Here is a 288,358-nt window from a genome sequence, read left to right as displayed (position 1 = left end):
TAAAACTCACGTGTCCCCGCCGCTCCGGACCCGTCACTACTGCCCTGGATGTCGCTCCATCGCTGTCGTGGTGTCCCCGTCGCTCCGGAACATCTCTGCAACCGGTCGGGTATCCTCGCTCTCCGTCGCCGCCATCACGTCATTACGCACGCCGACTCACGTACGCGACGACGTGATGATGAGGAAGGAGAGCACCAGCCATACAGGGGATCCCTGAACGGAGAAGACACCGAGGAGGCAGGTAAGGTCCCTCCCGGTGTCTTGTAAGCACTAACCCGGCTATTCAGTCGGGCTGTTCGGGACCGCCGCGGTGAAATAGCGGTGGTCCCGAACAGCCCGAATGAACAGCTGGGTTAGTGTCACTTTCCCTTCAGACATGGCGGTCAGCTTTGATCGCCGCGTCTGAATGGTTAATACAGGGCATCACCGCGATCGGTGATGTCCTGTATTAGCCGCGGGTCCCGGCCGTTGATGGCCGCAGGGACCGCCGTGATAGGGGTGTATTCGCCGTATAAGATGCACCGACTTTTCCCCCCCAGTTTTGGGGAAGAAAAAGTGCGTCTTATACGGCGAAAAATACGGTAGATAAATAGGTGCGATAACATTTTTTAAAAATAATTATTTCTAAAGAGGTACCAGGAAAAACCACTGGGCCCTTGTAGCTGTACCAGATGGTAGTTTAAACAAATAAAATAATAAAAGGATAGTATAAAAAACTTAGAAAAATAGAAAATCAGAGGAGGTGTGTGAGTGAGAGGGGTGTGTTCACACAGGCGGATTTGTTTGCAAACGGGTTTCCTGCTGCAAGTTAGAATGGGATTGGGTCTCTGCGACAAATTTTTGGCAGTAGTCTTTCCGCAGTGGAAAATCTGCCACAGACCTCAATTTAACCAAAAGGGACTGTAGCAAGGAAAAAAAGTACCACTGAGACCTCCTAGATGCTTAGCAGCGTTATTACTGTGTCTTAAGAATGGCCTTTATGGTTCTTGATGTGCTGAGCCGTAAGAACAGCTGTTAGAGTTCTTTGTGTTGTTATTAAAAGATTTTAAGCACTTAGACAAGAAAAAAATAGAGATCATATGCCAATGCACATTACGCCAATTAAAGCTGGCTTTATCTAGAGCATGCCCGCAATCCCCTGTTACGCCGAGCGCTCCGGGTCCCCGCTCCTCCCCGGAGCGCTCGCAACATCCTCGCAATCGCAGCGCCCCGGTCAGACCTGCTGACCGGGTGCGCTGCGATACCTCTCCCAGCCGGGATGCGATTCGCGATGCGGGTGGCGCCCGCTCGCGATGCGCACCCCGGCTCCCGTACCTGACTCGCTCTCCGTCGGTCCTGTCCCAGCGCGCGCGGCCCCGCTCCTTAGGGCGCGCGCGCGCCGGGTCTCTACGATTTAAAGGGCCACTGCGCCGCTGATTGGCGCAGTTGGCTTAATTAGTTCATTCACCTGTGCACTTCCCTATTTAACCTCACTTCCCCTTCCCTTCCTTGCCGGATCTTGTTGCCATCGTGCCAGTGAAAGCGTTTCCCAGTGTGTTCCTAGCCTGTGTTCCAGACCTCCTGCCGTTGCCCCTGACTACGATCCTTGCTGCCTGCCCCGACCTTCTGCTACGTCCGACCTTGCTCTTGTCTACTCCCTTGTACCGCGCCTATCTTCGGCAGTCAGAGAGGTTGAGCCGTTGCTAGTGGATACGACCTGGTTGCTACCGCCGCTGCAAGACACAGCGGGCTCTGGTGAAAACCAGTAGCAGCTTAGAACCGGTCCACTAGCACGGTCCACGCCAATCCCTCTCTGGCACAGAGGATCCACCTCCTGCCAGCCGAATCGTGACAGTAGATCCGGCCATGGATCCCGCTGAAGTTCCACTGCCAGTTGTCGCCGACCTCACCACGGTGGTCGCCCAGCAGTCGCAACAGATAGCGCAACAAGGCCACCAGCTGTCTCAACTGACCGTGATGCTACAGCAGCTACTACCACAGCTTCAGCAATCATCTCCTCCGCCAGCTCCTGCACCTCCTCCGCAGCGAGTGGCCGCTTCCGGCCTACGACTTTCCTTGCCGGATAAATTTGATGGGGACTCTAAGTTTTGCCGTGGCTTTCTTTCACAATGTTCCCTGCACTTGGAGATGATGTCGGACCAGTTTCCTACTGAAAGGTCTAAGGTGGCTTTCGTAGTCAGCCTTCTGTCTGGGAAAGCTCTGTCATGGGCCACACCGCTCTGGGACCGCAATGACCCCGTCACTGCCTCTGTACACTCCTTCTCGGAAATTCGAACTGTCTTTGAGGAACCTGCCCGAGCCTCTTCTGCTGAGACTGCCCTGCTGAACCTGGTCCAGGGTAATTCTTCCGTTGGCGAGTACGCCATCCAATTCCGTACTCTTGCTTCCGAATTATCCTGGAATAATGAGGCCCTCTGCGCGTCCTTTAAAAAAGGCCTATCCAGCAACATTAAAGATGTTCTGGCCGCACGAGAAATTCCTGCTAACCTGCATGAACTCATTCATCTTGCCACTCGCATTGACATGCGTTTTTCCGAAAGGCGTCAGGAGCTCCGCCAGGATATGGACTTTGTTCGCACGAGGCGTTTTTTCTCCCCGGCTCCTCTCTCCTCTGGTCCTCTGCAATCCGTTCCTGTGCCTCCCGCCGTGGAGGCTATGCAAGTTGACCGGTCTCGCTTGACACCTCAGGACACGACGCCGCATGGAGAATCTTTGCCTGTACTGTGCCGGTACCGAACACTTCCTGAAGGATTGTCCTATCCGTCCTCCCCGCCTGGAAAGACGTACGCTGACTCCGCACAAAGGTGAGACAGTTCTTGATGTCAACTCTGCTTCTCCACGCCTTACTGTGCCTGTGCGGATATCTGCCTCTACCTTCTCCTTCTCCACTAAGGCCTTCTTGGATTCCGGATCTGCAGGAAATTTTATTTTGGCCTCTCTCATCAACAGGTTCAACATCCCAGTGACCAGTCTCGCCAGACCCCTCTACATCAATTGTGTTAACAATGAAAGATTGGACTGTGCCGTGCATTACCGCACGGAACCCCTCCTAATGTGCATCGGACCTCATCACGAAAAAATTGAGTTTTTGGTCCTCTCCAATTGCACTTCCGAAATTCTCCTTGGACTACCGTGGCTTCAACGCCATTCCCCAACCCTTGATTGGTCCACAGGAGAGATCAAGAGCTGGGGTACTTCTTGTTTCAAGGACTGTCTTAAACCGGTTCCCAGTACTCCCTGCCGTGACCCTGTGGTTCCCCCTGTAACCGGTCTCCCTAAGGCTTATATGGACTATGCTGACGTATTTTGCAAAAAGCAAGCTGAGACTTTACCCCCTCACAGGCCTTTTGACTGTCCTATTGACCTCCTCCCGGGCACTACTCCACCCCGGGGCAGAATTTATCCTCTGTCCGCCCCAGAGACTCTTGCTATGTCTGAATACATCCAGGAAAATTTAAAAAAGGGGTTTATCCGCAAATCCTCCTCTCCTGCCGGAGCTGGATTTTTCTTTGTGTCCAAAAAAGATGGCTCCCTACGTCCTTGCATTGATTACCGCGGACTTAATAAAATCACGGTAAAGAACCGCTACCCCCTACCTCTTATCTCTGAACTCTTTGATCGCCTTCAAGGTGCCCACATCTTTACCAAACTGGACTTAAGAGGTGCATATAATCTCATCCGCATCAGGGAGGGGGACGAATGGAAAACTGCATTTAACACCAGAGATGGACACTTTGAGTATCTGGTCATGCCCTTTGGCCTGTGCAACGCCCCTGCCGTCTTCCAAGACTTTGTTAATGAAATTTTTCGTGATCTCTTATATTCCTGTGTTGTTGTGTATCTGGACGATATTCTGATTTTTTCTGCCAACTTAGAAGAACATCGCCAGCATGTCCGCATGGTTCTTCAGAGACTTCGAGACAATCAACTTTATGCCAAAATGGAGAAATGTCTGTTTGAATGTCAATCTCTTCCTTTCCTAGGATACTTGGTCTCTGGCCAGGGACTACAAATGGACCCAGATAAACTCTCTGCCGTCTTAGATTGGCCACGCCCCTCCGGACTCCGTGCTATCCAACGTTTTTTGGGGTTCGCCAATTATTACAGACAATTCATTCCACATTTTTCCACTATTGTGGCTCCTATCGTGGCTTTAACCAAGAAGAATGCCAATCCTAAGTCCTGGTCTCCCCAAGCGGAAGACGCATTTAAACGGCTCAAGTCTGCCTTTTCTTCTGCTCCCGTGCTCTCCAGACCTGACCCATCTAAACCCTTCCTATTGGAGGTTGATGCCTCCTCAGTGGGAGCTGCAGCAGTCCTTCTACAAAAAAATTCTTCCGGGCATGCTGTTACTTGTGGTTTTTTTTCTAGGACCTTCTCTCCGGCGGAGAGGAACTACTCCATCGGGGATCGAGAACTACTGGCCATTAAATTGGCACTTGAGGAATGGAGGCATCTGCTGGAGGGATCAAAATTTCCAGTTATCATTTTCACCGATCACAAGAATCTCTCCTATCTCCAGTCTGCCCAACGGCTGAATCCTCGCCAGGCCAGGTGGTCGTTGTTCTTTGCCCGTTTTAACTTTGAAATTCATTTTCGCCCTGCCGACAAGAACATTAGGGCCGATGCTCTCTCTCGTTCCTCGGATGCCTCGGAAGTAGAGGTCTCTCCGCAACACATCATTCCTCCTGACTGTCTGATCTCCTCTTCTCCAGCCTCCATCAGGCAAACTCCTCCAGGGAAGACCTTCGTTTCTCCACGCCAGCGTCTCGGGATTCTCAAATGGGGTCACTCCTCCCACCTCGCAGGCCATGCGGGCATCAAAAAGTCCTTGCAACTCATCTCTCGTTTCTATTGGTGGCCGACTCTGGAAACAGATGTTGTTGATTTTGTGCGGGCCTGTACTGTCTGTGCCCGGGATAAGACTCCTCGCCAGAAGCCTGCTGGTCTCCTTCACCCTCTGCCTGTCCCCGAACAGCCTTGGTCTCTGATTGGTATGGACTTTATTACAGACCTACCCCCATCCCGTGGCAACACTGTTGTTTGGGTGGTCGTTGATCGATTTTCCAAGATGGCACATTTTATTCCTCTTCCTGGTCTTCCTTCAGCGCCTCAGTTGGCAAAACAATTTTTTGTACACATTTTTCGTCTTCACGGTTTGCCCACGCAGATTGTCTCGGATAGAAGTGTCCAATTCGTGTCAAAATTCTGGAGGGCTCTCTGTAAACAACTCAAGATTAAATTAAACTTCTCTTCTGCTTATCATCCTCAATCCAATGGGCAAGTAGAAAGAATTAACCAGGTCCTGGGTGACTATTTACGGCATTTTGTTTCCTCCCGCCAGGATGACTGGGCAGATCTTCTACCTTGGGCCGAATTCTCGTACAACTTTAGAGTCTCTGAATCTTCTGCTAAATCCCCATTTTTCGTGGTGTACGGCCGTCACCCTCTTCCCCCCCTCCCTATTCCCTTGTCCTCTGGTTTGCCCGCTGTAGATGAAGTGACTCGTGATCTTTCCACCATATGGAAAGAGACCCAAAATTCTCTTTTACAGGCTTCATCTCGCATGAAAAAGTTTGCCGATAAGAAAAGAAGAGCTCCCCCCATCTTTGCTCCCGGAGACAAGGTATGGCTCTCCGCTAAATATGTCCGCTTTCGTGTCCCCAGTTACAAACTGGGACCACGCTATCTTGGTCCTTTCAAAGTCTTGTGCCAGATTAATCCTGTCTCTTACAAACTCCTTCTTCCTCCTTCTCTTCGTATTCCCAATGCCTTCCATGTCTCTCTCCTTAAACCACTCATCATCAACCGTTTCTCTCCCAAACTTGTTTCTCCCACTCCTGTTTCCGGTTCTTCTGACATCTTCTCCGTAAAGGAGATACTGGCCTCCAAGACGGTCAGAGGAAAAAGACTTTTTTTGGTAGATTGGGAGGGCTGTGGTCCTGAAGAGAGATCCTGGGAACCTGAGGACAACATCCTAGACAAAAGTCTGGTCCTCAGGTTCTCAGGCTCCAAGAAGAGGGGGAGACCCAAGGGGGGGGGTACTGTTACGCCGAGCGCTCCGGGTCCCCGCTCCTCCCCGGAGCGCTCGCAACATCCTCGCAATCGCAGCGCCCCGGTCAGACCTGCTGACCGGGTGCGCTGCGATACCTCTCCCAGCCGGGATGCGATTCGCGATGCGGGTGGCGCCCGCTCGCGATGCGCACCCCGGCTCCCGTACCTGACTCGCTCTCTGTCGGTCCTGTCCCGGCGCGCGCGGCCCCGCTCCTTAGGGCGCGCGCGCGCCGGGTCTCTACGATTTAAAGGGCCACTGCGCCGCTGATTGGCGCAGTTGGCTTAATTAGTTCATTCACCTGTGCACTTCCTTATTTAACCTCACTTCCCCTTCCCTTCCTTGCCGGATCTTGTTGCCATCGTGCCAGTGAAAGCGTTTCCCAGTGTGTTCCTAGCCTGTGTTCCAGACCTCCTGCCGTTGCCCCTGACTACGATCCTTGCTGCCTGCCCCGACCTTCTGCTACGTCCGACCTTGCTCTTGTCTACTCCCTTGTACCGCGCCTATCTTCGGCAGTCAGAGAGGTTGAGCCGTTGCTAGTGGATACGACCTGGTTGCTACCGCCGCTGCAAGACCATCCCGCTTTGCGGCGGGCTCTGGTGAAAACCAGTAGCAGCTTAGAACCGGTCCACTAGCACGGTCCACGCCAATCCCTCTCTGGCACAGAGGATCCACCTCCTGCCAGCCGAATCGTGACATCCCCCTTATGACCAAGCATCTAGGAGGTCTCAGTGGTACTTTTTTTTCCTTGCTACAGTCCCTATAGATGGTGCATTATACTGAAGAGTATTGAAGCCTTCAGTGAACACTGACCCCAGGTTGCATTTCACCTGTAATACTGTAATATTGGATTTGAATGTCAATGTAACACTAACAGGTGTCTTATTAAACCTTGCCCCTTTCAGAGCCAAATGGGAGTACAAAGAGAGCAGACCAAGGACCTTCATTGAGACCTGGATACCAAGAAAACCCTTTTTTGTGCTGATGTGGTGATAGTGGGGTAAAATTGCTACAGTAGAGTTATCTCTGATCCCAGCCATTGCAGCAGAGCAGTGTGTGATCTGTAAATTACAGCTGACACCCACTGTAGATGGAAAGGGTGCTGCTCCTGCACCTGCACCATCCCAATACTGTACATTAACGAGGCTTGGCCCAAAATGTGTTATTTTTCGTGGTGTACGGCCGTCACCCTCTTCCCCCCCTCCCTATTCCCTTGTCCTCTGGTTTGCCCGCTGTAGATGAAGTGACTCGTGATCTTTCCACCATATGGAAAGAGACCCAAAATTCTCTTTTACAGGCTTCATCTCGCATGAAAAAGTTTGCCGATAAGAAAAGAAGAGCTCCCCCCATCTTTGCTCCCGGAGACAAGGTATGGCTCTCCGCTAAATATGTCCGCTTTCGTGTCCCCAGTTACAAACTGGGACCACGCTATCTTGGTCCTTTCAAAGTCTTGTGCCAGATTAATCCTGTCTCTTACAAACTCCTTCTTCCTCCTTCTCTTCGTATTCCCAATGCCTTCCATGTCTCTCTCCTTAAACCACTCATCATCAACCGTTTCTCTCCCAAACTTGTTTCTCCCACTCCTGTTTCCGGTTCTTCTGACATCTTCTCCGTAAAGGAGATACTGGCCTCCAAGACGGTCAGAGGAAAAAGACTTTTTTTGGTAGATTGGGAGGGCTGTGGTCCTGAAGAGAGATCCTGGGAACCTGAGGACAGCATCCTAGACAAAAGTCTGGTCCTCAGGTTCTCAGGCTCCAAGAAGAGGGGGAGACCCAAGGGGGGGGGTACTGTTACGCCGAGCGCTCCGGGTCCCCGCTCCTCCCCGGAGCGCTCGCAACATCCTCGCAATCGCAGCGCCCCGGTCAGACCTGCTGACCGGGTGCGCTGCGATACCTCTCCCAGCCGGGATGCGATTCGCGATGCGGGTGGCGCCCGCTCGCGATGCGCACCCCGGCTCCCGTACCTGACTCGCTCTCTGTCGGTCCTGTCCCGGCGCGCGCGGCCCCGCTCCTTAGGGCGCGCGCGCGCCGGGTCTCTACGATTTAAAGGGCCACTGCGCCGCTGATTGGCGCAGTTGGCTTAATTAGTTCATTCACCTGTGCACTTCCTTATTTAACCTCACTTCCCCTTCCCTTCCTTGCCGGATCTTGTTGCCATCGTGCCAGTGAAAGCGTTTCCCAGTGTGTTCCTAGCCTGTGTTCCAGACCTCCTGCCGTTGCCCCTGACTACGATCCTTGCTGCCTGCCCCGACCTTCTGCTACGTCCGACCTTGCTCTTGTCTACTCCCTTGTACCGCGCCTATCTTCGGCAGTCAGAGAGGTTGAGCCGTTGCTAGTGGATACGACCTGGTTGCTACCGCCGCTGCAAGACCATCCCGCTTTGCGGCGGGCTCTGGTGAAAACCAGTAGCAGCTTAGAACCGGTCCACTAGCACGGTCCACGCCAATCCCTCTCTGGCACAGAGGATCCACCTCCTGCCAGCCGAATCGTGACATCCCCCTTATGACCAAGCATCTAGGAGGTCTCAGTGGTACTTTTTTTTCCTTGCTACAGTCCCTATAGATGGTGCATTATACTGAAGAGTATTGAAGCCTTCAGTGAACACTGACCCCAGGTTGCATTTCACCTGTAATACTGTAATATTGGATTTGAATGTCAATGTAACACTAACAGGTGTCTTATTAAACCTTGCCCCTTTCAGAGCCAAATGGGAGTACAAAGAGAGCAGACCAAGGACCTTCATTGAGACCTGGATACCAAGAAAACCCTTTTTTGTGCTGATGTGGTGATAGTGGGGTAAAATTGCTACAGTAGAGTTATCTCTGATCCCAGCCATTGCAGCAGAGCAGTGTGTGATCTGTAAATTACAGCTGACACCCACTGTAGATGGAAAGGGTGCTGCTCCTGCACCTGCACCATCCCAATACTGTACATTAACGAGGCTTGGCCCAAAATGTGTTATCCCACAATCAAGACCTATGGATAGGGGACACTGTAACTACCGGAAATCACTGCCAAAAAATGCACATAAATTTAGGTTTGCTCTATGTTTGCTGCTTCGGTGTTTTATATCTTTTAGTCAGATGATTCTATGGTATACTGAAGTACAATTAAACAAAAGCAACTTCTCTGGTGAAGAACAATGCTTTTTTTCAGCATGATGGAGCACCGTGTAAGGCTGGGTTCACATATATGCCTCTGGCAGTTTCCCTCTGGCGTACACCAGAGGGAAACTGATGCTAGAACTGATCCCAATTATTTTAATGGGACAGTGCACAATCATCCAGCGTCTCAATTTTGACATCGGATGATTGGAAATGCAGGGGGCACCGGACAGGGAAACGCAGTTTGCGGCGTTCCCCTGTCGGTTGCCCGGAAAAATGGAGGTCGGATGCCATACAACTGATGACAAGATGTCATCAGTTGTGACATCAGTTGCGTCGAGATTTAGGCTAAGTTCCCCTATGCCGGATGATGGACATATGTGAACCCAGCCTTACAAGGCAAATATGATAACTATGTTGCTTGGAGAGCAAAACAGTGAAATGTTGGGTCTACGGCTAGGAAACTCCTCAGATCTCAATACAATTGTGAACCTGTGATCAATCCACAAAATATGGGTGGACAAACAAAGATGCAGAAATTGTGATTCCAAGCACTGATGGGATGCCATCAGTCAAGATTTGGCAGAGAACCTGAAATAGTATGCCAGGATGACTAGCTTAAAGGGGTATTACGGAATTTTTGGTTCTTTGAATGTAAGACAGGGGCAGCAAAGTTAGTCTAGTTACTAATATACTTTGCTTACCTGTATTTCGTGGCTGGTATTGAATTTCTTTGTCTTTCTTTTCCCTGGAAGTAAATTTTTGCAGCCTATAAAATGAGTATTGTCTCTGACTTTTCCCAGCTTGCTGTGTGGCCCAAGATAATGCATCACAAGTCACAAGCTGAAAGAGGGCTTGGCTGCTTTGTCTGTTGTGTGTGAAGCCAGTCCACCTGATGATGTTACCAGCGCACATGTGCATACATTTGTCATCACACAGAACCACAGCTTGTGAGCCAGGTGATGTCGGGCGAGTCATGTGATCAAATCCTGGGGATTGTAGTCTGGGGGAGGCCACAGAAACATGAAGTAGGCTGTTTCCAAAAACAAGCCAGCAGCCTGATGGGGGACACAGAATACAGCCATTTACCATGAACACAAGCACAGACGCTTAGTAAGCATGTTCATTACTGTGTGACACTTAGAGGGGTACTCCACAGCCCTCCATGTGCTTGCCAGAGGAATCCTGACTGCCATTAGGTACCTAGATGAGATTCTCAGACCCCTTGTGAGACCATATGCTGGTGCGGTTGGACCTGGGTTCCTCCTAATTCAAGACAATGCTAGACCTCATGTGGCTGGAGTGTGTCAGCAGTTCCTGCAAGAGGAAGGCATTGATGCTATGGACTGGCCTGCCCGTTCTCAGGACCTGAACCCGATTGAGCACATCTGGGACATCATGTCTCGCACCATCCACCAACGCCACATTGCCCCACAGACTGTCCAGGAGTTGGCGGATGCTTTAGTCCAGGTCTGGGAGGAAATCCCTCAGGAGACCATTTGCCACCTCATCAGGAGAATGCCCAGGCATTGTAGGGAGGTCCTACGGGCACGTGGAGGTCACACACACTACCTAGCCTCATTTTGACTTGTTTTAAGGACATTACATCAAAGTTGGATCAGCCTGTAGTGTGGTTTTCCACTTTGATTTTGAGTGTGACTCCATATCCATACCTCCATGGGTTGATAAGTTTGATTTCCATTGATAATTTTTAATGGGATTTTGTTGTCTGCACATTCAACTATGTAAAGATGAAAATATTTAATACGATTAGTTCATTCATTCAGATCTAGGATGTGTTATCTTAGTGTTCCCTTTATTTTTTTGCACAAAGAAACAAGAAGCCTCCAAGGAGGTGGCGGACATCAGGAGGCGCTGGACACACTCGGAGGGTAAAATCAACTTTAATCACCCATCATGCTCCTTGTTTCTTTGTGCATCTTTCCGAAGGTGGACCGGCTGCCGGCATACTTACATACAAGTTCGTTTCCATTGTTACACTTGGCGAGTGTAACATTCTGGGTGAGCATTGTAATTACCTCTGTTCACGCTGGTTTTTAGTGGTAATGCGCTAGGTAGCGCCCTCTCTATTCCTTTGCTTTATTTTTTTGAGCAGTGTATTTGTCAATAAAAGGTCAAAATGAAATCCTCATAATTGTACTTTCATATACCACAGAAACATTTGACTTAAAATCAAAAATCATTAAAGCAGGAAACTTTGTGAAAACCAAAATGTGTGTCAATCTCAAATCTTTTTGCCACGAATGTATACTGATTATTCATGTATATGACATTCTTAAATCCTATTCATCATTTTACATGCAGAATAATAATAGTGTGCACTGCTTACTGATTTATACAATTGTTTTATAAAATCTGTATTAATCTGTATGCATAAAGCTCCATCTAGTGTTGTCTGCAGGTGGTTGGAATTTTATAATGTGCATCACTTGGATGAAATTATAAAAAAAACATCATAAATCATACAATTCTTAAAATGTAACTTAAATTAGAAAAAACTTTATATAAAATGTAGAAAATAACATTATATGTATATTTGTAATATACATTGATCAAAAATGTGTATATTTATGTCCCTGCAGCTATTGCCTGTGTTTCTGTGTGAAGATACCAAATACAGGAAGTGTGGGTGGACAAGCAGGGCTCTGAACACTGAGGACAAGTGGGGCTCTGTAGACTGAGGGCAAGCCGGGCTCTGTACACTGAGGACAAGCAGGGTTCTGTGCACTGAGAACAAGCAGGGCTCTGTTCACTGAAGACAAGCAGGGCTCTGTGCACTGAAGACAAGCAGGGCTCTGTTCACTGAGGACAAGCAGGGCTCTGTACACTGAGGACAAGCAGGGCTCTGTACACTGAGGACAACGGGGCTCTGTACGCTGAGGACAAGCAGGGCTCTGTACACTGAGGACAAGAAGGGCTCTGTACACTGAGGACAAGCAGGGCTCTGTACAGTGAGGACAAGCAGGGCTCTGTACACTGAGGACAAGCAGGGCTCTGTAGGCTGAGGACAAGCAGGGCTCTGTGCACTGTGGACAAGCAGAGATCTGTGCAGTGAGGACAAGCAGGGCTCTGTACACTGAGGACAAGCAGGGCTCTGTAGGCTCAGGATAAGCAGGGCTCTGTGCACTGAGGACAAGCAGGGCTCTGTGCAGTGAGGACAAGCAGGGTTTTATGCACTGAGGACAAGCAGTGCTCTGTACACTGAGGACAAGCAGGGCTCTGTGCACTGAGGACAAGCAGGGCTCTGTACACTGAGGACAGGCAGGGCTCTGTGCAGTGAGGACAAGCAGGGATCTGTGCAGTGAGGACAAGCAGGGCTCTGTACATTGAGGATAAGCAGGGCTCTGTACACTGAGGACAAGCAGGGCTATTTAAAGTGAGGACAAGCAGGGCTCTGTGCACTGAGGACAAGCAGCGCTCTGTGCAGTGAGGACAAGCAACGCTCTGTGCACTGAGAACAAACAGGGCTCTGTGCATTGAGGACAAGCATGGCTCTGTGCAGTGAGGACAAGCAGGGATCTGTGCAGTGAGGACAAGCAGGGCTCTGTACATTGAGGATAAGCAGGGCTCTGTACACTGAGGACAAGCAGGGCTCTTTAAAGTGAGGACAAGCAGGGCTCTGTGCACTGAGGACAAGCAGCGCTCTGTGCAGTGAGGACAAGCAAGGCTCTGTGCACTGAGAACAAACAGGGCTCTGTGCAGTGAGGACAAGCATGGCTCTGTGCAGTGAGGACAAGAAGGGCTCTGTACACTGAGGACAAGCAGGGCTCTGTACATTGAGGATAAGCAGGGCTCTGTACACTGAGGACAAGCAGGGCTCTTTAAAGTGAGGACAAGCAGGGCTCTGTGCACTGAGGACAAGCAGCGCTCTGTGCAGTGAGGACAAGCAAGGCTCTGTGCACTGAGAACAAACAGGGCTCTGTGCAGTGAGGACAAGCATGGCTCTGTGCAGTGAGTACAAGAAGGGCTCTGTACACTGAGGACAAGCAGGGCTCTGTACAGTGAGGACAAGCAGGGCTCTGTACACTGAGGACAAGCAGTGCTCTGTACACTGAGGACAAGCAGGGCTCTGTGCACTGAGGACAAGCAGGGCTCTGTACACTGAGGACAAGCAGGGCTCTGTGCAGTGAGGACAAGCAGGGATCTGTGCAGTGAGGACAAGCAGGGCTCTGTACATTGAGGATAAGCAGGGCTCTGTACACTGAGGACAAGCAGGGCTCTTTAAAGTGAGGACAAGCAGGGCTCTGTGCACTGAGGACAAGCAGCGCTCTGTGCAGTGAGGACAAGCAAGGCTCTGTGCACTGAGAACAAACAGGGCTTTGTGCAGTGAGGACAAGCATGGCTCTGTGCAGTGAGTACAAGAAGGGCTCTGTACACTGAGGACAAGTGGGGTTCTTTGCAGTGAGGACAAGCAGGGCTCTGTACACTGAGGACAAGCAGGGCTCTGTACACTGAGGACAAGCAGGGCTCTGTACACTGATGACAAGCAGGGCTCTGTACACTGAGGACAAGCACGGCTCTATGCACTGAGGACAAGCAGGGCTTTGTACACTGAGGACAAGCAGGGCTCTGTACACTGAGGACAAGCAGGGCTCTGTGCAGTGAGGCTTTGCAACACCCTCCCAACTAACACAGCCTGATGATTGACAAGCCAGGAGCCTGCACAGAGCCCTGCTTTTCTTGCCCTCACTTCCTGTACTTTGTCTCCTTACAGAGGCACACAGGCAATAGCTACAGGGACAGTATTTGTTTTTTTTTACCCAAGAATATGCAAATTGTTTAACCTTTATATATTACAAATATGCATATAATGGTTTTACCTACATTATATAAAACGTTTTAGATAATGACAGGTGCACTTAAAATATTTAAAAAAGGATTTTTTTTATAATGTTACTTCATTCTCCCAGAACAGTAGATAATATGCACTGCTAACCAGTGCAGTCTTTTTCACTGTCTTTTTGGGCTAGACAGGTGGCACACCAATTTTTCACCAAAAACACTCATGAACTATCTGCTGTATAGGTATAAAATATCTGATTGGTGAGGCTCTGACCACTGGGACCCCCAACAATCACGAAAATTGGGTCCTGTGTGACCACTTTCAATAGAACAGAGATCAGATGAATGTAGCCAAGCACTGCATAGTTACATATGGTGGCAGCACGCATTTCTGACAGGAAACAGGACCCTTTCCTCATGGTCTGTGGGGGGGCCAGCAGTAGGAGGGACACCCATCAATAAGCAGTAGGACACTGTAAATAATAGGTGAGGAGTTTTGGTGGTAGAAAAACTCTTTCAATTAAGAGTTTACTTTATGTTTAATAAAATAAATGTGCCCCTTTGTCCATTCCTCACCCATTGCTTTATCAAGGGCCAGCTTTTCTATAACAGTATTGGATGTTTTGCCATTATTATGCAAATGAATAATATTTGACACTAACTCTGTTTGTAAGAAACAGTTTTGTAAAGTTTTTAAAGCTGTGAACTATTCTACCTAGTAAAATCAACATATGATATCATTGCCCCATGGGCAATGTGAAAACTATTTGTTATCTTGCCCATTATAAAAATACTATAATATTTCACAGAGCCAGGAGGAGGTGACTTCCCTTACCCCACATAGTACAGGACATCTATATAAGGACTGGACACATTTCTGTAGGTGAATCTATGACACCAATCAGGAATAAAGGTAAATTGAATTCTACAACAATTAGATATTTCCTTTTTTTCCCCTATGTAATATGTTTTATATTTAATACAGTAAGTCTACACCAGTTCTTATAATATATATTTAGCAATGCATGAAAAGTAGAGTTTTATGGGCATTTGGTAACTATTTATTTTCTGGTGCATAAAAAAAAAAATATTATGAACATAAAAAGTCACAGTTTCTTCTGAAAGTTCTAAAAATTCATATAAAGTCATTCCATAGTATTCACTTCAAACACCTTTTTCACAGACAGAGTTAGTCAAATTCTATAGAACTAGTTACAGAGATTAATGAATACTCCAGGTAACATGGTCACACTAGGTATGTCTAATACAGGGGCTGAGGGGTAGTGCATAAAACATGACTTTTTTTTTTTATAAACAACATAATAAATCCCAACACCCAACAAACACCCCCCTCGCCTTACCCCCAACATTTTCGTGGTTATCTTCTCAATGCATAATAAAGTGTATCAGTTTGTCCCTGCTCCTAATGGACTCAGAATACCAGGGCGTCCTAGTTATAATATGCAATGACTTTATATTGTCTATTGTTTCTATATATGGTGCAATTATGATAAAAGACCAGTACTCCTTTGCTCTGCCCGTTAAAAGTATGTAAGGGGGGCACCACTTGTAGGCCAGGCTAGTTTTTCCCTTTATGACCCGACACAGACACATTTTTTTTAGTATGTGAGGATTTAAATGCTACAAAGTTTCTTCTCATTGGGATATTCAAATGATATTTGAACTTCATTTTTTAGTTTTTTTATTTTTATTTAAAGGGGTACTGCACTGGAAAACATTTTCTTTTAAATCAACTGGTGCCAGAAAGTTAAACAGATTTGCAAATTACTTCTATAAAAAAATCCCATCAGCTGGTGTATAATCTACAGGAAGTTCTTTTCTTTTTGAATTTCTTTCTGCCTGACCACAAGTGCTCTCTGCTGACACCTCTGTCCATGTCAGGAACTGTCTCGGGTAAGAGAGGTTTGCTATGGGGATTTGCTCCTACTCTGGTCAGTTCCTAAAATGGACAGAGGTGTCAGCAGAGAGCACTGTGGTCAGGCAGAAAGGACATTCAAAAAGAAAAGAACTTCCTCTGTAGTATACAGTAGCTAATAAGTAGTGGAAGGAATGGGATTTTTTAATAGAAGTAATTTACAAATCTGTTTAACTTTCTGGTACCAGCTGATTTAAATGTAAAGGTTTTCCATTGGAGTACCCCTTTAATATTAGTTTTTTTTTTTAATAACACATACTTTGAAAAATTGGGCCCCTTTTCTGTTACAGCAGTCTCCATATGGTAATTAAAATAGGGAGCGGAGCTAAAAGTTGTCATCTGGGCCCTTTGTTTTTACTTTATTTTTATTTTGTGTTTCCTTATAGATATATATTTTTTACTTCACATATGGTACCCCCAATAAGGTCAGAAAATACAATTTTTTGGGGGTGGAGGACATATCAACACTATAAAAAAAATTCTGATTTCTGAAAATCTGCTGCAAAATATAAATGTGTGAACGTACCCTAACTATATAACTAAAGTGGCACGACCTCCTGCAAACTCTGCAGACTCACAGTGTTCTGGAATGTCCTTGCTGAGTTAATTACAGACACATTAGCCAATGGTCATTGTGCAAGTGGTTAAAGTGTATTCATATGTGACAGTTTCCAAAACTGTGTAAAAGTGGAAATTGGTTTAGGAGCATGGAACCTTTATACCAACTACAGCTAAAATAGTACAATGCCATCCCTAAAGGGGTTATCCAGAAATAGAAAAACAGAACCAATTCCTTCCAAAAAAAAAAAAAACACCACACCTATCCTCAGGTTGTGTGTGGTATTACAACTTGGCTCAAATAACTTCAATGGAACTGAGCTGAAATACCACACACAACCTGAGGACAGGTGTGGAACTGTCTTTCGAAGAAATCAGCTCTGTTTTTCTAATCCTTGATAACCTCTTTAATAAGAATCTGTCACTAGTGTTCTTAGCCCTATCTGAAGGGCAGCGTGAACTAGTGACACAGACCATGATGCCAACTTTGCATTGCTTCCGTTATTTCATGCAGCTGCATAAAATGATATAAGAAATACAAATAGGATAGAAGAAACCTGGTGACAGAATGATTTTTATAACCATGGTCAATACAGGGTTACAATACTACAAGGAGAAGATGTAGAAGATATGATATGTGTGAGGATCTGTATGAAGTGTTGTAATGTGTTGACTGCTTCTTCTCAGCTGCCTAACCTTTAGGTTGTACTATGAGAAAACATATATATGAAACATTTTGGTCTGTCTCACTACATATTTTCCAGTCTTTTCCATGTTAGCAGTAATAATTGTCCCAGTTCCAGCCATAAAGCATACAGTATTTCTTAAGGATGATGTATAGCGGTTGTATCATCCAGACAACCCTTTTATAAATGTAGGCGGGCCTAGAGATCAGTTGATAGCAGCCAATCTACTTTCAAAACTCCCAATCTGGGAAGTTGTAACTGGTCATACATAGGAGTAACTTTTTCTTTATGGTAGCTAGGACGGGGGGGGGGGGGGGGGGGGGGGTCAAGTCCTGCAGTTTTTCCACAGCCGGAACTCCATTTCCATTAGCAGTATCAGCCTATGAGTGGAAATCTTGGTGAGTTCCCACACTTTTTCTTCCAGAACTTGACCCCTGTCAGGTAGCCTATGTATAAATGCTTGCAGGTCTTTAAAAAGGGCTATCATATATATTTGCCGATCCAGCTCAGTGACTTACACACACTTCATAGGACGACAAATAATCTATCAATATGTTTTGGAGTATGGGGGATATTCACAGGGTGCACATAAAAAGAATATTCAAACATGGGGAAACTCAAATCCATGCAGATGTTGCCCAAATTCCATGTTGGATTTGACCAAGGACCTCACTGCCCCAAAGCAATAGCATTAACCACCATGCTGCACATCCCATAAAATATAATACAGCTTTACCCTTGTTATGCTTTCCAATAGGTTTTTAATAGGTTTACAACAGAAGAGCTACATATGTGCCCATTCTTATCTCTAAACTAAATATTGTCTTTGTGATGCTGTGAGATTCCCAGCTTTTTACAGCAACAAATATTAAGATCGGCTGAACCCTTCGCCTTTGCCAGATTTGGCTGACTGTCTAAAGTGTATAATGGTGTCCCGACTGTGTTGGATTTTTCCACCCAATCCTATTGTTCTGGGAAAGATAAGTTGGCACCAGAGCTGTCTGGCTACGACTTACCTCTCCCTTCCCCATCTAATAACATTTCAGTATATTGTGGTGAAAGTCATGAAAATGTTCTTTCCTTAACTTATCTAAGGGAAAAGTACGGCTGGATCTGTAAGCCGAGATAATACAGCACCTGTAATATTACAGTTGTAAAAAAAAATATTTATGACAGTTTATATGATTTTTTTTAGTACTCATGCTCAACAGTATCATGGTTTTATATTTTTTAGGAACCTTCTTCAATAATGGACAGAAAAAATGTTACAACAGTGACAGAATTTATACTACTGGGGATACCACTGAACTTCCCATTACAAATTCTGCTGTCTGTGGTGCTCTCTGTATGCTATATAATAACTATAGTGGGAAATGGAACAATAATTGTAGTTAGCTTGAGTGATGCTCAGCTTCACACCCCTATGTATTTCTTTCTTAGTAACCTCGCCCTATTAGACATTAGTTTTACATCAGCTATTGTTCCGAAAGTGGTTTACAATTTAATAAGTGAAAGTAAAACTATCACTTTTCATGGATGTCTTGCACAATCTTATGTCTACTTTCTCTTCGGCACTACAGAATTCTTGCTCCTGGCTATGATGTCTTTTGACCGGTATGTGGCTATCTGTCACCCTCTTCGATATGGAATTATCATGAAACCAAAGCTTTGCTTGAACCTGATTTTATGCTCCTGGTTGGGTGGTTTTCTTGACACAATTTCTCAAACCATCCTCACTTTCCGTTTGCCATTTTGTGGCTCCAATGTTATTGACCATTACTTTTGTGATGTTGCTCCTTTGCTGAAGCTGGTATGTGGTGACACATACCTTATAGGAATGTTGGATCTTATATTGGCATCATCTTTGGTGCTGGGATCATTGGTCTTTTCCATGGTTTCCTATGGTTGCATTATATTTGCTATTACAAGAATTTCCTCTGTGGCTGGACAAAGAAAAACATTCTCCACTTGTGCATCCCACCTTACTGTGGTATTCATTGTCTATGGGAGTTGTATATTCATGTGCATAAACCCCTCCAAGAATTCAAAAATAGATTCCACCAAAGTCGTTGCACTTCTAAACAGTATACTCACCCCTCTTCTCAATCCTTTTATTTATAGCTTTAGGAACAAGGCATTTAAAGAGGCATTAAAACGCACAATGAAGAAAACATATTTCTATAACCAAAAAGCATAGATAGCAAGGGCATACATACCCTAGTGGTATGGCATAGGGCTGCTATGGTGCCCTTGGAGAGGGGGCCCAGCACCAGTTGATCCCATTCCTTTTTCTATTGGTAAAAAAAAAAAATGCATTACTCCATCTAAATTGTCAACAAATTCATGGAATGGAAATTTACTAATGGGTCATGGAAAGCAAAGGGAAATAAAAAAACAGAAACCATTATAGGGGGCAAAATCTGTAACAAGCCACCCCCCACCCCACCTAATATTTGCCATTTAAAACATTGGTTTATTTTATATGTAGCAAAGGGACATTGGACAGCCTCAGTAACCAGAGCCTCACTACGAGAGCTACCTCTATATTTCTTCCTCAGCAGCCTGACTTTTGCAGACATTGGTTTATATCTTATGAACTGTACCTGTTGTCTTTGTTATCCAGGCAACTAACAATGGGGCCATTTCCCAAACATACCGCATTGCACCATTCTATTTGTACATGTCTTTTGGTTATATAGTCCAGGGAGGGGTACGTGCCATCAATTGTCTATGGGTCTTGTGCCCAGTTATTTCTACAGACCGAATATAGAAATGCTGCAATATGTGTTACCCCTGTCTGGCGTGTCTGGCAACCTGATGTTCTTAGAGAGATTTGTGTGACTGAGGTTAAAGTGATGAAGCCTTGCTATGTGTAAAGAGAATTAACTCATTATCACCTGAACAAGTTACTATATTCTGTAAGTAGATGATGTGATACGTTTAGCATGAATGAATACAGTAATAATACACAAAAGAGTCAAATTTGTGTTTGCCCAATCATTGCATCTGTTATAAAATTTTATTCAAGAAATTCAAATGCAACAATAAGGATTGTTTTTACTAGAATTAAGTTTAAAACTGTTTCTAGATGAATATCAAATAAAAAGTAAGCAATCCTTAACCCCTTAAGGACTCAGCCCATTTGGACCTTAAGGACTAAGACAATTTTATTTTTACGTTTTCGTTTTTTCCTCCTCCCCTTCAAAAAATCATAACTCTTTTATATTTTTATCCACAGACTAGTATGAGGGCTTGTTTTTTGCGCGACCAGTTTTCCGTTGTAACGCCATCACTCACTTTACCATAAAATGTATGGCACAACCAAAAAATTACTATTTGTGTGGGGAAATTAAAAAGAAAACAGCAATTTAGCAAATTTTGGAAGGTTTTGTTTTCACGTCGTACAATTTAAGGTAAAAATGACGTGTGTTTTTAATTCTCTGGGTCAATACGATTAAAATGATACCCATTATTATACACTTTTCTATTACTGTTGCGCTTAAAAAAAATCGCAAACTTTTTAACCAAATTAGTAGGTTTAAATTCCCCCTATTTTGAAGACCTATAACTTTTTCATTTTTCTGTATAAGCGGTGGTATGAGCGCTCATTTTTTGCACCGTGATCTGTACTTTTTATTAATTCCATATTTGCTTATACAAAACTTTTATTAAATTTTTTATACATTTTTTTGGGAATAAAATGTTATAAAAAAAGCAGCTATTTCTGACTTTTTTTTTTTTAACGTTCACGCCGTTCACTGTACGGGATCATTTACATTGTATTTTAATAGTTTGGATATTTACGCATGCGGCGATACCAAATATATATATAAACAATTTTTGGGGGGTAAAATAGGGAAAATGGAACAATTTACGTTTTTATTGGGGGAGGAGGGGGTTTTTCACATTTTTTTTACTATATTTTTTACTTTTATTTTTACACTCTTATGGGGACTATTTATAGCAACCATTCGATTGCTAATCCTGTTCAGTGCTATGTATAGGACACAGCACTGATCAGGGTTATCGGTCATCTTCTGCACTGGTCTGCGGGAAGGGAGATCAGAGCAGAAGATTCCCGGAAGGCAGCGGAGCCAGGTGTAGGGAACTCCGTCTGCCGTGCAGGAGGATCGGATCGCCGCGGCAGCGCTGCGGGCGATCCGATCATCCTGTTAAGTGACCGCGATGCTGCAGATGCCGTGATCTGTATTGATCACGGCATCTGAAGGGTTAATGGCGAACATCCGCGGGATTGCGGGTGTCCGCCATTACCGGCGGGTCCCTGACTGCGATCCACAGCCATGGTGGTCTGACTGCTAGGCTTTAAATTAATCCTGAGAACAGGAACAAAATTGTCCTCGGAAACAAAGTTGATTGCATCGTCTAAACCGGGAGAAAATACTGCCGATTAGCTCAGCAGAGCCGCAGCGTCCCGAACAGCTGAGAGGACAGCGGGAGGTGCCTTACCGTGCTCCATGCTGTCCAATCATCATCTGAGATCCAGGCTTGAGCAATCAAGCACAGATAACACTTATCAATGCCATGCTATGGCATAGCATTGTTCAGTGTATGCAATCAAAGGATTGCATGCAATAGTCCCCTATGGGGGCTTAAAAAAAGTGCGTAAAAAAGTGAATAAATTTGATTTAACCCTTCCTGAATAAAAGTTTGAATCACCCTACTTTTCCCATTGGACAAAAAAATATGTAAACGAAAATAAGATCAAACATACCGTATTTATCGGGGTATACCACTCACCTGCCCATAACACGCACCCTCATTTTACCAAGGATATTTGGGTAAAAAAAGTTTTTTACCCAAATATCCTTGGTAAAATGAGGGTGCGTGTGTGTGCATGTGTATACCCCCATACACTGTTTCTGAACCTGCAGAAGCCCCCAGGAAAGGCAGGGGGAGAGAGGCCTTCACTGCCCGCTTCTCTCCCCCTGCCTTTCCTGGGGGTCTAGAGCCCTGCTGCCGCCGCTTCTCTCCCCCTGCCTATCGACGCCGCTGCCCCATTGCCTCCCCCCATCCCTGTTTGTATAATTACCTGTTGCCGGAGTCGGGTCCGCGCTGCTTCTGGCTCCGGTGCCGGTCTCCTGCATCGTTGCTATGCGCTGCGAGGCGCAGTGATGAGTGATGTCTTCAATGCGACGTCACTCGTCATTACGCCGCGCATAGCAACGACGCAGGGGACCGGCATCGGAGCAAGAAGCAGCACGGACCCGACCCCGGCAACAGGTAATTATACAACCGGAGATGGGGGGAGGCAATGGGGCCACGGTGCCGGCTGTCTCTTGACCCCAGGATAGGCAGGGGCAGAGAAGCCGGCAGCGACGGCAGGTCTCTGGACCTGCAAAAGCCGCTGCAGTTCATTGTTTTAAAGCACCCGCTTTAAATCATTGAACTGCAGCGGCTTATCGGCGTTTAACACGCCGGTAGACTTTAGGCTAAAAATTTTAGCCTAAAAAATGCGTGTTATACGCCAATAAATACGGTATGTGGTATCTCCGTGTGCGCAAACATGTCCAAACTATAAAAATATAATGTTACCTAAACCACACGGTCAATGGTACGTAAAAAAATAACAACTGTTGGATGTCAACTGGAATCGGCACATAAACATCATGAACCCATAGCAAAAATATTTCACTGTGTATTGGCATGTGAGTTTAAAATGTTTATGTGCTTCCTGCTTGGAAAATTCCAGTTGACATTCAGAAGTCTTGTTAAGATTAGAACAAGAAGAATATTAGCCAATTAGTTAGTTAGTTAGTTAGTTATTTAGGTACTTCATCTGTCAGCTTTATTTGTTGTTTAGAGCTGTAGACACTGCCAGGGTATGTTAACACTATGGAATCTCCTCGCAGAATTCTGATCAGGAATTCCGTTTGGAGATTCCACTGCACTAATTTAGCATTGGTGTGAATGGGTTTACCGTTGAAATCCACGCACCAAAAGAATGAAGATTTTTTTTGGCAGAATAACACGCAGACTAAATTTCCATAAATGTTGACAGTCCGCGCAGTCCTAAGGCCAAAGGGTTTCGGCAGCAGCCGCTCAGACGGGATTCTCAAAACATATCGAGTGAAGATTCAGCAGTGTGAACATATTCTTATATAACGATGAGAAGAAAAGAAACGGAGCACTCACGTGATGACTATGTTCAAGGCAGTTAGGTACACATCCTGGGGTTTATTCCTTTCTTTAGCGGGGAGGCAGTAGATGATCCAGGGGGAGCCTCAGATGCTGGCCACGGACCATATCACACCCTTTGGCGCTTTGTCAGGCAAGGTATGCGTCATCGCGTTCTCTTGAGGTATTTAACCCCTTTTTTTCTGCATGTGCATCAGGTGAGAAAACAAAAAGGCATGTGTTAACCCTTCTCTCTCCAACCACAAGTGACAGGTTAAAACCAAGTTAGAAAAAAACGTCCATGTGAACAGAACTTAACAAAAAGAAAAGCAAACAAATATATATAGTTAAAACAAAGCCCCAAGCTAATTTTTGTCATTTATTCTCAGAAAGCTGTCAGGATATAACAGCAAACTGTAACTTTCCTGGAGTTGTCAAACATACGAAATGGTCTTCTTTTGTCTTGTCTTGTGTCAAAAGGGGGAGCTGAGCTACTAAGGGCCACAGCCTGGCTCAATTCCTTGCTCCCCCTTCACCTCACAGTCCCTCTTTCACTGATTTATAGGGCTTGGCTTACAATCGGGGGAGTTGAAAGACAAGCGAAGAGGCATGCCAGACATTCGCACTTGAGCAGTTCAGCCCCATCTCCTTGGCACTTAGCTAAGAAATAAAAAGATTTAGACTCTGACAGTGGCCCTCATTTACTATTCTAAACCCGACTTGTTTTGTCAGGTTTTTTTGGCGCATCTTTGTCTGCGACATGTCGCAGACATCGTGCGCCAGTCTGCGACATGATACAAAATTTTTTCCCGACGGACCCGATGTGGATTCTCCCAAACCCGAAAAAGGGGCGTAACCCGACATTTCTGAGCTTTCCCTCGTATTTATAAAGGTTTCCAACCCGAATTTGTTGAATTGTTGTGGATTTTTTCCCGACAACTCAGAGGAGTTGGAAACCAAAACCAACAAAACCCATGTGCGACAAACAGAATGCGACATAATAATAAATACCAGGGGAAAAAAGCAGTCGGGTAAGAAAGCAAGATAGACTTACAACCCGATTTTCTAAGAGTGTGTTTAATGCAAGTTGCCCATGTTATGGCCCTCTAGACTAGGATTGGCTTCAATGCAGCAATCTTATCACCTGGAAAAATTTTTTACTTGAATTTAAAATTGGCTGCACCGTCACTTGTGAGGTCACTTGTTAATATGTCACCAGCTTCCGGAATTTTGGTTCACTGAACAGGTAAGAATTTGCGTGTTCAGTTTACTTTGTCATTAAAGGACATTGATGTAATTTCTGGAAAAAGCCTCTAATGGTTTCATTGCAAATAATATTGTGTACAGATGAATGCATTCCTGTTAGTCTCCTGGATTTTGGTAGTTCATAGTTTGAGTGTAGGAAATGCTTGTATTATTGTTCATAATTAGGGATGAGCGAATCTGACGAATCCAAAATCGTTACGAATTTCATGAAAAATTTGCTTTGCAAAGAATACGAATATAGCCGCAATTTGATCGCACAAATCACTTCATTAGACTCAATTTAGTGCGGTCCAGGCTTCAGGGCATTTAAGAAGCCGGCTCCGCATGTCAGGACATGGGGCACAGAACTCTTGGAAGGCGGCAAGCCAGGATGGCGGGATGACCCTGAACAACATGCAGCATGCAGCCTATCATCAGCCAGTCACCCCTGTGATGTCACAGCCCTATATAATCTGCAGCCATCTTATGGCCAGTCACATCAGCGTTTTATTGCAGAGAGAGACAGAGAGGGACAGAGAGCAGTGTGTGTTGCACAGAAAAGCATTTTTACAGCAGCGATTCACCTCAAGCCCAAATCCAGGCTAGAAGCATTGATAGGGAAGGGAGAGAGATTGAGAGATAAAGTGTAATTTTCAGTGTACTACACAGCGACTGTGTGCTGCAGCACTGGTGAATACAACTACTGAAAAGCTAATAGTAGCCAGCCAATAAGGGTGAGTAGAGCACTAAAAGCCATAATCACTTGCTATTAGTGCTTAATACAGGTTGCGTAGCAGAGAGTATTGTCACCTATTAAGTGTAACCTGTGCGTACATAGGTGGAGTACAATTTTGTCAATGTTAAAGTCTTAAGGGCCTAGTTACTGTGAAAGGCCAGCCAAAAGTACACACCTGCTGGTGTTGTAGACAAATTATGTTTCAAGTGTAGTGAAGCGTATTGTCCTCCCCTCATAAGTGCATGCCATAAACGTACATTTATGTGGTGAACTATTTTGTTCCTGTTAAAGTCTTAAGGGCCTATGTACTGTGAAAGGCCAGCCAAAAGTACACACCTGCTGGTGTTGTAGACAAATACTGTTTTAAGTGTAGTGGAGCGTATTGTCCTCCCCACATATACGCACAAATTATTTCAGGCAGAGAAGTGCCAGACGATTGGCATAAATTCATCAGGCAGAGGTAACAGCAGACTAGGGGCGAGTGGCAGCAGGAGTCGCAGCGAGAGGCCTGAGCTCCCGGTATCAGCTAACGGTCATGTCTCGACCAGCAACCCATCTGCCTTCATCGATTGGTTAACTCGGTCATCCACTTCATCACAAGTGACAATTGACACCCCCAGTCAACAGTTGGTGGGCTTATCAGACACAACCCTCAGTTGGCATGGGCCGGGAGTAGTCCTTGTCCTCCCATCCTATGCCTCTGTCCTATTCTGTTCTCTCCCCCACAGAAGTATTGTATGCTGTGGGTTCAGCTCCACTATTTATTAAGGACAATCTACTAGAGGACAGTCAGCAGCTACTGCCCAGCCAAGAAGTGGAGGAGACATCCATCGCTTCCTCCGCTAGGCGAGCAGGTAGTGATGAGGAGAGTGGCTTGTGAGGTGGTGTTGCGAGCGCTCGGGCTCCTGAAGCAGACACTGTTGAGGAACCTGAGGAGTACATCAGTGACGTGCAGACACAACTCAATGATGATGAAACCAGTAGCACTTGGGAGCCGGGTGCCGAAGGGGCTTCATCATCATCAGGAGAAGAGGGTTGCAGGTTGCCCATGAAGCAGCAGCTGAGCCAGCAAGGTGGTAGCATGGTTCGGAGTCAGCAGGTGGCAGAAGTGGAAGTCTGGAGCTAAACTTGCCCAGGGTAGACCACCAGCTTCGCAGCAGCCTTAGCAGCGACCTGGACAGGTCATCCCCCTTCCTCCTCCACGCTCTCAGGCCGTTGGTCCTGTGGCAGTGAGCGCCTCCACCTCCTCATCCTCTACCGTGTCATCAACCTCCCCTGCACAGACAAGTCTCAGTGCCCCTACAGCATACCATGTGTGCAGGGCACGGTGGTGTCACGCTGTTCTTCACATGGTTTGCCTTGGCGAATAGTGTCACACAGGGGAGGAACTGCTAAAAGTAATTCATTTAGAAATTAAATCATGGCTTGCTCCACATAAACTGGAAATGGGAACCATAGTGACTGACAACGGGAAGAACATCTTGTCTGCGCTGCGAAAAGGAGGCATGAGCCATGCGCCCTGCATGGCACACATGTTCAATCTGGTTGTCATGCGGTTCCTAAAGTGTTTCCCCCATCTGCAAGACATCCTAACTGTCAGGATCAGGACTGGTTGCAGGAAGCCGGTACAGGAGGTGGATCCTATGTGCCAGAGAGGCAATGGCGTGGGCCGTACCCGAGGATCGGTTCTTAGGAATTACTGGTTTTCACCAGAGCCCGCCGCAAAGCGGGATGGACCTGCTGCGGCGGTAACTCCCAGGTCGTATCCTCCGGTAGCAACTCAACCTCTCTGGCAGCTGAGTCTGGCGTGGTACAGAAGGGTCAGGCAGAGGCGAAGTCAGATGTAGCAAAAGGTCGGGGCAGGCAGCAAAGGTTCTCAGGCGGTAGTCATTAGCAACGGGATCGGCAACAGGCAGGGATAACACAATAAATGCTTTCTCTAGGGCAACAACGATCCGGCAAGGGCAGGAAGGGGCAGGGTACATTTATAGGAACAGCTTTATTATTGGATTGGACCAGGCACCAATCAATGGTACACTGGCCCTTTAAACTCTACACAGCCGGCGTGCGCGCGCCCTATAGTGCAGGGACGCCCGCGCCGGGGACCACATGTCAGGGGAGAAGTAGAGACAGCCGGAGGGGGCGCGGGTAAGTGAAGATGGGAAGCGGGAACATCCGGACATCCCGCAGCGCGGACCGCGGCCCTGCCGGAGACAGAACAGAAGTGTCCCCGGTCAGTGCGTCTGACCGGGGAACTCTGCGTGGGCAAACGCAGTGATCGCTCCGGTCCAGGAGCAGGGGCCGGGGCGCTCAGCGTTACACTAACAATGGGAAGGAAACTTGAGCTGCAGCATCAGTACGGTATCCCCCAACATAGTCTGATTTGCAACGTTTCCACATGTTGGAATTCCACCCTCCATATGTTGGACCGACTAGGCGAACAGAGAAAAGCCATCACCGATTTCTTAATGATCCAAGTGGATAGGGGGATTCCCCTGTGTTTCTGTAATGTCAACCAGTGGCAGCTCATACGTGACACCTGCCGTTTGCTCAGGCCCTTCGAGGAAGCCACATTATTAGTTAGTCGCCAGGATTACAGGATGAACAACAACATTCCACTACTCATTTACTTATTGGAAACGATGGCTGGTCAGGGCACTAGAGACGTGGCGCCTACAACTCACGGCCACATGAGCCCTGTGGGGGCTGAACTGGAAGAGGAGGGGGACAGTGGAGCACAGTTTAGGTTTTGCGAAATGTGTGGTTTTTATAGTCATCTGACAGGAGAGGAGGAGCCGGAACAGACAGAGGAGCTAGAGGGTTATGAGGAAGACGAGACAGAGGACCCAGACACACCGTGGCAGTATCAGAGGAGATGGAGGCAGGGAGTCCCTCCGAGTCACTTGCACAAATGGCATGACGCATACTCACTTGCTTGCGTAGTGACCGCCGAATTGTCACCATGGCTTCTGGGGAGGGGTAGGGTGGCAGAAGCCGTACCAGCTCCATCTACAGTCGCTGATGAGTAGCTTTCTTCACCCGCATAGTGAAGCAACTTATCAGAAGTAGGTAGACCTGGAGAAAGATCTGAACCAGCAGGTGGTGGCATGCCTGGACATGCCCGTGCCAACACACCTTGAAGATCCGCTGGACTTCCGGGCAGCCAAACTTGATTTGTGGCTGCAACTAGCAGAGTTTGCCCTGGAAAAGCTGTCCTGCCCGGCCAATAGTGTAACATCAGAGCGGGTGTTTAGTGCGGAAGGGCCATAGTAACCCCAAGGAGAACTCGTCTGTCCACGGAAAATGTGGAGAGACTGACTATTGTGAAGATGAATCAGGCAGGGATCAGCCAGGATTTCCACCCACCAATGCCTGATGCATCAGAGTAGATTGACCAGGGTGCCACACCAACACTTTACAAATATGGATAGTTCAAAACATATTTAAGGTGATGCTCCGCAGTTACAGAAATTCCTCCGCATCAGGCCACAAATACCTATTGAGGATATGCATTAGCTAAAACTTAAAGGGGTAGTCCAGTGGTGAAAAACGTATCCCCTATCCTAAGGATAGGGGATAAGTTTGAGATCGCGGGGGGTCCGACTGCTGGGGCCCCCTGCGATCTCTCTGTACAGGGCCCCGGCTCTCCGGCCAGATAGCGGGTGTCGACCCCCGCTCGAAGCGGCGGCCGACACGCCCCCTCAATACATCTCAATGGCAGAGCCGGAGATTGCCTAAGGCAGCGCTTCGGCTCTGCCATAGAGTTGTATTGAGGGGGCGTGTCGGCCGCCGCTTCGTGTGGAGGTCGACACGCCCCCTTCCCGTGGGCTCTCGGGGCTCCGTACAGGAGATCGCAGGGGGCCCCAGCAGACGGACCCCCCGCAATCTGCAACTTATCCCCTATCCTTAAGATAGGGGATAAGTTGTTCACCACTGAGTCACCACTGGACTACTCCTTTAACATTTCTTAGGATAAAATATATGGACCCCAATTTTTTTATATTTAAGAAAAGGAAAGGTGTGCAAAAATCACCATGTACCACCTACACCACCAAGTATTGATGTGATGCAAAGATCTCTAAAAGGTGGAATGAACGTATGGTCCATTGTAACCAGTGGGGGTAAAAACTTCCCTTGTAAAGCCCTACTCTCGCATTGTTGGTGGCCCCACACAGGAACCTCTCCCTATTTCCAGCTACAAACACTGGCATTTTTCAGGGTTTTAGGTGGAAATAGGGAGAATTTCCTGTTTGGGTCGGGTAAAACTTGCCAAGAAGGGAATTAATAGGGTGAGAGTAGGGCCTTACAGGGGAATTTTTTACCCTCACCTGCTACAATGGACAATACGTTGTTCCCTTCCACCTTTTCAAGGAAATTGTTACTCGACTTAAAACGGGCCGCTCCACACAGAAAACTCTCCCTATTTCTACCTAAAAACCCTGGAAAATTGCAATGCTTTTAGGTGGAAATAGGGAGAGGTTCCTGTGTGTGGCCGCCCTTGTTTCCTTCCACCTTTTAGAGGTCTTTGCCTCACATTAATACTTGGTGGTGTAGGTGGCACATTTTAAAATTTTTAATTTGGGTACATATATTTTATCCTAAGAACATTATTAAAACTTAAGTTTTATGTAAAGCATATCCTCAATGCATACTTGTGCATACTACCACTTTTACAAAAGACACCGTTTTCTTCTGCCTACCTACCTCAGCTACTATTCTGATCCTGCCACCTGCCTCATGCCACACATCTGATGCCAAGTTCTCTATTTTTCACTCGGTACCTTCGTCACCGGGTACTGGTATTGCCACCCACCGCCCCACTCTGTCACTGGGTCTCTTTCAGGACTCCTGATGCAGCTGATGCCAGCTCCAGGCTGTCTCATATTGCCACCATATGTTCTCCTCATGCTGATGCCAGCTTTAGGCTGCCTCATACTGCCACCATATGTTTTCCTCATGCTGATGCCAGCTCCAGGCTGTCTCATACTGCCACCATATGTTCTTCTCATGCTGATGCCAGCTCAGGCTGTCTTATTCTGCCACCATATGGTCTACCCATACTTACACCACCTCTAGTCTGTGTCATTCAGCCACTATATGGTCTCCTCTTGCTGCTGCCAACTCCAGGCTGTGTCATTCAGCCACTATATGGTATCATCATGCTGCAGCCACCTCCAGACTGTGTCGTTCAGCCACTATGTGGTCTCCTCTTGCTGCCGCCAACTCCAGGCTGTTTCATTCAGCCACTTCCACCACCTCCAGGCTATGTAATTCAGCCACTATATGGTCTTCTCTTGCTGCCGCCTACTCCAGGCTGTGTCATGCAGCCACTATATGGTCTCCTCATGCTGCTGCCACCTCCAGGCTGTGTCATTCAGCCACTATATGGTCTCCTATTGCTGCTGCCACCTCCAGGCTGTGTCATTTAGCCAATATATGGTCTCCTCTTGCTGCCACCTCCAGGCTGTGTCATTCAGCCACTATATGGTATCCTCATGCTGCGGCCACCTCCAGACTGTGTCGTTCAGCCACTATATGGTCTCCTCTTGTTGCCGCCAACTCCAGGCTGTGTCATTTAGCCACTTCCACCACCTTCAGGCTATGTAATTCAGCCACTATATGGTCTTCTCTTGCTGCCGCCTTCTCCAGGCTGTGTCATGCAGCCACTATATGGTCTCCTCATACTGCTGCCACCTCCAGGCTGTGTCATTCAGCCACTATATGGTCTCCTCTTGCTGCTGCCAACTCCAGGCTGTGTCATTTAGTCAATATATGGTCTCCTCTTGCTGCAACCTCCAGGCTGTGTCACTGTGCCGCCATGTTGTCTCCTCATGCTGCTGGCACATTAAATAAAGCTTTTTAGGTTCATCTATTTGAAATCTTCAATTTAAATGTTCAAAAATATCTTTAATCTTTATAATTGTGAGGCCCTATGGTCTCCTCATGCTGCCGCCAACTCCAGTCTGTGTCATTCAGCCACTATCTGGTCTCCTCTTGCTGCCGTCAACTCCAGGCTGTGTCATTCAGCCACTATATTTTCTCCTCTTGCTGCTGCCAACTCCAGGCTGTGTCATTTTACCAAATTATGGTCTCCTCATGCTGCTGCCACCTCCAGGCTGTGTCACTGTGCCTCCATGTGGTCTCCTCATGCTGCTAGCACATTAAATAAAACTTTTTAGGTTCATCTATTTAAAATCTTCAATTTAAATGTTAAAAAATTGTGTTTCAATTGTGAGGCCCCATGGTCTTGTCAGGCTGTTGCCACCTCCAGGCTGGGTCATCCAGCCACTATATGGTCTCCTCATGCTGCTGCCACCTCCACACTGTGTCATTCAGGCACTATATGGTCCCCTCATACTGATGCCACCTCCAGCCACTCTGCGACAGTGATTCTAATAGCGACGCCTCTAATCTGCATGTCATACTGAATAACAGTATTGTTTCACTAACATAGCACACTCTCTATGCTTGTTACGGCAAGGTAAGGTGTTCTACACCCCTATTGAAGCTCTCTGCAGGCCAGAAATAGCCCTTTTTAATAGTGATTCACCGTGAATAAATTCGGACCAAACCAAATTTAATAGTGATTCATCGCGAATCAGCTGAATAAAATTTTTCAAAAATTCGCTCATCTCTATTCATCATGTTTGCTATACCTTTTTTTCCCCCCCTCAGGCTTAAATTTCTCACTGCTGAATTGTTTCCTTCTTAATCTGTTATTATCTTACTTGTGCTACCATTTTTGAAATATTTTAGGTACACATAGATGTGATTTCAGGTGCAAAACACAAATGCTATCAACAAAGGGCAGTATTTACCAACTAGGGAGCCTCCAGCTGTTACAAAACTACAATTCCCTGCTTGATCAAGACCAATATTCCCACATGCAGTGACCATATAGAAGTAGATATCAGCTTTACACAGGCGCTGCAGACCGTATAAGTGATTACAGCTACAAGTAGGGACTCACAGGTGACGTCTTCTCTGATCCGTCACTTTTCTTTTTCTTCCTTATCTGGCCTGGGGCATCATGAAGTATCACATTGCCCCATATAGCAGGTTCCCTCACAGTGCCCCCATACTTCCCTCACATTGCCCCATATTCCTTTACGTTGTCCCATATATTCACTGATGTTGCCCCCGTATTCCCTGACATTACCCCATATTCCCTGACATTGTCCTTATATATTCCCTCACATTGTCCCCATATATTCCATGACATTGTCCCCATATATTCCCCAATATTGCCCCTATAGATTCCATGACATTGCCCCCATATTACTTCACATTGCCCTATGTAAAGGCAATTGGTCACACCAGATCTTTGTTAGCGGTTTCACAGTAAAGGGGTGAATACATTTGCTCAATACCTTTAAGATTTTTATTTGTAAATAAGTTTTAACCCCTTAAGGACCCAGCCCATTTTGACCTTAAAGACCCGAGCACTTTTTGCACATCTAACCTGTCACGATTCGGCTCACAGGTAGTGGATCCTCTGTGTCAGCGAGGGATTGGCGTGGACCGTGCTAGTGGACCGGTTCTAAGAGGCTACTGGTTTTCACCAGAGCCCGCCGCAAAGCGGGATGGTATTGCTGCGGCAGTAGCAACCAGGTCGTATCCACTAGCAACGGCTCAACCTCGCTGACTGCTGAGAAGGCGTGGGACAGAAGGACTAGGCAGAGGCAAGGTCAGACGTAGCAGAAGGTCGGGGGCAGGCGGTAAGGTTCGTAGTCAGGATGGATAGCAGAAGTTCAGGTACACAGGCTTTGGACACACTAAACGCTTTCACTGGCACAAGGCAACAAGATCCGGCAAGGGAGTGCAAGGGAGGAGATCAGATATAGCCAGGGAGCAGGTGGAAGCCAATTAAGCTAATTGGGCCAGGCACCAATCATTGGTGCACTGGCCCTTTAAGTCTCACAGAGCTGGCGCGCGTGCGCCCTAGAGAGCGGAGCCGCGCGCGCCAGCACATGACAGCAGGGGACCGGGACGGGTAAGTGACCTGGGATGCGTTTCGCGAGCGGGCGCGTCCCGCTGTGCGAATCGCATCCCCGACGGCCATGACAGTGCAGCGCTCCCGGTCAGCGGGACTGACCGGGGCGCTGCAGGGAGAAAGACGCCGTGAGCGCTCCGGGGAGGAGCGGGGACCCGGAGCGCTAGGCGTAACAGTACCCCCCCCCCCTTAGGTCTCCCCTTTTTTTTGTCCGGTAACTGCCTCCCCTGGGATGAGGACACCGGGAAAGAATGGAGGGTTTCCTCAACGGCAGGCAGTACAGCAGGAGTTGGAATGGGGAGGGAGGGCAGAGGGTGAAGCTTGGCACGGGGCAGGGAGACACAAGGACGGGAGCCATGAGGAGGCACAGAGGCTTGCCTGACGGGACTGGGAGGAGGGGAGAGGCACTTCCTATGGCAGGCAGAGTCCCAGTTCTTGATCTCCCTGGTGGTCCAATCAAGGGTGGGAGAATGAAGCCGGAGCCATGGCAGACCGAGGAGGACCTCAGAGGTACAGTTGGGGAGAACGAAGAGCTCAATCCTTTCGTGGTGGGGTCCAATACACATCAGGAGGGGTTCTGTGCGGTAACGCACGGTGCATTCCAGTCTGACTCCATTGACCGCGGAAATGTAGAGCGGCTTGACGAGACGGGTCACCGGGATGCGGAATTTGTTCACAAAAGACTCCAAAATAAAATTCCCAGAGGCACCAGAGTCCAAGCAGGCCATGGCTGAGAGGGAGGAGTTGGCTGAAGGAGAAATCCGCACGGGCACCGTGAGACGTGGAGAAGCAGACCTAGAACCAAGAGACGCCACACCCACGTGAGCTGGGTGCGTGCGTGCGTTACCCAGACGTGGAGGACGGATAGGGCAATCCACCAAGAAATGCTCGGTACTGGCACAGTAAAGACAGAGATTTTCTTCCCTACGGCGATTCCTCTCTTCCTGGGTCAGGCGAGACCGATCCACTTGCATGGCCTCCTCGGCGGGAGGCCCAGGCGTAGATTGCAACGGATACTGTGGGAGAGGTGCCCAGAGATCTAAGTCTTTTTCCTGGCGGAGCTCTTGGTGTCGCTCAGAAAAACGCATGTCAATGCGGGTAGCCAAATGGATGAGTTCTTGGAGGTTGGCAGGAATCTCTCGTGTGGCCAGCACATCCTTGATGCGACTGGATAGGCCTTTTTTAAAGGTCGCGCAGAGAGCCTCGTTGTTCCATGATAACTCGGAAGCAAGAGTACGAAATTGGATGGCATACTCGCCCACTGAAGAATTACCCTGGACCAGGTTCAACAGGGCAGTCTCGGCAGAAGAAGCTCGGGCTGGCTCCTCGAAGACACTCCGGACTTCAGCGAAGAAGGACTGGACTGTGGCTGTGGCAGGATCATTGCGGTCCCAGAGCGGTGTGGCCCAAGACAAGGCCTTTCCTGAAAGAAGGCTTACTACGAACGCCACCTTAGACCGTTCTGTAGGAAACAAGTCCGACAACATCTCCATATGCAGGGAACACTGAGACAAAAATCCACGGCAGAGTTTAGAGTCCCCATCAAATTTGTCCGGCAGGGACAAGCGGAGACTAGGAGCGGCCACTCGCTGCGGAGGAGGTGCAGGAGCTGGCGGAGGAGATGGTTGCTGCTGTAGCAGAGGCAGAAGTTGCTGTAACATGGCGGTCAACTGCGACAGCTGCTGTCCTTGTTGGGCAATCTGCTGCAATTGCTGAGCGACCACCGTGGGAAGGTCAGCGAGACTTGGCAGCGGCACCTCAGCGGGATCCATGGCCGGATCTACTGTCACGATTCGGCTCACAGGTAGTGGATCCTCTGTGTCAGCGAGGGATTGGCGTGGACCGTGCTAGTGGACCGGTTCTAAGAGGCTACTGGTTTTCACCAGAGCCCGCCGCAAAGCGGGATGGTCTTGCTGCGGCAGTAGCAACCAGGTCGTATCCACTAGCAACGGCTCAACCTCGCTGACTGCTGAGAAGGCGTGGGACAGAAGGACTAGGCAGAGGCAAGGTCAGACGTAGCAGAAGGTCGGGGGCAGGCGGCAAGGTTCGTAGTCAGAATGGATAGCAGAAGTTCAGGTACACAGGCTTTGGACACACTAAACGCTTTCACTGGCACAAGGCAACAAGATCCGGCAAGGGAGTGCAAGGGAGGAGATCAGATATAGTCAGGGAGCAGGTGGAAGCCAATTAAGCTAATTGGGCCAGGCACCAATCATTGGTGCACTGGCCCTTTAAGTCTCAGAGAGCTGGCGCGCGCGCGCCCTAGAGAGCGGAGCCACGCGCGCCAGCACATGACAGCAGGGGACCGGGACGGGTAAGTGACCTGGGATGCGATTCGCGAGCGGGCGCGTCCCGCTGTGCGAATCGCATCCCCGACGGCCATGACAGTGCAGCGCTCCCGGTCAGCGGGACTGACCGGGGCGCTGCAGGGAGAAAGACGCCGTGAGCGCTCCGGGGAGGAGCGGGGACCCGGAGCGCTAGGCGTAACATAACCATTAATAACTCTGGGATGCTTTTACTTTTAATTCTGATTCCAAGATAATTTTTTCATAACACATTCTACTTTATGTTAGTGGTAAATTTGTGTCGATATTTGCATATTTTCTTGGTGAAAAAATCCAAAATTTGATGAAAAATTTAACAAATTTTACATTTTTTAACCTTGGAACTCCCTGCTTATATGGAAAATGGACATCCCAAATAAATGATATATTGATTCACATATACAATATGTCTACTTTATGTTTGCATCATAAAGTTGGCATGTTTGGAAGACATCAGAGGGCTTAAAAGTTCAGCAGCAATTTTCTAATTTTTTAAAAAATTTGCAAAATCAGAATTTTTCAGGCACCAGTTAAGTTATGAAGTGGATTTGAATGGTCTTCATATTAGAAACACCCAATAAATGACTCCATTATAAAAACTGCACCCCTCAAAGTATGCAAAATGACATTCAGAAAGTTCTTAAACCCTTTAGGTGTTTCACAGGAATAGCAGCAAAGTGAAGGAGAAAATTAAAAATCTTAATTTTTTACACTCGCATGTTCTTGTAGACACAGTTTTTGAATTTTTCAGGCACCAGTTAAATTTTGAAGTGGATTTGAAGGGTCTTTATATTAGACATACCCAATAAATGACTCCATTATAAAAACTGCACCCCTCAGAGTATCCAAATGACATTCAGAAAGTTTGTAAACCCTTAAGGTGTTTCACAGGAATAGCAGCAAAGTGAAGGAGAAAATTCAAAATCTTCATTTTTTACACTCGCATGTTCTTGTAGACACAGTTTTTGAAATTTTACAAGGGGTAAAAGGAGAGAAATCACCCTAAAATGTGTGACCCAATTTCTCTCGAGTAAGGAAATACTTAATATGTGGATGTTAAGTGCTCTGTTTGTGCACTAAAGGGCTAAGAAATAAAGAAGCGAGAAGCGATTTTGCAGAGTGAGTTTTTCTGAAATGGTTTTTGGGGGGCATGTCACATTTAGGAAGCCCCTATGGTGCAAGAACAGCAAAAAAAAAACAACAACTTGACATACTATTTTGGAAACTGCACCCCCCCCCAAGGAATGTAAGAAGGGGTACAGTGAGCCTTAACACTCAACAGGTGTTTGACGACTTTTCGTTAAAGTCAGATGTGCAAATTAATTTTATTTTTTTCACTAAAATGCTGTTTTTTCCCCCCACAAATTTTACATTTTACAAGGGGTAATAGGAGAAACCCCCCCCAAATGTGTAACCCCATCTCTTCTGAGTATGGAAACACCCCTTGTGTGGACGTCAAGTGCTCTGTGGGCGCACTACAATGCTCAGAAGAGCAGGAGTCACATTTGGCTTTTGGAAAGCAAATTTTGCTGAAATGGTTTTTGGGGGGCATGTCCCATTTAGGAAGCCCCTGTGGTGCCAGAACAGCAAATAAAGCCCCACATGGCACATTATTTTGGAAACAACCCCCCTCAAGGAGCGTAACAAGGGGTACAGTGAGCCTTTACTCCCCACAGGTGTTTGACAAATTTCCGCTAAATTTCGACCGGAAAATGAAAAATTAGATTTTTTTCACCAAAATGCTGGTGTTACACCAAATATAATAGCGCAATTCATAGATCACTTAATGCTGCAGTAGGCAAAGTAGCAATCCAGGCATATAGCTGATATTGTAAAAGTTGCATATAGTGTACACATAGTTACTTGCCTAGTGGCTGGTAATCACAGGCCTCCAGCACCTGACATTTCCTCAACAGACTTCTTCCAGGGTTTAGTCAGGAGGGGTTAAGCCCTCTCTTTTATATGTATCAAAAGCCAATTGTATCATGGAATACCTGACTGACAGGGCTGCTGCCAATCAGGTACTCCGTTGCATGGAGATGGGTGCTAAAGTTCAGGACCAATCAGCTAGTCTCACAGGAACACACTTGTTATAAAACACCTGTATAGCCTAAGCCCACACCTACAATGATGCGTTCTATGACGTCACCACAGTTACCTTGATGTCCCGAAATCTCATATACCGCAAGAACATATGATAAGGCTCCAGGTTGCTGTGTCTGCAATCATGCTCGCTTACATCGTGAGAATGTAGTGCTGCTCAATGATGTGAAGACTATGCTCTCACGGTGCACAGGGAAGTCCTGTGCATCACGAGACTGCAGCGCCACTCATTGATTGAGATCCAGATGCTCACGGTGCACAGGAAAGTCCTGTGCATCACGAGACTCCAACACGTCAGTCCAGCAACCTTACGTGGTGCGCGATGTGGAGTAAGTAAGCCGAGACTGAGAAAGATACGTGCTGTGGGATGTCACAAGAGTATAGCATGAAGTGTGATTGCAGGCACAGCACTCCGGCTCACATCGTGACATAATACGATAAGAAATAAAGCAGCGGCGGGGACCAGAATTCCCATGGGCGTACAGGAACGCCCTGGGTCCTTAAGTGGTTAAACTATGTAATTTCCCCACACCCAAATAATGGACTATTGTGTGTTGGTCCATAACTAGAGATGAGCACATTTTTGGAAAATTCGATTTGGCCGATTCGGCGAATTTTCGGAAAAAATTTGGTTCGGTCCAAATTTATTCACGGCAAATCTCTATTAACCCCATAAGGACGCAGGGTTTTTCAGTTTTTGCACTTTCGTTTTTTCCTCCTTATCTTTTAAAAATCATAACCCTTTCAATTTTCCACCTAAAAATCCATATTATTGCTTATTTTGTGCGTCACCAATTCTACTTTGCAGTGATATTAGTCATTTTACCAAAAATCATTGTGCGACAAAATCGAAGAAAAAACACTATTTTGTAACTTTTGGGGGCTTCCGTTTATACGCAGTGCATATTTCGGTAAAAATGACACTTTATATTTATTCTGTAGGTCCATACAGTTAAAATGATAACTACATAATAACTACATGCAGGAAAATTTATACGTTTAAAAATGTCCTTTTCTGACCCCTATAACTTTTTTATTTTTCCACGTACAGGGCGGTATGAGGACTCATTTGTTGCGCCGTGATCTGAAGATTTTATTGGTACCATTCTTGTTTTAATAGGACTTTTTGATAACTTTTTATTCATTTTTCAATGGTATAAAAAGTGACCAAAAATAAGCTTTTTTGGACTTTGGAATTCTTTTTACATGTACGCCATTGACCGTGCGGTTTAATTAATGATATATTTTTATAGTCCGGACATTTACGCACGCAGCGATACCACATATGTTTATTTTTATTTTTATTTACACAGTTTTATTTTTTTATGGGAAAAGGGGGGTGATTCAAACTTTTATTAGGGAAGGGGTTAAATGACCTTTATCGACACTTTTTTTAAAACTTTTTTTTGCAGTGTTATAGCTCCCATAGGGACCTATAATACTGCACACACTGATCTCTCATGCTGATCACTGGCGTGTATTAACACGCCTGTGATCAGTGTTATCGGCGCTTGACTGCTCCTGCCTGGATCTCAGGCATGGAGCAGTCATTCGTCGATCGGACACCGAGAAGGCAGGTAAGGGCCCTCCCGGTGTCCTGTAAGCTGTTTGGGTCGGGATGCCACGATTTCACCGCGGCGGTCCCGAACAGCCCGACTGAGCAGCCGGGTTACTTTCACTTTCACTCTAGACGCGGCAGTCAGCTTTGATCGCCGTGTCTGAAGGTTTAATACAGGGCATCACCGCGATCGGTGATGTCCTGTATTAGCCGCGGGTCCCGCCCGTTGATAGCTGCCGGGATTGTCGCGATATAACGCGGGGACACCGTGTGACCCCGCGGCATATCGCGGGAGCCGGCGGAGAACGTAAATATACGTCCTTTCGTCGTTAAGAGGTTAAAAATGGGTATTTCTGGCAAACAGAGAACACTTTGCCTTGCTGTAACACACATAGGATATGTGCTGGGTTAGTGAAATAATACTGTTATTCAGTAAGACATGCCGATTAGAGGTGTCGCTATTAGAATCACTGTCGCAGAGTGGCACAATGACAGAGCTTTGAGGTAGCATCAGTATGAGGAGACCATATAGTGCTGAATGACACAGCGTGGCGGTGGCGGCAGCATGAGGAGACCATATAGTGCCTGAATGACACAGCGTGGAGGTGGCGGTAGCATGAGGAGACCATATAGTGGCTGAATGGCACAGCCTGGAGTTGGCTGAAGCATGAGGAGACCATATAGTGGCTGAATGACACAGCGTGGAGGTGGCAGCAGCATGAGGAGACCATATAGTGGCTGAATGACACAGCCTGGAGGTGGAACAGCCTGACGAGACCATAGGGCCTCACAATTGAAAAGATTAAAGGTATTTTTTTACATTTAAATATAAGATTTCAAATACATTAACCTAAAAAGTTTTATTTAATGTGCCAGCAGCATGAGGAGGCCACATGGCAGTACAGTGACATAGCCTGGAGGTGGCGGAAGCATGAGGAGACCATATAGTGGCTGAATGACGCAGTGGTACACCACTTAGATGTACGTACGTGGTATGCTCTTATGAGGAGAGTACAATGCACTCCACTACGCTTAAAACTGTATTTGTCTACTACACCAGCAGGTATGTACTTTTGTCTGGCCTTTTACAGTAACTAGGCCCATAGGACTTTAACAGGAACAAAATGGTACACCACCTATGTACGCACAGGTTACACTTAATAGAGAACAATACGCTCCGCTACTCAACCAGTATTAGGCACTAATAGCAGTTGATTATGGCTTTTAGTGCTCTACTCACCCTAACTGGCTGGCTACTATTAGCTTTTCAGTAGTTGTACACACCAGTGCTGCAGCACACAGTCGCGTTGTAATACACCCAAAATTGCACAGGCCTCCAGCACCTGACATTTCCTCAACATACTTCTTCCAGGGTTTAGTTAGGAGGGGTTAAGCCCTCTCTTTTATATGTATCAAAAGCCAATTGTATCATGGAATACCTGACTGACAGGGCTGCTGCCAATCAGGTACTCCGTTGCATGGAGATGGGTGCTAAAGTTCAGGACCAATCAGCTAGTCTCACAGGAACACACTTGTTATAAAACACCTGTATAGCCTAAGCCCACACCTACAATGATGCGTTCTATGACGTCACCACAGTTACCTTGATGTCCCGAAATCTCATATACCGCAAGAACATATGATAAGGCTCCAGGTTGCTGTGTCTGCAATCATGCTCGCTTACATCGTGAGAATGTAGTGCTGCTCAATGATGTGAAGACTATGCTCTCACGGTGCACAGGGAAGTCCTGTGCATCACGAGACTGCAGCGCCACTCATTGATTGAGATCCAGATGGTCACGGTGCACAGGAAAGTCCTGTGCATCACGAGACTCCAACACGTCAGTCCAGCAACCTTACGTGGTGCGCGATGTGGAGTAAGTAAGCCGAGACTGAGAAAGATACGTGCTGTGGGATGTCACAAGAGTATAGCATGAAGTGTGATTGCAGGCACAGCACTCCGGCTCACATCGTGACATAATACGATAAGAAATAAAGCAGCGGCGGGGACCAGAATTCCCATGGGCGTACAGGAACGCCCTGGGTCCTTAAGTGGTTTAACTATGTAATTTCCCCACACCCAAATAATGGACTATTGTGTGTTGGTCCATAACTAGAGATGAGCACATTTTTGGAAAATTCGATTTGGCCGATTCGGCGAATTTTCGGAAAAAATTTGGTTCGGTCCAAATTTATTCACGGCAAATCTCTATTAACCCCATAAGGACGCAGGGTTTTTCAGTTTTTGCACTTTCGTTTTTTCCTCCTTATCTTTTAAAAATCATAACCCTTTCAATTTTCCACCTAAAAATCCATATTATTGCTTATTTTGTGCGTCACCAATTCTACTTTGCAGTGATATTAGTCATTTTACCAAAAATCATTGTGCGACAAAATCGAAGAAAAAACACTATTTTATAACTTTTGCACTTTCTCTTTCAATCTCTCTCCCTTCCCTATCAGTGCTTCTAGGCAAGATTTGGGCTTGAGGTGAATCGCTGCTGTAAAAATGCTTTTCTGTGCAACACACTGCCCTCTGTCCCTCTCTCTCTCTGCAAGAGAACGCTGATGTGAGTGGCCGCAAGATGGCTGCTGAATTTATATGGCTGTGACATCACAGGGTTGGCTGGCTGCTGATAGGCTGCATGTGATTCAGGGTCATTCCGCCTACCCTTGTTCCTGCCTTCCCAGCAATCCTTGCCCCATGTCCTGACATGTGGAGAAGCCATCTTAGATGCCCTGGAGCCTGGACCGCACTAAATGGAGTTTAATGAAGCGATTAATGCGATCGAATCATGGCGAGATTCACATTCGTTGTGAATTCGGATTCGTCAGATTCAATTTGCTCATCCCTATCCATAATATAAAAATCCCAATGATATAAATTTGAAACTGTGGTTATATCATGAAAAATGTAGAAAAGTCCAAGGGGGGTGAATACTTATACAAGGCGCTGTATTTCTTTAAAACTAGTAGTGAGTCATCGACAGCCCCATATAATTTGTAAAATATCCTAATCAAGGATAATTCTGACAAGAGATAGAAAACATTAGTGTTATTATACAAAAAATCTTAAGTTGCTCCCCTGGGTACTTTTTATGCTGCTCTCTGGAGACCAATCTTTTATAGACACTTAAGAAACATATGAAAGAGAACTTAATAAATAACAGCAAGTCACCCTGAGGAAGCCATACATGTCCAGGTACTGTAAGGTATGTCAATAACTGCATGGAGACTATAACACAACCAGTTCTTTATAAAAAGTGCCATGCCTGCATTGTCAGCTGTGTGACGTATTGTCTATAGATGGTTCTTAAAAAATCATGCAGTCAGAAATTACCAGACCATATTGTTTATAACACAGATAGATTCCTATGACAACAGCCTAAAATCCATTTTGTTCATAATCTAAAAGGTTTATTGTCAAAATGCTTTCAATTAAAATAGTGCTGATCAAGGATATGACTGCTACTATAGCTATAGACAACTGACTAAACTAAACTAATTTCAGATTAAATAGTTTATATATTTACCCTCATACAGGACAGCAATATTGATGCTGTAAATTATTATAAAATAATAATAAAGTGACCAAATATGTATCAAACACATAGTGAGAGTCGTTATGTTTAGCCTGGTTTATTAGTGTTTTGTGTATACCTAGACTGCAAGGTTATTGGCTTCACTTTGTCACTACATGATTGTTTTATTGCTTGTTTATTAATCATAACCGCACTTCCTCGTGCACATTCAGCTAGCTCTTAAATAACTACACAAGCATGCACACTCACACACATTGATTCAGAGGGCCCATTGACTCTACGTATTTTTCTGAGCAGAATTATGCTCCTGAATTCTACTTGGAAAATACAGTGCAACAGCCTCTCATTTCTCTCATTCACACTATGGAATTTCTGCGGACGAAATTTCAGACCTAAACATGTTCATTCTTTTGGCGGCATCTGCTCTAAAACACAAAGAAGTCTATTGAGAGTGCATTTTCGGGTGTTCTTATCACTTGTTTTGCTGGTGCCCACTCCAGACAAATCGCTGCAAGGAATATCTTTGGGCAGTGTGAATGAGCCCTCATACATTCTGCAATTCATTAAAATTATTTTTTGGCATATGATAGAGCAGGTAAAATAAATAAGATTTGTAATTTACTCCCTGTAAAACAAAATATTTTTATTTCACTTTTATGGCCTTATAAATCTGGCCACTAGGGGTCTCCCTTCTGGTCCAGACCACATTCTGTCTGCTCAAAAGCACAGACTTTGGTCTCCTGCTGGACTTGCAGGAGACCAAACTCAGGAAGTGTGGTCTGGCCATAGGCAGTGAAAAGCACTCGCTCTTTGTCTGTGTATGAAACAGGGAGAGCGAGTGCTATTCACTGCCTATGGCACTTCCTGAGCTTGGTCTCCTGCCAGTCCAGCAGCAGACCAAAGATTGTGCTTTTGAGCAGACGGAATGTGGTCTGGACTAGAAGGGAGACCCCTAGTGGCCAGATTTATAAGGCCATGAAAGTGACATACAAATATATATTTTTTTTTACACGAAGTAAATGACAAATTTAATTTAGCTGTTGTATCATATGCAGAAACCTATTTTAATGACAGTGCCCGTTTGAATACCTAAAAGATACATGTTTTCTTTTTCAGGCATCATATGCTGTGTTTCCCCAACATTGATCAGAAGATATCATGTTGCAGTTTTATGTGTCCCAAATGATACCATAGCTCCCATGAAGCGTCTTAAGAACTCCAATTGGCTGAAGACTATATACACCCCCTTTGTATTGTGGTAGTCTTCAGGCCACAATCAGTAGGCTAAGTTCACAATGTGCTTTGGTGTTTCCATTGTATGTTCTGTTGTGTGGTACACATTAATGTATACATTTTTATAATGCATACAAAGAAATGAACTAGTGGAACATGTTGCCCATTATAGTTGATGCCTATGGTTCTTATCATTAGAGATAATGTATTCACTTCTTACCACTCCCTCATCATAGGTCTAAATTCCTTCTCAGAACTCTGTTTGCCTCCTTTGTGATGATTATGTGATGTCCATGATTGGTTCTAAAAGATAAAAGGAATGTCTTGGAGCAAGAGTGAAAGGTGAAGGGAAGATTTCAGAACAAGCACATCTGATTATGTGGAACTATATCTGCACGTGAAAGGTGGGAAAGCACTGACTTCCATAACTAGTAACTTTCATGAAATCAAACATCTAAGAACATTATTAGAATATAGCCGTTTTGTTCAGTGTGTGAATCATTGTAGACGCTTTTTTGGTGCATATTTTCAGCCTTAAAAATATAGTATCATAGTTTGTCCATCGAGTTCAGCCTAAAACCCTATTTTGTTGATCCAGAGGAAGGCAAAAAAAAAAAACATGAGGCTGATGCCAATTGCCACATGGTCGTTTTTAGTGCAAAAACATCTGACATTTTTTTGAATTTTTTGCAACTTCTTTTTCTGAATATTTTTTTTTAATTTGTTGATTTTTTTTTTTTTTGCTACAGCAAATGTTGTCAAGCTATTTGCCGGCCATTCTTTTTTGGGACAAAACAGACCAAAACTGTTCGTAAACATTTAAAAGCTTGTAAAAAAAAGAAAAGCGAAAAAAGGGACCTTACACTTAATTTTTTGACCGTTAGACTCTACTAAATGGGATTTACCAGCGATTTTATAGCCCAAAAAAATAAAACGTCTGTGAAAGCCCCAAATACCATCTGTGAACATAGCCTCAGTGTTTTGGCCATTTCTCTAAGTAAGCGCCATATAAAGTTTCTAATGTTTTCTCTTCAATTACAGGTTTACTGAGTGTGACATGAAAACTAAAGTTATAAATTATTCAGCTGCAACTCTCTGCACATATAGTTTCTATTTATTGTTTACCCATTGTATTAGCAATACCTTTTGTTTTTGTTTTTAGTATTCTTCATAATGTCACCACAAGATCAGATCTCTACACAAATGATTAACGTCAACCAAACCAAATTTATCCTTGTAGGTTTTACACTCGGTCCTTGGGCACAGAATAGTGTCTTTTTACTCTTCTTTGTACTTTACTTGATCTCTTTGATTGGAAACCTGTCAATCATTATTGCTATCTGGTTTGACAAGCGTCTCCATATTCCCATGTATTTCTTCCTCAGCAGCTTGGCTTTCTTGGACATTTGGTTCATATCCTCCACACTCCCTAAATTGCTTACTATACTGGCTTACAACAACAGGGTCATTTCTTTATCTGGCTGTATTCTGCAGCTATATTTGTATGTGTCACTAGGGACTATAGAATTTTATCTGTTAGCGGTGATGTCAGTGGATCGCTACATAGCAATTTCTTATCCATTGAGGTATCATTCAATCATTACCAATAAGACCTGCCTTTGGATAGTATTGATAGCTTGGGTATTTGGTTTTACAACTTTTATCTATCCGACTGTGTTAATGTTCGGTTTGTCTTTCTGTGGTCCGTATGAGGTCAATCATTTCTTTTGCGACAGTTCAGCTATTGTAAAGATCAGCTGCTCTGATATACGTCAGTTTGATATGGTTTTTGCTAGTTTTGCTTCAGCTGTGATTTTAGGTTCTTTCATTCTTATATTAATATCCTATTGTAGTATTTGCTTAACTATATTTATGATACCCTCCACCAGGGGGAAAATCAAAGCTTTCTCAACTTGCACCTCTCATTTAACTGTGGTCTCTTTAGTTTATGGCAGTGCCATCTTTATCTATGTGCGACCGGTTGAAAGTTCCTCCCCGGATCTTAATAAAATTGTTGCCCTCCTTAACAGTGTCATGACACCAGTGCTTAATCCATTTATATACACTTTGCGGAATAAACAGGTTAAACAAGTGTTCAGGAAAATGGGAATGAAGCTTGTTCCAAACAAAAGTTTAATTCTCCTAAAATAATGAAGAAAAACATTTTGACATCTGCAACCCTTTCTACATGTATGTTGCCATGTATGTTACCTAGCAATGTTGCCTACATGTATGTTTCCTGATAGTTGTCATAAATGTCACTTGCCCCTAGCTTTAGGAAAAATTGTTTACAAAGTAAAACCAGCTGCCACTTGTTAACTGCTTCTTCCATTGCTGTTTGGAACAGACGGACCTATTTCCTATGGTATATACAGTCAGTGGTACTTAAATTTTTTTTTTAACTTTCAATTTTTCAAATTTTCTACATTTCTGCATAAATTTGACCTAAAACTTCATCAGACTTTCAAACGAGTTCTTAAAGTAGATAAAGAAAACCAAGTCATACAAATAAGTTCCAAATAGTAGGGACTAGGTAATTTATTTATTAAGATAAATGATCCAATATCACATATCTGTAAGTGGAAAAAGTATGTAAACCTCAACTTTCAGTATCTCATATGACCCCCTTGTGCACCAATAACTTCATCTAACCATATCCTGTAATTGTACATTAGTCCTGCACATTGGCTTGGAGGAATTTAAAGGGGTACTCTGCCCCTAGACATTTTATCCTCTATCACCGGATGACTGCTGTGGCACTGCAGCCATCCGGTGCACGGAGCAAACTTCGCTCCATGTCTGATGACTAGTGATGCAGCGCTGACATCATGGCCATGCCCCCTTGTGATATCTTCACCCCCCCTCTCAATGCAATTCTAAGGTAGGGGGCATGATGGCCACCACGCCTGCTCCCATAGACTTACATTGAGTGGGCATGGCCGTGATGTCATGAGCCTCCGGTGCCGCAGCCGATGTTCTAAACAGATGCTGAGTGCTGCAGAGAGATCGCGGGGGGTACCAGCGGCAGGACCCCTGCGATTAGACACCTTATCCTATATGGATAGGGGATCAGATGTCTAGGGGTGGAGTACCCCTTTAAGCCCATTCCTCTGCTAAAACAGCTTTATCACTGTTATGTTGGTGGGTTTCCCTTTGTCCCATGAACTGCTCACTTCAGTTCCTTTACAACATTTGTGTTGGATTTAAACATAACACCAAAAATCTTCAGATAAGACACTAAGAGACCTAATACACACTGGGCTTCTTGGTTGCTAGAGCTGATATCAGAACAGCAGTACTCCAGAAGAAGCTGGAAGAGGAAGTGGAGGACGAAGATGATGACCATAGACAACAAAGAATGGTGAAGTCCTCATAGACTCAGAATCCTTGTGATTCTAAAAAAATTCTGGCAAAGGTAAAAGGTCGACCCAATCGTCATGCTGAGTTAAGACAAATTGAGGGAGATAATCTCCCAGGATTTGATTAACTCTCTCTAAGAAAAGTCCAGCTTTATTTTGAGACGGGAGCAGAGAGCTTACCAGAACTTGGAATTGTACTCCTTGATCAGAGACAATGTGGGATGGGAGGCCATGAAGGCCAAAGATATGCTGAAGAAAATATTTCACCAGCTGCGGATCAGATGGAAGACCAGGCAAAGGAATAAAATGAGCCATTTTGGAAAATCGATCAACTACCACCCAGATGACCGTATTGTTGCAGGAAGGTGGCAAATCAGTAATAAATTCCATTGCTATATGTGGCCATGGTGTTTCCAGAATAGGCAAAGGCTGTAGAAGACCTGCTGTTTTCTGCCTAGGAGTCTTGTTGTAAGCACAAATAGCACAAGATCCCCATCCCAAAATCATCCCGAAATGAGGTAAGCAATATGAATAACTTTATAAAACAGAGGCAAAACAAAGCATGATTTTGCAATATTTTGTCTGATGTTTTGTGTCTAAATGCAGCCATCCAGTGGTTATGATCTGTATTGCAGCTAGATGATGGTTTTGTATTGCGTTTGTATTGTGAGGAATTAGTAAGGGTAGACACGTGTAATCTGACTGTATAATACTAAACCCTACATGATATTAAAAATATGAACCACTAAAGCTAAAAACTTCTCATTGACATCTCAGGACTAAATACCAATCTGAACTTTTGACATCTCTTGACAACATGTTAAAAGTTTATATAAATGAAACCAAGAAGCCTAAGTAAGAGAACTAAGACAGTTTTTTTACTAATAGAAGTCTGCTTATTTTTTTGAAGGTATCACTTTATTTCACTTAAAAGTTCCTCGATTGCTTAGAAAGATGACAAGATTTTTTTTAATTCACTTATGTGTAAATGATGGCATGGGCCATGTCAGGGAGCGGAGTCTAAGGTACTGCTAGTTTTCACCTTCAGATTGGACTTGCTGCGGCAGGCGGCACCCAGGTCGCTATCCCTGACATAACTCATCCACACAGGCTACTGAGAAGAAAACGTGGTACAGGAGGAATATGGCAACTTGTAGTCAGGATAGCAGAAGGTCAGGGCCGGCAGCATGGTAAGAGGTCAGTAGGCAGGCAGCACAGGAGTAAGGTCAGGTCACGGAGCAGGTAGGTCAGGAACACAGTAAGGCAAAACACAATAAACGTTTTCACTAGGGCACTGGGCACACAAAGATCCGGCAAGAGGTAGAGGGAGGTGTACATACTTATAGAGAAGGGATAGGTGCAAACACTAATTAAGGGCGCACTGGCCGTTTAAATCTCAGAGCTCAGTCCCGTGATGCGAATCCTGGGCCTGCCAGAGGACAGAGGAAGAGAGAACTCATGGCTAGTGTGACCGGCTGGATCGCCAGCCGTAACAGTACCACCCCTTCAGGTCTACCCCCTCTTTTTGGGTCTCAAAAAATTTTGGACCAAGTCTTGGTCCAAAATATTCTCTTCTGGCTCCCAGGACCTTTCCTCAGGACCAAATCCCTTCCAGTCTACTAAAAAATAACATCTCCCTCTTATGGTCTTCGTCGCCAGAATCTCCTTTACTTCAAAGATATCCGAAGAACCAGAGACAGGAGAGGGAACAATGACTTATTTGATAAATACGGTTGAAAACGACTGGCTTGAGGAGGGAGACGTGAAAAGAATTCAGAATACTGAGAGAGGATGGCAGATGAAGCTTGTAAGAAACTGGTTTCATTTTTTGCAAAACCTCAAACGGTCCCTGGGAATCTGGGAAGCTGGGAATCCTGAAACAAATTTATTTAGAAGAGAGCCAGACCTTATCACCAGGAGTGAAAATTGGAGGAGACCTTCTCTTCTTATCAGTTTGAGATTTCATATGAGAGGAAGTGTGAAGCAAAGAACTACGGGTCTCCAGCCAGATGATCCTAACCCCTTAAGGACCAAGAGTTTTTCTGTTTTTGCACTTTCGTTTTTCCTCTTTACCTTGTAACCTCTTAAGGACCAAGGACGTACTGGTTCATCCTGAGTCCTCTCCCGTTCTATAACGCAGGGCAACGGCGGGGCGGGGTCTCTAACAATGGCAGGGACCCGTGGCTAATAGCGCGTGACACTGATCGCGGTGGCAGGCGCTATTAACCCTTTAGACACAGCATTCAAAGTTGAACGCCGCATCTCAAGTGAAACTAAAATGTTGCCGGCTAGCTCAGGGGGCTGTTCGGGATCGTCCCTTACCTTGCCTCCTGGTGTCCGATCGCCGAATGACTGCTCAGTGCCTTAGATCAAGGCATGAGCAGTCAAGCGGCAGAATCATTGATCAATGGTTTCCTATGAGAAAACATTGAACAATGTAAAAGATCAGTGTGTGCAGTGTTATAGCCCCCTATGAGAGCTATAACATTGCAAAAAAAAGTGAATAAAGATCATTTAACCCCTTCTCTAAGAAAGGTTTGAATCACCCCCTTTTCCCATTAACCCCTTAAGGACCCATGATGTACGAGTACGTCATGAGTCCCGATCCTGCGATATAATGCGGGGTCACACAGCGACCCCGCATCATATCGCGGCGGGCCCAGCATCATAGTGAAGCCGGGACCTGCCGCTAATAGCGCATGGCACCGATCGTGGTGCCGCACACTATTAACCCTTAAGCCACGCGCTGACAGCTGAGCCGCGCGGCTAAAAACGAAAGTGAAAGTGCCCGGCTAGCTCAGGGAGCTGTTCCGGATCGCCGCGGCATAACCGCGGCATCCCGAACAGCTGTAGCACAGGAGGAGGTCTTCTTACCTTCTCCTGTGCTGTCCGATCGCCGAATGAATGCTTCAAGCCTGAGATCCAGGCTTGAGCAATCAATCGCCGAAAACACTGATTGATCCATTCCTATGGAGATGCATCAATCACTGTTAAAGATCAGTTAATGCAATGTTATAGCCCCCTATAGGAGCTATAATATTGCATAAGAAAAGTGTAAAAAAATCATTAACCCTTTCAATTATCCCTACCCCTAATCAAAGTTTGAATCAGCCGTAATTTCCAAGAAAAAAAAAAAAAAACTGTGTAAATAAAAATAAACATATGTGGTATTGCCGCGTGCGGAAATGTCCGAATTACAAAAATATACCGCTTTTTAAACCGCACGTTCAATGGCGTACGCGCAAAAAAATTCCAAAGTCCAAAATAGCGCATTTTTGATCACTTTTTATACCACAAAAAAGTGAATTAAAAGTGATCAAAAAGTCTGATCAGAACAAAAATGGACCCGCTAAAAACATCAGATCACAGCGCAAAAAATGAGCCCACATAGCACCCTGAACACAGAAAAATAAAAAAGTTATAGGGGTCAGAAGATGACCATTTTAAAAGTCTACATTTTCCTGCATGTATTCATGATTTTTTTCTGAAGTGATACAAAATCAAACCTATACAAGTAGGGTATCATTTTAACCGTATGGACCTACATAATAAAGATAAGGTGTCATTATTGCCGAAAAATGTACTGCGTAAAAACGAAAGCCCCCAAAACTTTCAAAATAGTGTTTTTTCATAAATTTTGTTGCACATTGATTTTTTTTTCCTGTTTCACCGTAGATTTTTGGGTAAAATTACTAATGTCATTACAAAGTAGAATTAGTGACGCAAAAAAGAAGCCATCATATAGAATTTTAGGTGAAAATTTTAAAGAGTTATGTTTTTTTAAAGTTAAGGAGAAAAAATTGAAAATGAAAAAACGGAAAAAGCCCGGGTCCTTAAGGGGTTAAAAAAATAACTGTGTAAGTAAAAATATACATATGTGGTATCGCCGCGTGCAGAAATGTCCGAATTAAAAAAAATATAATTAATTAAACCGCATGGTCAATGGTGTACACGCAAAAAATTTCAAAAGTCCAAGATAGCATATTTTTGGTCACTTTTTAGATCATGGAAAAATGAATAAAAAGCGAGCAAAAAGTCCGATCAATGCAAAAATGGTACCGCTAAAAAATTCAGATCACGGCCCTTATACCACCCCATACGCGGAAAAATAAAAAAGTTATAGGGGTCAGAAGATGACAATTTTTAACGTATACATTTTCCTGCATGTAGTTATGATTTTTTTCAGAAGTACAACAAAATCAAACCTATAAATGTAGGGTATCATTTTAATCATATGGACCTACAGAATGAAGAGAAGGTATCATTTTTACCAAAAATTGTACGGTGTAGAAACAGAAGCCCCCAAAAATTACAAAATGTTTTTTTTTCAATTTTGTCTCACAATGATTTTTTTTTCTGTTTCGCCGTAGATTTTTGGGTAAAATTACTGATTTCATTACAAAGTAGAATTGGTGGCGCAAAAAATAAGCCATCATATGGATTTTTAGGTGCAAAATTGAAAGAGTTATGATTTTTTAAAGGTAAGGAGGAAAAAACTAAAGTGGAAAAACCCCTGGTCCTTAAGGGGTTAAAAATCATAACCCTTTCAATTTTGCACCTAAAAATCCATATGAGGGCTTATTTTTTGCACCATTTATTCTACTTTGTATGACATCAGTTGTTTTACCCAAAAAATCTACGGCGAAACGGGAAAAAAATCATTGTGCGACAAAATTGAAGAAAAAACACAATTTTGTTAATTTTGGGGGCTTCCGTTTCTACGCAGTACATTTTATGGTAAACATTTTATGGTAGGCCCATATGATTAAAATGATACCCTACTTATATAGGTTTGAATTTTGTCGTACTTTTGGAAAAAAAATCATAACTACATGCACGAAAATTAATACATTTAAAATTGTCTTTTTCTGACCCCTATAACTTTTTTATTTTTCCGCATACGGGGTGGTATGAGGGCTCTTTTTTTTTGCACCGTGATCTGAAGTTTTATTGGTATCATCATTGTCTTCATCTGACTTTTTGATCACTTTTTATTCCGTTTTTTATGGTATAAAAAGTGACCAAAATATGCTACTTTGGACTTTGGAATTTTTTTGCGCATATGCCATTGACCGTGTGGCTTAATTAATGATATATTTTATAGTTCGGACATTTACGCACGTGGCAATACCACATGTGTTTATTTTTATTATGTTTATATATTTTTTATATGGAATTTGGGAAAAGGGGGTGATTTAAACTTTTAAAAAGTTAACAAGGAAGGGGTTAATGTGTGTGTTTTACATATTTTTTTTTTTTACACTTTTAGTCTCCTTAGGGGACTTTTAGGAGGAATCATTTGATTCCTCATACAGATCGATGTGGATCCATAGAACCACATTGATCTGTGTGCTCTGTGTTCGATTGATAAAGCCTGGTCCTGCCAGGCTTTATCATTCTGAGCGCCAGAGCCGGCACAGCAGCAGAGTTAAGCCCTCAGCCTACCTCCACAGTGGATCGCACTGCGGAGGGCAATCCACCCCACTGGACCAGGGATGGGATAAAGGCACCTTTAGACGCCGCTGTCAGCTTTGACAGCGGCGATCTAAAAGGTTAATAGCCAGCTGCAGCGATCGCCGTATGTCGGCTATTAATGCTGACCCCCAGCTGGGGGCCAGCCGGTATGACCCGAGCTCAAGTCAAGAGCCCGCGTCATACCGCATTAACGGCACATGGACGAGCATAGACGTCCATGGTCATTAACAGGTTAAAGTCCCATACTTTTTCATCTATGGCAGGTACTCCAGAAGAAGCTGGAAGAGAAGGATCAAGGTAATGACCATAGACTAAAAGAATGATGAAGTCCTCGTAGACTCAGAAGCCTTGCAATTATAAGAAAATTCTGCCCAAGGTAAAAGGTCGACCCAATCATCCTGCCGAATTGAGACAAAGTGAGAGAGATAATCTCCCAGGATTTGATTAACTCTCTACCTGGCATTTGGTTTGAGGGTGGTAAGAAGAAAAAAAGTCCAGCTTGATTTTGAGACGGGAGCAGAAAGCTCGCCGGAACTTGGAATTGCACTCCTTGATCAGAGACAATGTGAGATGTGAGGCCATGAAGGCCAAAGATATGCTGAAGAAAGTATTTCGCCAGCTGCAGATCAGATGAAAGACCAGGTAAAGGAATTAAATGAGCCATTTTGGAAAATCGATCAACTACCACCCAGATGACTATATTATTGCAGGAAGGTGGCAAATCAGAAATAAAGTCCATTGCTATGTGGGACTATGGTGTTTCCGGAATAGGCAAAGGCTGTAGAAGACATGCCTGTTTCTGCCTAGGAGTCTTGTCGCGAGCACAAGTATCACGTCATCCCAAAATCATCTCAAAATGAGGTAAGCAAGATGAACAACTTTATAAACAAGAGGCAAAACAATGCATGATTTCGCAATATTTTGTCAAATGTTTTGTGTTTAAATGCAGCCATCCAGTGGTTATGATCTGTATTGCACCTAGATGATGGTTTAGCTCGCATGTTGTGTATTGAGTTTGTATTGTGAGGAATTAGTATGGGTAGACACCTGTAATCTAACTGTATCATACTAATACAATACATTATATTACAATTATGAACCACTGAAGCTAAAAACTTCTCCTTGACATCTCAGGACTAAATACTAGAGATGAGCGAACTTTTCAAAATTTTGATTCGGCCGATTCGCCGAATTTTTCAAATAAAATTTGGTTAGATCCAAACAGTAACAGCCTGACGTTACTAGGGTGGGCGAGGACCATTGTTACTGGCCCTCCCCAGCCTAAATAACGCCAGCCTGTTACCGCCTAGGCCCAGGAGCGCCATTTTTGATGCTCTGGGCCTGTTGGTACCGGCTCTTCCCAGCACCCCTGTGGCGTTGGGTACCGGGGTAATAATTGGGGGTTAGCGCTAGCTGTTTTTGTGGCTAACGCTAAGCCCAGCTTAGTAATGGACTCCGTCTATAAGACAGCTTCCACTACTAAGCCTGTCAAGTAAAGTAAGGAAAAAACACAACAAGCCCTCGTTAACCATTTTATTAAAATCAAACAGAGAAAAACGCTGGTCATCGAAGTAGTCCACTGAATCCGAAGGACTCCACAGGATACACGGATCTGAAATGAGAAGGAAAAAAAAATGGATTAGTACATTTATTATCACCTGCTCACATATCTCCCACCCCGCATGACTACAACTGCCAGCATGCCCTTACAGTAAGGACATGCTGGGAGTTGTAGTTGTGTGGTGCAGGAGATGTGTGGGCAAGTGACAAGCTTGTCCCCTGCCCCAGCTGCAGGACTACAACTCCCAGCATGCCCTTACAGTAAGGTGGGGCAGAGGCCAGGCACAGTGTTTCCCAACCTGGGAGTTGTAGTTTTGCAAAATCTGGAGGCACTCTGGTTGGGAAACACTGTTTTAGGCCAGTGTTTCCCAACCAGGGTGCCTCCAGATGTTGCAAAACTACAACTCCCAGCATGCCTGGACCGCCAAAGGCTGTCCAGGCATGCTGGGAGTTGTAGTCTTGCAACATCTGGAGGCACCCTGGTTGGGAAACACTGTTTTAGGGCTTGGGCAACTTACCGGCTTCCGTAGGATCCAGTGCCGCACGACATTGCCGCAAGACACTGCCGCGAGACAGTGCCGCCCGACGATCTCCGTCACCGATCGTCGCTGGAGCCTCGGAAGGGTAAGTGAACGTCTTCGCCGATCCCCTTCAGCTGTTTAGTTTTGCAACAGCTGGAGGACTACAGTTTACAGACGACAAAAAACTACAACACCCAGGCCAGAGCCTTTGGCTGTCAGGGCAGGAGCCCGGGCTGACGTTACAGTGCAGCCGTCCGGGCTCCTCATACTGCCTCCCCGCTACCCTCACTTATGGGGACACTGATATACATCCCCCCCCCCCTTGTCTCCCGCCCACGCCACTCAGCTCCCGCTGCTACAAGACTACAACTCCCAGCGTGTCCTCACTGTAAGGGCATGCTGGGACTCGTAGTCTTGCAACAGTTAGCAGACAGATGGGAGTTGTGTGGCGCTGGCAGGTGAGAGGGGGGGTATGTAAATAACTGCAGTGTCCCCGTAGCGAAGTGAGGGTAGCGGGGAGAAAGTATGTCGGAGCCTGGGCGGCAGTAGCTTTTCCTGCTCCATGTTGGAGCTGGAGTAAATTTAGTCAATTTTTACGGCCGTTGCGACTGTTTAATGCGCAGCTGCGACTGTCGCAGTTAATAAATACCTGACCACTGCAAGTCCAAAATGCAAACTAGCATAAATCAAGCGGGAAAAAAAAAATTGACTTTCTAGCTCTTGCTAGAGAAAGTCGCACGAAAAATAGGGTAGGCCCAATTGCGACAATTTAGCGCCAAAAATAGTCAGAAAAAATTACTTATCCCCTTAGTAAATGCCCCTAATAGAGTGTTCTAGGTTAGTGAAATAATAGTAATAATAATGAAATGCAGATTACAGGCATTGCTATTAGAATCACTGGCGGAGAGCGGTACAATGACAGAGCCTGAAGGTGGCATCAGTATGGGGAGACCATATAGTGGCTGAATGACACAGCGTGGAGGTGTTGGCAGCATGAGGAGAATATATAGTGGCTAAATGACACAGCGTGGAGGTGTTGGCAGCATGAGGACACCATATCGTGGCTGAATGACAAAGCGTGGAGGTGTTGGCAGCATGAGGAGACTATATAGTGGCTGAATAACACAGCGTGGAGGTGTTGGCAGCATGAGAAGACTATATAGTGGCTGAATGACACAGCTTGGATGAGGCTGAAGTATGAGAAGACCATATCGTGGCTAAATGACAAAGCGTGGAGGTGTTGGCAGCATGAGGAGACCATATAGTGGCTGAATGACACAGCACGGAGGTGTTGGCAGCATGAGGAAACCATATAGTGGCTGAATGACACAGCTTGGATGAGGCTGAAGTATGAGAAGACCATATTGTTGCTGAATGACAAAGCGTGGAGGTGTTGGCAGCATGAGGAGACCATATAGTGGCTAAATGACACAGTGTGGAGGTGTTTGCAGCATGAGGACACCATATAGTGGCTGAATGACACAGCTTGGATGAGGCTGAAGTATGAGAAGACCATATTGTGGCTGAATGACAAAGCGTGGAGGTGTTGGCAGCATGAGGAGACCATTTAGTGGCTGAATAACATAGCGTGGAGGTGTTGGCAGCATGAGAAGACCATATAGTGGCTGAATGACACAGCTTGGATGAGGCTGAAGTATGAGAAGACCATATTGTGGCTGAATGACAAAGCGTGGAGGTGTTGGCAGCATGAGGAGACCATATAGTGGCTGAATGACACAGCGTGGAGGTGTTGGCAGCATGAGGAGAACATATAATGGCTAAATGACACAGCGTGGAGGTGTTGGCAGCATGAGGAGACCATATAGTGGCTGAATGACACAGCTTGGATGAGGCTGAAGTATGAGAAGACCATATCGTGGCTAAATGACAAAGCGTGGAGTGTTGGGAGCATGAGGAGACCATATAGTGGCTGAATGACACAGCGTGGAGGTGTTGGCAGCATGAGGAGACCATATAGTGGCTGAATGACACAGCTTGGATGAGGCTGAAGTATGAGAAGACCATATAGTGGCTGAATGACACAGCGTGGAGGTGTTGACAGCATGAGGAGACCATATAGTGGCTGAATGACACAGCGTGGAGGTGTTGGCAGCATGAAGAGAACATATAGTGGCTGAATGACACAGCGTGGAGGTGTTGACAGCATGAGGAGACCATATAGTGGCTGAATGACACAACCTGGAGCTGGCAGCAGCATGAGGAGACCATATAGTGGCTGAATGGCACAGCCCGGAGTTGCCAGCAGCATGAGTAGACACTAGGGCTTCACAATCCCTAAGATACAAAGATGAATTTTGAAATTTAAATTGAAGATTTATGGCAGCTAGTGCTACCATAAACATTTTTAGGCCCAGCAGCATCAGTAAACCATATATATACTGAATGACACAGCCTGGAGATTGCTGAAGCATGAGGAGACCATATAGTGGCTGAATGACACAGTCTGGAGTTGACTGAAGCATGAGGAGACCATTGAAATTAAAGATTTTTATATAGAAATTTAAGACTTTTAAATTGAAATTGAGTATTTTGAAATTTTAATTTTAACTCCCAAGTTTTAGTGTCCCTAAGATTAAAAGAAGATTTAATTGAAGATTTATGGTAGCCAGTGTTACCATAATTTTTTTTAGGCCCTGGCCCAGCAGCATCAGTAAACCATATATTGGCTGAATGACACAGCCTGGAGGTGGCTGAATCATGAGGAGACCCTATAGTGGCTGAATGGCACAGCCTAGAGGGAGCTGAAGCATGAGGAGACTATATAGTGGTAGAATGGCACAGCATGGAGGTGGCTGAAGCATGAGGAGACTATATAGTGGTAGAATGGCACAGCATGGAGGTGGCTGAAGCATGAGGATACCATATAGTGTCTGAATGGCACAGCCTGGAGTTGGCAGAAGCATGAGGAAACCATTGAAATTTAAGATTTTGAAATTGAAATTTAAGATTTTGAAATTGAAATTTAAGATTTTGAAATTGAAATTGAGGATTTTGAAATTGAAATTTTAACTCCCAAGTTTTAGTGCCCTGGGCCCCGGCGTGTGGGTACAAATGACCAAATTTAACAAGGAGTCACATGCCACATGGCAGCACAGTGACAGAGCCTGGAGATGGCATCAGTATGAGGAGACCATATAGTGTCTGAATGGCACAGCCTGGAGGTGGCTGAAGCATGAGGAGACCATATAGTGGCTGAATGGCACAGCCTGGAGTTTGTGGCAGCATGAAGAGACCATATAGTGGCTGAATGGCACATCCTGGATTTGGCTGAAGCATGAGGAGACCATATATTGTCTAAATGGCACAGCCTGGAGGTAGCTGAAGCATGAGAAGACCATATAGTGTCTGAATGACACAGCCTGGAGGGGGCTGAAGCATGAGGAGACCATATAATGTCTGAATGACACAGCCTGGAGGTGGCTGAAGCATGAGGAGACCATATAGTGGCTGAATTGCACAGCCTGGAGTTTGTGGTAGCATGAAGAGACCATATCAGGGCCGGACTGGCCATCGGGCAAACCGGGCATTTGCCCGGAGTGCCGGGCCTCCTCCCTCCTTGCACTGAATATGCTGAAGCCGCTTTCAGAGCTGTGACTGGTGCTTTAAGAGCTGTGGCCACACTGTATAGTGAAGGAGGAGGCTGGCCCCTTGTCAGTGAGCACGGAGGTGACAGAGCCTGCCGCTGAGGAAGCAGCAGAGCTGAACATTGTGGGTTATCTAATCTACATGAAGCAAGTCTTCTTGTAATCCTTGCCGGGGGCTGTGAGGTAAATTCTCCATCAGCCCAGGACGTGGATTTCCCTGTCTGCCCCTGTGTTCTTATTTGATTCAGCTGGTTTAACCCTTACATAGCATAACAGGGGCAGCCAGATAGTAGAGAAACTTACAGTATTATTTATATGACAGGAAGAATGTCCATTCTAAACCATGATGTTAACCTCCCCAAGCCATGTATTCCTCTGTACTTCACCATCCTTCACTGTGGTGTTCATCCCTGACCCCCCCTATACTCCACCAGACTCCTTTGTCCATCCCTGACCCCCCTGTTCTCCACCAGACCCCTCTGTCCATCCCTGACCCCTCTGTACTCCACCAGACCCCTGTCCATACCTGACCCCTCTGTGCTCCAACAGACCTCACTGCCTGACCAAGACCGCTCTGTATTCCACCAGACCCCTCTGTCTGTCCCTTACTCCTCTGTACTCCCCCAGACCCTCTATACTCCACCAGACCCCTCTGTCCCTTCTTTACTCCTCTGTACTCCACCAGACCCCTCTGTACTCCACCTGACCCCTCTGTTCTCCACCAGACCCCTCTGTCCATCTCTTTCCTCTCTGTACTCCACCAGACCCCTTTGCCCATCTCTGACCCCTGTGTATTACACCAGATCCCTTTGTCCGTCCCGTACCCCTCTGTTCTCCACCAGACCCCTCTGTCTTTCCCTTACCCTTCTGTATTCGACCAGACCCCTCAGTCCATCACTGACCCCTCTGTATTCCACCAGACCCCTCTGTCCATCCCTGACCCCTCTATCCATCCCTGACCCCTCTGTACTCCATCTGATAAGGTCACTGTGTACATACATTACATTACTTATCCTGTACTGATCCTGAGTTATATGCTGTATTATAATCTAGAGCTGTACTCACTATTCTGCTGGTGTGGTCACTGTGTACATACATTACATTACTTATCCTGTACTGATCCTGTGTTATATTCTGTATTATACTCTAGAGCTGTACTCACTATTCTGCTTGTGGAGTCACTGTGTACATATATATTACATTACTTATCCTGTACTGATCCTGAGTTATATCCTGCATTATACTCCAGAGCTGTACTCACTATTCTGCTGGTGGGATCATTGTGTACATACATTACATTACTTATCCTGTTCTCATCCTGAGTTATATACTGTATTATTGTTACGGTATACGGTCCCTGCTCCTCCCCGAAGCGCTCACGACGTCTCTCTCTCTGCAGCGCCCCGGTCGGTCCCGCTGACCGGGAGCGCTGCACTGACATGGCCGTCGGGGATGCGATTCGCACAGCGGGACGCGCCCGCTCGCGAATCGCATCCCAAGTCACTTACCCGTCCCGGTCCCCTGCTGTCATGTGCTGGCGCGCGCGGCTCCGCTCTCTAGGGCGCGCGCGCGCCAGCTCTCTGAGACTTAAAGGGCCAGTGCACCAATGATTGGTGCCTGGCCCAATTAGCTTAATTGGCTTCCACCTGCTCCCTGGCTATATCTGCTCACTGCCCCTGCACTCCCTTGCCGGATATTGTTGCCTTGTGCCAGTGAAAGCGTTTAGTGTTGTCCAAGCCTGTGTTACCTGAACTCTTGCTATCCATCTTGACTACGAGCCTTGCCGCCTGCCCTGACCTTCTGCTACGTCTGACCTTGCCTCTGCCTAGTCCTTCTGTCCCACGCCTTCTCAGCAGTCAGCGAGGTTGAGCCGTTGCTAGTGGATACGACCTGGTTGCTACTGCCGCAGCAAGACCATCCCGCTTTGCGGCGGGCTCTGGTGAACACCAGTAGCCTCTTAGAACCGGTCCACCAGCACGGTCCACGCCAATCCCTCGCTGACACAGTGGATCCACAACCTGTAAGCCGAATCGTGACAATTATACTGCAGAGCTGTACTCAATATTCTGCTGGAGGAGTCACTGTGTACATATGCTACACTTTTGTCTGCCGTGGTGTTCCAGTGAGCTCCGCTGACCGCTGCCTGCCTGAGCTTCCACTGACACAAGTAGGGTGAAAGGGCATTGAATACAAGAGAACTTTGCTGCTGTGGAATCTCATTGCAGAATTCCAATGCGGAATTCCACACGGAAATTTCGACATGTGAACATAGCCTTGATAGAAGTGTAACTTTGTTGTAGAATAGTGTGAAGCTCAGTACACTGCTGCTCTACACTGACTTCACTGACTACAACAGTAGTAAAAGTTAGTAATATGTATGGTGATAATATTCCTCTTTCTATACTGGTATTATAGGTAATATTGGTCAGTATGCAGGATTTGGGAGTATTATGGTAATATGTATCGTGATAATATTTCGCCTTGTATACTGGTATTATTTGTAATAATGGTCTCAGTATACAGGATTTGGTCAGTAACAGTATGGCGGTATATGTATAGTGATAATATTTTTTCCTCATATACCGGTGTTATTTGTTAACTATATAATTTATTTATAGATATATGTTTTTATCATGGGAAATTGTCTTACCTCAATAGGCTAGGTTCACACAATGTATTTTAAGGCATATTTCATTATCAAAAATGCATTTTTAACATTAACCCCTTAAGGACTTAAGGATTTAATTTTTACGTTTTCATTTTTTCCTCCTCGCCTTCTAAAATTATAACTCTTTTATATTTTCATCCACAGACTAGTATGAGGGCTTGTTTTTTGCGCGACCAGTTGTCCTTTGTAATTACATAACTCATTATGCCATAAAATGTATGGCGCAACCAAAAAACACTATTTTTGTGGGGAAATTAAAACGAAAAACGCAATTTTGCTAATTTTGGAAGGTTTCGTTTTCACGCCGTACAATTTACGGTAAAAATGACATGTGTTCTTTATTCTGAGGGTCAATACGATTAAAATGATACCCATTATTACATACTTTTAAATTATTGTTGCGCTTAAAAAAAATCACAAACTTTTTAACCAAATTAGTACGTTTATAATCCCTTTATTTTGATGACCTATAACTTTTTTATTTTTCCGTATAAGCGGCGGTATGGGGCTCATTTTTTGCGCCATGATCTGTACTTTTTTTTGATACCACATTTGCATATAAAAAACTTTTAATACATTTTTTATTATTTTTTTTTAATAAAATGTATTGAAAAAGTAGGAATTTTGGACTTTTTTTTTTTTCCGTTCACGCCGTTAACCGTACGGGATCATTAACATTTTATTTTAATAGTTCGGACATTTACGCACGCGGCGATACCAAATATGTCTATAAAAAAAATTTTTACGCTTTTTGGGGGTAAAATAGGAAAAAACGGACGTTTTACTTTTTTATTGGGGGAGGGGATTTTTCACTTTTTTTTTACTTTTACTTTTACATTTTTTTACATTTTTTTTTTACACTTGAATAGTCCCCATAGGGGACTATTCATAGCAATACCATGATTGCTAATACTGATCTGTTCTATGTATAGGACATAGAACAGATCAGTATTATCGATCATCTTCTGCTCTGGTCTGCTCGATCACAGACCAGAGCAGGAGACGCCGGGAGCCGCACGGAGGAAGGAGAGGGGACCTCCGTGCGGCGTTATGAATGATCGGATCCCCGCAGCAGCGCTGCGGGCGATCCGATCATTCATTCAAATCGCGCACTGCCGCAGATGCCGGGATCTGTATTGATCCCGGCACCTGAGGGGTTAATGGCGGACGCCCGCGAGATCGCGGGCGTCGGCCATTGCCGGCGGGTCCCTGGCTGCGATCAGCAGCCGGGATCAGCCGCGCATGACACGGGCATCGCTCCGATGCCCGCGGTTATGCTTAGGACGTAAATGTACGTCCTGGTGCGTTAAGTACCACCACACCAGGACGTACATTTACGTCCTGCGTCCTTAAGGGGTTAAAGGGGTACTCCGGTGGAAAACATTTTTTTTTTTTTTTTATCAACTGGTACCAGAAAGTTAAAAAGATTTATAAATTACTTGTATTAAAAAATAGTTACCCTTCCAGTACTTATCAGCTGCTGTATGCTACAGAGGAAATTCTTTTCTTTTTGAATTTCTTTTTTTTGTCTTCTCCACAGCGCTTTCTGCTGACATCTCTGTCCATGTCAGTAACTGTCCAGAGCAGCATAGGTTTGCTATGGGGATTTTCTCCTGCTCTGGACAGTTCCTGAGACGGGCATCAGGTGTCAGCAGAGAGCACTGTGGTCAGACAGAAAAGAAATTCAAGAAGAAAAGAATTTCCACTGTAGCATACAGCTGCTAAAAAGTACTGGAAGGGTAAAGATTTTTTTAATAGAAGTCATTTACAAATCTGTTTGACTTTCTGGCACCAGTTGATTTAAAAAAAAAAAATTTCCACCGGAGTACCCCTTTAATGTGCTCTATGTAATTCCATGATAGTTGTTTTGCACACAATATGTTAATTAAAGGACAAATCTCATGTTAGAAAACTTATCCTTTGGATAGGGGATAAGTTTTACAGTAGATTGCAGGGAATCCGAGCGCTGGGGCCACCCGCAATCTTCTGTTTGGAGCCCCTGTGCTGTAGCACAGGAGCACATCACAACCCCCTCCATATAGTTCTATGGGAGAGCCATTCAGCAATCTTCGGCTCTCCCATAGAACTTTATGGAGGGGGTGCCACAAAGGCCACGGCCTATGCTTTGGGCGGGGATACGTTTTTTAAGATGAGATTTGTCCTTTAAAAAAAGAAAAAGGAACACATTTTAGCATCCCCCTAATGTGACTTATTTAGCCCCTTTTCACACTGCCATTGCTCCCCGTTGAGAACGGCCGTCAATTCCATTTTTTTTCATGACTTTAATGACCGTTCTTATAAGGGTGCAATGCCAAACAACGGGTCCCAGTGGCTTCCATTTACAATTATTATACTACACATGCTGTAATTTTCTCCTGTTATTCTCGCAGTGGCCGTCACACTGCTGTGCACTAACCGCAGTATGAATGGGGGCATGCACGCCAGTAAAACATATGTCCTTTTTTACATATTGTGTGCACAGACATCTACTTCCCCACACACTTACATTAAGCACATTCATAATAAAAACTAACACAATCTTTCCACAATTTTGCAGACCCATTTAAAAAGAATAAGAAAAAAGAATCATGTTTGAAATACACTGTGTGACCTTAGCACATATATATGTTTTTTTCCCCCATTATGTACCCTATTATATCCAACTATGATTAACATTTGGCCCCTCGCATTTGTGGCTCCGCCTCCACATAGCCACACCCACCCATGACTAAAATGGGCTGCTAATTCTAAAATGTCCGGGCCTATTTTTGGTCCCAGTCTGGCCCTGAACCATATAGTGGCTGAATGGCACAGCCTGTAGTTTGTGGCAGCATGAGGAGACCATATAGTGGCTGAATGGCACAGCCTGGATTTGGCGGCAGATGAGGAGACAACAGGGCCTCCCAATCTCTAAGAATAAAAGATGAATTTTGAAATTTCCATTAAATATGTATGGTACCTAGTGCTACCATAAACCTATATAGGTAATGTCCTAGGCCCAGCAGCATCACTAAACCATGTAGTTGCTGAATGACACAGATTGGAGCTGGCTAAAGCATCTGTAACCCATGTATTGGATGAATGGCTGAGCCTGGAAGTAGCTGAAGCGTCTTTAAACAAAGAACAAAAAACGTGGTCTCAAATGGATGGAGGTACTTAACCCCAAATGCGGTTGTGCTTTTATACTGGGGGAGCAGATCCTGCCCTTGTAGTCCGTTGCTAGGATAGTAGGATTCTATTGTGGCACTTGTAGTCTGCTGCAGGCATCCTCCATTGCATGCATTTTTATGCTGGGGATCGCCCCTAGCAACGGACAAGGGCAGGATCTGCTCCCCCAGTATAAATGCACAATCGCATTTGGGGTTGAGCACCTCCAGCCATTTGAGACCACGTTTTTTGTTGTTTGTTTAAATTTTATACTTGGAGGTGTGTAAACTCCATATGATAATGCGCCTTGAATATCTTCCAGGCAGCATTAGGGTAGCACCTGTGAGGCCATGCACCTATATTAGCCAACTTAGGTGGGGCTTGCAGCTTGCCTCACTCCTCCCATTGTATGTGTGGGCTTGTAGCAGCGCTGGAGGGTACCTTGGAGGATGCTGTGAGTCGACCGAATGCTGCCGTAATTGCCCACTGGCCCCTGATTTGCTTATCATGCACAGGTAGGTTAAGCGTTAGGTCCCGTGCCATTTGAGAAACCTTGGCGTTGGTGTGCGGGCTCTGGTGTGCTTCATATAAGGATAGACTGGCGAATGTCTCAATTTTAACAACAGTGTTGAGGGATAGCCAATGTCATTGTATACACCTACCACAGTAGTGCACCCATATTCCTGTATTGTATTATTCTAATTGTTACACATCCACACCATCTATCTGGTGTAGGATTCTATTGTGGCACTTGTAGTCCGCTGCAGGCATCCTCCAGTGTATGCATTTTTATGCTGGGGATCGCCCCTAGCAACGAACTACAAGGGCAGGATCTGCTCCTTCAGTATTAATGCACAACCGCATTTGGGGTTGAGCACCTCCAGCCATTTGAGACCACGTTTTTTGTTGTTTGTTTAAATTTTATACTTGGAGGTGTGTAAACTCCATATGATAATGTGCCTTGAATATCTTCCAAGCAGCATTAGGGTAGCACCTGTGAGGCCATGCACCTATATTAGCCAACTTAGGTGGGGCTTGCAGCTTGCCTCTTTCCTTCCATTGTATGTGTGTGCTTGTAGCCACGCTGGAGGGTACCTTGGAGGAAGCTGTGAGTCGACCGAATGCTGCCGTAATTGCCCACTGGCCCCTGATTTGCTTATCACGCACAGGTAGGTTTAGTGTTAGGTCCCGCGCCATTTGAGAAACCTTGGCGTTGGTGTGCGGGCTCTGGTGTGTCCTTCATATAAGGATACACTGGCGAATGTCTCAATTTTAACATCAGTGTTGAGGGATAGCCAATGTCATTGTATACATCTACCACAGTAGTGCACCCATATTCCTGTATTGTATGAAGCATCTTTAAACCATATATTGGATGAATGCCACAGCCCGGAGGTGGCTGAAGCATCAGTAAACCAAATATTGGATGAATGTCACAGCCTGGAGGTGGCTGCAGCATCTATAAACCATATATTGGATGCATGGCACAGCCTGGAGGTGGCTGAAGCATCAGTAAACCATATATTGAATGAATGACACAGCCTGGAGGTGTTGGCAGCAAGAGGAGATCATATAGTTGCTGAATGACACAGCCTGGAGCTGGCAGCAGCATGTGCAGACACTCAGGCTTCACAATCCCTAAGATGAAAAGTTGAAATTTGAAATTTAAATTGAACATTTATGGTAGCTAGTGCTACCATAAACATTTTTAGGCCCAGATCCAGACCCAGCAGCATCAGTAAACCATATATTGGCTGAATGACACAGCCTGGAGGTGGCTGTAGCATGAGGAGACCATATAGTTGCTGAATGACACAGCCTGTAGTTGGCTGAAGCATGAGAAGAGACCATATAGTGGCTGAATGAGACAGTCTTGAGGTGGCAGCAGCAGCATCAGGAGTCTGGAAAGTGACCCGGGGAAAGAGTGGTGCAGTGAGTGGCAATACCAATACCCAGTGACGAATGTGGGTGAAAAAAGGTCTGATGCGGAGGAATGTTTGTAACTGGGGAGCAGCGCCTTTAATCAGTTTGGCACTATCCATAGTTGTGAAGTGTTGGTGTGGCACCATGGTCAATCTACTTTGATGTATCAGGCATTGGTGGTTGAAAATCCTGGCTGATCCATGACTGATTCATCTTCACAAAGTTCAGTCTCTCCAAATTTTTCGTGGACAGACGAGTTCTCCTTGGAGGGACTATGGCCGCACTAAACACCTGCTCTGATGGCACACTACTGGCTGGGCAGGACAGATTTTCAAGGGCAAATTAAGTTTGGCTGCCCAGAAGTCCAGCGGATCTTCAGGGTGTGTTGGCATGGGCATGTCAAGGTAGACATGGACAGAGGATGGATGATGGCACCGATAGGCATCGGCCAACTGACTACATAGGATGCCTCTCCAATAAGGTGGAGATCCAGAAGTCATCCCGCTGCCAAATGGTGACAATTCGGCTGTCACTACGCAAGCAAATGAGCATGCATCTGGCCATTTGTGCAAGTGACTCAGAGGGACTCCCTGCCTCCATCTCCACAGCATTTATGGTGTGTCTGGCTCCTATGTCTCATAACCCTCTAGCTCCTCTGGCTGCTCCTTCTCCTCCTCTCCTGCCAGATTACTAGAAAACCGCCCATTTGGCAAAACCTAAACTGTGCTCCACAGTGCCCCTCCCCCTCCTCCTCTAGTTCAGCCCACACAGAGCTCACGTGGCCATGAGATGTAGGCGCCATTTCTCCAGTGCCCTGACCAGCCATTGTTTCCAACACGTGTTATAAGAAATGAAGCAGTGGAATGAGTGGAATGATGTTGTTCATCCCGTAATCCTGGTGACTTACTAGTAATGTGGATTCCTCAAAGGGCTTGATCAAATGGCAGGTGTCACGTATGAGCTTCCACTGGTTCACATTGAAGTTACATAGGGGAGTACCCCTTTCCGCTTGGATCATCAAGAAATCGGTGATGGCTTTTCTCTATTCATACAGTCGGTCCAAAATATGGAGGGTGGAATTCCAATGTGTGGCAACGTCACAAATCAGACTATGTTGGGGGATACCATTCTGACGCTGCAGCTCAAGGAGAGTGTGCTTTGCGGTGTAAAAGTGGCTGAAGTGCATGCAAAGTTTCCTTCCCATTGTTAGGATGTCTTGCAAGTGGGGGGAAAACTTCAGGAACTGCTTCACAACCAGATTGAACATGTGTGCCATACAGGGCACATAGCTCAGCCTTCTCAGTCGCAGCGCATGCAAGATGTTCTTCCTGTTGCAACTATGTTCTCCTGATGATGATGAAGCCCCTTCTGCACCCGGCTCCCAATTGCCATCAGCTTCATCATCATCAACAAGTGTCTGCACGTCACTGATGTCCTCCTCAGGTTTATCAACAGTGTCTGCTTCAGGACCCTGAACCCTGGCAATACCGCCTCCCATGTCACTCTCCTCATCACTACTTGCCCACCTAGCGGGAGATGTAGCAGATGTCTCCTCCACTTCTTGGCTTGGCAGTAGCTGCTGACTGTCCTCTATTAGATCATCCTCACTGAATAGTGGAGCTGAACCCACAGTATAAGATACTTCTTTAGGTGAGGGAACAGCATAGGACAGAGGCAATGGACAGGGACTGCTCCCGGGCCATGTCAACTGAGGGTTGTGTCTGAGGAACCCATCGACTTATGACTGGGGGTACCAGATGTCACTTGTGATGAAGTGGATGACCGTGTTAACCAATTAATGACGGCAGATGGGTTGCTGGTCGAGACACGACCGCTAACCGATACCGGGAGCTCAGACCTCTCGCTGTGACTCCTGCTGCCACTTGCCCCTAGCCTGCTGCAACCTCTGCCTAATGAATTTAGGCCTTTGCCACTACTCTGTGCACGTCCTGGCACTTTTCTGCCTGACATACTTAGTGCGTGTATTAGGGGAGTACAATACACTTCACTACGCTTAAAACAGTATTTGTCTAGAAAAGCAGCAGGTGTGTACTTTTGACTGTCCTTTCACAGTATCTAGGCCCTTGACAGATTAACAGGTAAAAAAATAGTACACTACTTAGATGTACATTTGTGGTATGCACTTATGAGGGCAGAAAAATGCGGTACAGTACGCTTAAAAAAAATTATTTTAGTCAAACACCAGCCGGTGATTACTTTTGCCTGAACTTTCACAGTATCTAGGCCCTTGACAGATTAACAGGTGTTACAGCCTGCGCTCCGGCCACACATGTCGGCCGCGAGCACATTGTCCCTGCTCCCGGTGGGGCTGGGATTCGTATCGCGGGATGCGCCCGCATGCAAATCCCGGCTCGTCACTTACCTCGCTCCTCTGCCACCTCCTCCACTGTGTCTCAGCTCCGGCGCGTGTGTCCCCGTCCCCTAGGGTGCTCGCGCCAGAGCTCTAAAATTTAAAGGGCCAGTACGCCCATAATTATGTGTACACCTGACACTACTCTATATAGTCCCTGCAGCTCCCACACTTCTCTGCCGGATCTTCAGTGCCATTTGCCTGAGAGAAAGTGTTCCCATTGCCTGTTTTGCCATTCCCATGTATCCAGACCTTCCTGCTATGTTTTTTGACTACGAACCTTTGCCACCTGCCTTGACCTTCTGCTACGTTTAAGTACGCCACGGCCTCATCCTTTGGTACCTCGTCTTGCCCGGTTACCTGTGTGGTTGAGCCGTGTCGGGGGTAGCGACCTGGGTGTCGCCTGCCGCAGCAAGCCCATCCGGCCTTGCTCTGGTGAAAACCAGCGGCACCTTAGACTCCGCTCCCCAATACTGTCTGAGTCATCAGCCACACAGGTGGAGGATCCACTTCCAGCTCTGTGAAAGCCTCCACCCAGGTGCGTGACAACAGGTACAAAATAGTACACTACTTAGATGTATGTATGTGCTATGCACTTATGAGGGCAGAAAAATGTGGTACAGCACGCTTACAAAAACGTATTTTAGTAAAACACCAGCCAGTGATTAGTTTTGCCTGGACTTTCACAGTATCTAGGCCCTTTACAGATTAACAGTTACAAAATAGTACACTACTTAGATGTAGGTATGTAGTATGCACTCATGAGTGCAGAAAAATGCACTACAGTACACTTAGAAAACGTATTGGAGCAAAACACCAGCCGGTGATTACTTTTGGCTGTCCTTTGACATTATGTAGGCCTTTGACAGATTAACATGCACAAAATAGTACACCACTTAGATGTAGGTATGTGGTATGCACTTATGAGGGCAGAAAAAAGCGGTACAGTGCGCTTAAAAAAAACGTATTTTTGCACAACACCAGCAGTACACAACAGGGCTGCAGCACAAAAAAGCTGTGTACTAGACACAAAATTGCACTCTCTCAAAGACTAATAGGAATGGACTGCTGGGTATCATATTGTCTACAGATTAGTATAATTAGCAGATGATTTGTTGTGGAACAAAGACACAGAATTGTGCTGAAAATTATCCTTGCCTCCTCTGCTAAGGTTTATTAAGTTGAGGTGGCTTGTTGAAATGTATGAGGCAGCACACAACTATCTGCCCCTCTCTGTAATACAATGCTGAAGAAAGTGACTGGGAGGTTAATGGCTGCAGTATAAATCCTTTTAAGTGAAAAAACAAAACACTGCTCTCTGTCCATCAGAAAGCTGATGTGACTAGGATGTGACATCACAGGGGTGATTGGCAGCTGGTAGGCTGCAATCCTGTATGTTATTCCCTCCTTCCCAGCGATCCTTGCCCCATGTACTGACATGTGGATCCACCATTTTAGATGTCCGGGAGCCTGGACCGCAGTAAATGGAGTTTTAAGAAGTGATTTGTGCAATGAAAATAGATATTCCCATTAATTGCCAATCGAATATTTCATGAAATTCGTAACTAATTCGGGTTTGTCAGCTTCGATTCCCTCATCTATACTTAGCATTATTCTATAATAGCATTCTGAACTTTTGACATATCTTGACGACATGTCAAAAGTTTATATAAATTAACCCAAGATGCCTATGTAAGAGAACTAAGACAGTTTTTTATTAATAGAAGTTTGCTTATTTTTTTGAGGGTATCACTTTATTTTGCTTAGAAGTTCCTCCACTGCTCAGAAAGATGACAAGATGTTTTCCTATTTACTTATGATAAGCTTCCAACATTAAAGCACCCATTACAACTTAAAGAGGACCTTTCATCCAACCATATTTTCTCCAACTAATCCTAACACCCCTCTGCCCTTACATTTTTTCCCCAAGCTTTAAAAAGCTCTGTAGCAAGAGAAAGTGGGTGTTCCCCAGCAGATGCGAGGTCAATAAAATCTTCGAGAGCTGTGCTTTGCCATGCTCTGCACACACTTTCTGAGTTTTGTCTCCTGCCAGGCCGGGAGGAGACCAAACTAACTGTCCGACTTGTGGCAGGGAACGGAACAGAGCCACCTAGTGGCCATTTTTTCAATCACATTAAAAACATATAAAGGTTAAGAATTTTGACAGCAAGTAAATGACAAAGTGCGTTATAATTATATAAGGAGCAATTTATTAAAAGTTTAGTTTTGTAACAGATACTCTTTAATTTAGCATACTTAAAGTGGTTGTCTTAAAAAATTAAATAAAAAAAATGCCTTACATATTGCTGGGGGAGGCATAAAATAAAAACACCTACTCACCTACCTTGGTCCCCCAGGGCATCATCCTTTTATGTCAACTGGTCTTTCCAGCCTTATCTACTTCTGTGCAGTGATGGTTGCTCAGCAAATCACTGACTACAGTGCCATCCCCAGCAATATATAAAGTCTTTTTTAATATCTAAATGCTACCATATTCAGTTTCTTTAATACAGTTCCTGAAGACAAAGCTATGCAAAGTATACAAAAATGAGGGGATAGGTATTACTCAATGTAAGATTCTGTAGGTTAAGTGCACTATGCTTGATGTATTTTACTCGTTGGTGGTACTGAGGAACCTATATTTATGATACAGATATGCAGTTATACACAGTGCACTTTGTATAGAGCGACCAACCTTGTAGTGGTTTAAAGAATTTGTAACATATACCATATTTATTGGCATATAACATGCACTGGTGTGTAACATGCACCATCATTTCCACAGGAAAATTTGAGAAAAAACAAATACATTTAAAATAAATGACTTGGAAGCTCTTAACTAAATGCCTCATCATCGCCCCAACTGTGATTTCCCCTGCTCCTCAGTTTGGTGTCGCCCCGTGCCACATCATTCCTCCCCTTTTATAAGCCCCTGTGCCACATTTACCACCCTCTGATCCCCTGTGTGCTTCCTTTCCCCTCTGATTTCCCCAGCTCATCAATTCCCCCTGTTCATCAATCTCCCTTGCTCATCATTCCCCCCTAGTGCATCATTCCCCCCTAGCGTATCATTCCCCCCTAGTGCATTATTCCCCCTTAGCGCATCATTCCCCCCTTTGATTTTTCATCCCCCTGCTCATAATCCCCCCTGCTCATCATTACCCCCCTCTGCCTCATCATCCCCCCTGCTCATCATCCCCACTGCTCATCATCCCCCTACTCATCACCCCCCCTTGTTTATCATTAACCCCCTATGCCTCAACATCCCCCTTGCTCACAATCCCCTCTGCTCATTATTTCCCCCCTTGCTCATAATCCCCCCTTCTCATTATTTTCCCCTCTCCCCCTGCTTTTAATATTTTTTTAAAACCCCTTACATGGCCGCGCTCCGGCAGGCTCAGGTCAGTTGCGGGTCTTGTGGACTGTGTGGATAGTAAAGTATGACGAGTGATGTCCCTGTCTCTTTTGCGTGGCATCAGGGATATCACTCCTCATTCCCTGCCGCCACCGCTGGTCAGAGTGGCCGTGGTGCTGGCTGCTTGTTAAAGTTTAGCAGCCCGGCTGCGGCCACCCTAAAACAGTTGCCTGCCGCAGCTTCAGGGAGGAGTGAAGTCCCTGATGTTATGCAGCGGGGCCAGCTGGGACAACACTCGTCATACTTTACTATTCACACAGCCCACAAGACCCGCCGACTGACCTGAGCCTGCCGGAACGTAGCCAGATTAAGAATTATAAAAAATATTAAAACTAGGAGAAGTGTTGGCCCGCAGGAGCCGCCGCTGGTCACTGTTTTAAAAGTGGCCGCAGCCAGGCTGCTGATCTTTAAGAAGCAGCCGGCGCTGCAGCCACTTTAAATCAGTGATCAGCACCTATATCACCATATAACATGCAGGCAGGGTTTTTGCCCTAAATTTAAGTTTTAAAAGTGTGTTATATGCCGATAAATACAGTACTTATTACCCCAACACGATAATAAACCGTGAATTCAACTAGAGAAAAAGACAGACATGGTCACACATCCACAAAATGCAACTTGATCTAATGCATCTCAGCAACATTTATTAAACTAACAGGCCATTAGTGTACTTTATGATCATGAAGTGCAAGCCCTCTAGCCATGTCATGGCCATTAGACATGTGCAATTTGGTTCGGCACGAATGTCTAATTTACCGAATTTTACTGTTTTCGGGCATTCGGACCGATCCGAATGCACGAAAACATATTTTGAACATTCTCGAATAGCCATGATAATACGAATAGCAAAATAACGAATGCATTCGTTATTTACCGAATCATGCGGTAAATAACGAATGCATTCGTTATCCATAAATGAACGTAAAGAATTCATTCTAATAACAAAAAAATAATATAAAAAGATACAGTAGTGATGGAAAAAATTGTATCTAACGAAATGTATCTTTTTTATTATGAATTTTTAATTAATTTTTAATTAATTAATTTTGAAACAGGGATCAATTTATGTGAGCGGGTAAAGCACTAAAAATGTAGCCGACAATAATAAAAATGTAGTGTGTGTGTGTTTTTCACTTTTTTTTTTTACATTTTTTAGGCAGTACTACTACTCCCAGCATGGAACACGCTGTTCCATGATGGGAGTAGTAGTACCTGTACTAATAGACAGATCGCCAGTTGTGATCCTCCTGTATAATGTATAGATGCTGCGGCCGCTCTTCTATGGTCCCCTGCACTCACGTATATATACACATATTCATATTTCCCCCAGAGCTGTGATTGGCCAGATGGTTCCAGCCTCTGTGAGAAATAGGAATATGTGTATATATATATATACGGTGTGCAGGGCACCATAGGAGAGCGGCCGCCGCATCCATACATTATACGGGAGAATCATAGCGGGTGTCAGGAGTGATACCCGCAGTGATCTTTCCTTTACTACAAGTACTAATACTCCCAACATGGAGTACACTCTGCTCCATGCTGGGAGCTGTAGTACCTGCATTAATAGACTGATCGCAGCGGGTGTCAGAAGTTACACTCACTACGATGTGTCTATTAATGCAGGTACTACAGCTTCCAACATGGAGCAGAGTGTGCTCCATGTTGGGAGTAGTAGTACCTGCAGTAAGGGACAGATCCCAGGGATGTCACTTCTCCTGACACCCGCTGCGATCGTCCTTATGTGAATGTCGGGATCAGCTGTTCTCAGGGCTACAGAGCCGGGAGAACAGCTGATGCTGAGCCATAGGTATACATCGTATATCTACTGCCCAGCAAGAACTTACAGTGAGCCTGCAATGTGTATACAGTATACACATTGCTGGCTCACTTAACCCCTTGCTGAGCTGTGCGCTATGCGCAAGCCCAGCAAGGAAAGAGTTAACTTACACTGCTGGACAGTGTAGGTTAACCCTTTGGGCGGTATACACTTTATACAGCTATCTATTGATAGCTGAATATACTGTATACAAAAGACGAAGTCCGCTTACTTCCCTCGAGTACTGGGCAGGTCCGTGTAGCTCTGCCCCCTAGTGATGACGTAATTAAGGGGCGGAGCTACAGAAGGGAACAAGGCTAGTTAATCTGAAGCTCTTTTCACATTGTCCGTTTTGTATAATGTGAACAGACCCTTCTGGCAGTGTTTACCCAGACAGGGAGACTCCAGCTGTTGCTAAACTACAACTCCCAGCATGCCCAGACAGCCAAAGGCTGTCTGGGCAAGCTGGGAGTTGTAGTTTTGCACCAATTGGTGGCTCCCTGTTTGGGTAGACATTGCATCATGGGTGCTCTCCCCAGTGGACAGCGGCAAAAATGTCATAACCAATTTTTTGTGTTTTTTTTCTTCTCGTCTCAGATCCGTGTATGCAGAGGATTACTGCGGATTCGATGGATTACGGCGGATTGTTTTTTTTTCTTTTAATAAAATGGTTAACGAGGGCTGTGGGGGAGTGTTTTTTTAAATAAAATAATTTTTCCAATGTGTTTCAGGCTTAGTAGTGGAAGCTGGTCTTATTGACTGAATCCATTACTAAGCCAGGGCTTAGTGCTAGCCCCAAAAACAGCTAGTGCAAACCCCCAATTATTACCCCGGTACCCACCGCCACACGGGTGCCGGGAAGAGCCGGTACCAACAGGCCCGGAGCGTCAAAAATGGCACTCCTGGGCCTAGGCGGTAACAGGCTGGCGTTATTTAGGCTGGGGAGGGCCAGTAACAATGGTCCTCGCCCACCCTGGTAACGTCAGGCTGTTGCTGTTTGGTTGGTATTGTGCTGAGAATTAAAATACGGGGAACCCTATGCGTTTTTTTTTTATTTACATAAAAAAATTCAAAAACGCATATGGTTCCCCGTATTTTCATTCTATGAATATGTGTATATATACTGAGTGCAGGGGACCAGAGAAGAGCGGCCGCCGCATCTATACATTATACAAGAGGATCGCAAGGGACCCCAGCGATCTGTCAATTAGTACAGGTAACTACTACTCCCATCAGTGTGTTCCATGCTGGAAGTAGTAGTACTACCTAAAAATTTTTTAAAAAAGTGAAAAACACGCACACACTACATTTTTATTATTGTCGGCTACATTTCTAGTGCTTTATCCGCTCACATAAATTGATCCCTATTTAAAAATTAATAAACATTTCATAATAAAAAAAGATACATTTCGTTAGATACATTTTTTTCCATCACTACTGTATCTTTTTTATTATAATTTTTTTATGGTACCCTACGAAATTTTTATAAAAAAGGTATCTCCATAATTTTTTAGGATCACTAAAGTCCAAAAAAAGAATAAAAAGATTTACCGAATGTACCCGAATACCGAATGTATCCGAAAAATCAAACCGAACACCTGAATACCGAATGTATGCGAAAAATCAAAACCGAAATTATTACCGAACCGAAAAAACGAAAAAAAGAAATGAAACGAAAATTTTTCTAGTGCACAAGTCTAATGGCCACCTTTAAGTAGCGGGTCCCTAAAATCCCTAGCATAAAATGGCGCTGTACTGAGCAGCGACCACCACCGCCCCAACACCTGTGCCCACAGGGGGAATGATCCACTGGCAGAGCAGCCCCAATGCCACTCAAACCAGTCCCTGGGCCACGCCTACCCAAAGACACGGTGCCAGGGCAGCAATGGACGCCACACAGCACCCCACCAGTAAGAGCAGAGATAAAAAGCTCACTCACCATGTACTCCCAGCCAGAGACTGGGAGGCTACCAGAAAAGAATAGGGCCCTAAGGCAGCTTCCTGTTAATTTATATATGGTAGGGCTGAGGGGGAAGGGCAGAGTGCTGACCAAGTGAAAAAAAAAGAGGGGGATAGAAAACACAATGTGAATTAAACTAGAGAAAAAAAAGACATGGTCGCACATCCACAAAATGCACCTTGATCTAATGCTTCTCAGCAACATTTATTAAACTAACAGGTCGTTAGTGTACTTTATGGTCAGGAAGTGCAAGCCCGCTAGCCACGTGACGGCCACCTGTGGGTAGTGGGTCCCTAAAATTCCTAGCATAAAATGGCCCTATTCCTTTCTGGCAGCCTCACAGTCTCTGGCTGGGAGCACATGGTAAGTGAGCTTTTTATATCTGTTCACACTGGTATGGTGCTGTGTGGCATCCATTGCTGCCCCGGCGCTGTGTCAGTGGGGAGGCATGGCCCAGGGACTGGTTTGAGAGGCATTGGGGCTGCACAAGCATTAGATCAAGGTGCATGTTGTGGATGTGCGACCATGTCTGTTTTTTTTCTAGTTGAATTCACATTGTGTTTTCTATCACCCTCTTTTTTTTGTTTTCACTTGGTCTGCACTCTGCCCCTCCCCCTCAGCCCAGGAATATACATTATCAGGAAGCTGCATTAGGGCCCTATTCCATTCTGGCAGCCTCCCAGTCTCTGGCTGGGAGCACATGGTAAGTGAACTGTTTACATCTGTTCACACTGGTTCGATGCTGTGTGGCATCCATTGCTGTTCCGGCGCCATGACTGTGGGGAGGTGTAGCCCAGGGACTGGTTTGAGAGGCATTGCGGCTGCTCTGACAGTCAGTCATTCCCCCTGTGGGCACTGGTGTTGGGGCGGTGGTGGTAGCCGCTCAGTGCTACGCCATTTTATGCTAGGGATGTTAGGGACCCGCTACTTACAGGTGGCCGTGACATGGCTAGCTGGCTTGCACTTCATGATCATAAAGTACACTAACGACCTAAACAACGACAAAAACGTGGTCTCAAATGGCTGGAGGTGCTCAACCCCAAATGCAGTTGTGCATTTATGCTTGGGGAGCAGATCCTGCCCTTGTGGTCTGTTGCTAGGGGCGATCCCCAGCAAAAAATGCATACAATGGGGGATGCCTGCAGCAGACTACAAGTGCTACAATGGCATCCTACACCAGATAGATGGTGTTGATGTGTAACAATTAGAATAATACAGTAATGTAGGTGCACTACTGTGGTAGATGTAAACAATGACATTGGCTAACCCTCAACACTGATGTTAAAATTTTTCTTATCATGCGCAGGTAGGTTAGTGTTAGGTCCCGTGCCACTTGAGAAACCTTGGCGTTGGTGCGCGGGCTCAGGTATGTCCTTCATACAAGGATATACTGGCTAATGTCTCAATTTTAACATCAGTGTTGAGGGTTAGCCAATGTCATTGTATACATCTACCACAGTAGTGCACCTAAATTTCTGTATTACACTAACGACATTTTAGTTTAAAAAATCTTGAATAAAGTTGAATTCACACGATAATAAACCAAATGCACCATCACCGCCATGTAAAACATCATTGTCACTTATAGAAGTATAACATCATCATCATTTTGTACAGAATTGCCATCAGTGTCACCTACTGTGATGATGAATGTTACATTTATCACCACAGCTACTATCATGTACATATCACTGCTGTCATCATGTACAACATTGATATTAATAATATGTGGATATTTTTCCCCATTTCTTAGATAATAAAAATGATTTTGGTGAAACTTTAAGCTATATTTTATGTGTAAGGATGTTTTCATTCACAACATTTTTTAATTCAGATTTTTGAGCCAAAGCCAGGAGTGAATTTAAAAGGGATGAGAAATATAAAGCAAAGTACTAATGCTTCCTTCTGGATCCACCTTTGGCTATAGTTTTAAAAAAGTTAGTAAAAGTAAAATATTATAAACAGATTTAAAGAGGCACCCCAGTGGAAAAAAATGTTTTCAAATCAACTGGTGCCAGAAAGTTATACAGATTTGTAAATTACTTATTTTTAAAAGTCTTAACCATTCCAGCACTTATCAGCTGCTGTATACTACAGAGGAAGTTGTGTAGTTCTTTCCAGTCTGACCACAGTGCTCTTTGCTGACACCTCTGTCCATGTTAGGAACTGTCCAGAGCAGAAGAGGTTTGCTATGGCGATTTGCAAAGTTCCTGACATGGACAGAGGTGTCAGCAGAGAGCACTGGGTTCAGACTGGAAAGAACTGTGCAACTTCCTGTGGAGCATACAGCAGCTGATAAATACTGGAAGGGTTAAGATTTTTATATAGAAGTAATTAAAAAATCTGTATAACTTTCTGGCACCTGTTGATTTGAAAACATTTCTTTTCTTCTGGAGTACCCCTTTAACCCCTTAAGGAACAAGCCCATTTTTGCCTTAAGACCGGCCAATTTTCATTTTTGCATTTTTGTTTTTTCTTCCTCTCCTTTAAAAATCTATAACTTTTATTTTTTCACCTACAGACATATATGAGGACTTTTTTTTTTTTTTTTTGCGCAAACAATTGTGCTTTGTAAAGACATCTTTCATTTTGCCATAAAATGAACGATGCAACTGAAAAAATATTTTTTGCGGGCGGCAAACTGCAGTTTTGCAACTTTTGGAGGTTTTGGTTGTACGCAGTGCACTTTATGGTAGTAATGATACATTATCTTTATTCTGTAGATCAATGCGATTAAAACGATACCTAATTTATATAGTTTTTCAATCACTGTACTATTTAAAAAAAAATGCTAACTTTTTTAAAACAAAATTGGTATGCATAAAATTGTCATTTTCAGACCCCTATAACTTTTTTATTTTTCCGTATAAGGAACTCTGTGAGGACTAATTTTTAGCGCCGTGATCTGTAGTTTTTATCGGTACCATTATTGTTTGGATGAAACATTTTGATTGCTTTTTATTAATTTTCCAATATGTGATGTGGTTGAAAATCAATATTTTTGGTGTTTGGTATTTTATTTTTTTACATTTACGCTATTTACCGTGAGGGATCATTAACATTATATTTAAATTGTTTGGACATTTATGCAAGTGGCGATACCAAATATGTACTTTTTATTTCTTTTTTTTTTCTTTTTTTGTAAAATGGGAAAATAAAGGGGATTTGATTTTCTATTAGGGAAGGGGTTTTTATAAAATTTTAGAAACTTTTTTTTTGAATTTTCACTCTTTTGAAGTCCCCATAGGGGACATTTATATGCAATCATTAGATTGCATTCACTGTATAATGCTATGCCTATGGCGATCGGCAATCCACTGATATAGCCATAGCATTGACAGTAATGGACATGCTTAGGAAGGATTTGTGCTTGTCTTGGAGCTAAATGGCTATGTTGTGAGATTATAATAATGCTTCTTTCTATTTGTTAACTAGCTATTTACTGTTGGAGTTTCTTCCCTCAAACATCAAGTCCCAATATTCCTTGTTTGTAAGTGTGAGGTCACTTTTCTACTTCCCAAACATCATCCACCCCACCCATTGAAAAACACCTTTGATCCCTTTCATGCAATAGACCATTGTTTTCTGACCAGGGTACCTCCAGCTGTTGCAAAACTACAATTCACTGTAGAATTATCTACCTCCCACCATGCTGTCGCTCCACCCATTGAAGCAAGGACAGGCTCGCTCTAAACACCTGGCAAGTGATGTAATGTCTCAGGCTGCACTGCAACCTGGGACACCTGAGACAACAGTCATTTTGTATTCTGTTAAAACTAAAAACTGGGGGAAATATAACAGAAGAATTGTGAGATCGCCATGAAACACAGATACAGACACTATATTATGAACTACACTAACCTTACAGCCCCTGTAGCATAGTCAAATAAAAAAAAATACAGAAGACCCCTTTAAAGCCTTACATTAAACATGCATTAGCCATCTAAAGCGCTTTTAACAACACAGTTTAATGCATTGAGAGTAAAAGTGAAAGTGACAAGTCATCTCAAAAAGATAAAAATAATCTCAAAATCTTTTACAATAAAAACATATGTCTGGTAAAGGAATTGATGTATGGGGTAGAGGACAGAATACCCCTGCCATGTCCTCTACCAGTAAGAATGTTGTGGGCAGTAACAGGACCAGTACAGGTAGCAGTACAGAAGCCTGGTATCTGGTAGTAGTATTAGCAGCCGCTTCAATAAACAAAATGTCTTACTGCCTACCAAAGGTTGTGTGGTTTCAGAGAATAGAATGGCCCTTGTAAACAGGTTGACTGGTTTTCTCAGGAGGGGGAAAAAAGAGTCTGACGATATGACAGTGATCCAGCTGTCATTGGATTCCTCATCATCTACAGTAACGTGAGGTGGTGAAAGTGTCCATCCTAGATGGTCTGTCTTGTCATTTTTGTCTTTGCTTCCCCTAGTGCTAAGCAAAAAGATAGCACTAGCTACGGGGAAGAGTTGTGTCACTGTTAGAGTGTGTTGCTGAGGTGGTGGAGGTGAAAGCAGCGGCAGAGCATAGCACTAGTGGGACTGGTGGTGGTAGGCGTGGTGAGGATACTGTAAGGCATCATGGTGGACATGCTGAGGGAGAACAAGGGGCCCACCATTGCACATCAGAAGTTGATACTGAGAGGACTGATGGGGATGATGCGATGAGTTTGAGGATGAGGATGCCAGCAGGCCTGTTGGTCTGATCAGCTTAGGAGCAGGTGACAGTGACACTGCTGCATCTGCAGGCTTAAGAAAAATGCCTTCCAGAGTTGTACCTATCACTTTACCGGATCCTGCCGTGTGAAAACTATCTTAACTATCTTACCAAATGCATTAAAACACAGTGCTATCTCTGCAGAAAAAAGTAAGACTTAATCAGGGTCCGATTTTAGAAAATAGGCCTCTACGTCAGCACATGGAGAGGCATCATAAGGCCTGGCTACAAGTGTACCTAATCCACCAATGCCTTCTGTCCATTGGAAACAGCCAACACTACTTCACCATTGCTTGTTGTCCATTGGTTACAGCTACCACTAGTCCCTGCACAATCATGCAGGTGTGCAGAAATATTTGAAAAACATCTTTTTGAAAAATGTACAAAACATATTATTGAAAAACTTCTTGTTTAAAATTTAGAAAACCCACTTTTACCCTCCAGTGTAGCATCAGAGAGCGTGTTCAGAGCAGCAATCATTGTCTTCACCCCTATGTGAACAAGATTGTCTGGCATCAATGTGAAAAAACTCACATTTGTTAAAATGAATTAGGTATTGATCAGTGTAGAATTTAAGCTTTTGATGCCCAATGCCACAGGTTAGACAGTACTATCACCACCACTGCTGTCCACTGGCTACAAGACCACCAATCTGCCACCTCCTGCTGTTCGCTGGATACTAAAAGTCCCACAAGTCCACCACCTCCCTCTGTATGCTGGATACTACTTGACCCACCAGTCCACTACCTCCTGCTGTAAGCTGGATATTACAAATCTGCCACCTTTTGCTGTACACTGGATACTAAAGTCTGCCCCCTCCTGCTGTCCGTTGCCTACTACAATCTGCAACCTCATGTACGCTGGCTACTTCATGCCCCATAGGTCCGCCAGCTCCTGCTGTATTCTGGCTACTCCAGTCTCTTTCACATGAGTAAGGTAAGGTGGAGGCTCTGTTACATTCCACTATAGTCCTAACATATCAATATGGAATTACGCAGACACAATATTCATGTGAATTTTCAATGCTTTTAGTTTTACATTCTTTCAAAAGATCACTACAATCAAAGTTCAGACCATCATAATAAGTAGAACATTATTCCCCCACAGAGTCATCCACAGTGCAAAACCTTAGCACAGGTAGTTCCTAATATCCAATCCAATTTACTTTACTCCCTTTGGAGCATGCTGATCATGGAGTACTTCCACTAATAGATAAGGTAAGGTTGAGCAAATGCTGAACACACCAGTAGCCAACCTGCTGACTACTTTAAAAGGAAGCAATGGGATTGCATACTACACGGATGTTAGTTATTAACACCCCCAGACTAGATAAGCCCACTTATACCTCTAATCACCCCAACATAATTAGATGCACGTCCATCTGACAGATTCAGGAATAACTTCGGAGGGGGGTGGAATTGACAAACTGTAAAAAGGTATGCAATAACCCTCTCCCTCAAGGAATCTATATTTACCGGTACATTGCATGTTTTAGAAATAGACATCTGTCCTCTTTAATTTTCATGCATTACTAGCTTTTGATCTAAATGGGTAAGATGGCTTGAGAATGCTTACTAAATGTTACATTTGTCTAAGAGTTGTAGGTTGATGAAATTTGGAAAGTAAGCAATGAAAATAATAATAATATTTAGTTATGTAGTGCCAACAGATTTCACAGCTCTTCACAATTATGGGGTACAAATGAAGACATTACAAAATGACACACTAAATATTCAAAGAGTGAGGGCCCTGATCACAAGAGCTTATAGATCACGAGGAATGGGGTTGAGACGAAAGGCAGAAAGTGCTTTATTTTTACAATGGCCAGCCACGTTTTATGAATAGGAAAGGTTACATACAGGAGAGTGAACCAGTCACTAACTAATCTCTGAATGTCTAAATTGCATATAGCGTAGGGGGAGACTGACAAATATGGAATTTTCATGGCTCCAAGACCCAGAGATCTCAAAAAGGGGCAAAATGATAGTAAGAGAGACCAGTTAGAGAATAGTATAGGCCTGCATGAAGAGATGTGTCTTTAGGGCATGTTTAAAACTGTGGATGTTGGGGTTAAGTCTGAGGGAATGAGGTATCGCATTCCAGAGAACTGGTGTAGCACAAGCAAAGTCTTGGAGATGGGAGTGAGAGGTTCGGATTATAGAAGAAATTAGTTTTAGATCATTGGCAGAGCGGAGACATGTGTAGGATGGTAGACAGAGAGGAGAGAGGAGATATAGGGAGCTGCAGCATTGTGGAGAACTTTGTGTGTGAGACTGAGGATTTTGTACTCTATTCTCAACTGAATGAGTAACCAGTGTAGTGCCTGTCACAGGGGGCATCAGAATAACAGCTAGAGAGGAGCAATCTGTAAAATTGCCTGTGTTTTTTTTGTCCTTTCTCTGCACATAAAGAGAGGGATGTAAAGGTAGGGAAGACATAACAAATAAGTGGGTTGCTAATCTTCATATTTCATCAGTATGTACAATTTGTGAATTTAGGAGGTAATAAAGAAGGATTGAGGAAAATAAAGGGAAAATAGGGGATACAAGAGCCATAAGTCCTAAGCAGCCTATGTCAATGACAACACTATATCTGAGCCAATGGTCAAGTGAATAGGTATTAGCTACAATGCTGCTGTTACTGACATAGCGCATGGGTATGAATTGTATTGATTCTGGAAAGAAGCAACACAACTTACTTAGACATATGAAAACCTGTTAACACTGACAGATTAGGGAAGAGTCATTGGATTTAATGTTTTTATTCCTCTTATCTTAGTTTCTGGAAGAATGAAAAGAAATAGTGATTATGGGATAAGAATATTTTTTTTAATCTTACCTCATTTTTCAATGCTATAATATTTTGTCAGTAATTTGCGATTTCTTTGTCTGTTTTTATATTTACTATGTCTGTTTTTATATTTATGGGGTGAAAAAATACTTATAAAGTAAAGCTGAAATATAATGAACCTATAATGTCCGTTTATTTGTTTCTGCATTTTTCTGTTTATGTGTGTATTCACACACTAGGTTGTTCAGAGTAGTTGGCTATTCCACCTGGATAGGGAATGGTTAATGCTCTGCATGAACGGTAACTAGGGTGTGTCTATTTTAAGCCAGACTTCTCTGCAGTCTGTGCTGGTTATTTTAGTTTAATGCCACCATGCCTGTTTGTGCAATACACTTCCATGTCTGCTTGAGCTTACACCTTGTATTTATCTTGCGATATTATGTGAGTTTTAGCCATGGTTAAATAGTGTTGTTCATTGTAGCTTTTAGTCTGTGTTAGATTTAGTCGGTTTTAGAATTATGTCTGTTCAGCTTTGCCGGTGTTCACACTGTGTCTGAGTCTTGCTTGTTTCCTGTGCCCTGTATATTTATATCCTGCTTGGTTGATCTGATCATTGTACTTGTACCTGTATGTGAACAGTGTTCTATTTCAGCCGTTCAGTTTTAGTGTTTTGGCTCTCAGTTCTTCCGCTATCCCCTTCATCTCCTGGATTCTGCTGTATACTCATATCATGCCTAGTCTTGTTAATTTTATCATGTCTGCTGTTTATCTGATATCTGGTTTAGTGAACTGTTTGTTAAAGGGGTACTACCTCGAAAACCTTTTTTTCCTAAAATCAACTGGTGCCAGAAAGTTAAACAGATTTGTAAATTACTTCTATTAAAAAAAATATTAATCCTTCCTGTACTTATTAACTGCTGAATACTACAGTGGAAATTCTTTTCCGTTTGAAACACAGAGCTGTCTGCTGACATCATAAGCACAGTGCACTCTGCTGACATTACTGTCCATTTTTAGGAACTGTCCAGGGTAAAAGGAAATCCCCATAGCAAACATATGCTGTTCTGGACAGTTCATAAATGGACAGAGATGTCAGCAGAGAGCACTGTGCTCGTGATGTCAGCAGACAGTTCTGTGTTTCAAAAAGAAAAGAATTCCGGCTGTAGTATTCAGCAGCTAATAAGTACAGGAAGGATTAAGATTTTTTAATATAAGTAATTTACAAATCTGTTTAACTTTCTGGCACCAGTTGTTTAAAAAAAAAAAAAAAGTTTTTCACCGGAGTACCCCTTTAATTCACTATATTCTGTTCTGTTTGGGAGTTCTGCCTGTTAGTATTTGTATTGTCTAGTATTTCCGTTTTCTGGCCTGTGTTTATTATTTATTTTTATGCCACTGCACTTTAGCGCAGGAAGGGACCGGCTCCCAGTTGTCGACTCACTGTTTAGGGTGAGTGGGCAAGTAGACAGGTAGAGATGTTTTAGGGTCAGTTTAGGGCTCACTCTCCCTGTCCCCCCGGTCAGTCCGTGACAGAACCTGGGGTAAAGAACAACCACAGTTATTTTATTGAAATTTCTATCCCAATCATATGTCTTAAGCTGGTCATAACCGCTTTATTCCTCAAGCTATAAATAAATGGATGTAGGAATGGACATAATATACTGTTGAAAATGGCCACACTCTTTCCAATGCTAAAAGGTGCAGCTCCTGAAGGAGTGACATAAATAACTATGCAACTTCCATATGCAAATAACACAGCAATAAAGTGTGAAGAACAAGTGGAGAATGTCTTCTTTCTGCCAGAAGATGATGGGATACGTAATATGGTTGAAATTATGAAACAGTAAGAAGATATTGTTGGTATAAGTGAACTTAAAATAGCAAAACAAGCAAAGTAAAAAAACATTATTTCAATATTGTAAGTATCAGAGCAGGATAAATGTAAAAGTGCAGAACCGTCACAGAAGAAGTGATCTATAACATTGTTTCCACTGCACCATTGTAAGCGAGACATGGAATGAATGGCTGGGATAAACTCCAAGAACCCAAATGTCAGAAAGCTAATGATAAGTCTCCAGCAGACTTGGCTACTCATAACCAAGGTATATCGCAAGGGATGACAGATTGCAATGTACCTGTCAATTGACAGAAGTCCCAAAATATAAAACTCTGTTCCACCTGCAGAGACATAGAAGTATAACTGTAGAAGACAGCCATTTATACTGATAGCATCATCAGAACTCATGAGGATAGACACAAGTTTAGGAACTGTAGATGAAATAAAAAGAATGTCCAGAGTTGCGAGGATTCTTAGGAATAAGTACATTGGCGCTTGTAGATTCTGATCTATACTTATGGTTATGATGGTCAATAGGTTTCCCATAAGCGATAGAATGTAAATAGGAATCAGAGAAGTAACTACACAAATTTTCAGGGCAGGATTAAGTGTAAAGCCAGCAAGAACAAAATGGGTCAGATTATAAGAAATCATGATGTTCACGAAGGCTTTCATATGTGTTGTATGTCTCACTTAGTAGTCAAGGTGTAATTGAAATAAGGCAAATGCCTCCTTTTACAGGGAGGGACATATTTACCTAGAATAAACAAAGAAAGCACAAAAGTGTAAAATGGCAGTAAAGAAAAAGAAATGATTTACAGTAAATTCTTGATATTAGTTATCTTTTGCATACCGTCAAGCATATTATGGAAGAGGGATCTGCCTTGAAGAGAGGCTGGAGGTATGGTTACCTTCAATATTTTCTTCTACGCTGAAGGTATGCTTCAGGGGAACTTACAACTAACTGATGAAACCAATGGGAGATGTCAGATTCTATGCTTCAGGAGAATTTATTATTAACAGAAGAATCCTATGGGAGAAGGCATCACAGATTCTGTGCTCCGGGAGGATTTATTCATAACAAAATAACTTGTGAAGAAAAGAATACTATTTTTCTTAGATAACTTTTTATTGTTATAATTAGAAATATTACAATCTGTTAAAATGTTTTAATTCTTAGGGGTATTCTGGTTTCACACATGTAAAACTTAAGGAGATTATTCCACAAAAAATATTATATTACTAAGAATAAAAAAATACAAACATCTCTTGCATAGGTAAGAAATCCTCGATGAAACTGTTACGCCGAGCACTCCGGGTCCCTGCTCCTCCCCGGAGCGCTCGCGGTGTTCTTCTCTCTACAGCGCCCCGGTCAGACCCGCGGGGATGTGATCCGCGTAGCGGGACGCGCCCGCTCGCGGGTCGCATCTCAATCTACTCACCTGTCCCATCCCCTGGCTGTCACGTCCTGGCATGCGCGGCTCCGCTCTCTAGGGCGCGCGTGCGCAGGCTCTCTAAGATTTAAAGGGCCAGTGCACCACAGTGTAATTAGCTTCCATCTGCTCCAGGCTTATTTAAACCCACTTCCCCTTCCTGTCCTTGCCGGATCTTGTTGCCTCAGTGCCTAGTGAAAGTGTTTTTGTGTATGCCCTAACCAGTGTTACCAGACCTTCTGCCGTTGCCCTTGACTCCAAACCTTGCCACCTGCCTTGACCTTCTGCTACGTCTGACCTCGCCTCTGTCTAGTCCTCCTGTCCCACGCCACTCTCAGCAGTCAGTGAGGTTGAGCCGTTACCGGTGGACACGACCTGGTTGCTACCGCCGCAGCAAGACCATCCCGCTTTGCGGCGGGCTCTGGTGAAAACCAGTAGCAACTTAGACCCGTTCCACCGGTAAGGTCCACGCCAATCCCTCTCTGACACAGAGGATCCACCTCCAGCCTGCCGAATCCTGACAGAAACACTGTAGTCATTATCCCCACAGCTAACTGTCTAGGATGCACATGAGCCTCTCTAATAATTTTGCAGCATAGACTCTTTCCTTTCAATAATAATATCTTTATAATTTTTATTATATAATATTTTTCTAGAAAGATTGTAATTATATAAAAGAAAAAAAAAAAAAACTCTTAAGGACACAGCCCATTTTGGCCTTTACCTGTTCAGGATGCCGGGCGTATGCATACGCCCTGCATCCCGAGTCCTTAAGGACATGGGGCGTATGCATACGCCCGTGGGTATTCCGGTCCCCACCGCTAGCCGGTTGGGGACTGGACCGGGATGCCTGCTGAAATCATTCAGCAGGCACCCCGGCACATCGCCCGGGGGGGTCCGGAGACCCCCCCATGTCGGTGATCGCAGAAAATCGCATGTCAATTCAGACTGCCCAGGCATGCTGGGAGTTGTAGTTCTGTAACATCTGTCCCTTCAGATTTAGCAATTTTCATGACATTTTTGAAAAATTTCTGCTCTACTTTGAAGCCCTCTATTTTTTTCAAAAAGCAAAAATATGTCCATTTTATGATGCCAACATAAAGTGGACATATTGTATTTGTGAAGAAAAATAACATTTATTGGGAATATCCATTTTCCTTACAAGTAGAGAGCTTCAAAGTTAGAAAAATGCAAAATTTTCAAAATTTTCATGAAATTTGGGTATTTTTCACCAAAAAAGGATGCAAGTAACGCCAAAAATTTATCACCTAAATAAAATAGAATATGTCAGGAAAAAACATTCTCAGAATAAGAATATTCGGTAAAAGCGTTTTCACGTTATTAATTCGTAAAGCGACAGTGGTCAGAATTGCGAAAAAGGGCTCAGTCCTTGAGGTGAAAAAAGGCTGCGTCCTTAACCCCTTAAGGACCAGGCCATTTTACACCTTGGGACCAGAGCGTTTTTTGAACATCTGACCCCTGTCATTTTAAGCATTAATAACTCTGGGATGCTTTTACCTATCATTCTGATTTCGAGATAGTTTTTTCGTGACATATTCTACTTTATGTTATTGGTAAAATTTTGTCGATACTTGCATCGAAATTCCAAAATTTGATGAAAAAATTGTAAATTTTGCATTCTTCTAACTTTGAAGCTCTCTGCTTGTAAGGAAAATGGATATTCCAAATAATTATTTTTTTTTATTCACATATACAATATGTCTACTTTATGTTTGCATCATAAAATGGACATGTTTTTACTTTTGGAAGACACCAAAGGGCTTCAAAGTTCAGCAGCAATTTTCAAATTTTTCAAAAAATTTCCAAAATCACCATTTTTCAGGGACCAGTTCAGGTTTGAAGTGGATTTGAAGGGTCTTCCTCTTAGAAATACAACACAAATGACCCCATTATAAAAACTGCACCCCCCAAAGTATTCAAAATGAAATTCAGTCAGCATTTTAACCCTTTAGGTGTTTCACAGGAATAGCAGCAAAGTGAAGGAGAAAATTCACAATCTTCATTTTTTACACTCGCATGTTCTTGTAGACCCAATTTTTGAATTTTTACAAGGGGTAAAAGGAGAAAATGTATACTTATATTTGTAGCCCAATTTCACTCAAGTAAGCACATACCTCATATGTCTATGTAAAGCGTTCGGCGGGCGCAGTAGAGGGCTCAGAAGCGAAGGAGCGACAAGGGGATTTTGGAGAGTACGTTTTTCTGAAATGGTTTTTGGGGGGCATGTTGCATTTAGGAAGCCCCTATGGTGCCAGAACAGGAAAAAAAACACATGGCATACCATTTTGGAAACTAGACCCCTTGAGGAACGTAACAAGGAATAAAGTGAGCCTTAATACCCAACAGTTGTTTCACGACTTTTGCATATGTAAAAAAAAAAAAATGTCACTAAAATGTGTGTTTCCCCCCCAAATTTGACATTTTTGCAAGGGTTAATAGCAGAAAATACCCCCCAAAATTTGTAACCCCATCTCTTCTGAGTATGGAGGTACCCCATAAGTTGACCTGAAGCGCACTACGGGCGAACTACAATGCTCAGAAGAGAAGGAGTCATATTTGGCTTTTTGAGAGCAAATTTTGCTCTGGGGGCATGTCGCATTTAGGAAGCCCCTATGGTGGCAAAATAACCCCCACATGGCATACCATTTTGGAAACTAGACCCCTTGAGGAACGTAACAAGGGGTACAGTGAGCATTTACCCCCCCCCCCCCACTGGTGTCTGTCAGATCTTTGGAACAGTGGGCTGTACAAAATTTTTAATTTGCACAGCCCACTGTTCCAAAGATCTGTCAGACACCAGTGGGGTGTAAATTCTCACTGCACCCCTCATTACATTTCGTGAGGGGTGTTGTTTCCGAAATGGGCTCACGTGTTTTTTTTTTTTTTTGCGTTTGTCAAAACCGCTGTAACAATCAGCCACCCCTGTGCAAATCACCTCAAATGTACATGGTGCACTCTCCCTTCTGGGCCTTGTTGTGCGCCCCCAGAGCACTTTGCGCCCTCATATGGGGTATCTCCATAGTCGGGAGAAACTGCATTACAGATTTTGGGGGGCATTTTTCCCTTTTACCTCTTGTCAAAATGAAAAGTATGGGGCAACACCAGCATGTTAGTGTAAAAAAATTATTTTTTTACACTAACATGCTGGTGTAGACCCGAACTTCACCTTTTCATAAGGGGTGGAAGGAGAAAAAGCCCCCCAAAATTTGTTAGGCAATTTCTTCCGAGTACGGCGATACCCCATATGTGACCCTAAACTGTTGCCTTGAAATACGACAGGGCTCCAAAGTGAGAGCGCCATGTGCATTTGAGGCCTGAATTAGGGATTTGCATAGGGGTATTCTACGCCAGTGATTCCCAAACAGGGTGCCTCCAGCTGTTGCAAAACTCCCAGCATGCCTGGACAGTCAACAGCTGTCCGGCAATACTGGGAGTTGTTGTTTTGCAACAGCTGGAGGCTCCATTTTGAAAACAGTGGCGTACCAGACGTTTTTCATTTTTATTGGGGAGGGGAGGGGGGCTGTGTAGGGGTATGTATATATGTAGTGTTTTTTACTTTTTATTTTATTTTGTGTTAGTGTAGTGTAGTGTAGTGTTTTTAGGGTACAGTCACATGGGGGGGGGGGGTTACAGCGAGTTTCCCGCTGCGAGTTTGAGCTGCCGCGCAAAATTTGCTGCATCGCAAACTTGCAGCCTGATACTCACTGTAAGCCCCTGCCCATGTGAATGTACCCTATACATTCACAGGGGGGGAACCTCCAACTGTTGCAAAACTACAACTCCCAGCATGCACAGTTTGCTGGTAGTTATAGTTTTGCAACAGCTGGAGGCACACGGGTTGGGAAACACTGAGTTAGGAAACAGACAATGTTTTCCAACCAGTGTGCCTCCAGTTTTTGCAAAACCACTACTCCCAAACATTCTCAGGCATGCTGGAAGTAGTAATTCGGCAACATCTTTAGAGCCAGATGTTGCCGAACTACAACTCCCAGCATGCTTGGAGTTGTAGTTTTGCAACATCTGGAGGACTACAGTTTGCAGACCACAAATACAGTGGTTCCCAATCTGTGCCCTTCCAGATGTTGCAAAACTACAACTCCCAGTATGCCAAAACTGTCCAGGCATGCTGGGAGTTGTAGTTCTGCAACATCTGAAGGGCCAGATGTTACAGAACTACAACTCCCAGCATGCCTGGACAGTAAGGGCATGCTGAGGATGTGTAGTTTTGCAACATCTGGAAGGGCACAGTGGTCTCCAAACTGTGGACCTCCAGATGTTGCAAAACTGCAACTCCCAGCATGCCCAGGGCTGTCTGGGCATGCTGGGAGTTGTAGTATACAGGGTCCCAATACAGCATCTACTCACCTGTCGCCGCCGCCGTCTTCATCGCCGGGATCCGGGTCTTCAGGGACGAGGTAAGTATTGGGGCCGGGCCCCAGCACTCCCCCGTCCCCCGCAGCGTCCTCCGGTCTTCCTCCTGTCCTCTCCGGACTTCCAGGGGCCGGGCAGGGCCGGAGGAAATAACCCCTCCTGCGATTGGTCGGTTAACTAACCGACGGATCGCAGGGAATAGGAGGAGGTGGCAGGCTTGCCACCTCGCTCCTATACGTTAGCATGGTCCTGGCTGTCTGTGACAGCCGGGATCATGCGAAATTGCCGGGCGGTCGGGTCCCAGAGACCCGATCAGCCCTGTATCGTCATAGATCGCAAGGGCGATTTCCCTTGCGATTTGCGGCGATCGCCGACATGGGGGGCCTACATGGCCCCCCTCGGCGTTTGCCCTGGATGCCTGCTGAAGGATTTCAGCAGGCATCCGGTTCTGATCTCTGCCCGGGGCACGGCAGGGACCGGAAAACGCCATGACTTTGTGGAACGTCATTGGTCCTTAAAGCCCAGGGTGCCATGACGTTCCACAACGTCATTGGTCCTTAAGAGGTTAAGGGGTTAAGGACGCAGCCAATTTTATTTCTGCATTTTAGTTTTTTTCTCCTCACATTCTAAAAATCATAACTCTTTTATATTTCCATCCACAGACAAGTATGAGGGCTTGTTTTTTGCGCAACTAGCTGTCCTTTGTAATTACATCACTCATTTTACCATAAAATGTATGATGAAATTAAAAAAATACTATTTGTGTGGGAAAATTTAAACTGCAATTTAGCAAATTTCGGAAGATTTTGTTTTCACGCTGTACAATGTACAGTAAAAATTACATGTTTTCTTTAGTCTGTGGATCAATAAGATTAAAATGATACCCATGATTACCTACTTTTCTATTATTGTATCACTTTAAAATAATCTCAAACTTTTTAACTAAATTTGTGCATTTAACATCCCTCTATTTTGACAACCTATAACTTTTTCATTTTTCTGTATAAACGGCGGTATGAGGGCTCATTTTTTGCACCGTAATCTGTTCTATTGATACCACATTTGCATATATGAAACTCTTCATTAATTTTAAAAAAAATTTTGGGAATATTATGTGACAAAAAAAGCAGCAATTTGGGACTTTTTTTTACGCCGTTCACCGTATGGGATCAATAACATTATATTTTGATAGTTTACCTTTACGCACCTGACGATACCAAATATGTTTATTAATTCTTTTTTTTTTTACACTTTCTAGTTTGATAGTTTGGACATTTACGCACCTGGCGATACCAAATATGTTTATTCATTTATTTATTTTTACACTTTCTGGGGTAAAATGGGAAAAAGGGGGCAATTTACATTTTTATTGGGGGAGGGGATTTTTCAAATTTTTTACTTTTTTTCAAAATTTTTGTAAACTTTTTTTTACACCTTAATAGTCCCCATAGGGGACTATTTTTAGCAATTGCTAATACTATTCAGTGCTATGCATAGGGCAAAGCACTGATCAGTATTATCGGCGATCTGCTCTGGTCTGCTCGATCTCAGACCAGAGCAGAAGACTCCTGGAGACGGACTGTGGCAGGTTGAGGGAACCCCTGTCTGCCATTATGGAAGATCGGATTTCTTCGGCAGCGCCCCAGGCTATCCGATCATTCATTTAACCGACCGCACTGCCGCAGATGCCGTGATCTGTATTGATCACGGCATCTGAGGGGTTAATGGCGCATATCAGCAAGATCGCTGATGCCTGCCAATACTGGCTGGTCCCTGGCTGCTGATAGCAGTTGGGACCTGCTGCGCATGACACGAGCACCACTCCGGTGCTCGCGGCCATGTACAGGACGTAAATGTATGTCCTGGTGCGTTAAGTACCAGGGCACCAGGATGTACATTTAAGTCTTGTTTCGTTAAGGGGTTAATAAGCAGTTAGTACAGAGATAATAATGCTTACTGGGAATTAATATAATACTGTTGGTAAAAGAAAGCAATCCTATTTTTCTAAAACATAAACAACTTAATAACAATTAAAGAAAACATTACAGAATTACATACAAAAAGGATAATGAAAAGTAAGAAAATATATAATATTTAATAATATATACCGTAATATTATCCAATATGTTGGAGATTATGTGTCCTTCAAATAATCTATGAGAGGTAAAAAATGAAATAGTGTAAAGTTTTACTCCATTGGTGGTTGATAAGAATTAACGGTACTTCAAAATTACTAAAGTGTCAGAAAGGCCCTCTGTGATGTACCATATTGTGGATATGAACATGTTCATTAGGTGTATCCTTTCATCAGGAGAAAAAAATCTGTTCTATAAAAGGATGCCAAGTTCTGTAGTCAAAGAGTCTAAGGCTGGGTTCACACTACGTTTTTGCAATACAGTTCCCGTATCAGGTTTTTGATAAAATATTGATTCCTCAAAACCTGACTAAACTATATCTGTGTGTACAAATTTTAAAAACTGTGTGTACAAATTTTAATCCATATACGGTTTAAAACCGTATACGGTTTGAAAAATGATGTCCAGTTGCATCCGTTTTTTAACCCCTTCCCGCTATATGACGTATGCATACGTCATGAGCAGGCTCCCGTGATAGAACGCGGCGATCGAGCGGCAATAACAATGATCAATGCCCGGCTATTGCCAGGCAGTTATCTGTGTAGAAGATCAGTGTGTGCAGTGTTATAGCCCCTTATGGGAGCTATAACATTGCAAAAAAAAAAATTGTGAATAAAGTGTTAATAAATAATTGAAAATAAAGTGTTAATAAAGATCATTTAACCCCTTGCATAATAAAAGTCAGAATCACCCCCCTTTTCCCAATAAAAAAATAAAACAGTGTAAATAAAAATAAACATATGTGGTATTGCCGCGTGCATAAAAGTCCAAACTATAAAAATATAATAGTAATTAAACCGCACGGTCTATGGTGTACACATAAAAAATTCCAAAGTCCAAAATAGCGTATTTTTGGCCACTTTTCATGCCATAAAAAGGTGAATAAAAGCGATCAAAAAGTCAGATCAAAACAACAATGATACCAATAAAAATGTCAGATTACGGCGCAAAAAATGAGCCCTCATACTTCCCCATATGCGGGAAATTAAAAAAGTTATAGGGGTCAGAAGAGGACATTTTTAAACGTATGCATTTTCCTGCATGCAGTTATGATTTTTTCCAGAAGTACGACAAAATCAAACCTATATAGGTAGGGTATAATTGTAACCGTAGGAACCTACAGAATAAAGAGAAGCTGGAATTTTTACCGGACAATGCACTGCGTAGAAACGGAAGCCCCCAAAAATTACAAAATGGCATTTTTTCTTCAATTTTGTCGCACAATGATTTTTTCTTCCGTTTCGCCTTGGATTTTTGGCTAAAATTACTAATGTCACAGCAAAGTACAATTGGTGGCGCAAAAAATTAGCCATAATATGGATTTTTAGGTGCAAAATTGAAAGCGTTATGATTTTTAGAAGGTGATGAGGAAAAAATGAAAATGCAAAAACGGAAAATACCCTGCGTCATTAAGGGGTTAAGAGAAAAAGTATACGTTTTTAACTTTTCACTCCATTATGAATAAAGTTTCACTTGTTTGATTGAAATTCCAAGAAAATAAATCTGTCAAAGTCAAAAACCGTATGAAACGTTTTTTCACCCGGAACAAAAACCGTGGTAGGCTATGGTTTTGGGAACGGGAAAAAAACTGACAAAACCGTACAAAACGCAAAATGGATGCAACCGGATGCATCGGCACATGGTTTACAATGGAGAGTCAATGCATACGGTTTTCAATACGGTTCCGTATGGTTTTCAAGTTGCACATGTATACGGGAACTGTATTTCAAAAACGTGGTGTCAACACAGCCTAACTCTTTTTTCTGTATTCTTCTAAATTCTTCAACTTATGTATTTAATATTTTTAAGTCCTTAAAAAAGCCATGTAGACAAGATGGGGACCACCAAACATAAGAAAATAGTACGGAGGTGGATACAGGCACATAGTGCAAGCAAAAGGAATAAGGTGCTTTTCGATGAATGTTATGACATTTTTTCACAAACTATATTACAAAACATGCACCAAGACAAAACAAATGCCTAGTCTATAGAGAAGGGTAATGGTCAGGTTACTAGAACCACAAAAGTCAGATCACTGGGGAAAGTATATGCAGAGGCTTACTTAGTGTACCTTGTGCCCCATCAATAAACCCCCCTCCCTCAACCCCACACTGGGACGCCCTACACCCCCCCCCCCCTTACAAAAGAAAAAGTGACTTACAATTGATGTACTTTCTGAACTGAGTCTTCTGCTTTTTCCTCTTCATCTCGGACCTACACAATATCTATAGGCCCCAAAACTGTAAAAATGCCCCTCATTTTGTCCCACAGAGTAAAAGTGGTAGGTTAGTAGGTCCCCCATGTAGGCAGGTAGGGTCCCCATTAGGTAAGTATGTCCCACAATAGTTAGATAGTTGCCTTATTAGGAAGTCCCCCTCCCCCAAAGCCAGATATGTCCTCAGATAGGAAGCCCCCCTTAATAGGTAAATACATCTTTGGTAAGCAGATTGCCCCCCCCCCCCCCCCCCCGTAGGTAAATACGTTGGTAGGTAGCAAGGTAAGTAGGTAGCTATTTAGTTAGTCATATAGCCAGGGAGGAAGCTAGCTAGATAGTTACGTAGTCAGGAAGGTATGTAGCCAGGTAGGTAGCTTTCTAGGTAAATAGGTAGGTGGCAAGTTAGGTAAGTAGGTAACCATGTAGGTAGCTGTGTTGGTAGGAAGATAGCTATGTAGGTAAGTAGGTAGCCAAGTAGATAGCCAGGTAGGTTAATAGGTAGGTAGCTATGTAGGTAGCCAGGTAGCTATGTTGGTTGGTAGGTAGGTAGCTTAGTAGGAAGGTATCCAGGTAGGTAGTTAGCTGTGTAAGTAGCCAGATAGCTAGGTAGACAGATATTTAGGTAGGCATGAAGGCAAGTAGTTAGTCTAGAAGCTGGTCAGCTATGTAGGTAGCTAGCTAGGTAGATATGTGGCCAAGAATTTAGGTAGTCAGGTAGGTAAATAGCTAGGTAGGTAGGTAGCTAGCCAGGTAGGTAAGTAGGTAGCTTCGTAGGTAGGTAGCTATCCAGATAGGTAAGTAGGTAACTATGTAGGTACGTAGCGATGTAGGTAAGTAGGTAGCCAGGTAGCAAGTAAGGTAGCTAGGTAGGTAGCCCAGTAGGTAGGTAAGTAAGTAAGCAGGTAGGTAGCTGTGTACGCAGCCAGGTAGATATGTAATTATTTATTGCCATGTACATAATGAATCTGAAGATTATGTCACAAAAGAAAAAGACAGAAAGAAAACTTACATAATCTACAAAAGAAAACATATACATTCATGTAAGCATATCCACCAACGCTGACAACAATGCTTCTCATTGCCTTGGCCACAGCCCTGTAAGTTGCTAAGCTGTTTATCATAATGTGACACCTAGTGAAGCCTAGTCAACTAGGAGGAGTGAGCACCAAGGCTTACACCTTCCAGCAGCTGAATATTTAAAATTCCTTGTTACTACATCCTATGCCTAAAATTGATGCTCTCATCTGTCACCAGTGATCCTTACCCATTTTTCCTGTATACCTGACCTGCTGTTACCTGACCTCTGCTTGTTACCTGACCCTGTCTTTGCCACCTGACTAAGTACTGCATGGTCGTCCTCGTTTTATCCTTGCTTTTCCTGATTCTGTTGTTATGGTTTTTGTAATATGCTCCACTCTAGGTTTTGACTTTCTGGCTTGCTTTAGACTAATCCCCTTGTCTCTTGTCTTGGTACCTATTTTGCCTATTTTTGCCAGTGTTGCTGACGTGACCTGTCTGACTTTCCTCATGCTCTGTGTGGAGACCATTTCTCAGTTGGGGTCTGCCATTTAGAGCGGATTGTCCAAGTGGTTAGGTCCAGTGGTTGGGGAGAAATTCTTCCAGAGATGATGTCAGATCTAGATAATATTAGGCATGTGGTTTAATACTATGTTGTGTAAAAAGCTTATTATCCAGCTTAAAAAAGGGGTTATCCAGCTATCCCTTCTGTTTGGAGGAGCAGACAGCATGCATTCCATGCATTGTCTATGAAAGCACTGGAGATGCCGCACTACAGCTTAAACAATGCATGGAGCATGTGCCGTATGCCAAACATTACAGCAGAGAGAGTCAGGGTCCCATTCTGGAGATCACAGAGGTCCCAGCAGTTGATCTAGCTATGGAATTTTTTTTCAAGAAACTGTGAAATTTGTTTTCACTTAGACCTCTATAGGTTGAAAAAAAGGGCAGCAAAAATGTGTACATGTATGAAGGTGTTTTTTCTTATTTTTTTTTTTAAATAGGGCATATTAGTATCACGTGAATCAAGGATTTCTATTTAAGAATTGGGGTAAGAAAACACCAGAAAAAAATGCCAACATGCATGTTCACTAGGCTTTTTTGGCATTTTTTCTATCTATATAGGTCTATGGTTGGAAAAACCTTGAAAAAACTTACTTGAAAAAAACGCCATAGCAAAAACATGCTGCAATTTTGACAAAATGCCACTAAGCCAAAACACGTCACTAATGGTTTTAAAAAAAATGATTAACAATGCCATGTAATTATGATTTTTTATATTTACCATTTGACTCAAAACTTTACATCTGGCTGCAATGTTTTTTTGCCCAAAAAAACATCATGTGGTAAGTATGGAATTTTTTGTGTTGGTTTTTGGAGAAAAATACTGTATCTTTTTGTCATAGGACCTTCTTAGATAAAAAAAAAAGAAAAAAAAAAAAAAACATTCATACTTAAATGACAACTTTCAAGCATTATCTTTATTACCATTCAGTATCATTAGACTGTTTTCACAATTGTGTAACTGTCTTTTTATAGTGGAAATCATAATACTGCATCAAATCTATCATATGATAAGTACTATGCAATGACTAGAGATGAGCGAATTTTTGAAAAATTAGATTCGGCCGATTCGCCGAATTTTCCCAAAAAATTTGGTTCGGTCCGAATTTATTTGCGGTCAATCACTATTAAATACGGATGTTTCTGGCCTACAGAGAGGCTAAATAGGGGTGTAGAACACTTTGGCTTGCCCTAACACGCATAGGGAGTGTGCTGTGTTAGTGAAATAATACTGTTATTCAGTATGACATGCAAAATACGGGCATCGCTATTAGAATCACTGCCACAGAGCGGCAAAATGACAGAGCCTGGAGTTGGCATCAGTATGAGCATCAGTATGTTAGGAAATGTCCCAGCAGCATGAGGAGACCAAACGGCTTCACAATCCCTAAGATTAAAAGATGAATTATCAAATTTAAATTGAACATTTATGGTAGCTAGTGCTACCATAACTTTTTTTTAGGTAATGTCTCAGAAGAATGAGGAGACCATATAGTGGCTGAATGGCACAGCCTGGAGTTGGAGGCAGGATGAGGAGACCACATAGTGCCTGAATGAAAAAGCCTGGAGGTGGCAGAAACATGAGAAGACCATATAGTGGCTGAATGGCACAGTCGAGAGTTGGCGGAAGCATGAGGAGACCATGTAGTGGCTGAATGACACAGCCTGGAGTTGGCGGCAACATAAAGAGACCACATAGTGGCTGAATGGCACAGCCTGGAGTTTGCAGCAGCATGAGGAGACCACACAGTTGCTGAATGACACAGCCTGGAGGTGGCTGAAGCATGAGGAGACATAATAATGGCTGAATGGCACAGCCTGGAGTTTGTGGAAGCATAAGGAGACCATATAGTGGCTGAATGGCACAGCCTGGAGATGGCGGCAGCATAAGGAGAACATTTAGTGGCTGAATGACACAGTGTGGAAATGTGGGCAGCATGAGGAGACCATATAGTGGGTGAATGACACAGCATGGAGTTTGTGGCAGCATGAGGAGACCCTATAGTGGCTGAATGACACAGCCTGGAGTTTGCGGCAGCATGTGGAGACCCCATAGTGGCTGAATGACAAAGCCTGGAGTTGGTGAAAGCATGAGGAGACCATATAGTGGCTGAATGACACAGCATGGAGTTGGTGAAAGCATGAAGAGACCATATAGTGGCTGAATGGCATAGCCTGGACTTGTTGGCAGCATATAGAGGCTGAGTGACACAGCCTGGAGTTGGGGGCAGCACGAGGAGACCATATAGTGGCTGAATGACACAGTCTGGAGTTGGTGGCAGCATATAGTGGCTGAATGACACAGCCTGGAGTTGGTGGCAGCATGAGGAGACGATAGGGCCTCACAATCCCTAAGATAAAAAGATTAATTTTAAAATTTAAATTGGTAGCTTGTGCTACCATAAAAAAATGTAGGTAATGTCCCAGCAGCATGAGGAGACCATAGGGCCTCACCATCCCTTAGATTAAAAGATGAATTTTCAAATTTAAATTGAAGATTTATGGTAACTAGTGCTGTCATAACATTTTTTTGGATAATATCCCATCAGCATGAGGAGACCATATAGTGGCTGAATGGCACAACCTGGAGTTGGCGGATGCATGAGGAGACCATATAGTGGCTGAATGTCACAGCCTGGAGTTTGTGGCAGCATGAGGAGACCATATAGTGGCTGAATGACACAGTCTGGAGTTGGTGGCAGCATATAGTGGCTGAATGACACAGCCTGGAGTTGGCGGCAGCATGAGAAGATCATAGGGCCTCACAATCTCTAAGATAAAAAGATTAATTTTCAAATTTAAATTGAAGATTTATGGTAGCTAGTGCTGCTATATTTTTTTTTAGGTAATGTCCCATCAGCATGAGGAGACCATATAGTGGCTGAATGGTACAGCCTGGAGTTGGTGACAGCATGAGGAGACCACACAGTGGCTGAATGACACAGTCTGGAGGTGGGGGCAGCATGAAGAGACCATATAGTGGCTGAATGGCACAGCCTGGAGTTGGCAGCAGCATGAGGAGAACACGTAGTGGCTGAATGACACAGCCTGGACTGGTTGGCAGCATATAGAGGCTGAATGACACAGCCTGGAGTTTGTGGCTGCACGAGGAGACCATATAGTGTCTGAATGAAACAGTCTGGAGTTGGTGGCAGCATATTGTGGCTGACTGACACAGCCTGGAGTTGGCGGCAGCATGAGGAGATGATAGGGTCTCACAATCCCTAAGATAAATAGATTAATTTTCAAATTTAAATTGAAGATTTATGGTAGCTAGTGCTGCCATAAAAATTTTTAGGTAATGTCCAAGCAGCATGAGGAGACCATATAGTGGCTGAATGGCACAGCCTGGAGTTGTTGGCAGCATTAAGAATCCACATGGTGGCTGAATGACACAGCCTGGAGGTGGCTGAAGCATGAGGAGACCATATAGTGGCTGAATGGCACAGCCTGGAGTTGGTAGCAGCATGAGGAGACCACATAGTGGCTGAATGACACAGCTTGGAGGTGGCAGCAGCATGAGGAGAGCATATGGTGGCAGAATGAGACAGCCTGACAGCATCAGGAGTCCTTAAAGTGACCCAGTGACAGAGTGGTGCAGTAGTTGGCAATACCAGTACCCGGTGACGAAGGTGGGTGAAAAAAGGTCTGATGTGGAGGAATGTTTGTAACTGGGAATCATCGCCTTAAATCTGTTTTGCACCATATTTGTGATGTATTGGTGTGGCACCATGGTCAACCTACTCAGGCATCAGGCATTGGTGTGGTGAAATCCTGGCTGATCCATGCCTGATTCATCTTCACAAAGGTCAGTCTCTCCACATTTTTCGTGGACAGACGAGTTCTCCTTGGTGTGACTATGGCCCTGGCCACACTAAACACTCTGATGGCACACTACTGGCCGCGTAGGACAGCTTTTCCAGGACAAACTTTGCTAGCTGCGGCCATAAGTCAAGCCCAGAAGTCCAGCGGATCTTCAAGGTCTGTTGGCATGGGCATGTCAGGGTATGCCACCACCTGCTGGATCAGGTCCTGCTCCAGGTCTACCCGCTGATGATGAGTTGCTTCACTATGCGGGTGAAGAAAGGTACTCATCAGCTACTGTAGACTCAGGCTACTGCTTATGGAGCTGATACCGCTCCTGCCACCCCTCCCCAGCAGCCATGACAGTGGAAGGTGAGCGCAGAGGGTCCCCCAAGTCAGACCTGAGAGAGGATGGATGACGATGCCGATAGGCATTGGCCAACTGACTACGTAGGATGTCTTTGTAGTAGGTCAGTTTGTCCTCCCTCTCAGTGGGTGTAAAAAAGGCCCTCCATTTTGTGCCGGAAGCGAGGGTCCAATAAGGTGGAGAGCCAGAAGTCATCCCACTGCCGAATGGTGACAATTCGGAGGTCACTACTAGTGTTGCTCGCGAATATTCGCAATACGAATTTTATTCGCGAATATCGCATATTCGCGAATTCGCGAATATTCGCGAATATAGCGCTATATATTCGTAATTACGAATATTCTTTTGTTTTTTTGCCCACAGTAATCATCCCTCTCTGCTTCCAGCTTGTGTGGTGTAAAAAAGGCTCTAATACTACTGTGTGAGACTGGTGTGCGAATTTTCGCATATGCGAATGTTTGCTTTGCTTATGCTAATTTTGTATATGCTAATTTTCGCATATGTTATTTTCGCACACGCGAATTTTCACATATGCGAAAATAAAACGAGAATATTACGAATATGCGAATATTCGCGAATATATGACGAATATTCGTCCATATATTCGCGAATATTCGCGAATTCGAATATGGCCTATGCCGCTCAACACTAGTCACTACGCAAGCAAGGGAGCATGCATCGTGCCATTTGTGCAAGTGACTCGGAGGGACTCCCTGCCTCTATCTTCACTGCATACAGCCACAGTGTGTCTGGGTCCTCTCCTCTGTCTCGTCTTCCTCACAACCCTCTTGCTCCTCTGGCTGCTCCTGCTCCTCCTCTCCTGTCAGAGGACTAGAACAAATGCCCACTTCACGAAACCTAAACTGTGCTCCACTGTGCCCCTCCCCCTCCTCCACCTCCAGTTCAGCCCCCACTGGGCTCATGGCCGTGAGATGTAGGCACCACGTCTCCAGTGCCTTGACCAGCCATTGTTTCCAACACGTGTTGTAGGAAATGAAGCAGTGGAATGGCATTGTTCATCCCGTAAGCCATCAGTTCTCTGAAAGGTGCAGAGTCCACCAGTTGAAAAGGGAGGGACTGCAGCACCAGCAACTTGGAGAGGAGCACATTCAGCTTCTACGCTGTTGGATGAGTGGGCGCATACTGTTGTCTCTTGGACATGGCTTTGCTGATGGATTGCTGGCGGAATGACTGACTCAAAGTAAGAGGAGCAGGAGTATCTGGAGCGACAGAAGGAGGGTATGACAGCTCCCTTTGGCTGAGGTGGTGGAGTCTTGTCTGGCTGAAAGAGGGAGCGGTGTGCCACTGGGTGATGCAGCAGGCTGGACCACCACATCACCACACTTTATGGTGGCGCAGCATATGTTGACGCAGGGCCGTGGTTCCAACATTGGGACCCTGGCCACGCTTCACCTTCTGCCGACACATTTTGCATGTGGCTATGTTATCCTCCTCCGGATGCTTGATAAAAAACTGCCACACCGCCGAGTAGCTGATTTTCCCATCAACAGGTTATGATTTTTAAAATGTAAAGAGGAAAAAATGAAAGTGCAAAAACTGAAAAATGCTTGGTCCTTAAGGGTTTAACAGGAACAAAACAGTACACCACTTAGATGTACGGATATGATATTCACTTATGAGGGCAGAAAAATGTGCTACAGTACGCTTAAAAAATGATTTGTGCACAACACCAGCAGTAGGCAACAGTGCTGCAGCACATAGTCGCTGTGTACTAAACCCAAACCACTCTCTCTCAAAGACTATTAGGAATGGACTGCTGGGTATGTATTATACCATCTACAGACTAGTATAACTAGCAGACCAGTTGTTGTGGAACAAAAACACAGATTTGCCCTAAAAAATGATCTCTCCCTCCTCTGCTAACGTTTCTGCAGCTGAGCCAGCTTGTTCAGAAGTATGAGGCAACACACAGCTCTCTGCCCCTCTCTGTAATACAATGCTGTGGACAGTGACTGGGAGGGCTGTAACATCACAGGGGTGACTGGCTGCTGATAGGCTGCATCCTGCATGAGATTCAGGGTCATCCCACCTACCCTTGTTCCCGCCTTCCCAGGATTCCTTGCCCCATGTCCTCACATGTGGATCTGCCATTTTAGATGCCCTGGAGCCTGGACCACACTAAATGGAGTTTAATGAAGCGGTTTTTGCTATAGAATTGCGGCGATATTCGCATTTGTTGCAAATCAGATTTTTCATGAAATTGTTAATGAATTCGGATTCGTCAGCTTCGATTCACTCATCTCTAATTTTAGCTATTAGACTAGATCTGCAGTGCAAAGCAATACATTAAGTTATATACAGTCTTGTGCAGTTGTCACTTGATCAAGATCTGCTACAGAAAGTGTAGCAGTGTATAGTGTTATTGTGCTACATTGTATTCGCAACAACCAATTATTTTTTCACCTGTGGCATGAGCAGATCAAACTGTAAAATGAATAATAAGCAATTTCAGTACTTTCCACAAGAAGTGCTTAAGTGTACCTATATCTGTAAAATACTTCTGACAAGTTATAGTGATATGTTAAAGGTTTTAACCTGTGATGGAGTAGGTGCTGAGACCCCCTTCACAGAGGTGCATGCAGTGTTCAGATTTACAGAAAGGGTATGAGGTTGATTTAGACACACAAGCTCTAGAAAGTCCCAGGGCAATAGAACTTTTTATCCTTCTCACAATTTAATAAAATATGTTTGACCTGGCTAGTACATTTACCATTTGCTAAGGCAATAATAAAAAGCAACTACACAAACACATGTATAGAGCTAACAAAATATCCACCCATTTACTCCCATGTTTATCAGCTATAAAGGTTCATAACAAGCCCTTGAGGAGTCTGGCATCTGTGTATCAATTGCCTCCTTTTCTACAGGGAAAACTGGTATATAAGCAATAAATATTAGAGCCTTAGATAATGAACAGCACATGTGATGTGGAAATTAGGAATAATATTTATAAGAATCACTATTTACCCTTCACCTTTCTTCAATGTCTTTAATCTATTACATTATAGTATTGGTCATTTATCTTTTGAGTTGTGAAATGAAATCGGATTCTGGAGATGGCTTCTTATAACCAGACCTGGTTTAGTCTTGTTGGCTTTAGAGTCACTGCCCCTCTACAGTTATGTGTTTTTTCAGTTCTCTTTCTTGTTTATATTCTCTCCCTTTTGGGTAATATGTTGACCATAACAATTATAACTTTACATCAGCATCTACAAACTCCAATGTACTATTTCCTAAGAAATTTAGCAATCTTAGACATGTGTTTTTCCTCTTGTACTGTGCCCAAACTGCTGATCATTACTGTGACTGGTAATGAATCCATATCATTTAGTGACTGCATCTTCCAGCTATATTTCTATATCTCTGTTGGGAACACAGTGTTCTATACTTTGGTACTCCTGTCATTTGAAAGATACATTGCCATCTATCACCCCCTCCAATATAACTCTATCCTGCCCATCCAACTATGCAGGAAACTTGCGTCTTGTGCATGGATATTGGGGTTTCTGGAATTCATCCCAGTGATTTTCCTAATTTCCCAGCTGGACTGGTGCAGTAGCCATGTTGTCATTGATCACTTCTTCTGTGATGGTTCTTCATTATTACGTTTAGCCTGCTCTAACACTGATGTGGTTGAGAAGATCTATTTTAGCTTGGCATCCATCACTATTTTAGGTTCATTTCTTCCCACATTTTCTTCCTACTGCTTCATTATTGCATGTGTCTTACGTATCCCATCATCTACTGGGAGATTGAAATTGTTCTCCACTTGCTCCTCACACTTCATTGCTGCTTCGATTGCTTATGGAAGTTGTATCTTTATATATGTTCGCCCAGCAGGAAATATCTCTACCAGCTGTGAGAAAACTGTTGCTATCTTTAACAGTATTTTAGCTCCACTATTACATCCATTAATTTATGCCCTAAGAAACCAAGCAGTCATACGGGGCATTAAGCTTACGTTAAAGTCAGTTAGATGTGGCCATTACACTTGAAAATGCAAAGCTTTCCAAATGTTTTTCATATCTATGATTTAAATAGATTATTAATATTTTTGCTGTTATTGTTCATGTTAATACAGAGGGAATAGGCATAGTATGTATGAGGCAGGAGGCAAGAATTGTATTCACATCAAGCATTAGAAAGCAAAAGTCTCTGTTATAATGAACTATGATTATCAATTATAAAATAACAATTTTGGTTCTTTTTTTTGCTTTTGCTTGGTAGAAAGGGTCTTATAGTGGAGCTTTGGAATTATCAACAAATACTGGAGAGAAGCAAAACACTAACTTCAGTATATACAGTGGGGATCAAAAGTTTGGGCACCCCAGGTAAAGATGTGTATTAATGTGCATAAAGAAGCCAAGGAAAGATGGAAAAATCTCCAAAAGGCATCAAATTACAGATTAGACATTCTTATAATATGTCAACAAAAGTTAGATTTTATTTCCATCATTTACACTTTTAAAATAACAGAAAACAATAAAATGGTGTCTGTAAAAGTTTGGGCACCCTGCAGAGTTAATATCTTGTGCTGCCCCCTTTGGCAAGTATCACAGCTTGTAAACTCTTTTTGTAGCCAGCCAAGAGTTTTTCAATTCTTGTTTGACGTATCTTTGCCCATTCTTCCTTACAAAAGTCTTCCAGTTCTTTGAGATTTCTGGGCTGTCTGTCACGCACTGCTCTTTTAAAGTCTATCCATAGATTTTCAATTATGTTGAGGTCAGGAGATTGTGAAGGCCATGGCAAAACCTTCAGTTTATACCTCTTGATGTAACCCCCGTGGATTTCGAGGTGTGTTTAGGATCATTTTCCATTTGTAGAAGCCATTAGTGTTGGGAGCGAATATTCGAATTTCAAATTTTTTGCGCAAATATCACAAATTTGCGAATTCGCAAATATTGCGAATATATTCGCTATATATTAGAAATTGCGAATATTCATTTTTCCGCATATGCACATATTTGCATATGTGAATATTTGCATATTCGCATATGTGAATATTCGCATATTCGCATATGTGAATATTCACATAATTCTTCTTTTCACTTGTGGGCCAATTCGAATGATGCAAATACACGTGTCAGAGGTTATCAACAACATCCCTAGCAACCAATAGTAAAGTTGAATATTTGCATATGTGACTATTCGCATATGCGAATATAACAAATACACAAAATTCGCGAATATAGGACAAATATACGTCTATATATTCGTGAAATATCGCAACATTCGAATATGGCTAATGCCGCTCATGACTAGAAGCCATCCTCTCTTTAACTTCAGCTTTTTCACAGATTTAATCAAGTTAGCATAAAAAATTTGCTGAAATTTTATTGAATCCCTTTTTCCTTCTACTCGTGAGATGCTCCCTGTGCCACTGGCTACAATACAACCCCAAAGCATGATTGATCCACCCCCATTCTTAACAGTTGGACAGAGGTTCTTTTCATTAAATTCTGTTCTCCTTCTTCTCCAAACGTACCTTTGCTCATTCCGGCCAAAAAGTTAAATTTTAACCTCATTGGTCCACAGAACATGTTTCCCAAATGCATCAGGCTCGTCTATATGTTCATTTGCAAAGTTAAAATGCAGATTTTTGTGGTGAGGATGTAAAAGAGGTTTTCTTCTGATGACTCTTCCATGAAGACCATATATGTACAAGTATCTCTTTATAGCGGAATAGTGTACCACAACTCCAGTGTCTGCCAGATCTTTCTGGAGGGATTGTGCAGTCAAACGTGGGGTTTGAATTGTTTTTCTCACAATCCTGCAAGCTGTTCTGTCTGATATTTTTCTTGGTCTTCCAGATCTTGCTTTACCTTCCACTGTTCCTGATGACTGCCATTTCTTAATTACATTCCGAACAGAGGATATTGACATCTGAAAACATTTTGCTATCTTCTATCTTAGACAACTGCTTAGAAGAACCCATGGTGCTGATTGTTGTGGCAAGGTCAGATGAGTCTGGGCAGTTAAAACCTTTGAGATTGACATCACTTGGTCTTCCCAGTTGATGATTGAGAACAATCCATGACACTGGCAGGTCTCAGCTTTGCAAAGGGGGCAGTGCATACTATAAATTCTGCAGGGTGCCCAAACTTTTGCAGATGCCATTTTTTTGTTTTTTGTTATTTTGAAAGTGTAAATGATGGAAATAAAATCTAACTTTTGTTGACATATTATAAGAATGTCTAATCTGTATTTGATGCCTTTTGGAAACTTTTTCCATCTTTCCTTGGCTTCTTTATGCACATTAATACACATTTTTACCTGGGGTGCCCAAACTTTTGATCCCCACTGTAGACTTACTAAATTCTCCCTTGCCTGGTTTTACTTTCTCAACCCCAACATATGTATACTTCATCCTCACCAAGCCCTCTGACATATGTATTGGCGTTGGGCAATTTGCCAATTCAAGTAAACAGATTCTCTATCTTATCATGAATAGATCAATAAAACTGGGAGAACTTTCTACGGTTATGTTCTCATGGGGGAATGTCCGCACTGAAAATCTCGACATTCCCCTGACAGTGCTAGGACTGCTCGGAAATGGGCTGCCTCATAGACGGCAAAGCATTTCAATGCAGACTTCGCAAAAAGAATAGACATGTCTATTCTTTCTGTGGAATATGATTTTCCATGCCAAAATCATCTGGTGCTGAAATTCTTCCATGTGAACTGTTCAGGAAAATCCTATTGAAATCAATGGGACTCTGCTGCTGCGGAATCTCCATCTGGACTTTCAATGAGGAATTCTGCACGGAAATTCCATTTTGTGAACAAATAGCCTATCAGGCTTTGGATTGAGCATGTCAAAGATGTGTATTGTTGATTTCAATGGGATTCTGCTGCCCTGTGCGGATGGCGGAATTTCCACTGCAGCAAATCCCGATTCCGCCATCCTGCGGAATGTCCGTGTGGAATTCTAATGTGGAATTCTGCACGGATATTCCATCATGTGAACGTAGCCTTAACTGGGAAAACTCCAATTCATTTCTATTTCAGTTCTTATTCCATAAACTTTGAAAACCATGGCTTTACTGGCACAAGCTAAATCATAACTCATCCTCCTCTTATTCTTTACAGTTGTATCCATAAATCTAAAGTATTTTAAAAGAAAACATTGTAATACAGAAACCTTCCTACAATTTCCTCATTTCCTAAACACCCAGATTTTTTAAGATGCATCTATAACTTCTCTTTTTTGCCCAATACTTGTTTCTTTTGTTTGTTTTCTTAACATTCTTAAATAAAGAATTAAAATAATCTTACATTGATAATTGCCTAAAGAATTTCAGTGTGTTATGAGTGTCAGTGTATGAGTGTTAGTTTATGTAGTCCATATGGGTTTTCATTGACCTTCATCACTGGACAAGCTTGTGTTTACTTACTGTCCTGTGCCACTACAGAGCGAAGTTCGCTCCCATAGACTTGTCTTGAGGGGGTGGGGCATGATGTCACGGGGAGGCGGGGTCATGATGTCACGATACTCCAGGCCCTTTATCGCGCGTCAACTTCGCTCTGTGCAGCAGATGACACGGGGTGCTGCAGGGGAGATCGCGGGGGTTCCCAGCAGCGGGACATCCATGATCAGATCCTTTGGATAGGGATAAGATGTCTAGGGGCAGAGTACTCCTTTGAGGACAAGTCCAATTTTAGTTTTTTCACTTTCATTTTTTTTCCTCCTCCCCTTCTTAAAATCATTACTCTTTCATTTTTGCACCTACAGACCCATGTTGTTTTTGCGTCACCAATTGTATTTTGTAATTATATCACTTATTTTATAACAAAATCTGTGTCGAAACAAGAAAAAACTTATTTGAAAAGACGTCAAAGACGCATTGCATCGAGATTGCCCTGGACATCTCCCCTTTTTTTGGTGAAAATTCTTCTGTGGGACAAAGGTCCGGTCCTGTCCGAGTCACATTGGAGGCAAAGTGGGGGAGCTGATTGCCATTTTCTCAGGAATGACACAACATGTGTAACATCTTCTTTGTGTATGCTTTTTAGACTTACTGGACCAGGTTTATTAAAGGAGTCATCTAGTTGTTACGCCTAGCGCTCCGGGTCCCCGCTCCTCCCCGGAGCGCTCACGGCGTCCTTCTCCCTGCAGCTCCCCGGTCAGCGCTGACCGGGAGCGCTGCTCTGCCATGGCCGTTGGGGATGCGATTCGCACAGCGGGACGCGCCCGCTTGCGAGTCGCATCCCAGGTCACTTACCCGTTCCCGTCTCCTGCGGTCATGTGCTGGCGCGCGCGGCTCCGCTCTCTAGGGCGCGCGCGCGCCAGCTCCCTGAGACTTAAAGGGCCAGTGCACCAATGATTGGTGCCTGGCCCAATTAGCTTAATTGGTTCCCACCTGTTCCCTGCTTATATCTAGTCTCCTCCCTTGCACTCCCTTGCCGGATCTTGTTGCCTTAGTGCCAGTGAAAGCGTTCCTTGTGTGTTCCTTGCCTGTGTTTCCAGACCTTCTGCCGTTGCCCCTGACTACGATCCTTGCTGCCTGCCCCGACCTTCTGCTACGTCCGACCTTGCTTCTGCCTACTCCCTTGTACCGCGCCTATCTTCAGCAGCCAGAGAGGTGAGCCGTTGCTAGTGGATACGACCTGGTCACTACCGCCGCAGCAAGACCATCCCGCTTTGCGGCGGGCTCTGGTGAAAACCAGTAGTGGCTTAGAACCGGTCCACTAGCACGGTCCACGCCAATCCCTCTCTGGCACAGAGGGTCCACTACCTGCCAGCCGGCATCGTGACAGTAGATCCGGCCATGGATCCCGCTGAAGTTCCTCTGCCTGTTGTCGCCGACCTCCCCACACTGGTCGCCCAGCAAGCCCGACAGATTGCCCAACAAGATCACCAGCTGTCGTACTTGACCACCATGACTCAGCAACTCCAGTCGCAGCTACAGCAGATTCAGTCTCAGCTACAGCAGCAGCAACCATCTCCTCCGCCAGCTCCTGCACCTCTTCCGCAGCGAGTGGCCACTCCTAGCCTCCGCCTGTCTTTGCCGGACAAATTTAATGGGGACTCTAAGTTTTGCCGTGGCTTCCTTTCCCAATGTTCCCTGCATCTGGAGATGATGTCGGATCAGTTTCCTACTGAAAGGTCTAAGGTGGCTTTCGTAGTCAGCCTTCTGTCTGGAAAAGCCCTGTCATGGGCCACACCGCTCTGGGACCGCGATGACCCTGTCACTGCCTCTGTACACTCCTTCTTCTCGGAAATTCGAAGTGTCTTTGAGGAACCTGCCCGAGCCTCTTCTGCTGAGACTGCCCTGCTGAACCTGGTCCAGGGTAATTCCTCCGTTGGCGAGTACGCCATACAATTCCGTACTCTTGCTTCTGAACTATCCTGGAATAATGAGGCTCTCTGCGCGACCTTTAAAAAAGGCCTATCCAGCAACATTAAGGATGTTCTGGCCGCACGAGAGACTCCTGCTAACCTGCATGAACTCATTCATCTAGCCACTCGCATTGACATGCGTTTTTCTGAGAGGCATCAAGAGCTCCGCCAGGAAAAGGACTTAGATCTCTGGACACCTCTCCCACAGTCTCCACTGCAATCTGCGCCTAGGCCTCCCGCCGAGGAGGCCATGCAAGTGGATCGGTCTCGCCTGACCCTGGAAGAGAGGAATCGCCGTAAGGAAGAGAATCTTTGTTTGTACTGTGCCAGTACTGAACATTTTCTGGTGGATTGCCCAATCCGTCCTCCACGTCTGGGAAACGCACGCTCGCACTCAGCTCTCGTGGGTGTGGCGTCTCTTGATGCCAAGTCGGCTTCTCCACGTCTCACGGTACCTGTTCGGATTTCCACTTCAGCCAGCTCTCCCCTCTCAGCCGTGGCCTGCCTGGACTCTGGAGCTTCTGGGAATTTTATTCGGGACTCCTTTGTGAATAAATTCCGGATTCCGGTGACCCGTCTTGTCAAGCCACTCCACATTTCCGCGGTCAACGGAGCCAGGGTGGACTGTACCATACGTTTCCGCACGGAGCCCCTTCTTATGAGCATCGGATCTCACCACGAGAGGATTGAACTTTTGGTCCTCCCCAATTGCACCTCGGAAATTCTCCTTGGACTTCCCTGGCTTCAACTTCATTCCCCAACCCTGGATTGGTCCACTGGGGAGATCAAGAGTTGGGGGTCCTCTTGTTCCAAGAACTGTCTAAAACCGGTTCCCAGTAACCCTTGCCGTAACTCTGTGGTTCCTCCTGTATCTGGTCCCCCTAAGGTCATTAAGGACTCTGCCTGCCACAGGAAATGCCCCTCCCCCCCTCCCAGTTCCATCAGGCAAGCTTCTGTGTCCCCTCATGGCCCTCGTCCTGGTGTCACACTGCCCCGTGCCAGGTCCCGCCCTCTGCCCTCTCTCCCCATTCCTACTCCTGCGGTTCTGCCTGCCGTTGAGGAATCCCTCCATCCTTTCCCGGTGTCCTCATCCCAGGGGAGGCAGTTACCCGATAAAGAGAAGGGGAGACCTAAGGGGGGGGGTACTGTTACGCCTAGCGCTCCGGGTCCCCGCTCCTCCCCGGAGCGCTCACGGCGTCCTTCTCCCTGCAGCTCCCCGGTCAGCGCTGACCGGGAGCGCTGCTCTGCCATGGCCGTTGGGGATGCGATTCGCACAGCGGGACGCGCCCGCTTGCGAGTCGCATCCCAGGTCACTTACCCGTTCCCGTCTCCTGCGGTCATGTGCTGGCGCGCGCGGCTCCGCTCTCTAGGGCGCGCGCGCGCCAGCTCCCTGAGACTTAAAGGGCCAGTGCACCAATGATTGGTGCCTGGCCCAATTAGCTTAATTGGTTCCCACCTGTTCCCTGCTTATATCTAGTCTCCTCCCTTGCACTCCCTTGCCGGATCTTGTTGCCTTAGTGCCAGTGAAAGCGTTCCTTGTGTGTTCCTTGCCTGTGTTTCCAGACCTTCTGCCGTTGCCCCTGACTACGATCCTTGCTGCCTGCCCCGACCTTCTGCTACGTCCGACCTTGCTTCTGCCTACTCCCTTGTACCGCGCCTATCTTCAGCAGCCAGAGAGGTGAGCCGTTGCTAGTGGATACGACCTGGTCACTACCGCCGCAGCAAGACCATCCCGCTTTGCGGCGGGCTCTGGTGAAAACCAGTAGTGGCTTAGAACCTCTCTGGCACAGAGGGTCCACTACCTGCCAGCCGGCATCGTGACACTAGTGCCGACTATTCCTCCTAGGCGGGACATTGCTGCGGCAGGTGATAGGCTGAGCGCCGTGTGACGATCCATGCACACAGAAGATAGAAGACGGGACCGGAGGACCGATCATCTGTAGCAGCGCTCCGGGGAGCACAGGAAGGTGAGTGAAAGTTTATTTTCATTTTTTTTCCAGACTGGGCAAACTGGAGGAGGAAAAGTCGGCACTGGAGTACTCCTTTAATCTGATACATAAATGTGCCTGATTTTTAACTCCTTTTTAAGCAGCTCTGCCCTAAGGACGAAGAAAATTTGTTCACTTTTATCACTTTTACCACTTTTAAAACTTAACTTTTATTATTGACAAAATACTATTTGTGAGTGATAATTAAGAAAGAGATTTAAAAAAACAGCATATCACCGCCATGTTATTCACATATTGTTTATTGCTACCCAGCATTCATAATTGCACTTCAATCCCTGGGCATACCTGGAGTGCATGCCCAGGTTTACGGTGGTAATGCTGAAAATCTACAACAAAGCAACAAATCTGCAACAAACCTAACATGTTTCGTCACAATATGTGACATCTTCAGAGGTCAATGGGGCAATGATTTTTGACTCCAACATGAGAGATGAAAGCTGAGCTATGATCGTTTGCTATCCATCTGACCCATTTTTGTCTCAGACAGATTGGTAAAACTAAACCACTATCTATGCATTATGATTTTTAGTAGTCATCTGATGAAATCACAGGCACTTGCCATAGGAACGTATAAGAATGGTTTAAATGTATTTAACCTAATTTGTATTAAAACAATGGTTGTAAGAGGTGTGGGGTGTCAAAGAACCTGTACAAAAGCAATTTCAATGAGGTTGCCATTGTTGTGGCCGATGTTCCCCTCCACATTTTTTGAGTAGTGGAAGCAGATCTCACAACCCATTTCCAGCATAACACAAACATGTTAAAGTACGTTGAGTTTGTGGGCCAAGGTAGTATAGTGAAATCATTGCCAAGTTCCTCCAACCACTCCCTGGTGATCTGAGCCCAATGTCATGTAGCATTCTCCTGTAGAAAGATGGCAATGATACTGTGGTGAGGAAAGACCTCCTAAAGATATTGGTGCATATTGTCGCCTAACAGGTCCCTATAGTGTTCACCATTTAAGAATTGTGGTATGATGACCAGCTGTCCTGGGGTAGGCTAGGAAATCACTCCCCAGACCATGACACTGCCACCTCCAGCCTGTTAGACTCCAATTGTGCACTCATGGTATACAACTTTATTGTGTTACACCAGACCCAGCCATCCATATGGTTAAGCAGGAAATAGGATTTGTCACTCCAGATGGCCTACTGCCATGTGTCCATAATACATAGAAGTATTTCCTGGGCATATGTGAGGTGCTATATGTGATGGTTAGGGGTCTTTAGGAACACTTTTCTCAGTTGTTGGCTGTTAATCCCTAGTTTATGCAACATACTCTGCATGGTTTTTGTATTAATTTGTCAACTTGTCCACTGTTATACTACTGAGTCAGTTGGTCAAGTGTGGTATGTCAGTGCTGAAATACTAAACATGCCAACCGATGCTTGCCTCTTGGATAAACAGGACAAGGCCTGCCCCTGTGTGATCTTCTGTCTGTTCATTGGTACATGTGCTGCTGTTTCAGAAATACTGGCACCACACCTCTACGCCCAACAATCTGACCCCAGTCAAAGTCACAGAAGTCACCACATTTACCCATGGAAAATGTAGACTTCTTCGGTGCACAGGAGAGGCCAACACATTATCTGTGAGCCATTCATGACGTGGCACCACATGGTATCATGTTATTGGTCAGGCACCAGCTGTTCCTACTTCAGTGTGTAAATATTATATAGGCCTGATTATTGCATTATAGATTATAAAAATACTTCAATCCATAGGGACTTTGAAATCACCATAATGATTTATATAACCCGAGTCAGATGTTTTTCATATAGGATTTTATGTAAAATATAATACTATTAAAGTGTTCCAGAAGCTTGACTAGTTTTAGATACAAGTGACCAGGTCGGTTTCGTATAAAGTTCCTTACAAGTACAGAAGTGACTTCAGTGGTTTGCTTCTCAGAGGTAGAGAGGTTTTACATGAGATAAAGTCCATCAAGACAGGAACCCACAGCCACATCATTTGTGTCCCAATACATATTGGTAAACTGGATTATGAACTGTGATGAAATAAGTAGCTTTTTTCTCAGTGTTCAATCTTCAAACCTCAAGACGTTTTCATACTTCTATAAGGTTACAGAGAAGTGACTTTGCATCCACCCTATCAGAAGAAAAAAATCATATCTATAACAGTCGAAATTATAGTTTTAGGGTCTGTTCAAACGGGTGGATTTTGCTACCATTGATTACAATGAGTCGGGGGAATATGAGCAAATCTGCCACTATTGCAAATTTTTAAAGTCAATTGTAGGAAAATCCATTGTGGATTTTCTGCAGCAAATATGCAGCACAGAATTTGCAGGAAATCCGCCCATGTGAACAAACCCTAGGGAAGGTTTCACACAAGCATAACACAGGGGCATTATCACATCTGCATTATACCCACAAGCTGTTAATTCGGGTCATTGGACATGTAAACAGTTCAGGTCTGGACTTGTGGCTCTAATACTGTAAAACCGGCCTAAAGAAACAATTTATTGGATCTCAGAAAATCAGTTTTTAGCCTTTTATCAGCCATTTTTCTATTCACACACAATTTTTTTCAGCCATCTTTTACCCTTTGTCCATTTTATGATTTAAAATAAGGCTCAGAAAATGGTGTGTGAATTCTCTAATGCATAAGAGTCCTTCATTATTGAAATCTACTGACCACTTTCCTAGTCCAAAAACCTGTAACCTTTTCAGCATAAGAAAAAAAGTGGGGTGTTGGGATTGCTAACTTTTTTGTACAACCGTGTAATATTCCAGACAACAGGGCTGAAAGCCAGTACGCACAGTGCTCCTTTTAAAGGAAATCTGTCACCAGTGTCACCTGCACTAACCTGTCGGTACCGACAGGTAGTGAAGGTGACACTGATGACAACAGGGATCTCCGGTAATCTTCTCTGTTAGCTCCAGCTCCGGGCACCCGGCTTGGGGCACGGGTGGAGCTTAGTGACGTCATCGCTGCTGGTACCAGGATCCGGGACCCAGCAGAGAGCAGCAGCGGTGACGTCACTAAGCTCTGCCCGTGCCCCAAGCCGAGTGCCCGGAGCTGGAGCTAACAGAGAAGATTACCAGAGATCCCGGCCACCGAACGGGACAAGGTAAGTACCGTTGTCATCAGTGTCAACTGCACTACCTGTCGGTACCAACAGGTTAGTGCAGGTGACACTGGTGACAGATTAATGTAAAATATATTTGCTGCCGACACAGCTGAGGCAACCATGTTAATGGATGAACCCACAAGTTATTAAGTATAAACTACTGGAAACATGGATGCTTACTGTTTCAATGGTGGGTGCATTACAAATATACTGTGCTATATGTTTACTTATAGGTAACATTTTCCACAGCATTTGCCTTCTAAGGAACAACTCTTAATATGCTGCTTAGCTTTCCAGGGTATATGCCTAGAAGCTCTCCAACCTCCCTTACTGAATGTGCCATGAGAACCTTTATTCTTATGCTGATGCTTATCTTATGAGTATGATAGCAGATAATAACTCTACAGGAATGTATAAGTACTTTCTTAACTATATAACTATAGTGCTTATAGTGCCATAACTATAGTGCGTATAGTGCCATAACTATAGTGCTTATAGTGCCATAAGAAAATATGTGTATACCCTCACATTTAAATACAGGGGTTGAAAAAGAAAAAAACTTGAAACCCCAATTTTTACATAGCCATATTGAATTTTTCCTGACACACCTGCTATCACCGGAAATGTCCCCCTTTCTTCTCAGTCATGTAGCCCCATGGGACTTCTGCCAAATCGTGATTGCTGTAGTTTCAGGCAAGTCTCGGGATAGGAAGGTGCTGTAAAAATTTATATCAGATATCCTGCCACCGGAGGGAGATTAAAGTAACCTTTAAATTTTACAACTGTAATTTTATGACCATTTACAGTAAAAAAAAAAAAAATGCTACTTTATGGTCAACATTTCTTGCCTTTAAAAATGGTCATCTTTGCTTGAACATTTTTAAACTATTTTTGGCTGTTTCTTTAAGGCTTATGGATTATGGATTATGGCCTAATGGCCAATCCAAGCAGGGGTTGATATATCATATGTGTAGAGTGTGCAGCTGCACAGGGGTCTACTAGGTAAGGACTGTGCCACTAGGTCCTTTAAGAAGCACTCCAGGTTGTTGTTATTTTTACCCATATCATGCATACTATCACTATTCCTACAGCACCATTTGTTTTATTTCAGCATAGGTGCATTCATATGGTTCATTACAGTACCTGGGTCATGTGATCCCCAGTCTGACCCACAAAATATCCCAGTGTTTAATGTGTTAAAAGTAGTCTGTCCCGGGTAAGCTAGCTTCCTTTAACTAAAGGATCATCATTGTATCCCTTATGGCTGTCCACAGACCTCTTCCACTAAGATCTTTATGCTGCTGCTGATGTAGCTTGGTGGGATCAGTATAGATTGTTGCTATACACCTATTTTGAGGCTGTTTTCACAAGTTGTGTTTTTGTTGTAATTTTCCTAGAATCATGGAAAAATTGTGCCATTTAACTGTGATTGCACAAATCGATGTAAAGCATTATTATAACCACGGTTTTGGAAAATCACAGCATAAAATGGGCAAAACACACTAAAAAGTCAAAAAAATGAAGTGAAAACACATGAGAATGTAGCCTGAAGACTTTCAATCTTCATAAAACACTTTGATTGTGATTTAAGTTCAAATCACTTTGCCTTGTTGCCATATTTCTCTAAAAAATGCACTTTGAATAAGAAAGCACATCCAAACTGCACATGATGTGAACTGACCCCAACCCTCTTATGAGTCTCAGCAGTTTAGGCTGCTTGCTATCCAGGTGATCTCACTAGGAAAACTGCAGTGATGAGACTCCACCTATTCTCTCTGCAAAGCCAAGACCTTCATGGGAAATGTAAAAAGCATTAGGAAATAATTTCAGCAGGAAAATAAAAATCAATATGGCTAAAAACCCATACATACCACATCAGCTAAAACAGGTAAGCACAAGGCATACACAAGAACCTCTACATTATTCTCTAATGCTGTCTATGCTGCACTATATAAGCAAAAATAAATTCTGAGAGTGCTTTTTTAGATGCAGCTTCCTACTGTCTATGTCTATTAGATTGCATTAGACTATTCATGCACTATTTCTCCCGTTACTATGTTCCGTCACAAAATAACGGCCGTTATTAAAAATGGGCTATAACGGGTTAAAACGGCCATTAGAAAAATCCCATAGACTATTATGGGATTTTCTAACGGCAGCATAGGATTTTGTAACTGCCGTTTTACTGCCGATTTTCTGACGGAACTTCGAAAGCGGAGTAATTATGTAGTGTGAAAGGGGCCTTATATGCTCGTCAGGAATACCTTTAGTTGGTCAGTAGTAAGGACAAATCCAGATATACAGGAATGTTTAATGTCTAAATATGTCCAAGCTTTATGTTGTTTAAATGTAGTTCTCCAAATTTTGCTAATTAAAACCAGATGCTGATACATATTTTTTATTAATGTTTTATTATCAGATTTTGTTCTATTTTATGTACATGATTATGAGGGTGGCCATTTTAGCTGAGCAGCATTTAGATACATGCTTTACAGCATCCACAAAAACTTGTGGTCTAGATTTGACAACTATGGAAGAGTTTTCAATGCATGCTCTGTGATCCTTGCAGAGGGCAATGTGCAGGGATAGTAAACTAAACAGTGATCTTTACAGAATAGGAAGTATCAGCTTAATACTAGTAGCAGGATTTCTAGATTATTTTTGTCAGATAGTGATGTGGAAAATAAAAAGAAGCCACCACAAATTCTTAAGAAAAGATGCTAGACATAAAAACTTGATATAAACCATAGGACATTCTGATCAGCTTACTTCATGAATTGGCTTTGACTCTTCAGCCTCTTTCTCTTTATCTGTAGTAGAAAAGGGGAAACAGATTCATCATCGCTTATAATCTTAAAGGGGTTCTCCAGTGAAAAACACTTTTTTTCTTTAATCAACTGGTGCCAGAAAGTTAAACAGATTTGGAAATTACTTCTATTTCAAAATATTAACCCTTCCAATACTTATCAGCTGCTGTATACTATAGAGGAAGTTATTTTCTGTTTAACCCCTTAAGAATCAAGCCCATTTTCATCTTAACCCCTAAAGGACCAAGCCCATTTTGACCATAAAGGGGTACTATCATGCTGACAACTTATCCCCATCTAAAGCATAGGGGATAAGTTGTCTGATCTCGCACGCAGCACCTCGCTCTCATCAGGCCCCAAAGCGAACATCACTCCAGGTCTGATGACTGCCGATCACGGGGCCGGAGTATCGTGACATCATGGCTCTGCCCCTCACTGTAAGTCTATGGCAGGGGGCGAGACAGCTGTCTCGCCCCCTGCCATAGAATTGCATTGAGGGGCGGAGCGTGATGTCACACAGGGGCGGGGCTGTGACGTCACGATCACCGGCCCCGTCATCAGACCCAGAGCGAATGATTTATATTTCCATCTACAGACCCATATAAGGGCTTGATTTTTGCATGACCAATTGTACTTTGTAATGAAACCTTAAATTTTACCCAAAAATATATGGCGAACTCAAAGAATAATTTTTTTTAGCGAGCAAATTTAAATGAAAACCACAATTTTGCACACTTTGGAGGGTTTTGTTTTCACACTATACACTTTACGGTAAAATTGACATGTTTTTTATTCTGTGGGTCAATACAATTAAAATGATACCCATGGCTAGATACTTTTCTATTTTTGTACCGCTTAAAAAAATCTCAAACTTTTTGTAAAAAATTAGTAATATAAAATTGCCCTATCTTGACCACCTATAACTTTTTCACTTTTCCGTATATGAGGCGGTATGAGGGCTCCTTTTTTGCGCCGCCATATGTACTTTTTATTGATACCACATTTACATATATAACACTTTTAGATCACTTTTTATAACATTTTGGGGAATAAAATGTGACAAAACAACCTGCATTTTTGGATTTTTTTTATTTTTTACGTTTACACCGTTCACTATATGGGATCATTAACATTATATTTTGATAGTTCGGACATTTATGCACGCGGCGATACCAAATATGTTTATAAGAAAAAATAATTACGCTTTTTGGGGGTAAAATGGGAAAAATCGACAATTTTCATTTTTACTGGGGGAGGGGATTTTTTATTTTTTTTTATTTTTACAGTTTTCACCTTTTTACACTTTTTATGTCCCCATAGGGGACTATCAATAGCAATCAGTTGATTGCTAATACTGTTCAGTGCTATGCAGAGGGCGCTATGCATAGCGTTGTGGGCGATCCGATCATCTATTTTAACATGCGCATTGCCGCAGATGCCGTGATCTATATTAATCTCGGCATCTGAGAGGTTATTGGTGGACATCTGCGCGATCACAGATGTCGGCCATTATCGTCAGGTACCTGGCGGCTGATTGTCATCAGCACCTGCAGAGTATGACGCGAGCACAGCTCCGATGCTCGCGGTCACACACAGGACATAAATGTACGTCCTGGTGCGCTAAGAGACTTTTAAATACATAAAGAGAATCAACACGGTAAAGGAGGAGAGCATTTTTAAAAGAAGAAAAATTACCACAAGAGGACATAGTTTTATATTAGAAGGGCAAAGGTGTCTGAAGTAATATCAGGAAGTATTACTTTACTGAGAGAGTAGTGAATGCATAGAATGGCCTTCCTGCAGAAGTGGTCACTGCAAATACAGTGAAAGAGTTTAAACATGCATGCGATAAGCATAAGGCTATCCTTTATATAAGATAGGGAAAGGGACTATTCATATTATTCAGACTGTTGGGGAGACTAGATGGGCCAAATGGTTCTTATCTGCCGACACATTCTATGTTTCTAAGTACCACCGCACCAGGACATACATTTATGTCTGTGGTCATTAAGGGGTTAAGGACCAGAGCATTTTTTGCACATCTGATCACTGTCACTTTAAGCATTAGTAACTCTGGGATGCTTTTACTTTTCATTCTGAATCCAAGATGTCACATTTAGGAAGCCCCTATGGTGCCAGAACAGCAAAAACAAACAAACAAAAAAAACACATGGCATACTATTTTGGAAACTACACCCTACACTCAAGGGACATAACAATGGGTACAGTGAGCCTTAACAACCCACAGGTGTTTGCCAACTTTTCGTTATAGTTGGATGTGTAAATAAAATAAAAAAATCACTAAAATGCAGTTTTTTCCCCAAATTTTACATTTTTACAAGGGGTAAAAGGAGAAAATGCCCGCCAAAATTTGTAACCCCATCTCTTCTGAGTATGGAAATACCCCATGTGTTGCCGTCAAGTGCACTGTGGGCGCACTACAATGCTCAGAAGAGAAGGAGTCACATTTGGCTTTTGGAAAGCAAATATTGCTGAAATGACGACTTATCATTAAAGTTGGATGTGTAAATGAAGATTTTTTTTTCACTAAAATGCTGGTGTTACCCCAAATACCCCATACATACCCCATATGTGGATGTAAAGTGCTCTGCGGGTGAACTACAGGGTGGGCCATTTATATGGATACACCTTAATAAAATGGGAATGGTTGGTGATATTAACTTCCTGTTTGTGGCACATTAGTATATGTGAGGGGGGAAACTTTTCAAGATGGGTGGTGACCATGGTGGCCATTTTGAAGTTGGACATTTTGAATCCAACTTTTATTTTTTCAATAGAAAGAGAGTCATGTGACACATCAAACTTATTAGGAATTTCACAAGAAAAACAATGATGTGCTTGGTTTTAATGTAACTTTATTCTTTCATGAGTTATTTACACGTTTCTGACCACTTATAAAATGTGTTCAATGTGCTGCCCATTGTGTTGGATTGTCAATACAACCCTCTTCTGCCACTCTTCACACACTGATAGCAACACCGCAGGAGTAATGCCAGCACAGGCTTCCAGTATCCGTAGTTGGGCTTTTGGAGAGATAATCTGTTTGGAAGGGAAGTCGGGGGCCATGTCCATTTACAAAGCCCCCATGGTGCCAGAACAGTGGACCCCCCCCCACATGTGACCCTATTTTGGAAACTACACCCCTCACAGAATGTAATAAGGGGTGCATTGAGCATTTACACCCCACTGGAGTTTGACAGATCTTTGGTATAGTGGGCTGTGCAAATGAAAATTAGATTTTTCATTTTCGTGGACCACTGTTCCAAAAATCTGTCAGACACCTGTTGGGTGTAAATGCTCACTGTACCCCTTATTTCATTATGTGAGGGGTGAAGTTATTTCATTATGTGGGGGTGGTCCACTGTTCTGGCATCATGGGGGCTTTGTAAACGCACATGGCCTTCAATTCCAGACTCATTCTCTCTCCAAAAGCCCAATGGCGCTCATTCTCTTCTGATCATTGTAGTGCGCCAGCAGAGCACTTTACATCCACACATGGGGTATTTAAAGACTCTGAAGCAATTGTGTTACAAATTATGGAGGTCTTTTTTCCTATTACCCCTTTTTAAAATGAAAAATTTGGGATAACACCAGCATTTTTATTTTCATTTTCACATCCAACTTTAGTTTCCAATGTGGGGTCGCACGTGGGCATTTATTGTTTTGCGTTCATGCCAGACCCGCTGTAAAATCTGCCACCCCTGTGCAAATCACCAATTTAGACCTCAAATGTACATGGTGCACTCTAACTTCTGAGCCATGTTGTCCACCCGCAGAGCATTTTGCGCCCACATATGGGGTATTTTAGTACTCAGGAGAAATTGTGTTACAAATTTTTTATACTAACATTCTGGTGTAGACCCTAACTTTACCTTTTCATAAGGGGTAAAAGGAGAAAAATCTCCCCAAAAATGTGTAACGCAATTTCTCCCGAGTACGGAAATACCCCATATGTGGCCCTAAACTGTTGCCCTGAAATACGACAGGGCTCCAAAGCGGGAGAACGCCATGCGCATTTAAGGCCTAAATTGAGGATTTGCATCTGCCACCAAAATACCCTACGGCAGTGTTTCCCAAACAGGGTGTCTCCAGCTGTTGCAAAACTCCCAAAATGCCTTGACAGTCAGTGGCTGTCTGGCAATACTGGGAGTTGTTGATTTTTTACAGCTGGATGCTCTGTTTTTGAAACAGTGCCATACCGGAAATGTTTCCTTTTTATTAGGGGAGGTAACTGTGTAGGGGTAAATGTAGTGTTTTACTTTTTATAATGTGTAGTGTAGTGTTTTCAGGGTACATTCACACAGGCGGGGGGTTCACAGCGAGTTTCCTGCTAGGAGTTTGAGCTGCAGTGGAACTTTTGCTGCATTTCAAACTTGCAGTGAGATACTCACTGTAAACCCCCACCCGTGTGAATGTAGCTTGTACATTCACACGGGGGGGGACATCCAGCTGTTGCAAAACTGCAACTTTCAGCATGCCATTTGGCTGTCCATGCATGCCGGGGGTTGTAGTTATGCAACAGCTAGAGGCACACTGGTTGCAAAACACTGAGAGTTTGTTACTTGACTCAGTATTTCACAACCAGTGTGCCTCCAGCTGTTGCAAGACTACAACTCCCAGCATGTACGGTCTGTCAGTGCATGCTGGGAGTTGTAGTTTGCAACAGCTGGAGGAAAACTGGTTGCAAAACACTGAGTTAGGTAACAAACTGTGTTTCGCAATCAGTGTGCCTTCAGCTGTTGCAAAACTACAATTCTCAGTAAGCATTGACCGCCGAAGGGCATGCTGGGAGCTGTAGTTATGCAACAGCTGGAGGCATACTACTACATCGCCCAGCATGCCCTTTGGAGGTTTGTGCATGCTGGTTGTTGCAGTTATGCAACAACTGGAGGCACACTTTATCATAGAAAAAAAAGTGCCTCCAGCTGTTGCATAATTACAAGTCAAGGCATGCACAAACAGCCAAAAGGCATGCTGGGAGTTATAGTTTTGCCACCAGCTGTTGCAAAACTACAAATCCCAGCATGCCCTTTCTGTGTGCATGCTGGAGGTTGTTACTTAGCAACAGCAGGAGGCGAACAACTCACCTCCTGTTGTATCCTGCCGCCACCACTAAGGACGCTGCTGCAGCCGCCGCCCGGGGGCCTCCGCCGACACCGCTGACTCCAGAGACCCTCCATGTCGATGCCAGGGACCCCTGCCTGTCTCGATGGAGAGGTAAGGGACTCCCAACTTGCCCGATTGCCGCCCGATCACCTCCCAGCAAGCTTGTTGATTGATCAGTCGTCCGGACCGATCAATCACGCGATCATGAGGTGGCACACATCACTCCTGCTGGTAAAGGGTGACAGGTGGCGTCTCGGATGCCACCAATCACCCTTTTTTCCGGGTCACCAAAGAGCTTATTGACCCGGAATCGCCGCTAATCGCCGGTCTGAATTGTCTCAGGACCCCCCCAGGGGTTTGCACGGGGTGCCTGCTGAACGACCTCAGAAGGCATCCCGGTCCCCGCCCGGCGAGCGGCGGGGTCCGGAATTTCCATGGGTGTACAGGTACACTCTGAGTCCTTAAGTACAAGGGAGCCAGGGCGTACCTGTATGCCCTGTGTCCTTAAGTGGTTAAGCAAGCATTTGTTTCTATGACACATACAATAAGGTACGATCATTACATGACTAAATGGGACAATTTCCCAAGGAGGCCTTGGGAAATTGTCCCATTTAGTCATGCAATGATCGTTTATGGGCCTCCACTACTATGTCCACACCAAGGAAGTCCAACTTAATTATTCTTTCCTGTTCACATAACAAATAAAAAAACTTTGCCAGTGCTATTATCCGGGCTCTGTTTTGTGGTATTTTTAGTATGATAGTTTCATGTATCGTCTGACATAATGAAAAAAAACAGCAATTTATAATAAATAATAGGTGTTATTACTATTTGCTGTTCAGGGTCCTGCACAGGCCTATATCTAGCCATGAAAGTATGACCAGAACAAATAAACCATTCTTTAAATCTTCAGCACTGATGTAATGTGTACGGCTGTAGTTGCAGAAAGTAAATCTTACCTTTCATGGGCAACAGAGCCCAGTAGAGTAAACCAACAATTACAATCAACACAGCTATACCAGCACCAACTCCAATAGCTATCAACCACAGTAGAGATCCCGCTGAGGATAAGAAATGTCAAAGGTTTAATTAGAAGAATAAAACGTTAACTGTAATTAAAATTACCGACAACATTATGAAGCTACGTACGTGCCACCACCATGATCTCAACTTCTGTGCTCTTAGGTGACAGCAATGAACGCCCCTTAATCTCTGCTGTGTACTGACAGATGTATTTGGTAGAGGAAGTGCTATTGGATTTCTTCATGTTGACGGTTAGTGCTGCTGATAATTGTTTGTATGTGGATACACTTATTATCTCATCTCTATTTTTGAGAAAGTGGAATGTAGTTCTTTCATACACTTCAGGGGCTCTACAGTATAGAGTAACATTGCCTCCATCCCAGATTCTACCACTAGGAGGATCCGAAAACAAGAAGGGGGGGCGCAAAGGATCTGTCAATGAAAAAAAAAAACAGAAACATCAATACACCACAAAAGTATGTTGTTATCATGTATGACCACAGTATGCCCTCATGACACCTAACAAAAGACTGTTAACCACTATGCTTTTTAATACATTGGGGGAAATTTACTTTAGATTGTGCCAGATGAAGAACAGCAAGATTTGGGGATTCATTCCGGTTGCCTTACTTCACTATAGAAAAGGTTACCTTTCTGAAGTGTTGAGATACAGCAGGCATATTTGTGTCCTGAAAATAGGGGACCACACAGAACAGCATGGCTGGCCAGATGCAGAGCCCAGACTCCAAGTTGTATACCCCTGAACTTGGTGAATTACATTTTCCAACCTTAAGGTGCCTATACACCTTTAATAGCTGATAGCTAAACATTCATTTAGCTGACAGCTATCTCCCCTGATCCCCCCATACACTTGGGGCTGAATATTCACGTGTTCTCAATGGAAAGAGGGGAGGTAAGCCACTGCCAGACAGCGCTTACCTCTTCTGATATTAGAAAATTGTAGAACTTTACGTTTATATGGAGATCAAACTCAATTGACCTACAGTAAAACCAGAAAACCCATTTGACTCTTTGCAAGTGGAGTTACACTTTTTATGTCGATACAATTGAACAATGATTGACAAAAATGATAAAAATTTTCATCTTACCAATTACATAAATCTCTTTTGGAAGACTCTGAGTGGATGGGATCTCTCTGTTACTCATTGAACTCCAGTACATACAAGTATATTCCGCTTGATTTGCTTTTGTTAAGTTGTGCAATGAAAATATTCCTTTGTTTAATGATGGCTCTTTCAATTCAATTTCCTCCTTGTAGAAGCGGTACATGGTAACATAAACAGGTGATGGAGCTTCACATTCCATGGTTACATTTTCTCCATTTATAAACGTTGAGAAATAAGGCAGGAACTTTAAAATTGGGGAGGTAGACCAAGCTGAAAAAGGATTTCATACTTAGTTTCAAGAACATAAAGATTGTACAGTATTAAAAAAGCACAAGTAACATATATCACACAGTAACTTTCAATAAGGCAAGAATTGCATAAATTATTAATAATAACAATAAGGCAGAAAATAAATATCAGGGGTCAGACTCCACCAATTGGACATTAATGAAATATCACTAGTAGTAAATTTCATCAAAGAGGACGTGTGGCCAAGAAAAAAAAATAGATGGCATTATCATTAAGTAGCTAAGGATGCCCAGATCACACACTTTATATATATATATATATATATATATATATATATATATATATATATACAATAGAAGGCAACTGCAGCACACCAACTTAAAGTGCAGGAAAGTGATTTATTCCAGAAAATACAGGCAACGTTTCTGTGGCCTCACACCACCATTTTCAAGCAGCATATGAGTGATTCAGAGAGCTTTAAATAGTTACACATACATACAAGCTCATTACTAATAATTAACAGGGAAAAATTACATAAGATACATAATAAAAGAACTAAATATAATCAGTGGGTTATAAAAGATGCCAGGAGGCAATATAGACATATACATGTATGTGTGCATAACAATAAGGTGATAACAGTGCTTTAAAAGACAAATTGTCAATTGACATTTTTTTTTTTTTTTTTACAGATTCTTGATACACACTTCTGTTCCCAAGATATGTGGGTTTATAGTTTGTCTGACAATTCAAGGAATTTGTTTCTCAAATTGCTCAAATAAAAGCTGAGCTTAGATTTTTTTTGTGTCTGCTGAGACTTTTTTTTAGGAATGTCCAGAGTAGGAGCAAATCCCCATAGAAAGCCTATCCTGTCTGAACAGTTCCAAAAATGGGCAGATGTGTCAGCAGGGAGCACTGTGGTCAGGCAGAAAGGAAATTCAAAAAGAAAAGAACTTCCTGTGGAGCATACAGTAGCTGATAAGTACAGGAAGGATTAAGATTTTTTAAAAGAAGTAATTTACAAATCTGTTTAACTTTCTGGCACCATTTGATTTAAAAATATTTTTTTTTTCCCAGTGGAGTACCCCTTTAACCCCTTAAGGACTCAGCCCATTTTGGCCTTAAGGACTCAGACAATTAAATTTTTACATTTTCATTTTTTCCTCCTCGCCTTCTAAAAATCATAACTCTTTTATATTTTCATCCACAGACTAGTATGAGGGCTTGTTTTTTGCGCGACCAGTTGTCTTTTGTAATGACATAACTCATTATATCATAAAATGTATGGTGCAACCAAAAATCACTATTTTTGTTGGGAAATTAAAAAGAAAAACGCAATTTTGCTAATTTTGGAAGGTTTCGTTTTCACGCCGTACAATTTACGGTAAAAATGATGTGTGTTCTTTATTCTGAGGGTCAATACAATTAAAATGATACCCATTATTACACACTTTTATATTATTGTTGTGCTTAAAAAAAATCACAAACTTTTTAACCAAATTAGTACGTTTATAATCCCTTTATTTTGATGACCTCTAACTTTTTTATTTTTCCGTATAAGCGGCGGTATGGGGGCTCATTTTTTGCGCCATGATCTGTACTTTTCTTTGATACCACATATGCATATAAAAACCTTTTAATAAATTTTTTATAATTGTTTTTTAATAAAATGTATTAAAAAAGTAGCAATTTTGGACTTTTTTTTTTACGTTCACACCGTTCACCGTACGGGATAATTAACATTTTATTTTAATAGTTCTGACATTTACGCATGCGGCGATACCAAATATATCTATTAAATACATTTTTTACGCTTTTTGGGGGTAAAATAGGAAAAAACGGACGTTTTACTTTTTTATAGGGGGAGGGGATTTTTCACTTTTTTTTTACTTTTTCTTTAACATTTTTTTTACATTTTTTTTTACACTTGAATAGTCCACAAAGGGGACTATTCATAGCAATACCATGATTGCTAATACTCATCTGTTCTATGTATAGGACATAGAACAGATCAGTGTTATCGGTCATCTTCTGCTCTGGTCTGCTCGATCTCAGACCAGAGCAGGAGACGCCGGGAGCCAGAAGGAGGAAGGTGAGGGGACCTCTGTGCGGCGTTCTGAATGATCGGATCCCCGCAGCAGCGCTGCGGGCGATCCGATCATTCATTGAAATCACGTACTGCTGCAGATGCCGGGATCTGTATTGATCCCGGCATCTGAGGAGTTAATGGCGGACGCCCGTGAGATCGCGGGCGTCGGCCATTGCCGGCGGGTCCCTGGCTGCGATCAGCAGCCGGGATCAGCCGCGCATGACACGAGCATCGCTCTGATGCCCGCGGTTATGCACAGGACGTAAATGTACGTCCTGGTGCGTTAAGTACCACCGCACCAGGATGTACATTTACGTCCTGCGTCCATAAGGGGTTAAAGGATGGTAGTTGCCATCTGCTGATAACAATCAGCATGCGCCAGGCATAGAGCAACCTCAACTCCTGAGCTCACTCCATATCCTTTCAGGAGCATTAATGGGTTAAAATGACAAAAATTGCTAAGAATCTCATTTACATATTGGGGGAGATTTATCAAAACCTATGTACAAGAAAAGTTGCTGAGTTGCCCATAGCAACCAATCAGATTGCTTCTTTCATTTTTCAGAGGCTTTTTAAAAAAATGAAAGAAGCTATCTGATTGGTTGCTATGGGCAACTCAGCAACTTTTCCTTTACACAAGTTTTGATAAATTTCCCCCTTTGTATTTAAAAGAACATTATATTAAGGGCTTGTTGCACTAAGGCACTTCTAGTATTGCTTACATTCTCTTCTCCCATCAGAAGATATACTGTAAGTAGAGTAGTTTACCCAGGACTTATGTCAAAGCTATTCTTAGGCACCCGAAGTGTCCCCTGAAAAGCTGGGAGATGCTTTATGACTGCCATGCCAATATCACCTTATGTGTTGCCTGTGCTTCCTTCTGTCTCAAGAGTAGGGTCACACGGAATGGATTCGCAGTGTATTTTACGATGCGGATCCACCGATGACCTGACCCTATATTGTGCCTCCAGTTGATTCTCCCATGTCAAGCTCACAGCGGCAATGTGTCGCTCTGAGCAGCAACACAGGCCTGCGAGTTGCTGTATGTACTTGCTGTGTACTCACAGACATCGCGTAGCATGCTCGCAGTGACTCACAAGTCCCCATGTGGCTGCTTGGAGCAAGATACTGGCGGAACAGCTGGAGGCACAATTAAGGGTCGGGTCATCGGCGGATCCACAGCGTAAAGTACGCTGCAGATCCATTCCTCTTGACCATACCCTTAAACTTCTGTCAGGAGAGTAGAATGCTAGGAACAATGGAGGTTCCCTATAAAAAAAAAACTGTGACAAGTGCGGAAAATCATTCTGCATTCGAACATTTATAGAAACATAAAATGCGTCGGCAGATAAGAACCATTCGGCCGATCTAGTCTGCCTAATATTCTGAATACTATGAATAGTTCCTCGCGCTATTTACATGGAGGATAGCCTTGTGCCTATCCCATGCATCTCTAAACTCCTTTACTGTATTTGCAGCTAGAAGGCTATTCCATGCATTCACTACCTCTCAGTAAAGTGATACTTCCTGATATTACTGCAGAAACCCTTTGCACTCCTCTGTGCTCTCTCCTGTCTGATAGGACTCCTCTGTGCTCTCTCCTGTCTGATAGCACTCCTCTGTGCTCTCTCCTGTCTGATAGTACTCCTCTGTGCTCTCTCGTGTCTGTTAGGACTCCTCTGTGCTCTCTCCTGTCTGATAGGACTCCTCTGTGCTCACTCCTGTCTGATAGTACTCCTCTGTGCTCTCTCCTGTCTGATAGCACTCCTCTGTGCTCTCTCCTGTCTGATAGCACTCCTCTGTGCTCTCTCCTGTCTGATAGTACTCCTCTGTAGTGTTGTGCACGAATATTCGCATTTCAAATTTGTATCGCGAATATCACAAATATTGCGAATATATTCGCTATATAGTCAAAATTGCAAATATTAGTTTTTCTGCGTATGCGCATATTCGCATATGTGAATATTCACACATTCCTTCTTTTCACTTGTGGGCCAATTAGAATGATGCAAATACACTTGTCAGAGGTTATCAACAACATCCCTTGCAACCGATAGTGAAGTTGTCCACCCCCTCACTGTTTTCTTCCTCGAATATGCAAATATGCAAATATTCACATATGCAAAGATTTGCATATGCGAATATGCAAACATAATTAATTCGCGAATATAGGACTAATATCCGTCCACATATTCGTGAAATATCGCAAATTCGAATATGGCCAATGCCGCTCATCACTACTCCTCTGTGCTCTCTCCTGTCTGATAGTACTCCTCTGTGCTCTCTCCTGTCTGATAGGAATCCTCTGTGCTCTCTCCTGTCTGATAGTACTCCCCTGTGTTCTCTCCTGTCTGAGAGGACTCCTCTGTACTCTCTCCTGTATGATAGTACTCCTCTGTGCTCTCTCCTGTCTGATAGGACTCCTCTATGCTTTTTCCTTTCTGATAGGACTCCTCTGTGCTCTCTCCTGTCTCATAGTACTCCTCTGTGCTCTCTCCTGTCTGATAGGACTCCTCTGTGCTCTCTCCTGTCTGATAACACTCCTCTGTGCTCTCTCCTGTCTGTTAGGACTCCTCTGTGCTCTCTCCTGTCTGATAACACTCCTTTGTGCTCTCTCCTGTCTGTTAGGACTCATCTGTGCTCTCTCCTGTCTCATAGTACTCCTCTGTGCTCTCTCCTGTCTCATAGTACTCCTCTGTGCTCTCTCCTGTCTGATAGTACTCCTCTGTGCTCTCTCCTGTCTGATAGTACTCATCTGTGCTCTTTCCTGTCTGATAGTAGTCCTCTGTGCTCTCTCCTGTCTTATAGTACTCCTCTGTGCTTTCTCCTGTCTGATAGGACTCCTCTGTGCTCTCTCCTGTCTGATAGGACTCCTCTGTGCTCTCTTCTGTCTGATAGTACTCCTCTGTGCTCTCTCCTGTCTGATAGTAGTCCTCTGTGCTCTCTCCTGTCTGATAGTACTCCTCTGTGCTTTCCCCTGTCTGATAGGACTCCTCTGTGCTTTCTCCTGTCTGATAGGACTCCTCTGTGCTTTCTCCTGTCTGATAGGACTCCTCTGTGCTCTCTTCTGTCTGTTAGGACTCCTCTGTGCTCTCTCTTGTCTCATAGTACTCCTCTGAGCTCTCTCCTGTCTCATAGTACTCCTCTGTGCTCTCTCCTGTCTGATAGTACTCCTCTGTGCTCTCTCCTGTCTGATAATACTCCTCTGTGCTCTCTCCTGTCTGATAGTAATCCTCTGTGCTCTCTCCTGTCTGATAGTACTCCTCTGTGCTTTCTCCTGTCTGATAGGACTCCTCTGTGCTTTCTCCTGTCTGATAGGACTCCTCTGTGCTCTCTTCTGTCTGATAGTACTCCTCTGTGCTCTCTCCTGTCTGATAGTAGTCCTCTGTGCTCTCTCCTGTCTGATAGTACTCCTCTGTGCTTTCTCCTGTCTGATAGTACTCCTCTGTGCTCTCTCCTGCCTGATAGTACTCCTCTGTGCTTTCTCCTGTCTGATAGTACTCCTCTGTGCTCCCTCCTGTCTGATAGTACTCCTCTGTGCTCTCTCCTGTCTGATACAACTCCTCTGTGCTCTCTCCTGTCTGATAGTAGTCCTCTGTGCTCTCTCCTGTCTGATAGGACTCCTCTGTGCTTTCTCCTGTCTGATAGTACTCCTATGTGCTCTCTCCTGTCTGATAGTACTCCTATGTGCTCTCTCCTGTCTGATAGTACTCCTCTGTGCTCTTTCCTGTTCTATCAGACAGAGGAGCACTAGCCCACCCTCACTTACTGGACTTTGTCCATGTCTGTGCTTCAGCTTGGACAAAGCCATGATTTTATAAGCCATGATTTCTATGAAGTTTTCTTATGAAGTATTTTAGAATTGTTAATGTTTTGCCAAGATGTACAACATATAAAAAGTTTTTGTGTCTCACAGTAACCATTTAAATATCCTCTCCTCTTTTACCATTTTGATTCCCTTCATGTATATAAAAGTCTCTATCATATCCCCTCTGTGTCTTCTTTCTTCTTTACATGTTAAGGTCCTTTAACCTTTCCTGGAAGTTTTATCCTGCAATCCTTGTACTAGTTTAGTAGCCCTTCTCTGAACTCTCTCTAGAGTATCTATATCCTTCTGGAGATATGGTCTCCGATACTGCACACAATATGCCAAGTGAGGCCTCACCAGTGTTCTGTACAGTGGCATGAGCACTTCTCTCTTTCTACTGCTAATCCCTCTCCTTATACATCCAGGCATTCAATATAATGTGAATGACAAATCTTATTTACATATTTGCAACATTCAGACTGGATTTACACACAGAATTTTGATAATTATTTAGTCAGTATTTTAGCCAAAACCAGGAGTGGATCTACACTGCAACAAACTATGATGGAAACAGTGTGTTTTGAACTCTTACAATACTGACCAAAGTTCTGCCTAAAGTACTATGCATGAAGGGGTAATAAACCCTGGCACAGAACTTGGACAGCTGTGTGGGGCAAACAGATATACAGCATCTGTGAATCGCTGTACTGGCACTGTTGGACGTCCTGTGTATGGTCATATAGCTATAGGGGAAGCAGAGGTAGCAGTCGTACCGGGGCCCTTGTGCCTAAGGGGCTCCCAAAGCACATCTTCCCCATAAGAGACCAGTATTGTAACTGGCATATGGGGCCCTGTTGCAGATTTTGCATCGGGGCCCAGAAGCTACAGGCTACGGCTCTGCCTACATACATACAGAGACTGATGAAGCATGCCAGGATTTTTTCCAATCATATACGGGTACATTTTTGTCAGATATGTATAAAATCAGACAGAAAAAAGAAGGCATATGGAAATATAGTAGAGGGCTTAAGTACCCCAATAGAATCCCTGCCATGGCTCTGTACAAAAGAGAACTATAACAAATTTGTGTGTATGAGCCCCAAAGCTGTGAAAAAAACACAGCTAGAGAACCTATACTATACTAAACACAAACTTTTCCCATAGAAGTACAAAAAAGCTTGGCTAGTGCACTCAAATTCTTGGGGGTCCAACTGCTTGGAAAAACTTTTGGGGCATAAATGTTCTTTCAGATTCATATGAATAATGTTCTATGACTTTAGTCTTTTGGTAGAATTGCATTTCCTTCACTTCTGACTCCAATATCATACCTGTAACAGTTATAGTTTGTTGCTTGCTTCTGCCCGATGAGATTATTCTCTGGTGTCCAAAGATCAAGTATTCGCAGTCATAGGTTCCAGAATCCTTGGTACTCAAGCTGGAAATATGGTGCTCAGATATTGATGTATCTTGGTAAGGGAGCAGGTTGCTTTTATCCTTGTAAAAACGATAAGTGATCTGAGCATTTACACTTGGATGTTCACATTCCAAAGTCACCATTTCTCCTTCTACATACAGGGATTCCTTTGGCCTGATTAAGAGAGTGGGCATAGATGGCTGATCTAAAATGAATAAAAGATGGATTCGATATCACAATACACACTACATAATACTATATAGACAAATGGTTCACCCAAGTCTACGGAAACACGGTTGTCAGTGCATGCATTGGCTCACATTTATGGGGAAAAATATACTGTTTTATCTCGGCTTTAACCCCTTCATGAACCAGCCCATTTTCACCTTCAGGACCTGGGCATTTTTTGAAAATCTGACCACTGTTACTTTAAACATTAATAACTCTGGGATGCTTTAACTTATCATTCTGATTCCGAGATTGTTTTTTCGTGACATATTCTACTTTATGTTATTGGTAACGTTTCACTAATATTTGCATCCTTTCTTGGTAAAAAAATCTAAAAATTTCATGAAAATTTTGAAAATTTTGCATTTTGCTAAATTTGAAAGTCTCTGCTTGTAAGGAAAATGGATATTCCAAATAAATTACATATTGATTCACATATACAATATGTCTACTTTATGTTTGCATCAAAAAATGTACAAGTTTTTACTTTTGGAAGACACCAGAGGGCTTCAAAGTTCCGCAGCAATTTTCCAATTTTTCTCAAGATTTTCAAAATCGTACTTTTTCAGGGACTAGTTCAGGTTGGAAGTGGATTTTAAGGGTCTTCATATTAGAAATACCCCACAAATGACCCCATTATAAAAACTGCACCCCCCAAAGTATTCAAAATGACATTCAGTAAGTGTTTTAACCCTTTAGGTGTTTCACAGGAATAGCAGCAAAGTGAAGGAGAAAATTCTAAATCTTCATTTTTTACACTCGCATGTTCTTGTAGACCCAATTTTTTTATTTTTACAAGGGGTAAAAGGAGAGAAATCACCCTACAATTTGTAACCCAATTTCTTTCGAGTAAGGAAATACCTCATATGTGTATGTCAAGTGTTCGGCGGGGGCAGTAGAGGGCTCAGAAGGGAAGGAGTGACAATGGGATTTTGGAGAGTGAGTTTTTCTGAAAGGGTTTTTGGGGGGCATGTCCCATTTAGGAAGCCCCTATGGTGCCAGAATAGTGGACCCCCCACATGTGACCCCATTTTGGAAACTACACCCCTCATGGAATTTAATAAGGGGTGCAGTGAGCATTTACACCCCACTGGCGTTTGACAGATATTTGAAACAGTGGACTGTGCAAATGAAAAATTGTATTTTCCATTTTCACAGACCACTGTTCCAAAAATCTATCATACACCAGTGGGGTGTAAATGCTCACTACACCCCTTATTAAATTCCATGAGGGGTGTAGTTTCCAAAATGGGGTCACATATGGATATTTATTGTTTTGCGTTTATGTCAGAACTGCTGTAACAATCAGCCACCCTTGTGCAAATCACCTCAAATGTACATGGTGCACTCTCCCTTCTAGGCCTTGTTGTGCACCCCCAGAGCACTTTGCGCCCACATATGGGGTATCTCCGTAGTCGGGAGAAATTGCATTACAAATTTTGAGGGTCTTTTTTCCCTTTTACCTCTTGTGAAAATGAAAAGTATGGGGCAACACCAGCATGTCAGTGTAAAAAATTTCATTTTTATACACTAACATGCTGGTGTAGACCCCAACTTCACCTTTTCATAAGGGGTTAAAGAAGAAAAAGCCCCCCAAAATTTGTAAGGCAATTTCTCCCGAGTACGGAGATACCCCATATGTGTCCCAAAACTGTTGCCCTGAAATACGACAGGGCTCCAAAGTGAGAGCGCGCCATGCGCATTTGAGGGATTTGGGATTTGCATAGGGGTATTCTATGCCAATGATTCCCAAACAGGGTGCCTCCAGCTGTTGCAAAACTCCCAGCATGCCTGGACAGTCAATTGCTGTCAGGCAATACTGGGAGTTGTTGTTTTGCAACAGTTGGAGGCTCCGTTTTGGAAACAGTAGCGTACTAGACATTTTTCTTTTTTTTGGGGGGAGGGGGGCTGTGTAGGGGTATGTGTATATGTAGTGTTTTTTACTTTTTATTTTAGGTTAGTGTAAGTGTAGTGTAGTGTTTTTAGGGTACAGTCACATGGGCAGAGGTTCACAGCAAGTTTGCCACTGGGAGTTTGAGCTGCAGCGCAAAATTTGCGCCATCTCAACTTGCAGCAGTCACTGTAAACCTCCGCCCATGTGAGTGTACCCTGTACATTCACATTGGGGGGAGGGGGCAAATATCCAGCTGTTGCAAAACTACAACTCCCAGCATGCCCTTTGGCTGTCCGTGCATGCTGGGAGTTGTAGTTTTGCAACAGCTGGAGGCACACTGGTTTGGAAACACTAGGCTAAGTAATAAACTTTCAAGTGTTTTGCAACCAAACTTAGTGTTTCCAAACCAGTGTGTCTACAGCTGTTGCAAAACTACAACTCCCAGCATGCATCGTCTGTCAGTGCATGGTGGGAGTTATAGTTTTGCAACAATTGCAACAGCTGGAGGCACTGAAGTAGGAAACGGACAATGTTTCCCAACTAGTGTGCCTCCAGTTGTTGCAAAACTACAACTCCCAGCATGCCCAGACTGGGCCGGGACCGCTCGGGACACCGCATGGCCGGGTAAGTGACGCCGGGGGACGGGTAAGGGACACTTAGCAGAGCGGTGTGTGTCCCGATCCCCGTGATCGGGACTCACACACCGCGCTGCTAAGTATTCTGATAGCGAAACGCTGCTATCAGCTAGTCAGATTTGACCAGCTGATAGCAGCGATCGCTGGGGGGGGGGGATGAAACCCCCCGTGGTCGCACAGTAAGATGGCTGGCTATCAGTGATAGCCACCATCTTACCGGGCGCTGCGGGATGCCGCGAGTAGCGGCAAAAATGTTCATGACGTACCTGTATGTCATGGGTCGGGAACACCTTCCCACTCATGACGTACAGGTATGTGATAGGTCGGGAAGGGGTTAATTTTACCAAAACTCCTTAAGACAGGAAAGCTGGGCTGTGATTGGTTGTTATGTGCAAAATCAGACAGTTTGTTTTCTGGCAGACTAATAAATCTGGGCTATTAGTAAACTCCTTATAGGGGTACTTCCCAGGAAAACATTATTTTTTTTAAATCAACTGGTACCAGAAAGTTAAACATATTTTTAAATTACTTCTATTTAACAATCTTAATCCTTCCAGTACTTATCAGCTGCAATATGCTCCACAGGAAATTCTTTTTTTTTTTTCATTTTATTTTATTTTATTTTTGTATTCTTTCTGTCTGACCACAGTGCTCTCTGCTAACACCTCTGTCTAGGAACTGTCTGGAGCAGGATAGGTTTGCTATGGGGATTTGCTCCTACTCTGGACAGTTCCTAAAATGTACAGATGTGTCAGCAGAGAGCACTGTGGTCAAACAGAAAGGGAATTCAAAAATAAAAGAACTTCCTCTGTAACACACAGCAGCTGATAAGAACTGGAAGGGTTACGATTTTTAACTAATAGAAATTTACAAATCTGTTTAACTTTCTGGCACCATTTGATTTAAAAAAAAAATGTTTTCCAGTGGAGTACCCCTTTAAGGACACAGCCAATTTTAATTTTCGCCTTTTTTTTCTCTCTATATCTTCCAAGAGCCATAATTCAATGCTCCATATACATAGCCACATGAGGTCTTTGTTTTTTGTTTTTTTAAATGCAGAATATTAATTTTTTAACAACATACACAGTGTGGTTTCACTAACATTAGATTTTAATAGTTTGGACATTTCAACACACAGCAATACCAAATATGTTTAGGTTTTTTTGTTTACTGTTTGTTGCCTTTACCTTGTTTAAACTGGCTTTTTTTTAAACACTTTTTAAGTATTCCTGGGGGGTCGTGGGGCTACAATAATGCATTGAATTGATTTTTTAGTGATGTGATAGTTTAGAAGCAAAACTGTCATGGCAGAAACCAAGACCCTCAGAAGGCCGTAATCATGTCGTGTTGAGCCAAACACCCATGATGTGGTATATCACTGTTTAAATGCTGCTGTCATAGTAGTGCCTTTAAAAAAAAAATAAAGAAACACAGTCCATATGAAAGAAATTTGGTCCCAATGAATCTATGACCATACGCATAACAGACCAACATCCATGACAACGAGATCCCAGGGGCCTGATATCACCTTTGCAATTATTAGTGTAACCTCGTTACTGAAAAAAAAGTTTTTTGTGCTTGACACATTTTTGTTTAAAATGCAGTTTTCCAAACGCCACAAAAAAGACCATTAAAAAACAAAACAAAAAACACACATTCCACCACATTCCACACCACAAAGAAGCTAAATGTATTTTGTTTTTAGAAACTGCAGTATCTGTACATACTAGTAATGCCCCTGATTCTTACCTATTACAGACAAAGACACAGGATAGCTGATTTCGGATTCTTGCCTTCCTCTAATGGTATCTAATGTCCAATAGAGACAGGTGTAGGATCCAGCATCATTTCTTCTCGCTGGTCTTATCTTATACTTGTTTAGCCTGGCTGCTTCCACCCTATGAACTTCTTGATTATTTTTGAAGAACTTGTATCCATGTATAGTGAAGTCAGCTGTGGCCTGACATTCTAGAGACACTGCTTCTCCAGTTAGGTATATGGCATAATTGGCTGAGAAGATGATATTTGGCCTCTGAAGAACAGCTGAAAAAAAGTAAAAAAGAAATGCTGAAAATTCTTACGTAATATGATTACATCAATGCTTTGTGAAAATACTAAAGGAAGACATCTTATGTTGTATTTTTTCTAAGAAATTCAACTATTGGGATTTTCTTCTGTACATATGATGATTTCTATATTTCTATAATGTTGTTTTGGTTAGCTTTTAAGCCAATAAACAAATTTATAGCTACAACTTTCTTAGTTGCTTTTAATAGCTCTAAAGCTACTGTACGACCCATTCCAAGAGATCAAAGAAGAATGATTCAAGAGCTACAAATAGAGTCTAACTATCTTAGAGCAACGTAAGGAACATATGTAGACCCAATATATGGGACCCATTATCTGGACTGTAACTGGATCACAACATTTTAATCAATACATCAGGGCCCCTGCTAGTCATTCTAAAGCAAAATTATAAGCATAGTCACTGACCTTCATACAAACTGAGTTCCACTAGAAGACAAAGCCATATATAGACACATGCTGGGAGCACGTTATACATGGCGTAGGGATAAAGTCCAGACTAGTCAAAACATCGTTGGGGTTACTTACAATATTCAGCCCTCTAATGAAGTCCTGTAGGTAGAGAAAAAGACGAGTTAGAGAAAAATATATTTAACAACATTGTTTCACTATAATTCTAAGCTACTCTTCTATCGATTTCCTATATAGCCCAAATGACCTTCTCACAAACATATTCATTTATTTGGGATGTTACCTTTGTGCCTGATAGCCCGCAAACAGTTATTCTAGGTTTATGTGATATTTCTTTGGGGTGTTGGTCACAGCCCCTTCCCTATATACACATCTGGGACTACAGCCAGGACCAAGAGAGATTTAGGAGAAGCCGAATTGTTACAAAGGAATCTCCTGCTAGCAGCTTGGGCCGGTGAACCAAAACAGGAAGGGAAGCGCAGAAGAGGAAACCTGATAATAACAGGAGTAATGCGGAAAGACACACTTGTATAGCATGCCTTTTTTATATGCCTTTATACCAAACCCAGTGTCCTTCCTCATGTACACACACACAAAAGAGAGCTAGAAAGGACATAACCAGTATTGTATACTACTAGAGATAAGCAAAACACTTCTAGTTTAAGAATTGTAGTGATTATGAGCATTTTTTTAGAGTCGATCATGTTGAACGGTGAAACTAAACAGTCAATGAGTATTGTTTGAAGTCATGTAATGCATGTACAGTATTGTCCTTGTACAAGCGGGAGAACAGATGAGAGCATAGCTACTCCACCATTTATTGCCAGTCTGACATAGTGATATTATCTTACCTTACTTTTTTGTTAGATATACTTTATTTCTTTCTTTCGTTTTTTTTTTTTTTTATTCTAACTTTTATTAAGTGCCAACAATTCCATATCCAGAGCCAGTCAGGTACCATTCCTTTTACTATCATACACATATTTGTGCATATTTGCATATGCAGATTTTCTTTTCCAGGCTACACATTTTTTGTTATTTATTTATTTGGTACAGCATAGGCTTGTATTAGAGAATAGTAGATAGGTTCCTGTGTATGTTGTGTGTTTTCCTGGTTTAGCTGATGTGGCAGACATTTGTTTTGAGACATATTCATTTCTATATCCACACTGAAATTATTATCTAATTCTGCCTTCATTTTCCATGAAGCTTCTTGCTTTACAGAGAAAGGGGTGGAGTCTTATCATTGCAGTTCACCTAATAAGGCTGTTGGGGTGAACTGATTAGACTCATAAGTGAATTGAGGTTAGTTCACACTGTGTGTAGTTTTGATCCATTTTCTTATTCAAAGAAAAATATTGCCATGAGGAGTATTTGAGTGATTTGACCTATAACACTGTTCTACAAATTTTCTGTTTTTGTTTCAGAAAGGAAATGTGTCATTTCTTAATGAATTTCACATGCTGATTTGAGTGATTTCAAATATAATAATGACATTTGTTAGTTGGCTCTAGTTTTCATGCAATGGGCAATTTACATTTTCCAACAACAGGTAATAGGCAAATAACACTGTTCTACAGGTAAAAAGCTGTAAGCATGAAAACAGCTGTTTTTACATAATTTTGGGGTGCTAAAAACGAAAATAACATAAAAATATGTATATTGGTTCTAGTTTCCATGATATAACAACCAACTGATGAAGTAAGGCTTATAAAATGCATGATGCAACTTATACCATAGATTACATAGTCAGTATTGGTGACCAATAGAAAACCGCCAAGTGTACCAAGATGATACAATATTAGCTAATATTACGTCACCAAATTCTATAAAAGTCACAGTATCTGTTGCTTGGCGAGTTTAGGGTGAGTTCACACTGCGTTTACTAACTACAGCAACCGGAGCCGGCTGGGGGGAGTGAAAACAGGGCACTCCAATATCCCAGATGGACATGGCCCCCTTCTCATTCATTTGAATGAAAACCAGATACAGGGCTAATTTTTGCCCTGTATCCGGTTTTCTGACCAGTTTGAAAACCGTGGTATGCTGCGATTGACTCATTCAAATGAATGAGAAGGGGGCCGGGTCTGGCTGGGATACGGGAGCACCCGGTTTTCACTCCGGTTCCCTTAGTTAGTAAATGCAGTGTGTACCCACCCTAAACTCGTCAAGCAACAGATACTGCGTCTTTTATAGAATTTGGTGACGTAATATTAGCTAATATTGCATCATCTTGGTACACTTAGCAGTTTTCTTTAGGTCACCAATACTGACTATGTAATCTATGGTGTAAGTTGCATCATGCATTTTATAAACCTTACTTCATTAGTTGGTTGCTTATATCATGGAAACTGGAGCCATTTTTTATGTTATTTTTGTTTTTAGCACCCCAAAAGTATGTAAGAACAGCTGTTTTCATGCTTGCAACTTTTTACCTGTAGAACAGTGTAATCACTAGAGATGAGCAAACTGATCCCATAGAACCTTGGGTGGCTTAGTTAGGCTGAACCTGACAAAATAATGTCAGCTACCTAGCAGAATGTAGAAGGTGAAGGAAGCACATGACCCCAGGGTAAACCATAATGCCTTGCAAACAACTCTCCCATCAGGAGGCTGTTACGCCGAGCGCTCTGGGTCCCTGCACTGCGCTGCACTGTTACTGTCGGTGGGGATGCGATCCGCGTAGTCAGACGCGCCCGCGGGTCGCATCCCAATCGTCTCACCAGTCCAGATCCCCTGCTGTAATGTCCTGGCAGGAGCGCCCCCACTCTCTAGGGCGCACGCGCGCCAGCTCTCTGAAATTTAAAGGGCCAGTGCACCACTAATTGGTGCCTGGCCCAATCAGTTGTTAATCACTCCCATTCCAGAAAAACCCACTTCCCCTTCCTGTCCTTGCCGGATCTTGTTGCCCTAGTGCCCTGAGAAAGTGTTTTGTGTATCCCAAGCCTGTGTATCCAGACCTTTGCCGTTGCCCCTGACTACGATCCATTGCTGCCTGCCCTGACCTTCTGCTATGTCCGACCTTGCTCTTGCCTTGTCGCTATCGGGTAGAACGACCTGGGGGGTTACCTGCCGCTGTAAGTCCATCCCGCTTTGCGGCGGGCTCTGGTGAAAACCAGTAACCCCTTAGATTCCGTTCCCCTGGTACGGCCCACGCCATCACCTCACTGACACAGAGGATCCACCTCCAGTGTCCTCTCTGCATACCAGTCCGGGGTGAAGTCAAAGCCACCAAAAAAGAAGCATATGCACATAGCTTCAGCATTTTATAAATAACCGGTTTAAAAAGAAGATCTCTGTATGGGACTGTGATCAATGAACAACACAGTGTGCCAGTTTTTTTGTGGTACACTAATCGTGAAAAAGCTGCATATAGAGGATTTTGTGTCACTTTTAAGCACAGTCTGTTTAATCGCAAATTGATGTGAGCCCTTTCTTTTCAACTTTCTAGGATGCCAATCCTGTTTCTGCTTACAAAATGGTTCAATTCTTTAAAGGCTTGCAAGAAACCATTGCTTCTTTACTTTTCAGATTCAAAACCTGTTGAACTACCAAAAAGGGATATTTTTTGGAACGCTTCCTTCTTCCGATAGCTCTGTGTATTTTTATGTCCACACAAGAAAAGCAAAAACCGGCACTGCTGCAGCTAGGTGGCAATTAGATGAGCACCTGTGGTAGACCTGTGAACCTCACCTAATCCTGTTGTATGGGGTGCTGATGTAATCCAAGCAATGGAGCATAAACAGAAGAAATAAAGACAATCACACTCACCATTCAGTGAAAAGGTATTTTCTTTACTGTAGTCCGTTAGGCATTAACAACAATGAGGCAGGTATAACATAGAGCGGAGGCAGAGGTGGTTACGGGACAGAACTGTTTCGCACTATAGAAGTGCTTCCACAAGCCGACACCTGTCTTTATTTCTTCTGTTTATGCTCTGTGTATTTTTAGACAAGCTGTTAGTTACCACAGGGTACCATCCATTTACCCTTAGCCATGCTTGTTGCTATAATTTTGACAATAACATTACCTTAAAAACAGCTTAAATTCTTTTTTCTACACTCCTAGATAAGCTTACAAAGTTATTCAGTGCTATTTTAGGACCCTTAGACAGTGTTCTACACAAGTTTTCAGGCTATTGGTAAAGTCTTTCACTTGTCTGTAGACCTATAGTCTGTTGCAGCTCAATTTCCTGTATTAAGTGAACTTCAATTGTCCAGCAAAATATAGTACAGCACAGGAAATGTATCCAGCTGCAGTGTGTATCTGCTGCTGGCTTCACATTATGAATAGTTCTCCAATCAAGAAGTTAACACTTTATCCTACCTACCAAATGTAGTTGTTCACACTATTTTCTGGTAAATAAAATACATGGTTTGTCATTCAGTTTTTTTGTAAAAATAATTCTCCAGGTTATGAGGATTGTGCAGGGCTCAAAAAACGTGATTACTTTATTTCAGGATCAGAACAAAAAAAAAGTACAAGCTTCAGTCTGGTATAGTGGTTCAGCTCAATTGAAATGAATGGGATGGAGCATCAGCCTTTGAACCGGTGTGGCACTGTTTCTGAAAGACCGCAGCCATGTTTTTCTAGTCATGTACTGATCTGAGCAAACTAATGGCTGGACTCTGCGCACTGCATTTGTTGTTGGGCTAAAGAATGTAATAAATTACCTTTTTTTTTAGGTTGTGATCAAAAGTTTTAACGCCCTGGTAGAAATTGTGACTTTTTACCGTTGATTTAGAATATATGACAGAACATGCAAAAAAATATTTTTATTTAAAGGGGTTATCCACCATGAGGTGATTTTAGTACATACCTGCCAGACAGTAATGGACATGCTTAGGAAGGATCTGTGCTTGTCTTGGGGCTCAATTGCTATGTTGTGAGAGTACATAAGGCTGAGGCTATCATTGTAAAATGACTATTTCCTGTTGGAATTTGTTCCCTCAAACTACAAGTCCCATAATTCCTTGTTTGTAATTGTGAGGTAATTTATCCCACACATTAGCCACCCATTAAAACACACCTGTGATCCTTTCCATGTGATAGACCAGTGTTTTCTGACCAGGGTACCTCCAGCTGTTGCAAAACTACAATTCCTTGCCGAATGATCTCCCTCCCACCCAGCGGTAGCTCCACCCATTGAAACAAAGAAAGGCTCCCTCTGAGCACCTTACTGGTGATGTAATGTCTAGGGTCGCACTGAAACCTCGGGAAACCTTAGACAACAGTCATTTTGTAAGCTGTTAAAAATAAACGGGGGCAAAAATCACAGAATTGCCACCATCACACACAGGTGCAGACACTATACTATGAACTACACTAACTTTACAGACCCTGTATCACAGCCCAAAAAAAAAAAAATAAATCCCAGAATACCCCTTTAAGGATTACCATATGAAGCCATGTATTATCATATAGTTGTTTAGCTTTTTATTAAATGATAATTATAACAGAAACACAGAAACATTATCTTTTTAAGAAAGTTTTTGGGAAGAATTGTTTGGGATACAAAGAAAAACCAACTGGTAACCTAAGGCAAACTGTAAGCTGCTCTGGATAATCGGATGATCAGATCGCCCGCAGCGCTGCCGTGGCGATCCGATCATCCAGCATGGCGGCCGGAGGTCCCCTCACCTGGCTCCAGCTGTCTCCCGGGATCTTCTGCTCTGGTCTGAGATCGAGCAGACCAGAGCAGAAGATCACCGATAATACTGAGCAGTGCTGTGTCCTATGCATAGCACTGAACAGTATTAGCAATCAAATGATTGCTATGAATAGTCCACTATAGGGACATAAAAAGTGTAAAATAAAAGTTATAAAATTTAAAAATAAAAAGTAAAAAAAAGTGAAAAATCCTCTCCCCTAATAAAAATGAAAATTGTCTGTTTTTCCCATTTTACACCCAAAAAGCGTATTTTTTTTTATAAACATATTTGGAATCGCCGCATGCGTAAATGTCCGTACTATCAAAATATAATGTTAATTAAACCATTTTTGTCACATTTTATTTAAAAAAAATTTATAAAAATTATCTAAAAGTTTAATAGATGTAAATGTGGTATCGATAAAAAGTACAGGTGACTGCACAAAAAATTAGCCCTCATACTGCCCTATAAATGGAAAAATAAAAAAGTTATAGGTGGTCAAAATAGAGTGATTTTAGATTACTGATTTTGTACAAAAGGTTTTCGATTTTTTTTTAAGAGATACCAAAATATAAAAGTATCTAGCTATGGGTATCATTTTAATTGTATTGACCCACTGAATAAAGAACACATGTCATTTTTACCATAAAGTGTATAGTGTGAAAACAAAACCCTTCAAAATGTGCAAAATTGTGGTTTTCATTTAAATTTCCTCCCTAAAAATTTCTTTTTGGGTTCGCCATACATTTTATGGTAAAATGAGTGGGTTCATTACAAAGTACAATTGTTCACGCAAAAAACAAGCCCTTATATGTAGATGGAAATATAAAGGAGTTATGGATTTTAGAAGGCGAGGAGGAAAAAACAAAAATGCAAAAGTTAAATTGGTCTGGTCCTTAAGGTTAAATTGGGCTTGCTCCTTATGGGGTTAAGGATCACAATATGATAATACTTGAACAAAAATTAGTTGCATGGTCGAACTTCCATATTTAAAGTGCCAATGCCACAAAAAAGTCCAGTTATAATATTCCCAATAACACCTTGACACGCCTCACAGCTTTTGGCACACTTTAGAGAGAAAATACACAGCCAGCTTGCTTCGGCTTTCCAGCACCAAACACATGCCAAATGGGCATCCACTCTCCTCTCCCCGTTGAGTCAAATCACAGGAGCAGCAGCAGGGAGGACATGATGTTTAGTGATGAACGGCATTGGCCATATTTGAATTTGCAATATTTCGCGAATATATAGACGAATATTCGAGTTCATTGTCCTCCCCTCATAGATGCATACCACATACATACATCGAAGTGGTGTACTATTTTGTTCCTATTAAAGTCTTAAGGGCCTAGATACTGTGAAAGGCCACCCAAATGTACACACCTGCTGGTATTGTATACAAATACTGTTTTTAGCATACTGGAGCGCATTGTCCTCCCCTCATAAGTGCATACCACATATATACATCTAAGTGGTGTACCAATTTGTTCCTGTTAAAGTCTTAGGAGCCTAGATACTGTGAAAGGCCAGCCAACGGTACACAGCTGCTAGAGGTGTAAACAAATACTGTTTTAAGCATACTGGAACGCATTGTCCTCCCTTCATAAGTGCATACCACATATGTATATCTAAGTGGTGTACCATTTTGTTCCTGTTAAAGTCTTTGGGGCCTAGATACTGTGAAAGGCCAGCCAAAAGTACACACCTGCTGGTGTTGGAGACAAATACTGTTTGAAGCATACTGGAGCGCATTGTCCTCCCCTCAAAAGTGCATACAACATACGTACATCTAAATGATGTACCATTTAAATCCAGTTAAAGTCATAAGGGCCTAGATACTGTGGAAGACCAGCCAAAAGTACTCACCTTCTGGTGTTGTAGACAAATACTGTTTAAAATGTTCTGGGGCGCATTGTCCTCCCCTCATAAGCGCATACCACATACGTACATCTAAGTGGTGTGCCATTTTGTTCCTATTAAAGTCTTAAGGGCCTAGATACTGTGAAAGGCCAGCCAACAGTACACACCTGCTGGTGTTGTCAACAAATACTGTTTTAAGCGTACTGGAGCGCATTGTCCTCCCTTCGTAAATGCATACCACATACATACATCAAAGTGGTGTACCATTTTGTTCCTGTTAAAGTCTTTGGGGCCTAGATACTGTGAAAGGCCAGCCAAAAGTACACACCTGCTGGTGTTGTAGACAAATACTGTTTTAAGCGTACTGAAGCACATTGTCCTCCCCTCATAAGTGCAAACAACATACATACATCTAAATGATGTACCATTTAGATCCAGTTAAAGTCATAAGGGCCTAGATACTGCGGAAGGCCAGCCAAAAGTACTCACCTTTTGGTGTTGTAGACAAATACTGTTTAAAATGTTCTGGGGCACATTGTCCTCCCCTCATAAGCGCATACCACATACTTACGTCTAAGTGGTGTACCATTTTGTTTCTGTTAAAGTCTTAAGGGCCTAAATACTGTGAAAGGCTAGCCAAAAGTACACACCTGCTGGTGTTGTAGACAAATATAGTTTTAAGCGTACTGGAGCACATTGTCCTCCCCTCATAAGTGCATACCACATACATACATCAAAGTGGTCTGCCATTTTGTTCCCATTAAAGTGTTAAGGGCCTAGATAGTGTGAAAGGCCAGCAAAAAGTACACACCTGCTAGTGATGTATACAAATACTGTTTTTAGCATACTGGAGCGCATTGTCCTCCCCTCATAAGTGGATACCACATAAGTTCATCTAAGTGGTGTACCATTTTGTTCCTGTTAAAGTCTTAAGGGCCTATATATTGTGAAAGGCCAGGCAAAAGTGCACACCGCACTCTGGTGTTGTAGACATGTACTGTTTTTAGCGTAAAGGAGCGCATTGTCCTCCCGTCATAAGTGCATACCACACTCATACATCTAAATGGTGTACCATTTTGTTTCTGTTAAAGTCTTAAGAGACTAAATACAGTGAAAGGCCAGCCAAAAGTACTCACCTGCTGGTGTTGTAGACAAATACTGTTTTAAGCATAGTGGAGCGTATTGTACTCCCCTCATATACGCACTAAGTATGTCAGGCAGAGGAGTGCCAGGATGTGCACAGAGGAGTGGCAGATGCCTAAATTCATCAGGTAGAGGTTGCAGCATACCAGGGGAAAGTGGCAGCAGGAGTCAGAAGTCAGTGGCAGCAGTACCAGCCCAGCACAATTTTGTGGAACAGAAGGTGGGAAAGTCCTTGAGCCTGTCAGTGTGTACCAAAGCACATGGCAGCGCCGATGTGTGGAGCTGTAACTATGGTCAGGGAAAATACATGTAATTTCTGGCCCACTGGAGGAATGTGGTTCCTGCACTGCCACAACAGCAACTTGGACAGGTGATGCCGCTTCCGCCTCCATGCTCTCAGGCCACTGAGAAATGGAAACCATGGTGACTGACAATGGGCCGACTGTACGAACAGAGAATAGCCATCACCGATTTCTTGTTTATCCAAGCGGATAGGGGGACACCCCTGTGTAATTTTTATTTCAACCAGTGGCAGCTCATACGGGCCACCTGCAGTTTGCTCAGGCCCTTTGAGGAAGCTACATTATTAGTCATTCGCCAGGAGTATGGGATGAACAAAGTCATTCCGCTGCTTCATTTACTACAACACATGTTGGAAATGATGACTGGTCAGGATGCTGGAGACTTGGTGCCTACATCTCATGGCCACATGAGCCCTGTGGGGGCTGAACTGAAGGAGGAGGAGAAGGAGGGGCGCAGAAAAGCACAGTTAAGGTTTCACGAAATGGGCGTTTTTTATAGTCATCTGACATGAGAGGAGAAGCAGGAGCAGCTAGAGAAGCTAGAGGGTTATGAGGAAGGCAAGACAGAGGACCCAGACACCGTGACAGTATGCAGTGGAGATGGAGAGAGGGAGTCCCTCCGAGTCACTTGCATACATGGCACGATGCATGCTCACTTGCATGCGTAGTGACCATCAAATTGTCACCATTCGGCAGTGGTATAAATTCTGGCTCTACACCTTATTGGACCTTGGAAAATTGTCCCGTCCGTCAAGTAGTGTGCCATCAGAGAGGGTGTTTAGTGCAGCGGGGGCAATAGTAACCCCAAAAAAAACACATCTGTCCATGAAAAATTTGGAGGGACTGACCTTTGGGAAGATGAATCAGGCATGGATCAGCTATTATTTCCACCTACCAATGCCTGATGCATCAGAGTAGATTGACCATGGTGCCACACCAGCACTTCACAAATATGGATAGTGCAAAACATATTTAAGGCGCTGCTCCCCAGTTACAGACGTTCCTCCGCATCAGACCACAAGTAAGTATTGAGGATAGGCATTAGCTAAAACTTAACTATGTACCCAATTTTTTTTTAAATCAAACAAAAGAAAAGGTGTGCAAAAAATACCATGTGCCACCTACACCACCAAGTATTGATGTGATGCAAAGACCTCTAAAAGGTGGAAGGGAACAACGTATAGTTCATTGTAACCGGTGGGGGTTAAAACTTCCCCTGTAAGGCCCTACTCTCGCATTATTAATTCCCTTCTTGGCAAGTGTTACTTGCCCTAAAAAGGGCATCCCCACACAGGAACCTCTCCCTATTTCCACCTACAATCACAGGGTTTTTAGGTGGAAATAGGGAGAGTTTCCTGTGGGGGCCACCTTTTTTAGGGCGAGTAACACTTGCCAAGAAGGAAATTAATAGGGCGAGAGTAGGGCCTTACAGGGGAATTTTTTACCCCCACCTACTACAATGGACAATACGTTGTTCCCTTCCACCTTTTCGAGGAAAGTGTTGCTCATCTTAAAAAGGGCAGCTCCACACAGGTACCTCTCCCTCTTTCCACCTAAAAACCCTGGGAAATGGCAGTGTTTGCAGGTAGAAATAGGGAGAGGTTCCTGTGTGGGGCCGCTCTTTTTAGGGTGAGTAACACTTGCCAAGAAGGGAATTATTAATGCGAAAAAAGGGCCTTACAGGGAAAGCTTTTACCCCCACCGGTTACAATGAACCATAAGTTGTTCCCTTCCATCTTTGCATCACATCAATACTTGGTGGTGTAGGTGGCGCATGGTGTTTTTTGCACACCTTTCCTTTTATTTGATTTCAACAAAAATTTTGGTTACATATATTTTATCCTAAGAATATTATTAAAAGTCAAGTTTTACGTAATGCATATCCTCAATACTTATTTGTGCACACTAACACTTTTACAAAAGAGATCGTTTTCTTCTGCCTACCTGCCTCAACTACAATTCTGATCCTGCCACCCGCCTGATGCCACACATCTGAAGCCAAGTTCTCCTTTTTTCACCCACCTTAGTCACCGGGCACTGGTATTGCCACCCACTGCCCCACTATGTCACCGGGTCACTTTCAGGACTCCTGATGCTGCTGATGTCACCTCCAGGCTGTCTCATACTGCTACCATATGTTCTTCTCATGCTGATGCCAGCTCCAGGCTTTCTCTTTCTGCCACCATGTGTTCTTCTCATGCTGCTGCCACCTCCAGGCTGTCTCATTCTGCAACTATATGGTCTCCTCATGCTTCTGCCACCTCCAAACTGTGTCATTCAGCCACTATATGGTCTGCTCTTGCGGGCGCCAACTTCAGGCTGTGTCATTCAGCCACTATATGGTCTCCTCATGCTGCCACCAACTACAGGCTTTGTCATTCAGCCACTATATGGTCTCCTCATGCTTGCGCCACCTCCAGGCTGTGTCACTATACCGCCATATGGTCTCCTCATGCTGCCGCCACCTCCACGATTTGTCATTCGGGCACTACATGGTCTCCTCATGGTGACGCCAATTCCAGGCTGTGTCATTCAGCGATTATACGGTCTCCACATTCTGCCACCAACTCCAGGCTATGTAATGCAGCCACTATATGGTCTCCTCATGCTTCCACCACCTCCAGGCTGTGTCATTCAGCCACAATAGGGTCTCCTCATGCTGCTGCCAACTCCAGGCTGTCATTCAGCCGCTACATGGTCTCCTCATGCTGCCGCCAACTCCAAGCTGTGTCATTCAGCTACTATATGATCTACTCATGCTGCCACCAACTACAGGCAGTGTCATTCAGCCACTATATGATCTCCTCATGCTGCCACCAACTACAGGCTGTGTCATTAAGCCACTATATGGTCTCCTCATGCTTCTGCCACCTCCAGGCTGTGTCACTGTTCCGCCATGCGGTCTCCTCATGCTGCTTGCACATTAAATTAAACTTTTTAGGTTCATCTATTTTAAATCTTCAATTTAAATGTTAAAAAATATCTTTAATCTTTTCAATTGTAGGACCTATAGTCTCGTCAGGCTGTTGCCACCTCCAGGCTGGGTCATTCAGCCACTATATAGTCTCCTCATGCTGCCGCCACCTTCACACGGTGTCATTCAGCCACTATATGGTCTCCTCAAACTGATGCCACCTCCAGGCTTTGTCATTGTGCCGCTCTGTGACAATGATTCTAACAGCAATGCCTCTAATCTGCATGTCATACTAAATAACAGTATTATTTCACTAACCCAGCACACACCTTATGCGTGTTACAGCAAGGCAAAGTGTTCTACACCCCTATTGAGGCTCTCTGTAGGCCAGAAATAGCCATTTTTAATACAAATTTGCAGCAAGAAATTTCGGACTGAACCGAATTTCTTCGTAAAATTCGGCAAATTTTTCAAAAATTCGCTCATCACTAGATAGGACGTCCCGGGGTCACATCAAGGATTTGTGTAATTTGGGAATATACAGTAATAACAGAGTAACACTGCAAAAAAAAATGTAAAAAAAAGTGTTAATAAAGGTCATTTAACCCCTTCCCTAATAAAAGTTTGAATCACCCCCCTTTTCCCATAAAAAAATAAAACAGTGTAAAAAAAAAAATTAATAAACATATGTGGTATCGCCGCGTGTGTAAATGTCCGAACTATGAAAATATTTAATTAATTAAACCGTACGGTCAATGGCGTACACGCAAAAAAATTCCAAAGTCAAAAAAAGCGCATTTTTGGTCACTTTTTATACCATTAAAAAATTTATAAAAAGTGATCAAAAAGTCCGATCAAAACAAAAATCATACCAATAAAAACTTCAGACCACGGCGCAAAAAATGAGTCCTCATACCGCCCTGTACGTGGAAAAGTAAAAAAGTTATCAGGGTCAGAAGATTACATTTTTAAACGTATACATTTTCCTGCATGTAGTTATGATTTTTTCCAGAAGTGCGACAAAATCCAACCTATATAAGTAGGGTATCATTTTAACCGTATGGACCTACAGAATAATGATAAGGTGTAATTTTTACCGAAATATGCACTGCGTAGAAACGGAAGCCCCCAAAAATTACAAAATGGCATTTTTTCTTCGATTTTGTCGCACAATGATTTTTTTTTCCGTTTCGCCGTGCATTTTTGGGTAAAATTACTAATGTCACTGCAAAGTAGAATTGGCGACGCAAAAAATAAGCCATAATATGGATTGTTAGGTGGAAAATTGAAAGGATTATGATTTTTAAAAGGTAAGGAGGAAAAAACGAAAGTGCAAAAACGGAAAAACCCTGAGTCCTTAAGGGGTTAAAATCTTGGGCTACCAATTTAGAGAATTTATCGAGGATACCTCCTGGCTGTAGGGGGGGGGGGTCAAAAAGTAGAACTATTACCTCCTGTAAAGATTTTGGGTCCCTTGCTATCTGGGTCACTCACTTCAGCATTTTCAGCTGTTAATGTGACAAATAACCTGGCTCCTTCCAATACATCTTTCCCTAAATCAGTTAAGGCACTAAACCCTTGGGGCCCTGTTGTTAAAGGAACTTAGGAATGTTCTCACTTTTGTTGCCAAGGTTTACACATTAATGGCTGCGTGTTGAGTTATTTAGAGGGGAAACAACATTAAAGGAGTAGTCCAGTGGTGAACCCAGTGGTGAACAACTTATCCCCTATCCTAAGGATAGGGGATAAGTTTGAGATCGCGGGGGGTCCGACCGCTGGGGCCCCCTGCGATCTCCTGTACGGAGCCCCGACAGCCCACGGGAAGGGGGCGTGTCGACCTCCGCACTAAGCGGCTGCCGACACGCCCCCTCAATACAACTCTATGGCAGAGCCGAAGCGCTGCCTCCGGCAATCTCCGGTTCTGCCATAGAGATGTATTGAGGGGCCGTGCCGGCCGCCGCTTCGAGCGGAGGTCGACACCCGCTATCTGGCCGGAGAGCCTGGCCCCCGTACAGAGAGATCGCAGGGGGCCCCAGCGGTCGGACCCCCCGCGATCTCAAACTTATCCCCTATCCTTAGGATAGGGGATAAGTTTTTCACCACTGGACTACCCCTTTAAACACTGTTATAGAGGCTGTACACTCTCTACTTGTGGTGAGCAAGCTTTATTTATCTCTTATTGAGAAGTTATGTAATACTGTGAAGAGTACGTGGTATTGTGGACTACTTTGTGGTTGGAAAAAAGCTAGATATGAAACATACTATACATTTTATAAAAACTTCTTGTTCTCAGCTTCTTTTTCTAAGATTGTCCCCCAGAAAAGAGGATCAACAGGTTAGTTCAATTTACATGCTTCTTCCAATATTGAAATGTAAGTTAACAAAAGGCAGTAAAAGTATCTGATGTATAAATTATTTCAGTTTATTATTTAATACTTTGTTGTTTGTAGTGTAATGAATCTATATATATATGAAACTCAATGGCCCACATTTATCATTGTCTTTAGACTGTTTTATTGTGTCTAAAAAAGGGGCAAAAAAGGCGCAAGCAGGGTTTTTTGTGCCTTTTTTTGCCCCTTTTTGTTTACACATTTCTGCTGATTTTGAGTTGCAATCCACTGATTTTGAGTTGCAATCCACTGATTTTGGCAATACACATGATATGGAAGGGATTTATCATTGCCCCTTTTTGTAAAAAAGAGCAAAAAAGGCGCAAAGCCACTGAAAAGTCTCTAAAACTACACCAGCCCAGACATGGTGTAGCTTTTTGGTGTATGTGTAGACAGAAATTTCAGAAAATGTGACCTGCACAAAATTTATCAAAGCTCTTTGACCATTTAATAAATTTGGTGCTCCTACACATTATCAGCACACACAAAAAAGGTGTAAAAAAAATGCTTCACTTGCACTGCAATGATAAATGTGGGCCAATGTGTGTGTATGTGTATGTTCCAGCATCATGTCCAAAAAGCTAAAGATTTTAACATAAAACTTGGCACACATGTTACTTATATGTCAACAACAAACATAGGATAGGTGATTTAACCCTTACCCACCCCCATTTGCTAGGGTCAGGGTTTTTGTTTAAAGTCCCATACAAGTCTATGGGAAATATATGTTACTGCATAACTTCCCAACGATTGGAGGTATTTCGATAATACTTGGTCACATCTTATTTATATGTCCACTTAAAATATAGGATAGTTAATTTAACCCCTAACTACCACCATCTGTGAGGGTCGGGGTTTTTGTTTAAAGTCCCATGCAAATCTACAGGAAATGTATGTAGAGGACAGGATATGAGAATGGGACATAAGGAGGAGATATGAGGACAGCATATGAGGTCGGGATATGAGGACAGGATATGAGGTCGGGATATGAGGACAGGATATGAAGTCGGGATATGAGGATGGGATATGAGGTCTAGATAGGAGGTCGTGATAGGAGGACGGGATAGGAGGTCGGGATAGGAGGACAGGATAGGAGGATGGAATAGGAGGTTGGGATAGGGGGTAGGGATAGGAGGATGGGATAGAAGGATGGGATATGAGGTCTGGATATGAGGACGGGATATGAGGTCGGGATATGAGGAAGGGATATGAGGACAGGATAGGAGGTCGAGAAAGGAGGACGAGATAGGAGGTTGTGATATGAGGACGGGCTAGAAGGTCGATATAGGAGGACAGGATAGGAGGTCGAGATAGGAGGACGGGATAGGAGGATGGGATAGGAGGTTGGCATATGAGGACGGGATATGAGGACGTGATATGAGGTCGGGATATGGGGACGGCATGTGGGGTCAGGATATGAGGATAGGATAGGAGGACAGGATAGGAGGTTGTGATATTAGGATGGGATAGGAGGACGGGATATGAGGTCGAGATAGGAGGACGGGATATGGGGTTGAGATATGACAACAATACATGAGGATGGGATATGAAGTCAAAAGCTTCCTCCTTTGTTGATTTTCCTCCCCAACAAGGATTAGGAAGGAAAAAAAACTGGCAACGCCGGGTACTCAGCTTGCTTATATATATATATATATATATATATATATATATATATATATATAAAACTCAATGTGTATATGTGTGTGTATATTCCAGCATCACGTCCAAACGGCTAAATATATATTTTTTTTAACTTTATTTGTAAATTTTCCAAATAGTACAAAACAAATAGAAATATACTCCCAACATAGGAGCATCAACAATAACATTAAAATTAACATTAAGGTCCTCCTCACTGAGCAATTAAAGTACAAAAGTAGAGCTCCTTCAACATATTCAGAATCCTAATATACAGTCCAGCATATAACACCTCCAAGTTGTGCAGTTGGTTAGTCCGTACCCCGGACAGAGGTCTCACAGCCCTCCGTCCACTGGGACAATGTAGAAATGCGACCAATAGGGGCCCCACATCTCTTAGCAATTAGCCCTTCCAGCACAAGGTTGCCATGAACCTCTGCCATGATGGCAGGAAGACTCGGCACGACAGTCCACTTCCAATTTCGAGCAATGTGGATTTTCACTACCGTCAATATATGATAAAGAACAATCATGTAGTGTGGAGGAACCGTATCGAGGGACAAAAACAGAAGCGCACTCTCCGGCCCCCATATAAAGGGGCAGTCCACTAAGGTATCTAGAAGTCTCCTAACCTTGGACCAGAGAGGCGTAATCAGGGTACAAGTCCACCAGACATGCAATAAAGTACCCTGAGCTGTACCACAGCGCCAACAAATAGGGGAGGCATTAGGGTATATTTTAGCCAAGCGCTCTGGCGTGTAGTACCAGCGGTACAGGAGCTTCCTAGAAGCCTCAAAATGATTAACACATTTAGAGTATTTTTTGTGAACCTCATAGACAAATTTCCACTGCTCAGATGAGAAGCTCTGTGCCAAGTCCTCCTCCCATCTGTGTCTAAAATTAGAGGCACCATCATCCCCCTTTTCAGTCAGAGCTACATAAGCAAATGAAATACCTCTCGCAAAGGAGTCATTATGCAAAAAATGCTTCTTATAAATGGTACAGGGCAAAGAGTTGTCCCACACGAGAGACCTCAAGAAGTGCCTAAGTCTGAGGTATTTATAAAAGTCCCTCCAGGACACCGAGAACAATTGTACCACGGTAGCGAAGGGCAGCAAACCGTGGGCATCACTAATCACAGCTATATCAATGATACCCGCAGCAATCCAGGACGTAAAATCGATATCTACCAAGTAATCCCCTATAGCAGCCAGGGGGATATCTTTTACCCTGGGAGGGCATAGTCTTTTAATCTGTGTCTCTTTACTCCACAGCCTGACAGCCACAGCAATAGTAGAGAAAGCCGAAGAAGGAGCAGAGGTAGGATTGAAACGGAGAGCCCAGAGGAAATTATTAAGAGAGGATACATTCAGGACAGTGGCCTCAACATCCACCCATAGGGGGGGGTCAGTGTGCCACCACCACCACCTTTTAAGCTGGTCAAGTAACACCGCACGGTAATACATCCTAAGACAGGGAACACCCATGCCCCCCTCTTGTACTGGCCGATACAGTATGCTAGCGCTAATTCTGGGGCGCTTCCCAGCCCAAATAAACCTCAGGAACAGTCTCTGTAGTTGCGAGAGGAAGGAGGCAGGTATTACCTCTGGTAGGCATCTGAAAAAATATAACACCTTAGGGAGGAGCATCATCTTAGCCGTGGCAATACGTCCGGCCCATGATATAGGGATCAGGGAGTAGCCATCAATCTCTGTATTCAGCTGGGACCACAGAACAGCAAAGTTGGTGGGGATAGTCTTGGCAGGTGAAGCAGTAAGGACAACACCCAGGTAGGGAATCTGATCTGTTACCCATTTAAAGGGAAATATAGACTGCAGCCTGCGCTGTTGATCAGTAGGTATGTGTAGCGGCAAAATACAGGACTTCGTGGGGTTGATTTTATAATAGCTAACTAGGCCAAAGGCCTCAATAAGTCTCATTACTGGGCCCAAAGAGCTCATAGGGCTGGAAAGACAGATGATGACGTCGTCGGCAAACAAGCCGATTCTATGATCTATACTACCTATACGAACCCCTGAGACATCCAAAGAATCTCTAATAGACTGCACAAACGGTTCCATGACCAGAGTAAAGATAAGGGGGGACAAGGGGCACCCCTGTCTAGTACCGTTACTAAGGGGGAAGCTGTCAGAGAGGGTACCCAAGGTGTAGATTCTGGCAGAAGGGTGCGTATAAAGAGCCATGATAGCAGACGCTAGTGGGGGAGGAAAGACAAATCTGCGCCGTCCCCCCCTACTCCGCATCCAAGGACAGCAGGAGAAAGGGCGTCCGACCGGAATGTGCTGCAGCAATAATATCGAGAAAGCGTCTCGTGCCGTCAACCGTCTGCCGCCCTCTAACGAAGCCCACCTGGTCCTTATGTATCAGGTCTGGCAAGACCTTATTCAGCCTAGCGGCAAGAGCTAGGGCATACAATTTGATATCACTATTTAAGAGAGATATGGGTCTGTAATTGGCAACGCTATCTAGCGGTTTACTTTGCTTAGGAATAGTGACGACCAGGGCTTCCAACATCTCCCCAGGGGGCATACCACTTTCTCTAATGCTATTGAAGGCTCTGGTCAGAAAGGGGGCCACCGAGGGGCCATATCGCTTATAGAATTCGTTGGTGATGCCATCTGGACCAGGTGGTTTCGAGGGTTTGAGGGCACGCACACAGTCAAGAACCTCTTCTACAGTGAAAGGGAAACATAAATCCGAGGCCTGTTCTTGAGATAAAGAGGGGAGAGACATAGAGGACAAAAAGGAGGAGATAGCCGCCTCATCAGGCTGTGGAGTAGCAGAGTCATTTTTAAGGTTATACAGTTCACTATAAAAATCTGCAAAACAGTTAGCAATTCCCTGGGGGTCTGTAATTTTGGAGCCATCACTTCTAGTGATAAAGGGTATCCTACATTTGTTCTGACGTTTTTTAAGCTGCCTAGCCAACAGAGAGCCAGATTTATTACCCTGCCAGTACCATTGCATCTTAAATCTTCGCAGCGCTAGCTCATAGCTATGTAATGAAAGGGAATGTAGACTGGCATTAATCTGAGAGATCTCTCCAGCTAGGATAGGAGAGTAGGAGGCCATATTGCGTCTGTGCAAATCCGCAAGTCGCTGCTGAAGCTCCAGGATCTTGGTCTGTCGGTTTTTCCTATCGTGGGCGTTTTGGCTAATGAAGTGGCCCCTAATCGTGGCCTTAAAAGCGCACCAGAGCATGGGATCGGCAACATCCCTCGTTTCATTGACCCGGAAGTATGCATCCACCGCCAATTTAGTCGCCTCAGAGTATTCAAGGTTGTGGAGGATCAGGGGATTAAGCCTCCAAATATAAGTCGGGCGAGTGGCAAAGGACTCCCTAAGAGTTACACTAATGGGGGAGTGGTCCGACCACTCTATAGGCATTATACGTGCCTCAGACACCAGTGGCAGGAGAGAGCGGGAAACAAGGGATAATCTATTCGGGTGTATATCTTATGCACATGCGAGAAGAAAGTAAAATCCCTCTCAGTAGGGTGAGATATACGCCAAATATCATAAAAATCATTTTGGGACACACTAGTGAAGAATCCAGTAGGCTCCCTCTTAGAAGCAGTCGACGTGGAGTCAACACTAGGCCACATGGCCATGTTGAAGTCCCCTAGGAGTAAACAGTGACCCTTTTTCACAGATCCCAGCTTACGTACAAACGACTTGAGGAAAGCACATTGCTTAGTATTGAGGCCATACAGTGTATCCAAGGTATATTGGACATTATTTAAAAGACACAGTACAATTATATATCTGCCACAGTCGTCTATCACCGTTTGCTGAACATTAATCGATACAGTATCCCTAAATGCAATTGCTACACCCCCCTTTTTATGCACAGCATGCGCTTGATAGATGTACGGAAAGCGTTTATTCTGCGGTCTGGTTTTTTGTTTAAAGTCCCATACAAGTCTATGGGAAATATATGTTACTGCATAACTTACAAACGGTTGGAGATATTTCGATAATACTTGGTCACATGTTACTTATATGTCCACTTAAAATATAGGATAGTTAATTTAACCCTTAACTACCCCCATTTGTGAGGGTCAGGGTTTTTGTTTAAAGTTCCATGCAAATCAATGGGAAATGTATGTTCTCACATAACTTCCATATTTTAATACCTGGTATACATATTACGGGTCTGGATAGCAGGTCAAGATAGGAGGTAGACATAGGAGGACAGGATAGGAGGATGGGATAGGAGGTCGGGATAGGAGGACGGCATAGGAGGACGGGATAGGAGGTCAGGATAGGAGGATGGGAAAGGAGGTCGGGATAGGAGGCCGAGATATGAGGACCAGATAGGAGGTCGGGAAAGGAGGACGGGATAGGAGGTCGGAATAGGAGGTCGAGATAGGAGGTCGAGATATGAGGACGGGATAGGAGGACCAGATAGGAGGTCGAGATAGGAGGACAGGATACGGGGCTGGGATATGACAACAATATATGAGGACGGGATATGAAGTCAAAAGCTTCCGCCTTTGTTTATTTTCCTCCCCAACAAGGATTAGGAAGGAAAAACCGAGCAACGCTGGGTACTCAGCTAGTGTATATATATATATATATATATTAGTTTTGTTGATTTATTTTACTGAAGTCAACACTAATATAATAGGCTTTATAGCTCACAATGCAGGCTGTAAAATAATTTAATAGATGTAATACATATTTGAGCATATCATTTGTTTCAAAACATTTCAAGGGTGTTAGAATTGTTTTCTAGAGACCAATTAGTTAAGTTATCTATATTTGCCAATTTTTTATGTATTTGAGAAGTTATAATTAGTTTTTTATTTTATTTTTTTATTAATTTTTTTGCTGATGTGTGTGTATTTTAGGTATTTGGGTCATATCTGGAGGTAAATTAGCATTCTTTTCTACCTAGTATAACAACTTCCATTTAGTAATAATATAGATTTTTTTTTAATTATAATTATGTTTACAGATGAATGGCCACAGGACAAAAGAAGGGATCCCTTAGTTTGCCTGCACCACGCTCTTGGTGCTTTAGATGTTAAACAGCTAGGATCTCCGTTCTAGGATCTGAGTTTTCTTTGAATCTAACAATTTCTAGGGAAAATGATGGCACATGCAAACAGCAGCATTACCACTGTATTGTGACAGTTAGTAAAGCATTCCTTATGTATAGATCTTTATACTGCAGTTCTCCATGTTTATGACTAGTTAAAGGGGTATTCCGGGAATGTTTTTATTTGACTATGCTACAGGGGCTATAAAGTTAGTGTAGTTCATAGTATAGTGTCTTTACTTGAGTGTGACGGTTTTCTCACAATTCTTATGTGATTTTCACCCCACTATTTATTTTTATCAGCATACAAAATAACTGCTGTCTCAGATTTTTCCCAGCTTGCAATGCGGTCGAGACCTGACTCACTAGTCAGCTGATGACAGGGAGCCTGCCTGCTTCAATGGGGGGAGGGATCAATCTGCAACTAATGCAACAGCTGTAGGATCCTGATTGAAAACCACAGGTCTGCAGATCATTTATGTTTCAATGGGTGGGGTGGCTGATGTGTGGGAAGGAGTAAAATGGTATCATGGGATTTGTAGGCAAACAAGAAAACTGAAAACAGGAAATACAAGTTCACAGAAAGCTAGCCACAGTGTTTTGGTAATCTCACAACATAGCCATTTAGCCCAAGAAAAGCGCAGATCCTTCCTAAGCATGTCCGTTACTGTCTGCCAGATACGTACTAAAATGGATAACCCCTTTAAACCATTTATTCATGTAACAACTGTGTCAGCCTGGATAGAACCTCTTACACCTATCATAATCTCAGCTTTATGTGACAGTGGGACATAGGGCTGCACTGAGGTGGGTACACGGGTAGCCAGGTGGCAGGTGCAGGATGAGTAGAGGGGTGCTGACCACAGCTCAAGGAGGTGCTCTTTTTTTTTCTTGGAACTAAGGCACTAATCTGGCCCAGCTGAATGGGGGTGCGGCTACCGACAAATACATTAGTGCCATACTGAATACTACAGTACAGCACACTTTAGTCATAAAATTTGACTTCATTTACCACTTGGCTTCATCAATCAGCTCATGCCGAATCAGACATTCATTATACGTTATGTAACAGAGCTTATCTCTCTGTCCCCATAGCCGTCTCCAGTGTGAGGCCCTGTGTAATATGATTTTATGGGCGCTGGAGACGATAGGTTAAAATGATTGTCAAATTGACAAATCGTGTGTGGTGCCTTTAAAGGCTGAACTCAGTATTTTTCACAATCTATTCTATTCTCTTCTTAAAGGGGTACTCCGGTGGAAAAAACATTTTTTTTCATATCATCTGACTCCATAAAGTTAAACAGATTTGTAAATTACTTCTATTAAATAGTTTTAATCCTTCCAGTACTTGTCAGGTGCTACAGAGGAAGTTGTATAGTTCTTCCAAGTCTGACCACAGTGACAATCCATGTGAGGAACTAATAATGTATTGAGGATAAAACTGTTTAAAGGAGAGGCCTTTATTTCCTAATTGAAGGGTTGTTTAATAACTGGTTGTAACACTCAAAGGTTTGCTGGAAAAAGACTCCTGCACTGGTCGAAATGTTTGCTTGCACATGTGAGAAGTGTTAAATGGGTATTCCAGTGTTGTAAAAAAAAATATAAGGTAATATGTCGTTGGGACTGTGGTAAAACAAAAAAAATATTCTTACCTACGCCCAGTCCCTCGCAGGCCTCAATGTTCTGCTAGTTCAGGTCCCTTCTGGTTACATCAACAAGCATTACTTTTTTTGTGATAAATATACTATTTATTGTCATAGCAATCATAACTTAATGTTAACTTCAACTGCTATATATGAGTTAGATGTGGGTTTTTTAAATATATGTATAGATATATATCCACCAGCACTTAAAAACATTTCCCCACAAGATAGGGGATAAGTGTTCTTTCCAACTGGGGTGGCAAAAATCCTTGCACCAGCCCTGAGTAAGTACATTGTATAACAGATTATCTGCAGAATAGAAAGATAATTTTATCTGTATTCAGGATTTCTTTAACAAAAATCTTTTTCTACCTTCCGTCTCAGGTTATCTTAGTACAATGAATATATACTTGTTGGGGGGTAAGTAGAGTAAAAGGCTAAATAAATGTAGTTGTTACAAAAAAAAGCTATGATAAGGGTGTAATTCTATTAAAGCTGTTATTTACCAAAACTTATTGAGATATCACAGAGACCCAGACAGATCATAAGGCACATGCTTAAGCACTTTATTCCCTAACTCACAGTAATTTCCATCCAGTTGCATTATTATGTCTATAGAGTCCTTCTAGTGCTACTGGAAAGAGATTGTTGGGAGGCAGGGAGTGAAGCACTTAAAGCGCAACTGTCATCATATTTTGACCCCCCCCAGACCACTATAATGGTGTTCCAGATGCTTATAAGGTGTCTGCAGCCATACCTTTATTGCTGTTTGTTCTTCTTTTCTTACTAATGAAAACCTTTTATCCAAAAGTCAGACACAGTTAGGCGGGGCTTGGGGTTCGCACACAGTGCATCCACAGTGCATGCGCCTGTCCCGTCGGCTCTAAGGTGCACGCGAGACGCCGCGTCCTCAGTTGACAGAGCGAGCGCTTGCTCTTGACGTCTGTGCGCTCAGTGCCCATGTGCTGTACTAGAGGCAGTGAGCGGACATCCACACTTGATAAATTCATTGCCACTGCAAAGTAAAATCTGAAATTGACTTTTCAAAGGTCGTTTGCTGGTTTTTGTGCACTGCAAAAAGTTGCAGAAAAAAGTGCTTAGGCACATGCGACATTTCCTGCACCCAATGTAAACACAAAGGGAGAGATTTATCAAAACCGGTGCAAAGGAAAAGTTGACCAGTTTGCCATAGCAACCAATCAGATCGCTTCTTTCATTTTGCAGAGGCCTTGTTAAATATGAAAGAAACAATCTGATTGGTTGCTATGGGCAACTGGGAAACTTTTCCTCTGAACAAGTTTTGATAAATCTCCCCCAATAAGAGAAGCTTTAAATAGGATGATACATTTCTGCCATAGACTATGTGTAGCACAGTTTGTGTATAAATAAAATGATTTGTGTTTTCTTGCTGTTTCAGCCGGACTATATATCGGGGTTCTTGTAAGCAGCAATGGTAGGACATTTCATTAACTCCAAAGATAAAATGATAATAATTGTTAACAAATTTAGAAAAATTTTTAAGGCATATTTTATGAGTAGTTTACTCTGAAGTTAGATGGATAAATATGTTTTCTCTATTGTAAATTATTGTACAGAATGGAATCTATTCACTTCACCATTATTTTTAGGAAGTCAATACCTTGTATGTGATATTAAAGAGAAGTTCTCACAGCACCAATAATAGAAAGTGAGATACAGAACAAAAATGTCTTAAGCCACTAAGATACATGACAGAAAAAAAAAATCCCTGTGTTATTTTTTTTTTTTATGCAAATTCATGTATATTTAAAGAAGTACTCCGGTGGAAAGCATTTTTTTTATTTTTATTAACTGGTGCCAGAAAGTTATATAGATTTTTAAATTACTTCTATTTAAAATTGTATTCCTTCCATTACTTATCAGCTGCTGTATGCTCCAGAGGAAGTTGTGTAGTTCTTTCAGTCAGACCACAGTGCTCTCTGCTGACACCTCTGTCTGTGCCAGAAATTGTCCAGAGTACAAGCAAATCCCCATTTCCAACCTCTCCTGCTCTGGACAGTTCCTAACATGGACAGAGGTGTCAGCAGAGAGCACTGTGGTCAGACAGAAAAGAACTATACCACTGCCTGTAAAGCATACAGCAGCTGATGAGTTCTGGAAGGCTTAAGATTATTAAATAGAAGTAACTTACAAATCTGCATAACTTTCTGCCACCAGTTGATTTAAAAGAAATAGATTTCCACCGGAGTACCCCTTTAAAGGAAGTTTTCATATTTTATTAATTGCTAATGGTAAAATCAGAATTCAAAATATACAACAATATTGCAGGATAATGTGCACACTTCATAACGTGAGACAGAACAAAATAAAATACCTCACACCAAAATCCCCAATACCTCCCCCAGCTCTAGAACTGCTTTATCTACTTTAATAGGAGATAGTGCTACACTCATTGACAAAAGAAAATTACAGCTGTGGTCTGATTAGACACTGGATCTTGCCACAAGAAGGCATAAAAGTACTTCCCATGCTGCCCTAAAAAAGACTGTAAGAGGCTACTTTTGGGTAGTGTACCTCTTAGTGAGAGATTGTTGAGTGCTAGACATTTCTCTATGAAGCACATGAAGACATTTTGACCAGTTGACTTTGAGAGGGGGCACATTGTTGGACTCATAGAAGCAGGACGGCCTTTTCCACAAATTGCTAAGTTAGGTTTTTAGGAGGTGTTGGGAGCTGTGGTTATGTGTGGGCATGCACACATAGCGAACACGCTCCGAATTGCCCCGAGAAATTGCCAGCAGAGAGAATCATATGATCTTCTAACAAATATGAGCAGCTCCCACAGTTTCCTTGTCTGCCACAAGACCCAGGCGGCACCTCTACTACACACCTTCAGGCAGAGCCTGTTGTATCACAGTGCCCATTACTTGTCCTGCCATTTACAGCCAACCATTATGGCTTCCATTTGTAATGGTGTAGTGAACCAGCCCAACTGCTGGTGCGATGATCAGCGCATCACTTACAATAGTGGGTCATCCTAGTAGTGATACAAGGGACACTTACAGCTAAATGATTTTATTTAGGTTTTAAAATAAATAAACCAAACAAACTGCATAGTGGTTGTGAAAAATCCCATGACCCTTCTACCCTACAACTCCAATGATTCTCAATCTTACACTTTATAACTCTATTTTACATTATTGTGAAAGCATTTTATTCTGATCACTTGAATTTTTGTTATTTCTCTTTAGCTGGTGCAATAGAACACATACAGTATGACCCAAGGTTTCACATGGTGTGATGCCATATCAAGGAGTGCTCCCTAATAAAGCATCACGCAATGTGAAATGCCGGGTTGTATGTCTTCTATTGCACTTATTTAAAGAGAAATAAAAGAAGTTTTTTGCACAAGATGCCGTGGTGAGACCACCTTTTTCCTTCACTATTCTTACTGGTATATTTGGAGACACAGAGCACCGTGCATTGTGGGGGTGAGTCAGAGTGTATTTAACCCATTAAACTTCTAAAAATCATAGCGCTTTCAATTTTCCACCTACAGACCCATACAAGGGCTTGTTTTTTGTGCCACCAATTTTACCTTGTAATGACATCAATAATTTTACCACAAAAACTACGGCAAAACCAGAACTTCTAGGTAGTTCATTTTTCAGTAAAAAGAACACCTTATCTTTATTCTGTAGGTCCATACGATATGATACCCTACTTATATAGGTTTGATTTTGTTTTACTTCTGTTAAAAAATGATAACTTTATGCACCAAAATTTGTAGGTTTAAAATGTCCTCTTCTGACCCCTATAATTTTTTTATTTTTCCATATACCGGGCAGTATGGCGGAGGGCTCATTTTGTGCGCCATGATCTGAAGTTTTCATCAGTACCATGATGTTTTGATGGGAATTTTTGATCGTCTTTTATAATTTTTTTTTTTAGGGTATACAAAGTGACAAAAAATACGCATTTTTGGACTTTGTTTTTTTTTTACGCATACGCCATTGACCGTGTGGTTTAATTAATGTAATATTTTTACAGTTTGGACATTTACACATACGGTAATACCACATATGTTTTTTTTTCTATGTTTTTATATTTTTATATGGAATTTGGGAAAAGGGGGGTGATTTTAACTTTTAATAAGGAAAGGGTTAATGTGTGTGTGTTTTTTTTAATTTTTTTATTAAACTTTATTTTTTTTTTTACACTTTTAGTCCCCTCGGGGGAATTTTAGGAGTAATCATTAGATTCCTCATACAGATCAATGTGGTTCCACAGTGCCACATTGATCTGTGTGCTCTGTGCTCGATTAGTAAAGCCTGGTCCTGCCGGGGGCTTCCCCAGCTTATGATCGCAGCCAGTCTCAGGAGTGAGACGCAATGCGATCAACAATTTTTAACATGTCAGATGGGGAAACATTGAGCTTTCAGGTGTTGCTATATATTGTTGCATCAATTGGTATTAAGATTGAGGAAGGACTGATAGCTGGGACTCTCTATTCCTACTCTAACGAGTCTTCCTAAATCTTAAGCCTTGAAGTACTCATCAGCTGCTGTATGCTTTACAGGCAGTTTTATAGTTATTTTCTGTCTGACCACAGTGCTCTCTGCTGACACCTCTGTCTGTGTCAGAAACTGTCCAGAGTACAAGTAAATCCCCATTTCAAACCTCTCCTGCTCTGGACAGTTCCTAACATGGACAGAGGCGTCAGCAGAGAGCACTGTGGTCAGACAGAAAATAACTATACAACTGCCTGTAAAGCATACAGCAGCTGATGAGTACTTCAAGGCTTAAGATTTAGGAAGACTCATTAGAGTAGGAATAGAGAGTCCCAGCTATCAGTCCTTCCTCAATCTTAATACCAATTGATGCAACAATATATAGCCACACCTGAAAGCTCAATGTTTCCCCATCTGACATGTTAAAAATTGTTGATCGCATTGCGTCTCACTCCTGAGACTGGCTGCGATCATAAGCTGGGGAAGCCCCGGCAGGACCAGGCTTTACTAATCGAGCACAGAGCACACAGATCAATGTGGCACTGTGGAACCACATTGATCTGTATGAGGAATCTAATGTTGAGATCAGTTCACAATATGTGCAGTTTCTGATATATTTTTTTTATATTTAAAGTGCATTTTGTAGAGAAATATTGCCATGAGGCAGAAGTAATCTGACCTATAATAACAATTGAGGTGTGTATGAAGATTTGAAGTCTTTAGGCTGTGTTCACACAATGAATCTTTTCTGCATTTTTAACACCATTTTCTAAAATGTAAAAATTATACATTCTTGTCCTTAATTTGCACAGTTGTAGTAAAATATCTATTTTTGAGAACCAGGAAGCAAGAAATGCAATGTGTGAAAGGTGTATATGTATTTTATATCCTGATCTCATAGAGATAACAGCAGCAGCATGTGAATCTGGGTGTGGAGGGGTCTGTGAGCTAGAAGGTGAAATTAAATAGGTGATTATGTCATCCTGTAGTTCACAGGCAGTTAGCTGACTTTCTTTGAATATATTAAGTATTGTAACTTTCAAAGGGTCATAGTGGTGATCACATGACCAAATGGAATGAAACAAATGGTGCTGTACAACTAGTAATGGTGAGCATGAAACTGATACTATAATCCTAAATTTCTTTTATTGGATCATTCCCTTTAAAAGTCAATACAATTTTGAATTTAAAACAAACTAATATTTCTCTTTCAGAAGGCATTCCTGCACCAACCCTCAAAGCAACACCTGAATATCCATTCTACTTTAAAGGAGAAACTGTGACTCTGACATGTAACACCCAGGAATATAGGCATGCTCACTTTAGTTTTTATAAAAACTCTCAATACATCCCAAGTGAAAACAAGTACACGTATAAGATTAATGCCATGGATGACTCTGATGTAGGGATCTATGCCTGTGATTTCTGGGCTCGCAGTCGTTCTTCTCCGAGAAGTAATGAAGTCTCATTATTCTATTTTGGTGAGGATTTATTTTTAATTCAGAACAGAGTAAAGCAGAAAAAAGTAATGTTTATGTTATATGTTTAAAGGGGTACTCCGCCCCTGACATCTTATCCCCTATTCAAAGGATAGGGGATAAGATGTCAGATCGCCCGGGGTCCCGCTGCTGGGGACCCCGGGGATCGCTGCTGCAGCACCCCGCTATTATTACTGCGCAGAGCGAGATCGCTCTGCACGTAATGACGGGCAATACAGGGGCCAGAGCATCTTTACATCACGGCTCCGACCCTCGTGATGTCACAGCCCGCCCCCGTCAATACAAGTCTATGGGAGGGGGCACGGCGGTCGTCACGCCCCCTGCCATAGACTTGCATTAAGGGGACGGGCCGTGATGTCATGAGGGGCGGAGCCATGACGTCACGCTGCTCTGGCCCCTGTATCACCCGTCATTACGCACAGAGCGAACTCGCTCTGTGCAGTAATGATGGTGGGGTGCCACAGCGGCGATCCCCGGGGTCCCCAGCAGCAGGACCGCGGCGATCTAACATCTTATCCCCTATCCTTTGGATAGGGGATAAGATGCCAGGGGCGGAGTACCTCTTTAAATACAATATTGCAGTATTTGTCACACCTATGTATCTCTTGTTTAACTTGTTCCTGCATCATAGTGGAATGTAATTCCTGCATATCCCTATAAATATAAGCTGCTGGGATGGCATGGAATCTGAAGCTGCGACTGTGCCATTTACCGCAGGTATCAACTGTAACAGGCCGGCTGTCAGAAAAAAACATTTAAAAGCAAAAATGATAAAAATGGACATCGTGGATGGGGCCTTCCCTAATGATAAACTTGCCAAAGTTTAATAAACAAAATGGCAATTTATTGGTTAAAATGCAACTTCAGGAGTTTCAAACCCATACCGGGTTCTTCATCAAGTAGTAGCTTCTACATACATAATGGGGGAGATTTATCAAAACCTGTGCAGAGGGAAATTTCCCCAGTTGCCTATAGCAACCAATCAGATTGCTTCTTTCATTTTTAACAAGACCTCTGCAAAATGAAAGAAGCAATCCGATTGGTTGCTATGGGCAACTGGGCAACTTTTCCTGTGGACAGGTTTTGATAAATCTCCCCCAAAGTGCGCCAACTTAAATGTACAGACATTCAAATGCTGCTGGTAGGGATGATCGAATCGAATCTGACAGATCCGAATTCGTTACAAATTTCAGGAAAAATTTGATTTGTAACGAATGTGAATATCACCGTGATTCGAAAGTGCGAATCGCTTCATTAAACTACATTTAGTGCGGTCCAGGCTCCAGGGCATCTAAAATGGCAAACCCACATGTGAGGACATGGGGCAAGGAATCCTGGGAAGGCGGGAATAAGGATCTGCAGGATGACCCTGAATCACATGCAGCATGCAGCCTATGAGCAGCCAGCCACCCCTAAATAATCGGCAGCCACCTTGTGGCCAGTCACATCAGCATTCTATTACAGAGAGAGAGAGGGACAGACAGCAGTGTGTGTTGCACCATTTTGTTCTTGTTAAAGTCTTAAGGGCCTAGATACTGTGAAAAGCCAGCCAAAAGTACACACCTGCTGGTGTTGTAGACAACTACTGTTTTAAGCAGACTTGAGCGCATTATCCTCCTCTCATAAGTGCATACCACATACATACAACTAAGTGGTGTACCATTTTATTCCTGTAAAGTCTTAAGGGCCTAGATACAGTGAAAGGCCAGCCAAAATACACACCTGCTGGTGTTGTAGACAAATACTGTTTTAAGCTTACTGGAGCACATTGTTCTCCCCTCATAAGTGCATACCAGATGCGTACATCTGGAGTGGAGTGGAGTACCATTTTGTTCCTGTGAAAGTCTTAATGGCCTAGATACTGAGAAAGGTCAGGCAAAAGTACACACCTGCTGGTGATGTAGACAAATACTGTTTTAAGCGTAGTAGAGCGTATTGTACTCCCCTCATATATGCACTAAGTATGTCAGGCAGAGAAGTGCCAGGACATGCACAGAGGAGTGGCAGATGCCTAAATTCATCAGGCAGAGGTCGCAGCAGACTAGGAGCGAGTGGTAGCAGGAGTCGCAGCGAGAGGCCTGAGCTCCTGGTATAAGCTAGCGGTCGTTTCTCGATCAGCAACCCATCTGCTGTCATTGATTGGTTAACAAGGTCATCCACTTCGTCACAAGTGACATCTGACACCCCCAGTCAACAGTCGGTGGGTTCCTCAGACACAACCCTCAGTTGGCATGGCCCGAGAGCAGTACCTGTCCTCCTATGGCCTCTGTCCTATGCTGTTCCCTCCCCCAGAGATGTATCTTATGCTGTGGGTTCAGCTTCACTATTTAATGAGGATGATCTACTAGAGGACAGTCAGCAGCTACTGTCCAGCCAAGAAGTGGAGGAGACATCCGCCGCTTCCTCCACTAGGCGGGAAAGTAGTGATGAGGAGAGTGGCGTGGGAGGTGGTGTTGCGAGCGTTCAGGCTCCTGAAGCAGACACTGTTGAGGAACCTGAGGAGGACATCAGTGACATGTAGACACAAATCGATGATGATGAAGCCGATCGCACTTGGGAGCCGGGTGCAGAAGGGGCTTCATCATCATCAGGAGAAGAGGGTTGCAGGTGTCCGGTGAGGCAGCAGCTGAGCCAACAAGGTGGTAGTATGGTTGGCAGTCAGCATGGTGACATAATTGGAAGGTTTGGAGCCAAACGTGCCCGGGGTAGACCACCTGCTTCACGGCAGCCTACCTTCCCTGAAGGGTAGTGGAACAGGGGTTCCTGGAGTCGGTGGCAGTTTCAGTCAATTAGTGTGAACTGTTGGTGGGAAAATCAGCTACTCTGCGTTATGGCAGTTTTACATCAAGCATCCGGAGGGTACCAATGTTGGCACCACGGCCCTGCATCAACATATGCTTTGCCACCATAAAGCAGCCTGGGAGAACTGTGGTGGTACAGCCTGCTGCATCACCCAGTGGCACACTGCTCCCTGTTTCAGCCAGCCAAGGCTCCACGACCTCAGCCAAAGGGAGCTGTGTGTCATAAAATCTTGATGCATCTGTTCCCTAAATCAGTACTGCTCTTGTTTTTTGTCTCTGGTTCCTAGTGTCTGCATATTGTTGTGGTTCAGTTTTGCAGATTACAGTATTAGGTTGGGATATTTGCAGAATCAGAAATGGAATGTGGTATCCGGTGTATAATGTCAGTTTTTAGGGATAATTCTGGGATAGCTTGCCAGGGTGAGTTTTTAGATTTTTTCCCTTTTCATTGCCATCATCATCATCATCATCGGCTTCTAGTGATCATAAATAATTTGTTTATTATTTGGTTCCTGTCTTTCTTTTGGTGAGTTGCTATTCTTGTTATTTGTACCCCTCAGCATTGATATATGCTTTTTATGTTCTTTTCCCTCTTGTAATGGTCTGCATGTCATATAATTCAGTCCTAATGTAATTCATGGGGGTATTTTAGTACTGAGATCAACATGTAGGACCCAATAAAGGAGAGTGCTATAGGTAAAGTTCAGTTCAGTATTTTTGCAATGAGCTGGCGTCATTACATTCCTCTCCACAAACTTTTATAGGCAATAGCTGTAACTGAATCTGTCAGTGAACTGAGTGATCAGTACGGGATGTATGGGGAAGGAGGAGAGAAGTATAATCAATAGAGAGGAATTTTCATGTAATAAAATATGTAACATGTAATACTATCTTTGTTGTGCTATTTATGTGTATATACCTGTACTATAAAAAGCACTGTTTGGGTATTTCTATAATGAGAGCTTTTTTTGTTTTGTTTTTGTTTTTTGCAGATAAATTACCATCTCCAGTCATTTATCTCGATCCTTCACGCTCTGTGTACAGCATGGGGGAGTCAGTCACCATAGTATGTTCTCCTCCCATGAGTAAGGAGGTGAAAAGGATTACGTTTAACAAGGAGGGAAATGTCCAACCTTTAAAGGAGGCAAATGGAAATACGTATGTGATCTCTACATCTACGAGAGAGGATGCTGGGAGATATTCTTGTACCTACTCTGTAGAAATACAAGAGAGATGGGTCACTTCATTTACTAGTGATTATATAATAGTGAATGTGTCTGGTAAGTGTTGTACAACCATTGATCTACTAGAAAAAAGTATATATAAACAAATTAAGGAACTATGGGGGAGATTTATCAAAACCTGTCCAGAAGTAAAGTTGCCCAGTTGCCCATAGCAACCAATCAGCTCGCTTCTTTCATTTTTAACAAGGCCTCTGCAAAATGAAAGAAGCAATCTGTTTGGTTACCATGGGCAACTTTTCCTTTTCACAGGTTTTGATAAATCTCCCCCTATAAGTGGAAGGGTAACATAGGGATGTAGCAGGTGCTAAACATCTGTTTTCTTTTTTAGGATTAGCATTCCTCTTTACCTGCAATGCTAGAGTGGTACTTCATTTCTCACTTTTTGGTATTGTTGCAATGATTGGGGGGAGTTTATCAATGTTGGTGTTATTAAACTCTTTTTTTTTTATATACCTTTTTGTGGGTTTTTTTCGTAGAAAAATTGAGAAAATGCTTCAGCTGAATTCCTCTTTGGATCAGCAATGATTTCTACTCCTTGGTAAATGGAGCAGAAATTATGCAGAATCGGCTATGTGATGCAGAAATAGTCCCATTGACTTGTGGGCTTTTACTAACGAATTCCAGCGGAAGATTTAACATGTTAAATTTTTGGGTCGGAATTCAATTCTCATGAGAAGTTCCTTTGCTGAACGTCTGCTGTGTGAACAAAACAGAGGAGCACCCATGGAAGGCAATCAGGGTGCTGCAAGGTGGAATCTGCCCAGAATTCGTCACGAACGCCCCTAATAGGTTTTGAGGTACCAGAATCAATAAACAGAAGCATAGTCATACAAATCAAAGGTCAAGGCAGTTGCAACACAACATGATACCTGTCATGGAATTAGGATACAGTAGTGAATAAATCAAAAATAGAAAACTATAATCATAGGTGCTCAGCCATTGGCTGTTTGAACACATAGATTTTTAGGCAGTAATAGGGAAACAGGAATGTACTGATTCAGCATCAGCATCCTTTGGTTAAAATTATCTTTAATGGTACGTTCACACGTATGCAGATTTTCTGCTTCAGATTTCAATGTAAACTAAATGACTGAGCACAGCTTCTAATCTGCAGTTACAAATCCTGCGCATCAAATCTGCACAGAATCCTGTATGTATGAACGTACCCTAAATGTAATAAATGCAATGTATTGCCTAGATGCACAGTATATATATATTTTTTTACCAATTAGAGCCAGATACTAAAACATGTTCTATTTCTAATCTGTTTATATTTTCTTGTAATTGTGATTGTTATTTTTCTAATGTCATTTTTTGTATACTATTATGGGGGCAGTCATCTTGCCTGAGCTGTTTTATGGTATGTTCATATGTGCATATTTTTCTGTGGATTTTGCTACAGATTGTCTGTTGCCAATTGAAGTCATATGGGCAGGAAAAATCAACAGCCGAAAATCTGCAGCTAAAAAGGGATGTGTGAATGTACCCAGAAGGTACATTCACAGGTGCATAAAGTATTTTTGCTGCAGATCTGCTGATTCAGATTTTGCTGCCCATTGAATTTACTGGACAGAAAAATCTGCTACAGCAAATCTTCAGCAGATTTGCAGCAAAAATATGCACATGTGAACCTACTTTTAGGGTTCGTTAACACTGGCAGATTTCCTGCGGATTTCATGCAGCTTATTTGCTGATACACTGTGGACAATCATCAGGAAATCTGCCTGTGTGAACAGACCCTTGGGGTCATTCACATGGGTGGATTTTATTGCTAGATCGCAGGATGTTTCCCGCTGCAAGTTTGCCTGGGGCTGGCTACAGGAAACATCAGCAATCACGTTTTTGCATTTTTCTTTTATTATTTAATTATCTATGGGAAAAAAACGCATAGGGTTCCCCATATTTTCATTCTCAGTCAAATACCAGCCAAGCAGCGACAGCCTGACATTACCAGGGTGGGCGAGGACCATTGTTACTGGCCCTCCCCAGCCTAAATAATGCCAGCCTGTTACCACCGAGGCCCAGGAGCACCATATTTGACACTCCAGGCCTGTTGGTAGCGGCTCTTGGGTATTGGGATAATAATTGGGGTTTAGCGCTAGCTATTTTTGGTGCTAACGCTAAGCCCAGGCTTAGTAATGGATTCTGTCTATAATACAGCTTCCACTGCTAAGCCTGTAAAATAAAAAATAAAAATAAAAAACATGTTTAACCCCTTCCCTCTTTGGCGGCTTTTCATTTTTGCACTTTTGCTTTTTCCTCCTCACCTTCTAAAAATCACCTAAAAATCCACATGAGGGCTTGTTCTTTGCGCCAACAATTTAACTTTGTAATGCCCATAATAATCATTTCACCACAAAATCTATGGCGAAACCAGAAAACAATTATTTGTGGGGCAAAATTGAAAAAGAAAAATAAGCCATTTTGTAATTTTTTACAGCTTCAGTTTCTATGCAGTGCAGTTTTCGGTAAAAATTGCACCTTATATTTATTCTGTAGGTCCATACGGTCGCAAGGATGCCCAATTTATATAGGTTTGCTTTTATTTTACTATTAATGAAAATTACAACTACATGAACCAAAATTAATTAGTTGAAAAATGTCCTCTTTTGACCCCTATAACTTTTTTATTTTTCCATATAAGAGGAGGTATGAGGGCTAATTTTTTGCGCAGTGATCTGAAGTTTTTATCGGTACCATTTTTGGTTTGATCTGACTTTTTGATCAATTTTTATTAATTTATTTATGATATAAAAAGTTACCAAAAATACGCTATTTTTGACTTTTTTTTTACGTGTACGCCATTGACCGTGCACTTTAATTAAAAATATATTTTTATATTTCAGACATCTAAGCACACGGCGATACCACATATGTTTATTTTTATTTACACAGTTTTTTTTTTTTTTTTATGGGAAAAGGTGATTCTAACTTTTATTAGGGAAGAGGTTAAATCCCATAGGGGACTATAATATGCATTACAGTGATCTCTTACACTGATCACTGCTTTGTCATAGCATAGCATTGATCAGTGTTTCTACCGCTTGCCTGCTCCTGCCTGGATCTCAGGCATGGAGCAGTCATTCGGCGACCGGACAGCGAGGAGGCAGGTAGGGATCTTCCTTGCATCCTGCAAACTGTTCGGGACGCAGCTATTTCATCCGCCCGCCCATCGTACACACTCCCCCCACGCCGCACAACTACAATTCCTAGCATATCCTTACAGTAAGGACATGCTGGGAGTTGTGGTAGTGTTGCATGGGCGGGAGATGTGCGGGCGGGTGACAAGCTTGTCACCCTCCTGTACATCTCCTACCCGCTCATCCCACCGTGCCTGTGAAACTGAAAGTAAAAAAGTTGCGCAAAAAGTCTCACCTGCGACTTTTTGAAAATGCTGTCATAGGCAAGTTTGTAAGCCAGACCTGACCTTGCTTACACTTGCGAGTTTTTGAAAGGCATAAAAGGGATAAAGGAGGAGGTAACCGTTCTCAAGCTAGATTCTGCGTGTGAGGAGTGTAAGAAATAATAAATGCTGAGAGAAATATTTGAATATTTTTTGAAAGGAGTTTGCGAACTTTATTTGCAGAGATGAGCGAACTTACAGTAAATTCGATTCGTCACGAACTTCTCGGCTCGGCAGTTGATGACTTTTTTGGAATAAATTAGTTCAGCTTTCCGGTGCTCCAGGGGGCTGGAATAGGTGGATACAGTCCTAGGAGACTCTTTCCTAGGAATGTATCCACCTTTTCCAGCCCACCGGAGCACCTAAAGGCTGAACTAATTTACGCAGGATAAGTCATCAACTGCCAAGCCGAGAAGTTCGTGACGAATCGAATTTACTTATTTGCTTACGAGCGACTTTCGCAATGATAAACCCAGGACCACTGCAAAGTGAAAACTGAAAATTGCTTAGGTAGGGCAGATTGGTATTTTTTGCTTACCCACAAAAGTCGCACAAAAATTAGCTTTTTGTGCGACTTTTGTAAGCAAAAAAATCTGCTTAAATCTCATAATAAATCTCCCTCATGGACTCAGTCTCAATATTTTCTGTTTTGTCTATCTTACATTATATTCATAATTTTACTGTATGCATAGAGCCTTTTTGGCAGTACACTTTCCTTACCGTCCTACTCTGTATAGTGTCTCTCAGGTACTATAATGGTCTTTCTAGAAGAGTTCTTTCTAGGTGGAAATATCTACATGAAACAACTTGCGTATTAACATTTTATTTTCAGTTTCAACAGCAAGAACTACAGCAACCACAAAAATTCCAGAGACATCTGCACCTGACATGACCAGCAAGAAAAGGACAATTGAGTTATCCACTCCTACACAGAGAAATAAAGTCACCAATTCAGCAAGTGAGTAGAGTATAATATTTGTCATATATGCAACACCTTTAGAGAAAAGATCACTGCCACAACTGAGCTGAATATTAGTGCAAGAATGAGCTGTATATTAGTGCAATGCACTTCTTAGTCTCTGGTATATACAGTGGTCCCTCAACATACGATGGTAATCCGTTCCAAATGGACCATCGTTTGTTGAAACCATCATATGTTGAGGGATCCGTGCAATGTAAAGTATAGGACAGTGGTCTACAACCTGCGGACCTCCAGATGTTGCAAAACTACAACACCCAGCATGCCCGGACAGCCGTTGGCTGTCCGGGCATGCTGGGAGTTGTGGTTTTGCAACATCTGGAGGTCCGCAGGTTGAAGGCCTCTGGTATTGGAGGTTATACTCACGTGCCCCCGCCGCTCCGGACCGTCACCGCTGCCTGGGATGTCGCCTTCCATCGCTGTTGCCGCGTCCCCGGCATGTCCCCGACGCTCCGGCAAGGCCTCTGCTTCCCCGGAATCCTCGCCCTCTGTCGCCGCCATCACGTCACTACGCACACCGCTCCTATTGGATGACAGGACGGCGTGTGCAGCGACGTAATGACGACCAAGGAGAGCGCCGACATTGCAGGGGATCCCGGAGAATACACTACGGAGCCCCGAGGACAGGTAAGTGATCGTCAGCGGACCACACGGGGCACCGTAAACAGCTATCCGGTGGCAGCTGAAGCAGTCTGCACTGCCAGATAGCCGTTTATGTGATGGCTCCGACATACAAAAGCTGCAAAATGCTGCCTTCAACATGCCATGGCGTCTGAGAGACCATCGTATGTTGAAATGATCGTATGTCGGGGCCATCGTAGGTCGGGGGGTCACTGTATATTGTTCCTGTTGGGAAAAAGAAATGTCACTTTCAGATAAATGCAAAAATAGACTGTGTGGGAGCTCTACATAAAACAGAAAAGAGAAGAAACTAAGCCGAGGATACTGCGTTACACATACCCAATGTGCCAATAAATAGACTAAGAATGTACACAGTGAAGCAGTCCTACTAGGCTATAGGTGAAAAGTAGAATTTAGAGAAAGAAGAGAGAGGTTGTGTCTAAATAAATTTACATTTATTGCATATAATATAATAACTCTGAGGTGAGGTCTTTGGCAGGGCCCTTGCTTCGGACAACTCACAAAATAGGTTACATGAATCAAATGGTTAAAAAACAATGCATTTGGTAAAATATATGGGACAAACAAAGTCTGCGCTACTGTGACCGCGATAGTCTGGATTTTTTTTATCCTTATCCAGCATTCATAAGGATAAAATAATCCAGACTATCGCATCGCGGTCACAGTAGCGCAGACTTTGTTTGTCCCATATATTTTACCAAATGCATTGTTTTTTAACCATTTGATTCATGTAACCAATTTTGTGAGTTGTCCGAAGCAAGGGCCCTGCCAAAGACCTCACCTCAGAGTTATTATATTATATGCAATAAATGTAAATTTATTTAGACACAACCTCTCTCTTCTTTCTCTAAATTCTTCTTTTCACCTATTTCCTGTGAAAGAAGAGAGATACTGGCATAGAAACACAGATGTCACCCACTAGGTACTAAATACTAGATGAATACTGATATGCTGGTGCATAAATCCAATCTTGCAGTGAAAGTTGGTACTGTGTGCCGCTCACCCTTACTGTGCGTGCTGGTCTTCTGGTTCTTGCACTGCACGCAGTTACAAGCAGACACTGCTGCGAGCTGTCCATACGTGCAGACCTCTAAGTTATGAGGAGATGTGAAAGAAGACTTTCGCTGAGATCGAGCCACCTACAGCACATAGCTCCAACGACCTGTTCATCTCATCTTCACCTGGATACAGTATTCTTTCACATCTTCTCCATCTGCTTTCACATTATAAAATGTATCCGTTTTAAAGATCTGTTCAATGTTCCGTTATAAAAACCCTGTCAATCAGCCGTTAAACGGCCGTTAGAAAATCCCATAGGGCCGTTAAAAAATCACATTATCCGTTTTAACCCGTTATAGCCCGTTATTAAAGGAGCACTCTGGTGCAGACTACTCCTGCTCCGTCCTGCCCGGGCTGCAAAAATATATGAAAATAAACCATCACTCACCTTCCTGGGTTCCCGCGGAGTGCCACTAGAGCTGATCGGTGCTCCGGTCCATCTTCTTCATACTTCCGTGTGAACGAATCGTCACATGGTGCTCAGCCTATCATGGGCCGAGGCAGGACATTGTGGCGGCCAGTGAGAGCCATGTGGCGATTCGTTCACACGGAAGTATGAAGAAGATGGACCGGAGGACCGATCAGCTGTATTGGTGCTCCGCTGGAACCCAGGAAGGTGAGTGATGGTTTATTTTAATTTTTTTTTGCAGCCCGGGCATGACAGAGCAGGAGTAGTCTGCACCAGAGTACTCCTTTAATAACGGATGTTATTTCGTGATGGAGGAATGAACGGAAGAAATAGTGCATGCACTATTTCTCCTGTTACTATCTTCCGTTAAAAAATGTAATTTTTATTTAATTTAATTAGAATCTATTTTAATTTATGTAATCCTTTTTTGAGGACCTATTCTGGTGAGCATCGAGCTGGTGGTCCGCCACGAGGCAAGCTACCACCTGTTCCAGCCCCTGCCTCTCAGCACCCCCCCCCCCCCAACTGTCTTACTCTGTGTGGAACTGCGAATGTTTCATTTAATTCGTTATGGTTCATTGTTATCACCCCAACCTGCTTTATTGGGTTCTTGTGGAAACCTACCGCCTGTCACCTACCGCCTGTCCCAGCCCCTGCCTCTCTGCACACCCCCTTGCTCTGAGTGTCCCCTGAGGAAGTCACATTCGGTGATGGAACATGTGGGGTTTCGCTCCTGTGGACCTGGGTTGATTGGGTTACCGTCCCTCCTTTCCTCCGTCTGTGGCCTATCCATTGTGGTGACTCCTTTCACAGCACATCATTTTTGCTTTATCCATCTCCATACACATTGCCTTTTTGCAGTTTTGTATTGTACATTATGCACTTTACTTATTGTCATTTATGCTGCTATTTTTTAAGGTGTGTGTATGATATTGGTATATACATTGTATACATTTTCTATTGTTAGGCCACTATACATGGTCAGGTCAGGGGGGGTCCCCGGATGTTTCACCCATGTCCAGTGGTGATCTTTACAGGGCCCACTGCTGTAGTGTGGCTCGATAAAGCCTTTTAAATGTTTTTATTGTGACCTAGTCGCTGTGTGCAGTACATCCAAAATTGCACTCTCTTTTTAAATCTCTCTCCCTTCCCTATCAGTGCTTCTAGACTGGATTTGGCCTTGAGGTGAATCGTTGCTGTAAAAATGTTTTTCTGTGCAACACACACTGCTCTCTGTCCCTCTCTCTCTGCAGTAAACCGCTGATATAACTGTCCGCGAGATGGCTGCTGATTATATAGGGCTGTGACATCACAGGGGTGGCTGGCTGCTGATAGGCTGCATGCTGCATGTGATTTAGGGTCATCCCGCCTATCCGTGTTGCCGCCTTCCCAGAGTTCCTTGCCCCATGTCCTGACATGTGGAGCCACCATCTTAGATGACCTGGATCCTGGACCCCACTAAATGGAGTTTCATGAAGTGATTGGTACGAATCGCGGTGATATTCTGATTCATTGCGAAGCAAATTTTTCACGAAATTCGTAACAAATTCAGATTCATCAGATTCGCTCATCCCTACTTTCCAGTGCTCAGGCATAAGCCTTTTTGTTAATATGTAAATTAAGCATTCTCCAGCATGCTCAGGTAAATCCAGTCCATGTCCTCTTTATCTAGTGGCTGTCAGTCAAACAGGGTAGGGGGATGCAAGCGGTTACAGAGGCAGTGAATAGGGGGACATGAGCTAGACTTGCCTGGACTATTACCATGCTGGTAAATGCTCCCTGAGCTTTCAACCGTCATTAACATCTTAACAAAAAGGCTTATATATTGCCACTAGAAAGGACAATGAAGGTAAAAAAAAAAAAGGTATCCTCAGAATTCTTATGATATGCCCTTATTTACACCTCCATTTTCCTACTGAAAAGTCCAACTTTAATCTAGACTAAGACATAGATTATTGTAAAGCGTTTATCTGCAAAAGATGAATACAGCAGCTTGTAAAGTGTTATTCTGCAAAAGAAGGACACAGCTACCAAATCTGAAACTTACACATACACATATATACACATATATATATATATATATATATTTATATACTAGCGGAGTATCCGGCGTTGCCTGGATTTTCCTTCCTAATCCTTGTTTGGGAGGAAAATAAACAAAGGAGGAAGCTTTTGACTTCATAACCCATCCTCATATATTGTTGTCATATCCCAACCCCATATCCCGTCCTTATATCCCGACCTCCTATCCCGTCATCATATCTAGACCTCATATCCCGTCCTCATATCCTGTCCTCCTATCCCGACCTTCTATCATGTCCTCCTATCCCGACCTCCTATCCCAAGCTCCTATTGTGATCCCCTATCCTGTCCTCCTATCTCGACCTCCTATCTCGACCTCCTATCTCGACCGCCTATCCCGACCTCCTATCTCGACCTCCTATCCCCACCTCCTTTCCCGACCTCCTATCCCGACCTCCTATCCCGTCCTCCTATCCCGATCTCCTATCCCGACCTCCTATCCCAACCTCCTATCCCAACCTCCTATCACGACCTCCTATCCTGACCTCCTATCCCGTCCTCCTATTTTGACCTCCTATCCTGTCCACCTATCCCGTCCTCCTATCCCATCCTTCTATCTCGACCTCCTATCCTGACCTCCTACCCCAACCTCCTATCTTGACCTCCTATCTTTACCTCCTATCCCGGTCCTCCTATCCCGGTCCTCGAATCCCAATCCTCCTATCCCTACCCGTAATATGTGTACCAGATATTGAAATATCTCCAGCCGTACGGAAGTAATGTGGGAACATACATTTCCCATTGATTTGCATGGGACTTTAAACGAAAACCCTGACCTTCACAAATGGGGGTAGTTAAGGGTTAAATTAACTATCCTATATTTTAAGTGGACATATAAGTAACATGTGATCAAGTATTATCAAAATATCTCCAGCCGTTTGGAAGTTATGCAATGACATATATTTCCCATTGACTTGTATGGGACTTTAAACATAAACCCCGCCCCTGGCAAATGGGGGTGAGTAAGGGTTAAATTACCTATCCTATGTATGTTGTTGACATATAAGTAACATGTGTGCCAAAAGACACCATCGTTTATTAAAAATCTTTTGGAAGCAGAAAAAAGAACATTGTTTAGCAGCTGGTAAGTAAGTACCGTATTTTTCGCCGTATAAGACGCACTTTTTCTTCCCCAAAACTGGGGGGAAAAAGTCGGTGCGTCTTATACGGCGAATACACCCCTATCGCGGCGGTCCCTGCGGCCATCAACGGCCGGGACCCGCGGCTAATACAGGACATCGCGGTGATGCCCTGTATTAACCGATCGCGGTGATGCCCTGTATTAACCCTTCAGACGCGGCGATCAAAGCTGACCGCCGCGTCTGAAGGGAAAGTGACACTAACCCGGCTGTTCAGTCGGGCTGTTCGGGACCGCCGCGATTTCACCGCGGCGGTCCCGAACAGCCCGACTGAATAGCCGGGTTAGTGCTTACAGGACACCGGGAGGGACCTTACCTGCCTCCTTGGTGTCTGCTCCGTGCCGGGATCCCCTGTATGGCCGGCGCTCTCCTTCCTCGTCATCACGTCGTCGCGTACGTACGTCGGCGTGCGTAACGACGTGATGGCGGCGACGGAGAGCGAGGATACCCGGCCGGCAGCAGAGATGTTCCGGCACGACGGGGACACGGTGACAGCGATGGAGCGACATCCAGGGCAGCGGTGACAGGTCTGGAGCGGCGGGGACACGTGAGTATTACCTCCTCCTGCAGTGGTCTTCAATCTGCGGACCTCCAGATGTTGTAAAACTACAACTCCCAGCATGCCCGGACAGCCAACGGCTGTCCGGGCATGCTGGGAGTTGAAGTTTTGCAACATCTGGAGGACCGCAGGTTGAAGACCACTATTGGGTTCAAAATCTTTATTTTTTAAGATTTTGCCCCTAAAAATTGGGTGCGTCTTATACGCCGGTGCGTCCTATAGGACGAAAAATACGGTAGTTTCTTTCAGATGCCTTGTGTCCTGTCTAGCATTAATAAACATTTAGCTTTTTGTTAAATATCTATATGTGGACAGGAATCTAAAACTTGTTTTTTTCAGTTTCAATAGCACAGGCTGTAACAACCACAATTCCACTGACATCTTTACCTGATATGACAGATAAGACAAGGGAAATAGAGATGTTCTCTACAACACAGAGCAATAAAGTCACCAATTCAACAAGTGAGTAAAGTACAATATTTCTAATACATTTTCTGCAATATTTCAAACATGTTCAGGTTTAGGGTCAAAAGCTCTATATAGCCATGCCCTTACTTTATATCCTAAAAGCCTGCATGATGAAAGGGCCAATTTAATGCAGTATATAGTACTGTTAAAGGGGAACTCCGATGGGGAAAAAAGTTTTCAAATCATCTGGTGCCAGGAAGTTAAACAGATTTGTACATTACTTATAATAAAAAATTTTAACCCTTCTAGTTCTTATCAGCTGCTGTATACTACAGATATACTACAGATAAATTTGTGAAGTTCTTTTCAGCCTGCCAAAAGTGCTCTCTGCTGACACCTTTGTTCATGTCAGGAACTGCCCAGAGCAGGAGTGGTTTTCTATGGAGATTTGCTTCTAATCTGGACAGTTCCTGACACAGACAGAGGTGTCAGCAGAGATCACTTCCTGTGGAACACAGCAGCTGTTGGGTGTGTCTCACTTCCAGAGTTGTCCAGAGAGAGAGGAGAGAAGGAGTTTTTTCCAGCAACCTTTTCCCCAGGAGGGTGGCAGACTCCTGGGAAGAGCCTCCTGCTATTGACCCACGGCCTTCCACCTCCCGTACTAGGCCGGCGGGGGGTGGGAGTGAGAGAGTTACGGCCGATTCCAAGGACGGGGTCAGAAGATCCAGCAGGCTCCGCAGTAATGTGGAGCCCACTCCCCCGTCCATCGCTGGAAACCGCAAGGCATACGGTAGGAAGATAACTGTTGTGTCTTCAGGGACTGTTTCTAATGTTACGGAACCCCAGCAATTGGGGGTGAAGGGACCCAGGGAGTCGCTTGCCACGTTTGGATCCCGCATGCAGGCAAAGCTGGTGGAATACGAACAGCTGGGAAAGAAGCTGAAAGTGTTAAGGGAGGATCTGAAGTTTGCCCGCTACCAGACAGATAACTCTGCCAAGACCATGAGGGCTAAGTTTGCTGCTAGAGTGTGCGAGCTGAAGGCAGAGGAGCAGGAGGTGGTGAGAGCCCGAATGCAGATCATAGAGGGAGCGGGTATGTTTAAAGAAAAATTAAAAAACGAGGACCGCTATAAAATCATGCGGACCCCTGTGAAGGAGGAAGAGGATAGTCAGGGGAGGAAGAACACCTGTGTGATACAGAGGAGAAGATGGAGGAAGGTGGTGAGGGAGATGGCGGCAGTGAGGGTGATGAGAGTGAGGGGGATGTGTGTGATACCCCGTGTACCCCTAAGACCTCTGTCACCCCAAGTGCAGAATATATTAACCCTGCCCAAGTCGCCTTACCAACCACCTCAGAGGAAAGCGACAGTAGTGATGGTGGTGACAGCGGCCCAGTCGGTGGGGGGCTCCTGCGGGCCATAGTGATGCAGGAGTCACCCACCCGTCTGGAAAATTTCAGTTTTGGCCAGGACCTGGGCCCTGAGGAGAATAAAAGGAAGAAAAAGAACAGGAGGAAGAAAAAGGCTGAGGAGCAAGTCATGTTTGTTTTCTCCCCTATCCAGCAGTCTGGGCCACCTGAGAAGTTGGTTCAGACTGCTGGGCCCCCCACCCTGCCAGATCCAGTTTCTGCTGTGGAACGGGACCAGCACGGGGGGTACAGTGCTGCATCCAACATGGCCGTGGGTGCTACAGTCACGCATCCTGCTGGTAGGGAAGAGCAGGATGGGTTAATGGTGGGTGTCCCTGGCATTGTTATCAGCTCTGCAGGGCACTCCCCTGAGAGGGGGGGAGTGTCCAGGCACCGGGACCCGCTGCTGATCCCGTGCAGTCAGGCGCAGTGTGTGGCATGGACGCTGTAGGGATTTCCCCTGTGAGGGAGGAGGGTCCCTGCAAGTCAGTGGCAGGTGGAGGGGCAGAGGTGCGCTTGGAGGGGCAGCCTCGGCCTCGGGATGTGATGTCTGCGGTGACATCCCACATGGAGGAGGAATCAGCATCGCCGACAGAGATCCAGCTAAAGCATGCCCTGGCCAGCCCAGAGGTAGTGGGTGAAGCAGCGGCTGATCCCAAAAACACTGCTAATAAAACCAAAAGCAATGTCACTACAAGGTGTGTGAATGATGGGAGTAGTAGTGGTGTGGATGAAAGGAGTGTATGTGGGAGTGATGGTGGAGTGAATGTGAGGAGTGGTAATGGAGTGAATAGGAGGAGTGGTAGTGGTGCAGATGGGAGGAGTGGTAGTGGAGTGAATGGGTGGGGTGGCAGTGATGCAGATGGGAGGAGTGGTAGTGGAGTGAGTGGTGGTGGTGGATTGAATGGGAGCGGTGGTGGTGGTGGTGCGGATGGGAGGAGTGGTAGTGGAGTGAATGGGCGGGGTGGTAGTGGAATGAGTGGGAGTGGTGCAGATGGGAGGAGTGATAGTGGAGTGAATGAGAGGAGTAGTAGGGGTGTGTATAATAGTGACGTTTGTGGCAGTGCAGGTGGTTTAGGTGGGGCCGTAGGGACAGGGTCTGGTCCGGCTGCCCCCTCGGTCGCCAGGAGTTATGCCAGCGTGGCGGCCGGGGGTTCAGTGGGATCTTTACCTCCTGTATCTGGTGACGGTCAGTTGCAACGGCGCCTCCTGGAGGCACTAAAGAGAGGAGAAAGGACGCTCCAGGTAGAGGGAAAGGAGATGGACCTATCTTTCTGGGTGGAGAGACATGGTCTGGGAGCATTCCGACAGAGAAATGGGGAGACTGTATGGTCCCTCCAGACACCCGGGCAGGAGGTAGGTCGCAGGAATGTGGCCCGTCTGGTCTGGAAAGGCGAAGATGCGTGCCCCCAAAGGGGCAAAGTGGTGGAGCTTCTCTTCCAGATGGGTTTCAGGGCTAGGGACATCTTTGCCCTGATCCACCCTTTCGGCTCCTCTGAGTTTGACGTCAGCTTTGTTTGGCCGGAGGGACTAGATCTCTTCTGGTCTAATTATGAGCTGGTGAAAAACGAGCCCGGATGGCGAGATTTCGCTGTAAAAGCGGTATCTCGCCAGAGTATGGTAAAGAAAGTGACCGTTTTGACCCGTAACGAGTCACTTTCTTGTTATGACATTATGACCTGGCTGGGCAGGTACGGGGAGGTGACGGACATCCCCCGGAAAAACTTTGATGAGCACAATATATGGTCTGGGGCCTGGACGTTTTCCGTCCGTCTCAGGCGTTCCGGGAACACTGTCACCCACATTCCTTCGGCCGCCTTCCTGGGACGCGACAGAATTCAGATCTTCTACCAGGGGCAGCCGAAGCTGTGTCACAGGTGTGGTGACCCAAACCACTTTAGTGCCAACTGCACTCAGCAGATATGCGCCCTCTGCTGTGGGGTGGGTCACCTGGCGGCCACCTGTGGGCAGATTCGGTGTAACTTGTGTGGTGACTTAGGTCACCTGTTCAGCCAGTGTCCGCGCTCGTTCTCTAATGCTGTGACCGCCCCGTCTGGGGAAAGCCTAACAGTTGCCCCGGCGGGGGAGGGGACCAGTGGAGGAGAGGGGGCACCAAAGCCAGTGAAGGAAAAACATAAGACCCCCTCTATGCGGAGGCGAGAGGAGAAGCGCAGGTTGGAGAGGGCCCTTGAGAATGCCCAGGTGCCAGGGGTAGCTCGGGGTCCCACTCCAGACACTGGCTCAGAAGGAGGTCAGAATAACTCTGAGGCTTTGGGTGAGGCCAAACTGGACGAGGAGATAGGGAGACTGCGTAGGGAAGAAGGTCAAGATGCTCCTTCCTCCAGTCATACCTCTGAATCCGAAACTGTGGATGAGGAGGAGGAGGAGGGGCAGACAGTAAATGGTGGCCAGAAAAAGAAGAGGAGGAAGAAGTGTAAGAGTAAGGTGGCGCCGTCCTCCTCTTCAATTGTAGCCTCAGACCATAGAAGGAACAACTCAGTCTCTGACCCTCTGATCGTCCTTTCGAATCGATATGAGGCCCTCGGGGATACCATCTCCCCTCCTCTTCTCGAGGGTCAGGAGGCAGTGCGGCCTCCAGGAGGTACCGAGCCTCCTTCCTCTGGGGTAGTTTCCTCAGGGGGAGAGGTAACACCAGGTGCCGGAGGTAAAGATCCTGGGATGGATATGTCCCAGAGTTTAAAAAGAAGTAAAGGGTCTTCCTCTGATTCCGATGGGGGTGGAGGGAAGGAGAGGAAGAAGGTTTAAGGGGTGAGGCCATCTAACTCAATCACCCATGATGGCGGCACTCACCCCACTGACGCTGGCATCTATTAACTGTGCCAGTATAAAGTCAGATACGGCTAGATTTGCAGCCTTTGATTTTCTCGGCCGTGTTGAAGCCGACATTTTCTTTTTACAAGAGACCAGGTTGTCAGATCTTGCCTCTCTGGCAAAAGCCAGGAGAGAGTGGAGGCGCGGTCCCTCCCACTGGTCTCTTGCGGCTGAGCCGTATAGTGGGGTGGCGGTCTTTTTTTCCGCTCCTGTTGAATGCAGACGGGTTATTGAGCTAGAAATGGGGAGGTGCCTGATCATTGATGTCTTCATGAAGGGACAAGAGCTCCGGCTCATTAACATCTACGCCCCGCAAACTAAGCGGGGCCGTAAAGATCTCTTTATGAGGATTAAGCCCTTTCTTTTTACGAGTCGGCAGGTGATCTTTGGAGGGGACTTCAATAATGTCACGAGGTCCCAGGATAGGAGAGGCTCCAATGGTCCACTGACTTGCGATAGTGTGGCACTAATTAGCATAACTAGAGAAGCTCGCCTAGAGGACGCCCACATCCGGAGCCCCTCGGGCCACGCGGGTTTCACCTATCATCAAGGTAGCCGCAGGTCTAGAATAGACAGGTTTTATTTAAAGGAGGAAGCTGTCTCTTCCGCAGTGTCCGTGGTTGAGGTGGAGTTCTCCGATCACTGTATGATTTTGTTTTCCCTGAATGTTTCAGAGACCCCCCGGATGGGTAAAGGTTATTGGAAGCTGAATTCGTCCCTCCTGGTGGAAGCGGAGGTAAGACAGTCCTTTGAGGATTTTCTTCAGAGTCAGGTACCTTTACTGGATCTTTGTAGTAATAAGCTGGAGTGGTGGGAGATATTCAAGAAGCGGGTTGCGGGGTTCTTCCGCCAGCTCTCGAGCCTCAGGTCCCTGAACAGGTATCGCTTGTATCAGGGTCTGAGGAGGAAACTCGAGCTTCTTGTCTCGACTGGAGGTAGCCGAGAGCATATCTCCAGAGTGAAATCCTTGCTGATGAGGTGTCAGTACGATAGGCACGCATCTTTGGTTTTTGAGAGGGATTTCGGGAAGTACCGCTCGCCCGACCCTTACAGAAACTGTAAGATGTCAGTGAGTAGTAAAGTCATTTCAGGACTGATCGATAGTACAGGATCTCTGAATCGGTCCAGATCGGGGATCTTGGAGGTCGTCAGATCCTTCTACTCGCACCTCTTGGGAAGGAAGGATCTAGATCGAGACGGGATGTCGGTTTTCCTGGCTGAAACCTTTCCTGAGCCAGGGGTAGACCCCTCTCTTGATGTTTTGGCAGAAGAATTCAGGGAAGAGGAAGTGAGACTGGCGATCGAGGGGCTTGCCCCTAAGAAGTCGCCAGGTCCGGATGGCTTAACATCCGAGTGGTACAGGACCTTTAAGGAGTCTTTAGCTCCCCTCTTGACTGAGGTATTCAATGAGTGTCTCTCCTCAGGCACTCTGCCGAAGTCAATGAGGAGGTCAGCCCTGATTCTCCTGTCAAAGGGTAAAGATCCTAGCCGGATTGAGAATTGGAGGCCCATAGCTCTTCTCAATACGGACAGGAAGCTTCTGGCCAAGATACTGTTTAATCGGCTGGTGAAGTTTGCACCCCGGCTCCTTTCGGGGGCCCAGCACTGCTCTGTTCCAGGCCGAGGCACCTTAAGTGCTGTCCTCAGTGTCAGGGAGGCAGTGGAGCGGAGTAGTGCGGGTCTCTGGAAGGGGTACATGCTGTCCCTGGATCAGGCCAAAGCATTTGATCGGGTGAACCATGACTACCTCTGGTCCGTCCTACTGAGATATGGCTTACCAAGTACTTTTGTTAATTGGCTTAAGATCTTGTATGCAGGGGCAGAGAGTTTCCCGCTTGTGAACGGTTGGTCTGGCCGCTCTTTTGAGGTGGGGTCCGGAGTCCGTCAGGGTTGTCCTTTGAGCCCGCTTTTATACGTGTTTGCGATCGATCCCTTCGTCCGGAGGGTAGATTGTGGGCCGTTGGCGGGAGTCGGGATGAGTCTGGCGGAGCTGGATGTCGCCCAGAGAGTGGTGGCATACGCTGATGATGTCACCATTTTCGTGTCCTCGAGAGAGGAGGTCGATGTGGTGATGTCAGAAGTGGACCGCTACTCTGAGGCATCCGGGTCTAAGATCAACCGGGATAAGTGTGAGAGTCTCTGGCTGGGAGGGGGAGATCCCACGTTTGATCTCCCGGACACCCTTCCAGGGCCCCAAGAGTCAGCAAAAGTTTTGGGCATCACTTTCGGCCAGGATGATTATCCCACCAAAAACTGGGATGGTAAGCTCCAGGATGCCGCTCAGAAGGTGGACCAATGGAAGGGTTGGTCTATGACCCTCAGGGAAAGGGTACACCTGATCAAATCGTACCTGCTCCCCTTGTTTATCTATCTGGGCAGTGTATGTATCTTGCCAGAGGCTTACTACACTAGGGTCTACAGCCTGTTTTTCCAACTGTTATGTGGGAACAGGATGAACCTAGTCAAGAGGGAGGTTACGTACCGCACGAGGAGACTAGGGGGTTTATCTATGGTAAATCCTGTGGTGTTCTTAACAAACACCTTCTTGAAAGCTAACATCTCAAACCTCTGGTCAGAGAGGGCTCCTCCGTGGGTAATCTCCTGCAGGGAATGGTTACGGCCTTTCTTCCAGGAATGGGAGACAGGAGGGCAAGTGAAGGACCTCCGTACGCCACACGGATATCTTCCGGCTTATGCTACCCCAACTCTGAAGGCGATACGTCGGTGGGGTCTGGGAGTGTGGGAGATCAGGACCCAGTCAAGGCAGTTCCTTGACAAACGGGTTCTGTTGACCCACTTCCAGAAGACTCTGGCGCTCAGGGACTGCCCAGGTCGGGATCTGAGGTGGGGTTGTACCTTTTAAACATGAAAAGGATCCCCCAGAAGTTTTGGGACTTGGCCTGGCGCTGCTTTCAGGGGAAGCTATATGTGAGGGACAATTTGAAGTGTAGGAGCTCTGATGACCGGGGATGTCCCAGAGAAGAGTGCGAGGACATGCTGGAAAGCATGGACCACTTCCTGCTTCATTGTCCCTTTAATATAGGGGTCTACAACCGGGTGGGTGCTTCCATTGGCTGGAGTCAACTTGCCGGCCTTACCTATCCGGAGTGGGCTTATGGGGCATTCAGGAACCTGGGTGGCCGAGACCGGGGCACTTTATTTGTAGTCAGCTTAGTAGTTAGGTACTACACGTGGAACGCACAGTGTCTAGTATCTACACAGCGGAAAGTCCTCTCCGAGGTGGAGGTCTGTAGGAACATCACCGGTGACCTCGGGAAGATCAGGTCTTTGGAGTATGGCAGTCTTGGTACCAGCAGGGCTTCTCTCCTGTGGAGAGGTTTTTCATTTGATGTGCCCTAGGTACTAGACCTCTTGGGTAGAGTACCCCTTTTTCTGGTTAGGGATAGCAATGTAGGGACAGAGAGAGGGTGAGTGAAGGGTCAGTTTGTTGAAGGGATAACAGTAGTGTGAGTCGTAGGGAAAAGTTAGTGGAGAGAGTTTATAAAGTAACATCAGGATTGCCATCCTTCTTCCTGGTGGTGGGCTATGCATGTACACCCTAGTCTTTTTGTTTTGTTTTCAGAATATGGATTGCGTAAAGGGCTTACAGGCGACCGAACTTGGGCCTAAGGTGGGTTGTATTGTTTTGTATATGTTATGTTATGAAGTTGTATTTGTATAGTTGGTTTTGGGTATAGATTAGGTTGGGTGGGGGAATTGGTGGGTTGGTGGATGTTTGGAGGGGCTGGCATGGGTCAGTTGTGGACTGGACTCGATATCCATGGACTATGGACTCTGACCCATGTCAATGTGGGTGGTTGTGTGGGTAATGGGTTAGTCTAGTGTAGGATGTCATGTGTTTTGTAGGTGTATATTTTGGTTTGTTGGTGTATATAGTTTATGTATGTATTTGCATTTAGGTTATGTATTTGTGTTTTTATATTCGTATTGTATATATTATTATATAGTATGGATTGGTTATCTTATTTGAGGGGATGGGGATAGGCAGTCGGATCAGATTTAGTTAGCATTTTTATATTACTTTAATTTAATATTGGTTGTATTATGGTAGTGTAGATTAAAAAAAAGGGTGTGTATGTGTATGTATGTATATGTATATATATATATATATATATATATATATATATATATATATATGTATATATGTGTATATATGTGAGGGAAAAAATGTAATTTTAGTAAAAAAATAAAAATAATAAAAAAAAAATATATATATAAAAAAACATATATAAAAAAAAAAAAGGGGGGGGGGGGTGGTGGTGGTGGTGGGGGTTTTGGGGTGGGTTAGTTGTGAATGTAATGTGTGGTTGAGTTTTACCAAGTCTGGTTGTTTTTAGTTGAAGCTAAGTAAAGCTATTTTTCTGTTTATGTAAAGAATGTGTGGGTATGTGTGTGTGATAGTATTTTTGATAATTTATATGTAGGTATAATGTTATGTGTTTAGTTAGTTTAGTTAAGTTGGGCTGGCCAGTTAGGCAGGTTTTGTTGTGTTGTGTTTTGTTAATGCTAGTTAAGCCTGTTTTTCTGTTTTGTTAAGTTTTTATATATTTATAATAAAAAGAGCGTCAGCAGAGAGCACTGTTGTCAGACAGAAAAGAAATTTACAAATTTCTCTGTTTTATATATAGCAGGTAATAACTACTGGAAGGATTAAGATTTATTAATAGAAGTAATTTACAAATCTGTTTAACTTTCTGGCACCAGTTGATTTGAAAACATTTGTTTTCTACTTGTTTCCACCAGAGTTCCCCTTTAAGGTGACTGACAGCTATCCCTAAGCTCCCACTCCCCCAAAGGTTTGTTGTGACTAAGGCCCCTTTCACACTCCGTTTTAAAGATCCGTTGGAAGTTCTGTCTGAAAATCGGCTGTTAAAACGGCAGTTATAAAATCTTATACGGCCGTTAGAAAATCCCATTATAGTCTATGGGATTTTTCTAATAGCCGTTTCTAACCTGTTATCACCCGTTATCGATAACGGACGTTATATTGGGATTGGTTGCTATGGGCAACTTTTCCTTTGCAAAGGTTTTGATAAATCTCCCCATCATGTTTTTTTTAAAGGGATATATATATATATATATATATATATATATATATATATATGTAGGAAATTTGTTCCTCACCTGAAATTTCCTTTTCCTGGAGTCCATAGGCGGCACACCATGGGTTAACTTTCCTTCTAACCCCAGAAACAGAAGAGTTAGTAAGCAGTATGCTAATACAGAAACAAGGTAATTAGGCATAATTAGTAATTAGACAACTCCTAGCTAGGATACAAAAGACCCCACAAAACAGGGAACACTCGTATAGTTTGCAGCAATAAAGAAAAAATTTATTTGGGGAGGGATAAAGTTGTGCCGCCTATGGACTCCAGGAAAAGGAAATTTCAGGTGAGGAACAAATTTCCTACATCCTGATCGTCCTACGGCGGCACACCATGGGACTTGTAAAGCAGTCCAGGTAACCAAAGATAACAGGGAGGGAACTAAATACTACCAGCTCCTTGAATCACACTTGTACCAAAAGCTGACCCCTCAGAGGCAGAGATGTCCAGCCGATAATGCTTCATGAAGGTCGTCGGTGACGCCCAGGTTGCCGCCCGGCAAATTTGATCTAAAGGAACGTGGAACTTCTCCGCCCAGGAGGTTGCAGTTGAGCGCGTTGAGTGAGCTCTTAGACAAAGAGGTGATGTTGAACCTTCAAACTCGTAGCAACACCGAATCGTGTCTCTGACCCATCTGGCCAAGGAGGCTTTACTAGCTTTCCTTCCTTTCTTCTCTCCTTGATATAGGACGAAGAAGGCTTCGGATGATCTGAACGAAGAGGTCCTTTCTAGGTACAACAGAACCGCTCTTCTCACATCCAGGAGGTGTAGATCTTCACCATCCTTTTCCAGCAATACTGGTAGCACCAACTCCTGATTCAGGTTTTGGGCTGATGGAACCTTGGGAAGAAAACCTGGCATTGTTTTGAGGGTAGGACTCTCAAGTATGGCTCTCTACATGATAAGGCTTGTAGTTCGCCAATCCGCCTGGCTGAGGTGATTGCAATCAAAAAGAGTGTTTTCAGGGAAAGCCATTTCAGGGATGTGGAATGTAGTGGTTCAAACGGATCTCTACACAGTCCTTTTAGGACCAACGGTAAATCCCAAGATGGTAATGGGTGACAATACGGTGGTCGTAATTTCTTCAGAGCCCTGAAGAATCTGGAGACGATGCTGGAGTTTGAGAAAAGACCATTCAGATGTGCATTGATCGCTGTAACCTGCACCTTTAGAGTGTTGGGCTTCAGGCCTTTTTCAAACCCTTCCTGAAGGAAGAGTAAAAGAGTGGTTGTTTCGGAAGGAGGCAGCTGTTTCCTAGAACACCAACCTGAATAGAGGTGCCATATTCTTGCATAGATTTTAACCGTAGACGATTTTCTGGAAGCCATCAATGTATCGATCACGCTGGAGGCAAAGCCTTGCTCTTCTAACCCTAGGCGTTCAAATTCCATGCCGTCAGGTCTAGGCTGCCTGGGTCTGGGTGAAGGAGGCCTCCTTGTAGGAGGAGATCTTCTATCGGAGGAAGCTTGAGGACGTCTCCTTTCGATGTTTCCCAGGCGAGTTGAAACCATGCCCGTCGTGGCCAGAAGGGCATGATCACTATCGCATGGACTTGCTCGTCGAGGATCTTCCTGAGCACCCGAGGAATCAACGGGAGGGGAGGGAAGGCATAGATAAACTTCCCCCTCCAAGTTACCGACAGGCCGTCTACTGCGAAGGGGTGACCCGCTGGAGAGAGAGAGCAGAACTTTGGCAGTTTCTTGTTCTCTTGAGAGGCGAAGACATCCATCGTCGGCGATCCCCATTTCATCACCAACGAACGGAAGACCTTCGGGTTGAGACCCCATTCTCCCGGCAAGATTTTCTTCCTGCTTAGCCAATCTGCCCTGCAGTTCTGTACACCTCTTATGTGGACTGCTGAGATGGAGAGCAGATTCTTCTCTGCCCAGCTCATCATTCGTGCACATAACTTCTGAAGTTCTCTGCTTCTGGTGCCACCTTGCTTGTTTATATAGAAAACAGTTGGAAGATTGTCTGTCTGAACTTGCACATGATGGTTCTTCAGGGTGTCTCTGAAGTTTTTCAATGCCAGGAAGACTGCTTTCATCTCTTTGAAATTGGAGGATTTCGCTGCTTCTTCCCTTTTCCAGACTCTTTGCACCCACAGGCTTCTGACATGGGCACCCCAACCGTAAGCGGAGGCATCCGTAGTGAGGACTATCGGTTGGGGACATATCAGACTCCTGCCCTGGAGGAAACGCAGAGGATTCAGCCACCACAGAAGATCTTTCTTGAGTCTCCTCGGAAGATGAATAGTAGAATCCAGGGACGATTGAGACTTGTCCCACCTGGACAGGATGTGTGAATGGAGACTCCTGATGTGTGACTTTGCCCACAAGACAGCCTCTATTGATGATGTTAAGAGACCCAGTATCTTCATGGCATGGCGAATTGTGCATGTCTGGAGACCTAACAGAGCTTGGAGACTCTGGGAGATGTTGGTTGACCTCTCTTCCGATAAAAACAACCTCATGCGGCTGGAGTCCACTATAAATCCCAGAAAGGTAATTCTCTGAGTGGGTATTAAGTGTGACTTGTTGTAGTTTATGAGAAACCCATGATCGTTCAGGACTTCTATCACTACCTGAAGATGGCTGATGAGGAGTTGTTCCGACCGGGCTTTGATAAGCCAGTCGTCCAGGTACGGTGTCACATGAATGCCCAATAGTCTCAGATGGGCTACCAGGACCACGACGACTTTCGTGAAGACTCTGGGTGCTGACGTTATCCCGAAGGGAATACAAGTAAATTGAAGGTGTCTGACATGACCTTGACTCTTCACTGCTATGCGAAGAAACCTGCGGTGAGATGGTCGGACTGGAATATGCAGATATGCATCCTGGAGGTCCAGTGATGCCATATAGTCCCCTTTCTGGATGTCTAGGACAGCCGACTTTATCGATTCCATTTTGAACCGCTTCTTCACAAAGAATTTGTTGAGATCTGACAAGTCTATGACTAACCTCCAATCGCCGCTGGACTTGGGTACCGCAAAGATGGGGGAGTAGAACCCCTTCCCTTGCTCGGCTACTGGAACTTCTTCTAAGGCTCTTTTGAGAAGAAATTGATTAATTAAATCCGAGACTATTGGAGAAGCTCGATTCACCATGTATTTGTCTGGAGGGATTGACCGGAGTTCTAGAGTATATCCGTTTTCCACTGTATCTGACACCCAGGCATCTGAGGAGGTTTGGGACCAGATATTCGCAAAGGCTTGAAGTCTGCCTCCCACTGGGTGCAACTGAATCCTGGCGTCATTGGTCCTTGTCTTTCCGCAGAAATGGCTTCTTCTTTGATGCTGCGGACTCCTGCTTCTTGGGGTACTGACGTCTTGCACCGGTCTGACGAAAATTCCCCCTTTTCCTGTATGGACTCGAGTATCGACTCCTTCTACGTGAATTACCATATTTACCAGATCTTTTATCTTCATATGGAAAATATTCTCCCTTGTCTTTTCTCAGGGATTTTAATATGCCCTTTAATTGAGGACCAAATAAAGAGGAAGGGTGAAAAGGAAGCTTCACAAAGCTGTACTTGGAAGATATATCTCCCCCCCAGTTCTTAATCCACAGTGCTCTTCTTGTCGCGTTGGACAAAGCTAAGGTCCTAGAAGAAAACTTCATGACGTCCAGCGGGGCGTCACATAGAAACTCTGTTGCAGACTTGATCAGTGGGAAGCTTTTTAGGAGGTCCTTTCGGGACACCCCATCTTTAATATCCCGGGCCAGATCTGACACCCAGATCCGTAGAGCTCTAGCGACTGGTAGTGATGACACTGCTACCTTAGCTGCTGCGGCTGCTGATCCATATGATTTCTTGCAAAGGAGGTCTGCCTTCCTCTCCATTGGGTCCGACAGTAAGGTCGATTCTTCGGACGGAAAGATGGCTTTCTTTGTCAAGCGGGCTGCTGCTAGGTCCACTTTGGGTGGATTTTCCCACTCTTCATAAGCCGCTGGAGAGAGTCTATAGGTGGAGCGTAGTCTTGAACCAGGATCAGTATATTTTTCTGGTTTTGACCAGTCCTTCCGAAACCAGTCTTTAATAATGGGGTGTGATGGTAGCAACCTATCATTAGATGGCGGAAAATAATATAGCTGGTCTCTCTGTAATTTTTGAGAGACATCCTCACTGCTCTCAAGGACCTCTTTGGTCGCCGCTATCAGTGTGTGCACCTTATCCTTATCCAACAGATAAAGGTCTTCTGGAATCTCAACCTCCTTAACTTCTACCAGCCCAGAACTGCTTGAATCATTGGAGTCAGATGATGAGGATGAGGAGGGAGACGGCTGCTTATGAGATGTTTTGTGCTTTTTTACACCCAAAGATGCCTTAACTTCGGAAAAGGTGGAGAACAACTCTGTTCTAAACCATCCCAGAAAGGCTTTAGGATCCACTGGGGCTGAGGCGTGCGGGGGTGTGGCGCATAATGAACAGATGTCATCCTGCCACTCATCAGGTAAGGGCTGCTTGCACTTTGTACATTCCCTATGGCGGGATTTTCTGGATCTTTTCCTCCTAGATTGGGACATCTAAGGGAGAAAAACTTTTATTAGACTAAGAAGAAAGGTATAGGTACTCAGGGAGCTTTTGAACAAGCTTTGGAATACTCCTTACCTCTGCCAACTGGGAAGTCTGCTGCTTAGGCTAAGCGCAGCTTCCCAGTGGCAGGGTAGCGCTTTTATGCGCAGAAGGGACCGCACATGCGCCGTGTGCACCGCCGCCGCGAGCTGTGCACTGACAGCCTATCGCAATTGCAGCCGGAAGTTCCCCTGCGCGCGCACGTCCCACATAGAAAACCTAGCAGGGAAGACACGTGGGACGCGCTGCGCAATGCCGGCATGAACCTTCAACAGGTGAGCATGACGGCGCTTACTTGCGAATCACCGGGTGACCGGAGACCACAAACTCACCCCCACCGGCAGTTGACAGCCCTGGACATCTAGCGCTGGCGATCGGCATGAAGGAGGCAGGTACCGGAGGAGGGGGAGATAGTCGGAGAACTAGGGGAGCCCCCAGTACGCGACCTTATTTCACCCCAGGGACCCCAGAAGCCTGAGGGTTTGGGGCCTTGCTTCTGTAGGCTCTTCTGTCTTCTTTCAGAAGAAAATTAAATACGAGTGTTCCCTGTTTTGTGGGGTCTTTTGTATCCTAGCTAGGAGTTGTCTAATTACTAATTATGCCTAATTACCTTGTTTCTGTATTAGCATACTGCTTACTAACTCTTCTGTTTCTGGGGTTAGAAGGAAAGTTAACCCATGGTGTGCCGCCGTAGGACGATCAGGAAATATATATATATATATATATATATATATATATATATCATTAAAAAAAAAGGCTGTATGTTTGCTTTATAAAAATGTTACATTATTTCCACAGCACCTTCTACTTGCCTTGCTTATTTACTGTCTCTGGGCATTGTTAGCACAACAGAGAGCATTATCTCACACTGTCTGGTCAACCAATAGATTGACATGGGAAGAGTTAGGGATGATGACAGTTTATATTTAAATGACAGTGAACTTTAAGGTGAATTGACTTTATCTTTCTTTTAGGTTATTCGAAGGTCCCTTATCTGATACATATTTATGGTGGAGGTTTATTCCTCATAGTAACCTTTGTACTCATTAAAGTGTTTTTCTTAATTTACTTCACACGAAAAAGTAAGTTGCAGTAGTATTAGACAAATAATTTTTACTGTATTCTACAAGAAATATAATGGAATTTCATTTGGTTGTTTACCTACCTTTTGCTTTCATTCCTTAGGGCAAAGAGAAGGCACCATGGTTGAGCTTCCTGTAGGTTTGTGTGAAAGAGTACTGCAGTTTATTTTAGAAGAGGTCAAAGTTCATTTAAAAAAAAAAAAGGTTTAAGTTGAGCAAAAAAAAAAACATACAAACGACTTTTTATGTTAAAAATACACTTACTGGACAAAACTAGTAAAAAAATATAAAAAAAAAATGCAAAAATGCTGTATAGTTAATGAGCAATGCCATATTATAGCTGCCTGTATAATAAATATGAAATGTTATTCATACGGTGATGTGAATAGCATAAACAATCCATAAGATTTGCAGCTGCTTCTGGAAACTGAGAGCAAATAAAGGGGATGCATATAGTACTGTATGTCACACTGTTCAAACCTTCGCAGGCCAGGTACAAGAGCACAACAACTAGGTAATGTAGACTGAGCAGTGATGCACACAGCATGCAACGCAGCTCAGATACACAGTGGTCTGCTGCGCTAACATGATGTAGCCCACTACACTACATCTGAATATACTGAAAAGATATGTAAAAAAATGAAGCCCCCATTTATTCATTAAAAAGTACCTGTCACCAAACAAACTGTTCTAAACTAACTCAGGCTATGTTCCCTAGCTACTCCTAACAACCCTTAAGCCCTTAAAAAAATTATTTCAGAGCTTTAAAAGCTGTGTATCTTACCTTTATTCTTGCTCACATAATGCAATTTCCCAGCAGGAGAAAGTGGGCGTTTCCCAGCAGGCATGACATCACTGAAGCCTGCTGGGGGACTACTTCAACCCTCACATGGTTGCAATGCTGTGATGAATAGAAGAACTCAGGCTCTGTGCATGTTTCAGTCTGTATTGCTATCAGTGAGGTTCTCCTGCAGCTTTCAATCTGTGCAGCTTTCTGTTAGAAACTGTGGAGCTTTCACTTTCTGTGCAGCTGTCAATCAAGCTCAGTGCAGAGAAGTACTTCCTGAGTCTGGACTCCTGCCAGGCCGGAAGGAGACCAAACTCACTGTATTCATTGTGGCAGGGAACAGAACAGAGCCACCTAGTGGCCGTTTTTTATATTACATTTTTTTTTATCAATTATGTTTTTATTAGTTTTCACAGAACAAACAAAGTAACACAAGGTAAGTGCCAATGGTGTTACAACAAGCCGTCATGGAAACAAACAAAGACGGACATTATATGCGTAAAATATCACAACCACAGGGTGAGGGGGGGAGGGAGGGGTGGGGAGGGATGAGAGCTGGATGGGAGTATGGAGGGGGGGATAGGTGTACAAAGAAAAAAGGGAATAGTATAAAAATGATTCGACCTTCCAATTGACCATCATCATGAACATAAATATCAGATCATTTTGAACAGTATTTAGAGGACAGCCAAGGCTGCCACGTTTTCACAAATTTGTCATATGACCTATTTGTCCTATGGCACATCTCTTCGAACCTACACAGCTGTTGAACATTGGTCACCCATTCCTTCCTAAGGAGGGCAGACCCAAAAGGACCAAGGACGGAGACAGCGGAACTGTGGTATGCATTATATTATCTATCTCTCCATTAATGCGCTTCCAAAAATCCGCTATGGCCGTACATGTCCACCAGATGTGTGCATGTGTGCCCACCTTGGAGCCACACCTCCAGCATTTATTAGTGTCAGACAATTTGTGAGTGTAGAGGAATGCTGGTGTTTTGTACCATCTAGACACAACCTTAAAGTGTGATTCTTGCAACCGAACACACCTAGAGAATCCGTGTGAGTGTTTCAGTATGTATGTGACGTCATCCTCTGAGAGGCGGATCTCCAATTCACAAGCCCAAGAAGTGACGTGGTGAGGGGGTGATGATGTGAGAGTACTAGTGACCATCGAGAGACACTTAGCAATAGTTCTATGCTTGGGGTTAGGACTAAACACCATTTCCTCAAATTTATTAACCTCCCGCAGAGGGCCAAAACGGCTTAAAAATTCCCCACAACAACTGACAAAGTGGTGTTCATGCATAAAGGAGAATTTTTGTGTGGGGAAAAAGGAAGACAGTGTTTCTGAGGTAGGCGACCCACCATCCCGCAGAAAATGTAGTACACGAAGGTCACCAAACTTGTCCCACATTGGCTGGTAAGTAACCGAATATCTACCCACAGCTGCAGGTATCAGACTAACAGGAAGAAGAGGGGAAATAGAGGGAGCCAGAGAGGAGGAGAGCACCGACCATGTGGAGATAGCGCCTAGATGAAGAAGGTGAGGGGAATCGGGGCGGAACCTCACTCCCGGGGGGAACCTAGTTGTCTTCCATACATATCTAGAGAAAAGTGTCCTGATCCTTCTGAAAAAGAGATTAGGAAGGATTATGGGAAGCATCCTCAGGATGTATAAGACCTTAGGAAGAACATAGCTCTTCAGTACATTTTTCCTCCCAAACCAGGAGATCATGGGCAGATCATATTGCCCCAGGATGTCCTCTATTTCTTTTAGTAATAATTTCTTTTATTAATAATAAACATGCGCTGGAACAAAAGCGATCTCATCTGCTCGACCCAGGGTGAGTCCAGAGCCGAGTCTAATCAGCTGTATGCTCAGCAAGCATGGATAGTGCACGGACAGTCTGCTCGCAATAATGGGCATCATATCTGGGCAGTCTGCAGTGAAACAGGTTGGTAGCAAACACAAACAGTCCAACTGTTACAACAGGTATTGTGCGATACCCTGTTAACGAGACATAAGTCTGTCAATCTCAAACCTGAAACCCGATACAGGACATCATGGCATAAATCTCAGCGGGGAGATGGAGGGCCTTTAACAGGTGTCTTCTTTTGTTTGTTGTTGTTCTTCTGTCTGGTCACCTGTCTCCAGCTTTCATGGCGAGGGAGCAGAGGTAGTGCAGGCAAGTCCGCAACAGATAGCCAGGAGGGAATGTCGATCGGGGCTATGTCCAGCGTCGACCAGACAGATCCTAAATCTTCCGGAGACCGTACAGTCAGTCTCCTGCCTTGGACATTGATGGACAGTCCGAACAGGAACAGCCAGGCGTAGGTATAATTTTTCTTCCGGAGCCTTTCTAGCAAGGGTTTCAGCAGTCGTCGCTTAGCAAGCGTTGTGGGCGAGAGGTCTTGGTATACAGCAATCTCATCTTCGCCCAGCGTGAGGGGCCGGGTGTCCCTTGCTGCTTGGAGAATAGCGGCCGTGTCCACATATGATAGCAAGCCGCAGATGACGTCCCTGGGTGGCTCTAGGGGACGGGGTTTAGGGCCCAGAGCACTGTGAATGCGCTCAATGACTACCGAGGCAGCTCTCTCTGGGCCCAACAGTCTTGCAGATAAGTCCATAGCCATTTTATGGAGAGAGTCAGGAGTCCAGGCCTCGGGGACCCCCTTGAGGCGCAGGTTTTTACGGCGGCTATGGTTCTCTTGGTCCTCTATTAGGGAGAGCGCATTATTGACATGAGAGACCAGCTGGTTCTGCCTCGCTGCCACTACTTTGGCGTACGCCGCCATACCTGAGCAAGCAGATTCAAGGGCTTCCGTCCGAAACCCTATGGCGTGGACCTCGGACTTGATCTCCGTCAGGTCCGCAAGGACCGGTTGCAGGGCGTCCGAGAGAACCTTCTTCATGAAAGATTTGAGAAATTTCTGGGTGACAACTGCAGGGGACGCCCCATCCTCCTCGCTATCCGAGTCAGCGGCGTCCTCAAACATGTGCTGTGTAGAAGCAGCAGGCGCCATCTTAGGCTGTCTAGCCGGGGAGGCCGCTCCTTTCTTCTTCAAGAATTTGGCCATATCTGCCTGGTTCCTCCCGGGTCCAGAGGATTCAGCAGGATCACACCACGTTCCCCTTCCAATTTTCCCCATCTTGAAGCTGATGAAAGGGCAGTTATAGGTGCTAGGAGTGTGCTTAGGCGGAGAGCTGCAGGCTCACACCACCATCTCAGTCCGTGGCCAGGCTCCCTCTTATATTACATTTTAAACATATTTATGTTGATAATTTTAAAAGCAATTGAATGGGAAAGTGTCTGCTAATTACACAAGGAACACTATAATAAAAGTTTTATTTGGTGACAGGTACTCTTTAAGTGCCATAATTTTATCCAGTCTGTTTAGTTAGTCTGTGTTAAAACTAGGTTAGTGAAATATGTTGTGACACAGTTTACTAAATATGTCTCAAATGCATTCATTTTTTAACTGAATCACCTGAATTTATCTGCCATCTCTCTAGTAAGTGTTATTAATGCTGTGACATTTGAATATTGCCAAGAAAACATAACTGTTACGCCGAGCGCTCCGGGTCCCCGCTCCTCCTGAGCGCTCGCAACATTCTCGCAATTGCAGCGCCCCGGTCAGACCTGCTGACCGGGTGCGCTGCGATACCTCTCCCAGCCGGGATGCGATTCGCTATGCGGCAGGCGCCCGCTCGCGATGCGCATCCCGGCTCCCGTACCTGACTCGCTCTCCGTCGGTCTTGTCCCGGCGCGCGCGGCCCCGCTCCCTAGGGCGCGCACGCGCCGGGTCTCTGCGATTTAAAGGGCCAGTGTGCTGCTGATTGGCGCCTGGTTCTAATTAGTGAATTCACCTGTGCACTTCCCTATATAACCTCACTTCCCCTTCCCTTCCTTGCCGGATTTTGTTGCCATCGTGCCAGTGAAAGCGTTTCCCAGTGTGTTCCTAGCCTGTGTTCCAGACCTCCTGCCGTTGCCCCTGACTACGATCCTTGCTGCCTGCCCCGACCTTCTGCTACGTCCGACCTTGCTCTTGTCTACTCCCTTGTACCGCGCCTATCTTCAGCAGTCAGAGAGGTTGAGCCGTTGCTAGTGGATACGACCTGGTTGCTACCGCCGCTGCAAGACCATCCCGCTTTGCGGCGGGCTCTGGTGAAAACCAGTAGCAGCTTAGAACCGGTCCACTAGCACGGTCCACGCCAATCCCTCTCTGGCACAGAGGATCCACCTCCTGCCAGCCGAATCGTGACAGTAGATCCGGCCATGGATCCCGCTGAAGTTCCACTGCCAGTTGTCGCCGACCTCACCACTGTGGTCGCCCAGCAGTCGCAACAGATAGCGCAACAAGGCCACCAGCTGTCTCAACTGACCGTGATGCTACAGCAGCTACTACCACAGCTTCAGCAATCATCTCCTCCGCCAGCTCCTGCACCTCCTCCGCAGCGAGTGGCCGCTTCCGGCCTACGACTTTCCTTGCCGGATAAATTTGATGGGGACTCTAACTTTTGCCGTGGCTTTCTTTCACAATGTTCCCTGCACTTGGAGATGATGTCGGACCAGTTTCCTACTGAAAGGTCTAAGGTGGCTTTCGTAGTCAGCCTTCTGTCTGGGAAAGCTCTGTCATGGGCCACACCGCTCTGGGACCGCAATGACCCCGTCACTGCCTCTGTACACTCCTTCTTCTCGGAAATTCGAAGTGTCTTTGAGGAACCTGCCCGAGCCTCTTCTGCTGAGACTGCCCTGCTGAACCTGGTCCAGGGTAATTCTTCCGTTGGCGAGTACGCCATCCAATTCCGTACTCTTGCTTCCGAATTATCCTGGAATAATGAGGCCCTCTGCGCGACCTTTAAAAAAGGCCTATCCAGCAACATTAAAGATGTTCTGGCCGCACGAGAAATTCCTGCTAACCTGCATGAACTCATTCATCTTGCCACTCGCATTGACATGCGTTTTTCCGAAAGGCGTCAGGAGCTCCGCCAGGATATGGACTTTGTTCGCACGAGGCGTTTTTTCTCCCCGGCTCCTCTCTCCTCTGGTCCTCTGCAATCCGTTCCTGTGCCTCCCGCCGTGGAGGCTATGCAAGTTGACCGGTCTCGCTTGACACCTCAAGAGAGGACACGACGCCGCATGGAGAATCTTTGCCTGTACTGTGCCGGTACCGAACACTTCCTGAAGGATTGTCCTATCCGTCCTCCCCGCCTGGAAAGACGTACGCTGACTCCGCACAAAGGTGAGACAGTTCTTGATGTCAACTCTGCTTCTCCACGCCTTACTGTGCCTGTGCGGATATCTGCCTCTACCTTCTCCTTCTCTACTAAGGCCTTCTTGGATTCGGGATCTGCAGGAAATTTTATTTTGGCCTCTCTCATCAACAGGTTCAACATCCCAGTGACCAGTCTCGCCAGACCCCTCTACATCAATTGTGTTAACAATGAAAGATTGGACTGTGCCGTGCGTTACCGCACGGAACCCCTCCTAATGTGCATCGGACCTCATCACGAAAAAATTGAGTTTTTGGTCCTCTCCAATTGCACTTCCGAAATTCTCCTTGGACTATCGTGGCTTTAACCAAGAAGAATGCCAATCCTAAGTCCTGGTCTCCCCAAGCGGAAGACGCATTTAAACGGCTCAAGTCTGCCTTTTCTTCTGCTCCCGTGCTCTCCAGACCTGACCCATCTAAACCCTTCCTATTGGAGATTGATGCCTCCTCAGTGGGAGCTGGAGCGGTCCTTCTACAAAAAAATTCTTCTGGGCATGCTGTTACTTGTGGTTTTTTTTCTAGGACCTTCTCTCCGGCGGAGAGGAACTACTCCATCGGGGATCGAGAACTACTGGCCATTAAATTGGCACTTGAGGAATGGAGGCATCTGCTGGAGGGATCAAAATTTCCAGTTATCATTTACACCGATCACAAGAATCTCTCCTATCTCCAGTCTGCCCAACGGCTGAATCCTCGCCAGGCCAGGTGGTCGTTGTTCTTTGCCCGTTTTAACTTTGAAATTCATTTTCGCCCTGCCGACAAGAACATTAGGGCCGATGCTCTCTCTCGTTCCTCGGATGCCTCGGAAGTAGAGGTCTCTCTGCAACACATCATTCCTCCTGACTGTCTGATCTCCACTTCTCCAGTCTCCATCAGGCAAACTCCTCCAGGGAAGACCTTCGTTTCTCCACGCCAACGTCTCGGGATTCTCAAATGGGGTCACTCCTCCCACCTCGCAGGCCATGCGGGCATCAAAAAGTCCTTGCAACTCATCTCTCGTTTCTATTGGTGGCCGACTCTGGAGACGGATGTTGTTGATTTTGTGCGGGCCTGTACTGTCTGTGCCCGGGATAAGACTCCTCGCCAGAAGCCTGCTGGTCTCCTTCATCCTCTGCCTGTCCCCGAACAGCCTTGGTCTCTGATTGGTATGGACTTTATTACAGACTTACCCCCATCCCGTGGCAACACTGTTGTTTGGGTGGTCGTTGATCGATTTTCCAAGATGGCACATTTTATTCCTCTTCCTGGTCTCCCTTCAGCGCCTCAGTTGGCAAAACAATTTTTTGTACACATTTTTCGTCTTCACGGTTTGCCCACACAGATCGTCTCGGATAGAGGCGTCCAATTCGTGTCTAAATTCTGGAGGGCCCTCTGTAAACAGCTCAAGATTAAATTAAACTTCTCTTCTTCTTATCATCCCCAATCCAATGGGCAAGTAGAAAGAATTAACCAGGTCCTGGGTGACTATTTACGGCATTTTGTTTCCTCCCGCCAGGATGACTGGGCAGATCTTCTACCATGGGCCGAATTTTCATACAACTTCAGAGTCTCAGAATCTTCTGCTAAGTCCCCATTTTTCGTGTTGTACGGCCGTCACCCTCTTCCCCCCCTCCCTACTCCCTTGCCCTCTGGTTTGCCCGCTGTGGATGAAGTGACTCGTGATCTTTCCACCATATGGAAAGAGACCCAAAATTCTCTTTTACAGGCTTCATCCCGCATGAAAAGGTTTGCCGATAAGAAAAGAAGAACTCCCCCCATTTTTGCGCCCGGAGACAAGGTATGGCTCTCCGCTAAATATGTCCGCTTTCGTGTCCCCAGTTACAAACTGGGACCACGCTATCTTGGTCCTTTCAAAGTCTTGTGCCAGATTAATCCTGTCTCTTACAAACTCCTTCTTCCTCCTTCTCTCCGTATTCCCAATGCCTTCCATGTCTCTCTCCTTAAACCACTCATCATTAATCGCTTCTCTCCCAAATTTGTTTCTCCCACTCCTGTTTCCGGCTCTTCTGACGTCTTCTCCGTGAAGGAGATTCTGGCCTCCAAGACGGTCAGAGGAAAAAAAAATTTCCTGGTGAATTGGGAGGGCTGTGGTCCTGAAGAGAGATCCTGGGAACCTGAGGACAACATCCTAGACAAAAGTCTTGTCCTCAGGTTCTCAGGCTCCAAGAGGAGGGGGAGACCCAAGGGGGGGGGTACTGTTACGCCGAGCGCTCCGGGTCCCCGCTCCTCCCCGGAGCGCTCGCAACATTCTCGCAATTGCAGCGCCCCGGTCAGACCTGCTGACCGGGTGCGCTGCGATACCTCTCCCAGCCGGGATGCGATTCGCTATGCGGCAGGCGCCCGCTCGCGATGCGCATCCCGGCTCCCGTACCTGACTCGCTCTCCGTCGGTCTTGTCCCGGCGCGCGCGGCCCCGCTCCCTAGGGCGCGCACGCGCCGGGTCTCTGCGATTTAAAGGGCCAGTGTGCCGCTGATTGGCGCCTGGTTCTAATTAGTGAATTCACCTGTGCACTTCCCTATATAACCTCACTTCCCCTTCCCTTCCTTGCCGGATCTTGTTGCCATCGTGCCAGTGAAAGCGTTTCCCAGTGTGTTCCTAGCCTGTGTTCCAGACCTCCTGCCGTTGCCCCTGACTACGATCCTTGCTGCCTGCCCCGACCTTCTGCTACGTCCGACCTTGCTCTTGTCTACTCCCTTGTACCGCGCCTATCTTCAGCAGTCAGAGAGGTTGAGCCGTTGCTAGTGGATACGACCTGGTTGCTACCGCCGCTGCAAGACCATCCCGCTTTGCGGCGGGCTCTGGTGAAAACCAGTAGCAGCTTAGAACCGGTCCACTAGCACGGTCCACGCCAATCCCTCTCTGGCACAGAGGATCCACCTCCTGCCAGCCGAATCGTTACAATAACATACAAGCAGCCCCAGAATGATTACATGTCCTGCAAAAAACAAGCCCCCCATACAGCTATGTAACTAGAAAAATAAAAAAGCTATAGTTCTTGGAGTGCTGCAATAAAAAACAAATTGCTATGTAATGTGGAATAATGTGATGCATCCTTAAAGGGGTACTCCACTGGAAAACATTTTCTTTTAAATCAATTAGTGACCTGAAAGTTAAACAGATATGTATATTACTTCTATTAAAAAATCTTAATCCTTCCAGTACTTATCATTTGCTGTATTCTCCACAGGAAGTTATTTTCTTTTTGAATGTCCTTTCTGTCTGACCACAGTGCTCTCTGCTGACACATCTGTCCATGTCTGGAATTGTTCCTAAAATGTACAGAGGTGTCAGCAGAGAGCACTGTGGTCAGACAAAAAGGAAATTCAAAAAGAAAATAACTTCCTGTGGAGCATACAGCAGCTGATATGTACTGGAAGGATTAAGATTTTTAAATAGAAATAATTTACAAATATGTTTAACTTTCTGGCACCAATTGATTAACATTTTTTTTTTTCCAGCGGTGTACCTCTTTAAAGAGAAACTGAGTTAAAAAAAATAAAAATAAAACACAGGTTTTGATCAGTCAGGGTCTGTGTGTTTAGACCCCGACCAATCACTAGAAGGAGACGAGTTAGGTTCACACTAAACACATTATCTCCTAGCTTAATGTCACATGAGACCCATGGTCTCATAATGCATCATCACAGAGACACAGAGTGGGGAGAGAAGCATATGGCAGTGCACTTCTTTCCTTGATAGAGCTAGCAACACCTTTACCCCGACCAATCAAATGTTTTTGAAACTCAGTTACCTTTAATGGAATTATTCATTAAGAATACTTACTTTTTGCTCACACTTGAATATCTCAACTAGTATTTGGTTTCTCTGTAAGCAATAGAGTAATATTTTAAACCATACATAATTTTCTGTCTGTCTTAAAGGTGTCCGAGCCTGACTTGAAATCAAGTCCCAATCTGAAGACAATAGTACAGACATCTTTATGTCCCACTTCATTTCAAGATATGGAAGCAGAACATTTCTACTCAGAAATTGAATTACCTAATGTAAAGGCAGCTTCACCTATTATATCTATGTATGCCAAAGCAAAAGCTATTGATCCCTTGCCTTCTGTTTATCAGACAGACTTGACAAGCCATGCAAGAAAGTAAGAAATATCTGTAAAGTTTTGATATGTCTAATAGTGGTAAAATAAACTAGTAAACAAAGTTAAAAATTCAAGTTGTTGTGTGATCACGTCAGTCTTTTTATATATGACTTGTATGGACATGAATATATCAGAGTTCTCCCTCTCAAGATCCCAATCTATTACCCATGCCCACTAGTAGAGATTAGCAAATTGATTTGGAATAATCAGTCATTCTACATTTTACAAGGTATGCCTTCTACTCAGTACATAGTAATGAAGGGACTCTTGTCATTTTGACAGGAGTCACTGCTTTGTTCAGTGCACTATGCATTATGCCTTACTGTCAGGCCAAAAGTAGAGATACTGTACATCACCACATATATCCTAACACTTGTTAGGCTGGGACCCCTGAATCCAAATCCAATCACCTGCCGATTTGCAGCAAATCCTAACCAAACAGAATTGTAAGGTTTACTCAGTTGCCAACAAAAAGTAGCATTAGTGTACCTACCTGGCTACGCTATATTTCCTTTGAGAGGAGTGCCGCAAGGGAAATGTATAGTTGGCTGCAGTCTTCACAGTCCAACTGTCAGCTGTTACAAGGCTATTATTGTGGTGTCCCTTATTCATTGTCACTGTGTTTCAATATAATGTCATTTTAATGTTTACTGTTTTAAACAAAAAAGTTAAAATTCTAAAGCTTATTAAATATTGAAAATAAAAGTGAACTAGTCGTAATCTTAATGGTCTCTATCAATCTTACCTGTGGATTAGGATGTATTACATATGTCAGATGGTCGGTAAAACATTGCTCCTCATTTATAGAAACAGTGCCTCTAACAGATCTGTATTCACAGTTGACAATGTTACATATTTCCTTTTGAACACTGCTCTCTGGAATTACCACTGTCATGAACAAGAAAACTTTTGATAGGTTGTACAGACGTATCAAACGTTTTTCTTGCTAAAGGTCTGTGTGTTCAGGCAGAATACTTTTTTCTCACCCTGTATAAAAATAGTAATGTATACAACTGAACGGTATAACGTAGCATATTTTGGGGCTAGATATTTGGTAGAGATGAGCGAATCAAAGTTGACGAACCCGAATTCGTTACGAATTTCATGAAAAATTCGATTTGCAATGAATGGGAATATCGCCACGATTCGAATCGCTTCTTTAAACTCCATTTTACAGCGTTCCAGGCTATTGGAGACCTAAGATGGCGGATCCACATGTGAGTACATGGGGCAGGGGATTATGGGAGGGCGGGAAACAGCGTCAGGAATGAAGGTAGGCGGGCTGATCCTGAACCACATGTGAGATGCCGCCTATCAGTGTTCACTGACCCCTGTGATGTCACAGCCCCTATATAATCGGCGGCCATCTTGCCTCTCTTCATTTCATCTATGCACTCAGATGAAGAGGACGGGACTGTGTGTGTGTGAATAGCTCATACCACAGCGTTACACTGCAACTGCTAGTCACATCAGCATTAGGGAAAGGCAGGAGTGCAGAGTGCTGTTCTGTTACTCTGAGAAGGATCATTGATTACTAAACCTCCTATTCACGTTATTGAGCATTGCAGCAGAGAGGGGCAGATAGCTGTCAGCTGCCTCATACAGATCTCCAAGCTGCCAGAACTTTCTGAAGCATATTATCTCCTCATTTTTCAGCCCAATTGAGTTTATTTATTTTTTTCTCCACAAATCTTCTGCTGCTCAGAATTGTGTGACAGAGTGCAATTTAGGGTTTAATCCCTGGATTTTTTTTTTTTGTGGTGCTGCACTGTTGAGTCCTGCTGCTATTCAGAAATATGTGATTGTTCAGTGGACTGTAGTGCATTTGTACCATTTTGTACCTGTTAATCTGTCAAGGGGCTACATACTGTGCAAGTCCAAACATATAAAACAATACAATAAACAATAGTTTTTTCTGCGTATAGTTATGCACATTACCGCCCTCATCAGTGCATACCGCATAGGTACATCCAAGTATTGTACCATTTAGTACCTGTTAAGCTGTCAAGGGGCTCCATACCGTCAAAGTCCAAGCAATAGCATTCAACGGCTGGTGTTTTACAAAAATACTGATTTTTTTTCTGCGTATAGTTAGGCATATTCCTGCCCTCATCAGTGCATACCGCATAGGTACATCCAAGTATTGTACCATTTACTACCTGTTAATCTGTCAAGGTGCTCCAAACCGTCAAAGTCCAAACAATAGTATTCACCGGTTGGTGTTTTACAAAATTACAGAGTTTTTTCTGCGTATAGTTACGCATATTACTGCCCTCATCAGTGCATACCGCATAGGTACATCCAAGTATTGAACCATTTAGTACCTGTTAAGCTGTCAAGGTGCTCCATACCGTCAAAGTCCAAACAATAGTATCCACCGGCTGGTGTTTTACAAAAATACAGATTTTTTTCTGCGTATAGTTAGGCATATTACTGCCCTCATCAGTGCATACCGCATAGGTACATCCAAGTATTGTACTATTTAGTACCTGTTAAGCTGTCAAGGTGCTCCATACCGTTAAAGTCCAAACAATAGTATCCACCGGCTGGTGTTTTACAAAAATACTGAGTTTTTTTCTGCTAATAGTTAGGCATATTACTACCGTCACCAGTGCATACTGCATAGGTACATCCAAGTATTGTACCATTTAGTACCTGTTAACCTGTCAAGGTGCTCCATACCGTTAAAGTCCAAACAATAGTATCCACCGGCTGGTGTTTTACAAAAATACTGAGTTTTTTCTGCTAATAGTTAGGCATATTACTGCCCTCATCAGAACATACCGCATAGGTACATTCAAGTATTGTACCATTTACTACCTGTTAATCTGTCAAGGTGCTCCATACTGTCAAAGTCCAAACAATAGTATCCACCGGCTGGTGTTTTACAAAAATACAGATTTTTTTCTGCGTATAGTTAGGCATATTACTGCCCTCATCAGTGCATACTGCATAGGTACATCCAAGTATTGTACCATTTAGTACCTGTTAAGCTGTCAAGGTGCTCCAAACCGTCAAAGTTCAAACAATAGTATTCACCGGCTGGTGTTTTACAAAAATACAGAGTTTATTCTGCGTATAGTTACGCATATTATTGCCCTCATCAGTGCATACCGCATAGGTACATCCAAGTATTGTACCATCTAGTACCAGTTAATCTGTCAAGGGCCTACATACTGTGAAAAGACAGCCGTAAGTAATCACCTGCTGCTGTTCTAGACAAATACTGTTTAACCCCTTAAAGGACCAGGCGTTTTTCCGCTTTTGCATTTTCGTTTTTTGCTCCTTGCCTTTAAAAAATCATAACTCTTTCAATTTTGCACTTAAAAATCCGTATGATTGCTTATTTTTTGCGCCACCAATTCTACTTTGTAATGACGTCAGTCATTTTGCCCAAAAATCTACGGTGAAATGGAAAAAAAATCATTATGTGACAAAATTGAAAAAAAACGCCGTTTGGAACTTTTGGGGGCTTCCGTTTCTACGTAGTACATTTTCGGTAAAAATGACACCTTATCTTTATTCTGTAGGTCCATACGATTAAAATGATACCCTACCTATATAGGTTTGATTTTGTCGTACTTCTGGAAAAAATCATAACTACATGCAGGAAAATGAATACGTTTAAAATTGTTGTCTTCTGACCCCTATAACTTTTTTATTTTTTCGTGTATGGGGCGGAATGAGGGCTAATTTTTTGTGCCGTGATCTGAAGTTTTTAACGGTACCATTTTTGCATTGATAGGACTTATTGATCGTGACCAAAAATGCACTATTTTGGACTTTGGAATTTTTTTGCGCGTACGCCATTGACCGAGCGGTTTAATTAATTATATTTTTATAATTCGGACATTTCCGCAAGCGGTGATACCATATATGTCTATTTTTATTTTTATTTACACTGTGTTTTTTTTTTTTTATGGGAAAAGGGGGGTGGTTCAAACTTTTAATAGGGAAGGGGTTAAATGATATTCATTCACTTTTTTTTTCACTTTTTTTTGCAGTGTTATAGCTCCCATAGGGACCTATAACACTGCACACACTGATCTTTATCATTGATCACTGGTTTCTCATAGGAAACCAGTGATCGATGATTCTGCCGCTTGACTGCTCATGCCTGGATCTCAGGCACTGAGCAATCATTCGGCGAACGGACAGCGAGGAGGCAGGTAGGGGCCCTCCCGCTGTCCTGTAAGCTGTCCGGGATGCCGCAGCTATCCCGAACAGCCCACTGAGTTAACCGGCACTTTTTTCTTTCACTTTTAGCCGCGTGGCTCAGCTCTGAGTGCGATCGGTGCTGCGCGCTATAAGCGGCGGGTCCCGGTTTCACTATGACGCCGGGCCCACCGTGATATGATGCGAGGTTACCGTGTTATATCACGGGAGCAGGACCAAGGACGTACCTGTACGTCCTTAGTCCTTAAGGGGTTAAAGAGTAGTGTAGCGTATTGTAATACCTTCATAAACGCACTAAGTATGTCAGGCAGAGAAGTGCCAGAATGTGCACAGAGGAGTGGCAGAGGCCTAAATACTTCAGGCAGAGTTGGCAGCAGACTTGGGGAGAGTGGCAGCAGGATTCGCAGCGAGAGGCCTGAGCTCCCGTTATCAGCCAGCGGTCGCGTCTCCACCAGCAACCCATCTGCCGTCATCGATTGGTTAACACGCTCATCCACATCATCACAAGTGACATCTGACACCCCCAGTCAACAGTCGGTGGGTTCCTCAGACACAAACCTCAGTTGGCATGGCCCGGGAGCAGTCCCTGTCCTCCCATTGCCTTTGTCCTATGCTGTTCCCTCTCCTAAAGAAGTATCTTATGCTGTGGGTTCAGCTCCACTATTTTCTGAGGAAGATCTAATAGAGGACAGTAAGCAGCTACTGGACAGCCAAGAAGGGGAGGAGACATGTGCCACTTGCACCGCTAGGCCGCCAAGTAGTGATGCGGAGAGTGACGTGGGAGGCGGTGTTGCAAGAGTTCAGGGTCCTGAAACAGACACTGTTGGGGAACCTGAGGAGGACATCAGTGATGTGCACACACCTGTGGATGATGATGAGGCTGATCGCAATTGGGAGCCGGGTGCAGAAGGGGTAGTGGAACAAGGGTTCCTGGAGACGGCGCCAGTAGCAGTCAATTAGTGCAGACTGCGGGTGGGAAAATCAGCTACTCGGCGGTGTGGAAGTTTTTCATAAGGCATACGGAGGAGGTTCACGTAGCCACATGCAAGATCTGTCGGCAGAAGGTGAAGTGTGGCCAGGGTCCCAATGTCGGCACCACGGCCCTGCATCAACACATGCTTCGCCACCATAAAGCGGCCTGGGAGAACTGTGGCTCCGAGGTAGTGGTCCAGCCTGCTGCATCACCCAGTGGCCATCCGCTCCCTCCTTCATCCAGCCAAGGCTCCACCACCTCAGCCGAAGGGAGCTGTGTGTCAAACCCTCCTTCTGTCCCTCCTGCTTCTCCCGCTTTTAGTCAGCCATTCCGCCAACAATCCATCGGCGAAGCCATGTCCAAGAGACAACAGTATGTGCCCACTCATCCAACGGCGCAGAAGTTGAATGGGCTCCTGTCCAAGTTGCTGGTGTTGCAGTCCCTCCCTTTTCAAGTGGTGGACTCTGCACCTTTCAGAGAATTGATGGCTTGTGCCGAGCCGAGGTGGAGAGTCCCAAGCCGTCATTTCTTTGCAAAGAAGGCAGTACCAGCCCTGCATAAGTTTGTACAAGAGAAGGTGGGCCAGTCCTTGAGCCTGTCGGTGTGTTCAAAAGTGCACGGCAGCGCCGACGTGTGGAGCTGTAACTACAGGCAGAGACAATACTTGTCTTTTATGGCCCACTGGGTAAATGTGGTTCCTGCACAGCCACAACAGCAACTTGGACAGGTCACACCGCTTCCTCCTCCCCGCTCTCGCTCCCAGGCAGTTGGTCATGTTACAGTGTGCGACACAGCCTCCTTATCCTCCACCGTGTCCTCGGCCTCCACTGCACGTCCAAATCTCGGTGGCCCTTCATCTTACCATGTGTGTAGGGCACGGCGGTGTCAAGCTGTTCTTCACATGGTTTGCCTTGGCGAACGGAGTCACACAGGGGAGGAACTGCTAAAGTTCATTCGTAAAGAAATCCGAGTATGGCTTACGCCACGAAATCTGGAAATTGGAACAATGGTGACTGGAAGAACATCGTGTCCACGCTGCGACAAGGAATTGTGAAACATGGGCCCTGCATGGCACACGCGTTGAATCTGGTTGTCAAGCACTTCCTCAAGTCTTCACCCCATTTGCAAAACATCCTCAAAATGGCAAGGAAACTGTGCATGCACTTCAGCCACTCGTACACCGCCAAGCACACCTTCCTCGAGCTGCAGCGTCAGAACAGTATCCCACAACATAGTCTTACTTGTGACGTTGCCACACTATGGAATTCCACCGTCCATATGTTGGACAGACTATACGAACAAAGAAAAGCCATCACCGATTTCTTGATGATCCAAGCAGATAGGAGTACTCTCCTGTGTAACTTCAATGTGAACCAGTGGCAGCTCATACGTGACACCTGACGTTTGCTGAGGCCCATTTCCTACAACAAATGATTGAAACCATGGCTGGTCACGGCAATGGAGACATTGCGCCTACATCTCAAGGCTACATGAGCCCAGTGGGTGCTGAACTGGAGGAGGAGGATGATAAGGGGCAGAGCGGAGCACAGTTTAGGTTGGATGAGATGGCCGGTGTTTCTAGTCATCGGACAGGAGAGGATGAGCAGGAGCAGCCAGAGGAGCTGGAGGGTTATGAGGAAGTTGAGACAGAGGACCCAGACACACCATGGCAGTATGCCGTGGAGATGGAGGCAGGTAGTCCCTCCGAGTCACTGGCGCAAATGGCACGATGCATGCTCAGTTGCTTGCGTAGTGACCTCCGAATTGTCAAAATTCGTCAGCAGGATGACTCCTGGATCTCCACCTTATTAGACCCTCGCTACCGTCCCAAAATGGGGGCCTTTTTTACACCCACTGAGAGGGAGGACAAACTGACCTACTACAGAGAGATTCTACGTAGTCAGTTGGCTGATGTCTATCGGCCACATGGTCCATCCACTCACAGGTTTGACACGGGGGGCCCTCTGCACTCACCTTCCACTGCCATGGCTGCTGGGGAGGGGAGGGGTGGGAGGAGCAGTACCAGCTCAATCAGCAGCAGCATGAGTCTACAGTCGCTGATGAGTAGCTTTCTTCACCCGCATAGTGAAGCAACTCCTCAGCAGCAGGTAGACATGGAGCAGGACCTGAACCAGCAGGTGGCGGCATACCTTGACATGGCCATGCCAACAACCATTGAAGATCCGCTGGACTTCTGGGCAGCCAAACTTGATTTATGGCCACAACTAGCAGAGTTTTCCCTGGAAAAGCTGTCCTGCCCGGCCAGTAGTGTGCCATCAGAGCGGGTGTTTAGTGCGGCCGGGGCCATAATCACCCCAAGGCGAACTCGTCTGTCCACTAAAAATGTGGAGAGACTGACGTTTGTCAAGTTGAATCAGGGATGGGTCAGCCAGGATTTCCAGCCACCAATGACAGATGGGTCTGAGTAGATTGACCATGCTCCTACAACAAAATTTTCTGTATTGTGGTTGGTTATGAAACCCTCTGGGACAGAACTGGGCATTGTACGGCCCGCTTGCCACATACGGCCCTTTGATTGGCTCTGACCGGCCCGCGCTGACTGGGGGACAACTATGTTGCCTAATCTGGGGGACAACTATGCTCCTAATCTGGGGGACAACTATGCTCCTAATCTGGGGGACAACTATGCTCCTAATCTGGGGGATAACTATGCTCCTAATCTGGGGGACATCTATGCTGCCTAATCTGGGGGACAATTATGCTCCTAATCTAGGGGACATCTATGCTGCCTAATCTGGGGGACATCTATGCTGTCGGGGGTTAATAACTCATTTATGAATTAGGAATTATTAATTATGGTCAACAAAAATATGAAAAATATTATGACCGTTATGAATTGCCAAAAATAAACAAACAATGCAATTCACCACATCTGGGCCCGACTATTTTCCCAGATATGAGTTCTATAGTAGTGGTAGTGTAACTTTTGCAATATAATGAAATAATAACGCAGTTATTATAAAAATGATATATACATTTATTGGTTACATAAAGGAATAATAAAAACAGACCATGATATCTATGAAATTAGAAAAGAAAATATCAATGACATAATGTTACAATATTAAACAATGAAATATTATTAAGTTATTAAAAGATTAAACCTAATCACAGAAGTGGGTTAGTTCAGATATCAGTAGATTACTATGTGTAGAGATCATCACATTATATGATATCCTATGGGCATACTATCTCTAGATATATAAATGGGGAATAAACCCTGCCCAGTCCTAACCCCAGCTTTTCCTTGGTAAGATACAGTATAAAAGAAATATTAATTATTAGGAAAACTTAAATGAAGTTTTCTCGTGGTAATTATTATTATGTCATGTATACAGGCAGAGTGGGATCCCAACAGACTATGCTATATATGCAATATGAGTATCGCATTAAACCCCATAAGACGCCCCGTTCATCTGCAGTAGAAGGGGGTAGCTTATACACTATGGTTACCATCTCACAATGGAGAATATATATATATATATATATATATATATATATATATATATATATATATATAAATGTAATAAACCGGTCTGCTTATAAACATGACATAACTGTCCACATAAAATGAGATAACTTATTCAAAAAAGAAGCCAGTGTATCTTACAAAGGGCACTTCTGAATAAAAGAAAGATGGCTGCCTGGATCCCATGGGAACTCCTGAAGTCAATAACTGGTGAGTAGGGAAGAAATGGGCATATGGACTAAAGTATTTCTCCATGACTCTTCATGGCTCCGCCCCTTCAGGTAGCCTTTGTGATCAGGATGGGTCCCTCTGTCTGTATCTGGATCTCCCTCTGGATGTGTGTCTGGATGTGTCCCACACCCGCTTTTTAACTTGTCCCCATCTAAAAGATCCTCCCCCCACAAATATCATGTTATCCAATGATGTTTGGAGGGTGTGTGTATGGAGATCAGGGCAAGTCACATGTCTAAGCTCATGACATCACAGCTAATCATTAATTATAGCCAGTATGATTAAATTCACCATAAGTGATATATATATATATATATATATATATATATATATATCATGGCTACTATATTTTCATAGTACGCTATATTAATCCTGAGGTTAATAATCATGAATCAATCCATTAGGCAACACCAATTATATGATTAAACATCTGAATACAGCATTTAGTAATATAGCTGTATACACAATACTACTAAAAGTTATAAGGCCGCTATCTATCAGTTATATATAAATATATATATATATATATATATATATATATATATATATATATATATACACACACACACACATACATACATATTGTTACATATATCAATATTGTATGATAGGGCAAGATTTATGCTATAAAGATTATACCATGAGAATGCTTTTTAAGAAGACATTATATTTTAGCCTTCAATTCACCTGGCTGAAACTATTCATGTTTACTGACTTCTCTTCAGGGACAATGTCTGTTTACATTCCCTCAGTATCACTTAGCTCAATACATATGAGAGCCATTGTACTAAAATCTCGACTAACAAGGTTAAAAATGTGAATACCTTGAACATTTACTTTTTAAGACTTCTGCCATTGTTTGGTAAAACCTACCAATAAACTATTGTTTGGCTTATTTGAGATTTGTCAATAAACCCTTAGAAGAGATACACATTTGCAAGAGATTAACTTTTGGTGTCTCAAAGGCTCCATTTTAGGCCTTCTGAAAATTCACACAAAATGGTGGATCATATTGCCATGTTATATTAGAAATAGTGATTCATATTTGGGGCTTATATCACGACAATGCTCCTAATCTGGGGACATCTATGCTGCCTAATCTGGGGGACATCTATGCTCCTAATCTGGGGGACAACTATGCTCCTAATATGGGGGAAACTGATGCTTCTGGCCTTGGGCCTGTAATTTTTTGAAGTTTAGCAGTAGCTAAATACATGCTTAATGCAAATGTAAACATTGATCTTTTAATGTAAGGGGTTATGAAACCCTCTTGGGTACTGCGAATTACTGCTCCAGACTCATTCTATGTCTTTCACAAACTACTTGCCTCCCTGGTGCCTCTGGCCTTGGGACTTAAATTTTGGGATGTTTAGCAGTAGCTAAATACATGCTTAATGCAAATTTCAACAATGATCGTTTAATTTTCGGTGCTCTGCCAGGGCCTTCTCCTACCCCGCCTGGGCCAATCAGAGGACCTCACTAACCAATCCAATCGGTTGTAGCGACCGGCGGTGTGTACAAAGGGCAGGGACTTAATCAACGCGAGCTTATGACCCTCACTTACTGGTAATTCCTCGTTTTAAGGGTAAATAATGGCAATCCCAGATCCCTATCACGAACTGGTTTCAGTGTGTAACACGCACCTGTCCTTGAAAGATAGAGACACTCTAATCCGTTCAGTGGAGCGCTAGTGCGGCCCAGGACATCTGAGGCCATAACACACCTGTTATTGCTCGATCTCGCAATTGATTGATTGATTGGCAAGGTAAGGGGTTATTAAAGCCTCTTGGGTACTGCTGAGGCCTACTCCTGACTGTTGCTGGTGCAATGTATGGGGTAATTAAACACTCTTGGGTAATGTTATTGTTAAATTTACTGATAATTTTATCAGTAATAAAATTTAAATTTGCAGAATGCTAACCGTTACACAACGGAACGCTTGTTGCATGTGATTTTTTTAATGAAAATTACAAAAAAAAAAAAATCCGGAGAGGGATTAACTCTGCTTAATCATTTTTGGTGAAAAAAATCCTTTGGTGATCTGATCTTTTGGAGACAGATGCGCTTACACACATATGTAATAATTTTTTTTAAATAATTTCAAACATTGTGTGGTTTATTATTTTTGATAAGAAAGTCTTTGGGTGGTCCACTGTTCTGCATTATAGAATCTTCTGAAATGTTGGATATGCGCTTGTTCTTACACAAAGGTATACATTTTTAAAAAAACATTTATACAATTTTGTTGATTTTGGTGCGGATTGTGAAGCCCTGTGTGTACTGGTGCATAAGCCAACTCCAGGCTGTGTCCTTCAGGCAATATATGGGTTCCTGATGCCGCAGAGGTGGGGCCTGGGTCTGGGAATTTACATTTTTTGGATAGCGGGTGCTACCTATGAGAAATCTTTGTCAAACATTTCTCATTTTGTGTTGTTTTTTGCGGGGGATTGTGAAGCCCTGGTGTGTAGTGTACTCATGCATCAGCCAACTCCACGCTGTACCATTCAGCCACTATATGGTGTCCTCATGCTGCCAACACCTCCACGCTGTGCCATTCAACCACTATATGGTGTCCTCATGCTGCCAACACCTCCACGCTGTGCCATTCAGCCACTATATGGTGTCCTCATGCTGCCAACACCTCCACTCTGTGCCATTCAGTTGATGGTTGACAACATTTATTTGCATTCCCTTAACGCTGTTACTAAGACCTGGGGTAATGGTTTTCTGCTGTGAAATCTGGATGGTCTTGGTAATGATTATGGATGGGGACCATTGAGCCATGGCGGAGTTCATAGTGATGGCCGGTGCGCTCCTCTTCAGGCTGATATTTTCACGAGTGTCCATCAATTTTGGCGGTTTTACTGCAAAACCCACCTGCTGCTTTTTAGAATTCAACATCTCTCGGGCATCTTACACTTTACCCTTTATTCTGAAACGTGCATCTTTGGCGACCATTTTCTCGTGCGCATCATTCATGCCTAGCTTCAGACGGGCATCTGTCACGCCAATCTTCTGACGGGCATCAAACGTTCTCTGGAAACTTTTTTGCAGGGATGCACGTTTCAGAATAAAGGGTAACGTGCAAGATGCCATTGCAAGCCAGCTTGTCCTGGTATGGTATAGTAAGTTTTATCTTCCGAGGATGTCCTACATTTGGGGAAACAGGGTAATAAATTTGAAATTTCCAGAAGGATAACCATTACACAACGGAACGCTTGTTGCGTGTGATTTATTACGTAAGATTTTACTAAAAAAAATACAAAGAGGGATTCATTCTGCTTCTTCATCCTTTTTGGTGAAAATTATGATTTTTGGTGGTCCACCGTCCTTAATTTTGCGGCCTCATCAACTCGTTCATTTGAGATTGTTTTTATCACAAAAAATTTTAAAATCTTTGTCAAAAAATTATCATTATGTTGTTCTTTGGGGGGGAGTTGTGAAGCCTTGGTGTGTACTCTTGAATCAGCCAACTCCAGGCTGTGTCCTTCATGCAATATATGGGTTACTGATGCCGCAGAGGTGGGGACTGGGTCTGTGAATTTCAAAATTTGAGATAGCGGGTGCAACCTATGAGAAATCTTTGTGAAACATTTCTCAAGGTCTTGTTTTTTTGGGGGGATTGTGAAGCCCTGGTGTGTACTGGTGCATCAGCCAACTCCAGGCTGTGTCCTTGAGCCAATATATGGGTTACTGATGCCGTTGTGGTGGGGCCTGGGTCTGTGAATTTCAATTGTTTTGGATAGCGGGTGCTACCTATGAGAAATCTTGGTCATAAATTTCTAATTGTGTTGTTTTTTGGTGGGGATTGTGAATCCCTGGTGTGTACTCTTGCATCAGCCAACTCCAGGCTGTGTCATTCAGGCAATATATGGATTACTGATGCCGCAGGGGTGGGGCCTGGTTCTGGAAATTTCTAATTTTTGGATAGCAGGTGCTACCCATGAGAAATCTTGGACAAAAATTTCTCATTGTGTTCTTTTTGGAGGGTTGATTGTGAAGCCATGGTGTGTACTGGTGCATCAGCCAACTCCAGGCTGTGTCCTTCAGGCAATATTTGGGTTACTGATGCCGCAGAGGTGGGGCCTGGGTCTGTGAATTTCAAAATTTTGGATAGCGGGTGCTACCTATGAGAAATCTTTGTCAAAAACTTCTCATATTGTGTTGTTTTTTTTTTGGGGGGGGGGGGGGATTGTGAAGCCCTGGTGTGTAGTGTACTAGTGCATCAGCAAACTGCACGCTGTGCCATTCAGCCACTAAATGGTATCCTCTTGCTGCCAACATGTCCACGCTGTGTCATTCAGCCACTATATGGTGTCCTCATGCTGCCAACACCTCCATGTTGTGCCATTCAGCCACTATATGGTGTCCTCATACTGACAACACCTCCACGCTGTGTCATTCTGCCACTATATGGTGTCCTCATGCTGCCAACACCTCCACGCTGTGTCATTCTGCCACTATATGGTGTCCTCATGCTGCCAACACCTCCACGCTGTTCCATACACCCACTAAATGGTGTCCTCATGCTGCCAACACCTCCTCACTGTGCCATTCAGCCACTATATGGTGTCTTCATGCTGCCAACATCTCCATTCTGTGTCATTCAGCCACTATATGGTGTCCTCATGCTATAGCCTCATCCAAGCTGTGTCATTCAGCCACTATATGGTGTCCTCATGCTGCCAACACCTCCACAGTGTGCCATTCAGCCACTATATGGTGTCCTCATGCTGCCAACACCTCCATCCTGTGTCATTCAGCCACTATATGGTGTCCTCATGCTTCAGCCTCATCCAAGCTGCATCATTCAGCCATTATATGGTGTCCTCATGCTGCCAACACCTCCAAACTGTGCCATTCAGCCACTATATGGTGTCCTCATGCTGCCAACACCTCCATTCTGTGTCATTGAGCCACTATATGGTGTCCTCATGCTTCAGCCTCATCCAAGTAGTGTCATTCAGCCACTATATGGTGTCCTCATGCTGCCAACACCCCCACGCTGTCATTCAGTCACTATATGGTCTCCTGACACTGATGCCACCACCAGGCTCGGTCATTGTGCTGCTGTGCGGCAGTAATTCTAAGAGCGATGCCGGTAATCTGCATGTTATTCTGAATAACAGTATTATTTCACTACCCCAGCACACTCCATATGCATTTTAGAACACAGCAAAGTGTTCTACACCCCTATAGAGGCTGTATGTAGGCTAGAAATAGTCTTTTTTAATATAGATTTGCCACCAAAAAAATTCGGATCGAAACAAACTTTTCCGGAAAATTCGGCGAATCGGCCGAATCAAATTTTTTAAAAGTTCGCTCATCTCTAGTCCTGAAGATAGGGTGGAGTAACAGGATATAACAGACTGGAAAAGTATGCTTATTTGAGGATGAGGGAAGACAGCAATCCACCGGTATTTTGGGGGTGTTTTTTTGTTAAGTCTATTTTTTTCCTCCACTATTCAATGATTATTTTCTTTACTTAATCTGCCATTAGTTAAACTAAAAGTCTGGAATATCCAAGTGATATACCATGATGTTATTAGTAGGGTATAGCACTTTAATGAATGCATAAAGAAAGTGAACTGTGTGCAAAGACTAAAACAAAATAGTACAGAGAAGTGAAAACATCCAGAAACACGAAAGGGATTCACTTCATTTTTCTTTACATCCATGCTGCAAATTTAAAGAATAAGGTACAGTATAAATACATAACAGTACCTGTTCCTCTTCTCTGCATAAAAGGGTAATGTTATAAGAATCTGTTAGCACTTGGACATGATATGAGCGGCTGACAGTGGGATATAGCTGCTTGTACAAAAGTGAATAATACCGTTGTGTTGTCAAAACAGGCAAGCAACTTCAGAGAATGTGCTACTAACATAGGGAGAGAAACATTGCCAAATTTGTCAAAACAGAGAAAATTGCACTTTTATCTTGTTAAGAGCCAAAGAGGCATTGGCAAATGGCCAGCGGTATCAGTTCTGCAGTCTGCCATGTCCCACCTCTCCTTTTCCCCACTCTTTGTTTGATATGCATGGCTTGACCCCCCCCACACACACCAGCACTTTTAAGTCAAAGGGTGGCGCACAACCGGTGGGTTCTTGAGGCTGTCAAACTTATTGTACAAGTGCCGCCTTTTCAATCAACAGCGCAAAAAAAAAAATCGCACCTTGTGAACACAGCCTGAAAATGTACATGCTTTTGTCACAGCTACATGATATTAGACCATTTTCCACAATAAATAAAAGATGGAGTCTAATAGTTTGATTTAGTTCCCTTCATCCACTTGATTCACATAGCAACTACACAGTGGAAGTGCATCACAAGAGTTTATTAACATCTGCACATTCTATTATTTTATTATAGCTAGCCTACATTTATCAACACTGCTGAAATATGGAAGTATTTCAGTACACATTTTTAGGCTGGGTTCATAAAAAGTATTTTGGTCAGTATTTTAAGCCAAAACCAGGAGTGAAACCAACACAGTGAAAAACTGTAAAGGAAAGATTTAGACCTTTTTCTGAGTTTTGGATGCACTCCTGGTATTGACTAAAATACTGACCAGAATACTGACCATCTAAGAGAATTGAGAATGAATAATTGCAAGGGAATCTGAATGTGGCAATCCAAGAGGTTGTCTGCTGGATCTAGTAGTGCTCCTACTGTCCTCTTGGTGTGCATCACCTGTTATATGGCTGTCGTCTTGGTGTGCATCCCTGTTATACTGTGTAGTGGTGATAATGGCAGGGATGTGCTTGGTTTTCAATTTTACTTGCAAAATATCAGCAGTAATAGTTCACTATGATACACGGGTAACTTGCTACAATTCCAGATATGTATAGATGCTTTGCTCATGTTTGTGGTACTAGAGCTTGCACTTGCAGGTGTCCTTGTGTGAGTGCGACTGTAGGAATCTTTACAGGGAGTGAGATGTTGTTCTCTAATGTAGCTTCTCTCCACTTACTATTGATGATGGACTTTGCTGAGATGCGTTCTAGTTGGTGCATCCAGGAAAAGTCCTCCATCTGCACGGAGTAGCACTGGACCTGGACCTTAGGCTATGTGTCACCCAGTGTCCTTTGCAAAGAAGTCCTTGAGTTCTTTTCCCTTCTCTGTGACTCCTCTCTTCTGTATGGTGCTGTATCCTTACAGCAGGACATGCTAGCAGGATGTAGGTAGGACTGGGGAGAAAAATGATGACCCTACTGAACACCACCATATGCTCCTTACCAACCTGAGGTCAGGACCACACTACACTATTCTAAGGGAAGTATCTCCTCCTATCCCAGGAAAAGGGTCTGGAGCAGTATGTTGGTTGGGTGGGGGGGCATGTGTCCGTGATCTAGGCTCTTACAACGTTCTGGAAAGGCAAAGCATCCTAATGCTGCAACAAATACCCTCTGTTCTCTGCAACCATATCCATATACACATACAGAAACAAAGTGTGATACAAACAATATAGAAAAATTGAATTTTTGCTTTGATGCTACAGCAGTCCTATCAGGACCACATCCACACAAGTCTACATTAGTGTATGCAATGGTATAGCCTGCAGTGGGCCATCACATGAGCCCAGTTTCCAAATTTTGCACCTGAGCACTATTTGTATACACAGCACAGGAAGGAGATTTGTAACAGAGATGGGAGGGAGAAGGGGCGAGCACGGAGGTGTTACAGCCCTCAGCACTTCCGGGGATTGGGAACTATTCTGGACATTCAGGTCTTATGCGCTATTCTAAGCCGACCCAAATGCTCTGACTGCTGTGCATTGGAGTCCGCTTAAAATAGCGCACTCACTATGGGACTCTGTTCAAGCTATTGAAATTAATGGGATCAGCTGCTACAGTTTCCAGTATATGTTGACATTCTGTTTTTGGTTGGATGCAGACACATATGAATAACAGGAGCACTAACGCAGTATATACCTAGCGGCGGTCAGCTAATGTAAGATACAAAACACCTCTTAATAACTTTGGCCCATATGTGTCTGTCAGTTGTGTGCTATGAGCTATCGTGGAATTTATGTCTATTTCGGATGTACATTATAGTAAACTTGCCCCCCTCACACTATGGCTCTCCTACCAAGTAGCGTAAAAAGCGTTCACATGAATTACACAATGTTGTAAAGAACAAGGGTGCATGATGACGTTTTGTCCTACACTCTCATCTTTACTTTTGTGTTATATGTTAAAGTTAATGGTGAACATTCATGAAAGCGGACGTGCGCCTCTTAATAAAACACAGTGGGCCAAAAATAGGTGAAGCTTTAATAATATGCGACACACCAAAACTTTGCACAAAGTAAATCTCCCCCAATGTGTTAATGTCTTTTGGTCTAATGTTAGTTTTAGCTACTGCTAAAAATATATATGTGTATACAAGTTGGGAGGGTCAAAAAATTTGTCTGCAAGTTGAGTTCACCACTGCATGAGCAAGGCAAGGAAGTAAAACTGGTGGAAGCTCAAAAGTAAGTACATTTGATAAAAGTTATCTACTAAACAAACATGCTGAGGTGAGACAAAAAAATACCATTCCTCAGAGAAGAGACAATTACAGGCATTATTCCGTCCATCGTGGTGAGTTTGAATAGAGTATTGACATTTTTCATACATAATAAATATAATGCATATTAAACATAATACATATTAAAATATACTCAATGCATCACATATATGAATGAATCTTACTGTATATTTTGGAATTCAATAGTGTATCTCATGTTATGCATAATGTGTCTGGATTGCTATTTAGTGATACATCTAATATGTAGCATGATGTTTTGGATTATCATTTAGAGAATTGTTACCATTGTCTTATTTACGATCATTAAGGGGAGAAGGGTCCGATACTGATAACTTTGTTCTATCGTCCAGAATGCGTAATCCAGGATTTTATTCTGTTATGTCACACACTCCTGCTTTTGATCTTTTTCAGGAATCAGTACAGCATGAACTTACATTGCTTTATAAAGGGAATTCTAAAATGTATTTCCTTTTATCTAAATTTGAGCATTATATTTTAAAGGGGTACTCCCATGGAAAACTTTTTTTTTTTTAAGTCAATTGGTGCCAGAAAGTTAAACAGATGCTCAAACATATGCTGCTCATGACAGTTCCTAAAATGGACAGCAGAGGTCAGCAGAGAGCACTGTGGTCATGACGTCAGAAAAATCTAAAAAGTAAAGCATAACCCCTAAAAAGTTTTAATAGAAGTAATTTACAAATCTGTTTAACTTTCTGGCACCAGGTGATTTAAAAAAAAAAAAAAAAAAGTTTTCCACAGGAGTACCCCTTTAAGGAATTGTGTGATCCGGATTAGGCAGTTATTCAACAACCAGATAAAGGGGGCAGTTGTCCTGTTAGACAAAGGTCTATGCTAACTTTTGGACATATCTCTACTATCTAATATACAAACAATTATCAATTGAATGTTAATTCTTTCAAAAGGGAATTGTGCCTCTCAGAATTATAGAAGGCCATAACACTGAGAGACAAGCAGTCTTCAACTTTCCGTCATCACTAACAAGCATATATAAGAGTTGGTGGTAAAAATGTACCTATTTTCAGTGGATAATCCATAAAGGGTTGGCATTCTATACTGTATTATGGTTGCTATATAGATGATCTGCTATTTATATGGGGTCCGGTATTGAAATGGTGAATTTGTTTTTTTACTTTCTGAATGCTAACCCTCTAAATCAATTTCTTACATGAAACAAAAGTATCTTTCTAAAATGTAAATCTTAGTGGGAAGGAAGGCATGGGACATGTCACTTCCACAACATACCATAAAGAAACATTGTTTAATTCCATGCTCCACACGTCCCCATGCCACCCATTTCACGTCATAAAGAACCTTCCTATTGTTGAGGCTGTAAGAGTTCAATTTAGTTGAACTTTAGATTTGGATTTCTGTTGTGAGATGGATGACATACAGAATAGGTTGACACATAGGGGTTACCCAAATCGGACTATCACTCGTGCCAAATACATCCTGTCTCACAAGAATAGACATGATCTTTTAAATCTGGTGCACAAGAACAGGGACAAAAAGTTGATAAGGTGGCTGTTTTCTCTACCCAATACAGCATGGAATACAAGGATATGCTTGCAGAATTATCAATAAATGTGTGTCCTTAATCACCTTAGACCTGTCTTTTGGTAAAGCCATGGCAAATGGGCATTGTTGTGTGTCTAAGAAAAGACCAAACCTAGGTCGGTTATTGTCACCCAGTATGTTTGGCTGTAAATCTAAATCCATTCCTACCTGACTTAAATTTCCATGCTCATATAGGTGCAAACATACAATTTGTCATTCTGTCTCCTTTTGTTATACCTTGAGAAATCAAATCGTTGAACTACAATCTGCCTCTCTAGTCACTGTAGATCCATACAGTTAACAGATTTTACTGGTCATTACTGTGTTTAGGCAATAGACCTACATTATTTCCCTCCCTCTCCCATCCACAGAGGTAGATAGGGCATCTGAGTGAGACAAAGAGCCTTTCCCTTTTGTACCTATATCATAGGGCCATTACAGGAGGTTCTGGAGTGGGCTGCCCTTATTAGGGCATACACTCCACCTAGGTTTAGACTTAGAGAGAGGGACACAGCATTAGAGCTTTATAGGTTAGGTGCCACTATCAGCCAGGCCCTCCCCTACCTTAGTCCCTTTCCCTCCTTCCCGTTTTCTCACACCCTTCGTCTTCTGACCATGGGATTCAGTGTTCATACACCATATTGTGTTGTGTTGGCATGGAAAATGTATGTTACCTTATTTTAGTTATCAGTCTGCATTGGTTTTGGGATCATAATCTTTACTGGAGATTTGCACCTTTTGGGTGTATTGATGGTGATGGTTTTTGGACCTGGTGGATCTTTTTTAATGTAGAATTCAATAAATGTTATGGTTTACTGTTTCAGTGATTTATATTATTTTTACACCCATAGCCTATTTGTGCGAACCTATTTTGATGTGTAACTTTCAGGGGTGTTTACAAATAAATGACTCTTTGTGCATACCACCTGTATCTATGATTTTGACAGAATAAATTGGACACATTAACTGCATTTATTCTGCGCTGGATCCTTTCTTATTCCACTCTCCTTTCTCAAGGGATATTATAAACCTTAGGTAATGAATAAATACAATCCTTGTAGAGTCTGTCCACTAAATCGAGCACCCGTGTTTTAACCATTCACACCATTAACCTCTAATACACTGAAAGAGTACAATAAATCGTCTCACAGGTTACCATGATAGCACAATCACACAGTCGACATAGTGTACATTATAAACATGAATGCATAAATGCAAGATGCACATATATTAATATTTTAGCACTTTACTCAGACTATGCTAATACATCATACTCTGTGTCACTTTGTCCCAGGCTGCTGATTAGGCAACAATTTCTTTACCCTAACAGTAGACTTACTGGGGTCTTATTTACTGTAGGTCCTAAAACCTGTAAATGATATTACAGGCTTCAGTGGTAGATGTTTAAACATGGAAGAAATTGCTTCTACATGGATTTTAGCTCTCACACTTAGCACCATGTGTGCTTACTCAACACTGCCAAGTTATGTTAAATAAAGGACCTGAATGAACTTCCTGATGGAAGAGAGCAGAGGAAGGGGTTAAGTAAAAAAAAAAAAAAACTCCAAAAGGTTATTATAAGAGTTAAATTATTAACAGAATTAGTGAATTACATTATTTTAATTTGTAACGCTGGACATAATGCTTGGAAACTATTATATTGCCATTATATTGCCATATTCATAACTCTATTTAAATATATTTTTTACGAGTTTATATCCTTTACTGTAAACGTGCTTCGTCTATAAATAGCAGTTGGACCTAGAATGACAAAAAGAGAACCACATCCTGAGGTTTAAAGCTACAGAGACACTTAATATATTCTATTTTATTCTTATGCTGCCTTAAAGAGGTACTCTGGTGCTTAGACATCTTATCCCCTATCCAAAGCATAGGGGATAAGATGCCTGATCGCGGGAGTCCCGCCGCTGGGGACCCCCGGGATCTTGCACGCGGCACCCCGTTTGTAATCAGTCCCCGGTGCGTGTTCGCTCCGGGTCTGATTACCGGCGACCACAGGGCCGACGGTGTGTGATGTCACGCCTCCATCCTCGTGTGACGTTACGCTCCGCCCCTCAATGCAAGCCTACGGGAGGGGGCATGATAGCTGTCACGCCCCCTCCCGTAGGCTTGCATTGAGGGGCGGAGCGTGATGTCACACGGGGCGGAGGCGTGGCCCTGTGGTCGCTGGTAATCAGGCCCTGTGGTCGCCGGTAATCAGACCCGGTGCGAACACGCTTCAGGGACTGATTACAAACAGGGTGCCGCGTGCAAGATCCTGGGGGTCCCCAGCAGCGGGACTCCCGCGATCAGGCATCTTATCCCTTAACCTTTGGATAGGGGATAAGATGTCTAAGCACCGGAGTACCCCTTTAACAGCTCTAACTCAATTTCGCCAGGAGCTCCACAAGCCCCTTGAAAGTGTCTTATAGCATCTGGCACCAAGATGTAGCTATAAGCAGCAGATCCTGCTGTCATCTTGTAGATGCAGTCCGATCTGCAGACAGCCTGCTATTGAGCAGGAGGAGCTAGCCCCTTGCAATATAATGGTTCATAAGGGTATGTTATAATGTATTTTATCTAACTTTGTTTGCAGTGGTCTAGAGCTCAGCTGATTCATTTGTAGAGAATATCGAATGAAAATATGATACTCAGATTTTCAACCATGATGGGTGAGTAAAAAGAATATGCAAAAAAGATACATTTTGCTAAATGTGTAACAACCAAATAAAATCAATACATTCCAGTGTGTCTACAGTGTCCCAATGGCTGTTTTATGGTTGTCAGATTAGTCATCCCCAAGTTCTTCACTTATAGTTATATACCTTATAGTATTTGTACTTTATGCAATGTAAACATTTTTTGCTTTGACAATGTATGCTCTAATGTATTGAGAAAATTGTTTATCTCTAGTGGTTACTTTAGGCCAAGTCCACGAACAAGTGACTTGTGCACACACTGGCTATAGACTTAAATTGGAAGGCCCTAGCAAGTGGGATGTCCTCTACTCTGTCTATCCTCTCTGAAGCCTAAGATAGGATATCCTGTTTCCTCTGTACGAGGGGTTAGTCTGATCTAGTGCTAGAGTAAGGAGGTGTAGAGCAATCTGGGGGGCTGAGCCCCCCTCACTTTATCAGTGGTAAAATGAGTCATAGCTGCCCTATTGTCACGATGCCGGCTGGCAGGAGGTGGATCCTCTGTGCCAGAGAGGGATTGGCGAGGACCGTGCTAGTGGACCGGTTCTAAGTCACTACTGGTTTTCACCAGAGCCCGCCGCAAAGCGGGATGGTCTTGCTGCGGCGGTAGTGACCAGGTCGTATCCACTAGCAACGGCTCAACCTCTCTGACTGCTGAAGATAGGCCCGGTACAAGGGAGTAGACAGAAGCAAGGTCGGACGTAGCAGAAGGTTGGGGGCAGGCGGCAAGGTTCGTAGTCAGGGTGGATAGCAGAAGTTCTGGTACACAGGCTTTGGACACACAAAACGCTTTCACTGGCACAAGGCAACAAGATCCGGCAAGGGAGTGCAAGGGAGGAGATCAGATATAGCCAGGGAGCAGGTGGAAGCCAATTAAGCTAATTGGGCCAGGCACCAATCATTGGTGCACTGGCCCTTTAAGTCTCAGGGAGCTGGCGCGCGCGCGCCCTAGAGAGCGGAGCCGCGCGCGCCAGCACATGACAGCAGGGGACGGGAACGGGTAAGTGACCTGGGATGCGATTCGCGAGCGGGCGCGTCCCGCTGTGCGAATCGCATCCCCGACGGCCATGACAGTGCAGCGCTCCCGGTCAGCGGGACCGACCGGGGCGCTGCGGAGAGAGAGACGCCGCACGCGCTCCGGGGAGGAGCGGGGACCCGGAGCGCTAGGCGTAACACCTATGAATGTTGAGCAGCACTTCTACAGGAGGGGGTTGGCCGTAATACATATAATGTAGTTAAATGGGTACTCCGCTTTACCTACATTAGTAGTACTGGAGAAGGTATTGATGTTTGATATTATGTTTGATAATCTAAATACAATCCCACTAGACACACCTAGACCTGATTTCTATTTCTGATCAATATAACAGAACCTGTCTGACAAAGTGATGAAGGCCACGTAATTTTAAATGTCATGATCCAAAGAAATTCAAAAATGGATGAGAAACAAAGTAACTGACATCTTTCAGATTGTAAAGGGTCACAAAGCCATTTTTAAAGGGTAGCTCCCACCATCCTATTTTTTTTTCTGTCCCTGCCTATTGCACATCTATCCCTAACCCCCTCCCTGCTTTTAATTTTTATTATTACTATATTAAAAAAGCTTTTTGTCTGCCTGGCAGTGTGCTCACTACAAGGCAGACTTCCCCAGCAGGCACCACGTCACTGATGCCTGCTGGGGGGGACTTCCGCCCTTAGTTCATCTACACAGGGTGCCTCCAGCTGTTTCATCACTACAACTCCCAGCTTGCCCCGACATCTATTGGCTGTCAGGGCATGCTGGGAGTTGTAGTATTGAAACAGCTGGAGGCACCCTGTGTAGATAAACTATTAGTTACATGCGGCGCTAGCCCGTCCCCTCCGTCTCCCCCCCCCCCCCCCCCGCCATACCCCGTTCCCTCCATCACACCCCCCCCCCCCCCCCAATTACACTTACTGCAGAGTCCGGCAGCGGGCGTGCAGGGACAGCGGCGGCGGCGGCGAGGCAGAGGCCGCGACGAGGCGGAGGCGGCGACGAGGTGGCGGCGGCGTAGGCGGCGATGTGCGGGAGGAGTGGCCTTCCAGCCAGTGGCCGGGGAGCCAATGCGCTCGCTCCCTGCCTGTCTGATTGACAGGCAGGGAGCAAGTGCAGGCTGAATGAAAAAGGACCGATGCCCGCCCGCATCGGTCCTTTTTCAGGCGTGACGTCACACCGAGCTGCAGCCGGCCACTAGGAGGGAGACCCCTAGTGGCCGGTTTTCAAATGAAAATTAAACAATTTTAATTAAAAAATAATAATAAAAGTATATTAGAGATATGTTGTAGTACATAAGTACTACAACATATCAAAAAATTAAGTTGGTGACAGTGCCCATTTAAAGCTTTGGGGCTCCAGCAAACCATGGTGAGAGACATTATCCATAAATGCAGAAAATTTTGGATAACAGTAAACCTTTTCAGGACTGTCTGGCCACCAAAATGACCCCAAGAGTGCAATGAAGACTCAACCAAAAGGTCTTAAAAGAACCCAGAACAGTATCTTAAGAACTGTAGGCCTCACTTGACACAGTTAAGGAGCGAGTTTATGACTCAACCATAAGAAAGGTACCATAATGGCATCCATCGCAGTTCCAAGGCAGGAACAAGATGCTGTGACATGACCTTTAAAAGGTGATTCATGCTCAAAAAACTTTCAATGTGGCTGAATTAAAACAATTCTGTAAAGAAGAGTGGGACAAAATTCCTCCACAACAATGTGAAAGACTCATTGCCAGTTATCGCAAACACTTGATAGCAGTTGTTGCTGCTGAGGGTGGTACAACCTGTTAATAGGTTTAGGGGCAATTACTTTTTCACATAGAGCATTAAAAGGGGTACTCTGCGACCTCCGGGGCGGCAGTGGCGGCAGCAGCGCCAACCACCCTCCATTTATGTCTATGGGAGAGGGCGTGATGGCTGGTACATAGCCGTCACGCCTCCTCCCATAGAAGTGAATAGAGGGGGCATAGTGGCTGGCATCGCCAGTCATCCGGCACAGAGCGGAGTTTGCTCTGTGCACCGAATGACAGGGTTGCCGCAGCGGAGATCCCCGCGAATAGACATCTTATCCCCTATCCTTTGGATAGGGGCTAAAATGTTTTCAGCAGAGTACACCTTTAAAGTTTGGATAGGTTTTTCCCATAACAAATAAATGACCACTTGAAATCTGTATTGTGTGTTTACTTGGGTTATTTTTGTGTAATATTACACTTTGTTTGATGATCTGAACCATTTAAGTGTGACAAATGTGCAAAAAATAAGAGATTGGGAAAGGGACGAATACTTTTCTACATCACTGTATGTATATAAGTTAGCAACTGGCACATTGATAGGAAGTGGAAGGTGGGTATCAAAGGAATGTACCCTGGTTGGGTGACAGTTGAAGGAGGGGTACTGCAGGGATCAGTACTGGGTCCACTTCTTTTCAATATCTTTATTTATGTCCTTGTTACAGAGTAGAATTTCTATATTTGCAGATGACACTAAACTGGGTAAGGTGATCACCACAGAGGAGGATAACGTAATCTTACAGAGGGATCTGGGGAAGCTGGCGTTTTGGTCCCTAGCCAGACCACACAGGGAATTATTTGTCCAATTTTGGGAACCTGTAAATAAGAAGGACATGGCTGAACTATATTGAGTGCAGAGAAGGGCGACCAAGGTAACTGGGGGAATTAGTGGATTAGATACCAAGACAGGTTTTAAGGCTTGGGGTTATTCAGTTTGAAAAATAGACATCTGAGTGAAAGTTTATTTCAGTCATAACATGTACTGGCCTACTTACTGTATTGTCACTATATGAATTGCATATGTAACGTTGAAAACCATTGTTTTGTTGATCTGTATAATAAACTGTTGTTATCGCTATCCTGTCTTCCAGTTATGTTGTGCAGTGGATATCTTGGGGACCTAGAGGGTAAGTTTTGTCTATGTGCAGTTTTTTTTATGGCAATATTTGTATATGTTAAAATATTGGCATTCATTTTCTTTTACCCAGCAATAACATACGCACATGCTACAATACACCTGTAGTACCCATAGAACCAACATCTACTAGATGCATAACATCTACTAGAAAGTGAAAAGGTCACCTTTAATTCTGACTCTCATGTAACCCATTACAGTGGTCCTTCAACTTACAATATTAATTGGTTCCAGAACAACCATTGTATGTTGAAACCATTGTATGTTGAGACCACAACTCTATGAAAACCTGGTAATTGGTTCTGAAGCCACCAAAATGTCATCCAAAAATAGGAAAAAGTGAAGATTAACCCCTGTGATCTCCTGTACGGAGGCCCCGGCTCTGACACGGCTCTCCCGTGCAAGAGGAATGTCGGTCGCAGCCAACACACCCCCTCCATGTATCTCAATGGGAGAGGCGGAGCTGTATGGAGGGGGCGAGGTTGACGACACGCGCACAGCCGCAACAATGCCGGTTCCCAATCATGGAGATCGCAGTCGCACCGGGCACTGGTGCCTAAAGGGACCCCAAAGCACATCTGTGCCATAAAAGACCAGCATTATAATTGGCATATGGGGCCCTGTTGCAGATTTTGCATCTGCAGTGTCTAAGACTGCAGTACTCCTTTAAAGGGGTACTCCAGTGGAGTTACACATTTCTTATAATCAACTGGTGCCAGAAAGTTAAACAGATTCGTAAATGACTTCTATTAAAAAAAAATCGTAATCCTTCCGGTATTTATCAGCTGCTGTATACTACAGAGGAAGTTGTATAGTTATTTTCTTTCTGGCCACAGTGCTCTCTGCTGACACCTCTGTCTCTGTCAGGAACTGACCAGAGTAGGATAGGTTTGCTATGAGGATTTGTTCCTACTCTGGACAGTTCCTGACATGGACAGAGGTGGCAGGAAAGAGCACTGTGGTCAGACTGAAAATAACTATACAACTTCCTCTGTACTTTCTAGCAGCTGATAAGTACTGGAAGGGTTAAGATTTTTTTTAAATAGAAGTAATTTACAAATCTGTTTATCAGTTTAACTTTCTGGCACCAGTTGATTAGAAGAAATTAGTAACTCCACTGGAGTGGCAGTCAGTAGCAGTACTAAGAGCAGTAGGGAGCACTACTAACATATGAGTGAGCAGCTACTCACTTAGGATTATTGTGAATGATAGGAGTACAATAGGAATGACACTAAGATCATAAAATAATTTATTGGTATACATTTAAAACATTGGCACACATTAATTAAGAAAGTTCAAACAGATACAAAAATAATGTGTTTATATGTATTACAAACCCAGCTGATCCTAGGTATTGGATATATTGCTGGAGTTAGGCTATACTGGCCCTACTAGTGCTTTCGGACCCCCTACCTGTTACTGCAGGGAGGCCTTCCTAGAGAACGCCAACCTGCAACAGGAACCTCCTATCTCTCCCTGGTTTTGGAAGGAATGGAGGTACCGGGTGCAGTATGTATAGCACACCACCAGCAATTAATTAGCTGGTTTGCAGAGAAACCTCAGCTAAAATATTCGGTGAGTATACAATATGTAAGCACATCAATATTGGTACAATGATTGCATACAATTTTAGTAAAATTCAAGCCACATAATTTCAACGCGTTTTGTTGTGGCGCATTTCAAAGTGGCCCAACTCTTCAGGGACAAGTGCGTAGAAGGCAGGAGTATAGTTTCTCCCGTCACCTATCTCACTGAATAGTAGTACAATCGTAATACGAAAAATAGAGGTATAGATAATTAATCTGGTGTGTTTAGATAAGAAAGCCCAGGTAGGATTAATATGTAGGTAATGGTCCAAGGATTATGTTCCCTCTTGTAGATAAATAAATGCCATCCTTTGGTTGGCACGGCAGGTGTGTAGGTGCAGGGTGGTTGGTGCACAGATGCAGTCGCTTAATTTGGTTGCTATCACTTGTTTGAGGCTGATAGAGGTGAGCTTTATATATGAGGGCACAGTAGTTCACCCACAAGAAGATGGTCCTACATTAAAGTTAGGGCAATATCAGATGGCATCCTTTATATGGTGTAGGGAGCCATAGGGATACCAGATTACCTGCTTACAGTTTAGCTGGATTGGTGGTCAGCATCTGCAGGGGTCAGGATGACACTGATAGGAAACATAGGGTGGTTATAAATGGTACTTATTCTGATTGGGTGGCTGTTACTAGTGGGGTACCACAGGGGTCCATCTTGGGTCCTGTTCTATTTAATATATTTATTAATGACCTTGTGGAGGGGTTGATAGTAAAGTAGCAATCTTTGCAGATGATACTAAACTCTGTAAAGCGGTAAACACTATAGAGGACAGTGCACTGTTAGGCTGGGTCCACACTACGTTTTGTCCCATACGGGAGCGCATACGGCAGGGGGGAGCTAAAAGCTCGCGCTCCCGTATGTTACCGTATGCGCTCCCGTATGTCATTCATTTCAATGAGCCGACCGGAGTGAAACGTTCGGTCCGGTCGGCTCATTTTTGCGCCGTATGCGCTTTTACAACCGGACCTAAAACTGTGGTCAACCACGGTTTTAGGTCCGGTTGTAAAAGCGCATACGGCGCAAAAATGAGCCGACCGGACCGCACGTTTCACTCCGGTCGGCTCATTGAAATGAATGACATACGGGAGCGCATACGGTAACATACGGGAGCGCGAGCTTTTAGCTCCCCCCTGCCGTATGCGCTCCCGTATGGGACAAAACGTAGTGTGGACCCAGCCTTACAAATGGATCTGGATAGGTTTGAGGTTTGGGCTGGGAAGTGGCACATAAGTAATGCACATGGGGAAAAAAAATCCGGGCTGGGATTATGTATTAAATGGGAGAACATTTGGGACAACTGACATGGAAAAGGACTTAGGAGTCTCAGTTAACAGTACATTTAGCTGTAGTGACCAGTGTCGAGCAGCTGCTGCCAAGGCAAATAAAATCATGGGGTGCATTAATAGGGGCATAGATGCCCCCGACAAGGAAATAATTCTACCGCTGTACAAATCACTAGTCAGACCACACATAGAATACTGTGTACAGTACTGGACACCAGTGTACAAGAAAGATACAGTGGAAAAAAGAAGGATTAGGGGAGACCTAATAACTATGTATAAATATATCAGGGGACAGTACATAGATCTCTCCCATGATCTATTTATACCCAGGACTGTATCCATAACAAGGGGGCATCCTCTACAACTTGAGGAAAGTAGGTTTCTACACCAGTACAGACGGGGTTCTTTACTGTAAGAGCAGTGAGACTGTTGAATTCTCAGCCTGAGGAGGTGCTCATGGTGAACTCTGTAAAAGAATTTAAAAGGGGCCTGGATGCATTCTTGGAGAAGAATAACATTGCTGGTTATGTATACTAGTTTTAAAGGGACAGAAGGTTGATCCAGGGATTTATTCTGACTTCCATATTTGGAGTCGGGAAGGAATTTTTACCTCTAGTATGAGGGTTTTTTGCCTTCCTCAGGATCAACTCAGTAGGGACTCATTAGGGATATAGGTTGAACTTGATGGACTCTGGCATTTTTTAAACCTTGTTATGAACTATGTTACTATAACATACCACACACACTAAATGTTTGGTCCTCCCAGGCCTTGTTCGCAGTAGATCTGTGTGGCTACAAGTGTGCTGTACAATGGAAGGCCTCCATTCAGGTTGGCGTGTTCATTGTTTATGTAGTGATTATCAAGGCTTATAAGAATACATACATAAAGTCATTCTAATAGACCATAGTCAGCTCCTTACTGGCCCTTAACAGACTGCTATTGAACTGGATTACAGCATCTATAGTAGGACACCATGGAGAGCCATAACAGCCACTATAGTGTATTAGATAACTTTTATTAATGACATTCACTATACTGCTGCTATGACACTTGCTATTGTTTTGTAAGTGAGGCGCATACAAAATCTGGAACTACATTTAAATAAATTAATTAAAAATGAATACACGTCTACATGTTCTCTTTCAGATGCTAAAATATTACTGAAGCTGGTGACATTCCCTGACTACCATGGGTATATAACAGGGGAAGCTGTATCATTGATGTGTTTGGTACCTGAAGAAAGCAGAAATGAATCAATTGTATTTTATAAGGACTCTACTGTTATCTCACAAAACAATTCAACATATAACATGTCACGGCTGGACAGGTCGCATGTGGGGATTTACGGGTGTATAATGGGGAATAGAAGAAGTAATGAAAAAGCGATCCATGTCTATGGTAAAGTGACATTATTATCATTTATGCTTTTTTTTTACTTATTTTTACAAAAGGTGACACCAAGCTTAATATGTTGCAAAAATGCTGAGAAAAAAACCTTTATTTTTATTTATTTAAAAATTCTCCCTCAACGTTAAACATCACAATTATACAATCAGATTCTAACTGCCTGAGCTGCCACTAGGGGGATCTTACTACATTCTGGTTTACATGGCTCTCATTAAAGTCAATATTATCTATGTATACAGTAAGTTCCTAAAGTCCCCCTAATGGTAATACAGGCAGTCCGAGTTCCTTCACTTATATAGCTCCAGCATATTTTGCAGCACTGTACAGAGATAATCATTACTTAAATTGGTCCCTTTCTCTATTGGGGCTCACAGTATTAATTCCAAATTAAAGGTATTCTCCATATTATCTTTTTATCCATATACAATTTCAGAGGCGAAAAAGGGATTATTAAGACATTTATAGGGGTTAGAATATGACAATTTTAAACGTATACATTTTCCTGCATGTAGTTATGATTTTTTCCAGAAGTACGACAAAATCAAACCTATATACCTATATCATTTTAATCGTATGGACCTACAGCATAAATAGAAGGTGTCATTTTTACCGAAAAATGTACTGTGTAGAAACGGAAGCCCACAAAAATTACAAAATGGCGTTTTTTTTTTTTCAATTTTGTCTCACAATGATTTTTTTTTCCGTTTTGCCGTAGATTTTGGGGTAAAATGACTGATGACATTACAAAGTAGAATTGTTGGTGCAAAAAGTAAGCCATCATATGGATTGTTAGGTGCAAAATTGAAAGAGTTATGATTTTTTAAAGGTAAGGAGGAAAAAACGGAAATGCAAAAAACGGAAAAACCCTGGGTCCTTAAGGGGTTAACCTATCAGGATTTTTTATGTCTAGTAAATGAAGCTAAATATACCATGGAAACAGGGTCCAGACTCTTATAAATATATTATGATGCTTTGTAATACTTTTTAATGCATTTAAAAAAAAAATTATGCTTACATCTTAATTCTGTGTTATCTAATTATACTGTAGATCGGTTTCCTCCACCACTGATTTCATTAGAGGAACCAGATATTCCAGAAAGTCCTGTCATTCTGAAATGTTCTGCTTCCAGCATTTCTGAATGGAAATACTTTAGATTTTATAGTGATGGATCAGAAATCTTCATGGCAACATCATTTCCAAAAATGGCCATTAAGGAGTTAAGTATCTCCATCCAAAGGACCCCTGGGGTCTATTCCTGTAAATACCAAGTGCAGAAGCTTGGAAGGTTAATAGATTCAAAGCCAAGTAAAAATGTACACGTAAGTCGGTTAGGTAAGTCCCTATTACATTATATGATATCATACAGGGAAATAAATAAACAATTCCAACTTGCAATATTACTCCAAAAAATGTAATTTCTTGTGGAAGCAGACTTTACAAGGAAAAACAGATCCACGAGCTCCGTGACTCCAATTCATGAAACAGAAGAGGTAATGATCGCAAAGACACCAACAAGTTATACATCGGCAGGTAAAAATGTAGATTTCAAAGCTATTAAGTTTTACTTTCGTGCAGGCTTCAATTTTATGATATATATATATATATATATATATATATATATATATATATATATTTCTGAATATATGTATATTTATATACACACACATATATTTGTTGTTTGCTTGTTTTCTTCATTGTATAGTGTTATTCCAAATATTTTTTTGTTTTTGTTTTTTGAAGAAGATTTAACAACAAAAAGCAGATCCACAATCTCAAAGACTACAATTTCAGCAGACCAAGAAATGATCACCAGGATACCAAAAAGTTATACCTCTGCAGGTAAAAGACTTTAAAGAATGTAATGCTACTTCCAAAGTAAGAAAGGTTGTGGCACTCACCAGCTCATTTTACTTATTTTATTTGAGTGAAAGTAGTTCACATACAATGGTTCAAATGGACACCAACAAGGTATATCAGATGTACAGCCTGTGGACAGCTGTTTTGCATTATGGGCACTTAGACAAAGCCCTGAATGCGGGATGATGCCTGGTGCCGATATAGTTGCAACACCTCACATATGTCACCCAGTAGTAGATTGGGGGGCAATGAGGAAATTGCTTCCCCTTATAAAAAGTTGATGAAGGTGAGATTTGCTCACCTTTACACCCCTTAATGCACTGGAGTGCAATTAAGAGTGTATGGAGCAAGCTCCTGAATAGAGCTTGTTTTATGCAGGGGCTTCTGCTGATAGGTATTGGCTATTAAATGGCAGTTAGGTCGTTGGTGGTGCAGTGCAGCTGGGTTATTGGCGGATCTCCCGCCTACATCACAGTCATTGACTGTAGATCCGTTGGTCCAGAAGCCAGAGTGCTTACCTAGGCCTATGTGCCTGCAAGGACTTTTCTATTGAGCAGATCATGTACTGCATTGACATGTATGAGCAATTGACCGATTGCTTATATAAGTTCCCGAATGTGAAAAAAGAAAAAACTAAATCCATGCAGTGTATCTGGCATAGCTTGGACTATTTTATCAAAAATTCCCATGGCCTTTCATGAATTATGTGCAGAAGCATTAGTGATAATGACAACTGGAAATATTTTTCAGCCTAATTAACTATATAACTATGTAACGTGAATGTATTAAGCAGGCTGGATACTGAGCTATGGGGAGCAGAATGGAACTGTCAATAGACCTGTCTAACAAGGTAATCGAAATAGATGAAGATGAAAATAGATATAAATAGATATTCAAGGTCTTAAACATTCCAGTCAGCACTGTTTAATCCCTTATTAAGCAGTGGGACATTCAGAATTCTCTTGATACCAATCCAAGGGAGATGGTGATGACAGAAAGATGGTGATGTAGGCTGTAGGGGTTGGTCAGAGATGGTGAAATCACTCAGTAATTTTTACTTAAATGACTTTGCTACACACTTTTGGCTTTTCATTTTGCAGTGGCTGCTGATATATATAAACTGTGACTTTTCTTCAAAAAAGATGCATATTTTTCTCAAAGTTCTACATTTTTTTACAAATCTATACCAACACAGACCCGGCTTACAAAACTGGCTGTGGAGAACATTTATTTAAAAGATTTTTTGCGCAATGTGGTGAAAGGTGGCAGAAAAGTCGCAGAAGAGGTATCCTACAAAGTGGTGTTCAGAAGTGATTTATTGTTTTTTGCTTACATTTGCCAAACTTATTTTAGTTATATATCTTGGGGTGACAGTTTTATTAAAATAAAAACATTTTAAAATAAAAGCATTTTTCTATTCAATGGAAGCTATAACAGATTTATGAAAGGTAGTGAAAGGGTTTTGCAAGAACTTGAAAACCAATGACAGTATGTAAAGTCCTTGCACTCAAATATTTAAACAAAATAATAAAATTGTGAGACAATCTCATCAGTACGGCAACCATTCTAAGGTTATAATTTTATAAAGATAGGGCGTTTAAAAGCTTCAGGTCTTTCAACATAGAATATTAGAATAAAGTTCTAACTGACTTAGGCTCCTTTCACACTATATTGTTGCTCCGCTACAAACGGACGTTAATGGCTCTTTTTATTTTTTTTCTACTTTGGCTGCCATTAACTTTGGCTGCCATTTGCTCCATTGTAACGGAGCAAAACTGGAGTTATAACAGGCAAAGAAGATCCCATTCACTTGAATGGGATTCCTCTAAAGTCTCGTTATGATAGCGAGAGAAAAAAACATGACATGCACAAATTTTTCCCCCGCTATTTTCCTAACGGACGTCACCTACCGGACGAAAACGGTAGTGTGAAAGGAACCTTACACACGTATTCACTTTATTGAAAAAATTTTATCTTCAAACTGGAATTATTTTTTTTTTTTTATTATCGAAAGATAATTTTTTGTTGTTTTGTATTTTATCTCCTAGCAACAGAAACTTCAACCTCTCAAAGTAACACATTATGGACAAACTGGGAACACCAAACCAACGGGATAAATTCTTATTCCAGTGATAACGGTAAAAGTGTTATTGAAAATAAAATACACTTCTATTGATTTCCTTTAAATAGTTCTTGTCATTTCAAGCACCCTCCTTCCAGCCTAGTTGATTCCAGATCCTAACATATTTATTAATTACTTACTTTTTTTTTTTTAATGACTCCTTACCCCTAAAAAAAATGTGGCTACTAGATGACTTACATCCCTGCAAACTGCTGTCAACTTCTTGTTGTTAGGGGAATTCCACCTCTAGCAACTAAGAGATCAGAATGGAACACAGGAGTTGGGGGCAGGTCTTAGCTAGTGTTATGCACAGGAGATAAGAAGAAAGCTTGAGCTGTATACCTGCAATCTGTGAGCATGTCTGCCTTCTCCAAAGGGTCCATACTTTTGCCTGAAAGTTAAATCAAGGCTTTCCTCTTATATCTGACAACCCATAAAGTTGCCTCCTGTATGTAATATCCCTCTGCTGCTCCTTTGCAGGCTTTATCAGCAGCAGCAGTAGTTTAGTTGAAGCCCTTCCTTGCTGCACTGTGTATTTCCTTTCTGCCCACATAGCAAACCCTGGACAATAATATTCCACTTTCCCCCTATATGCCATCTATAGTAATTAACTAAAAATCATGCTGTAGCCAGTGCCAGCCTGGTCAGTCCAGTGCACTTTCATCAGCACTATGTTGTTGCACAACAGAGAAGAGTAGGTACTGTCCTGTGATTGGGCAGAGAAATGAAGGACCGATGTCCATAAGAACTACTGGCAAACAATCAAGATCTCTTACAAACCCCTGAAAGGGTGGAAATCAGAAAAAGCTTTGTACCAAGGTGCAGAGAACCAAGAAATCATCAGCACTCTGTTACTTTAGATGAATCAGTGCATGGCTTTATCCATCTTGTGTTACAAGCAGTTACATTTCGGCTGTCTCAAACAGCCATTATTATGCCAGATAGAGGCTTAATAATGGCTGTGTGAAACAGCTGAAACGTAGCTGCTTGTAACACAAGAGGAATAAAGCCATGTACTGATTCATCTGAAGTAACAGAGTGCTGCTGATTTCTTGGTTCTTTGGATACTGGAGGGCCTCTAATCCAGGCTCAAACAGCTTGCACCCGGACAACTACAGTGGTTGTGCTGCTCTCCTGTGAAGTGTGTGTACCAGCATGGAGACTTACAGAAGCTAGATAGAGCAGCGAGAGCAATTTGTCACCACTCTGAAGGGTTATTCTAACAAATTCCGGCAGGTTTTTAAAAATCTTTTGAAAGTACAAGTACGCTTTAAAGTTTTGTCACAGTTGGGCAGGAATAACCAAAGCTATACAAAATGCCTGTGCTAAAATGTTTAGGCCAACATTCTATAATAACACCCCTCTAACTGAATAAACAGAATAAATAAGCAGAGCTGAATTTGAAGCGCCTTGCAGTCCTAAACATTAGACAAGGTCAGAAATGTACATCAGTGTTCTGGATTTCCTCCTTACCTGTGTTTAACTTTAACTTATTTTTGTTTTTCAGATGTAATGCTTACAAGAATATATTACTCTGTTGGCAGCCTGCTTGGTATATTAGTGATGGTTCTAGTCATTCTCCTCTTATGCAGATTTTACTTACCCATTAAGCGTGAGTTAATATATTATCCTAGGACAAGTGTTTAAATAAGACACAGATTAAATAAGGCAACATGTTAAAAATAATAAAATCTTCTTCCTCACTAACCCCGGGAGATGTTCCTGTCCACATGGATGGTGAGGATATTAAGTAAGAAAGTCTCCTCGGCCAACCTCACAAGTAGTCCCCTAGGCGGGGAGCTGTGCTTGCCTAGTCCCGTCTTCTATGTCTGTAATTATACCTTCTCAGCATGATTGACAGCCCGGGCATGGTCTGCGTCATTGCTCTGCTCCATCTGCAAAGGGAGCAGAGCGGTGACATAGGCTGTCAGTCATGCTGAGGGGCAATGATTACAGCCGGAGCCGACGGGACTTGGTGAATATAGCTCCCCACCCAGGGGACACTTTTAAACTATATATCTTCACCATCCCTGCAGGCAGGAACATTTATTGGGGGTTATTTACATATTTAAAATATTTTTTTTGTTTATTTTCATACAATTTTTAGTCCACCCTATGGGACTTGTATGCGCAACCATTTGGTTGCTAATACACATCAATTCAGTACATCCATTACATATGTGCCAGTTCTATCAATAACATAATGCTGGTAGCCTTGTAGGCCTAGAAAAGGCCTTGGGCTGCCGTGTCAAAGGTCTGGCTCCCTGCAATCATGTCCACCAATGACAATTAAGGCTGCTGCTTAAATGCTGATGGCATTTTTTGACAGAGGTATCTAAACCATTATTTGCTTGCAGCGCTTGGCAGTGAGTCCTGTGCCCTCCCCAATACACTCTTAATGTAAAGAAACATCATGGGTTGTTAATGAAACACCGAAACTTCCCCTCTTTTCAAATCTATTCTTGGATTTGTATTCCAAAACTGCAATAAAAAAAACTGAACTTGTGAACACTCCCTAGGCAGTGTTGACGCTTTGTATTTTTGTTGTGTTTTTAGCATGCAGTTTTTTTGTTTTCATTGGTAAACTCCCATGGCAAATTAACATGGCAAATATCAGAATCGTAAGCACTAGCAATGGCCTCTAGCTCTACCATCGTACCATTTGGTGCTTTACGGGCTATTTCCTGTGGTCTATGATGGAGAGGCAATCCAGAAGGCCTAGCCCCTTATGAACTGTTTTAAGGACTCTATACGGCTTTCCAGGAGCCGTCTCATTATCAACAGAGAGCACATGTTGGATAGTCCAGTTGTCGATAAAGAAGAGGACTAATGTCCCTCTACTTCCCCATCTTCCCATATGTTTGCTGAGCAATTGGGTCCTATGATCTTCCCCTCCCTACCCCGGTAGTAGCTTGACTCCCCACCCTCCGATCACCGACTCTAATATTTTTTTGTTTGACTTAGTTTTTATGATATCTGCAGGAACCACTAAACATTATTGCCAGCAGTATACTCCTTAGGCGAAAGTGCTACTGTCAAACAATATCACAACAAAAAACACAACACAGCCTAACTCTTACTTTTGGTAATATCATTGCTTTCAACATATACAGATTTAGTACGCGATAACAGTCAGACTAGGTTGCTCAACACATTTAGTTGACGTGCTATGACTCTGACAGTTAACTCTGCCACATCTGTACTTATATACAAGTAATAGTAGGATTGTAAGGGTATCTACTGACCCATATACAGAATCTCCCAAGATAACAATTACAGAATGAAGGGGGGGGAGGTGCTTATAAGACTTAACTTTTAATAACTCAGACTAAAAAATAATATTTATGTGATGCAAATATGTGAGCTGTAGCACTATAGTGCAAAGTGCACAAGCTCAATGGACGCCAGGGTATACCTGCTAAAATTACAACAAATGGGGAGATAGCTCCCACAATATGATCAATTATGTCCACAATCAGGACACCAATGCCCAACCAGGGCTAACTGTGTCCAAAACCACAATGCCCTACGCGTTTCGGCACATTGTAACATGTGACCTCCTCAGGGGCTCAGAATGTGGTACATATCAGCTCTTATGATAGAAATACAGTAATGCAAATAATATGGTGAGCAATAATAATGAATGAGCCACCGATTACTAAGGCTCAAAACATGGAGTACTTCCTTATCCTGATAGCTGGAGTCCACCTGCAAATGAACACACAAGAAAGAATGTACCGTTCAATATGGCCTATCCTGACTCGGCGGTGTCTGTAACAAACACATGCATACACTCACGGTTCTATCAGGGATACGACGCGACACCTGTAAAATAGAAAGAAAACATCTATTTGTTCTGGCACACTCCTGTGTCGCGGTGTCTGCGCCTTTAATAGAAAGGAATCACACTCACGGTTCCGGCGTCCTCTATACGGATAGAAGCTCCAGGGAATGTGTTACCCGCAATGGCGGGGAGCCGAGCTGTTTGCCGGCTACTCACACATGTCTCCTGAGCAGTCGGCGTCTGACGCCTTATTCACTTCCGGGGCTGGGGGAGGAGTCCCCGCCCAGTTGCCATCTCCATGCCAATGCCGAGGCAGGAGGGCGTGTACCACCACCCGCTCATCTCGCGGGAAGGTGAGCAGGGAAAAGTTTAACCCTGAATGTCCCTTGGGATAGGATATATACTGTGAGTCAGAAGGTAAGCTGGTTCACAAGTAATCGCATAGGCTTAATCGGCTACATCCAGATCGCACCCTGGGGATGCAATATATGGATCAGTGACATGCACATGAATATTTTAAAATGGAAAATAAATAAAATAGAAACGTAAAAAAAATGTGAAATAATTTCTAGGGCAGAACTTGGTTCAAAAAACGCCCCGGAAAATAGGGACCAAATGAGGGGCGTAGGGTTGGCACAGACAAGGGAGAATCATCAGGAAAGCTATAATATATGAGCAGCTATCATTAAATTATATCAGTAAATACAAGAGTACTCATACGATAATATTGAGAAAGTATACCGCCGGGAGGGGATTTCCAAATAAAGGGAGATGCGAAGGGAAATAGACAGGGGCCTAGTGGACCTATATGAGCCCTAAAGAGCCCTACCACTAGTCCTTAGACCTAGGCGGCCTAATATTCCCTAATATTAGGGCGGCCACCCCGCCTAGGTCAAGGGACTATCCCAAGGGGCATTCAGGGTTAAACTTTTCCCTTCTCACCTTCCCACGAGACGAGTGGGTCGTGGTACACGCCCTCCTGCCTCGGCGTTGGCATGGAGATGGCGTCTGGGCGGGAACTCCTCCCCCAGCCCCGGAAGCGGATAAGGCGTCAGACGTTGATTGCTCAGGAGACATGTGTGAGTAGCCGGCAAACAGCTCGGCTCCCCGCCATTGCGGGTAGCACATTTCCTGGAGCTTCTATCCGTATAGAGGACGCCGGACGTGAGTGCGATTCCTTTCTATTTACAGGCACAGAAACCGCGACACAGGAGTGTGCCAGAACAAATAGATGTTTTCTTTCTATTTTACAGGTGTCGCGTCATATCCCTGATAGAACCGTGAGTGTATGCATGTGATTGTTACAGGCACCGCCGAGTCAGGATATGCCATATTGAACGGTACATTCTTTCTTGTGTGTTCATTAGCAGGTGGACTCCGGCTATCAGGATAAGGAAGTACTCCATGTTTTCAGCCTTAGTAATCGGTGGCTCATTCATTATTATTGCTCACCATATTATTTGCATTACTGTATTTCTATCATAAGAGCTGATATGTACCACATTCTGAGCCCCTGAGGAGGTCACATGTTACCAGGTGCCGAAACGCATAGGGCATTGTGGTTTTGGACACAGTTAGCCCTGGTTGGGCATTGGTGTCCTGGTTGTGGACATAATCGATCATATTGTGGGAGCTATCTCCCCATTTGTTGTAATTTTAGCAGGTATACCCTGGCGTCCATTGAGCTTGTGCACGTTGCACTATAGCGCTACAGCTCACATATTTGCATCACATAAATACTATTATTCAGTGTGAGTTATTAAAAGTTAAGTCTTATAAGCACCCCCCCCCCCTTCATTCTACATCTGTCCTTATACCAACATCTTTAGCCTTTACCTTTTACAGTATATGATTACATTATTCTTGTTATATGTGTTTCTTTAATAGGAAAGAAGAACAGCCACAAGAGAACATCATTTGTAAGTAACAGATTTCTATGTATATTTCTTAAAATATGATTTAGATCAGACATGAAATATGGGGATTTATTAATGAACCCTCTAAGTTTGTAAATGAAAGAGGGAAATCAATAGGTGACAAACTGATAAGAAGCAAAAAAGATCGTCAGACATTTCTGGCAACTTGTTACAATGATACATTTGCATGCTCGGCATGCTGTACACATTTTAATAACATAAAAAAGTCAGAAGATTTTTTACATGTTTAAGAAACAAAGTTATCTATCTGCTTAAATGTCAGTGTGGACAGGAACATATTAGTCACAACTAAACCAATAAAAATGCTATGAACATAAGTCAGCAATAAGGTGTATTTTGCTATGAAGTTAGCAGTAGACAAGGAAAGAGCTAGTATCAAATATGTGACATCATTTTAAAGCAAAGAGTTACATTGTAACACAATTGAAATGGCAAATTGTACAACAAATTCCAGTTAATGTAACTGAAGAATAGAAAAAAACACCTATTAGACTAGGTTTCCACTTGGTTTTTTTTCTGGCAGTTTTTGGAATACTACCACTGCAGTTTTTGAGCCAAAGTCAGAAGTGGGTCCATAAGGAAGGAAAAGTATAAGTCCTTCCTTTATATGTCCTATTCCTTTTGAATACACTTCTGGCTTTGGCTCAAAAACTGCAGTGGCAGATATCCAAAAACTGACAGAATAAAAACCAAGTGGAAACCTAGTCTTAGCAAGAGAAACATATTGGATTATTGAACTTTGTACAAGAATTTTGATGTTTGTAGTTTTAAAATGTTCCTGTAAACTGAGTCATCTGTAAACAAGGCCTGGCTGCTAGATGGATGAGAGGGATTTGGATGAACAACAGCAGCAAGGTTTTCTTCACATTGTGGGGCACCTCGACTGTTCCATGTGGCCTTGTGATTCTAGAGATGGCATAGTGCCCCGTTTACTGCATCTGGTAAAGCAGGAAGGAAATTCCACGTGGCAGAGTACTGGACAGGTACACCACCACCTCTCACTGTTCGAGGGGATGAAAAAGAAAATCAGTAATGTCAGCCACTGGTTACTGGTCTGGACCACTTTGAAAGAAATGGTAGTCTGACATCACTGCACCGAGGAGCGGAGCAGGAGGACACCTAAAGGGAAGCGCAGGCACAGGGCTGCTGTGGGCAGTAACTACCATCAGCTTTGTTGATCCACTGCCCCTGCAGACCGGGGACCTACTGCTATGAGCCATAGTAATTGGTCCCCAGACCAGAGGAGCAGTGGACCACGAAAGTGGGACAGTATGGTGGCCTAGGACTATTTATGGGGGTAGTTTGGGGGCCTACAGCTATATTTGGGGGCATAGAGGGAGCCTAACAACTTTATGGGGACGCAAATCGGGTACAATTACTGTGTGTGACAATAAACATGAGGAGTTTGTAAATAGGTGTGCATTATACTGCAGAAAGTAGCCTAAAATGTTTGTTTGAGATTCCAGGTGTGTGAACCATATCATGGAACACATAAAAATGAGGACTCAGTTCCAAAGCGCTTCCCCTCAAATTTAGTAAATGGCATGCCAAAGCAGAAGAATTTCTTGGTATAAAAGGAAAGCAATACATTTATTTTATACCAAGAAATTCTTCTGCTTTGGCATGCCATTTACTAAATTCAAGGGAAAGCGCTTTGGAACTGAGTCCTCATTTTTAAGTGTTCCATGATATGGTTCACACACCTGGAATCTCACTTAAAGCACTGAGCGTCTAGTACACTCAGAGGGGACCCTGGAGCTGCTGACGTCACGCCGACTAAGCGATACTACATGCCCTCAGCTCAACGCCCTCTGGTAAGCCTAAAATTAGCTTTCTCTAAGGGGCTCACCTACCATAAACATACCACACTAGGAGCGCATCTCTTTTTTTCTTTTTCTTTATGTAAAATGTTTGTTTGGCTGGTTCTGTGGAGAAGTCTTGTATGGGAGAAATCTTAATGGCGGTCTAGACCAGATAGTGAAGAAAAGAAAACAACTCCGGTTAGAGAAGACGTCACCTGTAAATCGGGGGACTGGGGAGATAGGGAGAGGAACAGTAGGGGCCTGTTATAGAGGAAAGTAAAGCATATGAATTATACTATAATCATTACAAAATGTCTCTAATATGGGGGTACAATTTTTTTGAGAATGGGCTGTCAAGGGGTACTCAGGCAAAAAAAGGCTGAGAACCACTGCTTTAAGAGAAATTATTTTTTTTATTGAAAAAGACATGGAGGCTATATTATTTTTGGGGTGATTTGGCGCAACCCAAGTAGTCAAGTGGCGGAAAAAGTGGAAGTCACTCGCAACACTTATAAATGCCTTTTTTAAGCATATCACAAGTGAACCCTCAAGCCTACATCTACTGGGAAAAGATAAAATTTAAATCTTATAATACTATATATCACATATAGCAAACTATTATAGTTTGTATTATATGATCACAGTGTATCACCACTTCATCTTTCTTTTGTTAATTTTAGTGGATGAACCGTAGCGCCCAGAGAAAATCTAGGAAGGCATCACCATCGTTTCCGTTACCAATTATTGTGAATGAGAAAGAAGATCAAAACTTATACGAGCAACCTGATCCATGTACAACCTTCATAAACCCTTCATCATCACTGAAGCCTGCAAACAGTCAGGGATCATTTGTTCATTCTGTGGACCAAGGGCAAATTATCTATGATACTGTGCAGGAACCTGCTCCTATCTCTTCAGTATATGTTACAGTGGCAATTTAGAAACATTTATAGTCTTCTTCAACAAGAATCCGGAATACATTCCAAATTATGACATGTCATATTATTAATAAATTCTTTTTTGTGTTATGTATATCAAGCCATAAAAATTGTCCCTCACAGCAAATGATAGGCTCCAAATCATGTTTACATGTTGTTTTCTGCTGGATCTTTGGAGCCTAATATTGTGTCCAAACTGAAGGATGATATTATGATGGGCCAGTCTGACCATGCTGATCATGGAATCATTTCATGCAGCTTCAATAATACAAATAATATATGAAACTACATATAATAATTAGAGATGAGCGAATCGAAGTTGACGAACCCGAATTCGTTATGAATTTCAGGAAAAATTAGATTCGCAATGAATACGAATATCGCCGCGATTCTATCGCGCAAATCGCTTCATTAAACTCCATTTTACAGCGTTCCAGGCTATTGGAGACCTAAGATGGCGGATCCACATGTGAGTACATGGGGCAGGGGATTATGGGAGGGCGGGAAACAGCTGCGGGAATGAAGGTAGGCGGGCTGACCCTGAATCACATGTGAGATGCAGCCTATCAGTGTTCACTGACCCCTGTGATGTCACAGCCCCTATATAATCAGCGGCCATCTTCCCTCTGGTCATTTCTCCTAAGCACGAGATAGGGAAAGGAAGTGACTGCACGTCTGTGTGCTGATCGCATACAACGGCGTTGTACAGCATATATGCAGCGGTGACATCAGCATTAGGGAAAGACACAGGGCACAGTGTTCCTGCAGTTCTGACCGAGAACGATTCTAGCAAAACCTCGTATTCTCCTTACTCCATATAGCAGGCATAGAGGTACTGCATAGTAGTCACCTGCGTCATAGATCTCACAGCTGTTTTACCTGTATGGAGCATCTAATCTCCTCTTTTTTCAGCCCAATTGAATTTTTTCTGTTGCTCCACAAATCTGATTCTCACAATTGTGTGACAGAGTGCAATTTAGGGTTTAATCCCTGTAAAAAAAAAAAATTCTGTGGTGCTGCCCAGTTGGGTCCTGCTGCTGTTCAGAAATAAGTCATATTAGTGTGGACTTTAGTGCTAAATTCAGTGTTATACCACACATTATACACCTGCCGGTGTATGAAAGAAAATTTTTTTTTCCTGCGTACAAATACGCTTTTTCAGTGGCCTTTTCATTGCAAAGGGCCTACATACAAGCAAATAGCGTACCATATACTACCTTTTTTTCTGTCTCTGTGCTAAATTCAGTGTTATACCACACGTTATACACCTGCCGGTGTATTAAAGAAAAAAAAGTTTTTCCTGCGTACAAATACGCTTAACAGTGCACTCATCATTGCATAGGGCCTACATACAAGCAAATAGCGTACCATATACCACCTTTTTTTCTGTCTCTGTGCTAAATTCAGTGTTATACCACACATTATACACCTGCCGGTGTATGAAAGAAAATAAAAAGGTTTTCCAGCGTACAAATATGCTTTTTCAGTGGCCTTAAAAAAAAGTATTTTTTTTCTTTCATGCAAAGGGCCTACATACAAGCAAATAGCGTACCATATACTACCTGATTTTTCTGTCTCTGTGCTAAATTAAGTGTGATACCACACGTTATACACCTGCCGGTGTATGAAAGAAAAAAAAAAGTTTTTCCTGCGTACAAATACGCTTAACAGTGCGCTCATCATTGCAAAGGGCATACATACAACCAAGCAGTGTACTATTTAGTACCTGTATTTCTGTCTCGGTGCTAAATTCAGTGCTATTCCACACATTAGTATATACCGGCTGGTGTATACAACAAAAAAATATTTTTTTTCTGCGTATAAATACGCTTAACAGTGCGCTCATCATTGCAAAGGGCATACATAGAACCAAGTAGTGTACTATTTACTACCTGTTATTTTGTCTCTGTGCTAAATTCAGTGCTATTCCACACATTAGTATACACCTGCTGGTGTATTTAAAAAAAACAAAAGTGTTTTTTTCTGCGTAGAAATACGCATACCAGTGCGCTCATCATTGCAAAGGGCATACATACAACAAAGGAATGTACTATTTAGTAACTGTTATTCTGTCTAGGGCCTATATACTTTGAAAGGACAGCCGTAAGTAATCGCCTGCTGCTGTTCTATACCCTCATAAACGCACTAAGTATGTCAGGCAGGGAAGTGCCAAGACGTGCACAGAGAAGGGGCAGAGGCTTACATACGTCAGGCAGAGTTGGCAGCAGACTTGCGGCGAGTGGCAGCAGGAGTCGCAGCAATAGGCCTGAGCTCCCGTTAACACCCAGCGGTCGTGTCGTCGACCCATCTCTCCTCGTCAATTGGTTTGCACACTCATCCCCATCATCACAAGCGACATCTGACAAGCCCAGTCAAGAGTCGGTGGGTTCCTCAGACACAACCTTCAGTTGGCATGGCCCGGGAGCAGTCCCCGTAATCCCATTGCCTTTGTCCTATGCTGTTCCCTCTCCCAAAGAAGTATCTCATGCTTTGGGTTCAGCTCCACTATTTAGTGAGGACGATGTAATAGAGGACAGTCAGCAGCTAATGGGCAGCCAAGAATGTGAGGAGACATGCGTCGCTTGCTCCGCAAGGCGGCCAAGTAGTGATGCGGAGAGTGACGTGGGAGGCGGTGTTTTAATTGTTCAGGGTCCTGAGGCAGACACTGTTATGAAACACGAGGAGGACATCAGTGACGTGCAGACATCTTTTGATGATGATGAAGCTGATCGCAATTGGGAGCCGGGTGCAGAAGCTGGGGCTTCCTCATCATCAGGAGAAGAGATTTGCTCTTTGTCTATGAGACAGCAATGCGATAGCACGGTTGGCAATCAGCGTGGTGGTGGCAGTAGTGGAAATTCAGGAGCCAAACGTGCCAGGGGGAGACCACCTGCTTCGCAGCAAGCTACCATTCAGGGAGGTAGTGGAACAGGGGTTCCTGGAGACGGCGCCAATAGCAGTGAAATAGTGCAGACTGCGGGTGGGAAAATCAGCTACTCTGCGGTGTGGTTGCTCTTCATAAAGAATCCGGAGGACCTTAGCGTAGTCACATGCAAAATCTGGCGGCAGAAAGTGAAGCGTGGCCAGGGTCCCAATCTCGGCACCACGGCCCTGCGTCAACACATGATTCGCCACCATAAAGCGGCCTGGGATAACCGTGGCTCTGATGTAGTGGTCCAGCCTGCCGCATCACCCAGTGGCCATCTGCTCCCTCCGTCATCCAGCCAAGGCTCCACCACCTCAGCCGAAGGGAGCATTGTGTCAAACCCTCCTTCTTGCGCTCCTGCTTCTTCCGCTTGTAGTCAGCCATTCCGCTAACAATCGATCGGCGAAGCAATGTCCAAGAGACAACAGTATGTGTTACGCCGAGCGCTCCGGGTCCCTGCTCCTCCCCGGAGCGCTCACGGCGTTCTCCTCTCTGCAGCACCCCGTTCAGACCCGCTGACCGGGAGCGCTGCACTGACATTCGCGATGGGGATGCGATTCGCATAGCGGGACGCGCCCGCTCGCGAATCGCATCCCAAGCCACTTACCCGTCCCGGTCCCCGGCTGGCCCAATCAGTCTAAATTAGCTTCCACCTGCTCCCTGTCCATTTAACCTCACTTCCCCTTCCCTTCCTTGCCGGATCTTGTTGCCATTGTGCCAGTGAAAGCGTTCCTTGTGTATCCCTAGCCAGTGTTCCAGACCTCTTGCCGTTGCCCCTGACTACGATCCTTGCTGCCTGCCCTGACCTTCTGCTACGTCCGACCTTGCTCTTGTCTAATCCCTTGTACCGCGCCTATCTCAGCAGTCAGAGAGGTTGAGCCGTTGCCGGTGGATACGACCTGGTTGCTACCGCCGCTGCAAGACCATCCCGCTTTGTGGCGGGGTCTGGTGAAAACCAGTAGCAACTTAGAACCGGTCCACCGACACGGTCCACGCCAATCCCTCTCTGACACAGAGGATCCACTTCCAGCCTGCCGAATCCTGACAGTAAATCCGGCCATGGATCCCGCTGAGGTCCCGCTGCCAGTTGTCGCTGATCTTACCACGGTGGTCGCCCAGCAGTCGCAACAGATAGCGCAACAAGGCCACCAGCTGTCTCAACTGACTGTGATGCTACAGCAGCTTCTACCACAGCTTCAGCAACCATCTCCTCCGCCAGCTCCTGCACCTCCTCCGCAGCGAGTGGCCGCATCCAGCCTCCGTTTATCATTGCCGGACAAGTTTGATGGGGACTCTAAACTTTGCCGTGGTTTTCTCTCGCAATGTTCCCTGCATTTGGAGATGATGTCGGACCAATTTCCTACAGAACGGTCTAAGGTGGCGTTTGTAGTGAGTCTTCTGTCTGGAAAGGCCTTGTCTTGGGCCACAACGCTCTTGGACCGCAATGATCCTGCCACAGCCACAGTCCAGTCCTTCTTTGCTGAAGTCCGTAGTGTCTTCGAGGAACCAGCCCGAGCTTCTTCTGCCGAGACTGCCCTGCTGAACCTGGTCCAGGGTAATTCTTCAGTAGGCGAGTACGCCATCCAATTCCGTACTCTCGCCTCCGAATTATCTTGGAATAATGAGGCTCTCTGCGCGACCTTTAAAAAAGGCCTATCCAGTAGCATCAAGGATGTGCTGGCCGCACGAGAGATTCCTGCCAACCTGCAAGAACTTATCCATTTGGACACCTGCATTGACATGCGTTTTTCTGAAAGACACCAGGAGCTCCGCCAGGAAAAAGACCTTGATCTCTGGGCACCTCTCTCACAGTATCCTTTGCAATCTACCCCTGTGCCTCCCGCCGAGGAGGCTATGCAAGTGGATCGGTCTCGCCTGACCCATGAAGAGAGGACTCGCCGTAGGGATAAAAATTTATGTCTGTACTGCGCTAGTACCGAACATTTCTTGGTGGATTGCCCTATTCGTCCTCCACGTCTGGGAAATGCACGCAAGCACCCAGCTCACGTGGGTGTGGCCTCTCTTGGTACGAAGTCTGCTTCTCCATGTCTCACTGTGCCCGTGCGGATTTCTCCTTCTGCCAACTCCTCCTTCTCAGCCGCGGCCTTCTTGGACTCTGGTTCTTCTGGAAATTTTATTCTGGCCTCTTTGGTGAATAGGTTCTGCATCCCGGTGACCCGTCTCGTCAAACCGCTCTACATTTCTTCGGTCAACGGAGTGAAGTTGGACTGCACTGTGCGTTACTTAAGTTAATTTTTGAAAAGTTCGCTCATCTCTACTCTGCACCTTTCAGAGAACTGATTGCTTGTGCCGAGCCGAGGTGGGGAAACCAAGTCGTCATTTCTTTGTGAAGAAGGCAGTACCAGCCCTGCACAGTTTTGTTAAAAGAGGAAACAAGGAGCGCTCCCTGTGCGGTATCGGTTGATGATAACAGAATAGTGTGAACAGGTGTAATGCTTGCTCACCTGCTGGGGTTGTGCAGAAAAGGCACAACACTTAAAGGAGCGTGGACAAAATGGAGACTGCAGCGGCTTCCCACGCTGACTAGCAGATGTGCAATGACTGGAGACGGGGAGAGAAGACTGGAAGTGGAAGCTGGATCGCGCTGTCACAGGGGAGATAGGTACAACTGTTACGCCTAGCGCTCCGGGTCCCCGCTCCTCCCCGGAGCGCTCACGGCGTCTCTCTCCCTGCAGCGCCCCGGTCAGTCCCGCTGACCGGGAGCGCTGCACTGACATGGCCGTCGGGGATGCGATTCGCACAGCGGGACGCGCCCGCTCGCGAATCGCATCCCAAGTCACTTACCCGTCCCGGGCCCCTCCTGTCATGTGCTGGCGCGCGCGGCTCCGCTCTCTAGGGCGCGCGCGCGCGCCAGCTCTCTGAGACTTAAAGGGCCAGTGCACCAATGATTGGTGCCTGGCCCAATTAGCTTAATTGGCTTCCACCTGCTCCCTGGCTATATCTGATCACTTCCCCTGCACACCCTTGCCGGATCTTGTTGCCTTGTGCCAGTGAAAGCGTTTAGTGTTGTCCAAAGCCTGTGTTACCTGAACTCCTGCTATCCATCTTGACTACGAACCTTGCCGCCTGCCCCGACCTTCTGCTACATCTGACCTTGCCTCTGCCTAGTCCTTCTGTCCCACGCCTTCTCAGCAGTCAGCGAGGTTGAGCCGTTGCTAGTGGATACGACCTGGTTGCTACTGCCGCAGCAAGACCATCCCGCTTTGCGGCGGGCTCTGGTGAACACCAGTAGCCTCTTAGAACTGGTCCACCAGCACGGTCCACACCAATCCCTCGCTGACACAGAGGATCCACTACCTGTAAGCCGAATCGTGACAGTAGATCTGGCCATGGATCCCGCTGAGGTGCCGCTGCCAAGTCTCGCTGACCTTCCCACGGTGGTCGCTCAGCAATCGCAGCAGATTGCCCAACAAGGACAGCAGCTGTGGCAGTTGACCACCATGTTACAGCAACTTCTGCCTCTGCTACAGCAGCAACCATCTCCTCCGCCAGCTCCTGCAACCCCTCCGCAGCGAGTGGCCGCTCCTAGCCTCCGCTTGTCCCTGCCGGACAAATTTGATGGGGACTCTAGACTCTGCCGTGGATTTTTGTCTCAATGTTCCCTGCATATGGAGATGTTGTCGGACTTGTTTCCTACAGAACGGTCTAAGGTGGCGTTCGTAGTGAGCCTTCTTTCAGGAAAGGCCTTGTCTTGGGCCACACCGCTCTGGTACCGCAATGATCCTGCCACAGCCACAGTCCAGTCCTTCTTCGCTGAAGTCCGGAGTGTCTTCGAGGAACCAGCCCGAGCTTCTTCTGCCGAGACTGCCCTGCTGAACCTGGTCCAGGGTATTTCTTCAGTGGGCGAGTACGCCATCCAATTTCGTACTCTTGCTTCCGAATTATCATGGAATAATGAGGCTCTCTGCGCGACCTTTAAAAAAGGCCTATCCAGTAGCATCAAGGATGTGCTGGCCGCACGAGAGATTCCTGCCAACCTGCAAGAACTTATCCATTTGGCCACCCGCATTGACATGCGTTTTTCTGAGAGACATCAGGAGCTCCGCCAGAAAAAAGACTTAGATCTCTGGGCACCTCTCCCACAGCATCCTTTGCAGTCTACGCCTGGGCCTCCCGCCGAGGAGGCCATGCAAGTGGATCGGTCTCGCCTGACCCAGGAAGAGAGGAATCGCCGTAGGGAAGAAAATCTTTGTCTGTACTGTGCCAGTACCGAGCATTTCTTGGTGGATTGCCCTATTCGTCCTCCACGTCTGGGAAACGCACGCACGCACCCAGCTCACGTGGGTGTGGCGTCTCTTGGTTCAAAGTCTGCTTCTCCACGTCTCACGGTGCCCGTGCGGATTTCTCCTTCAGCCCTCTCAGCCGTGGCCTGCTTGGACTCTGGTGCCTCTGGGAATTTTATTTTGGAGTCTTTGGTGAATAAATTCTGCATCCCGGTGACCCGTCTCGTCAAGCCGCTCTACATTTCCGCGGTCAACGGAGTCAGATTGGATTGCACCGTGCGTTACCGCACAAAACCCCTCTTAATGTGCATTGGACCCCACCACGAAAGGATTGAGTTCTTCGTCCTTCCCAACTGTACCTCTGAGGTCCTCCTCGGTCTGCCATGGCTCCAGCTTCATTCTCCCATCCTTGACTGGACCACCGGGGAGATCAAGAACTGGGACTCTGCTTGTCACAAGAAATGCCTCTCCCCCCCTCCCAGTCCCGTCAGGCAAGCCTCAGTGCCTCCTCATGGCCCCCGTCCTTGTGTCACCCTGCCCCGTGCCAAGCTTCACCCTCTGCCCTCCCTCCCCATTCCCACTCCTGCTGTACTGCCTGCCTTTGAGGAAACCCTCCATTCACTCCCGGTGTCCTCGTCCCAGGTAAAGCAGTTGTCGGACAAAAAAAGGGGGAGACCTAAGGGGGGGGGGGTACTGTTACGCCTAGCGCTCTGGGTCCCCGCTCCTCCCCGGAGCGCTCACGGCGTCTCTCTCCCTGCAGCGCCCCGGTCAGTCCCGCTGACCGGGAGCGCTGCACTGACATGGCCGTCGGGGATGCGATTCGCACAGCGGGACGCGCCCGCTCGCGAATCGCATCCCAAGTCACTTACCCGTCCCGGGCCCCTCCTGTCATGTGCTGGCGCGCGCGGCTCCGCTCTCTAGGGCGCGCGCGCGCGCCAGCTCTCTGAGACTTAAAGGGCCAGTGCACCAATGATTGGTGCCTGGCCCAATTAGCTTAATTGGCTTCCACCTGCTCCCTGGCTATATCTGATCACTTCCCCTGCACTCCCTTGCCGGATCTTGTTGCCTTGTGCCAGTGAAAGCGTTTAGTGTTGTCCAAGCCTGTGTTACCTGAACTCCTGCTATCCATCTTGACTACGAACCTTGCCGCCTGCCCCGACCTTCTGCTACGTCTGACCTTGCCTCTGCCTAGTCCTTCTGTCCCACGCCTTCTCAGCAGTCAGCGAGGTTGAGCCGTTGCTAGTGGATACGACCTGGTTGCTACTGCCGCAGCAAGACCATCCCGCTTTGCGGCGGGCTCTGGTGAACACCAGTAGCCTCTTAGAACCGGTCCACCAGCACGGTCCACGCCAATCCCTCGCTGACACAGAGGATCCACTACCTGTAAGCCGAATCGTGACAACAACCTTGTACGGTAAGGTGCTTTATTCTTAAAAACATGCAATGCGTTTCAAAACCATCTGTTTTTTTCATCAGGCATGATAGAACTGAACAATAGACTGAATTTATACAAACAATTATGGGGACGTAACACACGGATGTGACGTATTCCACAAAAACTGGAGAAACTAGATAAAACCTGGATTACCGGATCTTGCTACTGATAATGATAAATATATAAAAATATATAAATAACTAACATAGAGTGACATAATCCTATAGCAAAATGATAACCATTAAATATAAAGCTAATACCTGTAATAAATCAGGAAAAATAAAAAATTGAAAATAAACAGAATGTAAGGATATTTAAGATGTATTTAAGATGTAAACCATTTTAGAGGGTCGTTTTTTCAATCAATTCATTAAGCCCAAAGGGCCATAGTGAATTGATATTGATATTTTTTTATATAGTTATAATTATCAGTAGCAAGATCCGGTAATCCAGGTTTTATCTAGTTTCTCCAGGATATGTGGAATATGTCACATCCCTGTGTGACGTCCCCATAATTGTTTGAATAAATTCAGTCTATTGTTCAGTTCTATCATGCCAGATGAAAAAATCTGATGGTTTTGAAACGCGTTGCATGTTTTTAAGAATAAAGCACCTTACCGTACAAGGTTGTGCCTATCTCCTCTGTGACAGCGCCATCCAGCTTCCACTTCCAGTCTTCTCTCCCCGTCTGCACAGTTTTGTGGAACAGAAAGTGGGCCAGTCCTTGAGCCTGTCGGTGTGTACTAAAGTGCAGAGCAGCGCCGGAGTCTGGAGCTTTAACTATGGTCAGGGACAATACATGTCCTTTATGGCCCACTGGGTGATTGTGGTTCCTGCACAGCCACAACACCAACTTGGACAGGTAACACCGCTTCCTCCTCCACGCTCTCAGGCCAGTGGTCCTGTGACAGTGTGCGACTCCGCCTCCTCATCCTCCACTGTGTCCACTGCACAGACAAGTCTCAGTGCCCCTCTAGCATACCATCTGTTCAGGGCATGGCGGTGTCACGTTCTTCACATGGTTTGCCTTGGCGAATTGAGTCCCACAAGGAAGGAACTGCTAAAAGTCATTCATAAAGAAATCGGAGCATGGCTTACTCCACAAAAACTGGAAATGGGAACCATGGTTTCCGACAATGGGGAGAACATCTTGTCTACTCTGCGACAAGGAACGCTGAGCCATGTGCCCTGCATGGCACAAGTGTTCAACCTGGTTGTCAAGCAGTTCCTGAAGTGTTCCCCCCATTTGCAAGATATCCTAACAATGGGAAGTAAACTTTGCATGCACTTCAGCCACTCGTACACCCTCCTTGATCTTCAGCATCAGAACGGTATCCCCCAATATAGTCTGATTTGCGACGCTGCCACACGTTGGAATTCCACCCTCCATATGTTGTACCAACTATACGTACAGAGAAAAGCCATTACCGATTTCTTGATGATCCAAGCAGATAGGGTACTCCCCTGTGTAACTTCAATGTCAACCAGTGGCAGCTCATACATGACACCTGGCATTTGCTGAGGCCCTTTGAGGAAGCGACATTATTAGTCAATTGTTGAAATACAAGGTGCAGATGCTGGCACTGGTGGGATGCTGTATGTGGTGCTTGAAAGGTTACTGAGCTGGTGCAGCATTACGGTAGCAACTCCTGCAGTTATGGACTTCCCCCGGTGCAACAACCCGTATAGAGACAAGGCAATCTCAGACAATATAAAAGAAAGAAGGTACGGGGGCACTCACGGTACTTCGTTCCAAGCAGACTTCTTTCATTAAGACGACTGAACACATGTTCTGGTGGGGCACCAGGAGCGAGCATGCGCCTGCTTTGAACGAAGTACCGTGAGTGCCCCCGTACCTTCTTTCTTTTATATTTATGTGGTAGCCCTTGGGGGGTGTATGGTAGGGATGGTATAATGTTGGTATATGAGGGGTTAATATTAACCCAGTCACTCGTGACACCAGGGTGAGGGCTGGTACGCTGAATCTATGTTCCGGCCCTTCCCAGAAGCGATAGGTGCAATGAAATGACTGAAGGTCCACGAGCAGATTTAACTTGAACTTGAATAACTTTACTGCAGTGCTTGTAATATCCAATGCGTAGTAACAGTCTCTTATAACAGTTCTTAGGTTGCGTAGCAACTGGCAGAAGTTGCGGACCTTGCATTAAACTTGTAGTCTCTGAATTTAGGGGGTGATGTGCAGATCCGTCCGGATTTAGGGGAAATATTGGGTCCGTTGATACTGCAGAGTGCTTAGGGGATGACACACTCTATAATTTAGATCATTCAGCCGTTGCTGCAAGGCTCAGGCCTAACTCACTGCGATTACTGCAATATAGGTCTTCTCTCATCAAGAGCCAGGAGAAAAAGTGCGATAAGATGGCCGCCGCTCCCTTATATGGGCAGGGGGCGTGGCGATTTTGATTGGTCCGAATGTCTGCCACTCACTTTACATGGTATCATGGGATTGCTTACATCACAGGATCTATATACATTGCAAAACCCAAAATGAGGCTAGAGATGCCAAAGTGAGGCCTGGAACGCATCCAGAACGAGGCTTGGAATGCATCACATGACCCGAATGCCCTGCGACACCATGGAAACAAGTAATTAACTATTTATATACAGTAATAATACTATATACATTATTCTATGGATAAATTAGTAATCTATACACTATAATAGAGGCGACTAGGGGATTACTAAGTCCTAGGGACTCTGGCTACGGGGACCCATAGATAAACAAGTACCGTATGAAATGCTTTACTGGGACACCACATTTACATTATTAGTCAGTCGCCAGGATTATGGGATGAACAACGTCATACCACTGCTTAATTTCCTATAACACGTGCTGGAAACGATGGCTGGTCAGGGTCAAGGGCACTGGAGACGTGGCGCCTACATCTCAAGGCCACATGAGACCTGTGGGAGCTGAACTGTAGGAGGGAGGAGTGGGAAGAGCACAGTGGTGCATAGTTTAGGTTTTGCGAAATGGGCAGTTTTTCTAGTCCTCTGTCAGGAGAGGAGGTGCAGGAGCAGCCAGAGGAGCTAGAGGGTTATGAGGAAGGTGAGACAGAGGACCCAGACACACCGTGGCAGTATGCAGTGGAGATGGAGGCAGGGAGTTCCTCCAAATCCCTTGCTCACTTGCTTGCATAGTGACCACCGAATTGTCACCATTCGGCAGCAAAATGGGAGCCTTTTTTACACCTTTTACAGAGGTAGGACAAACTGACCTACTACAGAGATATCCTACATAGTCAGTTGCCCGATGCCTATGGGCGCAATCGTCCATCCTTTCGCAGGTCTGACTCGGGGGGACCTCTGCTCTCACCTTCCACTGCTATGGCTGCTGGGGAGGTGTGGGGTGGCAGGAGCAGTACCAGCTTTATCAGCAGTAGCCTGATGAGTAGCTTTCTTCACCTGCACAATGAAGCAAATTATCAGCAGCAGGTAGACCTGGTGCAGGACCTAAACCAGCAGGAGGTGGCATGCCTTGACATGCCCATGCAAACACACCTTGAAGATCCGCTGGACTTCTGGGCAGCCAAACTTGATTTGTGGCCGCAACTAGCAGAGTTTGCCCAGGAAAACTGTCCTGCCCGGCTAGTAGTGTGCCATCAGAGCGGTTGTTTAGTGCGGCGGGGGCCATAGTCACCCCAAGGAGAACTTCCATGAAAAATGTGGAGAGACTGACCTTTGTGAAGATGAATCAGGCATGGATCAGCCAAGAATTCCACCGACAAATACCTGATGCTTCAGAGTAGATTGACCATGCTGCCACACCAACACTTCACAAATATGGATAGTGTAGCAGATTTAAGGCATGGCTCCCCAGTTACAAACATTCCTCCGCATCAGACCTTTTTTACCCCACCTTCATCTCCGGGTACTGGTATTGCCACCCACCGCACCACTCTGTCACCGGGTCACTTTCATGACTCCTGCTGCTGCCACCTCCAGGCTGTCTCATTCTGCCAACTTATGGTCTCTTCATGCTTCCGCCACCTCCAGGCTGTGACATTCAGCCACTATATGTTCTACTAATGCTGCCGCCAACTTCAGGCTGTGCCATTCAGCCACTATATGGTCTCCTCATGCTGCCGCCACCTCCACGCTTTGTCATTCAGCCACTATATGTTCTACTCATGCTGCCACCTCCTCCAGGCTGTGCCATTCAGCCACCATATGTACTATTCATACTGCCACCAACTCCAGGCTGTGCCATTCAGCCACTATATGGTTTTCTGATGCTGCAGGGCCTGGGACATTACCTAAAAAAAATTATGGTAGCACTAGCTACCATAAATCTTCAATTTAAATTTGTAAATTCATCTTTTAATCTTAGGGATGGTGAAGACCTATTGTCTCCTCATGCTGCCGCCAGCTCCAGGCTGTGTCGTTCAGCCACTATATGGTTTACTGATGCTGCTGGGCCTTGATCATTACCTTAAAAATTTTATGGTGCCACTAGCTAACATAAATCTTCAATTTAAATTTGAAAATTCATGTTTTAATCTTAGGGATTATGAGGCCCTTGGTCTTCTTATGCTGCCGCCAACTCCAGGCTGTGTCATTCAGCCACTATATGCTGCCACCAACTCCAAGCGGTGTCATTCTGACACTTTTATGTCTCCTCATACTGCTGGGACATTACCTAAAAAAATTATGGTAGCACTAGCTACCATAAATCTTCAATTTAAATTTGAAAATTCATCTATTTATCTTAGGGATTACTGCCGCCAACTTCAGGCTGTGTCATTCAGCTACTATATTCTGCCACCAACACCAGGCTATGTCATCCAGCCACTATATAGTCTCCTCATGCGAACAACACCTCCATGCTGTGTCATTCAGCCACTATATGGTCTCCTCATGCTACTAACACCTCCACGCTGTGTCATTCAGCCACTATATGGTCTCCTCATACTGATGCCACCTCCAGGCTCTGTCATTGTGCCGCTCTGCTGCAGTGATTCCAATAGCGATGCCTGTAATCTGCATGTCATACTGAATAACAGTATTATGTCACTAACACAGCCTACTCCCTATTAATATTAGGACAAGGCAAAGTGTTCTACTCCCCTATTGAGCATCTCTGTAGGAGAGAAATAGCCGTTTTTAATAGTGATTCGCCACGAAAAATTTTGGACCGAACCAAATTTTTTAAGGAAAATTCAGCGAATCAACCGAATCGAATTTTTCAAAAAATTCGCTCATCTCTAGTAGTAATCTTCAAATACTGTGGCCTGGCAACTTTCCATCTAACCTCAACGGTCATCTTGCATTCTAGGCTGGGACATGTACCTATGCCCACGAGACTTTGCCCGCTTCATGGGGCTGACATGAGTATCCCATGACACATGGGACAAACTGGATTCAGTGATGGTCGGGATGAACAGCAGCAGCTTGCACCACTGGGGGATCACCTGTAGGTGCCTGTTGGGCCGGCCAAACCTCCTCCTCAGCAGGAGTTGGCCGAGGCACTTTGGTTGGTGCCCGTTGGTTAGGCCAAACCTTCTCGACTACAGGAGTAGGCCTCGGCACATCTGTAGAAGACCCACAACGCAGGGTGACTCAGGATACCATTCTTCTTGGACGACTTTCACCTTGACGCTTGGCGGCAGGAGACCAAATGGATCGGAGTCCCAATCTTCAGAGGGGAAATAGGTGAAGAGGATTTGCGTAGGTTTCTTGGGCCTGGTGATGGCTGCTGCCCATTCCCCTTGCAGGCTCTGTACAGGGGTGTATTTTACTATCCCCCCACTATCTATGGAGTGTAGAGGTGGAGGTAGGTAGTCTCTCTTCATCGCTCTCCTGTTGACTAGTATAGTAAAACTGTGGTGGCAGTCCCATTAGTGTACCATACCCCCTCACTCTGTCGAACTTGATGACTGTGGCCCTCCGCCATTCTAGGGGTGGCTCTCCCTCTTGGGTTTGCTCTAGCTTTCTAATGCACAAGGCTTCAAGGCCTTTTAGTGTCCTGCTGCTGGACTTGACGAACTTCATAGGGCATGATTTGAGGACCTTACTCTTTTCTCCTCTGCACCCTTAAGTCTTCCATGATGGCAGCCACTTCGGCCTCCCGTTTAGCCTTCGTGGCCTGGGGTATCACGTCATCAGGGGTATCATATGCCTCAGATGCCTCAGATGCCTTTGTCACAAAACATGTAGGGGGGGCTATGCTACTGAGTTTTTAAAGTCAGCAATACAGCCACTAGATAGCCCCTGTAGTTCTGCAGGCACAGGGTATCCACATGCTCTCTGGTGACAGCATATTTACATGTATTAGTGTGGTGATGTTTTGCTGGTGTTTTAACTATGAGGTTTTCATAAGTCTTATTTACAATCACATGAAAAAAAGGTACGTTTTAAAGGGAGGGTGTTTCATATGGGGTTTTGCACCCCCACCTGGAGTCACTCCTAGGTGTGGGGTTTGGTTACATGACTTGTGGCATAAGGCACACACCTGTATCCTGTTCATGACACCAAAAGTTGTGGTAATGGCGGGGTGTGAGGTGTAGGGCAGATGTGGTTACCCTAGGGGCAAATTGTATTAACCCCTTGTGTTCATGACGCCAGGGCATGGTTTAGTCTTAACCACCCGACGGTATACTGCTGGATCCTGGCTAGGCACAGGGGCAATGAAGACACCGACACCAAGTTACGGACAACGGTAGCTTTACTGAGGGTAGACAGTTGGAACAGTCTATGCAGGACAGTCAGAGCCCAAGGAGGTGACCAGTGACACAGAGGCCTCGCAGGCTTGCTGGGACTTTTAGTTTGACGGGAGAATTTAGTACAGGCCAAGCTGGGTAGAGAGATGACTTGACTTGACTGACTTTTGACTGACAGGACTTGTCTTGAGGCCTCCACTACTCTGGACACACACTAGGCACGAACTTACTTTACCTCAGCAGGAAGCAAGAGAGGAAAGAGAGCAAAGCTAATTCCACCCAGGGTTTATATGGGGGAGACTAGCAGGGAACCCATAGGTCACCTTTGGGGTCTGCTGGTCACTGGTACCTCCTGGGTAACAATCACATGGTACATTTTATTAAAGGCATAACACATCTTTTAATATACAACATATATACAAAATCAGGAAACAACTATAGGGTGCCCTGGGACACTGAGGAACACTGCCTGACAGGGCAGCAAAGGTACGGGCAACACCATCCCATACTGGGCCACCACAGCAACAACGTATGGTTCATGGTAACTGGTGGGAGTAAAACTTCCCCTGTAAGGCCCTACTCTCGCATTAATTCCCTTCTTGGCAAGTGTTACTTGCCCTAAAAAGGGCGGCCCCACACAGGAACCTCTCCCTATTTCCACCTGCAAAAACTGCCATTTCCCAGGGTTTTTAGGTGGAAATAGGGAGAGTTTCCTGCGTGGGGCCCCCTTTTTAGGGCGAGTAACATGTGCCAAGAAGGGAATTAATAGGGCGATAGCAGGGTTTTACCGGGGATTTTTTTACCCCCACCTGATACAATGGACAATATCTTGTTCCCTACCACCATTTCTAGAAAAGTGTTACTTGTCTTAAAAAGGGCGGCCCCACACAGCAACCAATCCCTGAAAACCCTGGGAAATGGCAGTGTTTGCAGGTGGAACTAGGGAGAGGTTCTCGTGTGGGGCTGCCCTTTTTAGGGCGAGTAACACTTGCCAAGAAGGGAATTAATAATGCGAGAGTAGGGGCTTACAGGGGAAGTTTTTACCCCCACCGGTTACAATGGACCTGGACCATACGTTGTTCCCTTCCACCTTTTAAAGGTCTTTGCATCACATGAATACTTGTGTAGGTGGCACATGGTGTTTTTTGCACACATTTCCTTTTGTTTGCTTTCAAAAAACTTTTTGGGAATATATATTTTATCCAAAGAATATTATTAAAAGTTAAGTTTTGCATATCCTCAATACTTACATGTGCACACTAACACTTTTACAAAAGAGACCGTTTTCTTCTGCCTACCTGCCTTAGCTACAATTCTGATCCTGCCACCAGCCTGATGCCACACATCTGATTCCAAGTACTCCTTTTTTCACCCACCTTCATCACCGGATACTGGTATTGCCACCCACTGCCCCACTATGTCACTAGGTCACTTTCAGGACTCCTGATGCTGCTGATGCAACCTCCAGGCTGTTCTCATTCTGCCACCATATGCTCCCCTCATGCTGATGCCAGCTCCAGGTTGTCTCATACTGCCACCATATCTTCTCCTCATGCTGATGCCGGCTCCAGGCTGTCTCATTCTGCCACCATATGTTCTCCTCATGCTGATGCCACCTCCAGGTTGTCTCATACTGCCACCATATGTTCTCCTCATGCTGCTGCCAGCTCCAGGCTGTCTCATACTGCCACCATATGTTCTCCTCATGCTGATGCCAGCTTCAGGCTGTCTCATACTGCCACCATATGTTTTCATGCTGATGCCACCTCCAGGCTGTCTCATACTGCCACCATATGTTCTCCTCATGCTGATGCCACCTCCAGGCTGTCTCATTCTGACACCATATGTTCCCTTCATGCTGATGCCACCTCCAGGCTGTCCCATTCTTCGACCATATGATCTCCTCATGCTGATGCCCCCTCCAGGTTGTCTCATACTGTCACCATATGTTCTCCTCATGCTGATGCCAGCTTCAGGCACTCTCATACTGCCTCAATATGTTCTCCTCATGTTGATGCCACCTCCAAGCTATCTAATGCTGCCACCATATGTTTTCCTCATGCGGATGCAAGCTCCAGGCAGTTTCATGCTGCCACATGTTCTCCTCATGCTGATGCCACCTCCAGGATGTCTCATACTGCCACCATATGTTCTCCTCATGATGATGCCACCTCCAGGCTCTCTCATTCTGCCACCATATGTTCTCTTCATGCTGATGCCACCTCCAGGCTGTCCCATTCTTCCACCATATGATCTCCTCATGCTGATGCCACCTCCAGGTTGTCTCATACTGTCACCATATGTTCTCCTCATGCTGATGCCAGCTTCAGGCTCTCTCATACTGCCACAATATGTTCTCCTCATGTTGATGCCACCTCCAAGCTATCTAATGCTGCCACCATATGTTTTCCTCATGCTGATGCAAGCTCCAGGCAGTCTCATGCTGCCACATGTTCTCCTCATGCTGATGCCACCTCCAGGCTGTCTCATACTGCCACTATATGTTCTCCTCCTGCTGATGCCAGTGTCAGGCTGTCTCATACTGCAACTATATGGTCTCCTCATGCTTCTGCCACCTACAGGCTGTGTCATTCAGCCACTATATGGTCTCCTCTTGCTGCCACCAACTCCAGGTTGTGCCATTCAGCTACTATATGGTCTGCTCTTGCTGCCAACAACTCCAGGCTGTTTAATTCAGTCACTATATGGTCTCCTCATGCTGCCGCCACCTCTAAGCTGTGTCATTCAGCCACTATATGGTCTCCTCATGCTGCCGCCAACTCCAGACTATGTCATTCAGCCACTATATGGTCTCCTCATGCTGTCAACAACTCCACGCTGTGTCATTCAGCCACTACATGGTCTCCTCATGCTGCTGCCACCTCCAGGCTTTGTCATTCAGCCACTATATGGTCTGCTCTTGCTGCTGCCAATTCCAGGCTGTGTCATTCAGGCACTATATGGTCTCCTCATGCTGCTGCCAACTCCAGGCTCTGTCATTCAACCACTGTATGGTCTCCTCATGCTGCCGCCAACTACAGGCTGTGTCATTCAGCCACTATATGGTCTGCTCTTGGTGCCACCAATTCCAGGCTGTGTAATTCAGGCACTATATGGTCTCCTCACGCTGCCGCCAACTCCAGGCTCTGTGATTCAACCACTGTATGGTCTCCTTTTGCTGCCGCCAACTCCAGGCTTGCCATTCAGCCATTATATGGTCTCCTCATGATTCTGCCACCTCCAGGCTGTGTCATTTAGCCAGCATATGGTCTCCTCATGCTGCCGTCACCTCCACGCTGTGTCATTCAGCCACTACAGTATATGGTCTCCTCATGCTGCCACCTCCTCCACGCCGTGTCATTCAAGCACTATATGGTCTCCTCATGCTGCTGCCACCTCCATGCTGTGTAATTCAGCCACTATATGGTCTCCCCATACTGATGCCACCTCCAGGCTCTGTCATTCAGCCACTATATGGTCTCCTCTTTCTGCCGCCAACTCCAGGCTGTGCCATTCAGCCACTATATGGTCTCCTCATGCTGCCGCCACCTCCACGCTGTGTCATTCAGCCACTATGTGGTCTTCTAATGCTGCTGCAGCCTCCACGCTGTGTCATTCAGCCACTATATGGTCTCCTTATACTGATGCCACCTCCAGGCTCTGTCATTGTGCCACTCTGCGACAGTGATTCCAATAGTGATGCCTCTAATCTGCATGTCATACTGCATAAATACCTAAAAAAGAGAAGACTGTAGCAGACTAAAGTAATGACAAAAATTAATTTATTACTAAAACACAATATTAACATGTTAAGGACCCAGGGCATACCTGTATGCCCTGAGTCCGCTCCCGTTCTATAACGCGGGGCAGTGGTGTGGCTCCGCATGATAGCGGGTCGGGCCCGGCCTCTAACAATGTCCAGTACCTGTGGCTAATCGGGTGCCACGCGTTATTAACCCTTTAGATGCAGCGTTCAAAGTTGAACGCCGTGTCTAAAGTGAAAGTAAAACAATGCCAGTTAGCTCAGGGGGCTGTTTAGGATGGCCGTGGTGAAATCGCGGCATCCCGAACAGTTTACAGGACAGCTGGAGGATCCCTACCTGCCTCCTCGCTGTCCGATCACCGAATGTCTGCTCAGTGCCTGAGATCCAGACATGAGCAGTCAAGCGGCAGAATCATTGATCAATGGTTTCCTATGAGAAACCATTGAAGAATGTAAAAGATCAGTACAACAAAATAAAACCTATATGAGTAGGGTATAATTTTAATCGTATGGACCTACAGAATAAAGAGAAGGTGTTTTACCGAAAAATGTACTGTGTAGAAACGGCAGCCCCCAAAGGTTACAAAATGGCGTTTTTCTTTTTTCAATTTTGTCTCACAATGATTTTTTTTACCGTTTCGCCGTAAATTTATGTGTAAAATGACTGACGTCTTTACAAAGTAGAATTGGTGGGGCAAAAAATAAGCATCATATGGATTTTAGGTGCAAAATTGAAAGTTATGATTTTTTTTAACCTGTTCAGAATCCATAACGTAACGTTACGTCATGAGTCCGCTCCCGATCTATAACGCGGGGCCACAGCGTAACAACGGCCGGGACACGTGGCTAATAGTGCATGGCATTGATCGCAGTGCCGCACGCTATTAACCCTTTAGACGCGGCGTTCAAAGTTGAACGCCGCGTCTAAAGTGAAAGTGAAAGCATGCCGGTCAGCTCAAGGAGCTGTTCGGGATAGCCGCTGCGAAATTGCAGCATCCCGAACAGCTTACAAGACAGCTGGAGGATCCCTTCCTGCCTCCTCGCTGTCCGATCGCCGAATGACTGCTCAGTGCCTGAGATCCAGGCATGAGCAGTCAAGCGGCAGAATCATCGATCACTGGTTTCCTATGAGAAACCAGTGATCAATGTAAAAGATCAGTGTGTGCAGTGTTATATGTCCCTATGGGAGCTATAACACTACAAAAAAAAAAAGGGAATAAAGATCATTTAACCCCTCCCCTATTAAAAGTTTGGATCACCCCCCTTTTCTCATAAAAAAAAACACAGTGTAAATAAAAATAAAAATAAACATATATGGAATCGCCGTGTGCGGAAATGTCAGAATTATAAAAATATATCATTAATTAAACCACACGGTCAATGGCGTACGCGCAAAAGAATTCCAAAGTCCAAAATAGTGCATTTTTGGTCCCTTTTTATATCATGAAAATATGAATAAAAAGCGATCAATAAGTCCTATCAATGCAAAAATGGAACCGCTAAAAACTTCAGATCACGGCACAAAAAAATGAGCCCTCATACCGCCCCATACGCGGAAGAATAAAAAAGTTATAGGGGTCAGAAGATGACAATTTTAAACGCATTAATTTTTCTGCATGTAGTTATGATTTTTTCCAGAAGTACGACAAACTCAAACCTATATACGTAGGGTATCATTTTAATCGTATGGACCTACAGAATAAATATAAGGTGTAATTTTTACCGAAAAATGTACTATGAAGAAACGGAAGCCCCAAAAAGTTACAAAATTATGTTTTTTTTTTAAATTTTTGTCTCACAATGATTTTTTTCCCTTTTGCCGTAGATTTTTGGGCAAAATGACTGACGTCATTACAAAGTAGATTTGATGGCGCAAAAAATAAGCCATCATACGAATTTTTAGGTGCAAAATTGAAAGAGTTATGAGTTTTTAAAGGTAAGGAGGAAAAAACGAAAATGCAAAAACAGAAAAACCCTGGGTCCTTTAGGGTTAAAATATATGCATGACACAGAGGAATGACTTCTGACAAGGACATCTTCTGGCGAAAGTGCATAGGAGTGCTATAATGGCAAAATGCCATATACTAAATAATACATGCACTATTTGTGGTGGGTAATGCATGCAAAACAATGCACACCACATATGCTATATAAGTATCCAATACAAGAGAAAAAAGTATAGCAGCAATATAGCAGCAATATATAAGAGTGTGATACACATCCAACAGTATATGCAAAGGGTACCAAAATTCAAAGGTGCACACTGGAGCAATACCCACATGTGACAGAGCAAGTAACAGCGTAACCAGGGGACATCCACCCCTACGTCCTTCTTCCGGGCGTAGCCATCTCATAATGAGGGTGAGTATATATAATGAAGGTAAACCAATCATAATGTGCATATCATATAGTTATATATTAAAGACAGCTGGTACCTGATCCTGCCACGTCCTGCGCCTCGGCCCTGTCATCTCCCCGGGCCCGGTGGCGCAATCACGTGACCGCCGTCGTGTGACGGCGAGAGCGACAAGTACAGCAAGATGTGCAGTTACATAAAATGAGAGCGCCACCTGGCGGTTGGAGGCAAATAGTGCCACTAAAGAATCATAACATAGCAAACAATGACACCTAATGGTCAAATGAAATATTGCAATAGCCCGGACTTATATAAAGAAAAAGAGAAAGAAAAAGGGTGAACAGAGTGACAAGAGTGACATTGTGGTGACAAGTGTGAATAGTGAGTGAAGGGAGAAAAGGAAAAAGAAAAGAGAGAAGGAGAAGAAAAAAATTAAGAAAAGGGACATAGTCCCAATGTACATGCCAAATTTCATACATTATAAGGTTGTACAATTTACATACAATAATATATAATGACACTAAAAAAATACAAAAAATTATAAATGAAATAAAAATTATTGTTTGAATAAAAAATAATGAATGAATACATTGTGTAATGCACAAAAATGTGTGCAAAAATGTGTGCAAAAAACGGATAATAAAAATATATGATAATATTGAAAGAGGCCTATGCGTGAGTAGTGTAAATGTCATGAAAAACCATATATTGGGCAAGTGATAAAAATGAAATGTGAATGGGTGTGCGGAAGTGTGACTGTAAAGAAACGGGGAGGGGGGAAGGGGGAGGGGAAAAGGGGAGAAGCCACATAGCGAATAAAAACTGGTTAGGACATGGCGAAAAATAAAAATATAGGGCCTTGATAGTGACAAATGTGATGTGAAAACAAAGGAAGGGGGAAGGGGAAAAAGAAAAAAAGGGAGAAAGAAAGAGAAAAAGAAAAGGAAAAAATAGGAAAGGAGAAAAAAGGAAAGGAGAAAAAAGGAGGGTAGGGTGTGAAGAATAAAGGAGGGAAGGGGGAAAAGAAGAGAAAAATGAAAGGGAAGAGGGGAATGAAAGAAAAGAAAAGAGGGGGAGGGGGAGAAGAGGAGAGGGGAAAGGGGGGAGGGAGCTTGGGGGGGACGAAGGGGGGGGGAGAAGAGGAGAATAGTAGGGGTGTGTGATGCAATGTCCTGCAACAGCAATTGATGGTGTATATAGGGAATGCAGAAAATGGGTGTTATCCGTCTGAAGTCCAAAGGTTGGCTAACAAAGACAAAAAATTAGGTAACTGGTTTCTTCCATCTGGAGATAGGTGCTGATGGATGAGAACAGACATATAAGCAGGATACTTCATATAGGTACACAGGGAACTATACTAATCTGGAAATGACAGAGAATAACAAAAACAACAAATTAAAATCATGTTATTATAAATTAAAACCACATTGTAGAAAAAAGAGAAAATGGAATGATCTACTTGCATAAATTGAGAATGAGGTTTATAAGAAAGGGGGAAAAGGATGGGTTTTGTTTAACCCAAACGGTACCATGGTTTTTAGCCTGTATATCCATCGGGATTCACATTGTGCTAATCGCTTTGCCACATCACCTCCTCTTTGACTTAATTGAATCTTGTCAATTCCTCGCACTTTGCGTAATTTGGGATATCCATTATGGTACTGTAAGAAATGTCGTGCCACATGTTTAAAATGAACATCTCTACTGGACTCTCTGATGTTACATATGTCCCTCATATGTACCCTGACCCTCACTTTTATTTCCCGAGTGGTCAGGCCGATGTAGATCTTCTTGCAGGGGCATGTGGCATAATATTTCACTGCACGTGTAGAACAAGTTATATGTTGAAAGTCCTAGATCCAGTACTGTTCACAAATTCCTTGGCACGTTCAATGTTAGGGCATGCAATGCACTTTCCGCATGGTGTGCACCCCATCTTGGTCCTTTGGAACCAAACTTTTTGTATGGTGGTTCCTTACATAGTTACATAGTACGGTCGAAAAAAGACATATGTCCATCAAGTTCAACAAGGGAATTAAGGGGTAGGGGTGTGGCGCGATATTGGGGAAGGGATGGGATTTTATATTTCTTCATAAGCATTAATGTTATTTTGTTCCATGAATTTATCTAATCCTGTTTTAAAGCTGTTAATTGTTCCTGCTGTGACCAGTTCCTGAGGTAGACCGTTCCATAAATTCACAGTCCTCACGGTAAAGAAGGCGTGTCGCCCCTTGAGACTAAACTTTTTCTTCTCCAGACGGAGGGAGTGCCCCCTCGTCCTTTGGGGGGGGTTAACCTGGAACAGTTTTTCTCCATATTTTTTGTATGGGCCATTAATATACTTATATACGTTTATCATATCCCCCCTTAAACGTCTCTTCTCAAGACTAAACAATTGTAACTCCTTTAATCGCTTCTCATAGCTAGATGTTCCATGCCCCATATTAGTTTAGTCGCGCGTCTCTGCACCCTTTCCAACTCCGCAGTGTCCCTTTTATGGACAGGTGCCCAAAACTGAACAGCATATTCCAGGTGAGGCCGTACCAATGCTTTATAAAGGGGGAGTATTATGTCCCTGTCCCTTGAGTCCATGCCTCTTTTGATACATGACAATATCCTGCCGGCTTTGGAAGCAGCAGCCTGACATTGCATGCTATTCTGTAGTCTGTGATCTACAAGTACACCCAGATCCTTCTCTACCAGTGACTCTGACAGTTTAATCCCCCCTAAGACATACGATGCATGCAGGTTATTAGTACCCAGATGCATAACGTTACATTTATCCACATTGAACCTCATTTGCCAAGTGGATGCCCAGACACTTAGTCTATCCAAGTCATCTTGTAACTTATGCACATTCTCTATAGACTGTACCGTGCTACAAAGCTTGGTGTCATCTGCAAAGATAGAAACAGAGCTGTTAATACCATCCTCTATTTCATTGATAAATAAATTAAACAAATTAAACAATATTCATTTTGTACGAGGATGTATCTAAGATTCTGTGATCTTCTTGCGGTGACGGAAGATATATACCTGTTGATTATAGGATCCATGGTTAGAATCGGCCAGGACTTCTCAATGCATCTATGCACATACTGCCACCTAGAATGATAGTTGGTGATAAAGCGTACCTTGTCACTGTCATTACTGCGTTGACTTGATTGTAGGAGTTGATGTCTGCTGGCACTCTTTGCTCTCTCATATGCTCTCTTGATTCTGCGATTGCTGTATCCCCTGTTGCGAAATCGATGTTTGAGTTCCTCCGCTCTTTTCTCAAAATCAATATCTCTAGGGCAAATCCGCTTCATACGTAAGAACTGACCTGTGAGTATTGCGTTGATGGTAGAGATCGGGAGTGATGATGTTGCATGTAGTTAACTGTTAACGGCTGTGCTCTGTTCGATATACATCTGTTTGAATCCATCCATTCTCATCCTGTATCAGTGATATGTCCAGAAAATCAACCTTTTGATAGTCAAATGTGTATGTTACTTTGATGTTCCGGGTGTTATTATTCACTGCAGACATGAATTGATGGAGCTCCTCCACCGAACCCATCGATGTATCGGGACCAAAAGATCACCTGGTCCATCGAGACGTCTCCATGATATGACAGGAAGAGGTCCCGTTCCCAAAACCCCAGCAATACCCACCACGTATACTGCATGTATTATTTAGTATATGGCATTTTGCCATTATAGTACTCCTATGCACTTTTGCCAGGAGACGTCCTTGTCAGCAGTCATTCCTCTGTGTCATGTATGTATTTTAATATTGTGTTTTAGTAATAAAGGAATTTTTGTCATTACTTTAGTCTGCTACAGTCTTCTCTTCTTTAGGTATTTGTTATCCTTGCTGTATGGGCAGACATTATACAGTCCTATTACTTAGACCCTGGGAGTACATAGGGGTATCCTAGCATATTGTGAGACGTTTTCCCCTCCCCATTTTTCTAGGGTATTTTTGTCTGTGTCATTGGTTTTGATTGATTTGTTTCTGTTTTTACAGAACTCTTTTTCTAACACAGCACAACATGGACCTACAAATCAGAAAAAGATCCTGGCTAAGTCAGCTAGATCAGGTGTTGCGCAAGGAATCGGCTTCAGTTGGTCTTAAAGGACAAAGGAATGTAATCTACTTGCAGAGAACTCTTACTACTCTCTTAAATAAAAAAAATTGAGAATTTGGTGGAACAAGGCATTTTTAGAAAATTATCTACAGAGAAATTTGATACTGCTGGGATTGAGGATCCAAGTCTTTCCATCTTTTCCAATCAAGGATGAGGGATTTGTAAGTACGGTAAATGAGAAGACATTTGCACCACAGGATCATTTAAATTCATTGAATTACTGATTGGCCTTAATAAGAACCTCCTGGAGAAGTTGGAGGAAGAGGTCCTCCCAATACAAACCCATTTGCAAAATGAAACTACCAAGGAAGAAAATGAGAAATTTCAGCTCCAATTAGAGAAATCATTTTCAGAGTGGGAGAAAGACATCCAAACGACTAAAGGTAAAAAATTATCCAGAGACATGAATGATGCCCAACAAAAACGAGTATATCGTTGGCAGACACGTAAGCAAGGTAGTGCACAGGGTTACAGAAGACGTCGCACACCCTCCATGTCCTCAGTGTCATCTACAGGAGTCCACAGTGATGTGTCCACTACTTCTACAAATGGGAGAAAGAGAAACAAGCAGAATCAACAATACTCGCAATGCACGATATACACGATATAAAGGATATACCGTAAATCTGTTCGGACAGACATTAATAATGAAAAGATGGCATCATCGAAATTATTTGGACACATTATTTGAGACCAGTGAAGAGCGAATAGCGGTGAGAGCATTAGAGGACCTCTTAGAGGAACAAGAGACATCAGAAAAGGGTAAGGTTCCTCCCACTTTACGAAAAAAAATCGCTGAAATTTCCACCATTGTCACTATGTCCACCCGTAGACTTATTTGTTAAACTGGTATCGAAAGGAATGGAACAAATCCCACAGGGAATATCTAAAGACAATCTTACGAAAGAGCAACGGTCCAGTATAAAGAAGCTAAAAAGTTGGAATGATGTAGTGTATAAACCATCCGATAAAGGTGGCAACATTGTGATCTGGCCCAAATTGATGTACGAGAGGGAGGCATTTCGCCAGTTGAATGTGGAATGCTGTTATAAGAATCTTACCTTTAATCCCCTCCTATCTTATACGCAAATATTGGATAAAATACTCCAACAAGGACTGGACACTGGAGTTATCACCAAAAAACGTATATGAAGCCCTAAAAGTGGAAAATCCAATCATTCCGACATTGTACTTATTACCCAAGATTCATAAACCCTGGACGCCGGATAATATCTGGCTGGGGCAAAAGTGAGTAAATATATTGATTTTCATCTACAGCCATTGGTGGAGAGTCTACCCTCATACACAAAAGATTCAACCAATTTATTGTGTAAACTTGCAGACATTCAACTGGAAAATTACATGCTTATGGTCACATGTGACATGGAATCCCTGTATACCAGTATACAATATCATGGTGGACTGGAAGCGGCACAATTCTTTCTTACCAATGGCAACATCGATCAGGATTTAGATCAGTTTATTGCACAACTACTGGATTTTACTCTCACCCACAACTTTTTTCTGATTAAGGGTTCCTTGTTCCTTCAGCTCCGGGGAACAGCCATGGGGGCGGCCTGTGCGCCCTCCTGTGCATATCTGTTCCTGGGGCTTTGGGAACGGAACCTCTTCCTGTCAGATCATGGAGACGTCTCGATGGACCAAGTGATCTTTTGGTCCCGGTACATCGATGACGTCTTCATGATCTGGCAGGGTTCGGTGGAGGAGCTCCATCAATTCATGTCTGCAGTGAATAATAACACCGGGAACATCAAAGTAACATACACATTTGACTATCAACAGGTTGATTTTCTGGGCTTATCACTGATACGCGATGAGAATGGATGGATTCAAACAGATGTAAAGGGTGGGACATTTATATGGATACACCTTAATAAAATGGGAATGGTTGGTGAAATTAACTGTTAGGATTCGGCAGGCTGGATATGGATCCTCTGTGTCAGTGAGGGACCGTGTCGGTGGACCGGTTCTAGGTTGCTACTGGTTTTCACCAGAGCCCACCGCAAAGCGGGATGGTCTTGCTGTGGCGGTAGCAACCAGGTCGTATCCACCGGCAACGGCTCAACCTCTCTGACTGCTCAGAAGGCGTGTGACAGAAGGACTAGGCAGAGGCAAGGTCAGACGTAGCAGAAGGTCGGGGCAGGCGGCAAGGTTCGTAGTCAATAGCAATAGCAGAAGGTCTGGAAACACAGGCTTTGGACAACACTAAACGCTTTCTCTGGCACAAGGCAACAAGGCAACTTTAAATCTTAGAGAGCTGGCGCGCGCGCCCTAGAGAGCGGAGCCGCGCGCGCCAGAACATGACAGCCAGGGACCGGGACGGGTAAGTGGCTTGGGATGCGATTCGCGAGCGGGCGCGTCCCGCTATGCAAATCGCATCCCCATCGTGAATGTCAGTGCAGCGCTCCCGGTCAACGGGTCTGACCGGGGCGCTGCAGAAAGGAGAACGCCGCGAGCACTCCGGGGAGGAGCAGGGACCCGGAGCGCTCGGCGTAACATTAACTTCCTGTTTGTGGCACATTAGTATGCACATTATGTGAGGGGGGAAACTTTTCAAGATGGGGGGTGACCATGGCGGCCATTTTGAAGTCGGCCATTTAGAATCCAACTTTTGTTTTTTCAATAGGAAGAGGATCATGTGACACATCAAACTTATTGGGAATGTCACAAGAAAAACAATGATGTGCTTGGTTTTAACGTAACTTTATTCTTTCATGAGTTCTTTACAAGTTTCTGACCACTTATAAAATGTGTTAAATGTGCTGCCCATTGTGTTGGATTGTCAATGCAACCCTCTTCTCCCACTCTTCACACACTGATAGCAACACCGCAGGAGAAGTGCTAGCACAGGTTTCCAGTATCCGTAGTTTCAGGTGCTGCACATCTCATATCTTCAGAGCATAGACAATTGCCTTCAGATGACCCCAAAGATAAAAGTCTAAGGGGGTCAGATCGGGAGACCTTGGTTTCCATTCAACTGGCCCACGACAACGAATCCACTTTCCAGGAAACTTTTCATCTAGGAATGCTCGGACCTGACACCCATAATGTGGTGGTGCACCATCTTGCTGGAAAAACTCAGGGAACGTGTAGCATATAGAAATTTCACATATCCAGTGGCCTTGAGGTTTACATTCATGAAGAATGGCCCCACTATCTTTGTACCCCATAGACCACACCATACCATACATTTTTGTGTTCCAACAGTCTTGGAGGGATCTATCCAATGTGGGTTAGTGTCAGACCAATAGCGGTGGTTTTGTTTGTTAACTTCACCATTCACATAAAAGTTTGCCTCATCACTGAACAAAATCTTCTGCGTAAACTTAGGGACCTGTTCCAGTTTTTGTTTTGCCCATTCTGCAAATTCAGTGCACCAATCTGGGTCATCCTCATTGAGATGCTGCAGTAGCTGGAGTTTGTAAGGGTGCAATTTGTGAGTAGCTAATATTCGCCGAAGGCATGTTCAACTAATGCCACTCTCCAGTGACATGCAGTGAGTGCTACGCTGTGGGCTCTTGCTGAATGAAGCTAGGACAGCCACTGATGTTTCTTCATTAGTGACAGATTTCATGCGTCCACATTTTGGCAAATCCAACACTGAACCGGTTTCATGAAACTTAGCAAGCAGTTTGCTAACTGTAGCATGGGAGATGGGAGGTCTCGAAGGGTGTCTTGCATTGAAATCTGCTGCAATGACCTGGTTACTGCGTTCACCAGACATCAACACAATTTCTATCCGCTCCTCACGTGTTAACCTCGACGACATGTCAATGGCTGTAAACAAAGAGAAACTTGTAAATAACGCATGAAAGAATAAAGTTACGTTAAAACCAAGCACATCATTGTTTTTCTAAGTTTGATGTGTCACATGACCCTCTTCCTATTGAAAAAAACTAAAGTTGGATTCAAAATGGCCAACTTCAAAATGGCCGCCATGGTAAGCACCCATCTTGAAAAGTTTCCCCCCTCACAAATACCAATGTGGCACAGACAGGAAGTTAATATCACCAACCATTCAATTTTTATTAAAATGTATCCATATAAATGTCCCACCCTGTATATTATTGTATGTAAATTGTACAACCTTATAATGTATGAAATTTGGCATGTACATTGGGACTGTGTCCCTTTTCTTCATTTTTTTCTTCTCTCTTTTCATTTTCCTTTTCTCCCTTCACTCACTATTCACACTTGTCACCACTTTTCACTCTGTTCACCCTTTTTCTTTCTCTTTTTCTTTATATAAGTCAGCGCTGTTGCAATATTTCATTTTGATCATTAGGTGTCATTGTTTGCTATGTTATGATTCTTTAGTGGCACTATTTGCCTCCAACTGCCAGGTGGCGCTCTCATTCATTGTAACTGCACGTCTTGCTGTACTCGGCGCTCTCGCCTCCTCGGTTTCGGCGCAGCTGTGGTCACGTGGCCTCCGGCGTCACACGCCGGCAGTCACGTGATCGTGCCGCCGGGCCCGGGGAAATGACAGGGCCGAGGCACTGGACGTGGCAGGATCAACCAGGTACACAGCTGTCTTTAATATATAACTATATGATATGCGCATTATGATTGGTTTACCTTCATTATTTATACTCACCCTCATTATGAGATGGCTACTCCCGGAAGAAGGACGTAGTCCGAAACGATCGTAGGGGTGGTTGTCCCCTGGTTACGCTATTACTTACTCTGTCACATGTGGGTATTGCTCCAATGTGCACCTTTGTATTTTTGTACCCTTTGTATATACTGTTGGATGTGTATCACACCCTTATATATTGCTGCTATACCTTTTTCTCTTTTTTTCTCTTGTCTTTGTCAGAAGTCATTCCTCTGTGTCATGTATGTATTTTAATGTTGTGTTTTAGTAATAAAGGAATTTTTGTCATTACTTTAGTCTGCTACAGTCTTCTCTTCTTTTGGTATGTGTTATCCTTGCTGTATTAGCAGACATTATGCTGTCCTATTACTTAGACCCTGGGACTGGGAGTACATAGGGGTGTCCTGGCATATTGTGAGACGTTTCCCCCTCCCCATTTTTCTAGGGTATTTATGTCTGTGTCATTGGTTTTGATGTCATACTGTATAACAGTATTATATCACTAACCCAACACACACCCTATGCGTGTTACAGCAAGGCAAAGTTTTCTACACCCCTATTGAGGCTCTATGTAGGCCAGAAATAGCAGTTTTTAATACAGATTCGCCTTGAATAAATTCGGACTGAACCCAATTTTTTCGGACAATCTAATAGGCCTAATCGAATTTTTCTATATTTCGCTAGTGATTTGAAAACACTAGTTACATATGAATATAGGCAAGAAGTGCCCCATCTGCCCACTTTGATGTCTGTCTTTATACCCAGAACAGCCTTGGACGAGGCTGGACTCTATGTGGGGCATCCCTCTCTGTGTGTTGAACGAAAATTACAGTTACTTATTCAAATTAGGAAAAGATGCCCATCTGTTCACTTTGATGGTAATTTTCATACCCAGAAGAGCTTTGGGGATGGCTTGATCAACTTGAGTTTGATGAGAAGCACTCTCTGCTTTTTGTTAGCAGTGTGAGATCAGTGGCCCTAAAATATATAAAGGACATCTGCAGCCGTTTAACACTTGCGCTCAGGCTCAGACCGCTGGGACCCCCTGCGATCTTCTAAATGGGGCCTCGGCATTAGCTCTCCGTGTGAACGCTAATGCACATAGCGTCGACATGAGAGGTCGACGGTTACACCCCCTCCCTGCCCCATACAGTTCTATGGGAGAGGCGGGGAGTCACGAATGCTGCCTCCCGGCCTCTCCCATAGAGTTACATGGAGGAGGTGTGTTGGCCACTCCTGCATGGGAGTGCCGCGGCAGAGGTGTGGCCCCATGCAGGAGATCGCAGGGGGTCCCAGCAGTCAGACCCCCTGCTATCAAACACTTTTTCCCTATCCTGCAGATGTTTGATAAGCGTTAAAGGGCTGCAGGTGTCCTTTCAAGGGGTATTCCAGGAAAAAAATGTTTTTTATATCAACTAGCTCCAGAAAGTTCAACAGATTTGTAAATTAGTGTACTTGATAGAAGAATGAATAGTCGGCACTCACCGGTACTTCCAGTTCAGAAAGATTCATTGCACATACTCACAGCCTGATACATGATCAAAGGGAGGACAGCAGATGGAAACCGGGGGGGGGGGGGGAGGGATATCACAGAGAGGCGACACCGATGTTTCACACTGATTAGTGTTTCGACGGGCCTGATTAGTGCTTTCACAGGCCCGTCGAAGCACTAATCAGTGCAAAACATCGGTGTCGCCTCTCTGTGATACCCCCCCCGGTTACCATCTGCTGCATAACTGGAAGTACCGGTGAGTGCCGACTATTCATTCTTCTATCAAGTACACCAAGGTTATGTCTTTATCTGTCTGAGTACCATCTAGTCCACTGCCGCAATTAGACTCAGTGTCCGCCCGCTATAGGTACAGAAGTAAGCAGTGCCGAACGTCTTGATTATACTATAGAGTTGTAAATTACTTCTATTCAAACATCTTAATCCTTCCAATAATTATAAACTGCCGAAGTTGAGTTGTTCTTTTCTGTCTGACCACAGTGCTCTCTGCTGACATCTCTGCTTGTCTCGGGAATTGCACAGAGTAGAAGAGGTTTGCTATGGGGATTTGCTTCTACTCTGGACAGTTCCCGAGACAGGTGTCATCAGAGAACACTTAGACAGAAAATAACAACTCACCTTCAGCAGCTCATAAGTACGGAAAGGATTAAGATTTTTTAATAGAAGTAATTTACAAATCTGTTTAACTTTCTGGAACCAGTTGATATATATAAAAGAAAAGTTTTTTTCCTGGATAACCCCTTTAACTCTTTAAAAATGCAAGTTACTTATTTAAATAAGAAAAAATGCCAGACTACCACTGGCACCTGTTTCCTGCCAATAACATTTTGGACCAGGATAGAAACATTTGGGTATTTTGCAAGGGCCCTAGCAATTCCCATCTTTAGGTTAGCGGTCCAATAAAATCCTCATTCTCTTATTCAAAATGCTGAAAAATGTATGCAACTGACAAGGTTAGTACTTGTTTTCTTGCCAATCCACTTTTTTTGGTCTCGCTGGAAACCTTTAGGTAATATGTAGGGCCCCTATTTTTTTTATATTTACACCCTCTGGGCCAATAGTGTTTAATCTCTTGGAATTATTAGTTACTTATTTATAATGCTGAAAATTTAAGCAACTAAAATGGTTAGCATCTGTTTCCCTGCCTATACTCTTTTTGGATTAGGCAGAACACAAATGGATATAATGTAGGGACCCTTACTCTTTCTATTTCTGCCCTCAGGTTAGGGGTTTAACCCCTTGAAATCATCAGTTTCTTATTTAAAACACATTTTTAATGCATTGTTTACTACTTTTTTTTTTCTATAACAAAAAAAAAAACATTTTTTTCTGAATATGATTGTTCCCACAGAATATTTAACATTTATGTATAGAAAAAACAACCTCCCCTTCAGTGCTCCTTACTTGTAGTTTTTGTTGCAGTCATTGCTAGGATTGTGTCACTGTGTTAGGCGGCAGGTACTTATGTCCCTGGTCTATCTATCTCTGTACTCCTGTAAAATCTTTGATACATGTCCCCCACACTGTGTACAAGGGAACATGAAAATGTCTATAAATGATCGTATAAATGTAATAATGCACAGCATGGTAGCCTAAAATGTACTTAAACATTGAAATAAACAACACCAGGGTATATAAACCATTAGGAGTGAACATAAAGGTGTGAGAGAGATAGAGAATGACGCCACCCCCAATGTGCGTTTTAGCACAGGCTTCGGCCAGGGAGGCCTGATCTTACATATTGAAGTCTTTGGAGTGGTGTTAAATTTTCATACCTATTTTTTTCTTCAAAATAACACCAAACCTATTGCTACTCCCCAAAAAAGGAATCATTTTTTTTAAATAGCTTGTTAAATAGCCATTGTTTTTTCCGATACCACCCTATCTGCATAAACACTATCAATTTCATCAAATTGGACCTAAAATAAATTTCAGGAAATTCATTTATATCTCTGTTAATTGTTCCCAGCAACTGCATAACTAGGACTCGGTAAAATACCAAGGGTATGCTTCCGACACTATAATAAAGAAATGATGTAAAGCTGCCAGTGCATATTGTAGCTGTCTGCTTACTTCTTTAGTAGTCTGGTTATGAACCTTATACACACTTTGAACACTGGGATGAGCATGAACTTCAAATATACAACATGTCTGAAAACAAGTGCAATGACCAAAATATACCAGGAAGTAAATGCCGTGAGAAAACAATATATGTACTTGTCTACTTGTGTAAAAGCTATACAGAACTGAGGACATCAACCAGAGGTGAGGACGGAAAAAACAACACTTATATCTACTATGTCATCTGTTTCCTTTTTTTAGTTTTAATGTTTATCGTGCACTCTGTATTGTTTCTCTTACTTAGTAGAATATCCTTAGAATATCCATCAGTCACCCGCAACACCCAACTTACCCCCAGAACATCTCAGATTAAATACTTCTAAACTATTATTTAAATTCCTATAATAGTTAAAGGAGAAGAATCGTGCACAAAAACATATCCTCTATCAAAAGGATTGGGGGCAAGTTTTAGATTGCAGGGGGTCCGACTGCTGGGACCCCCACGATCTCCTGCATTGAACCCTGGCTTTTACCGGGAACGGGGCGTGTTGAACCCTGCACAAAGCTGCGGCCGACATGCACCCTCCATGTAACTCAATGGATGAGCCCGAGCTACAGCATTCGGCTATCTCCGGCTCACCCATAGAGATACATGGAAGGGGCATGTCAGCCACCCCTTCTTGCATGAATCAACACACTTTGTTCCCAAGAAGAGCCGGGTAGATGGCAGGGGACCCAGAGGTTTAAAACCTATCCCATATTCTTCGTGCACAATACTTCTCCTTTAACCATTATAGGAATATAAATAATAGTTTAGAAATATTTAATCTGAGATGGTCTGAATTTCTTCAGACAAATAGGGGCAAACTGGGCTGTCTTACTATGCAAATCTTATTTACCTGTTTTACCTGTTTCCAAGATAAGCAAAATAGGGCACATACATCTGCCTCATGATTATTATGTTGTAGAAAAGCTGCAGATTTTCAGTGCAAATTTACCCTTTTGAATGCATAGGATAAAGGCCACATCCACAAGGAAATTAGCATGTAACACTTGTAGATTTTCAGCAGATTCCCAGGCAAAATCCATGGGGAAAATTACCTTCAACATCTGGAGTCACTGTTACATATAGATTCAGTGGGTTGAGAGGGGACCAGAAAACCCAAAAATGATGGCAGTGCTGTTTACATTAAAGTGTACCTGTCACTTGCAAAAACTTTTTATATAATGTAGATAATAACATTATACGTATTTTTGTAATATACGTTGGTTAAACATGTGTATATCTTTGGGTGCAAAAAATTTGTGTTGTCTCTGCAGCTATTGCCTGTGTATCTCTGTGAGGAGACCAAATACAGGAAGTGAGGGCAGGACAAGCAGGGCTCTGTGCAGGCTCCTGGCTTGTCAGTCATCCTGCTGTGTGAGTCGGGAGCATGTCACAGATCCTCAGTGTAAAGAGCCCCGCTTGTCCTCAGTGTACAGGGCCCTGCTTGTCCTCAGTGTACAGAGCCCTGCTTGTCCTCACTGTACAGAGCCCTGCATGTCCTCAGTGTACAGAGCCTTGCTTGTCCTCAGTGTACAGAGCCCTGCTTGTCCTCACTGTACAGAGCCCTGCTTGTCCTCCATGTACAGAGCCCCACTTGTCCTCAGTGTACAGGGCCCTGCTTGTCCTCACAGCCCAGAGCCCTGCTTGTCCTCACTGTACATAGCCCTGCTTGTCCTCAGTGTACAGAGCCCTGCTTGTCCTCAGTGCACAGAGCCCTGCTTGTCCTCAGTGTACAGAGCCCTCTTTGTCCTCAGTGTACAGAGCCATGCTTGTCCTCAGTGTAAAGAGCCCTGCTTGTCCTCAGTGTACAGAGCCCTGCCTGTCCTCAGTGTACAGAGCCCTGCTTGTCCTCAATTACAGAGCCCTGCTTGTCCTCACTACACAGAGCCCTGCTTGTCCTCACTACACAGAGCCCTGCTTGTCCTCACTGCACAGAGCCCTGCTTGTCTTCAGTGTACAGAGCCCTGCTTGTCCTCAGTGTACAGAGCCATGCTTGTCCTCAGTGTACAGAGCCCTGCTTGTCCTCAGTGTACAGAGCCCTCTTTGTCCTCAGTATTCAGAGCCCTGCTTGTCCTCACTGCACAGAGCTGTGCTTGTCCTCACTGCCCAGGGCCCTGCTTGTCCTCACTGTACAGAGCCCTGCTTGTCCTCAGTGTACAGAGCCATGCTTGCCCTTGGTGTACAGAGCCCTGCTTGTCCTCACTGCACAAAGACCTGCTTGTCCTCACTGCCCAGAGCCCTGCTTGTCCTCAGTGTACAGAGCCCTGCTTGTCCTCACTGTACAGAGCCCTGTTTGTCATCAGTGTACAGAGCCCTACTTGTTCTCAGTGTACAGAGCCCCACTTTGCTTCACTGCACAGAGCCCTGCTTGTCCTCACTGCACAGAGCCCTGCTTGTCCTCACTGCACAGAGCACTGCTTATCCTAAGTGCATAGAGCCCCGCTTGTCCTCAGTGCACAGAGCCCTGCTTGTCCTCAGTGTACATGGCCCTGCTTGTCCTCACTGCACAGAGCCCTGCTTGTCCTCAGTGTACAGAGCCCTGCTTGTCCTCACTGCACAGAGCACTGCTTATCCTCAGTGCATAGAGCCCTGCTTGTCCTCAGTGTACAGAGCCCTGCTTGCCCTCACTGTACAGAGCCCTGCGTGCCCTCAGTGTACAGAGCCCTGCTTGTTCTCCATGTACAGAACCCCGATTGGCTTCACTGCACAGAGCCCTGCTTGTCCTCACTGCACAGAGCCCTGCTTGTCCTCACTGCACAGAGCCCTGCTTGTCCTCACTGCACAGAGCCCTGCTTGTCCTTACTGCACAGAGCACTGCTTATCCTAAGTGCATAGAGCCCTGCTTGTCCTCAGTGCACAGAGCCCTGCTTGTCCTCAGTGTACAGGGCCCTGCTTATCCTCAATGCATAAAGCCCTGCTTGTCCTCAGTGCATAAAGCCCTGCTTGTCCTCAGTGCACAGAGCCCTGCTTGTCCTCAGTGTACAGAGCCCTGCTTGCCCTTGGTGTACAGAGCCCTGCTTGTCCTCACTGCACAGAGCGCTGCTTGTCCTCACTGCACAGAGCCCTGCTTGTCCTCACTGCACGGAGCACTGCTTATCCTAAGTGCATAGAGCCCTGCTTGTCCTCAGTGCACAGAGCCCTGCTTGTCCTCAGTGTACAGGGCCCTGCTTGTCCTTGGTGTACAGATCCCTGCTTGTCCTCACTGCACAGAGCCCTGCTTGTCCTCACTGCACAGAGCCCTGCTTGTCCTCACCGCACGGAGCACTGCTTATCCTCAGTGCATAGAGCCCTGCTTGTCCTCAGTGCACATTGCCCTGCTTGTCCTCAGTTTACAGAGCCCTGATTGTCCTCACTGCACAGAGCCCTGCTTGTCCTCACTGCACAGAGCCCTGCTTGTCCTCACTGCACGGAGCACTGCTTATCCTCAGTGCATAGAGCCCTGCTTGTCCTCAGTGCACAGAGCCCTGCTTGTCCTCAGTGTACAGGGCCCTGCTTGTCCTCACTGCACAGAGCCCTGCTTGTCCTCAGTGTACAGAACCCTACTTGTCCTCAGTGTACAGAGCCCTGTGTGGTGTCCCAGTACCGCATCCTGTACGTTACCTGTATAGAGTTCCCCATAGTCAGAGTCCCTAGGATGTCGGAGTCCCTCTTTTCTTGTCTTCCCCTTGTCACCTCTCACTTAGCCATTAGATATATAATAGTTCTATCTGATACTTATACAGTTATAAGTATAAAAAGTGTATATATTGAATTATCTACCTGTTTGTAGCATAACAGGACCTGCGGGTCATGTGATCGGGTGAAACTCCATGGTTTTGCTTTAGGACCTTAGGAGGTCCCAGTGACGTGTTCTCCCACCATGCATTGTAACGATGAGTGACAGCTGACACGGACTAATCCAAAATGGCCCTGCCCCTGCCCATATAAGGGAGCCGCAGCCATTTTAACGTTCTCTCTTTCCTCGTGGACTGCTGATAGAGGAGGATCTGCGCAGCTATCTTCAGCAGTGACCAGGCCCAAGCCTTGCGGCAACGGCCATCCATACAGAACTGTGAGTTATCTTAATCCCTGTTAACTTCGCGGGATCACCGGACCTAAATAGACCCCTAAATCTGGACGGATCTCTGCACAACTCCTAATTCTATTAACCCTTGGATAAGTCAACGGTCCGCAGCATCTGTCAATCATTGCTGAGCTGTATAGAGACTGTATTAATGAGACTGTTGCTGTTAATTGGATGTACCGCAAGTACTTTTTCATCCCAAGTTCAAGTTCATCCCTATTGTGGACGTTCATTCATTTAATCACGCACCTATCGTTTCTGGGAAGGGTGGCGATAGGCCGAAGATTTACCTCAACGTATTAACCCTCACCCTGGCGTCACGAGTGACAGGGGTTAAATTAATCCCTCATATACCTAAGCAACACCCCCACTGTATTATATTCCCCCCCAAGGGCTACCATACCTGCTTGTCCTCAGTGCACAGATCCCTGCTTGTCCTCAGTGCACAGATCCCTGTTGTCCTCAGTGTACAGAGCTTTGCTTGTCCTCAGTGTACAGAGCCCTGCTTGTTCTCAGTGTACAGAGCCCTGCTTGTCCTCAGTGTACAGAGCCCTGTTTTTCCTCAGTGCACAGATACCTGTTGTCCTCTGTGTACAGAGCTTTGCTTGTACTCAGTGTACAGAGCCCTGCTTGTTCTCAGTGTACAGAGCCCTGCTTGTCCTCAGTGCACAGAGCCCTGCTTGTCCTCAATGTACAGAGCCCTGCCTGTCCTCACTGTACAGAACCCTGCTTGTCCTCAGTGTACAGAGTCCTGCTTTTCCTCAGTGTACAGAGCCCTGCTTGTCCCCAGTGCATAGAACTCTGCTTGTCCTCAGTGTACAGAGCCCTGCTTGTCCCAGTGTACAGAACCCTGCTTGTCCTCAGTGTACAGAGCCATGTTTGTCCATCCACACTTCCTGTATTTGGTCACCTCACAGAGACACACAGACAATAACCGCAGGAACAAAAATATACATATTTTTAACCAGTGTATATGGCAAATATACATATAATGTTATTCTCTGCATTATATATATATATATATATATATATATATATATATATTGTAAATGACAGGTACCCTTTAAATGATGCCCAGTGGACTCCAATACCATGCAATGAAATCTAGTAAGTTTTGCCTTTCCTGCAGAAGATTTTATTGACTTAGCTCCTATTCACAGGGCAGAATATTGGCCAGGAGGAATTCACAGAATCCACAGAATCAATTAG

General features: G+C 44.1%; 5 protein-coding genes across 15 annotated transcripts; 3 read left to right on the top strand and 2 right to left on the bottom strand.

Annotated features, from left to right (window-relative positions):
- Positions 1-18,387: 18,387 nt before the first annotated feature.
- LOC130367861 (olfactory receptor 49-like) lies at positions 18,388-19,326 on the top strand (the record flags this gene model as incomplete). The annotated part of the gene is made up of 1 exon (XM_056570801.1): positions 18,388-19,326. A coding segment is annotated over exon 1 (939 nt), but the record flags the coding sequence as incomplete, so codon positions are not given.
- A 65,562-nt stretch (positions 19,327-84,888) lies between these two features.
- Positions 84,889-85,842, bottom strand: LOC130367812 (olfactory receptor 6C76-like). The gene has a single exon (XM_056570664.1). The coding sequence runs from the start codon at positions 85,840-85,842 to the stop codon at positions 84,889-84,891; it is 954 nt and encodes a 317-aa protein (XP_056426639.1).
- A 26,853-nt stretch (positions 85,843-112,695) lies between these two features.
- Positions 112,696-226,141, bottom strand: LOC130277384 (Fc receptor-like protein 5). 6 transcript variants are annotated; one of them, XR_008845457.1, is made up of 10 exons: positions 138,739-138,845; positions 138,453-138,596; positions 137,709-138,002; positions 133,117-133,407; positions 125,625-125,912; positions 124,642-124,947; positions 124,452-124,553; positions 118,328-118,368; positions 116,167-116,298; positions 112,696-114,573 (listed from the first exon to the last, which is right to left on the bottom strand). XR_008845457.1 is itself a non-coding variant. In XM_056528068.1 (9 exons), exons 2-9 carry the CDS (start codon positions 138,520-138,522, stop codon positions 114,547-114,549), a joined length of 1,419 nt encoding a protein of 472 aa, XP_056384043.1. In that variant the 5' UTR covers positions 138,523-138,596; positions 226,118-226,141; the 3' UTR covers positions 112,696-114,546. The 6 variants fall into 6 exon arrangements, 5 of the variants coding, with proteins under 5 accessions (XP_056384043.1, XP_056384024.1, XP_056384015.1 ...); XM_056528068.1 differs by lacking the exons at positions 116,167-116,298; positions 138,739-138,845 and adding an exon at positions 226,118-226,141; XM_056528049.1 differs by lacking the exons at positions 116,167-116,298; positions 138,739-138,845 and adding an exon at positions 196,885-196,907.
- On the top strand, positions 161,450-207,729 carry LOC130277429 (uncharacterized). Of its 3 annotated transcripts, none has more exons than XM_056528101.1 (9): positions 161,450-161,481; positions 162,479-162,514; positions 166,766-167,032; positions 170,844-171,131; positions 175,331-175,456; positions 181,707-181,829; positions 196,694-196,801; positions 196,905-196,936; positions 206,749-207,723. In XM_056528101.1, the coding sequence occupies exons 1-9, from the start codon at positions 161,460-161,462 to the stop codon at positions 206,974-206,976; spliced, it is 1,230 nt and encodes a 409-aa protein (XP_056384076.1). In that variant the 5' UTR covers positions 161,450-161,459; the 3' UTR covers positions 206,977-207,723. The 3 variants fall into 3 exon arrangements, with proteins under 3 accessions (XP_056384076.1, XP_056384082.1, XP_056384080.1); XM_056528105.1 differs by lacking the exon at positions 161,450-161,481 and adding an exon at positions 161,966-162,040; XM_056528107.1 differs by lacking the exon at positions 196,694-196,801 and having other exon boundaries at positions 206,749-207,729.
- Positions 224,351-249,421, top strand: LOC130277404 (uncharacterized). 4 transcript variants are annotated; one of them, XM_056528092.1, is made up of 11 exons: positions 224,351-224,427; positions 228,546-228,621; positions 232,544-232,579; positions 236,614-236,865; positions 237,923-238,207; positions 238,307-238,405; positions 238,619-238,714; positions 240,781-240,870; positions 242,362-242,466; positions 246,526-246,557; positions 249,058-249,421. In XM_056528092.1, the coding sequence occupies exons 2-11, from the start codon at positions 228,594-228,596 to the stop codon at positions 249,316-249,318; spliced, it is 1,284 nt and encodes a 427-aa protein (XP_056384067.1). In that variant the 5' UTR covers positions 224,351-224,427; positions 228,546-228,593; the 3' UTR covers positions 249,319-249,421. The 4 variants fall into 4 exon arrangements, with proteins under 4 accessions (XP_056384067.1, XP_056384052.1, XP_056384057.1 ...); XM_056528077.1 differs by having other exon boundaries at positions 238,616-238,714; XM_056528082.1 differs by lacking the exon at positions 224,351-224,427 and adding an exon at positions 226,299-226,614 and having other exon boundaries at positions 238,616-238,714.
- Positions 249,422-288,358: the final 38,937 nt, after the last annotated feature.

The sequence above is a fragment of the Hyla sarda genome, chromosome 1 (assembly GCF_029499605.1).
Source record: "Hyla sarda isolate aHylSar1 chromosome 1, aHylSar1.hap1, whole genome shotgun sequence".
Taxonomy (NCBI): Eukaryota; Metazoa; Chordata; class Amphibia; order Anura; family Hylidae; genus Hyla; species Hyla sarda.
This window is presented reverse-complemented; position numbering and strand designations above follow the sequence as displayed.

Bases quoted from the DNA above. Each gene is read 5' to 3' on its own strand.
- LOC130367812 (XM_056570664.1), bottom strand. From the start codon at position 85,842: ATGAAAGCCTTCGTGAACATCATGATTTCTTATAATCTGACCCATTTT.
- LOC130277429 (XM_056528101.1), top strand. From the start codon at position 161,460: ATGAATATATACTTGTTGGGGG. The intron at 161,482-162,478 runs GTAAGTAGAGTA...TTGCTGTTTCAG, and splicing joins GAATATATACTTGTTGGGGG to CCGGACTATATATCGGGGTT. The intron at 167,033-170,843 runs GTGAGGATTTAT...TGTTTTTTGCAG, and splicing joins AGTCTCATTATTCTATTTTG to ATAAATTACCATCTCCAGTC.
- LOC130277384 (XM_056528068.1), bottom strand. From the start codon at position 138,522: ATGTATAACGTGCTCCCAGCATGTGTCTATATATGGCTTTGTCTTCTA. The intron at 138,003-138,452 runs GTCAGTGACTAT...ACTTTTTTTCAG, and splicing joins GGAACTCAGTTTGTATGAAG to CTGTTCTTCAGAGGCCAAAT. The intron at 125,913-133,116 runs GTATGATATTGG...ATCCTTTTTCAG, and splicing joins ACAAACTATAACTGTTACAG to CTTGGTCTACCTCCCCAATT.
- LOC130277404 (XM_056528077.1), top strand. From the start codon at position 228,594: ATGATACTCAGATTTTCAACCATGATGG. The intron at 238,715-240,780 runs GTAAAAGACTTT...TTTATCTCCTAG, and splicing joins AAAAAGTTATACCTCTGCAG to CAACAGAAACTTCAACCTCT. The intron at 242,467-246,525 runs GTGAGTTAATAT...TTTCTTTAATAG, and splicing joins ATTTTACTTACCCATTAAGC to GAAAGAAGAACAGCCACAAG.